This window comes from Muntiacus reevesi, chromosome X (genome assembly GCF_963930625.1).
Source record: "Muntiacus reevesi chromosome X, mMunRee1.1, whole genome shotgun sequence".
NCBI lineage: Eukaryota > Metazoa > Chordata > Mammalia > Artiodactyla > Cervidae > Muntiacus > Muntiacus reevesi.
Window position 1 is genome coordinate 13,748,569 of NC_089271.1, and position 288,358 is coordinate 14,036,926.

General features: G+C 39.9%; 1 protein-coding gene, 1 non-coding gene and 1 pseudogene across 3 annotated transcripts; 1 reads left to right on the forward strand and 2 right to left on the reverse strand.

Moving 5' to 3' along the window:
* Window positions 1-8,993: 8,993 nt before the first annotated feature.
* GRPR (gastrin releasing peptide receptor) lies at window positions 8,994-240,339 on the forward strand. 2 transcript variants are annotated; one of them, XM_065915132.1, is made up of 4 exons: window positions 8,994-9,121; window positions 200,350-200,626; window positions 237,331-237,682; window positions 239,184-240,339. In XM_065915132.1, exons 1-4 carry the CDS (start codon window positions 9,076-9,078, stop codon window positions 239,571-239,573), a joined length of 1,065 nt encoding a protein of 354 aa, XP_065771204.1. In that variant the 5' UTR covers window positions 8,994-9,075; the 3' UTR covers window positions 239,574-240,339. The 2 variants fall into 2 exon arrangements, with proteins under 2 accessions (XP_065771204.1, XP_065771203.1); XM_065915131.1 differs by lacking the exon at window positions 8,994-9,121 and having other exon boundaries at window positions 200,041-200,626.
* On the reverse strand, window positions 208,637-208,740 carry LOC136154896 (U6 spliceosomal RNA). Its single transcript, XR_010660599.1, has one exon. It is a non-coding gene; the product is annotated as a U6 spliceosomal RNA (small nuclear RNA).
* A 26,984-nt stretch (window positions 240,340-267,323) lies between the features above and the next one.
* Window positions 267,324-269,117, reverse strand: LOC136153211 (TAF5-like RNA polymerase II p300/CBP-associated factor-associated factor 65 kDa subunit 5L pseudogene; annotated as a pseudogene).
* Window positions 269,118-288,358: the final 19,241 nt, after the last annotated feature.

Sequence of the window (288,358 nt, forward strand, 5' to 3'; positions counted from 1 at the left end):
AATTCATCTAGTAGCACAGGAAAAACCTCACCAGTTTTTTTTAATTTAAAACTTTCTTTTCAGAACCAAACCTAAGAAATGGCTGGGAAAAAGAATACCTGTCTAGTCTTCATAACCTTTTTTCTATGAAAAGAGTTGGGGATTTTTTATGCACAGCTTAAAGAATATATTCCTCAGCCTTTCATGTTGCACAGTGTTGCCCATGAGTTGTATGCTCTAACTGTCTGCATATAGTGTTACTTCCCAGGAATAATTTCTTGTTTTTTAAAGGGGCCCATAACTAGCATATGTCCCTTATGCTTTTCACTTTTTCACGTTTATCCTAACTGGAATACAAACATAATAATTGGATTCTCAGCATCCATTCTGGAACCTGAGGTAACATTGAGGATGGTAATCATACTCTAAGAATGAAGGAATAGAAATATATTTATGTATATATTTATATATATATATATATTTATTTTTATATATATTTATATATATAATGGCTGGGTTCAGGATGATACTTTGGAGCTATTATACTTAACTGCAGACTTCCATTATATAAGAGGGAAATAAACCTCTGTCTTGATTAAAGCATTTAAAAAATCTCCATCCCCCATAACTTAAAGCTGAATGTAAATCCTGACTTGGTTAATGAGCCTTTATTCAATGGGGGAACATTACGTGATTGACTGATGGTGACTGATAAAAACAAAATTTATGACAAGACCCATCATGGAATCTAGTTTTTTCTGGTCCTGATCCTTTTTGTTTTCATAGTGGCTAAAATTTATTAAAACAAAATGATATATAGATAAGATGGATAAACTCATGTCACTTTTAAAAGAACTCTGTAGAGACGATGAGAATGTGCTTTGAAGAACTGCGGGGAGTATAACTGATTGATGGCCCCATCTACTGGGTTCTGAAATCCACCTCCAAGTTTGAGCCAAGGGCTCAAGCTCCACGGGCTGCTCCCAGCCAATGATGTGTGGCAGGAGAAGACAGGTTTTTTCTGGAAGGACATGGGATTCCTTTGATGGCTAACTTCGGGTTGAGGACTCCCTGATGGCCTTGCCAAACCTTCCTTAGACTACGTAGCAGCACACTTCTGCCCAACCTTCTCCCCATCACTTCTTCACTCTGGGTCAGCCTCACATCATGGTCTCATGACTGTCCAGCTTTCCTGGCTCACTCTCCATTTTTTTTCATAGGCATTTCTCTTAGTAAAATCCCTGTATGCTTAATCTTATCTTGGCATGTGCTTCTGTGAGAAATTGGATTAACACACTCATTTGAAGAAGCTAAAAATTTTCTCCATTCTTTCAGCCATTCTATTTTATGGGTCCATTTTATGCAAGGATAGGTGGTTCTTGGGCAGAAAAGTAATGGAATGTCAAGCTCTCTTCTCTTCTTTACTCTTCTGTCTTTAAAATGAAGAAAAAAATGGGTAAAAGAAATAATCACTTATAGCAAATTTTTAGTGGAGGTTTTTGGTAGTGTGCCGTGCTCAGAAGTCTAAGATACTGAGAAGAATGAGAGAGACGATAATGTAGTCTCTCTTCTGGTAGTTCGTAATGTGGTTGGGAATATGAGACAGTGGAGAGAGGCTCTGCCCTACACAGTGTTCACAAAGCAAGACATTCTTAGCTTATTTAGCTATCTTTAATGTGTGGGAGATAAGAGGGTAGAGGTTTGATTGGAGGATTTTATAAGCCCGGCTTATAAGTGGGGTGTATAACCTCCTGCCTATATTCCGTTGGCCAGGAATCTGTCATGTGAGAGGCTGGGAAATGCAGTATACCTGGGAGCAAAGGAGAATATAAAAATGGATTTGGGGAACAGTTAGCCAGTTCCTGCCCCAGCCACTTAGAAGAGAAACAACAGGGCCTTGGTTTCCTCAACAAGGGAAGGTTACTTTCACAAAGACATTTCCATATAGCACTCTCTTTATCAGTGCTCTGGCTGCATCATTTCATTAGAAAGTATAAATTTTTAAGGGGGATGAAATATAATGAAATATTGTATGGTAGTTAAACTGTCCTAACACCACTTAATTTACTTGGAGATTTGTTATGCAATCAAGTATTCCCAGACTATTTTGAACAGATTGCAAATCTGCCTGATCAAAATTCTCATTTCTTATTTATAGGCAAATTATAGTTCAGATCCAGATGTTGAATGGGGGAGCAGGTAGAAAATTTTATCTTGCACGTCATAGGCATGTCAAGTAAAAAGATGATTTATATTTTCTTTTAAAATGCAGAAATAGATGGATATGAATTGGACCCTGAATGAAAATATATTTAGGATCTAATCAAATTTCTGTGAATTTTGATATAGCAAGGCTATTTTGTAAATTCAAGATAGAACTATGTCAATATGATAATAATGCTTTGTGCTAAATATCACTCAAAGATGGAAATTTTATTTTTAGCATTGCATCAAACCTAATCCACCCTTTGCTTTGGATGTTGCCAATCTTGGGGGATAGGGTTAGGAAAGGAATGTGTATAAAATGTTCTCAATAACATTTAACTTAACATCTGCCTAGACTGTCAATATATATTTTTCTAACTTGTATTAGCTATTTGGCAATTCCAGCTGCTTGATAACAGTTGTAGAATATCAATTTCTCCAGATTGCTAACTACTGCATGAGACCACACAAAGTCAGGATTAGATTAAAAATGACACTTGTAAAAGGGTAGCAGAGTAGCTCCAAACACCATTTTTTAGTTTGTTTCCACCATACTTGGAGTTAAAGAAATTCTCTTGCCACTAACACTTTATGAATTCAGCACTTTAAATTCAGAAAGTATCTTAAAGGTCAACTAGTCCAACCTTTTCATTTCACAGTTGAGAGAACTGAAGCTCAAAAAAGCTGAAGGTTATGTAGCTAATTAGCTACATGGCCATTTTTAGAAGCCAAGTCCACCCATCCATCCACCTATCAGTTCATTTATCCATTCATCCATCCATCCATCCAACTATCCAATCAAGAAATAAATACGTATTAAGTGCCCACTGTCCAGACACTGGTTGATGCTGAGGATACAGTGATGAACCAAACCAGACATGGTTTCTTTCTTGTAGAAAAGGCAAATACTAATCAAATGGTTATATGAATAATATTGCCATGAAAGAGAACTACACTATGTACTGAGAGCATATAACAGGGACTGACCTTGTCATGAGGTTTACACTGGGAGATGAAATTTGAGTGTGTGTTAACCAGGTGAAGAGGAGGAGGAATGTACCGTGGAAACCCATGTGCTTTGATAGAAGAATAGCAAATTTGATGAGCTTGAAATAGTCCAGTGAAGCTGGGGTGCAGAGAGCAAGTGAGAACATGATTCAAGATGGGGCAGAAAGGTAGGCAGAGGCTACAGAAAGAAACCCAACTCTTGTCCTAAAGAGTTGGTGTGAGGATGATGAGGTTTGGACTTTAGCTGCCAATTTGCTAGAGTGAGGAGCAAGCCAAAAGATCAGTGTGAACCCCTGACAATGGTGCCAACAACATAGAAGGCTGAGAAGAAACTACATAGTGAGAAACCAGGTCCTTGGTGGTACTGCATGAGTTACACGGTCAAGTCTCATGAATAAAGTTAGTGTAGAGGGATAATTTGGGGGGAAGTATTGAGAGGGAGGGTTTACAAAATGGCACAAAGAAACTTTTGGGGATGATGTTTATTTTCATTATCTTGACTGTGGTGATAGTTTCATGGGTATATGGTGGTGGTCGTTTAGTTGCTAAGTCATGGCCAACTCTTGTGACCCCATACACTGTAGCCCATCAGGCTCCTCTCTCCATGGAATTCTCCAGACAAGAATAATGGAGTGGGTTGCCATTTCCTTCTCCAGGGGATCTTCCCAATTCAGGGATCAAAATTGCGTCTTCTGCATTGCAGGCAGTCTCTTGCATTACAGGCTGAGCCATCAGGTAAGCCCTCTTGGGTATATACATAAGTCAAAACTTATCAAATTATACACTTTAAACATGTACAGTTTATTGTCAATTGACCTCAATAAAGTTATTTTAAAAGAAAAAACAGAATTAGTGCGGTACTATTTAGTTGTGGTTTTTATGATTTAAGTGTTTAAATTGGATTTGTCACTTGTGACCAAAGTGTTTCCCTAAAATAGGGAGTCAGCCAAATTAAAATGGCAGCCACTGTGTACTTGTTGAGATGTTTGTTATTATTATATTTTTTTTAGTAATTAATGAATACTGAATGCTCACTTTCATCATCGTGTGGATTTATGGAATGCTTTCTATGTCTATTTAAATCCTACTTATCTTCAAAGCCCAAGTTAGCCTCCCTATCTTTCAGAAGGCTGAACACTTACCTTCATCTTCTTTTCAACAGTTTCTTTCCCTCCTGTTGGTCCATTAAAAGTGTGAAAATATATGTGATCTTGTATTAATATTTTACTTTATGTTATTTATTTAAAGAAAAACTCCCTCTGACCCATTTTTAAAAATTGAAGTATAGTTGATTTACATTGTTGGTTTAGTTTCAGGTATACAGCAAAGTGACTCAGTTATTAATACATACAATATGTGTGTGTGATACACACATACACACACACACATATATTCTTTTTCATATACTTTTCCATTGTATGTTATTACAATATATTAAATATAGTTCCCTGTGCTATATAGTAAGTTCTTATTGTTTATCTATTTTATATATAGTAGTGTGTATCTGTTAGGGCTTCCCAGGTGGCTCAGTGGTAAAGAATCTGCCTGCCAATGCAGTTCACTCAGGAGATGTGGGTTCGATCTCTGGGTCAGGAAGATCCCCTGGAGGAGGAAATGGCAACCCACTCCAGTATTCTTGCCTGGAGAATCCCATGGACAGAGGAGCCTGGTGGGCTATAAGCTTGCAAAGAATTGGACATGACTGAGTAGGCATGCAGGGAACCTTCATACTGTTCTCTATAGTCACTGCACCAATTTACATTCCTACCAACAGTGTAGAACAGTTCCCTTTCTCCACACATTCTCTAGCATTTATTTTTTGTAGACTTTTTCTTTTTGTTTTGCCTTGCAGTTTTCGGGATCTTAGTTCCCTAACCAGGCATTGAACCTAGGCTATGGCAGTGAAGTGCCAAGTCTTAACCACTGGAGTGCTAGGAACTCCCTGTTTGTAGACTTTTTTATGATGACCACTCTCACTGGTGTGAGGTGATTTTGAGCATCATTTCATGTGCCTGTTGGCTGTCTGCATATCTTCTTTGAAGAAATGCCTCTAACCCATCTTTTCCAAAAGAGCACAAATGTATTTTAACATCCCTGCTTCACTTGTCTTTTTCTCCTTTGCATCTTTTCAGGTATAAGTTCTCAAAATTTGGGATACATAAGGTTCACCTTTGGGCTTGTTAAAAGGACAGATTTTCTCATATCATAGATGCACATGTGGAAAAACATGGTACATTAGATATTATATAGTATAGGTACTTAGTGCCTAAATCATGAGTTGAATTGATGAAAAGTCCAGAAGGTTGTGATTTGAAGATTATCAGAAAGGTTTCTACTGTAAGGTTCTAAAAATGGGCCCCTCCTTCAACTTGTCCTTGATGATCTCATAACTAGGATGACTGTCAAGGTCGAGGTACTGTGTACTTTAAAGTCTGTTAGATTTTTTGATGACCTTAGCTAAAACTAGTGAGAGAAACCAAATCTCATCCCTCACGTTCTGCACGAATAACCACAGCATCAGGAGTTCTTGACAATGTGTGTTTCACCTGTTCGTCATTCATTTTTTGTTTCTGCCCAAGCACCTTTACTTCCTTCACTATTGAGCTCTGATCCATTCCCACTGATTTTTGGTTTCTGTTCTAATGGCAAGCACCTTGGTCTAATGGGGAGCACCCAGGCTTCTATTTGGAACACAATTTTGTCTCAGCAAGTTGTCCATTTCTTCTTCTCTTCCTCTGACCCAAGCTGAGCCCTACTTCATCCACCCCTGCCTCCCATCCACACATAGCCTCTTTCCTGTGTTTGCCACTGAGAAAGATGATGCTCCAGCTTCTTCCAACCTAATCTTGTTTCTTTAACACATACATATATATACACACACACTTGGCTTTTCTCAAATTTAGCAAAACAATGAAGAAGTTAAAAAACTAAGAATTCTTACAAGCCCTGGTAACAGGGGTTTGTTTCAACTGCTTTCTCTTTACCCCACTCGTGGTGAGTGGATTCCCACTCTGGAGTTTTGGGGATGGCTGAACACACAGCATCCACTACTGGAGGGATGAGATGGACAATGGTTTATTAGTCACACACAGTCTCGAGCAGGAGGATCCCACATGTGATGTACGGCTATGTGAGGGTTAGCCTCAAAGGCAGAGCAAACAACCAGGGGCCACGAGAGGCAGGCTTCAAGAGGGTGAGGTGTACCCTGGCTTCTGCTGGAGGACATGACTGGCTTGTTTGAATAGTTCGAGGGCTACAGGTCCTTGTGATAAGGAGAGGTGTTTGGCTAGAGAACCTTTGTGGCAGAGTAGGCAGAAGAACTTGCAAGTTAGGCAATTTGACACCCTGCTGATTTCACCAGATGTCAAGACAGCACATAATATTAAATTTAGGCCTTTACTACAGGGTCTCTAGTTTTTATTTATTTATTCTGGTTTTTAAAAGAAATCTAAGCAGGACTAGCCTAGCTCTTTCTGGCTCCTGGTTTGTCTCCTCATTCTTAGTTGGGAAATAGACTCGCCCAAGTAACTTTCTTTCTTTCCACGTTTTGTGTTGCTACTTTCTGGCTCATATGGTAAAGAATCTGCCTGCAATGCAGGAGACTCAAATTCGACCCACGGGTTGGGAAGATCCCCTGGAGAAGGGAATGGCTACCCACTCCAGTATTCTTGCCTGGAGAATCCCATGGACAGAGGAGCCTGGCGGACTATAGTCCATAGGGTTGCACAGAGTCAGACACAACTGAAGAATCTTAGCATGCGCACACCTCGTCTCTTAGGTCAGAAGCAGAACCTGAAGCTCTGAAGGAAGTCGGGTGCATTGTGGGCAGTGCTCTTCAGGAAGAACTTAAAAGGAGGTGGGAAGCTGAGTGAGGACATGGTCTCACTTTCTTAAAGAGGCTCTGAAATACAAATCACACCTTGGAGTTATACTTGCCTTGAGAGAAGGGGTCTCTTTTGTACCCCCATATCAGTCAGTCTTTGGCTATGGACCATGGGGTGGGGTAACTTCTGGAGGGCATGGCTACCATCACTCCTGGGCAGTTCCGCAGAGAAGGAGGCAGCTGGGGTAGTCCACATTCTCCCCAGCAAGAGGATGGGTGCTCTGGCCTTGTAAATGGAATCTGGGCAAGGTACCAATTGCATCTACTGCATATGCTTCACATCCATTAACCTCTTTAGCAACCCTAAGAGGCAGAAATTATAATCACTGTGTTTTTCAGATGAGACAACTGAGGCATAGAAAAAAGCCTGGCTAAAGGGAAGTCAGTATTCCAACCCAGCCTAGTGTTCATTTTCAGAGCATTGCTAGGGAAACATGCTTAAGAATTCCAGAGTGTCTTCTAGCTCTTAATTTTATGTTTTTAATTTTATTCAATTCATGAAATATGCACTGATCACCAATATTGTATACAGTTGTCTTACAGGAGAGTTTAGCTGAAGGCCCCAGTTACACATCTTTCTCCACTGGAGGCTTTGATGTTGAAAGACCCTTGGGCCAATTTTGCCCAACACTTCAAATTATATAATTAATCTTGTGTACCTTGTTGGATTCAACCTCAAACTGATGAATCTGTCCTTCTTAAATCATTTGTGTGAGTTATCTGTTCATAAAATAGATCTTTTAATGAGGAAATCTGACAATGGCTCTTCATTTAAGTCAGTAATTAAGGATAGCGGGGATACAAACAATATTTTAGTTGCCAGTGTTGTACCTTTTTAATCCTTAAGCCAATAGCTTGAAAGAGAGAGGCAGATGAGTAAACATATCTCTGAATAAGACTAGACAGTTAGCCTTCTTGGATTTTTGGTACAAAAAGGAAATGACTGTGAACCATGGGTTTTCTGTGAAAGAGGGTGATCCTTCCTTTTAGGACTTTACATCTTTGTTTTAAGAAACGGAACAGGTATCCATCAGCAGTGATCTCTGGGGAGTTGGGGAAGACTGGTAGGTAGGTTGAGTGTGAGCCATAAATTTTCAAAATTTTTATTTGTTTTAAAAATAGATAATACATCACATGGTTTAAAATTCAAAAAGATATTATAGTAAAAAACCTCCTTCCCTTATCCTGCCACTTCCGTTTCCCAAAGGCAGCTAGTGTTACCAGATGATTTTTTTCAGAGATATTTTGTGAATATTCGAGCAGGTATATGTAAATATCTGCTAATATATTTGAAAATTCAATGGAGAGAGTAGAAATAAGAAAACCCCTGTATTAGTTTCCTAAAACTGCTGGAACAAATTAGTAGAGGCTTAAGACGAAAGACACATATTTTCTCACAGTTCTGGAGGTAAGACATCCAAAATCAAGGTGTCAGCAGGAGCATTCTTTCTCTCAAGGCTCTTGGAAGAGTCTTTCTTTGCCATTGCCTAGCTTCTGGTGGTTTCTGGCAATTCTGGGCATTCTTGGACTTGAGGGTACATCATTCCAATATCTGCCTCTGTCATCACGTAGCCATCTCTTCGTGTGTCTCTGTGCCCAGATTTCCTCCTCCTTACCAGGATACCAGTCACTGGATTAGGGCCCACTCTAACATAATATGATACCATTTTTAGCTTGATAACTTCTGCCAAGACGGTATTTCCAAATAAGGTCACATTTATAGGTACTGGTAGTTAGGACTTGAACATATCTTTTTAGGAGACCTGATTCTGCCTACTTTAATCCATAATGTTATCATTTCAAAGCTAAAAGCAGGCTTTGTAGAGAAGTAGAGATCAATTCACCTTTGGGATATGGAATAAAGTTAATAATTCTCTTGCTTAAGGGAAAAACAAATACCCAAATGGATCTTTCTCTTTTGCAGATAGGAAGCAAAGACCCACAATGATAAATGGAGGTTTCTAAACCTCCAGTGACATTAAGAAACCAAGCTCTTCTGGATGAAAATGAGAGAAGTCATCTATGTGCTGAAAAGTATTTACATCAGTGAGTTTTTTTAACTTTTTTTTTTTTTACCCCTACCTATATAATAAGAAATACATCATTACCCAGACATACAAATGTTTGAATATATGTATATGAATATATGAACTGAAGCAGTCTTGCTCCATTAAACAACAAGTACATTTATTATTTGAAATGAATTTAAATCTTTTCTAGTCTACCTTTTTTCAGTAGTTTTTTCTCAAGGCCTCTAATGGGTTGCCTCCTGTAGTATGAATAACACTTTTTGGTGATATGTTCTTCCTTAGAAAGGAATTTATAGTTTTCATTGCCTGCTTGTTCTCATAGAGTTGTTTGTGCATGGCAGGGAAAAAGTGGAGGATTAATCTTTTCCTCCCCAAGGAGGAGTGAATGTCTGTGAAAGGGAAATGATGAGCTAATCACCTTGGCTCAATGTATGGTATATACTGCTAGTATGGTATATACAGGTTATTCAGTTTTACGTTAGATTGAGTCAGATGTGCTAAGGTTGGGCTTTTGAGTTCCAATGTCTTCTTGGAGTCCTAAGACCAAGATTAGGGAGTTAGGCCTGTCAATCATTTTGGAAAATTCTAAAGCTGAATCAGAATTAAGTGGTGTCTTTAAGGGAGAAAGAAATGTCTCTGGGACCTCTCCTCCAGAGAGAAGAGATGGCTCAAAGATATTTCTGTTGGTGGACTGAAAAGGAGGTGGAAAAATGAAGAGTAAAGTTAACTCTTTCAAACAGTGGTGAAGTCAGGGCAATTGGCAGAGGTGCTCTTCCAGGACTAGTTGTGAGCTCTGTGATAGGTTGTTTTCATGGATGATCTTGGTGACTACGCACATCCCTTTTTAAGGACCCCTGACACCATCCCTTAGCAGCAATGAATGTTGCCTATTCATCCCTGCCTCTTTCTCTGGAGAACTGCTCCCAGCAGAATGGGAGTGTTGTCACCTGTGAGTCCTGTTACCCCATTCTCCAAGTGGCTATGGCTAATGACAGACTGACATAGGGTATAGAAGGCTGGTCCCTTTTCCTTCGAGGTGGTACTGTCCTCTGGTTCAATTTGTACTCCAGAATTCCATGTGGGATCAGGTTGAAGCTAGATCCCAGTAAGACCTCATGATTACTTCACTCCTTCCACTACCCCATCCTACTTTCCTCATTCCTCTTCTCTGTCCCAGAAGAAATCACATGCCTAAGAATTCTCATCTCAGGTTTCAGTTCTGAGGAATGCAACCCAAGATAGTTACCTCTGTGTTGTCACTTCCTCAACTAGTAGTTTTATCATTATTTATTATTTTGTTTATACTACAAGCTGTAGCCTTGCATTTGCATTTCACTTTGGAAATGAGGGAAGCTGATTAGGATCATGCTCTGGGTGAAGCAATGCAAAGGAACAATGCAGGCATGCTTTGGAAGTGAACCTGGGAGTGGACAATGATCAGCAGCAGAGTGGCCCCATGGATGGAAGGAAGGAGTGGCTTCTAACGAGAAGGAGACTGAGTCATCCAGAAACAACCAAGGCAAAGCCCTGAAAGAAGTAAACTTCCCCTTTTATTTGTTGAGAGAAGTCAAAGAAAGGCTAGAGTTATACTGACAAGTCAGATGGGACTTCATGTGTTGTAATTTTGGGACCAGGAGTAAACTGATCTCATCTTGTCTGTATGGGCTATTGTCATATTCGTTTCCAAGTGCTGCTGTAACAAATGACCACAAACTTAGCGACTTAAAATAACACAGATTTGTTATAGTTCTGAAAGTCAGAAGTCTGAATGGGTTTTCAGACTGGATTCCTTCTGAATGTTCTAGCAGAGAATTTGTTTCCTTACCTTTTCTGTGGCTTCTAGATGCCATGTGCATTACTTGGCTTATGGCTTATTTCTCTGTCTTCAAAGCCATCCAGATAGCATCTTTTGAATCTCTATCTCTTCTTCTGCTTTAGCTATCACATCTCCTTCTCTCTGACTCCTCTTATGTCCCTTTTATAAGCACCCTTGTGAATACATTGAGCACACCAAGATAATCCAGGATAATCTCCCCACCTCAAAATTCTTAACTTAATGGCATCTAGAAAGTCTCTTCTGCTACGTAAGGTGATAGCACTCACAGGTTCTTGGTATTACATCATGGACATCTTTGCAGAAGGGCATTGGACAGTTAGGGAAACTTGGGCACAAAAATTATATTTTCCTTTCAACATTTGCTTCTGTTCAATGCCTGAAATCAATTTTGCAGAGTTAAAATCTGTACTTACTCCTCACTCTTTTAGCATAAGAGTTAGTCTGTGTCAGGGCTTGGACACCATTACTAGGGTCATGGGTCTGTGTCACATGACCTCAGAGAGTACAGGGGTGCATGGTACAGCTGTGCCTATCCATGGACAAGGCTTTCTCCTGGGATGATTGTACAAGGGCAGAACCATGAGTGGCATCTCCACTAGGTCCATCCAACACTGACTCTTTGATTATATCTTTTGGGAAATCAATAAAGCAGAAAAGGAAATGATGAGATGATTCTTCTCTGGCCACTAAGAGTGTCTGTATATATCTGGCTGATATTTTATATCCACTAAGGAAGCAAGGGGATTTAGGTAAAGTCACACTTCACAAGTCCCACTCCAGCCTCACTCTTGGTCTTTCTCTCTCCCTTAGTTTGTCATGTGTTAGGCTTCTTTGTAATTTTTTGAACACCAAAATCAGGAGCAGAGCTCCAGACATAGCCTGTAGTCCATGAAAATGAATCCCAGAACTATTGTTTAGTTTGATGCTAAGATAAAGTGACATATGCTTCTTTCTCCATCAAATAAAAATTCCTTTATGGACAGCAACTTGTGATTACTGTCAGTCAAGGGAGGAATGAATGGTGTCAATCATTGGATATCAGTAATTTTTCCTTTGTATTCCTCAAATTGCCATGAGAGGTCATTGAGAGTGAAGTTGCCTGGGTATTATTTTGCCCAGTAAAATGCATTTGAATGAAAATTTTCCTGTTTCCTGTCTTTACATTGCTGTCCTGACATGAAAGAAGTAATTTGACCCCTCAGCAAAGGAGGCATGATGTCTTCTGCTCCTCAGACCTTGAGTTCATGCTTTTGGGTCTTCCCTGATTTCATTAATCTCCCTGGTCTTCTCTCCCTGTCCCTCTATCCTGTTCAGATGTTTCACCACCATATTATGTATGTTCTTCACTCTAGTGCTTCTTACCTGAACAGGAGTCTGGTCAACATGTGGATGGTGTGGTAAGAGCAAAAGCTGGAAAGGTAGGCTATTCTCCTTTTAAGATACTTGCAGTGTCTTAAAAAAAAGTCATCTGGAGATCTTGAGTTGATTGCCATCTAATTTCTAAAACCCACGAGCCATTTTCCCAGAATATTGCTTTGAGCCAATGATATTTCTGACAATTCATTATTCCTAATATAATGAAGAAAAAGAGATCTTGATTAAAGATCAAAATCATGCACACTGCCTAGTTACTTTTCACAATCCAAGATGTGGAACCATGAACTTGATGAATTCTGGGTATCATTGAGATGCTTCAGAAAACCAAGTGACTGCTTCATGGATATTTCTTCAGTCTTTAATATTTCTTGCTAGCCAACTGTGACAATTTTGTACAAGGCAAGAATATCCTTTCTTAATATGTTTCCTTCAATCTCCAAGAATATAAATGAGTTGATGATTAGGGCTATGAAACATATAGGATTCCATATCACTTTAATATATTTCTGTGATTTGAGCTATTTATTTTGCCAGCTCAATGTTTTCCCAATGCCAGGAAGAAATCTTAATGAGAATGGAAACCTGTGATATTCTTCACCTGGGTATTGCTGTAGAGAGGACAGAATAGAACCCAGTTTGTGTTAAGTAATAATAATGATGATGACAATAATAAAGAAATAAAAAAGACTTTTGTTTAGTTCAGCAAAAAGCAATAATGTGCTGTTAGGGGAAATAAGCAAAATTATTTCAGAATTTGTCTAAAGTATACGGCTGGCATTTAAAAAATATTAGGCAGAGGATTTTACAGGTACATTTGAATTGATTGAACTTTCATCTAGGGCAGTAATAGGTATGAGACAAATAGAAAATCCTTTCACTCTTGAGAGCCATTGACTTAAGGGAAAGATTTTTACTGACAACTCATAAATAAAAATGCAGTGTTATAAGTTTCTTTTTAAAAAACAGAGATACATGTATTATTCAATAGCTTTTTAAATTTTTAAGCATTTTATTATGAAAATTTCAATTACATACATGCTTAGTGAGACCAGTATAATAAATTCCCATATTCCATCACCCAGTGTCAATAATTATTATTTTACCAATCTTTCAACTTTTTTCAAAATAAGAAAAAGTTGAGTTATATCTTACAGATATTCTATTCAGTTTCTTGCTTAGTCATTTCTATTTCTTACGGACTTTAAGACATCTCATCTTAATTTCAATAGATTTTCTTATCTCATACTTCCCTGAGAAGATAGGCTATTCAGTTTGAGATCTGCCATTTTCCCTTCTCTGCACTTCATAATGTTTCAGAATTCTGTTCTTTTTCTCCCATCTTCTCCTTCTGTGTCCTCAGAGAAGTAGTATTTCTCCATGTGAAGTTTAACTTCCATCTGAGTATTTAGTCACATCAGTCTCCTCCAGAATCTTGCCCTATTAATTTTTCTGTCCATTTTATTTGTTCTTTAATTTATAGCTGCACTGGGTCTTTGTTGCTTTGTGCAGGCTTTCTCTAGTTGTGGCAAGTGGGGGCTACTCTTCGTTGTGGTACGCAGGCTTCTCATTGTGGTGGCTTCTCTTGTGGCAGAGCACAGGCTCTAGGCATGTGGGCTTTGGTAATTACAGCACACAGGCTCAGTAGTTGTGGTTTGTGGGCCCTGGAGCTCGGGCTCAGTAGTTATAGCACATCGGCTTAGTTACTCTGTGGCATGTGAAATCTTCCCTGACCAGGGGTGGAACCTGTGTCCCTTGCATTGGCAGGAGGATTCTTATTTGCTAGGCTACCAGAGAAGCCCCTCTCCCTCATTTTCTATCTTTAGTCTTCCTCTTGGCTCTATTATCTCTGCCAACAAATATGTTCATATCTTCTCCAAACTCAAAAGGCAGAACTACTAGGAACATCTTTTGCGCTATCTTCCTCTGCAAACTGACTTTGGCTCAAGCCTTTTGTGGTTATTCTTTTTCCACCTAGGCTTGAAATCTGGGGAAATCGTTGATTTCTTCTTGTTGTTCTTCCACCATCCATGCTTTAAGAAGCCCCATTTCTTCACTGACTTTGCATCTGCCCCAGGTAAGAGGCAGATTTTCCAAAGATGGTCACAGAAGTGTCTCCCATCTCACATGTTCTTCTTCGGGGTGACCTTGACACTCCTGCTCTTGGGTAGTAGGGTCTGTGTCCCTGCCCCTTGATCTGGGTGAAACTTTGTGACTGCCTTAACCATTAAAGTATGACAAAGTGCACAATGGGACTGGGTTGGTCATGAACATGCCACGCATGTCCCTCTTGCTCTTTTAGAGCCCAGCCATCATGCTGTTAGAAAGCTCTAATTAGCCCACATGGAGAGACCATGTGGAGAAGCCATATATAAGTGTTTCAGTCAGTAGCTGGCCTCAAGTATCAGAGAGGTGAATGAGGAAGCCTTCAAGATGGTATACCCACCAGCCATTGTCAAAACATTTCAGCTGAGGTCCAAACATTGTAGAGTGGCGACAAGTCATGCCTATAATGCAGTGTTCAAATTCTTGACCTGCACAATCTGTGAACATAATAATTGATTGTTTTATGCAAGTTTTTGGTTGATTTTTCTCCCAGCCATAGCCCTGGAATACCGAGTCTCCTCTTCCTCACTTTGCTTGCTCCAGTTTATACACAAATCCTTTTGGCCTAATTTTTGAACTTGGCTTTTCTCTTTAAGGACTTCTCTAGCGGAATCAGTGCTGCCTCCATGTCTCACCTAAACATGATACTCTCCTGTTTTTGAAATACTTTTCTGTCACTTAAAAAAAAAGATTTATTTATTTATTTTTGACTGTGCTGGGTTTTCACTGCTGTGCACAGGTTTTCTCTAGTGGCAGAGAGCAGAGCTATTCTGTAGTTGTAGTTTGTGGGCTTCTCATTTTGATGGCTTCTCTTATGGAGCATGGGCTCTAGGGCTCATGGGCTTCAGTAGTTCCAGCATGTGGGCTCAGTAGTTGCAGCTTGTGGGGTTAGTTGCTCCGTGGCATGTGGAATTTTACCAGAGCAGGGATTGATCCCATGTCCCCTGCATTGGCAGGCAGATTCTTAGCCACTGGACCACCAGGGAAACCCCTTTTCTGTCACATTTTTTATTTGCTTCCAAACACTGGGGAATGGGCATGGCATATTATAACAACCATTTTGCAGGTATGAAACTGAGATTTAACTAAAGAGGGCTTTATATGACTCTCAAAGTAACTTGTAGAACTGATACTAGAACAATGAAAGGGAACTTACTATAGACTATAGAGTTTCTCAAAGACATTTTTCCACAGAATCCTTTCTGGAATCACCTATCAGCATTTGAAGGACACTGGTTTCCCAAGGGACATAGCCTGGGATATTTCCCTTCAAATCCAATTTATTCTTTTTATAGATTAAGCTTGGGAGATTTCATTTCCAAGAGATAATAAACGAAAGATACAAAAGGGACAGGAACTATAGTGCGAAGTTGTTCTGCCCAAGTCTTTTTAGCTTGCTATATGTTGTAAGTTTTTTTGGTGTGCTTGTACCTTTATGGTAGTTCTATCAGCCTGGCTCTGGGTGTCCCAGGTGAGAGAAGAAAAGATATATTAGAATGTGTCAATGCCTTTTAGTCAAATATCACTGTAGGACACTTGATTAAATAAATTGGGTTTATTACTCATTGCAGGGAATCATGGGGTCCCTCTGTAAGAGAGTGTTAGAACATACTGTAGGATTTGGGCTCCAGTAGGGTGAGTTAGAGGAGAGTCTAAGGATGCAGGGGTTTGGTATAGATGGGGTGCTATCAGAAAGTGAGGACAGTGCCATGGCTGGGTATTTTGTGAGTGTCATAGTGACCTTGTTTTTGTTTGTGTTTAAAGTTATGAAGTGGTCTTGTTTCATTTCATTTTATCATGATCTCAGAGTAATCTTGTTTGAGGTTGATATACTGTGAGTTTATATTCTCCAAGAGAACCAAAATGACCTGACTGTGAGTGTCAAATGAGCTTGTAAAAATATTGAGGTCTAGTTGTGACCATCAGATTAGTTTTGTATATCAGAAGTTGCTTTCTGGTTTTTCACAGATCAATATTCTTAGTTGTTTTAGGTACTACAGAGCAAAGCCAATCTCTTTGTCTGGGGCTAAGACTCATTCAAGGGAGCCTGACCTTGTTTGCTATGGGGTATTTACTGCTAGGTCATGTTGTTGTTGTTCAGTGGCTTAGTTGTATCCAACTCTTTGCAACCCCATGGACTGCAGCATGCCAGGCTTCCCTGTCCTTCACCATCTTCCAGAGTTACTGCTAGGTCATAGGAGATAATTAAAGCAAAGAAACCTCACAAGCAGATGGCCAAAAGACTCAGTGAGTAGTATCAGATTTTTATTACATGTAATCTTCAATAGAATAAAAGAGATTGCATTAAAAAAAACCCAACAACCCTTATAACGTCTGTCTTTCAGAATTTTGAACCTTTCACTCACAGCTTTATTAGAATGAACATCCTCCTGGTTTGCGCCTAGAACACTAACGAGGCACAATTACTGAATTGCTTTAGAATGGAAAGTTAACATTTGTGAACTCAAAACTTGGCTCATAGAGCAATACTTGCCCATTTCACTGGTTAGTATTAGATTTAGGACTAGAACTCAGGCCCCTGACCTCCAATTCAGTGCTTTTAAACTCCTAGTGCCTCGCACATGTACGTAGGAGTTTGCATTATTCACAACGACATCTGGAGCCAATTGTTTTTGTCCTTTTATGACCCTTAATAGATATGTTTTCCATGGAAACGGTTAATGACATTTTAAATTGTTACTTCAGAACTCATAAGGTCTGATAATCATTCCTGTATTTGATGATACACCCCCAGTGTTTTTGAAGAATAATGACTGTGGAAGAGAAGTGAGCATTTTCTCTTTACAGCAGTGTAGCTCATAATTAATTGATCATCATCTCCTATTAGTGAGATATCTTTGATCCTGCTAATTGAAAATGAGACTATTTTCCTAAGCACAGAATAAAAGCAATATTAAACTGTTTAATCTGTCTGCTTGAGGGCCAAACATTAGTTAAGTGAGTTTATAGGAATAATTAATCAAAAAATTTAAACAACTGATTTTTTTTTTGAGTGTTTGCTGGCCACACTTGTTGAGGAACTCTCTTACTTAACAGTTGGCTTTCTCAATATCAGACAAGTAATTTTCATAATGTTGAGGGAGTAGAAAGGGAAGGGGTCCAGAAGATAGATAGAATACATCATCATCATCATAACATAAGCATGATGCTTACACATAACTATCACTGCTTAGAAGTCCTGTGAAATGCAATTTTTATTCATACTTTACAGATAAGGATGTAGGGCTGCAAGATGTTACAGAATTCATCTAATGTAAATGGTATAACCAAGCTATAAATGCATACTTTTAGATTCTAAATCATATTCTGGGTCCAGCATTCTTTTTGCTATATCATTTGACCTCATAATATGATAATGTCAAAAGAAAATATGGTAGTGGTGGTTTAGTCACCAAGTCATGTCTGACTCTTGTTACCCCATGGACTGTAGCTCACCAGGCTCGGGATTCTCCAGGCAACAGTACTGGAGTGGGTTGCCATTTCCTTCTCCAGGGGATCTTCCCGACCTGGGAATCGAACCTGGGTTTCCTGCACTGTAGGCAGATAACTCCTCAGATTATCTAATGCCTAAGGCTCTGGAGCAGAAGCTTGTTACCAGGGCAAGACTGTACAGAGCTTGTGGTTTGGACTGAGAAATCTCTTCAGCGTGGTGTGTTTAGACATCATGGATCTAGAAATTCCTGGTCTGAAGTATGTCACTAGTTAGAAACATTACTTAGGAGCCTTTAGACAAATATAAACAGCAGCCGACTGTGTAGTTACTTCGTGATCAGAGAACCATGTGTCATTGGTTTTACTTCCTGTTGGATTCCAGCTGGTGTTAAGACTGAACATCGTACCCTCAGGTTCTCTCTGTGAGGGTCAGGCTCCCCCTTTCTTGTCAAGACCCTGACTGTGCTTGCTCAGGACACCGTGGCTGTCACCCCTTGAGTGGGGCTGTTCCGTGGGCAGCCTAGGTCTCTCTCTCTCTCTTTAATTTATTTGGCTGTGCTAGGTCTTAGTTTCAGTATGTGGAATCTTTAGTTTCAGCATGTGGGATCTAGTTCCCCAACCAGGGATTGAACCCAGGCCCTCTGCATTTGGAGCACAGTCTTAGCCACAGGCCCACCGGGGAAGTCCCAAAAGAAAATATGAGCAGTGCTAAAAATACAAACAGGTGAGGAAGGAAAGGCACAGAATCAGTATAACTTGCCATCACTGCTCTGGATAGGATTGTCACACTCATGTTGGAAAGACAATGTAACCTGTAGAGTTGAGAAATTGATAAAATGTTCCAGTTGAGTGACTTGAATTTGTGAAGCAGTACATAATGAATAGTTCTTGTTTTGAACTCTACAAATCTCCTTTAAAAGTGTGTACAACCCTATGGGGTACTTAAGTAGATAGTTTTAGAAACAAAGAATCCATGTATTTCTCAAATTATTCTTTTTTCCCTCAGTGTTCCATGTCTTTATCCTGCTTAGCAGCAGCCAAAGGTATTGAGCACAATTTGTTATGATGTCATAGAGACATGATCTACTGTGTAAAGGATGCTTCTGGACCTCATCTTTTTATAAATTTATCGTCTAGACATCAACTTAGAAGCAACAGAATGAAAATGCCTAAATTAAGGGTAAGCAAACTTTCTGTTAAGGGGCAGATAGTAAATATTTTAGGCTTTGTGAGTCACATGGTCTTTTTAGCAGCTTCTTAGATCAGCTGTTGTGAAACTAAAGTATTCTTAGGCAATGCAGAAACAGGCATGTCTGTGCTCCACTAAAACTTTATTAATGGGCCCTGAAATTCAAATTCCATTTAATTTTCACACTTCTTGAAATATTATTCTTCTTTTAATTTTTTTCAATAATTAAAAAATTGTAAAAACCCACTCTTCACTCACAGGTCATACAAAATCTTGTAGCTGGCTGGGCTTGGCTGATGGTCTGCAGTTTATAAACTGTCTTCATTGGTGCAGAGGGGCTATAAGGGATTTGCACTCAGTGTAGAAGAGGTGGACTTGATGGGGAGATGGGAGGAGGATGTTAGGACAAGAACATACCTGACTTCAGGTTTTAAGAAGACAGAGGGGACAGCTCTTCTTCAGAGTGGGCCTATACCTCTTCCCCACCTACGTAATGAGTGATGCCTGTTGCCTTGCTAAATTGTTGTTCTGAACAGATTCATTTAGAATGACTCACTGCTCTGAACAAAGCTGGGGAAGATTTTCTGTCCTTTATTCAAAAGCAGTAATTGGCCCATCTGTGTCTCTTAAATTAGGATTTCCAGAGCTTAGGTCTTTAAGCCTCTTAACATGGTTTGCTTCTTACACCTTTTATCAGTATAGAAGAATAGCTGCTTTTCTCATTTTTTTCTTGTAAAACCCTGTTCCAAATGTACAAGGTACTTTATTCACATGATGTTTCATGGTTATTTCCGGGTCTCTGATCCCAGAAGCACAAAAAATTATAGAAAATTTAAGGCACCCTGTTAAATGTTGTGGGCGGTTTGACTAGACATAGATAATCTGGAGTTTCAGAGATGTGATTTGAATTTCGTTGCATCCCTCCCTGCTTCCCCTCTCCCCTTTTTATTGAGGAATGAATTATATATAGAAAAATTCATTTTTTTTGGTATACAGATCTATGAAATTTGACAAATGCATGTACCCACTGTGACATATTATATCTGTTTTGTAACTACCATGACAAGCAAGATATAGAATATTTCCCTAAAATTTCCTAGTGTGCCTTTGTAATTATCCTCTCCCCTAACTCCATCCTCTGATAACCACTGATCTGATCTCTCTGACTTTCCCAGGATGTCGTGTAAATGGAATCATATAGGATATAGCCTTTGGTCTGGCTTCTTTCATCTGGCACAGTGCATTTGAAATTCATCTATGTTGTTGCGTGTATCAGTAGTTTGTTCCATTTGATGGCTAAGTAGATTTCATTAAATATGTATACCAGTTTGTTTCTATATTCTCCAATGGAGGATATTTGAGTTATTTTTGTTTTTCAGTTTTGATCATTCTAATAGGTATATAGTATCTAATAGGTATTTCATTGTGGTTTAATTTGCATGTTCAAGTGACTAACAATGTCACTTTTCATAGCTTATTTGCCACCCATGCATCTTCTTTGGTGAAGTGTCTGTTCAAATTTTTGGCCCATTTTTAATTGAGTTGTTTGTTTTCTTGTTATTGAGTTTTGAGAGTTTTTTTTTTAATACTCTGGGGACAAGTCTTTTATCAGATATATATTCTAGAAATATTTTCTCCCAATCTGTGGCTTTTAATTTTCTTAACAGTATCTTTTGCAAAGCAAAATAATTCAATTTTGATGATGTTCAATGACACCCCAGTAGCCAGAAGCACACATAACGCTCAAATCTATTCTCCAATAAAAGGAACCAAGATTCCTTACAGATCTGATTGACTTCAGAACTAGGGGAGGGAAGATACAGGAAGAGCCAAAACATTTTGTGGTATCAAAAAATAGAAGTGCTGAAAAATCATGGAAATATATTGAAAGAACAGGAGAGTCAACATGAAGGAACTCTTCATGACCAAGTCTGGGAAAATATGAGCAATAAAAAAAAATGATAGTAATGGATTATAACCTATAGAATGAGATGAATATCCATGAATTCATACTAATGTAAATAAATTGGGCAAAATAATACATGGAAGCTGGATTCCCCTGGTAGTTCAGTCATTAAGAAGCCTTTCCTGCCAGTGCAGGGACATGGGTTTGATCCCTGGTCCAGAAAGACCCCACATGTCACAGGGCAACTAAGCCCATGTGCCACAACTACTGAGCCTGTGCTCTAGAGCCCGTGAACTGCAACTCCTGAGTCCATACACTGCAACTACTGAAGTCTGCATGCCCCAGAGTCCATGCTCTGCAGTAAGAGAAGCCACTGCAATGAAAAGCCCATGCATCACAATGAAGAGTAGCCCCCCACCATCACCACAACTAGAGAAAAGCCTGCACAGCAACGAAGACCCAGTGCAGCCAAAAATAAAGAAATAAATAAAATTTTCTTTAAAATGAAAGAGGCAGAAAAGTTCTGTTTTTGATAGAATTTCAATAACAAATATAGAAAGAATGATGTAAATAGAAAAATCACCATTTGTCAAAAGCTATGCTAATAATTGTCTTAGGCAAGAATTATTAATGGATGCTAAGATTAGTGGATGAAAGTTTGGGTAGAAATAAGGTAGATATTTGCATAGTTTTAATGTATCTCCCCCAAATATTTAGTAGTTATAAAGGGAAAAATAGTAGCTTTACAGTGGAGAGACCTGTGTCACACCACTTTTACCAAGTTAACCTCATTGGTAATGTTGTTAATTAACATCATATGCCTGATACAATTCACTGAGAAAGGTATAGCATCACGTCTATGATTTTCTTGTCAAAAACTTGTAACCTGAACTTAACCATGAAGACCCATCATTCAAACTCAAGTTAGGGAACATTACATAATATAACTGACCAGTCCTTTCCAAAGGTGTCAAAATCACAAAAGATAAAGAAAGGTTGGCAAACCATCTCAGATTGGAGAAAACTAAGTAGTCATGACATCTAAATGTAATTAATGCAGGATCTTGGCCCAGAAAAAGGATGTTAGTGGGACAACAACAATATAATGATATCTAAAGAAATCTATGGATTGGTTAATAGTATTGTACCAATGTTAATTTCTGTTTTGACAAATGTACCATGGTTAAGTAAGATGTAATGGACATGAGTTTGAGTAAGCTCTGGGAGTTGGTGATGGACAGGGAGGCCTGGCGTGCTGCGATTCATGGAGTCGCAAAGAGTTGGACACAACTGAACTGAACTGAACTGAATATTAACGGAGGGCTTCTCTGGTGACTCAGTGGTAAAGAATCTGCCTGCCAATGCAGGAGACATGGGTTAGATCCCTGAGTTCGGAAGATCCTCTGGAGAAGCAAATGGCAACCAGCTGCAGTATTCTTGCCTGGGAAATTCCTTGGACAGAGAAGCCTGGTGGGCTCAGTCCAGAGGGTCACAAAAGTGTCCAACATAGCAACTAAACAACAATAACTTTAGGGGAGCTGGATGAAAGGTATATAAGGAGTTTCTATTATGTTTGCAACTTTCTGTAAATCTAGAGTTATTTAAAAATTAAAACTATTCTCTTAGATCATCCCACCCTCCCGCCAGTCCAGGCTGGATGCATGAGACAAGTGCTCAGGGCTGGTGCACTGGGAAGACCCAGAGGGATGGGATGGGGAGGGAGGTGGGAGTGGGGTTCAGGATGGGGAACACATGTAAATCCATGACTGATTCATGTCAATGTATGGCAAAAACCACTACAATATTGTAAAGTAATTAGCCTCCAACTAATAAAAATAATTGGAAAAAAAATTAAAACTAAAAATAAACCACACATTGGAAAAGTAAGCCAAAATCTTTAAAATAGCCATGTGTAGGAGTAAGGAAGAATCCAGGTAGAAGAGACAGGGATAGAAAGTGGGATAGACAGGGATAGAAATTTACTATGTTTTACATATTTAACTTTGGAATCAGGTAAATCTTTTACATAACTCTAAACAAAATTAAATTTAGAAGCATTTCCTAAATATCAAAAACAAAATGAAACGAACAAATCTAAAGGTATATAGTAAGTTAGTGGCAAAAGCACAGAGAAAAGAGTCTTCCCTGGTGGTCCTGCGTTTATATTTGCACTTCCAACACAGGGCTTGCAGGTTCGACCCCTGGTCAGGGAGTTAAGGTCCCACATGCCATGTGGCATGACCAAATTAAAAAAATAATAATATAAAGTACAGGGAGAAGAAATATTTCAAATGGCTTCAAACCACAGTAATTTGGATAATGATATCTAAAGAAATCTATGGTTTGGTTAATAGTATTGTACCAATGTTAATTTCTGTTTTGACAAATGTACCATGGTTAAGTAAGATGTAATGGACATGAGTTTGAGTAAACTCTGGGAGTTGGTGATGGACAGGGAGGCCTGGCGTGCTGTGATTCATGGGGTCGCAAAGAGATAGACTCCATGGGCAAAAAAAAGCTGAACAACTCAGTTGTAGCTCACGGGCCAGAGCTGGGTCATATAGCAAAAAGCTGCAAGGGAATGTGGGAAAGCATTTGACTTGCTACTGTCTGTAGTGTAACACAGCAAGGGAGAATGGGCTGGGGACTGCTTTGGGATAGCCAGTCGTCAGTACCAGCCATCACTATCTACTGGGGCCACCACCTTTCTGTTTTCACTTAGCTTGGATTGGGATACTAAAATCTTTTCCTAATAGCAGATACAATGATGACGGGCAATAGTGCCTCTGCCTCAAGTGTTCTGCCAACTTACTGAGGTGTTGGGGTTGCTGCCTTGACAGAGTTGAGCAGCAAATCTGGAACCACCTCTTCTCTGGCCAATGGAAGAGAAATTCCAAGTTTGTTATCAATGATAACTAGTCTCTCATCTCCAGGGTAACAGTGGAGCACTGCTTCCATCACTTATTTTTATGCTGAAGAAAATGGTAACCATGCTTAGAGACTCTTGCATTTTGTAACAAAACTTGTGGATTTTCAGAGAAAGAGTAATGGAAACCTAAAGTCTGGAAAGATGCATGATGTGTAAATTCAGTCATCATTATGCAAATGGATATACACATAATAAATCCAGAGATGGCTGACTATATTTTAGAAATATTATAGGCCAATTATTTTGACAGCCTGCAGGAGGTAGATAAATTGTGAAATATATGTTACAGTATACAGAGTAGCTTGTTAACAAGATGTCTTTTGCTGGCAAATATTTTAGCAGAAAAACCATCCATCAGCACATTTCCAGCTTTGTTCTCCTCCTTTGACTTCACAAATATATTTAGTATCATGAAAAAAAAGGAGGAAGCCTTGTGTGTTTTGGTAGAGGCTTATGGTAGTTTCATAAACCTTGTCTCATTTGATACTTAAAATAAGTCAGTGAAATACTTGAACCATAGCTCGTTTTCCCATTTTATAGACAAACAAGCTGAAGCTCTTGGGGTTTTCATGATTTGCTTAAGGTCTGGTAGGAGGCTGATTTCAGACTGGAACTCTATCTGATTAGTGTTTTTTGCACCAAAACACTTGCCTCATTCTTTCACCCTCTTCACTGCAGATTGAGCTAGTTTACAATACTCTGGCACCTTCAAATAAGTGACCACGGCACATGGGGACTCCAGGATTATTGGTGCCATGTCACTAGGCCAGGTATAATGCTAGAAATAAAAGATGCATTTTTAGCTAATGCTTGGATGAGAAAAACATTAAGTGAACAACAACCAAACTTCCCAAAGCCTCTGCTGTTACTACTGGTGTTTCACCAGGTGACTTTGGGGATAGCGTTCCTTATTCAAAAATGCATGTTAATGGCAAAGTGTCAGATTGTCAGTGTATGAGAATGTCAGATTACTGATTTGTTGAATGACATAAGACAAATCAGTTCTCCTGTCTGGGCCTCAGAGTGGATTACTTCTTGGCTTCTACATAGTTCCACTTCTCTTTAATTTTTTTGCATGGGCTTGCAGTATAGAAGAGAAAGTTCTAAACCAGAGGAATGTTAAGAGGTCAGCAGTGATGCCATAGATTTCTTTCTGGACATTTGGACCTGTAGAGCTTAAGGACTAACAAGAGAATTCTCATCTCTTAGAAATTGCAAAGTACAGAAAAGATGAACTAATGAAGATAATAGCCTTACTAGGAATTTTAAATGATGCACTTAGTGCTTTCTTTGTTAGCCTCTCAGGAGTGTTTTGAGTGGTTTTAGGAGAGCAAAGAATGACATGGCAAAATCTGTTACCTAGGGACAAAGCTGTTTGTGGGTAGAACAATACTCTGGCAGACCTGGTAGCCTGATGTCAGTGGTTCTCAATTCTGCCCACATCTAATAATCACTTGGGGGACTTTTTAATGTTTGTAATTGATATTTAAAACAAACAAGTAAATAAACATACAGAGCAAAAATTTTAAGTGTACAACATAATGAATTTTTATATATGCATCCACTTGTATTATCATTACCCAGGTTAAGATCATTCCCAGAACCTCAGAAAAACACTGCTGAGGGTTACTACTCTTCTGTTCTGCATCATCTTAGGTGAGTCCAGCCTGTTTTTGAACTTACTGTAAATAGAATCATATAGTATGCTTCTATCTGGCTTCTTTCACTTATTTCATCATGAGTGAGGTTCATCCATGCTGTTATGCGTATCAGATGCTACTCTTTTCCATTGCTGTGTAGAAGTAGAATCTACTACGTTTTATTTGTCCATTCTACTATAAAGTTAGCCCTCCATATCCACAAGTTCCACATCCACAGAATTAGCTGACCACAGATCAAAAGTATTTAAAAATATTCCAGAAAGTTCCAAAAAGCAAAACTTGACTTTGCTGTGTGCCGTCAACTATTTGAAGAAGGCTGAGCATCAAAGAATTGATGTTTTTGAACTGTGGAGTTGGAGAAGACTCTTGAGAGGCCCTTGGACTGCAAGGAGATCCAACCAGTCCATCCTAAAGGAAATCAGTCCTGGGTGTTCATTGGAAGGACTGATGCTGAAGTTGAAGCTCCAATACTTTGGCCACCTGATGTGAAAAGCTGACTCATTAGAAAAGCCCCAGATGCTGGGAAAGATTGAGGGCAGGAGGAAAAGGGGATGACAGAGGATGAGATGGTTGGATGGCATCACCGACTCAATGGAGGTGAGTTTGAGCAAGTTCTTGGAGGTGGTGAAGGACAGGGAAGCCTGGCATGCTGCAGTTCATGGGGTTGCAAACAGTCGGATGTGACTGAGAGACTGAACAACAACAATCAACTATTAACATACCATTGACATTGTATTAGGCATTATATGAAATCTAGCGCTGATCTGAAGTGTGTGGGAGGATGTGCATAGGCTATATGCACATGCTACCCCATTCTATGGACTTCCCTGGTGGCTCAGATGGTAAAGAATCCACCTGCAATGTGGGAGACCTGGGTTTGATCCCTGGGTTGGGAAGATCCTCTGGAGAAGGGAATGGCAACCCACTCTAGTATTCTTGCCTGGAGAATTCCCATGGACAGAGGAGCCTTGCAGGCCACAGTCCATGGGGTCACAAAGAGTCAGACATGACTGAGTGACTAAGTACCCCACTTTTTTTCCATTTATTTTTATTAGTTGGAGGTTAATTACTTTACAATATTGTAGTGGTTTTTGCCATACATTGACATGAATCAGTCATGGATTTACATGTGTTCCCCATCCCGATCTCCCCTCCCACCTCCCTCTCTACCCGATCCCTCTGGGTCTTCCCAGTGCACCAGCCCTGAGCACTTGTCTCATGCATCCAGCCTGGGCTGGTGATCTGTTTCACTATAGATATAATATACATGTTTCGATGTTGTTCTCTCGAAACATCACACCCTGGCCTTCTCCCACAGAGTTCAAAAGTCTGTTCTATACATCTGTGTCTCTTTTTCTGTTTTGCATATAGGGTTATCGTTACCATCTTTCTAAATTCCATATATATGCGTTAGTATACTGTATTGGTGTTTTTCTTTCTGGCTTACTTCACTCTGTATAATGGGCTCTAGTTTCATCCATCTCATTAGAACTGATTCAAATGAATTCTTTTTAACGGCTGAGTAATATTCCATGGTGTATATGTACCACAGCTTTCTTATCCCTTCATCTGCTGATGCGCATCTAGGTTGCTTCCATGTCCTGGCTATTATAAACAGTGCTGTGATGAACATTGGGGTACACGTGTCTCTTTAAGTTCTGGTTTCCTCGGTGTGTATGCCAGAAGTGGTATTGCTGGGTCATATGGCAGTTCTATTTCCAGTTTTTTAAGAAATCTCCACACTGTTCTCCATAGTGGCTGTACTAGTTTGCATTCCCACCAACAGTGTAAGAGGGTTCCCTTTTCTTCACACCCTCTCCAGCATTTATTGCTTGTAGACTTTTGGATAGCAGCCATTCTGATTGGTGTGTAATGGTACCTCATTGTGGTTTTGATTTGCATTTCTCTGATAATGAGCAATGTGGAGCATCTTTTCATGTGTTTGTTAGCCATCTGTATGTCTTCTTTGGAGAAATGTCTGTTTAGTTCTTTGGCCCATTTTTTGATTGGGTCATTTATTTCCTGGAATTGAGCTTCAGGAGTTGTTTGTATATTTTTGAGATTAATCCTTTGTCTGTTGCTTCGTTTGCTATTATTTTCTCCCAGTCTGAAGGCTGTCTTTTCACCTTATAGTTTCCTTTGTTGTAAGCACCCCATTTTATATGATGGACTTGAGCATCTGCAGCATTTAATATCCACAGGGGGTCATGGAAGCAATCTTCTGCAATACTGAGGGGCATTTAGGTTGTTTCCAATTTTTGTTTTACTTTGAATGAAACTGCTGTGAACATTCTTGTGTGTACCTTCTGGTGGACAATGAGCACTCACTTCGGTTGAGTGCATACCCAGGAGTGGATTTTTTTGGCTGTTAAGGCAGATATATGTTTACTGTGTTAGAAACTGCTAAGCAGTACTTCAAAGTGGTGTTCCCCAATTAATTACCTCAGAATCTCTGAGAGCGGAACCCTCTCTGAATGACAGGTATCATTTAGAATCTTGCTTGGTGATTCTGATGTCCAGTGAGAATGAGGACTTCCGTAGCCCAGCCTTAATGCCCAGGCATGTGTCTTTGTGATCATCTCAACCCCCCAAAAACAATCCATTTACTGTCCAAAATAGGGAAATCTTTCCTTGTCCATAGATCTGAGAAGGAATGGAGATTTGTTCTCTGGGGGTTGCCTCCTAGTTCTTTTCTTTTGTTGTACCCATCAGGGGGATTACATTAACTGCCTTACTTCTCCCCAAATCCCTGAACACAGGAACAGAAGGCATTGTCCTGTGCAAATGGGATTTTATGCATCAGGAAATATGAAGTGTGAGGACGGGCCAGAGAGCTCTTTCAGGCCTCCTGACAGTATCTTATCACATGAGCCTGAGAATGCTGCAGAAATTCACCTCCTTTTAGTGTTTTTCTGCCTAATTATGCTAAAGAACTGTCATTCTCTTTTTTAATCTGTCAGTGTTTAGAACTGACTTTGCTTAAAAGAAATTTTACAAGCAACATGGCCCATTTACTTATGGTTCATCTGAATTAATAAGGACAGCTAATATTTATTTAGCAGTTACTATGAGCAAGGCACCCTGCTATGTGAATTTTCTCTCAAATGAATTTTCTCTCAAAATAAATCAGCGAGCTCAGGATCTATTATCAAGCCCATTTTACAGATGAGGAAAGTAGGGTTTTGAGAGCTTAAGTAACTTCCCCAAGTTCATGTGCTGATACATTATAGAGCTGGGATTCAAACCCTTGCATTGTTACATCAGAGATGGAATTCTTATTCACTAATTATGCTACCTCTTCTTAACCAGTCTGAGATTTTGAGAGCTGTTTATGGCCCACGCTATAGACCTCTTTGAGTTACCCATCTCCTGGAAAGAAGATGCCAATTAATGGCAATGTGTTGAATAATGGAACAGCATGGAATGGATGAAAAGCCAAACTTGGCCTTTGTTGTTGTTTGTTGTTCAGTCATTGAGTCATGTCCAACTCTTTGCAACACCATGGACTGCAGGATGCCAGACTTCCCTGTCCTCCACTCTCTCCCAGAGTTTGTTCAAACTCATGTCCATTGAGTCGGTGATGCCATCCAAACATCTCATCCTCTGTACATCTCCTTAAAAGAGTTGCTAGTCAGCCAGATAGTTTTTTAGGAGAGGACAAAAAAGCCAAAGGAAGCAGATAAAGCAGTTGGAAAGTTGCACAACTTCCCTTCTCATTCTCCGTTCTGTGTAAATGATTTTATCCACAACTAGAACTAAAACTTTAAATGGGGACAACTCTAGAATTTTCATTCAGAATAGTTCTGAGCCACACCAACTGCTTATTTGATCCCTCTGCCTGAATATCTCATCTGGAGAAGGAAATGGCAACCCACTCCAGTATTCTTGCCTGGAGAATCCCAGGGACGGGAGCCTGGCTGGCGTCTGTGGGGTCGCACAGGGTCGGACATGACTGACGCAACTTAGCAGCTTGAATATCTCATAGGCACCTCAAATGTAACATTGTCCAAAGTGGAATTTTTGACTCCCTCTCTTCTCCTCTCACAATTTGTTCCTTTCACAGTGTTCTTCATTCAGTAAATGTCACCTCTGTCCGCCATTACTTATGCCCCAAACTGGAATAACCTTTTTATTCCCCTTTTCCTTCTCTCACTTAATGTCATCACTAAGTCTTGTTGATTTCTGGCTCTAAAAGAATATATTCCAAATGCCTGTGCTTGAGTCTTGGTTCTCCCACTGGAGACAAGTTTCTCAAACTTTCAATTCCTTAGTTTTCTCATCTGTTAAATGGTGCTAGTAGTACCTATCAGATAGGTTGGTATAAGGAAAGTTAACAACTATGACTCTTCTTTTTTTCTCTCTAAACCATACACTATTCCATGTCATGACTCTCTTCCCGATTTCTTAACTATTTCCTGACTGGTCTTCCCACAGCCATTGGTGTCCTTCGGACCCATCATTTAAAGCGGTGGTTCTCAGCTGGGGCTTTCTTGCCACCATTTGCAGCTTCCCTAGGAATTCTTATGAGTAAAATTTCCTTCATCTCATCCCTTATGCTGAAAGACAAACAGTATGGAAGGCGACATCACCTTTTAGCTCAGGTGTTAAGTCTTTGAAGATCACTGACTTGTACTGAACTAACAGATTTCATCATTTCCAAAGCGTACATCCCCCCTCACACACCCAGTTTAACATCTGTGAAACTGAGATGTGTATTATGCCTGATGGTAGGTCATGATTTAGTTGTTGTGTTTTTCTTTCTTAGTGGTATAGAAAATATTAATAATTGTGTGTTTTAGAGTTAAGGACATCTTAGATTTGCTGAACTATAGCCACATGAGCACTGTGCTTAGAAAATGTTTTCTTGAGTCAGGAACAAAAGGGTTGATACCTGAAAGTGTTTAAGGATGAACTATAGGAATGAGATGAAGGTCCAGGGAGAAGCAATAGCATTTGCAAAATACCTGGAGTGGGAAGAGAGTGGTCTATCCAAGAAACCACGTGTGGTTTAGGGAGGCAGGAGTGTAAAAAGCTGAGAATAATGAACCACTCTAAATGGATGTAAGGATTGCACAGAAATATTTATGGAAAGTGCTTGGGACTTATAGGTGCTATAAATAATACTTTGCTTTTGTTTGTTTTGTGGACAAATGAATGAGAAAATTTATATTTCATTGGTTCTTTGACATTCACTTTTTCCCACTTGTTAACCCCTCTGAAATTGGGATGCACCTTATAGGCTAGGGTGTTTCATTATTTAATTGGCAACATTTCCTCCCATAAATGGCATCTTAGAGTTGATGAAGCATGGTATGTAAAATCAGTTGATAAAACTGACACTCTGTCCCATTGTTCCTGAGTTATTAAGCTGAATTGCTTATCTCCCTCATCTGATTTGTCCACTTGGAACTTTTTTTTTTAATCTGATTTTCCAACTCCAGACTTAGATTATGGGTCACATGGCCTGATCACTTTTTGCCTAGACCCTTGATATCCATGAGGTCCTGTGGGGCTGACCTGAATGACAGTGGGCTTCTTGAATCCTGTGTGAAAAGGAACAGATGGGTGTTTGAAGTAATGAAAGCTCATGCAAGTATTTTCCAAGCTTTAAAATTTGTCCATCCAACCAATGTTATTTGAGCACCTATTATCTGCTAGACCAGGGGTTGGTAATCTATGGTCTGCAAGCCAAATCAAGACCAATGCCTGGTTTTGTAAATAAACTTTTATTGGAACTCAGTCATTCTCACTTGCTTCCTAGGTGGCTCAGTGGTAAAGAATCTGCCTGCCGATGCAGGAGATGCTGGAGACGCAGGTTCAATCACTGCGTTGGGAAGCTCCCATGGAGGTGGCAATGGCAACCCACTCCGATATTCTTGCCTGGAGAATACCATGGACAGAGGAGCCTGGCAGGCTACAGATCATGAGATTGCAAAGAGTTGGACGTGACTGAGTGACTGAGTATGCACACGTGGTCACATATTTACATGTGGTGTATAGCTGCTTAGGGCTATGAACAGTAGAGTTGAGTAGTTCCAACAGAGATTGTATGACTTGCAAAACCAAAATATTTACTATCTGGTTCTTTATTGGACTAGTTTATCCTCTTGGGGAATCAAGAGGAAGCCCTATCTTAAATGAACAATCAAAGAAAATATACAATCTCATAAAAAAATTTTCATTTTATATTGAAAAGCATACATATAACCCAGGAAAACACAGGCATTGTATATCTATGAATGTATGTATGACATGAGTTTGAGCAAGCTCCAGGAGTTGGTGATGGACAGAAAAGCCTGGCGTGCTGCAGTCCATGGGGTCACAAAGAGCTGGACATGACTGAGCGACTGAACTGAGCTGATGACTAGTATGGTGCTTGGCATAGAGTGGTTGCTTGCAGTAGATTCAAGATGGCATCTTTCAACATATAGATGAGCAGTAGGCACATGAAAGGATGCTCAGCATCACTGATTATTAGAGAAATGCAAATCAAAACTACAACGAGGTACCACCTCATACTAGTCGTATTGGTCATCAGTAAAAAATATGCAAAGAACAAATGCTGGAGAGGATGTGGAGAATAGGGAACCCTCCTCCTACACTGTTAGTGGGAATGTAAATTGGTACAGCCACTATGGAAAACAGCATGGAGGGTCCTCAGAAAACTAAAAATTGAATTACCATATGATCCAGCAGTTGCACTCCTGGGAATACACCTGGACAAAAGTATAACTCAAAAAGATAAATGCACCCCAATGTTCATAGCAGCACTGTTCACAGTAGCCAAAATATGGAAACAACCTAAATGTCCCTCAACAGAGGAAGAGATAAAGAAAATGTGGTACATATATACAATGGAATACTACTTGGCCATGAAAAAGAATGACATAATGCCATTTGCAGCAATATGGATGCAATAGGACATTATCATACTAAGTGAAGTAAGTCAGAAAGACACATCAAGGATATCACTTACATGTGAGATCTGAAATATGGCATGGATGAACCTATTGACAAAGCAGAAACAGACTCATAGACATAGAGAACAGACTTGTGCTTGTCAAGGTGTGGGGGACGGGAAGGGAAAGCAGTGGGCTGGGAGTCAGGGGTTGGTAGATGCAAACTATTACATTTACAATGGATAAACAACAAGGTCCTAATGTATACCGCAGGGAACTATATTTAATATCCTATGATAAACCATAATGGAAAAGAATATAAAAAAGAATGTACATATGTATATAACTGAGTCACTTTGTTATATAGCAGAGATTGACATAATATTATAAATCAGTTGTACTTCAGTGTTTAAAAAAATGGTTTCTTTTTTGTGACTCCTCCCACTGAGAGGTGGGATCCATTTCTTCTTCCCTTCATTTAGAACTGGACTTAATGACTTTCTTAATTAATAAATTGTGGTAGAAGTGATGTTCTGAAACTCTGAGGCTAGGATATAATACACCTTGTAACTTTCTAAGCCTCTTGGAATGCTTGCCTTGAGGGAAACCAGTCAACTTATAAGAATTTTGACTATCATGAGGTTACCATGTTGAATGGGCCGTGTACAGGAACTCTAGTCAACAGTCTCAGCAGAGTCTAGCCTTATACTTATCACTGTCAGACATGTGCAAAAAGCCATCTGAAGCCCTTCAGACTGGCCCATTCATCAGCCGAATACCATTGAGTAATCTCAGTTGATAACATGAGGAGCAGAGGAATCAGCTGAGCACTGCCCAAATTCCTGACTCATAACATCATGAGATACAACAAAATGATTGTTGTTCTTTGAAGTGACTAAATTTTGGGGTGTTTTGTTGCTAAAAAGTCTCATGTGCTCAGTCATACGTGACTCTGTGACATCATGGATGGTAGCCTGCCAGGCTCTTCTGTCCATGGAATTTTCCAGGCAAGAATACTCAAGTGGGTTGCCATTTCCTCCTCCAGGGATCTTCATGACCCAGGGATCAAACCTGCGTCTCCTGCATTGCAGGCGGATTCTTTACCCACTGAACCATCAGGGAAACCCCAGATAGCCAGAACAGTGCTCAATAAATATTTGTGACTTTGTTTACACAGCTAGGAAAGTGTAGAATCAGGACTAGAACTCAAGTCTCTTGATTCATGGTGTCTATGATATTTTAATTTCTGTTGCTGGTTGCCCAAGTTTAGCAGTATAATCTGATTCCTCTTAGACCTCTTTCAGTCTCTCCCAAGTTTAATCAGTTAGAGGCAAAATAGCAATATGAGGAGCTTTGTGAAAGATGCTATCTAAAGACTGTTTTGGGGCAGATGCTGGACAGCATAATGGGGTTTTGAAGGTTACCTCAGAAGGTTTCAGTGGGCCTGCAGAATTCCGGATGTGGCTCATTTGTATCAGAGGTCAGATACAATAATGAAGTTCAGTTTCTCTGGAAAGACTGCTTAGGTTTGAATCTTAGATCTTCCTAGTTAGATCTTAGATCTTAGATCTTCCTAGTTAGGAAGCTTTGAATGAGTTACTTCCTTCATCTGTAAAATGATGGTAACATCAACACATAGGTTGTTGTGAAGATGAAATGAACTAATCCATGCAAAGCAGCTGTAAGATTTTTAGCACTTAGTAAACATTCTTATCAAGAGAGTCATTCTTAGTAGTAGTAAAGATCCCACTTTTGTCAGTTCTCAAACTTTCACCTAGAATTTTTTTAAACACATGACATGTATCTCATTGTTCTTCAGGAACTACTGTATTGGCATATGTTTTTATTTATGGATTAGTTCGAATAATTAATGTGTAGTCACTCACTTTTGGCGTGTTGTTCCACTGTGCATATATAATTTCTTTATGTTCTCGACATGCTGAACATCTGTCCTTTATCACTGCATTAAAGGCATTGGAATCTTTACAGTAAATTTGTTTTAGAACTACAACATTGGCCTTCCAGTTTGCTCAGCTCTTACGCATACTTTGCCAGCTCTGAAGAGCGGACACATCTGAAATACATTCATCTATCCTTCAGTTTTCTGGATCTGTCTGTTTTGTACCCTCAGTAGCTCAGTTCATTGAACTGCACTGTGGAACGGAGCTCAACTTAGTGACTTAAAGAGAACTTTGAGGAAGGCCTCATATGCTGCAGCCTCTAAGGAACCTTTAGGGTGGTGGGCCTGCAATTACATAAGGGAAGAGTGTAAAAGGAAGGGGTGGCTCCCTGTGGCTCCCCCGTGGCAGAGAGCTGCTTGCCTGACATTGCATGTGTTCCTCTGTGTTTCCCAGCCACCTGGGCAGGTAGGTTGAGATTGTGTTATAACCAATAGAATGTGGGCAGCGGTGAAATGTGCCACTTTCACACCTGGCCGTAAGGTCTCTGTGTCGCCTCTCAACTGTTTCCTCCCTTCTTGCAGTAGCCCTAGAAATCTTGTGTTGAGATCATGGTGTGACAAGACGGTGGCACCTCCATCAGCTTTGATTCTTGAGTTGCTATATGGAGCTGAGTCCCATGAACTGGTGCTGGGTATGAAGTCTGAGAAAAAATATATCTTTTTTGGGCCAGGCCACTGAGATTGGGAGTTAATTTGTTACTTAGCTTAGCCTGACTACTAGAGCCACAGTGACCCAGATACTTAGCTGGAGTAGAACACAAGTTTGGCATGAAGGGGAAATCAATCCACTTGAGAATAACATCTAATCTCCTCAGTTCCAGTCAGTACAAGAAAAGTCTTAATTACTGGTATGAACATGTCACTTCCCTTCCTAAAATATCCTTGATAGATTTCATATTTATATTGTCTCCAGAGTCAAGTTTGAACTGTGTGAAGTCGCTTAGTCATGTCCTACTCTGTACAACCCCGTGGACTGTAGCCCACCAGGCTCCTCCATCCGTGGGATTCTCCAGGCAATGGTACTGGAGTGGGTTGCCATTTTCTTCTCCAGGAGATCTTCCCGACCCAGGGATCGAACCCAGGACTGCCGCACTGTAGGCAGAAGCTTTACCATCTGAGCCACCAAGGAAATCCTGGTGGATTTCCCTGAACTCTGTAGCCTCGGACAATTGAAGGACAACTGAAATCTGCATTTATTTACTGATTCAGTTTTTTTTTTTTCTTTTAATGTCCCCCTGAGTCCCTTCTGGAAAGCATTCACCCCAGCCAAACTGGTCCTACCAAGTATATCTCATGTTTAAGCCCACACTTGCGATTTTACCATTATAGCTTCATTGATTGAGCTATATGTTGATATTTTACACCCTTTTAAAATTTTTTTAGTAGTTTTAGGACAGTCCTTCAAGAGAAGTATTATTATTCTTATTTCACACATAAGGAAATTGAGGCATCAGAGTATTGAAGTAACTCACTCAAGTCACACATCTAGGCAGTGGCTTCAAAGCCAGATCTGTGTGGCCCCCAAACCCATGTTCTTTCCACTTTACCTCATGCTTCCTTCCTTGGAATCACATCTCTCAGAAGTTTCTCTTCGGAGGTATGTTCTATCCTTCCTGCAAGTTCAAGTCCACTCTGAGGCCCTCTCTCCCTTGCAGCATTTGAGGATGACTTTTCCTCTTCAGTCACTCTACTTGGGTGCTGTGTGCCTCCCTTTAGTGCTTGGCTTCTTATCGTTTGTGCTTTCGGTACAATACCTTCTATAAAGTATACCTGAAAACAGCTGCAACTGGAGTTGTTTTAAAGAGAAACCTAGGAGCTCTGACTGCACTTGAAAAGCTAAGTTAGATCAAGAAGGAACAGTGAGAGATGGCTCTGTACTCTGTTTCTTATTCTCAGGCTTCTCACGGAAACTGCAAAGAATCAAAACTTGTTGGAACGCTAAAATGAGTACTGGAGAAGGTTTAAAACCAGAAATCCCTGGTGCTGAAGTCTGCAAGTGTTTGAAGGAGTGTAGGTAATCATAGGAGTATATTTTGGGAACCTATGAGTTCTTAGCTCAGTGGGTGGGGCAGAGGTAAAAGAAGGTCAGGGTATTAGATGTTATTTCTAGTAGGACTAATGAGCTTTACTCTGATCCCCAAATTCTTAATTTCCATGAAGCCTGACCAGGTTTGATTATTTAACTCACACTAGTTATTTTGTTCCACTCACTGAGATCCTGGATGCAATGGGGAGTGGATGAGTGATCGGTGAATTAGACTCATCCATCTCTCCTAGTTGGTTGACAAAGCATGGCTTAAAACCTGTAGCTACTAGGGCAGAAGGATTACTTTGGCCACTTCCTGGGCGGCAGGGTGGGGGGGCAGTGGGAGGGAGGGTGAGAGCTAAAGTACACCACATATTTGACCTGGTAAATGGCTGAATCACTTTTCTCAAAGCATGACTCTTTTTGAGGGCTTTTGAAGCCTGTCATTATGGGGAGGGGGGCAGACTGTGGGTGTAGGGCAACATATGGACATGATAGAAACTTTTTCTCTTCACCCTAAGTATAAAATTCAACTGTGTGTTATTCTAGCAGGTAGCAAAAGTCTTCCAAGCACTGGTCTTTCTGACTCATTTGAATTATTGAGTAAATCACATGCTTCAAGACTCTAGGTCATAGGAGTGGAGATGGGGAAGAGGAAGGTACAGGAAATGTCATCTCTTTCACAGCGTGCTAACTTGACAATGTTTCTCAGGTCTAGCTTATCAGCACCTGGTCTAAACTGACCATGATTTTATCCTTGCCTCTCCTTGTAAATGTTTCTTTTTTCAGAATTTTCAGCCAACAGCTTCCAAACTGTCATTTACAATTTACGGAAGGACAGAAGGTAGAATAGTCGTCAGCAAGCAGCATAATTATGTGCCAGGAAATGACACGGCAAATAGTCTAGCCTGGCAAGTGCTAGACGACTCTTTCCCTATCTTCTAGCTTCAGGCAGGAGCAGAACTATAACATCTGCTGATCTTTTTGTGACTCATTTTACACTTGGTGTTAAGATTACTAAACAGTATATTTGGTCTAGAGATCAGGCAGACATTTATTTTTTAAAAAGCAAAGCAACAGAGAAATAGAAACCTGGAGAGTTGGATGTTATGCTGTATTATGTGTGTTATGTTATATTATGCAATCCTGTGCTGTGGTGCTCTGTGGTAGGCTATGCTGTACGGTGTTGTGTGTTACGTTATGTTATGAAATGCTATTGTGTAATCCAGTGGGCCTTAAAGTGTGGCCCCTGATGCAGCCAGAGCTGCATTACCTGGGTACTTGTTAGAAATGCAGTTTCCTGTGAGCCATCCAAGACCTACTGAATCAGAAACTCTGGGGCTAGACCCTAGCAATCTGAATTTTAGTAAGTCTTCCAGGTGATTTTGATCTGTGTTCTACTGTGAGAACCACTGATATATAGTAGATGGCAAGTAATCCTGCCTTGGTTTTAGTTGTTTACCAGTTACAAGTAAAATCAGCTGGAAAAATAAAACCCCCCAAACCCCAGAAAACCTCACAAATAATGACTGTGTAAGGAAGAAAGAATGTTATTATTCTCGCAAAATAAGAAGTGCCAAGGAAGACTTCCCAGATTATTATCCAGGGCTCAAAGATGATATCAAGGGATCCAGACTCATTCTAGCTTCCTGTTTTCCCACTCTTAGCAAGTGGCTTTGTCACCAGAGTCGTAAGATGGCTGCCGTGCCTCCAGGTATTACTTCTCTGTTCCAGACAGGGAGAAGAGAGAGGAACAAAGGGCTTCTACTATGTTTATTCAGGTAAAGTAACTCTGCTCAGGGATTCCTTTAGCCTTTATCTTGTGGCTAGAACCTGGTGATATGGTGAACTCTAACACTGGAAGTTAAATTGTTAGCCTTTTAGTCTTTATGATAAAGAAAGTCAAGGGAAAAGAGATAGAGGTAAGAATAGTTTGGGAGAAACCAATCCATACCATCTCTTTCAAGTTGCAACTTACAGCTAATTCTGTTGCTGCTTTCTTTCTTTCTTTTTTTTTGGCTGAAATTCTTGGGGGTAGGTCATGATGGGAAAAGTCATCTTAATGTTAATAGAAAAATCAGATCAACAAATTGTCTTTCCATTTACACTGTAATTGTGAATTCTAATTCATTATGAAGGACAACTAAAGTTTTATATCCAAGCAATTATTTTACATTAGGTTAAAAGTTTGGCTGAGTTTGCCTTCTTGAGATTTACTTAATGGAAGATTTGTAAAATAAGAGAAAATAAGAAATAATGTGAAATACTGGACAGCTACACATATTTTCACTAATTACAGTAGAGAATCTGAAATTTTGAGTATTACAAGATATGCATCTATTATTTCTTTAAAACATAAACAATAATTAGAATTAGGCTCCAGGGCTGTCACATATAATCTCTCTTTATTGTAATGAATGATAATTGACTTATTTATAGTAAGAGTTGTTTCCAAATTAGTATAGCAGTGTTAAAGCTATTTATAGATCTCTGCAATCCTGTTTATTTCTCAAGAAAGCCATTCCTCTCCTATTTTAAATGGTAAATTTTCCCAGACTCTGTTTAAAATATTACCAATTTTGATTTAATGCAGTACGAGTATATGAGCTATTGTTGGACTCATTGGGGTTGCCATGGTAATTAATCATCTAGCTGACAAGAAGATGCTGAGGACCAGAGGAGAATCAATGTGACTAGGGTACAAGCATGTAGACATGTCAAAACAGAGATGGTTGGACACTAAGTTCTGTATTCTTTTCACATTCTCTGTATTCTAGCTTCCAAAGCACTGGTTTTCATTCTTCAACAAATGTCTGTAATTAAAACAATTTATTAGCACTCCCTTTTCTTAATCCCTGTCCTCCAGGTCAGGGGTTGGTAAACTATAGCCAGTGAACCAAGTCTGGCCCATCACCTATCTTGTTAGGGCTCATGAGGTAAGAATGGTTTTTATATTTTTAAATGTTTGAAACAAAAATTTCACAACATGAAAATTATTTGAAATTCAACTTTCAGTGCCCATAATTGAAGCTTTGTTGGAATACAACCATGCCCATTTGTTTAATGTGTTGTCTATGGCTGCTTTCTTGTTGCAACAGCATAGTAGAGTAGTTGCAACAGAGATCATGTGGCCTGCAAAGTCTAAAATATTTACTATCTGGCCCTTTACAGAAGAAATTTGCTGACCCTGCTCTAGATCAGTCCTGATCAAGGGGACTTTTGGAAATAGAAAGGAAAGCCCTGTTGTCTGAAATGCTAACATAGGCACCTCTGATCAGTCTTTCCTGCTTTTCTGCCATTTTTCGTAGTAAATTCTCTTTCTGCAATTTTGAGTCTTGTTTGAACATGTAAAGGTGGGAGTTTATACCTATGCTATTGAAGATAGTAGATCTAGCATGTGTGGCTTTTGAACACTTGAAATGTGGCTAGTGAAAACTGAAATGTGCTATAAATGTAAAGTATGCACCAGATTTTGAAGAATTAGTACAAAAAAGAATGTAAAATCTGTCATTAATATTTTTATATGATAATTTTTAGGATGTATTGGATTAAATAAAGTATTCACGTGTTCCTTGTTACTTTTTAATATGGCTGCTGAAAGCATTGAAATTACATATATGGCTTGTGTTACATCCCTTTGGACAGTGCTGGTTTGAATTCTTTCACTTCTCTTTTTCCAAAGAAATAGAATTTTTCCTTTATTTTGAGAGAGGGAGTCCAATTTGTGTTTTATTTCTTTTCCAGCTTTATTGGGATATAAGTGACAAATAACAGTAACTTTAAAGTGTACAACATGATGATTTGATATATGTATATGCTATGAAATGAGGTTAGTTAACACATTCATTATCTTGCATAGTTACCACTTCATGTGTATGTGTGAGAATATTTAAGATCTACTCTCTTAGTAAATTTCAAGTATATCGTAAATTATTGTTAACTATAACCAGCAAGGTGTATATTAGATCTTCAAAACTTATTTATCTTATAACCAAGCCAATTTTCTATCAGCAAATCTCTACTGAGTAAATAGAAACACCGTAACATGTACTTTATCAGAGTTCACCACCTTGCTCTTTCTCTGTGAGCCACTTTGGACAGAAAGTTGTCTTCTTAACCAGGCAAGTGTGTGTGTGTGTGCTCAGTCAGGTAAACAGAAAAATTTAATGGTGGACAAGTTTCTCCAAATTTGTTAGGTCACCAAATGGTTTACTACTGTACCAGTTATTGAAAAATTTTATTTTTCCAAATGCCTTAATATTTTACAGCAGTTAAAAACATTAAAACATTTTATTAACACAGGTTTCCCCACTGGTACTTCTATATTTTGCAAACTTTATAAATTACAACATGGGATATAGAAACAAAGGTAGGTTAGGGGTTTCTTTTTTATAAATTTCAACATGGCAAATTAATGGTAAAAGAGTCATAGCAAAAATTCAGAATTGGTCATTTTACCTTGCTATTATACTTTCAAATTGCAATTGGGGTAACATGCTAATTCTTATTTGATTTCTTAAAAGATAGACTTTATTTTTTATAGCAGTGTTTGGTTCACAGCAAAATTGAGAGGAAGATGCAGAGATTTCCCATACAGCCCCTGCTTCTCTCCCCCAACATGCATGTCCTCCCCCATTATCAACACCTCTACCAGAGTGGTACGTTTGTTACAATTGATGAACCCACATTGACACGTTACAATCACCCAAAGTCCATAGTTTACATTAGGGTTCTCTCTTGGTGTAGTACAGTCTATGAATTTGGACAAATGTATGTATCTTCCATTATAGTATCATAAAAAATAGTTTCATTTTCTAAAAATACTCTGTACTCCACCTATTCATTCTTCTTACTTGATATTTAAATATGCACAACTCTTCTCAACAGTTTCATTTCCATTCAGCCACTTTTGAGGAAAAAAATTTTTTTGTCTGTAATTCTTGTGTATAATTTAAAACATTGAATACTTCCCAAGACTTCAGTTCAGTTCAGTTGCTCAGTCGAGTCTGACTCTATGCGACCCCATGGACTGCAGCACACCAGACCCCCCTGTCCATCACCAACTCCCAGAGTTTACTCAAGGTCATGTCCATTGAGTTGGTGATGCCACCCAACCACCTCACCCTCTGTCATCCCTTTCTCCTCCTGCCCTCAATCTTTCCCAGCATCAGGGTCTTTTCCAGTGAATAAGCTCTTTCCATCAGGTGGCCAAAGCATTGGAGTTTCAGCTTCAACATCAGTCCTTCCAATGAATATTCAAGACTGATTTCCTTTAGGATGGATTGGTTGGATCTCCTTGCAGTCCAAGGGACTCTCAAGAGTCTTCTCCAACACCATAGTTCAAAAGCATCAATTCTTCGGCACTCAGCTTTCTTTATAATCCAACTCTCACATCCATAAATGACTACTGGAAAAACCATAGCCTAGACTAGACAGACCTTTGTTGGCAAAGTAATGTCTCTGCTTTTTAATATGCTGTCTAATTTGGTCATACCTTTTCTTCCAGCAGCAAGCGTCTTTTAATTTCATGGCCACAATCACCATCTGCACTGATTTTGGAGCCCAAGAAAATAAAGTCTGTTTCTGTTTCCATTGTTTCCCCATCTATTTGCCATGAAGTGATGGAACCAGATGCCATAATCTTTGTTTTCTGAATGTTGAGTTTTAAGCCAACTTTTTGCTCTCCTCTTTCACTTTCATCAAGAGGCTCTTCAGTTCTTCACTTTCTGCCATAAGGGTGGTATTATCTACATATCCGAGGTTATTGATATTTCTCCTGGCAATCTTGATTCCAGCTTGCGCTTCATAAAGCCCAGCATTTCTCATGATGTACTCTGCATATAAGTTAAACAAGCAGGGTGACAGTATACAGCCTTGATGTACTCCTTTCCCAATTTGGAACCAGTCTGTTGTTCCATGTTCAGTTCTAACTGTTGCTTCTTGACCTACATACAAAGGAGGCAGGTCAGGTGGTCTGGTATTCCCATCTCTTTAAGAATTTTCCACAGTTTGTTGTGATCCACACGGTCAAAGGCTTTGGTGTAGTCAATAAAGCAGAAGTAGATGTTTTTCTGGAACTCTCTTGCTTTTTCGATGATCCAGTGGATGTTGGCCATTTGATCTCTGGTTCCTCTGCCTTTTCTAAATCTAGCTTGAACATGTGGAAGTTCATGGTTCATGTACTGTTGAAGCCTGGCTTGGAGAATTTTGAGTATTACTTTGCTAGTGTGTGAGATGAGTGCAATTGTGAGGTAGTTTGAATATTCTTTGGCACTGCCTTTCTGTGGGATTGGAATGAAGATTAACCATTTCCAGTCCTGTGGCCACTGCTGAGTTTTTTAAATTTGCTGGCATATTGAGTGCAGCACTTTCACAGCATCATCTTTTGGGATTTGAAATAGCTCAACTGGAATTCCATCACCTCCACTAGCTTTGTTCGTAATGATGCTTCCTAAGGCCCACTTGACTTCGCATTCCAGGATGTCTGGCTCTAGGTGAGCGATCACACCATCATGGTTATCTGGGTCATGAAGATCTTTTTTGTATAGCTCTTCTGTATGTTGTTGCCATCTCTTCTTAATATCTTCTGCTTCTGTTAGGTCCATACCATTTCTGTCCTTTATTGTGCCCATCTTTTCATGAAATGTTCCCTTGGTATCTCTAATTTTCTTGAAGAGATCTCTAGTCTTTCCCATTCTATTGTTTTCCTCTGTTTCTTTGCATTGATCACTGAGGAAGCCTTTCTTATCTTTCTTATCTTTCTTATCTCTCCTTGCTATTCCCAAGACTTATTATGACTAAATATCAGTCCCCAGCCTCTATTTCACTCCTTTTCCTTCTTTAGAGGTAACTTTTCAACTTCTTAATTTTTTTGATGGCTGTTCTTTTTTAACTTGTAGGAAATATCTAATTATTTTTTCACTATCCTAAGTCAAACTTAGCTCTTTCAGATCTCTTCACCCCCACCACACACATGAATGTTTCATAAACACTCATTTTCCCTCTATAAATTCATTATATTTCTAGTTAGCTCAATAATTTCACTATATAAATGCTAGTCATAACTGAGTCAAGATGAGTCATTATGATAAGATATAATTAAAGAAAAAGAGAATTAGAACATAGATTTAAATATTTCAACAGAATTTAGCTTATATACATAAAAAGAAGAGAAATTGTGAAATACAGGATAAAGAAAAGTGAAGGAGAGTAAGAATGCTCAACATATGCTAATGTGAAATTTGGAAGGAGAAAATTTAAAGGATGAGGGGGAACTAAGAGTCAGATAATGTAGACAAAGGAGGAACAATCATATGACTAGCAGGAAAATTTAAAAAATCATACTACTATCTATTGATACTAAAGGTGAAATAAAGATTTTTTCCCAACAAAATCTGAAAGACTTGACCATCCACAAACCCTTAATATTAAAAATGCTATGTGTGATTTATGTTGATGTTTGGCAGAAGCCAACACAATATTATAAAGTGTTTATCCTTCCACTAAAATATAAATAAATTTAAAATTAAAAAAATTAAAAGATGCACTTCTGTAAGAAGGAAATCAAACCTAGAAAGAAGCATTAATATCTAAGAAGTCATGTTGAGCAAAGAAATTGGCAAACAGGTTGGTAATTTTAAAGATCCAATGACTGTCTAAAAATAACCCCATAATTATAAGAGCAATTATGACAGTGGAGGGGGGCATAAAGTGGTATAAAGTATAAATAAAATAGAATTAAATATTATATGACCTATCATGGAGCACTGGGGATATATATCTTGAGTTACAGAATTCTGAGTACTTTTCATCGTCAGGAGGAGTCGAAGCGTGTGAATACACTCAAAATATTAAAGTCAAGTAGGTATATTAAATCTTTCTACTAACATAATTGAAATAAGATGTATATTTTCCAAATAAATGGAAAATAGAAAAAGAGGGAAAAAAGAAGCAAAAGGGAAAAAAAGAAGCAAAGAAAAATCAAAGTAGCTAGAACACTCAAAATAATGAAAAGAAATCCACATATATCTGTAGTAATCATAAGTATAAATGGTTCAACATTCCTCATTAAGTGTAGAGCTTCCTAGATTAGATAAAACCCCATATCCAAACTATGTGCCATTTATAAGACATATAAAGCATAACGACATGGAAAGATGGAATGTAAAAGAATAGAAAAAGGAAATCCAAGCGACTATTTGTTAAACAAATGATAAAAGTTCCTAGATGGCAGAAACTGTTTTTCTCCTCTTATTAATAGACTTCATTTTTAGAGCACTTGTAGGTTCAGTTGTAGGTTCACAGTGAAATTGAACATCAAGTACAGAGACGTTCCCATATTTCCCCTCCCTCCATTCCCACAGCCTCTCCTACCATCAGCGTCTGCCTCCAGAGTGGTACATTTTTTAAAATCAGTGAACCAACATTAACACATCATTATCACCCAAAGTCCATAGTTTCCATTAGGTGTCACTCTTGATGTTGTACATTCTATGGATTTTAACGAATGTATAGTGACAAGTATCCACCATTACAGTATCACATAGAATAATTTCACTTCCTTAAAAAAAAAAAATCCCCTCTGCTTCACCTATTCATTGAGAGTATGTTTTATATTTATCTTTCTTACTTGCTAGAGTGCCATGATTATCTTAGGGCTTTGAAGTCTATGCTTGGATTTAACTGTTTTTCTTAGTCTCTTCTGATTGAATTCTTGATAATCAGAGAAAATGAAAAAAATTTTGGCATTTCCAAATATTAAATCTTTAGTGACAATGCTACTGCCACCACCACCAAGTAATGAAGTCTTTTCCAGACAATTCTCAGAAAATGATATTTCTTGCACAAACAGAAAATAAACATTTTCAATATTATCTTATAGAATCAGGAATTCTTAGCCTGTCTGGAAATGTCCCTTTAACATTATTTGTAGTAATAAAATAGTTTGAATGTTTTGTAAAGGATTATTAAATCATCTTACTGTTTTTGAGTTTGTGGTTATTATTAGACGAACTATCACAAGTCACAGCCCTATGTAACAACCATCAAAGATCCTTGGACAGAAAGAGCATCATCCATCAAGTTAACAATTTATCAATTGATTTTAGCAAAAGATTTCTATAATATTTATAGACCTAAATTATATTGAAATTCTCTGTATTAGTTTTCTATTATGCATAATAAATTACTCTAAAACCTAGTGGCTTAAAACAGCAAATATTTGTTGTCTCATGGTTACTATGGGTTGAAAATTTGAGAGCATCTTAACTGTGTAGTTTGGCTCAGGACCTCTCATAAGGTTTCAGTCAAGATGTCAGGTAGGAGACTTCCCTGGTGGCGCAGTGGGTAAGAACCCGCCTGCCAATACAGGGGACACAGGTTCAATCCCTTGTCTGGGGAGATTCCACATGCCACAGAGCAAGCTCTCGTGCCACAGCTACTGAGCCTGCACTCTAGAGCCCATGAGCCACAACTAATGAGCCCCTGTGCCGCAACTACTGAAGCCCGTGTGCCTAGAGCCCATGCTCTGCAGCAAGAGAAACCGCTACAGTGAGAAGCCCGTGCAGTGCAACTAGAGAGTAGCCCCTCCTCTCCACAAGTAGAGGAAGCCCACATGCAGCAATGAAGACCCAGCACAGACAAAAATAAATGAGTTAAAAAAAAAAAAGATGTCAGCTAGGACTGCAGTCATCTGAGAGTTTCACAGTGGCTGGAAGATTCACTTCCAAGATGACCCACTCATGTGGCTATATTGGCAGGAGTCCTCAGTTCCTTGTCATATGGGCCTCTCCAGTTGCTGCTTGAGTGTCCTGATGGCATGGAAACTGGCTTACCCCAAAGTGAGTGATCCAAGAGAAAGTAGGACAAAATCTTCAATGTCTTTACGACCCAGACTTTCAAGGTTATACACCATCCCTTCTGTAATATCTTGTTGATTATACAGTCTGCCTTATTCATTGTGGTAGGGGACTATGTATATGGGCATAAACCAGGGAATAGGGATTACTAGGGGGTCATATTGGAGACTGGTGACCACATTCTCAGATAGAGATATCAATCTAGTGTTTAGAAAGGATAGAAGCAATATTTTTAGGAAATAAAAGAATTTTATTACTATTTTCATTTTCCTTATCTTCCATAATGACATTTCTTATTTAAATCAGCATTGTTACTTTTCCTTATTTCCTACCTTTTCTAAATTTGTTAGGCCTGACACTCTTGAAAGTTATGAAAACTGGTGAAATTTAGAGGTTTGCCCACTCTTACTGTATAAAAATATCGAGGATTTAATGGTCATTGCCTGGCAAGCATATTTCTGTATATAGCTTAATAAGTAATATGTACATCTCATTTGGAGTGAAAACTCTCTTCCATCCCTACAATAATTATCTTCATTTTATGTGAAACTTTTCCTAAAGACAGAGATTATCTCTTTTGTCAAAATTTTAGCTGTTTCAATGCAATTGAGGCCACATTATGCACAAGGAAAATGTTTCATTTTAAAAACATCATCTTGTCATTTTCTGATCTAAAATTTTCCTGTAGTTCAATGAAATTAATGCCTTTAACATTTTCCAACCATGCTAGAACCATGGTAGAAAGTGCTTTTATAATATTTTTAAGGGAACAATATATGAAAACCTGCCTATAATTGGCTAAATGGAGACATTAGAGAATCAAATACTTCATCCCTTTTCAAAGGGCTGCTTCCATGGGGTGATATAAGCTTTGATAAGTGGATGCAATTTTATGAAATTGGTGGCTTATGATGCATTAAAATCTAGAAATTCTGCATTTCATTTCAAATTGAGATCTTGAAAGTAATGCTCTTTACTTATAGCTGCATAATTTTTAATAAAACTTCAGGGATAATGGACTTCCCTGGTGGCTCAGACAGTAAAGCATCTGCTGACAATGTGGGAGACCCGGGTTCAATCCCTGGGTCGGGAAGATCTCCTAGAGAAGGAAATGGCAACCCACTCCAGTAGTCTTGCCTGGAAAATCCCATGGACAGAGGAGCCTTGTAGGCTACAGTCCATAGGGTCACAAAGAGTCGGACTTGACTGAGTGACATCACTTTCAGGGATAATTATTTTAAAATCACTGTTGCTCTATGTTTAAATGAAAATCACAAAATCTAGAATTAGAATTTCAGAACTGAAAGCATGAAAGTTGCTGGAGTCTATTTGATATAATCTTTAAAGCATTTGAATTAAATTAATAGCTGCTACCATTATCAAACCTCACTCCAAATAATCTTGTGTGAGTTCCATTCTCTTAACCTGGAAGAACTGCAGTTCCTGGAGGCTTGCACATGACCATTTTTATTTTGTCTGAAATCTTCGTGGCTACCCTCTCCTCCGGGTTAGAGAACAAAGGAGAAGGCATTGTTTCCAAAAGGTTATGGTCTTTGTACATTTTGTGTTTCAAGTGTCCCCCAGGTCTCACCAGTGCAAAATGAGTTCATTCCTAGACTCCAGTTGCCAAAGTGGCAGGATCTTCTTGTACCTCCTAAAAGCAAATTGGTGGGGGTAAAACGTGTTCCACAGGAAATAAGAACTGATGTCTTTGGATTTGCTGTCCTTTTGGCAGCAGTGTTCTTCTGACCCAAAACTCAACTGCTTTGCTGGGACCCAGTGAGGAAATCCAGAGGGATGGACTATTGTCCAGCATATAGCGATCATGGGCAGTCTGTGCCTGCCTATTGCCATTACCTTCCTTGGGACTTTGGCTGACTGTTGAAAATATGTATCTCTTCCTAAAAGTAAGACTAAGGATATAGGATTTGATCTCAGAAAATGGAATGAGGCTCTTTTTCTGGACTCCTGCCAGATGACTCAGATTTGTCAATAAAATAAGCCCCTGAGTTCCCCCTTCTTGTGCTTAAGTAAATTTGAACTGGGTTTTGGTCACTTAACAGAGAAGGCAATGGCACCCCACTCCAGTACTCTTGCCTGGAAAATCCCATGCACAGAGGAGCCTGGTAGGCTGCAGTCCATGGGGTCGCACAGAGTCAGACATGACTGAGCGACTTCACTTTCACTTTTCACTTTTATGCATTGGAGAAAGAAATAGCAACCCACTCCAGTGTTCTTGCCTGGAGAATCCTAGGGATGGGGTCGCACAGAGTTGGACATGACTGAAGTGACTTAGCAGTTGGTCACTTAAAATCCCCCAAATCTTTATTACAGCATTACTTTGCCGACAAAGGTCTGTCTAGTCAAAGCTATGGTTTTTCCAGTAGTCATTTATGGATGTGAGAGTTGGACTATAAAGAAAGCTGAGAGCTGAAGAATTGATGCTTTTGAACTGTGGTGTTGGAGAAGACTCTTGAGAGTCCCTTGGACTGCAAGGAGATCCAACCAGTCCATCCTAAAGGAAATCAGTCCTCAATGTTCACTGGAAGGACTGATGCTGAAACTGAAGCTCCAATACTTTGGCCACCTGTTGTGAAGAACTGACTCATTGGAAAAGACCCTGATGCTGGGAAAGACTGGAGGCAGGAGGAGAAGGGGATGACAGAGGATGAGATGGTTGGATAGCATCACTGACTTGATGGACATGAATTTGAGCAAGCTCCAGGAGCTGGTGATGGATAGGGAAGCCTGGCATGCTGCAGTCCATGGGGTTGCAAAGAGTTGGACATGACTGAGTGACTGAACTGAACTGAACTGACTGAATTATGAGGTGAAAGTATTGTTTGTAAAAATAGATGTTATCTTTTGACTTTTCAACCAGTAGTGAGGGAAGAATTTGATTTGATTGTGTTTTTTTCCTGAGCAATGGCTGAGAAAAACAGATTTCTAAAGCAAATTTTTGGTGTGGCTTTTTGAGGTGCTACAAAAAGAATAGAAATGAGATTATTATTAAAAATTGGGAAAACAGACAATGGAGTAAGCAAAAACTAATAGAAATATAAAGAGGTTTGGATTTTCTCAATAGCTGAATTAAGATCAAGGGGAAGGCTAGTGAATTTAGTCCACAAATGCTCTGAGGCAAGACTGAATAGGAGAGACTTTTCTGTTAAAGGAATTTCAAGACACCCACCTGGACAAATAAGAGTAGTGGATAGAATCAGGGCCTATTGCCTGGGTCAGTGTTAGGATGTGACTTGTAGGGTAGGGATGAAGGCCTTTGTCCTCTAACTTTGTTCTCAATCCTATTGTCTTGACACCAAGTCTCAAGACTTTGTGAGCTACCAGGCCAGATAGAGATTTAAGAACCAGATTAAAGTAGATGGAAGTCTTAAGTTCTGTGCCTGATTTTTGCTTTTGTGTCATGGAACAACATCTCCTTATTTATGTCTCTGCTCACATGCTAGAGTCAGTGATGTGATGAAGCCCTTGGGACAAACATAGGAAAAATGTCTGTATTTGTGTGTGGGTTGTGTTTCATCAGAACCCAAGAGCTGTCTATAGTGTACTTTAGTTATCATTCTCTTTGTCCTATGGAGGGCCTTTTGGTAAATTGAGAGAAAGAGAAGCTGATTTCTGGTCTCATACTGTACATACTGGTCAGTGTTTCACAGAAGCAGCAGAGACAGGAGGAAGAGGGCTTTACTATCTATGTGATGAAAGTACTCTAAATTTGAATTTAGAGAATCGATAAATGTTGCTCGCCCCACCCCTGCTTTACCTCTAAAGCCAATGATGCCCACATGCGTCTCTCTCCAGTTCCATTTCTAGCTATAAAATAGCCCTTTTTGTGACTTTTTTTTCCTTTGAATGCTACCCTGATACTTAGTGAAAAGAAAGAAGATTAAAGGAAAGACAAAGAAGATAAAATTCAAGACACTCCTTCCCCAGGCCCTTGAAGGAAGAGGATATGGTTTAGGCAGGCTTTCAAATAATAGAAACTCTGACAGCTAATTCGGACAAAATAGGGAGTAGGATAATCCCTAGAAGAAAGAAGGGAAAACTGAGTCCTGTAGCCTAAGTACATTTCAAAGCACCCAGTGCTGCTTGAGAGTGTCAAGCAAGGCTTTTAAATTATCTGGTTTTCAAATTCTCAGCCTCTGTCTCACCCTTCAACCATGCTTTGTAACATCTAAATTACTCAGAGTCTACATTTAGTGCTGGAATGTGAATTAGAGCGGTATATAACTGAGATTATTTCCGATTCCCAACCTAAAACTTGTGCTTTAGCGTCTGAGAGAAGCAATGGATTCATAGACCAAAATATATTTGCATACAAAAGCATTCATCAGTGTTTGTGCTCCGCCTCAAGATGTAACTTGAATTACACTGGAAAATCATGTATTTAAGAGTATATATCTAATAAATCCAGTGTCATCTAGGGAAATAAGACCTGTCATTAGGCTGATACACTGGCTGGCCATTCATTTTCCTGGTCAAGACCTCTAGGCATGCCAATTTAAGCTTTTTTTAGAGCTAAACCTCTCGCCTTGGAAACCTTTCCCCTGCTTCTGTTGCTAGGTCCTCCAGCCCTGTTCAAGCACTGTGCATAATAGCTTCTTGTGAGGAAATGACATTTAGAGCTCTCTCGATCTGTTAGCTTAATACCAACATTTTAAAAAGCACATGTTATGTTAGTGAGGCCTTCTCTTTACTTAAGTCTCAATTTTTCTGCTTCCAAGGTTGAAAGTATGTTTAAGAAACAATTTAAAATTGACACTAGTATTTGTGCAATTATTTCCTATCTAACAGTATTGCTTTTTCATATCGAAAATGACTTCTTTAATGGGCAAACTGTTACATTAAAAAAAATAGCTGTGAATGACAGGTTTGCTTGTCATGCCTCATTTCCCCAAAGCACTGCTTTCCAAGTGGGTTACTTGGGTGAAAATAGATAATTACTTATTGAGTGGACTGTTATGCATTTTTGCTTTCTTTCAAGGGCTTGTCATGTAATAGATGCTCAATGAATAACTATTAAATGTTTGAATGAATTAATGACTGCCTGATAAATCACCCCACTACTAATTATTTTACACTGAGCTCCAGATCAATGTACATGTATTATACTTTTGGGAAAAAACCTTTTAATTATCTTGAAAGGATATCAACATTGCTATATAGTTTTAATTTTAAAAATTGTTTTATTGTGGAAAATTTCAAATATACCAGTAATTGAAAGAATTTTATGATGAATATTTATATATCTAGATCTTACCATTTATATTTTTCTATACTTGTTTTATCACCTATATCAACACATTTTAATTTTTGATGCATTTCAGAGTAAACTGAAGATATCTGTACACTCCCTATGTATACTTCAGCATTCATATTGCCAGTTAGAGTTCAGTGTTTGTCGAAAGTTTGTCTCTTGGTATAAAATTTACATATAATGAAATAGACAAATCTTAAGCATATATCCACTGAATTTTGATGAATACAAACCCCCATCAAGACATAGAATGTTGCTCTTTCCCACACATACACTGATGGCCCCTTCACACCCTCTTCCCTACCAGGAAACCACTATCCTAATTATTTTCCATTATAGATGAGATTTGCCTGTTCTAGAACTGTAAGCTGGTTTTAGAAAAGGCAGAGGAACCAGAGATCAAATTACCAACATCCGCTAGATCATTGAAAAAGCAAGAGAGCTCCAGAAAAACATCTACTTCTGCTTTATTGACTATGCCAACGCCTTTGACTGTGTGGATCACAATAAATTGTGGAAAATTCTGAAAGAGATGGGAATACCAGACCACCTGACCTGCCTCTTGAGAAACCTGTATGCAGGTCAGGAAGTAACAGTTAGAACTGGACATGGAACAACAGCCTGGTTCCAAATAGGAAAAGGAGTATGTCAAGTCTGTATATTGTCCCCCTGCTTATTTAACTTATATGCAGAGTGCATCATGAGAAACGCTGGGCTGGATGGAGCACAAGCTGGAATCAAGATTGCCGGGAGAAATATCAATAACCTCAGATATGCAGATGACACCACCATTATGGCAGAAAGTGAAGAAGAACTAAAGAGCCTCTTGATGAAAGTGAAAGAGAAGAGTGAAAAAGTTGGCTTAAAGCTCAACATTCAGAAAACTAAGATCATGGCATCTGTTCCCATCAGTTCAGTTCAGTTCAGTCACTCAGTTGTGTCCGACTCTTTGCGACCCCATGAATCACATCCATTCCCATCACTTCATGGCAAATAGATGGGGAAACAGTGGAAACAGAGGCTGACTATTTTTCTGGGCTCCAAAATCACTGCAGATGGTGATTGCAGCCATGAAATTAAAAGACGCATACTCCTTGGAAGGAAAGTTATGACCAACCTAGACAGCATATTTAAAAGCAGAGACATTACTTTGCCAACAAAGGTCCATCTAGTCAAAGCTATGGTTTTTCCAGTGGTCACGTATGGATGTAAGAGTTGGACCATAAAGAAAGTTGAGCGCTGAAGAATTGATGCTTTTGAACTGAGGTGTTGGAGAAGACTCTTGAGAGTCCCTTGGACTACAAGGAGACCCAACCAGTCCATCCTAAAGGAGATCAGTCCTGGGTGTTCATTGGTAGGACTGGTGTTGAAGCTGAAACTCCAATACTTTGGCCACCTGTTGCGAAGAGCTCACTCAATGTCAGGAAAAGACCCTGACATTGGGAAAGATTGAGGGCAGGAGGAGAAGGGGACCACACAGGGTGAGACGATTGGATGGCATCACTGATTCAATGGGCATGGGTTTGGGTGGACTCCGGGAGTTGGTGATGGACAGGGAGGCCTGGCATGCTGCGGTTTATGGGGTCGCAAAGAGCCAGACACGACTGAGTGACTGAACTGAACTGAGAAGTTTATATGAATGGAAGCATGCAATATGTATCCTTTTGGGGATGGCTTCTTTCACTCAGCATAATGTTTTTGAGATTCATGCATGTTTTCCTGTGTATTGGTAGCTCAGCCCTTCTGTTGCTGAGTTGTATTCCATTATCTGACTATGTCATAGTTTGCTTATCCATTCTCTTATTTATAGACACCTGGGCTGTTTCTAGTTTTGACTATTTAAAAGAAAATTGTCATGAGCATTTGTGTACAAGTCTTTTTGTGGACATATATTTTCATTTCTCTTAGGTAATACCTGTGAGGAATTGCTGGATTGTAGGGTCAGTGTTATGTTTAGTTTTATAGGAAACTACCAAACCTTTTGCCAAATAGCTTGAATACTTTTACAGTCATAGAAACAATGTATGAGAGCTCTGTTTGTCCCAAATCCTTGTCAACATTTGGTGCTGTCAGTCTTTTTAATTTTAGCCATACTGGTGGACATGTAATATTTCATTGTGTTTTTAATTTGTATTTCCCTAGTGACTAATGATGTCAAGTACTTTTTCATGTATGTTTTAGTCATTAGTACATGTTCTTTTATGAAGTGCCTATTTAAATATTTTGCCCATTTAAAAATATTTTGTTTTTTAATTGAATATTTTAGCTTTTTATTATTAATTTTTAGGGATTCATTATATATTCTGGGTATAAGTCCTTTATCAGATACATGGTTTTCAAAGCTTTAGGACTAAGTTAGCTTTACGTTTAATTTTTTGTATATGGTGTGAGGTGGAGGCTGATATTATTTTTTTCCCTTTAATATAGATATCTAATTATTGCAGCAGCATTTGTTGAAAAGACTATTCTTTTCAGATTCCTTTGGTGCCATTATAAAAAAATCAGAGGACCATATAATTGGAGGTCAATTTCTGGGCTATATTCAGTTCAATTGATCTTTTTGTCAATCATTATGCCAGTCTTGATAATTTTAGCATAATTATCACTGTCATGATAGTTTCATGAAGTTAGGTAGTTTAAGTTCTTGAATTTGTTCTTTTTTTCAAAGTTGTTTTAGCTGCTTTGTGCCTCTTGATTTTCATGTAATTCCAGACCTAGCTTTTTGATATTTATGCAAAAAAAATTCTTCTGAGGGTTTGATTAGAATTGCATTGTATCTATAAATTAATTTTGGGAGAACTGACATCTTGATAAAACTGAATGTTCTAATCTATGAAATGATTTATCTTAACATTTATTTAGATCTTCTTTAACTACTCTCAACAATGTTTTATATGTTTAATATAGAGATATTAAAAGCCTTGTTAGATTTATTATGTTATATATAATGTAACATGGTATATGTTAGAATTATTCCATAATGTTTGATACACTAGATAGAATCATTTTTAAAATTTAATTCTCCAGTTGTTTGTGACATTGCTTGATTTTTTAAATTAACGTTGTATTCTGTGACCTTGCTAAATTTACTTATTACTTCTAGCATTTATTTTGTGATTCTGTAGGCTTCTATATGGGCTTCCCTGGTGGCTCATATGGTAAAGCATCTGCCTGCAATACTGGGGACCTGGGTTCAGTTCCTGGGTTGGGAAGATCCCCTAGAGAATGGCATGGCAACCCACTTTAGTATTCTTACCAGGAAAATTCCATGGACAGTGGAGCCTGGTGGGCTACAGTCAGACACAACTGAGCAACTAACACTTTCACATTAAGGTTTTCGTATAGTCATGTCATCAGCAAATACCGACAGTTTTACTTTTTTCCAATCTTTCTGCCTTTTATTTCTTTTAACTTTACAATTTTGCTTTATTTAATTGGCTAAGACCTCCTCTACAATTTGAATAGAAGTGATGACAGTGAGCAACCTTGCCTTTTCAGTCTGAGCAAAAATACTCAGACTTTCACTATTAAATACAAAGTTAGCTTCAGGTTTTTAGAAGATGTCCTTTATCAGTTTAAGTTCCCTTTTATTTCTAGTTTGCTAAGAGTTTACATGATGAGTGGCTGCTGAATTTTTTTCTGCATCTATTCAAATTGTATAGTTTTCCTCCTTTATTAATATGGTGAATTACCTTGATTGATCTTTAAGTGTTAAACAACTTTAAATTTTTTTTTCAATTTTTTTTGTTGTGCCGCACAGCATGTGAGATCTTAGTTCTTAAAGATCAAACCTGCAGTCCCCTGTATTGAAAGTGTGGAATCCTAGCCAGTGGACCACCAGGGAAATCCCAAATGTTAAGCAACTTTGCATTCCTGAGATAAACCCTACTTGGTCATCATGTATTATCCTTTTGTTATATTGTTGGAGTCCATTTCCTAATGTTTTGTTAAGGACTTTTTGCATCTGTGTTCATGCATGGTACCGGTCTATAAATTTCTTTTTTGGACTGCCTTTATCGGGTTTTAGAATTAGAATGATGCTGACCACACAAAAAGAGTTGAGCAGTGATCTTTCATCTTTTATTTTCTGAAAGAGTTTTAATAAGATTGGTATGATTTCTTCCATAAACATGTACTAGAATTTAAAGTGAAACCATCTGTGTCTGCAATTTTCTTTCTAGAAAATTTTAAACTATGAATTTATTTTTTCCAATAGATACAGGGCTATTCTCTTTCACACCCTACAGCCAATCTATCAGAAAATTCTGTTGACTTTACCTTCAGAATATATGCCGAGTCTCACTTCTTTTTATCACCTCCTTGGCTACCATCTTGGTCTCTTTCTGGATTATTGCAGTAACAGCCTTGCTGGGTTTTTTGCTTCTGTCCTTGCTCCCTATTATCTCTTCTCAATACAGCAGTTTGTGTGCCACTTAACGTAAGTCAGACCTTGATACTCCACAAAATCCTCATCCAGAGTAAAAGTCAAATCCTTGCAGTAGCCTGTAAGTTTCTACATGGTCTAGCACTACATTACCCTTATCATTTCTTATTCTTCTACTCTCCCTTTCACTTACTCCTCTCCTCACTGACCTTCTTGCTGTTCTTGAGCAAATCAAGCATACTTTGCCCCAAGTTCTTTCCACATGCTTTCCCCGCTCTGCTCAGCAGCCACCCCCACTCAAATATCTAAGTCTTGCTCCCTCATCTGCTTCAAACATTTGACGTTTGTACCTTAAAATATACCCTTAAAATGTCACCTTTTGAAGGGAGCTGTCTCTGCCCACCTAACTTAAAATCCCCAGTGTCTCCTGGCTCTCCCTGTCCTTCATCCCCCTTTTCTTGTTCTCTATACACTCATGACTTTCTAATGTACTATACCATTTACATATTTTGTTTATTGTTTGTCTTTCCCTTGAGCTTTGATTTTTGTTCATTTTATGTAGTGTTGCATCCAAGAATTTAAAACATCTGGTAAATAGAAATTACTCAATAAATATTTGTGTAAAGAATAAACTGTGCTATCAGATTCATAACTTTGTTCATATCACAGTATTTTCAAGAGAGGAAAACTAATATGTAAAAGGTTTCCCAAACAAACTTTAATGATAGTACCTTTTCCATAATACCCTTAGCTTTCCTCATTTAACAAATCAGATATTTTTCTGAGCCTGGTTCTTTTGTAAATAAATGATATCATAAGATGCTGGTTTCATATCTTTGTTGGCAGCAGTCTCACAGGAATTACCCTCAAGAGCAATGTGTTATTTTACAATAGTTGACAGAATTGAGAGGTATGCTTCCTAAATGAAAAATTTTTTTATCAGTCCCACAACCCCTCCCTCATACTACAATATTTTTTAATATAGAACATTTCAACATGAGTCTTACAATCCTTCTCATTTAATAAGAATATGTACAAGATAAGAGAGATGTACTCCTGTGAGTTTATGGTGATTTGAATAGATGGAGTTTGCAAACATCAATATTTTAAACTATTCCTTTGTTTGGTGCCCCTGAAGTTTTCACACTCTGGGATAATGCATAATAATCCAGTTTGGGAATTCAAAGAAATGTGCCTTCCTTTGAAACATGGAAAAAGATGTTTGTGAAAAGAGAGGTAGGAAAGAAGACCAGATATAATGCATCTCTCAGGCAGATCACTTATAGGAGATATTGGTTATATATGGAAGTTGAATTGAAATTGTTTTCCTCAAGACTATTTATGTCCATGTACCCTTTGCAAAGTCTTTGTATAACCCCAGTTTGAAGACTCATGCTGTAGTTTGAATTCCATTCTTTGCTGCTTTGGTTCTCTTAAATCATTTTGGCAAACATACATTTAGTAAAGGAGACATGATATCTATAATAGAGAATTTTAGTAACTGTAAGCTTGCTTAAGATTTTCTTTAAATCTGAAACGATGAATATAGAGTCTGCGGTTTAAGGGTGCTTATGAAGTGTTCCCATGTGTGTGACCAGTCTCCACCTGAAGAGATGTTTTATCATCCCTCAAAATGTCTTCTGTGGGCTACAGAACGTTCACTGTAACTGATGGAACATTGCAGTTTCTTCTAACTGCATTATAAGCCAGAATATGTGGAAGCTTTAAGAATTTGACTATAAGACTTCTAAATCAAAGCTCTCATTTCTTTTAAAATTTATTTGGAAACTTTCGATGTCAAAAGAGAATTATATTGTTCTTGTCTTTTCTTTTTTCTTTTCTGGAAAACTTAGATCTTTATTTTTTTTTTCATTTATTTTTATTAGTTGGAGGCTAATTACTTTACAATATTGAAGTGGGTTTTGTCATACATTGACATGAATCAGTCATGGAGTTACATGTATTCCCCATCCTGATCCCTCCTCCCTCCTCTCCACCCGATTCCTCTGGGTCTTCCCAGTGCACCAGGCCTGAGCACTTGTCTCATGCATCCCACCTGGGCTGGTGATCTGTTTCACCCTAGATAATATTCAAAATATTCTCTCGAAACCTCCCACCCTCGCCTTCTCCCACAGAGTCCAAAAGTCTGTTCTGTACATCTGTGTCTCTTTTTCTGTTTTGCATATAGGGTTATCATAACCATCTTTCTAAATTCCATATATATGTGTTAGTATGCTGTAATGTTCTTTATCTTTCTGGCTTACTTCACTCTGTATGATGGGCTCCAGTTTCCTCCATGTCATTAGAACTGATTCAAATGAATTCTTTTTAATGGCTGAGTAATATTCCATGCTGTATATGTACCACAGCTTCCTTATCCATTTGTCTGCTGATGGGCATCTAGGTTGCTTCCATGTCCTGGCTATTATAAACAGTGCTGCGATGAACATTGGGGTACACGTGTCTCTTTCAGATCTGGATTCCTCGGTGTGTATGCCCAGAAGTGGTATTACTGGGTCATATGGAAGTTCTATTTCCAATTTTTATAGAAATCTCCACACTGTTCTCCATAGTGGCTGTACTAGTTTGCATTCCCACCAACAGTGTAAGAGGGTTCCCTTTTCTCCACACCCTCTCCAGCATTTATTGCTTATAGACTTTTGGATAGCAGCCATCCTGACTGGCGTGTAATGGTACCTCGTTGTGGTTTTGATTTGCATTTCTCTAATAATGAGTGATGTTGAGCATCTTTTCATGTGTTTGTTCACCATCTGTATGTCTTCTTTGGAGAAATGTCTGTTTAGTTCTTCGACCCATTATTTGATTGGGTCATTTATTTTTCTGGAATTGAGCTTCAGGAGTTGCTTGCATATTTTTGAGATTAATCCTTTGTCTGTTGCTTCATTTGGAATTATTTTCTCCCAATCTGAGGGCTGTCTTTTCACCTTGCTTATCGTTTCCTTTGTTGTGCAAAACCTTTTAAGTTTCATTAGGTCCCATTTGTTTATTTTTGCTTTTATTTCCAATATTCTGGGAGGTGGGTCATAGAGGATCCTGCTGTGATTCATGTCAGAGAGTGTTTTGCCTATGTTCTCCTCTAGGAGTTTTATAGTTTCTGGTCTTACATTTAGATCTTTAATCCATTTTGAGTTTATTTTTGTGTATGGTGTTAGAAAGTGTTCTAGTTTTATTCTTTTACAAGTGGTTAACCAGTTTTCCCAGCACCACTTGTTAAAGAGGTTGTCTTATTTCCATTATATATCCTTGCCTCCTTTGTCAAAGATAAGGTGTCCATAGGTTCGTGGATTTGTCTCTGGGCTTTCTATTCTGTTCCATTGATCTATATTTCTGTCTTTGTGCCAGTACCATACTGTCTTGATGACTGTGGCTTTGTAATATAGTCGGAAGTCAGGCAGGTTGATTCATCCAGTTCCATTCTTCTTTCTCAAGATTACTTTGGCTATTCAAGGTTTTTTGTATTTCCATACGAAGTGTGAAATTATTTGTTCTAGTTTTGTGAAAAATACCGTTGGTAGCTTAATAGGGATTGCATTGAATCTATAGATTGCTTTGGGTAGTATAGCCATTTTGACAACAATATTGATTCTTCCAATCCATGAACATGGTGTGTTTCTCCATCTGTTTGTGTCCTCTTTGATTTCTTTCATCAGTGTTTTATAGTTTTCTATGTATAGGTCTTTTGTTTCTTTAGGTAGATATACTCCTAAGTATTTTATTCTTTTTGTTGCAGTGGTGAATGGTATTGTTTCCTTAATTTCTCTTTCTGTTTTCTCATTGTTAGTGTATAGGAATGCAAGGGATTTCTGTGTGTTAATTTTATATCCTGCAACTTTACTATATTTGTTGATTAGCTCTAGTAATTTCCTGGTAGAGTCTTTAGGGTTTTCTATGTAGAGGATCATGTCATCTACAAACAGCGAGAGTTTCACTTTTTCTTCTCCTATCTGGATTCCTTTTACTTCTTTTTCTGCTCTGATTGCTGTGGCCAACACTTCCAAAACTATGTTGAATAGTAGTGTTGAGAGTGGGCACCCTTGTCTTGTTCCTGATTTTAGGGGAAATGCTTGCAATTTTTCACCATTGAGGGTAATACTTGCTGTGGGTTTGTCATATATAGCTTTTATTATGTTGAGGTATTCTATTCCTGCTTTCTGGAGAGATAATAATAAATGGGTGTTGAATTTTGTCAAAGGCTTTCTCTGCATCTATTGAGATAATCATATGGTTTTTATCTTTCAATTTGTTAATGTGGTGTATTACATTGATTGATTTGAGGATATTAAAGAATCCTTGCATTCCTGGGATAAAGCCCGCTTGGTCATGGTGTATGATTTTTTTAATATGCTGTTGGATTCTGTTTGCTAGAATTTTGTTAAGGATTTTTGCATCTACGTTCATCAGTGATATTGGACAATAGTTTTCTTTTTGTGTGGCATCTTTGTCTGGTTTTGGAATTAGGGTGATGGTGTCCTCATAGAATGAGTTTGGAAGTTTACCTTCTTCTGCAATTTTCTGGAAGAGTTTGAGTAAAGTAGGTGTTAGCTCTTCTCTAAATTTTTGGTAGAATTCAGCTGTGAAGCCATCTGGTCCTGAGCTTTTGTTTGCTGGAAGATTTCTGATTACAGTTTCGATTTCCTTGCTTGTGATGGGTCTGTTAAGATCTTCTATTTCTTCCTGGTTCAGTTTTGGAAAGTTATACTTTTCTAAGAATTTGTCCATTTCTTCCAAGTTGTCCATTTTATTGGCATAGAGTTGCTGGTAGTAGTCTCTTATGATCCTTTGTATTTCAGTGTTGTTTGTTGTGATCTCTCCATTTTCATTTCTAATGTTGTTAATTTGGTTCTTCTCCCTTTGTTTCTTAATGAGTCTTGCTAATGGTTTGTCAATTTTGTTTATTTTTTCAAAAAACCAGCTTTTAGCTTTGTTGATTTTTGCTATGGTCTCTTTAGTTTCTTTTGCATTTATTTCTTTCCTAATTTTTAAGATTTCCTTCCTTCTACTAACCCTGGGGTTCTTCATTTCTTCCTTCTCTAGTTGCTTTAGGTGTAGAGTTAGGTTATTTATTTGACTTTTTTCTTGTTTCTTGAGGTAAGCCTGTAATGCTATGAACCTTCCCCTTAGCACTGCTTTTACAGTGTCCCATAGGTTTTGGATTGTTGCGTTTTCATTTTCATTCATTTCTATGCATATTTTGATTTCTTTTTTGATTTCTTCTATGATTTGTTGGTTATTCAGAAGCGTGTTATTTAGCCTCCATATGTTTGATTTTTTAACAATTTTTTTCCTGTAATTGAGATCTAATCTTACTGCACTGTGGTGAGAAAAGATGACTGGAATGATTTCAATTTTTTTGAATTTGCCAAGACTAGATTTATGGCCCAGGATGTGATCTATTCTGGAGAAGGTTCCGTGTGCACTTGAGAAAAAGGTGAAGTTGATTGTTTTGGGGTGAAATGTCCTATAGATATCAATTAGGTCTAGCTGGTCCATTGTGTCATTTAAAGTTTGTGTTTCCTTGTTAATTTTCTGTTTAGTTGATCTATCCATAGTTGTGAGTGGGGTATTAAAGTCTCCCACTATTATTGTGTTACTATTAATTTCCTCTTTCATACTTGTTAGCGTTTGCCATACATATTGCGGTGCTCCTATGTTGGGTGCATATATATTTATAATTGTTATATCTTCTTGGATTGATCCTTTGATCATCATGTAGTGTCCTTCTTCGTCTCTTTTCATAGCCTTTATTTGAAAGTCTATTTTATCTGATATGAGTATTGCGATTCCTGCTTTCTTTTGTTCTCCGTTTGCGTGTAATATTTTTTTCCAGCCCTTCACTTTTAGTCTGTATGTGTCCCTTGTTTTAAGGTGGGTCTCTTGTAGCCAGCATATATAGGGGTCTTGTTTTTGTATCCATTCAGCTAATCTTTGTCTTTTGGTTGGGGCATTCAACCCATTTACATTTAAGGTAATTATTGATAGGTATGGTCCCGTTGCCATTTAAGTTGTTGTTTTGGGTTCACGTTTATACAGTCTTTCTGCGTTTCCTGTCTAGAGAAGATCCTTTAGCATTTGTTGAAGAGCTGGTTTGGTGGTGATGAATTCTCTCAGCTTTTGCTTGTCTGTAAAGCTTTTGAATTCTCCTTCATATCTCAATGAGATCCTTGCTGGGTACAGTAATCTAGGTTGTAGGTTATTCTCTTTCATTACGTTAAGTATGTCCTGCCATTCCCTTCTGGCCTGGAGGGTTTCTATTGATAGATCAGCTGTTATCCTTATGGGAATCCCTTTGTGTGTTATTTGTTGTTTCTCCCTTGCTGCTTTTAATGTTTGTTCTTTGTGTTTGATCTTTGTTAATTTGATTAATATTAAATTGGGGTGTTTCGCCTTGGGTTTATCCTGTTTGGGACTCTCTGGGTTTCTTGGACTTGGGTGGCTATTTCCTTCCCCATTTTAGGGAAGTTTTCAGCTATTATCTCCTCGAGTATTTTCTCATGGCCTTTCTTTTTGTCTTCTTCTTCTGGGACTCCTATGATTCGAATGTTGGGGCATTTCACATTGTCCCAGAGGTCCCTGAGGTTGTCCTTATTTCTTTTGATTCTTTTTTCTTTTTTCCTCTCTGCTTCATTTATTTCCACCATTTTATCTTCTACCTCATTTATCTTATCTTCTGTCTCCGTTATTCTACTCTTGGTTCCCTCCAGAGTGTTTTTGATCTCATTCATTGCATTATTCATTTTTAACTGACTCTTTTTTATTTCTTCTAGGTCCTTATTAAGCATTTCTTGCATTTTTTCAATCTTTGTCTCCAGGCTATTTATCTGTAACTCCATTTTGTTTTCAAGATTTTGGATCATTTTTATTACCATTATTCTAAATTCTTTTTCAGGTAGATTCCCTATCTCCTCCTCTTTTGTTTGGCTTGGTGGGCATTTTTCATGTTCCTTTACCTGTTGGGTATTTCTCTGCCTTTTCATCTTATTTAGATTGCTGTGTCTGGAGTGGGCTTTCTGTATTCTGGAGGTCTGTGGTTCCTTTTTATTGTGGAGGTTTCACCCAGTGAGTGGGGTTGGATGATTGACTTGTCAAGGTTTCCTGGTTAGGGAAGCTTGCGTCGGTGTTCTGGTGCGTGGAACTGGATTTCTTCTCTCTGGAGTGCAATGGAGTGCCTAGTAATAAGTTTTGAGATGGGTCTATATGTTATGTGTGATTCTGGGCAGCCTGTAAGTTGACGCTCAGGGCTATGTTCCTGTGTTGCTGGAGAATTTGTGTGTTATGTCTTGCTCTGGAACTTACTGGCTCTTGGGTGGTGGTTGGTTTCAGTGTAGGTATGGAGGCTTTTGGACGGTCTCTTATTACCTAATGTTCCTGTAGTCAGGAGTTTTCTGGTGTTTTCAGGTTTTGTGCTTAAGTCTCCTGCCTCTGGATTTCAGTTTTATTCTTCCAGTAGCCTCAAGACTTCTCCACCTATACAGCACTGATAATAAAACTTCTAGGTTAATGGTGAAAAGATTCTCCGCCATGGGGGACACCCAGAGAGGTTCACAGAGTTACATGAAAAAGAGGAGAGGGAGGAGGGAGATAAAGATGAGCAGGAGGAGAAAAAGGGGGACTCACGAAGAGAGAGACAGATCTATTCAGTTGTCTGTTCCCAAAGTGTTCTCTGTAGCCCAGACACCCACAAAGATTCACAGAATTGGATTGGGAAGAGAAGGGGAAAGGAGGAAATAGAGGTGTTCTGAGGTAGAAAACGGAGAGTCCAAAGTTGGAGAGAGTAATCAACACACTCCTGAGTAAAATTGGGAACTGAATATTGGATTCTTAAATGTCCAAAATTTATATCACATACTGAAAAACAAAGATTAAAAATATAGAGTAGAGGTTAGACTCTTAAAAATACAATATTAAAAACAAAAACACAAACACAAAAATTTTTAGAAATATATATGAATTTCGGTTTAAAAATAGGGCTTCTCTGTTTTTTTTTTTTTTTTGCAAGGTTATAGTGAAATGAAAATGAAAATTAAGGAGTAGTAGAGGAGTAATAGAGGACTTTAAAAGAAAATAGGAGAAAAAGAAAAAAGAAGAGAAAAAAAACAAGAAATAAAATTTTTTTTCCTAATTAAAAAATTCATAAAAATATATGAAAATGAAAGTTACGGAGTAATAGGGGAGTAATAGGGAATTTTAAAAGAAAATAAAAGAGAAAAAAGAAAGGAAAAGGAAAAAACATTTTTTAGTTAAAAAAAATTTGGGTAAAAATATATCTAGGAATTTCTCTGGAGTTGTTGTAGTCAGTGTGGGTTCGGTTTAGTTTCAGATAGCTCCTCGTCCCAGCTTACACTTCTCAATATCTATGGGCCCCTTCCAGTGTAGTCAGTGTTACCTACAGGGATTTTAATCTGTTGCACCTGTCCCTTCTGAAGTGGTTCCCTTTGTTTATTTGGCTTCTGTTTGCCGGTCTCTTCAGTGTCTAATATCCGCCCTGACACAGGCGGGCGGAGGTGGTCTCTTGCTCAGGTTGCTAGTTCCGTCGCGCTGTGGGGAGTGGGGGGTGCTGCTTTCCCCATCTACGCTGCTCAGACTCCTGGCTGCTCTATATGGAGCGTGCCCTGCGTTGCGTGCGCTTCCAGTTTTCGGGTACTCCACCAAAGCGCGGACTCGGTTGCGCCTGCGTTTTGTGCCTTCCCCGGCGGAGCAGCTCAGGCAGCCAGGAGCTTGTCGGGCGCACTCTCCCCAGGTGCGGCGCGCCTTCTCCCCTCCGCAGTCCTAGCCTCAGTTTCAGCCCGCGCCAGTCGGGTGCATGCGCCCTGTGTTTAGCTGCGACCCTCCTGGCGGTTGTCGACCATCCAGAATTTCAGGAAGTCTTTGGTTAGAAACTGGAGGCCTGTTTGCAGTTTGGTAGGGGATGCCACCTCTGGGGCCGAGTTTGCCCTTTCCCCTCCCCGCTGCCTCCTGCCTCTGACGGGGATGGGCTGGTCCACAGCGGCTAGCTCCTCTGAACTTGCTCAGACCCTTTGTTCTGCGAACGGCCGGCCGTGTGTTTGGGCCGGTTAATTTTCTCTCTCTCTTTTGCTGTCCCACAGTTTAAGTTGGTTTCTCACAAAAGCTCCCTGCGATTGCCCTCAGGGCACTCAGGCCCGGTCCTTACCCTCAGCAATGCCGCCCGCTTCTCTCCGTTCCGCTCCCACTTGCTGGTGGCGGTTGCGGGCGTCTGGGGTACTTTTCTGCTGGGAGTTGCTTTTAGGCACGTAATTTGTGGGTTTTGTTTATTTTTCCCCTGCCAGTTAGGTTGCCCTCCGAGATTCGAAAACGTCCCCCACACCCGCCAGTGCGAGGGTTTCCTGGTGTTTGGAAACTTCCTCTATTAAGACTCCCTTCCCGGGACGGATCTCCATCCCTAGCTCTTTTGTCTCTCTTTTTATCTTTTATATTTTGTCCTACCTCCTTTCGAAGACAGTGGACTGCTTTTCTGGGCGCCTGATGTCCTCAGCTAGCGATCAGAAGTTGTTTTGTGTGGGAATTTTTATTTAAATAAATTATGGTACATTCTTAGTTTGGTGCCTTTGCAAGTAGTAGATCTTTATACTCTGATATAGATGGGTCTCCAAGATATATCATTAAACAATAAAGGCACATGCAAATCAATGTGAAAAGCAAATCACTTTTGTATATTAAAAAGCAGGTATATGAATAGAAAATTGGTTATGTTAAAGCCTAAACAGTCAAAGATCACCAAGGATAAGCTCGTACTATGACAAGGTCAGATTTATACTCTTGAATCAGTGAGGAAGGGCTCTCCAGGAGAATGGTGGACACATCTTTTAGAAGGTTTGGGTTCTTGCTAAAGGATTCTGAGGAGAGTTTAAGGGAGTGGCAGTCAGTTGTGGGTTGGTTGCTTTCCTGAGGCAGCATTAGGAAGGAGATTGAGTGCTGTCTTGAGATGATGGGACTTTGGCAAGATTAGGTCTCTTGTAGAACTTTGGGGCAGTCATCAGTAAGAAAGCAGGAGCCACTCAGAGGGGAACATAGCAATTTACAACTGCTGCACAAGCATTGGAGAAAGAAAGTTTTCTGTTAACTTTGCATCTGATTTTATCTGTGTCTAGCCCACTCCTTCAGTCCCAAATAGGTTTTTACTCTTTTTTAAGGAATACTAAGAAATTGTTAACAGTGGTCGCCACTAGAAAAGTGGATTGGGTTGGAAAAGTGAGGAGGAAAAGATGCTCGCACTATTTATTTGCATCTTCCTGTTTTAGTCAGATTTTCTAAACGTGCGAAGTCGCCTCAGTCATGTCCAACTCTTTGCGACCCTATAGACTGTAGCCCACCAGGTTCCTCTGTCCATGGAATTCTCCAGGCAAGAATCCTGGAGTGGGTTCCATGCCCTCCTCCAGGGGTAATACTGCAGTAGGTTTCATGCCCTCCTTTCTGACCCAGGAATCGAACCCATGTCTCCTGAGTCTCCTGCATTGCAGGCAGATTCTTTACCACTGAGCCACCAGGGAAGCCCTTTCTAAACATGATCATATGTTAATTTTGTTACATTTTACAAGTTAACATGGATTATTTGAGCAGCGAGAATATGGCCCTTTTTGGTTGGTTGCTATCTTCTTTTTATTTATCAATATCTTGTCAAGAGGGCTTCCCTTGTGGATCAGAGTTAAAGAATCTGCCTGCCAATGCAGGAGACGCAGGTTTGATCCCTGGGTCGGAAAGATCCCCTGGAGAAGGGAATGGCAACCCACTCCAGTATTCTTGCTGGGAAATCCCATGGACAGAGGAGCATAGCAGACTATAGTCCATGGGGTCACAAGAGTCAGACATGATTTAGCAACTAAACTACAACATTTTGTCAAGAAAGAATGTTATTTTAAAAATAATAATAGACATGTCTCTTGCCGCCACAAAAGTCAACAGCCAGACTATCAACACAGTCTAAACCTAGAGCTCAGAAATAAGCTTTGCCAACCCATCTTCCTTGCCTTCTCATGTGCTGCTTCTTCCTGCCTCTCTTAGGTCATTCTTTCTATTTATATCATCAGTTCTGCCCTTAACAAAGAGTAACAAATTTGGAGTGAGACCAATCAAACAATGTACTTATCACCTCACAGGTGCCCAGGTACTGCACTGGGGGGAGAGAACACAGTTCTAGATATAAACCTCAGCAATAAGATCCTGCCTCTCTTCTCCTCCTAACTCAGCCTTCTCCCAAGACCACACACCTATCAGTGCTGATAAATTATGTGTTATTGCTGCATTCCCTTCTTGTCAGAGACAAACACTCATCTTGTAATATGTCAAAAGAAATGTAGTTGAGGAGCAGGTATGCTTATTTTATAATACACTGCGAGTTGACTAATAGGATAGATAATTCGGGGGAGAAACCAAAAGTCATAAAGACACTTATACTTTAATAAAGTGCCTCCTCCAAGTGCTTCTCCCATTAGCAAGAGATATTTTATTTTAGAAGACTGGTTGAGAATGTTATAATATGGAGGACTTGCTACAGAAGAAGTATGCTGCTTGTAGTCATACGTCTAGAATAAAGAACGAACTGTATGACCAAATAGAATAACTCCTTTTTTGAGCCATTATAACAAAACCAATGACAAATATTGAGAGCCTCCCATGGCAGCATGCTCTGAGTAACTTAATGACATTCCTACCAGGCCATTATTTTTAAAGAGACTGATTCAGAAAAGTTGCTAGTGATATGCAAGCAGTATTATTTATAAAAAATCACATGATCTTTTCTAGGACCAAGATAACTATTATTTACCAAAAAAGAGAAAAATATACTATAATATTGAGTCTCTGAAATAAAATTTTAACTATTTTGTGAATAGTTGAAAAATAATTACTTCACAGGGCTTCCCTGGTAGTTCCTTCACAGGATTCCAGTAGTTAAGAATCCGCATTGCAATGAGAGGGACACCGGTTCAATCCCTGATCCAGGAAGATCCTACATGCCATGGAGCAACTAAGCCTGTGTGCCACAACTACTGAGCCAGTGATCTAGATAAACTACTGAGCCCATGTGCTGCAACTACTGAAGCTCACCCAAGCACCTAAAGTACCTTGTTGCTCTGGAACAAGGGAAGTGACAGCAATGAGAAACCCACCCACCACAACAAAGAGTAGCCCTCTTGGCCACAACTAGAGAAAAGCCTGCACAAAGCAATGGAAGACTCACCACAGCGTCCCCAAAAGAAAACAAAAAACAAACAAAAACAAAAAAAGACTTACTTCAGTTAATTCTGCCAATTCTTAGCCACAACCTTGCTAATTGAAAAATCTTTGTAGAATTAATTTTAAAAACATTCAAGTCATTAAAAGGAAACAAACTTTTATTTTTAAACATACTGTTTTCAACAAACACATCAAATATTTTGGAAGAATCTGAACAACTGAAAATCATTTCCATAGAAATGGTTCCTTACACAGGAATCTGTTTCTTCTTTCCTTAATGGGGGTATTATCTCAATGAACTATTTTAATGGTGCTCAAATAAGTACAAGAAATACACAATATACTGTTGCACAGTCATTTTTCAATCATACACTGGTGATTTACTAACAGGAAGATTTATTTTCAAATGTTTATTGACATAATTAGGTTGAAAACTACCATGAAATAGTATAAGGAGTTACTGCAGTCAGAAGGCCTGAGCTAATCCAAGAGCATCATTTTCTAACTGTGAAAGTGGGCCTGTCATTCACTGTGCCTGAGTCTTCTCTGGAAAAGAGAGATATATTTTTATCTTGGCTTTACCTAAAATGGAAAACCTAAGTCAAAGAAGAAGAGCAATCTACTTTTGATCCAGATACATGGCTGTGATGGTATTAAAATATGTCCACAAATCATTTGATTCTCCTTCCTTCAAAGAGTAGGACCTAATTCTTCTCCCCTTAAATGTGGGCTGTATTTAGTGACTTGCTTCTAATGAATTGAATGGTAGAAGTGACTGTCTATGACATATGAGATTAGGATATAAAAGGCATTGTGACTTCCTCCTTGCTCTTTTGCTTTGTTCATGCACTTTAGGGAAAGAGCACACAACATGGTGCATTGTGTATATATTCAAATAGACGCATCAAGAGGGCCACATGGCAAGAAACTGGGACTCCCCACCAATAACACCAAGGAACTGAGGCCTCCTTCCTGTAGTCATTTCAGGACTTTGGAAGTGGAGCTTCTTGCCCCAGTCAAGCCTTCAGATTACTACAGCCTCTGTCTTAACTGCTGTTAAGATGTTCCAGATGTTCCAGAAAAACATCTATTTCTGCTTTATTGACTATGCCAACGCCTTTGACTGTGTGGATCACAATAAACTGTGGAAAATTCTGAAAGAGATGGGAATACCAGACCACCTGACCTGCCTCTTGAGAAACCTGTATGCAGGTCAGGAAGCAATAGTTAGAACTGGACATGGAACAACAGCCTGGTTCCAAATAGGAAAAGGAGTATGTCAAGTCTGTATATTGTCACCCTGCTTATTTAACTTATATGCAGAGTGCATCATGAGAAACGCTGGGCTGGATGGAGCACAAGCTGGAATCAAGATTGCCGGGAGAAATATCAATAACCTCAGATATGCAGATGACACCACCATTATGGCAGAAAGTGAAGAAGAACTAAAGAGCCTCTTGATGAAAGTGAAAGAGGAGAGTGAAAAAGTTGGCTTAAAGCTCAACATTCAGAAAACTAAGATCATGGCATCCGTTCCCATCAGTTCAGTTCAGTTGAGTTCAGTCACTCAGTTGTGTCCGACTCTTTGCGACCCCATGAATCGCATCCATTCCCATCACTTCATGGCAAATAGATGGGGAAACAGTGGAAACAGAGGCTGACTATTTTTCTGGGCTCCAAAATCACTGCAGATGGTGATTGCAGCCATGAAATTAAAAGATGCTTGCTCCTTGGAAGGAAAGTTATGACCAACCTAGACAGCACTCTAAAAAGCAGAGACATTACTTTGCCAACAAAGGTCCATCTAGTCAAAGCTATGGTTTTTCCAGTGGTCACGTATGGATGTAAGAGTTGGACCATAAAGAAAGTTGAGCGCTGAAGAATTGATGCTTTTGAACTGAGGTGTTGGAGAAGACTCTTGACAGTCCCTTGGACTACAAGGAGATCCAACCAGTCCATCCTAAAGGAGATCAGTCCTGGGTGTTCATTGGTAGGACTGGTGTTGAAGCTGAAACTCCAATACTTTGGCCACCTGATGCGAACAGCTGACTCATTGGAAAAGACCCTGATGCTGGGAAAGATTGAGGGCAAGAGGAGAAGGGGATGATAGAGGATGAGATGGTTGGATGGCATCACCGACTCAATGGACATGAGTTCGAGTAAACTCTGGGAGTTGGTGATGGACAGAGAGGTCTGGCATGCTGCAGTCCATAGGGTCGCAAAAACTCGGACGTGACTGAGCAACTGAACTGAACCAGGAAAAATACCCCTATAAAGATAAGAATATATGTCAAAAGGAGAAAATGACCTGTAGATTTAGTATATTAAAGATCTAGGGAGGAGCCAAGATGGCGGAGGAATAGGGCGGGGAGACCACTTTCTCCCCTACAAATTCATCGAAAGAACAATTGAACGCAGAGCAAAACAACTTCACAAAACAACTTCTTATCGCTAGCTGAGGTCACCAGAAGCCCAGAAAAGCAGCCCACTGTCTTCGAAAGGAGGTAAGACAAAATATAAAAGATAAAAAGAGAGACAAAAGAGCTAGGGATGGAGATCCGTCCCGGGAAGGGAGTCTTAATAGAGGAAGTTTCCAAACACCAGGAAACCCTCGCACTGGCGGGTGTGGGGGACGTTTTCGAATCTCGGAGGGCAACCTAACTGGCAGGGGAAAAATAAACAAAACCCACAAATTACGTGCCTAAAAGCAACTCCCAGCAGAAAAGTACCCCAGACGCCCGCAACCGCCACCAGCAAGTGGGAGCGGAACGGAGAGAAGCGGGCGGCATTGCTGAGGGTAAGGACCGGGCCTGAGTGCCCTGAGGGCAATCGCAGGGAGCTTTTGTGAGAAACCAACTTAAACTGTGGGACAGCAAAAGAGAGAGAGAAAATTAACCGGCCCAAACACACGGCCGGCCGTTCGCAGAACAAAGGGTCTGAGCAAGTTCAGAGGAGCTAGCCGCTGTGGACCAGCCCATCCCCGTCAGAGGCAGGAGGCAGCGGGGAGGGGAAAGGGCAAACTCGGCCCCAGAGGTGGCATCCCCTACCAAACTGCAAACAGGCCTCCAGTTTCTAACCAAAGACTTCCTGAAATTCTGGATGGTCGACAACCGCCAGGAGGGTCGCAGCTAAACACAGGGCGCATGCACCCGACTGGCGCGGGCTGAAACTGAGGCTAGGACTGCGGAGGGGAGAAGGCGCGCCGCACCTGGGGAGAGTGCGCCCGACAAGCTCCTGGCTGCCTGAGCTGCTCCGCCGGGGAAGGCACAAAACGCAGGCGCAACCGAGTCCACGCTTTGGTGGAGTACCCGAAAACTGGAAGCGCACGCAACGCAGGGCACGCTCCATATAGAGCAGCCAGGAGTCTGAGCAGCGTAGATGGGGAAAGCAGCACCCCCCACTCCCCACAGCGCGACGGAACTAGCAACCTGAGCAAGAGACCACCTCTGCCCGTAAGCCAAAGTAATCTTGAGAAAGAAGGATGGAACTGGATGAATCAACCTACCTGACTTCAGACTCTACTACAAAGCCACAGTCATCAAGACAGTATGGTACTGGCACAAAGACAGAAATATAGATCAATGGAACAGAATAGGAAGCCCAGAGATAAATCCACGAACCTATGGACACCTTATCTTCGACAAAGGAGGCAAGGATATATAATGGAAAAAAGACAACCTCTTGAACAAGTGGTGCTGGGAAAACTGGTTAACCACTTGTTAAAGAATGAAACTAGAACACTTTCTAACACCATACACAAAAATAAACTCAAAATGGATTAAAGATCTAAATGTAAGACCAGAAACTATAAAACTCCTAGAGGAGAACATAGGCAAAACACTCTCTGACATGAATCACAGCAGGATCCTCTATGACCCACCTCCCAGAATATTGGAAATAAAAGCAAAAATAAACAAATGGGACCTAATGAAACTTAAAAGGTTTTGCACAACAAAGGAAACGATAAGCAAGGTGAAAAGACAGCCCACAGATTGGGAGAAAATAATTCCAAATGAAGCAACAGACAAAGGATTAATCTCAAAAATATGCAAGCAACTCCTGAAGCTCAGTTCCAGAAAAATAAATGACCCAATCAAATAATGGGTCGAAGAACTAAACAGACATTTCTCCAAAGAAGATATACAGATGGCTAACAAACATATGAAAAGATGCTCAACATCACTCATTTTCAGAAAAATGCAAATCAAAGCCACAATGAGGTACCATTACACGCCAGTCAGGATGGCTGCTATCCAAAAATCTACAAGCAATAAATGCTGGAGAGGGTGTGGAGAAAAGGGAACCCTCTTACACTGTTGGTGGGAATGCAAACTAGTGCAGCCACTCTGGAGAACAGTGTGGAGATTTCTTTAAAAACTGGAAATAGAACTTCCATATGACCCAGCAATACCACTTCTGGGCATACACACCGAGGAATCCAGATCTGAAAGAGACACGTGCACCCTAATGTTCATTGCAGCACTGTTTATAATAGCCAGGACATGGAAGCAACCTAGATGCCCATCAGCAGACAAATGGATAAGGAAGCTGTGGTACATATACAGCATGGAATATTAGTCACCCATTAAAAAGAATTCATTTGAATCAGTTCTAATGAGATGGATGAAATTGGAGCCCATTATACAGAGTGAAGTAAGCCAGAAAGATAAAGAACATTACAGCATATTAACACATATATATGGAATTTAGAAAGATGGTAATGATAACCCTATATGCAAAACAGAAAAAGAGACACAGATGTACAGAACGGACTTTTGGACTCTGTGGGAGAAGGCGAGGGTGGGATGTTTCGAGAGAACAGCATCAAAACATGTATATTATCAAGGGTGAAACAGATCACCAGCCCAGGTTGGATGCATGAGACAAGTGCTCAGGCCTGGTGCAGTGGGATGACCCAGAGGGATTGGGTAGAGGGGGAGGTGGGAGGGGGGATCTGGATGGGGAATACATGTAAATCCATGGCTGATTCATGTCAATGTATGACGAAAGCCACCACGGTATTGTAAAGTGATTAGCCTCCAACTAATAAAAATAAATGAAAAAAAGAAGAATAAAATAAATAATATAAACCTTTATTGATACACACACTTCAGATACTCCTAAAGTTTCCTATTGCAAAGAAGGTTGCAGTTAACATCTTTACACATTTATCACTGTATATTTGTGGTTGAACTGCTGGGGCTGCTGCTGCTAAGTCGCTTCAGTCGTGTCCAACTGTGCGACCCCATAGACAGAAGCCTACCAGGCTCCCCCGTCCCTGGGATTCTCTAGGCAAGAACACTGGAGTGGGTTGCCATTTCTTTCTCCAGTGGTTGAACTACCCAACATCTACTCCCAACTTCTCCCTTATCAACAGTACCCAGCTTTTTTATCTGAGGAAGACAGCCCACCTTTATCTCCAGGGATTGATTCTGATAGATATAAGCCTTATAGCAAAATCAGAGGTGTGCCTATGCCTTAATTTAGTCTAATTAGGTTAAACGTAAGCATTGTTGCTTGGAACATTGACACCAAAGTGCTTTCTATATCCTACAGTATCCGTAGCCCTAGTTGTGACTGATAATCATGTAATAACCACTATGAAAAACATTGGTTAGATAAAATTAACCCTGCAAATCTGAGTGGAGAGGAGAGGATCTTATGATACTGTTGAGCTGCTGGATTCCCCCAACCTTGAAGTCCATCTTAGGTGGATGCTCTTGGTTCCCTACCCATACTCATTTGTCTTTACCACTTTAATGCACACTGCCCTGACTTCTGTCAGTACTGAATTATTTGCCTGAGGACTTTCTCGTACTGCTGGAGCCCCTTTTGCTGTCTGTTTAGCAGGATGGAATGAATGTCCCCCAGGGACTCAACCAGTGATGGTATAAATACCCCTCCCCACTAGGGTGGATTCTTGGAAAGCATTTTCTGCCTCCTACTGGTTGTGGAAACATTTTGTCTACAAAAAGTTGTCGATATGCTTGAAGAAGTGGTGGTAGGTTGGCGAGAGGTCAGGTGAATATGGCTGATGAGGCAAAATTTCATAACCCAATTTGTTCAACTTTTGAAGTGTTGGTTGTACCATGTGTGGTTGGGTGTTGTCTTGGAGAAGAATTGGGCCCATTCTGTTGACCAGTGCTGGCTGCAGGCGTCGCAGTTTTTGGTGCATCTCATCCATTTGCTGAGCATACTTCTCAGATGTAATGGTTTCACCAGGATTTGGAAAGCTGAAGTGGATCAGACCACCAAACAGTGACCACGACCTTTTTTTTGGTGCAAGTTTGGCTTTGGGAAGTGCTTTGGAGCTTCTCAGTTCAACCACTGAGCTGGTAATTGCCAGTTGTCATATGAATCCACTTTTTGTCACACATCACAATTTCATTGTTTCATTGTTATTGTGTAGAATAAGACAGCAACTTCAAAGAAATTTGATTTGCTGTCAACTCATGAGGCACCCACTTATCAAGCTTTTTCACATTTCCCATTTGCTTCAAATGCCAAACGACCATAGAATGGTAGATGTTGACTTCTTCAGCAACTTCACAGGTAGTTGTAAGAGGATCAACTTCGATTATCCTCTCAGTTGGTCATTGTCAACTTCCAGTGGCTGGCTACTGTGGTCCTCATTTTTAAGGCTCTCATCTCCTTTGCTAAACTTCTTGAATCACCACTGCACTGTGCGTTCGTTAGCAGTTCCTGGGCCAAATGTGTTGTTGATAGTGTGAGTTGTCTCTGTTGCTTTTCGACCCGCTTTGAACTTGTGTAAGAAAATCACTAGAATTTGCTTTTTGTCTAACATCACTTCCCTAGTCTAAAATAAATATAAAATAAACAGCAAGTCTGTCATTAGCAAAAAAAAAAAACATAAAGCGAGAAATGTGCATTAAAATGATGTAAAATATAACCACATTTAAGAATGTATTCCAATATCAAACAGCAAAGTTCAACAGCGTAAAACCATGATTACTTTTACACCAACCTAATAATATTTGGGGGCTAAAAGGTATACATACTTTACATTTGGATAGATATTGTCCTCCAGAATGCTGCTACCAAGTTGTAAGATATTTCTCTCTTTATAACATAATCCTTACTTTAGTTACCCAGCTCTTTCTCTTTTCTTCACAAATTTGCCCAATGGTACTGAGCACTGAAGTGAATTGGAATAACCTGAAGCTTTTTAGGATCATCATAACCTGTTCCAGGAACTGCCACCCGATCAGTTATGCTTTGCATGTACCTGAGAATTTTCTATAGCAACCCAATAGAGAAACATTGTTTTCCCTTTTAATGGAGTTTCTCATTTGTTTACTATCAATGCAACACTGTGTGAATTATTTCCCCATTAATAGCTTAGGTTTTACAGTTAATCATTGATTCAACATTGTAGCTGTGTTGAATTGGACTATTGATTTCACATGGGGTGAGCAAGTTAACTTATATAGCATCATCTTAAATTCTCTTGCAGACCAAGTTATTTTCCACCTTGGACACCGAAATGTTATTATGAAGCATATTCATAGAAATATCTCCCCCAGTGAGATACTGGGTTTCATGGAGGTTTTTGCTTACTACTCTATTACTGATTATCTAAGTACAATCTGATATAAACAAATTTTAATAAAATACATAATGTCTTTGAGCCAAAAGTAGCTGGACCTCAACCTCTTTTGATAATAGAAGATTTAATCTGTTATGAGCATACACTAGTCCAGACTCATGGGATTCCATTTAGAACACACCATGTTTAAAGTCTAACTCAGCTGACCCTCAGAGCTCAGGAAATAGTGAACTAGTATCTTCCCTCCCTCATCTTTTCTGTCCCTTCAAAAAGTATTCCTTTCTCAAAGATAGCGTTTGGCATACTTTGTATTGGAGATTTGCCTTGCTCATCCTCTTCCCCATGAAATCCCATTCACAATTTCAGTGAGGTTAAGGGTAGAGATTAAGGTTTTAGCACTTCTAATTTAAGAATACTGTGGAGAAAAAGAAGCAAAAGATTTGTTTTATGGACCAGGATACTCTGTTTTGATAAATGGTCTTTGTACACTTGAAAAGAATGTGTATGTTTCAGTTTTTGAAGTGTTGCATGAATGTTAATTAGGCATTTGGTTGATAGTGTTGTTCAAGTCTTCTGTCTCCTTGTTTTCTATTTGTTCTTTCATTTATTGAGAAAAGGGGAAATCTCTTAAGTATAATTATATATTTTTCCTTATACTTCTATCAGCTTTTAATTCATGTAATAATTCTGTTATTAGGTACATAAAAATTTAGAATTGTCCTCTTGACTTGAAATGACCCTCTTTATTCTTATTAATATTATTTATTTACTCTGAAATCTACTTTGTCTTATATTAAAATAGTAACTCCTGTTTTATTTTAGATTTGAATAGCATATTGTATCTTTTCTTATCCTTTTAGTTTTAACCTACTTGTGTCCTTATATTTAAAGTATATGTCTTAAAAGTAGTATATAGTTGGGTCTTATTTTTTTTAATCCAATCTGACAATTTCCACTTTAATTGGGTGTTTAAACCATATAGATTTCACGTTTTAGTAGTGATTTACTGCTGTAAAATATTAATACCACAAACATAGCAGCTTGAAACAAAATCCAATCAATTTTGTGAGGAGTCAATTTTGTGAACATATCTGAGCAGTGAATATTTTGGGGCTAAAAGGTACACATTTACTATCTGACTGTTTCTGTGGGTCAGGAATTCAGGTGCAGCCTCGCTGAGTCCTCTGCTTCAAGGTATCACAAGGTTGCAATCAAAGCGTCAGGCAGGGCTGGGGTCTCATCTGAGGCTCAACTAAGGAAGAATCTATTTCTAAGCTAATGTGTATTGGGTGCTTCCTTTGTGACTCAGTTGGTAAAGAGTCTGTCTGCAATGCAAGAGACCTGGGTTCGATCCCTGGGTTGGGAAGATCCCCTGGAGAAGGGAAAGGCTACCCACTCCAGTATCTGGCCTGGAGAATTCCATGGACTGTATAGTCCATGTGGTCGCAAAGAGTCAGACACAACTGAGCGACTTTCACTTTCAATGTAATTATTGGCTTGATTCAGTTCCTTGCATGTTGTCACAGTGAAGTCCACCTTCAATTCCTTGCCATGTGGACTTCTTCATGACAGCTTACTTAATCAAAGCTAGCAAGAGAAATAGTCAATAGAGTCTGCTTGCAAGATGGAAATTATTGTTTAATGTAGTAGTCATGCAGGTGACATCCTATATTCTATTTGTTTTGTGTTAGTTGCTTACTCGTGTCTGACTCTTTGCGACCCCATGAACTGTAGCCCACCAGGCTCCTCTGTCTGTGAAATTCTCTAGGCAGGAATACTGGAGTGGGTTGCCATTCCCTTCTCCAGGCAATCTTCCTGATCCAGGGAACATACCTGGGTCTCTTGCATTGCAGGTGGATTCTTTACCTTCTGAGCCACCAGGGAAGTCCAATATATTCTGTTGGTTAGAATCAAGTCACAGGGAAGGATTACACAGAAGCATGAATACATGGAGACAGGGATAATTTGGGACCATCTTAGAGTCTTTCCACCACATATGTGATTACAGGTATGGTTGGGTTTTTAGCTACCATCTTTCTATTTATTTTTTATTTCTCCCATCTGTTATTTGCTTCTTTTTCCTCTTTTCTCCCATCTTTTGGATTAATTAATTTTTATGATTCTATTTTATCTCCTTTGTGACTTTTAAAACTTTTTTGTGTTATTATAATAGTAGCTTTACAATTTATAATATATATCTTTAACTTACCACAGTCTGCTTTCAAGTGATACTATATTGCTTTCTATATAGTATAAAGACCTTACTACCTATCCCATTTCTCCCCTCATGACTCTTGTGCTTTTGTTTTCACATATTTTATTTCTATGTCTGAGCCACCAGGGAAGCCCTCTACCTATGTTATAAACCCCCAAATACATTTTTATTATTTTGGCTTTAAGTGACTGATTATCTTTTCAGAGATGTACATAATGAGAAAATTTCTTTAAATTTACCCATATAGTTACCATTTCCAGTGCTCTTTGTTTGCATAAATCAAAATTTTCATCTATTATAACTTTCCTTCTTTAATATTTCCTATATACAGAGCTGCTTGTAATAAATTCTTTCATCTTTTATTTGCCTGAAAAAAGTCCTTATTTTGCCTCCATTTTTAAAAGATCTCTTTGCTGGGTCTAGAATTCTAGTTGACAGTTTTTTATTTCAGTACCTTAGAGATATTACTCCACTGTCCTCTGGCTTGCATTGTTCATGACAAGAAATCTCCGCATCATTATCTTTGTTCCCCTGTAGTTAATATGTATTTTTCCCTCTGGCTGCTTTTAATATTTTCTTGTTATTACTGGATTTTAAAAAATTGATTATGATGTAACTTACTGTGGTTTTGTTCATGTTTCTTGTACTTGTGGTTTGTTCATCGCCTTGAACCTGTGGGTATATAGTCTTCAGCAATTTGAAAAATCTTGTCCATTATTTCTTCAATATGTTTTCTGTCCTCTCCATTCCTCTTTCTGTGGAGATGACAATTACATATATATTTGTCCATCTGAAGTTATTTCACAGACCACTGATCTTAGGTATTTCTGTTCTTAGGTATTTCATTTTGGATTGTTCCTATTGCTAAATATTCAAGTATACCAATATTTTCTTTGCAGTATCAAACCTGCCACAAATTCCATTGAGTATAATTTTAAATTTTAGACGCTTAAACTGGATCTTTTTCAAATCTTTCTTGTCTCTATTTAACATGTTCAATTTTTCTTCTGTATTTTGAACATACAGAATATAGTTATAAACAACTTTTTAAAAAATTTTTGACTGTATGGGGCAGCTTGTAGGACTTTAGTTCCTCAACCAAGGGTTGAACACGGACCCTCAGCAGTGAGAGCACAGAGTCCTAACCACTGGACCACCGGGAATTCCCTTAAATAAATTTTTAATTGTTGCGTTTGTGACATTTCTGAGCCAGTTTTAATTGATTGTTTTTTCTAATTTGGGGTCATTTTCCTGCTTCTTTGCACACCTGGTAATTTTTTACCAGATATCAAACATTGTGAATTTTATCTTGTAGGGTGCTATATATTTCTGGATTAGTATAAATATTATTGAGCTTTCTTCTGGGATGCAGTAAAGTTACTTAAAATCAGTTTGATGCTTTTGAGTCTTGCTTTTAATTTTCATTAGGTGAGATCAGAGTGCTCTGTAGTCTGGTGCTATTTTTCCTTCACAGCTTAGGTTAAAACCCTTTTTAGTAATCTACCCAGTGTCCTATGAACTATGTTTTCCAACAAGCCTGAGAAGTGGACACTGGTTTTGACCCTGTGTGATCTCCAGGAATTTCTCCCTTTAAACTTCTCTGGTGTCCCTTTCCTTATGTGCATGTACTCACTCATATGTTGAATATTCAAGAGGCACCTTCTGCAGATTTCCCGAATTCTCTTCCTATGTAGCCTTCTCATCTTTGGTATTCTGCCCTGATCACTTTTACTGCCTTGGCCTCCCAGCTCTGTGTTCTCAACTCAGGAGTCTGCCAAGACTGTCCTGGGTTCCTTTCACTATGCAGTAAGCTGGGGAAATCATGGGGTTTGTCTCATTTATTTAAGATCATTGTCTTGTTGCCTGATGACACCATGAAAACCATTTTTCATACCTTTTGTCCATGTTTTCTTTTGGCAAGAAAGTAAATCTGGTGCCTATTATTCTATCTTATCTGAGAATGAACATAATCTCTATATCCTCTTTCATCTCTAATTTTCAACATGCAGTCAATGTTCAGTTAGTGTTGAGCTGAGTTTAATATATTGCTTATACTCATGAGAGAAGCATGTAGGTCTGTCTTAGGTTGGATTCTTCAGGAGTACACCCCGAGGGGCTTCCCTGGTGGCTCAGTGGTAGAGTCCACATGCCAGTGTGGGAGACACGAGTTCTATCCCTGGTCTGGGAAGATCCTATATGCCAAGGAACAGCTAGGCCCCTGCTCCACAACTACTGAGCCTGTGCTCTAGAGCCTGGGAGCCACAGCTACTAAGCCCATGTGCCACAGTTACTGAAGCCCATGTGCCTTAGAGCCTGTGCTTCGCAACAAGAAAAGCCACTGCAATGAGAAGCCTGTGTACCGCCACTAGAGAGTAACCCCTGCTCTCCGCAGCTAGAGAAAAGTCCACACAGCAACAAAGACGCAACACAGCTAAAAGTAAATAAAATAATAAGAAGAAACCTTTTTTTTTAAAAAAAAAAAAAAAGTAGATCTGACATTTCAATTCTTTTGCAAATACCCTATTGAGGAAATGTTCTCAGGAAAAGAGGATTGGGAGGGAAGGGACTGGACAAAGGAAGAAATCAAGCAAGGATGAGATTTTAGCTGAAGACTATTTCAACCTGATCATTTGAGGCACTCTAGAGTACATATTGTTTTGCAAAGTTGTTTCCTCCTTTAGGCAGGTGTGGGGATGGGGGGGCTTTTGTGCATCTTGTCTCGAAGTCAGTGGAACTAAGTTCCCTTACCTGCCCAGTGACACAGCTTCCAAGCAGACAATGACAGTTTTCTAGAGAAGGAGGCAGCTGCAAGCCATTAACAGTCAACACAGCATCTGGGTTTGGATGTCTGGACTGAGTGAAGTGACCTGGGCACAACAACAATATCCCCTATGTTGTTTGAGTCTTTATCCCCCAAATGCCTTGTACTCAGCAGGCATTCTATATGTTAATGCCTTTAAAGTATAGAGCTACAGCAATATCACATCTCCAAGGAATAAATTATTTCATATGGGTAATTTTCTAGGTATTGAAGATTGTACTTTGAAAAAGTTTTTGATGAGACTGTTTCTAAAATGCATCATATATTTTCCTTACATCACACAGACAGTGAGATCAGAATGGTCTTTCCATGATGACTCAGGGTAGTAATTTAGGAACCTCAAATGTTTTGCTGGAGTGAAAATCAGCAGGAATTTTCTTTTCTAAATCTATAGATGAATATTGGGAACTACAGTATAAGGCAGCATGCTGGGCTGCCAGGTATCAGCTGTCATTACTCTTAGTACACTGGGCTCTTGAAATTTTGTTCAGCTTCAAGTCTCTGAGGTGTGAGAAGCCCGATGATCAAAGACATCAGGTTTGTGAGAAAGTAAGCAGCAAGTTCTGTCCCGAGGGCCTCTCCTAGAGTGGATTACAAGGTTTTAGTGCTTTGGCAATCGACAGATGACATATCAGGTGCTAAAACATGCTGGGGCTTGGTTCTCATTTGCAACTGTGTTCTGCATCCTGGGATGCTCGAAACTACAGCAACTATGGGAATACTGTATTCAGAGTCCATCATTATTAAGTTGATGGTTGATTTTTCAGGTGAGAGAAAAAGAGGAGTTGACAAATTTCCAGCTTATGGGCATCAAGGAATTGAAAAAAAGATGAATTTTTTTTTAACCAATTTTCTGACTTAGAACCTTTCAGAAGTCATTTGTTGTTTCTACAGTCTGAGATTAGGGAAAGTTTTAAAGTAGTGAAGAATTAGACTAGATTGTAAGAAAATAAGATTAAGTTTGCATTTCAGTATTTTATAACTGGAAATTTGTACCTTTTGATCCTCTTCATCCATTTTGTCCACCCCATTCACTAGTCTCTGGCAACCACCAATCTGTTCTCTGTATCTACGAGCTCAGGGTTTTTTTTTTCCCTCCTGATTCCTCATTAAGTGAGATCATATGGTATTTATCCTTCTTTGTCTGACTTATTTCACTTAGCATAATGTCCTTAAGGTCCATCCATGTTGTTCTAAATGGCAAGATATCCTTCTTTTTATGACTGAATAATATTCCATTGTGTTTATATACACACCATATTTTCTTTATCTATTCATCATCAGTGGACTTCTAGATTGTTTCCATGTCTTGCCTATTGTAAATAATGCTGTAATGAACATGGAGGAGCATATATCTTTTTTTTGGTTTGCTTTGGATGAAAACCCAGAAGTGGAATTCCTAGAGCATATGGTAGTTCAATTTTTTCATTTTTTAAGGAACTTCCATACTGTTTTCTATAGTGGCTGCACTGATTTACATTCCCACCAACAGTGCATAATGGTTCTCTTTTCTCCTTATCCTCACCAGCACTTGTTATTTCTTGTCTTTTTGATAATTGCTGGCTTAATAGGTGTGAGGTGATATCTCATTGTGGTTTTGATTTGCATTTGCCTGATAATTAGCAGTGTTGACTATCTTTTCATGCATCTGTTGGCCATCTGTATATCTTCTTTGGAAAAATGTCTATTTAGATCCCCTGCCCATTTTAAAATCAGATTGTTAGTTTTATTGCTTTTAAGATGTATGAACTTTTATATATTTTAGACATTAACCCCTTATCATATATATGGTTTGCAAATGTTTTCTCCCGTTTTGTAGGCTGCCTTTTCATTTTGTTGATGGTTTTCTTTATTATGCAGAAGCTTTTCTGTTTGATGTAGTCCCACTTGTTTATTTTTGTTTTTGTTGCTCAAGGCGACCTTCTTGGAAAAAGAAAACAAATTAGACTCAGATGAATGTAGAGTAATTAAATTGCTACAATGTTTCTGTTTTTCTGTCAGGAGAGACAGTATCAGCAAATCCAAACTCTTTATTTACTTGTTTTTAACCAAAGGGAAACTGAGTCTCATAAATAAGTAGAAAGCAACTTTCCTAGGTCATATAGAGAGCGGGTTTGGATTAGAACCAGGTCTCTTGACCCTTTGATCAGAGAGTTTTAAAAAATGATTTTAAATAGTATATATTATTAATAATAATATAAGGGTAATGCTACAAAATGAAATTATATTTAATAAGAAATGTGTTACCAATTAAGTATATTAATACTTAATGTATGAATCAGTAATTTAATATCTAGTGTGTTCTGGGCACAGAACTGGCAACTTACAGTATGATCTCATTTAACCCCTACCACAATCATGTGCATTATAATCCCCATTTTACCAGAAAACAATAAAAGAGCAGAGAGATTATATAGTTTATGAGGGTTCACACAGCTAGGGGGTAGCAGAAACAGGGAAGCAGAAGACTGTTCTGTTTTGAAAGCCCACTCTTCTCCACTTGATTTTATAAACATGATGTTAGCAGGCTGGGATTGCACCTCAATGGGACACATTTATTTATTTCAAAAATGCCTTGAAAAATAAAAGAACCGAGCACAAACATGAGGTTTTTCTCTTAAACTATAGTGCTTCTTTCTGAGGTGTTCTCCCCATCTTCTCACAGAGATCTGCAAAGGGAAACAGCCTGCCATTCACGGCAGCGAGCTTTGTGCCTTTGCAGTGCTCGCTTGAGCTTGCAGATTTCCTACTGTGTCACATTGCATTGGCCCTGCTGGGAAAATTTACTGATCAAGTTTGATTTCTCCTCTGATAACCCACCAATTATCAATTTGGTTACTGTGTGTCTTATTCGTTTATGTGGTCTACTAGAGGGAAGTTCTGCACAGCTTCTGTTTACCTTTTAGGAAAGCAAATTTTCTTTTTTGTTAGATTTTGCCCACAGGTATATTCTTGTATGTGTGTATGTGCTTGTGTGTTTAATATCCTAGCATATAACAGAAATTCTTTTCTGAAGCAAAAGTAATTCTTCTTGAATACATTGTAACCTTAAACTCTCATAGCTATATGAACACATTCTTAAAGTTGAAAAATACACCTCCTTGATCTAACTGATTAATTTTTAATTTAGGATATTTTCTTAAAAGATAAAATATTCTGCATTTTTAGGTGAGGTAGTAGTTTTAGAATGTGTTTCCAATTTGCATTGCCAATTGAAGTTTGGCAATAGTTCAGGACGCTGTAATGAACAGTTGAAAAGGCTTGGAAGTGAGTGTTCCCATTAAGGGCATGGGGCTATAAAAGCTATAATTGAAGAATATTTTGGAACAACTACATGTCTGGGTGTAAAGTCTTGGAATCCAAAGTGAAATGCTGACTAGACTGCTCATGTGATGCTGTATTGGATAAACACAGGTGCCCATGTATTTGGGAAGGTGAATGCAGCTACATTCATCTTTAACATGAGAACAGTCCTTCTTAACCTGTTAAGTTTGTCTTGGTAGGCTCGACATGCAGCCAAAGTAGGACTTGTCAGTGAGTGCTGGAGGTGGAGGATGGAATGTGGCTGCTGACTAGTCATATCTGAGATGACCTCAAGAGTGGTGTGATAGTGGGAGACCAAAGTAGATGTTCTTGTTTTTCAAAGACTGTTCTGGATATCTGTAGCTGGATATAAAAGCACCCCACAAAAGGGCTTATTTGCTTACCAATGTTGACTGGGGTTAGGCAGACAGCTTCTCTTGGGATCCAGTGGTTTCACTCGTAGCAGCTGATGTTGGGGCCATCTCAGAGGCTCTTTCACTCTTAGGTCTAGTGCCTGTGCTGGGGAAATCCAAAGAGCTTGGGGCTAGAACAGGTAGGGATCTCCAGCATCTCCACCTTTGTATAGCCTCTCCATATGGTCTCTCCAAAATGACACCTACAGGCAGCCAGATTTGTCAGATGGTGGTTGAAGGTCCTCCAAGAAGCTGTCCCAAGAGATAACGTAGAAAAGCTGCCAGACACATAGTAGAGAACCTAAAGAGTAAATATTACATTCATACAAAGGGATTTTGAGTTTAGAATTCCAAGCAAGCAGATTGCATGTAAAACACATCATTCTTTTTATAGTAGAGTATATATAAAACTGGCCTGTGGCATTGGAGACTGTGGTGTGTGTGTGTGTGTGTGTTGGGGCATGTAAACAATATTATGATTCCCAGAATCTCCCAGAGGTTCCCCTTGCTCCTCTTGGCTAGAGAGAGAAGAGAGAGGAACTCACAAGATCCTGTCCCTCTCACCTCCAGCTTCTTTGTAATCTCAGGTTTTTGTGTGACCCTGTATCACCATCAGTCCTTCCTCAGGGAACATGTCTGACTACCAAGTTGCATGGCATTAATTGGGCATATCATAGATGAGGCTATGCATTTTACCTTGTTCTAAATAAGCTTAAGTAACTCAGCCTTTAAAGCTTATAAACGTTGTTGTTGTTCACTCGCTAAGTCATATCTGGCTCTTTGCGACCCCATGGACTGCAGCACGCCAGGCTTCCCTGTACTTCACTATCTCCTGGAATTTGCTCAAACTTATGTTCCTTGTGTCAATGATGCCATCCAACAGTCTCATCCTCTGTTGGCTCCTTCTCTCCTTCTCCTCCTGCCCTCAATCTTTCCTAGCATCAGGGTCTTTTCCAATGAGTCAGTTCTTTGCATTAGGTGGCCAAAGTATTGGAGCTTCAACTTCAATATCAGTCCTTCCACTGAATATTCAGGGCTGATTTCCTTTAGGATTGACTGGTTTGATCTCCTTGCTGTCCAAGAGACTCTCAAGAGTCTTCTCTGGCACTACAATTCAGAAGTATCAATTCTTTGGTGCTCAGCCTTCTTTATGGTCCGTACATTCATATCTGTACATTCAGTCAGTTCAGTTCAGTTCAGTCGCTCAGTCGTGTCCGACTCTGTGACCCCGTGAATCGCAGCACGCCAGGCCTCTCTCTCCATCACCAACTCCCAGAGTTTACTCAAACTCATGTCCATCGAGTCGGTGATGCCATCCAGCCACCTCATCCTCTGTCGTCCCCTTCCCCTCCCGCCCCCAATCCCTCCCAGCATCAGGGTCTTTTCCAATGAGTCAACTCTTCACATGAGGTGACCAAAGTATTGGAGTTTCAGCTTCAGCATCAGTCCTTCCAATGAACACCCAGGACTGATCTCCTTTAGGATGGACTGGTTGGATCTCCTTGCAGTCCAAGGGACTCTCAAGAGTCTTCTCCAACATACTACTAGAAAAACCATAACTTTGACTATACAAATCTTTGTCAGCAAAGTGATCTCTCTGCTTTTCAATATACTGTCTAGGTTTGTCATAGCTTTCCTTCCAGGGAGCAACTATCTTTTAATTTCCTGGTTGCAGTCACCATCCACAGTGATTTTGGATCCCAAGAAAATAAAATCTGTCACTGTTTCCACTTTTTACTCATCTATTTGCCTTGAAGTGATGGGCCCAGATGCCATGATCTTAGTTTTTTGAATGTTGAGTTTTAAGTCAGTTTTTCACTCTCCTCTTCCACCTTTGTCAAGAAGCTCTTAAATTCCTCTTCACTTTCTGCCATGAGAGTGGTATCATCTGCATTCTGAGATTGTAGATATTCTTCTGGCAATCTTGATTCCAGCTTGTGATTCATCCATCCTGGCATTTCTCATAATATACTCTGCATATAAGTTAAATAAGCAGGGTGATAGTATACAGCCTTGACAAACTCATTTCTCAATTTTGAATCAGTCTGTTTTTCCATGTCCACTGCTAACTATTGCTTCTTGGCCTGCATACAGATTTCTCAGGAGACAGGTAAGGTTATCTGGTATTCCCATCTTTCGAAGAATTTTCCACAGTTTGTTGTGATCCACACAGTCAAAGGCTTTAGCGTAGTCAATGAAGCAGAAGTAGATGTTTTTCTGGAATCCCCTTGCTTTCTCTATGATCCAGTGGATGTTGGCAGTTTGATCTCTGGTTCCTCTGCTTTTTTTAGACCCAGCTTGTACATCTGGAAGTTCTAAGTTTGCATACTACTGAGGCCTAGCTTGAAGGATTTTGAGCATTACGTTGTTAGCATGTGAAATGAACACAATTGTACAGTAGTTTGAATATTCTTTAGCATAGTCCTTTGTGATTGGTAAAAAACTGACCTTTTCCAGTCCTGTTGCCACTGCGGAGTTTTCCAAATTTGCTGACATATTGAGTGCAGAACTTTAATAGCATCATCTTTTAGGATTTGAAATAGCTCAGCTGGAATTCCATCACCTCCACTAGCTTTGTTCATTGTCATGCCTCCTAAGACCCACTTGACTTCACACTCCAGGATGTCTGGCTCTAGGTGAGTGATCACATCATCATGGTTATCTGGGTCATTAAAACATTTTTTAAAATAATTCTGTGTATTCTTGCTAGAGAAGGAAATGGCAACCCACTCCAGTATTCTTGCCTGGAGAATCCCAGGGACGGGGGAGCCTGGTGGGCTGCCGTCTATGGGGTCGCACAGAGTCGGACACGACCGAAGCGACTTAGCAGCAGCAGCAGCAGTGTATTCTTGCTACCTCTTTTGAATCTCTTCTGCTTCTGTTAGGTCCTTGCCGTTTCTGTCCTTTATTGTGCCCATCTTTGTATGAAATGTTCCCTTGATATCTCCATTTTCTTGAAGAGATCTCCAGTCTTTCCCATTCTATTTTTTCCTCTGTTTCTTTGTATCGGTCACATAAGAAGGCTTTCTTATCTTTCCTTGATATTCTCTTGAACTCTGCATTCGGCTGGGTATATATTTCTCTTTCTCCTTTGCTTTTCACTTCTCTTCTTTTCTCAGCTATTTATATGACCTTTTCAGACAACCACTTTGCCTTCCTACATTTCTTTTTCTTTGAGATGGTTTTGGTTACCACATCCTGTACAATGTTACAAACCTCTGTCCATAGTGATTGAGGCACTCTGTCTACCAGGTCTAATCCCTTGAATCTATTTGTCACCTCTACTGTATAATCATAAGGGATTTGATTTAGGTCATACCTGAAAGGCCTAATGGTTTTCCCTACTTTCTTCAGTTTAAGCCTGAATTTTGCAATAAGGAGCTCATGATCGGATACACAGTCAGCTCCCGGTCTTGTTTTTGCTGACTGTATAAAACTTCTCCATCTTTGGCTGCAAAGAGTATAATCATTCTGATTTCGGTATTGACTATCTGTTGACTTCTATGTGTAGAGTTATCTCTTGTGTTGTTGGAAGGTGTTTTCGATGACCAGCGTGTTCTCTTAGCAAAGCTCTATTAGCCTTGCCCTGCTTCATTTTGTAGTCCAAGGCCAAACTTGCTTGTTACTCCAGGTATCTCTTAGCTTCCTACTTTTGCATTCCAATCCTATGATGAAAAGGACGTCTTTTTTAGTGTTAGTTCTAGAAGGTCTGTAGGTCTTCATAGAACCATTCAACTTCAGCTTCTTCAGCATTAGTGGTTGGGACATAGACTTGGATTACTGTGGTATTGAATGGTTTGCCTTGGAAATGAACAGAGCTCATTCTGTCATTTTTGAGATTGCACCCAAGTACTGCATTTCAGACTCTTATTGACTATGAGGGCTACTCCATTTCTTCTAAGGGATTCTTGCCCACAGAGGTAGATATAATGCTCATCTGAATTAAATTTGCCCATTCCCATCCATTTTAATTCACTGATTCCTAAAATGTTGATGTTTATTCTTGCCATCTCCTGCTTAACCATGTCCAATTTACCTTGATTCATGGACCTAACACTTTAGGTTCCTATGCAGTATTGTTCTTTATAGAATCAGACTTTACTTTCACCAGCAGATGCAACCACAACTGAACATCATTTCCACTTTGGTCCCACTCTCTTTCTGGAGCTATTTCTCCACTCTTCTCCAGTAGCATATTGGGCACCTACCAACCTGGGGGCTCATCTTCTGGTGTCATATGTTTTTGCCTTTTCATACTGTTCATAGGGTTCCTGACACAAGAATACTGGAGTGGTGTGCCATTTCTTTCTCTGGTGGACCAGGTTTTGTTATAGCTTCACTCAGTTTTGCAAGCCCTTTTGCCAGGACAAGGCTATGATCCATGTGATCATTTTGATTATTTTTCTGTGATTGTGGTTTTTGTTCTGGAGGCTGTGGAATTGTAGTTCTTGTTTCTTCTGTCTGCCCTCTGATGGATGAGAATAAGAGACTTGTGCAAACTTCCTGATGGGAGGGACTGGCTGTGGGGAAAACTGAGTTTTGCTCTGGTGGGCAGAGCCATGCTCGGTAAATGTTTAATCCAATTGTCTGCTCATGGCTGGGGCTGTGTTCCCTCTTTGTTAGTTGTTTGTCCTGAGGCAACCCATTCCTGGAGTCTACAGGCTGTATGGTAGGGCTATTGGTGACCTCCAAGAGATCTTAAGCCAATAGTCACCTCCCAGGACTGTTGCTGCCAGTGCCCCTGTCCCCACGGCAGGCCACTGTTGACCCACAGCTCCACAGGAAACCCTCAAACATTCACAGGCAGGTCTCCTGTGGGGTCATTGCTCCTTCCTCCTAGGTCCTGGTTAGCACAAGGTTTTGTTTGTGCCATCCAAGAGTCTCTGTTTCCCCAGATCTGTGGAAGTTCTGTAATCAAATCCCATTGTCCTTCAAAGTCAGATTCCCTAGGGATTCCCAGTCCCTTTGCCAGACTCAGGTTGGGAAGTCTGATGTATACCAAGATGATGGATTAGGAGGACATGTGCTAATCTCCTGCAAGAACAACAACATCACAACTAGCTGTTGAATAGCCATTGTCAGAAAGCTCTGGAACCCACCAAAAAAAGATACCCCATGTCCAAGGACAAAGGAGAAACCTCAAAAAAGACAGTAGGAGGGGCACAATCACGTTAAAATTAAATCCCATACCCACCAGGTGGCCGCCCACAAACAGGAGAACAATAACGCTAAAGAAGTTCTCACACTGTTACAAAGATTCTAGGTCCCACATCAGACTTATAAACTTAGTTCATCTCAAGCACAGGAAGATATCTTGTTTGTTACTAATTGGCTATGAAATGTGATTACTGTAAAAGTTAAAAAAAAAACCATGTTGAGAATCAGGCAAAGACCCCTTGGTCTAAAGGTATTTCATTTCAAGGCTGGGGGAGGCTTTTTTTCCAGGTGTATAAGAACAATAGACATTCTGCTAGGAAAGTTGAGCCTTGAGGGACCAGAGTTTAAATATATTATATACTTACTTGATTAATCCTTTTAATATCTGATTATAAATTAATTATACATCCAGCTCTAGAAGCTTGTTTTATTTACTCATCTTTAGTGTTAACTGGTGTTTGTTCAGTTTTAAAAGCACCTTCAGTGCTGTTCTTCATGGTAATGATTAAATTAATTGAGAGAAGTAGGGGCCTAAGTGTTTAAGAAATGTAATTATATGGCCATTAATTTGTGAGGTTCCTGATTATCCTCTCACTCAGGGAGTTTAACATACACTTCAAAATCATAAATAAAGGAGAGATGACAAGTCCAGTTTTATGAACCAAGGTATTGGCTACAACCACTTAAGGAAATTACCCTAAGTCCAGTTTCTAATTGCTTTGATCCAGTTGTGTGAATTATTCCCATTTGGTTTTGTTTTTCCATAATAATAATGGGTCACACATTTCTTGTAAAGAATAGTTGACTTATTAAGAGTATGTTTAGTACTATTTGACCAAGGGTAATGTTCTGGGAAATTTATTTAGATAATTCCCTTAGTTTATTCCGTCCTCTTGGTCTGGTGTCTTCTTCCCGTTTCTCTTTACCTATATGATGCTCATGTATATTTGAAGACTCTATCTAAGCCCAGAAGGACATCTCCACTCCTCAGATTTGTTGGGTTGCCTTGTTTCAGTGGGCATAGGCCTGAAATGCACACATTCTTTTATGTTTTCTATCACTTGAAATAAAAGCAAGTAATTATCTGTTTAGATGTCTTTTGCCCAGTAGATACTAGTTTTCTGAGGACAGGAACATTCTTATTTAACAATATAACCCCCACACTGAAAGAAAATTATACATGCTAGGGAGAAATTGTGCCCTGAACTCAGGGTACATGGTGTGTGTGTGTGTGTGTGTGTGTGTGTGTGTGTGTGTGTGTGTGTGTGTGTGTGCGCGCACGCACGTGCGTGCTCAGTATACACCCAATAAATGCTTGTGGAATGAATGTGTACAAATATTCTGGATTTTTAACTGGTGCTTTTCAGAAGCCTGAATCAATGCACTGTTGACTTGATAAAGTGGAATATGAGCCATTTTGATAAATAGAAAACACAGTTTTGAATCTGCAAGAATAATTTGCTAATACATATTGCAAACCAATAATTATGCTTAATAGTATTAATAAACCAAACAGTTCATGTTGTTGGGTTTTATCATCTGTGAACCCTCACTGAGTGAAATGTGTTAGTTAACTGTGGCTATGTAACAAATTATCCCAAACTTACTGGCTTACAACACACATTTATGACCTCACAGTTTCTGTAGTTCAGGAATCTGGACGAGGTTTAGTAGGGTCCTCTGCTTCAGGCCCTCTCACAGGTGGCAGTCATCTCAAAGACAGACTGGGCAGGATCCTCTTCCAAGCTCACACTCATGTGGTTGTTGGCAGGACTCGGTTCCTTGTGAGTTGGACTGGGGCCTCAATTCCTCATGAGCTGTTGGCAGGAGACCTCTCTCAGATCCTTGCCACATGGGCCAATCTACAGAGCCTCTTGCACGTGGCAATTGGCCTCATCGGGGGAGCAAGCCAGAGGGCAGCAGAGGCTGCCAGCAAGAGAGAGCGTGCTAGCAAGACACAGTCACGGTGTTTTGGAACCTAATCTTGGAAATGAATCTCATCATTATTACTATATTTTATTGGTTACTAGGTCCAACCTACACTCAAGAGGAGGGGATTGCACAAGAGTATGAATGCCCGGAAGCAGGAATCATTGGGAGCTGTATCAGAAGCTGCCTACCACAAATAATAAAAAATTAAGAAAGTTACTAAATGTGTAATACAATATCAGGAAGTAAAAAAATAAGACATACTAGTGTGATTGAACTATGAACAGAATGGACATATAGGAAGGACAAGAAAGTTTAAGCCCAAATCCTTTCATGCGTAATTCTTTAATCCATAAGCATTCATTTGACTGTTTGTTTGGTGCCAAGCATCACAGTATACTCACAGCACCCCAGAAAGGAAAAACTGCATTAATGACTGAGGGGCTTAAAGATTAGTGAAATGCAGGAAAAAAACAAATGTAAAATTTCATAATACAAGTAATTTTGATAGTGTTTTGGGAATATAGAGGTAAAGTGGGTGTCAGGGAAATTGACTGAGAGTTGCTGAAAGTTGTTCAGGAAAGTGAGTGATGAGTAAGAGTGTCCTAAGTAGAGAGGGATGAGAGAAAAAAGAGCTTGTGTAAAGGAAGAAATGTTTATTTAGGATTTCTGAAATCAGGAATTTGAAAAATTGTTAAGTGGTTGGAAGAGAAGTTATTTTAATTATCCCCTCAATCTCAATGCCAAGAGAAGCTGAGGAGGTTCAATTCCCAGAGTGAGTAGAGATCACTGAGAAAAGATAATCTATAGAAGTTGTCCTTGTCTCCTTAGATATTAGTTGAGCTGGATTTATCTGAAGTCATGACTAGTTCTTGATGAAACTTTGAAACGTGCATGTTTTGTCCTTAGGGACATAATTGGAGCTTCTCTTCTCCTTTGTGGTGTTTCTCAAACCCAAGAACATGGTGAGTTGGCCACCTCAAGCTCCATCAGGCAAACCTTGATGTGCAGTGTCCCCACCCTGTTCTCCTGGAGTGATTTTCTTCCTCTCACCCGTCAGAGCCTACTGAACATGTTTCCCCTCCAGAGGGATTTGAGGCCAGCATCCAGACTGGAAGAGAACACCTAAGCCTGTACCTCCCAATTTTAAGGCCACAGTCGAAAGTAGTAGCAGACAACTAAATAAATAAATAAAGCAACAGCAGAAATTATCCATAATAAGGGGAGAGAGAGGTGTGCTCGACTCTAGATTATAATTGCATAATTTTGCTTTTAATTGTCTTCTTTCTTGCTTTTGCTGTCACTTCGATTACATTTTCATAAATGTACCTCCTTTCTTACAACAGGAGCATGTATTTATTTCTGAGTTGAATTGTTTTGTGCATCATTCAATTTTCACACTCTTCAAGTAAGGACTATGGGTTGCCATTATTTAATGACCGATGAGTTCTCTACTCTGCCAAGTCATTGTCTATTTAGATTTTTTTTTAATGTTATATTGTATTTTGAAAAATCTGTATGCTAGGGAGAAACTGTAGTTCAGAGAGGGTGACAGAGCTGACATACAAATGCCAAACCTATGTTCTTTTTACCAAGCCAAGCAAAAGATCTAGTAGATGAAACTATTGTCTGGAATCTTGGGAGAAATCTACAATGTCAGGAAAGCTTCTTGGCAGTGAGACCTGGGCAAATGGTCTTTCTCTTTTCCAGTAAGGAGGAAGATTGTTCAAACTATAGGTTGATTAGCTTGCTGTCAGTCTTTGGAATGAGTGGATGAGTAAGGTGAGTTAGGAAAACTGATAAAAGAGAGTGATATTAACTTTCGGATCCTATACATTCCTATGGCTATCAATGTAGCTTTTTCGATTTGCCTTTGCGATCCCCTTGCCTGCTCAAGGGTCATAAAGACCCTCTTCCATGTTGACCACAAGGCATTTTCCAAAGGCATCTTACTTTCTTTTTAAAGAAGGCCTCAAATTTCAATGCTTTTAGAGACTAGGATGGGTTATCCCCAGCTTTTGATTGGTAAATAAATATTCTTTCTCGGTTTTGGCAATGCACTTCTTCTCAGTGATATAATTTGGTTTTAACATTCAGAGCTACAACAGCTGCATATGAAATTATACTATAATTATGAGCTTATATCTCTGTCTCTCCTACTAAATTGGGAACTCCCTGAAGGTTAGAGTCCTGTGTCTTTCATCTGTGTATTGAAATGCATGTAACAGCACTTGGCACTTAGCAAATTGTAACAAATGCTTGTCCACATGAAATCATTCATTTCTCAGATTGTTCAAGCTCCCTGAAACTTTGCCTCCCTTATCTTTATTATGATAACAGTACAAAAAGCACCTGGCAAATTGTCAGATACATAGTGGATACTCAATAAATAATGTGACATTGCTTCCCCCTACTTAGAGGTGCAGTGCATCAAACCTGAAGAGGTTGATATTATTTAGAACAGGTAAATATTCTGGGAGCACATTCTCATCTGTTCTAAACTCAACTTCAAGTTTACCAGCCTATACATCCCTCTCCTTGGCAGGAAAACAGAAGGAAAAGGCTTCCCAGGCCCCGTGCTTTCTCTGTCTGACATGAACATGATTTGTGTACAGACTGCTAGTCTTGTTCCTTTTGCTGGCTGAGCACAGCTATAAATAACCCCTAACCTTCCAAACACAATTTGTTCCGGTCCAGGCCCCTCTTTTATTCATCCTTGGTTAAACATCCTGCCTTTTAATTTTTGTATGTGACCTTTTGTGTATCTGTTATTCAAATGATTTTATCATTTATTTTCCACTTTGATCAAGAGAGCTCAGAAATGCTTAATGCCTACAAAAAGGAAACATGATAAAATATCACATCACTAATATAGTCGATTTAGTACATGTTATTTGAAATCTTATCAGTACACTAAAGAACTTCATTTTGGCCCTAATTTTTAAAAAGCCCTGTTCAGTCCAGTCACTCACTCATGTCTGACTCTTTGTCACCCCATGGACTGCAGCACGCCAGGTTTCCCTGTCCATCACCAACTCCAGGAGCTTGCTCAGATTCATGACCATCGAGTCGGTGATGCCATCCAACCATCTTATGCTCTGTCATCCCCTTCTCCTACCTTCAATCTTTCCCAGCATCAGGGTCTTTTCAAATGAGTCAGTTCTTCCCATCAGGTGGTCAAAGTATTGGGAGTTTCAGCTTCAGCATCTGTCCTTCCAATGAACATTCAGGACTGATTTCCTGTAGGATGGACTGATTGGATCTCCTTGAAGTCCAAGGGACTCTCAAGAATCTTCTCCAACACCACAGTTCAAAAGCATCAATTCTTCGGCACTCAGCTTTCTTTATAGTCCAACTCTCACATCCATACATGACTACTGGGAAAACCATAGCTTTGACTAGATGGACCTTTGTTGGCAAACTAATGTCTCTGCTTTTTAGTAGGCTGTCTAGGTTGGTCATAGCTTCTCTTCCAAGGAGCAAGCGCAGTCACCATATGCAGTGATTTTGGAGCCCAAGAAAATAAAGTCTGTCATTGTTTCCGTTGTTTCCCCATCTATTTGCCATGGAGTGATGGGACTGGATGCCATGATCTTAGTGTTTTGAATGTTGAGTATTAAGCCAACTTTTTCACTCTCCTCTTTCACTTTCATGAAGAGGCTCTTTAGTTATTAACTTTTTGCCATAAGGGTGGTATCATTTGTGTATCTGAGCTTACTAAATAAAGGGTCTTGGAAACTTTTTTTTTTTTTAATGATTCTGCTTATCAGGATGCTGAATGCCTAAATCTTGAACTTGACTAAAAAACCTGAGGTCTCTAGTTCCTTGTCTACAGATTTGAAAATCCCCAGGCTCTGACAAGCTAAAGTTTCTTGTAATTTGGTAATAAAATTTGAGCTGAACTAAAGAGAGGTAAAAAATCTGCTTGCAATGCAGGAAACCTGGGTTCGATCCCTGGGTTGGGAAGATCTCCTGGAGAAGGGAAAGGCTACCCACTCCAGTATTCTGGCCTGGAGAATCCCATGGACTGTACAATCCATGGGGTCACAAAGAGTCAGATACAACTGAGTGACTTCCACTGATTCACTGAAAGAGAAGTTGGGGCTTCCCAGGTTGCGCTAGTGGTAAAGAACCTGCCTGCCAATGCAGGTAGACCTAAGAGATGCGGGTTTGATCCCTGAGTCAGGAAGATCCCCTGGAGGAGGAAATGGCAACCCACTCCAGTATTCTTTCCTGGAGAATCCCATGGACAGAGGAGTCTTGTGGGCTATGGTCCATGGGGTCACAGAGTTGGACAGGACTGAAGCGACTTAGCACAGCACAACACAGCAGAAAGACAGGTGATTTATAATCTTTCTTTTGTGTGAATATTCATGTTCACGGCGAAAATATCAATGTTTGCTCACTGTGCTGCCCCAGACTCTATTGCACATGTAACTTAATAAATAGTTCGTGTTCTCTACGACCTTTTTATAATCTGAAAAATCTGAACTTTGAAATATATTTAGTCCCAAGAGTTTCTTTGGGTGAAGGGATCACAGGACTGTAATTACCAACTTGATCCCTGGGATGTTGATATAGGTAAATAACTTGTGTGGAATTAACTTCAATCATCTTTAATGTTAATGGTTTCACAGAAGACTCAAAAATAACTTCTGCCTACCAAAATATTTATGGATAAAATAATGTAATGTCAAAATAATATAGCAGCGAGAAAGTGAGTGTCAAGAACTTAGAGGAGTCTGAGATTTTTATCTTGCTTACAAGCTCACAAGTTAATCTGCTACAGTTTCATGGGTGCTGGCAGAAACATCCTTAGATCAGAGAAAAAAGGACTTTATTGTTCACAGAGAGTAAGCAGTGCAAGTTTCATGTTCACATCAGATCCCTCTTGCTTTCCAAATCCCAGGGTGCAATGGGAAGTGACCCAGGTGGTTACTCTGCAAGCAATTACGGTTGCATTACAACTGGGAAAAACTTGAATCCTCTATAGTAGGCAGTAAGCAAACCTGCCTAACCTTACACTGGAGACATTCAGTTCAGTTCAGTTGCTCAGTTGTGTCCGACTATTTGCGACCCCATGAACTGCAGAACGCCAGGCTTCCCTGTTGATCACCAACTCCTGGAGTTTACCCAAACTCAAGTTCATTGAGTCAGTGATGCCATCCAACCATCTCATCCTCTGTTGTCCCCTTCTCCTCCTGCCCTCAATCTTTCCCAGCATCAGGGTCTTTTCAAATGAATCAGTTCTTCATATCAGGTGGCCAAAGTATTGGAGTTTCAGCTTCAACATCAGTCCTTCCAATGAACACCCAGGACTGATCTTTAGGAAGGACTGGTTGGATCTCCTTGCAGTCCAAGGGACTCTCAAGAGTCTTATCCAACACCACAGTTCAAAAACATCAATTCTTCGGCACTCAGCTTTCTTTACAGTCCAATTCTCACATCCATAGATGACTACTGGAAAAATCATAGCCTTGACTAGACGGACCTTTATTGGCAAAGTAATGTCTCTGCTTTTCAGTATGCTGTCTAGGTTAGTCATAACTTTCCTTCCAAGGAGTAAGCATCTTTTAATTTCATGGCTGCAATCACCATCTGCAGTGATTTTGGAGCCCCCTAAAATAAAGTCAGCCACTGTTTCCCCATCTATTTGCCATTAAGTGTTTGGAGCAGATGCCATGATCTTAGTTTTCTGAATGTTGAGCTTTAAGCCAACTTTTTCACTCTCTTCTTTCACTTTCATCAAGAGGCTCTTTAGTTCTTCTTCACTTTCTGCCATAATGGTGGTGTCATCTGTATATCTGAGGTTATTGATATTTCTCCCGGCAATCTTGATTCCAGCTTGTGCTTCATCCAGTCCAGCATTTCACATAATGTACTCTGCATATAAGTTAAATAAGCAGAGTGACAATATACAGCCTTGATATACTCCTTTCCCTATTTGGAACCAGGCTGTTGTTCCATGTCCAATTCTAACTGTTGCTTCCTGACCTGCATATAGGTGTCTCAAGAGGCAGGTCAAGTGGTCTGGTATGCCCACCTCTTTCAGCGTTTTCCACAGTTTATCGTGATCCACACAGTCAAAGGCTTTGGCATAGTCAGTAAAGCAGAAATAGATGTTTTCCTGGAACTCTCTTGCTTTTTTGATGATCCAGTGGATTTTGGCAATTTGATCTCTGGTTCCGCTGTCTTTTCTAAAACTAGCTTGAACATCTGGAAGTTCACGTTTCATGTATTGCTGAAACCTGGCTTGGAGAATTTTGAGCATTACTTTACTAGTGTGTGAGATGAGTGCAGTTGTGCCATACTTTGAGCATTCTTTGGCACTGCCTTTCTTTGGGATTGGAATGAAAACTGACCATTTCCAGTCCTGTGGCCACTGCTGAGTTTTCCAAATTTGTTGACATATTGAGTGCAGCACTTTCACAGCATCATCTTTCAGGATTTGAAATAGCTCAACTGGAATTCCATCACCTCCACTAGCTTTGTTCTTAGTGGTGCTTCCTAAGGCCCACTTGACTTCACATTCCAGGATGTCTAGCTCTAGGTGAGTGATCACACCATTGTGATTATCTGGGTCATGAAAATCTTGTTTGTACCGTTCTTCTGTGTATTCTTGCCACCTCTTCTTAATATCTTCTGCTTCTGTTAGGTCCATACCATTTCTGTCCTTTATTGAGCCTATCTTTGCGTGAGATGTTCCCTTGGTATCTCTAATTTTCTTGAAGAGATCTCTCGTCTTTCCCATTCTAGACATTATCTTTGTTATATTGATCAATTAACAGATTGGTCCTCTGCCCTGAAGACAGACTCTATCTTTATCAGCCAAGACTGTTCACTATGTAAACATTCTTGAAAGGATAGTTTGTAACAAGGCAATCAGCACCTCTGCTCACAAGGTATACAGATATACACAGGAGACCCATGGAGAATAGTCCTCCAATAGTAATGGTAGGGTCGTGCTGGTGGAGAGATTAAATTAACTGAGTTGATAATTATTAAAACTGGGTGATGGCTATATTGAGGTACAGTCTACTTTTGTAATTTTTGAAAATTTGTCATAAACAGCAAGATAAAAAAATAGTAGGTACTGTAAGTAAAGTGCTTTTCTACATAAATCACAGTTGGAAAGACCGAGAGAAACTCTGTTAACTCCTCACTGTTTTACAGCTCTATTTCCCTCAGTCGATATCTGAGGTCTGTTCATTATATGTTCTTGGACATTAATTACATTATTGGTTTGCTAGAGTCATGACAAGTTGAATATGATTAACTCAAATCTCAACAGATTAAATAACCACCAACTGTGAAAGTTAGGACTATTGGGAAATGGTAGAAAATTATGTCTCAGTTTGTAATTTTCTGGGAGCACAACATACATATCACATATGCATGCTTATACATATCACAGTATACATTTAACATGGACATGTCACATATATATCAGTGAGATGGAGGCAAAGGAGACTTCATTTATCTGCAAGCCCTTTTATTCACATGAATGGTAATCAGACTGTCAAAAAGCAAATCTTGAAAATAATGCCAAAGGAAGTGTTTTTAGCAAATAAATGTTTTAAAATATACATATATACTTTAATAAAATATAAGTACATTCCTGTTCTAAAAACAGAGATGTCTAGACTAAAAAGTGAATGTCTTATTCCCCACAGACCAAGCACCACCCCCTTGCCAATTTTCCTTTTGCCTCCAGAGAGGTAATTACTGTTAACAGTTTGGTGTGTATTCTTTCAGGAGAGTGTCTATAGATTTACATATATTCATATGTAAAAGTACAAATATAGTTTTAAAAAACATAAATGAGATTATACTGTGCATGCTTTTATATACCCTGGTTTTCTCGCTTAAAAATTTCTTGGATATATTTCAATTTGAGTATATATAAAACTATTTTTGGATTCAGCACTATTGCATAGCATTCCTTAGAATGGATGTATCATATTTGAAATATCCAATCCAAGCTCATCTGTTACTGCTGCTAAGAATTTTTCATTGTTATCATGAACGCATATCACAGTTGGTTTCTGTACCAAGTAAAGTCCATGGACCAGTTCCTGCCTCCTGGATTTAAAATCTAAGACAGCTTCACCTCAAACATGTAGTTAGAAGACATTCTCTGTAAACTCAAGAGTTTTGAGACTATTTTGTTTAATTGTGAGGCTTATTTTAAATTCTCTTTAAAATTGAGAAGGAAGGTAGCTTAATGAGGAGTAGGATATTTACATAGTCTTGCTTATGAAGTTACAAAAGAAAAATCTGTACAGTGAAGCAATAAACTTTAACCAAATGACAAAGAATCTGCCTGCCAGTGCAGGAAATGCAGGATATACAGGTTCATTCCCTGGGTCGGGAAGATCCCCTGGAGAAGGAAATGGCAAACCAGTCCAGTATTCTTGCCTGGAAAATCCTGTGGACAGAAGGGCCTGGTGGGCTACAGTCCACAGGGTTACAAAGTGTCAGACACAACTAAGCAACTGAGCAAAGGCTTAACTGGCATGATGTGCTTCTAGATATGATACCTAAGAAAGACACATCACTCATGTTGTATTCCAGCCAGATATGTGTCACTTAAATCAAATCATGAGAAATCATTAGATAAACCTGTATCAAGGGATATTCTATAAAACAATTAGCTCATACTCTTTAAAAATAATGAATGAAATAAAAATATTGATGAAAGAATAAAAAAAGGCTTACGAACTGTCCCAGATTGAAGGAGACTAAATATACATGCCAGCTAAATGCAACATGTAATCCTGGACTGGATACTGCACTAGGAAAAAATGATATTAAGTATGTTGTTGGAAGAATCAATAAAATTGGAACACAGACTATAGATTAGATAAAAATACTGCATCAGTGCTAAAATTTCCAATTTCAACAACTGTGTTATGGTTATGTATGGTTATATGTTGAGAGCATGTTAGAATATTTAGGAAATCCAAACTGAAGGATTAAGGGGTAAATATGCATGCTATCTGCAAAAGGTTTAGAAAAAAACAGTATGTGTTTTGCTTTTGTGTGTGTGTGTGTGTGTGTGTGTGTGTATAGAGAGACAGAATATGAGAAGCAAATGTGACAGAGCACTAAAAGTAGTAATGTGTACTTAGAAGTTCTTTTTACTAATTTTGCAACTTTTTTCTAAATTTTCAATTATTTCAAACTAAAATTGAAAGATATGTCTTGGTTTCCAGAGTGTGCAGAAACCTGGAGTGAGTAAGTCAGGTGTTCAGGTGATGGTCATGTTGCTTGTTCAACCTCTTGCCTGCTTAAAGGGAGTTCTGGTTGTAAGACATTAGGGAATGGTTCTTTTTCAATAAGTTTTTCAGAGATATTTAATCTATCGCACAATTAGGAACTGCCAAAACACTTCAGTTTCAGAAATCAAAGTAGCTGCATGGTTGTTAATTTTAAGAGGCAGGAGAGGAACTTTTATTTTATTTTATTTTATTTTCAAGTTTAATCTTTTTTTTTTTTTTTTTTTTTTTGGAACTTGTACTTTAAAGGACAAGCTGTTGTTTGTTGTTTTTTTTTTTCCCATTTATTTTTATTAGTTGGAGGCTAATTACTTTACAATTTTGTAGTGGTTTTTGCCATAGATCGACATGATTCAGCCATGGATTTACATGTGTTCCCCATCCCGATCCCCCCTCCCACCTCCCTCCCCACCTGATCTCTCTGGGTCTTCCCAGTGCACCAGCCCTGAGCACTTGTCTCATGCATCCAACCTGGGCTGGTGATCTGTTTCACCCTTGATAATATACATGTTTTGATGCTGTTCTCTCGAAACATCCCACCCTGGCCTTCTCCCACAGAGTCCAAATGTCTGTTCTGTACATCTGTGTCTCTTTTTCTGTTTTGCATATAGGGTTATCGTTACCATCTTTCTAAATTCCATATATATGCGTTAGTATACTGTATTGGTGTTTTTCTTTCTGGCTTACTTCACTCTGTCTGATGGGCTCCAGTTTCATCCATCTCATTAGAACTGATTCAAATGAATTCTTTTTAACGGCTGAGTAATATTCCATGGTGTATATGTACCACAGCTTCCTTATCCATTCATCTGCTGATGGGCATCTAGGTTGCTTCCATGTCCTGGCTATTATAAAGAGTGCTGCGATTAACATTGGGGTACACGTGTCTCTTTCAGATCTGGTTTCCTCAGTGTGTATGCCCAGAAGTAGGATTGCTGGGTCATATGGCAGTTCTACTTCCTCTACTTCCAGTTTTTAAAGAAATCTCCACACTGTTCTCCATAGTGGCTGTACTAGTTTGCATTCCCACCAACGGTGTAAGAGGGTTCCCTTTTCTCCACGCCCTCTCGAGCATTTATTGCTTGTAGACTTTTGGATAGCAGCCATCCTGACTGGCATGTAATGGTACCTCATTGTGGTTTTGATTTGCATTTCTCTGTTAATGAGTGATGTTGAGCATCTTTTCATGTGTTTGTTAGTCATCTGTCTGTCTTCTTTGGAGGAATGTCTTTAGTTCTTTGGCCCATCTTTTGACTGGGTCATGTATTTTTCTGGAATTGAGCTGCAGGAGTTGCTTGTATATTTTTGAGATTAATCCTTTGTCTGTTGCTTCATTTGGAATTATTTTCTCCCATTCTGAGGGCTGTCTTTTCACCTTGCTTATCGTTTCCTTTGTTGTGCAAAAGCTTTTAAGTTTAATTAGGTCCCATTTGTTTATTTTTGCTTTTATTTCCAATATTCTGGGACAGGATCCTCCTGTGATTTATGTCAGAGAGTGTTTTGCCTATGTTCTCCTCTAGGAGTTTTATAGTTTCTGGTCTTACATTTAGATCTTTAATCTATTTTGAGTTTATTTTTGTGTATGGTGTTAGAAAGTGTTCTAGTTTCATTCTTTTACAAGTGGTTGACCAGTTTTCCCAGCACCACTTGTTAAAGAGGTTGTCTTTTTTCCATTGTATATCCTTGCCTCCTTTGTCAAAGATAAGGTGTCCATAGGTTCGTGGATTTATCTCTGGGCTTCCTATTCTGTTCCATTGATCTATATTTCTGTCTTTGTGCCAGTACCATACTGTCTTGATGACTGTGGCTTTGTAGTGTATTGTGAACTCAGTCAGGTCGATTCCTCCAGTTCCATTCTTCTTTCTCAAGATTGCTTTGGCTATTCGAGGTTCTTTCTCAAGATTGCTTTGGCTATTCGAGGTACAAACTGTTTTTTTTAATAAAATAATGTCTTGCCTCAACCTGAGATGGTTCTTCACCTGGGACATTTCACTAGATTGTACCTATGCAGATAAACTTGCTCTCAGTTTTAATCCTCTACTTTTTGTAATACTGGTTCAGTTAGTGAGCAGTGGGTCATGACTTTAAGTTTAGAGATGCCCAAAAACATAGAAATTATTTTAAGAGATCAATAATCCCTCTTGCTTATCTGTCTCTGAATTGTTCCAAGGAACTGGCAGTGGCAATTATTTTTAACAACTTTATTGAGATATAATTCACATGTATACATTTTACCCATTTAAAATATAAAATTTAATGGTTTTTAATATGTTCACAGAATGCAACCGCCATCACAATATCAGAACGTTTTCATTATCCCTAAAAGAAACTCAGTGCCTGTTAGCGGTCACTCCCCATTCCCTCCTCCCCTCCTCAGCCCCTGGCAACCACTAATCTATTTTCTGTGTGTATGAATTTGCTTGTTCTGAACATTTTATATAAATGGAATCATACAATATGTGGTCTTTTGTGTCTGGCTTCTTTCACTTAGCATAACACTTGGAAGGTTTATCCATTCTGTAGCATGTATCAGTACTTCATTTCTTTTTATTACCGAACAATATTCCATAATATGTATACACCATCAATATTCCATCATCTGTTTATCTATGCATCATTTGTCTATTCATGGACATAAGTGTTGTTTCTACTTTTTAGCAATTAGTAATATTGCTGCTATGAACATTTGTGTGGATGTATTTTTTAATTTCTCTTGCATTTATATCTAGGAGTGAAATTGCTGGGTCATGTGGTAAATTCTGTGTTTAATTTTTCAAGGAAGTACCATATTGTTTTCTAAAGTGGCTGCACCATTTTATATTCCTACCAGTAACATATGAGAGTTCTAATTTCTTCACTTGTTATTGTCTGCCTTTTTGATTGTTACTGTCCCAATGGGTGTTAAGTGGAATTTCATTGTAATTTGGATTTGCATTTTCCTAGTGACTAATGATGCTGAATGTATTTTCATGTGCTTATCAATCATTTTTGTATCTTCTTTGGAGAAATGTCTGTTTGGATCCTTTGCCAGTTTTAAAATTGGGTTGTTTATCTTTTTATAAATGAGTTGTAAGGCTTCTTTGTATATTCCAAATACAAGTTCCTCATTGGATATATAATTGGAAATATCATTTGGCTGCTTTTTCTCACTTAAAAATATCTTGGATATATTCCAATTTCAGTGTGTATGAGCAAGTCTTAGTTTTAAGAAAAACTATTGAATAGCATTTAATATTTGAAATATCCAATAATATTTACCACCTGAATGAATTCTTGTGTTTGTACATTCTAAAAGGACGTATTCTGAGTTGCACTCCTCTTTCTCTTCCACATTTTAGGGGTATTAGTCAAATCCAGCCTGCTAGATTTATGCTGAGATTGAGGAACATGGATTCTGCATCTTTTTGGATGTACATGTGGTTTTCTCACCACAGCACTTAGCATATACCACTCTGCTAGTTGGTATGTTGAGAGTAGATTATTCCCACTGGCTTAATGTAAATTCTCAAAGGGGAAGACTTTTTCTCTTTGAGTCTTATTTACAGTGCTGCCAAATACAAAATCTTAGTGTTGGAAGGGATCCCATGGGTCCTTTAGTCCAGTGGAAATCAAAGTGTAGGTCACAGACTGTTGCCAGACCACAGTCTCTTACTGGACCATAACAATTGAGTACAGAAATGTAAAGTGTTCAGAAACTTTTGTTGTATTCAGTATTGCTATGAAAGTCAAGCACATGATATTGTATTACACAAAAATATGAGACCACAGTTGATAGGAAATTTTAAAATGTCTTTCATCAAAGACAGTTGAGAAATATTCCTGTAATCTTTCACCCACAGCAAAAATCCCTTCTATAGCTAATCAACTAGAATTTACTTAGTTTAGTTTATTAATTCAAGGAAAATTTATTCAGCCCCTACATGTAGTAAACTGGTTAAGCCTGCAGGTTAATATCCTGGTTTCTCATTTACTAAGTGTGTGAACTTGAGAAGGGTTCTTAATCTCTCTGGGCCTTAGTTTCCCAATTTCTACCTCTATAAAATGGGGAAAATGAGTACCTATTCTTATAGGTTTGTTTTGTAGAGTAGATGAATATATATGTGTGTGTGTATGTGTGTGTGTGTGTGTGTGTGTATAGTACTAGAACAGCCCCTTGTAAATAGTAGTCATTTAGTAAATGTTAGTGAAGTTAACAATGATGCTGATGATATAACTGAAGCAGAAGTTGATGGTTTGATTCAAGGTAGTATCAATGGGAATGGAAAATATTAGATGGATCTGGCAAATGTCTTCAGAACTTACAGACTGATGGGCTAGGGAGAGCTGGTAAAAATCGGGGGGGACATCCCGCCAACCATTCTGTGATATGAGGAACTTGTAAGAAAGGGTTTTGGTAGGGGAGTAGGTTGAGGTGAGGGATTGTGAGTTCAAGTTTGGCTATATTGAGATTCAGGTTACTCCAGGGTTTTCCAATAAAGCCATTGAGTTGGTCTTTGGAGATACAGTTTTCGGAAGATTTCAGAAGAGAAAGAGCTATCCTGGAATGGAGCTATCTCAGAATGTATTAGGCAGTTAGAACAATGGTAGTCACTAATACAACAAAAGATACTGTGTAGAATGAGAACAGAGTAGACCCAAGACAGAGCCTTGGGGAGCATCATTGAGTATCCGTGTTCATCAGATGTGAGAGAGACCATAAAGAAGGCTTAGAAGAGTGGCCAAAGGAGTCATAGAGGTGATAAGAAAGTGTAATGTCAGAGAAACCAAGGAAAGAGACGATTTCAAAAAACAGGATGTGGTCAACAGTGTCATGTAAGAGAACTTGCAAAAAGCATTAATCCACAGTGACGTTACAAAGATCCGTTTGGTTGGCCTGGTGAGGGCAGAAGCCAGACTAGGTGGACTGATACAGAAGTGAGGACTGTGGACAGCAGATCACAAGTGCATGCCCCTCTCTCAAAAAATCAGGCTTCAAAGAAGAGGCGAGGAAGAGTCATCAGCTTGGTGGAATGTGAGGCCAGGGAAGTTTCCTTTATGTATGTGATGGAAGAGAACTATGCATGATCACCAATGAGAAGATGAAGTTGTACAAACATAAAAATGAGAAAGTACATAATTAATGGAGTTGGGAAGGGAATCAAGAGTATCCATGGGTGGGAGTAGCCTTGAATATGAATTCCCTTCCCCATAAGAAATTTCCTTTGTGTACAGTTCTAAATATTAGAACTGTATTTCTTATACTGAAGGGAAGTATGTTTCCTCCTAACTCTTATCTATGAGTCTTATTTCTGCTTTCTCAACTCTTACATGTTTGCAATGCTCTTTCCTCTTCAGTTTCTTTTATAAACATCCATAATTCCTTAAAGCATTTGTCATATGTTTTGCTTTCAAGATTTCCTTTGGGCAGTGTTCAGATTAAAATGTAAACCCAGGGACTTCCCTTGTAGTTCAGCGGTAAGAATCCACCTGCCAATTCAGGAGCCATGGGTTCAATCCCTGATCTGGGAAGACCCCACGTGCCACAACTACTGAGCCTGTGCTCCACAATAAGAGAAGCCACTGCAGTGGGGAAGCCTGCAAACTGCAACTAGAGAGTAGCCCCTGCTCGCCGCAACTGTAGAAAAGCCCTTGCAGCAACAAAGAACCAGCAGCCAAAAAATAAATAAATAAATTTATATATATAAAAAAGTTAACCCAGAACTGCCAAAAAATTTCCAGATGTGATTTGGTGCATGCAGTACCAGGCCCACTGTTTATGTTTTCTTTCTTGATCTAGACACTATGTATTATTGCTCTATAAATTGCATTTTGAGTTTTTTAAAGATTCTGTTATACAAATATTACTTTTTGTGCTTATAAACAATTAAGATCCCCACATCTTTTTTCTAGGAATTGTTATTAAGTCAAACTCCTATGTTAAAAGCTAAGTATGGGTCTCTAGTGTTTTTCTTTTTTTTTTTTTTTTTTAAATTATTTTATTTTATTTTTTTATTAGTTGGAGGCTAATTACTTTACAACATTTCAGTGGGTTTTGTCATACATTGACATGAATCAGCCATGGATTTACATGTATTCCCCATCCTGATCCCCCCTCCCACCTCCCTCTCCACCCAATCCCTCTGGGTCTTCCCAGTGCACCAGGCCCGAGCACTTGTCTCATGCATCCAACCTGGGCTGGTGATCTGTTTCACTATAGATAGTATACATGCTGTTCTTTCGAAACATCCCACCCTCACCTTCTCACCTCTAGTGTTTCTCTTTTTGTGTTTCTTTTGACTTATTATTCCAAACTGCCATCCTATTGGATAGAATATGGACTCTGACATCCAATGTATTTACTCTCTTTTCTAGTCAGTTCTGTCAGCTGAAACATTTACAAGCTTGTTGTGACAGACAGAATTCCAAGATTATTCCCAAAATTTCTACCTCCTAGAGTCTACACGTTGGGGTAATCCTCTCGTCTTAAGTGTGGATAGAACCTATGACTTGCTTCTAACCAATAGGATATGGCAAAGGTGAAAGAATTTTGCAGATATAATGAAGGTCCCTAAGCAATTGTATTTGCATTTGTCAAAAGGGAAAACATCCAGGGTGGGCTTGACTTAACCAGGGGAACCCTCTAGAAGAGGGTCCAGATGTTTGCTGAAAGGAGAAAATTGAAGCAGGAGAGACTCCCCCTGCTAGCCTTGAAGAAGCAAATGACCATATTGTGAACAACCTATGAAAAGGGTTGGCCTCCAGGAGTTGAGAGCCTCACTCCTCCAGCTGCAAGGACCTGAATTCTGGCAACAATATGAGTGAGTTTGGAAGAAGTTCCTTGATTCTTAGAAGAAACTGTGTTCCCTACCAACACCTTGATTGTAAAGGACCCAACTAAGGACCCATGAAAACTGTAGGATAATGGATGTTTTTCTGACCCACTAAGTTTGTGGTAATTTATTATGCATCATGTAAAATGAATGCACTTGTCTTCAGCATTATCATCCATGTCTTGGGTAAGAGAGTTGGACTGCACAGTGAAAGAGCACCACCCATCAAGACCCCTTCCTCTACTCCTCACCTGTGGCTTCCATAGCATCCCTAATGCGCCTTGCCTACCCAGGTTAGTGAACTTTACTTAGTGAGAGGTAGAAAACATCACTGTAGTGGGCCACATATCTGCTTCTGAGTCAGAAGAAAATTGCCTCCACAAAAAGAGAGGACAAATTGAAAACCAGTACGGTTTGTGTTGTATACTATTGCAGTACTTATTAACGGCTCTGCTGATTCATTCTGTGACAAAGCATATGAATCAGGCATTAGTGGATCATCTCTGTTGTTGTGAGAGAGCCATTTACCTCAGGATAAAGAATGTCTGTTAATATTCTGGGCACGCTTGAGACTCTTGACTAAGAGGCCAACTCTGCCCTCTCATTAGTACTTTGTGTGTGCTGAGACCTTCATTAAGATTCCACTTTCTTTAATGTGGTCACCTTGGTATGTTTTCTGAATGACCTTAGTGGTTTGGGGAGGATTGCTTTTTCCAAATAATAGGCAAGAATGCAGAAAGTAATTGGATTTGGCATACTTTGTAGCATCTCATTGGATTGCTTTTAGAAGAGCTCTTAAAGAAAGGCTTTATTTAAATCAGAGAAAAGAGGAAGATTTGACTGGAAGTGCTGATGAGCTTCTGTGAGATTCAATGACTAATGCTGTACGTCAACATCAGGCTTCCATGTAGATGGGCATTATGGCATCAATGTGTGTAGACTCCCTAATGCTGAGGGAAGAAAGGAAGGCAAAGTCAGCCCACCCCATGCAGAAAGTTAGTAGGAATGTAGTGAGAATCCAGGAGGCTGAATGCATTCTGTATTGTTGAGGGACAAATGAGCAAACAACTTCAGTTTCTGGAGTGGTTTTGGATCTTAGAGATGTCCTCAGACAACAGCTCTGGACCTGACCTGAAGCAGGCTTTCTTAACATCCACACTATTGACATTTGGGGTAGAAAAATTCTTTGTTGTGTGTGGTGACGGGGGGCAGGGGCACTCTCTTGCGCATTGTAAGATATTCAGTAGCATTTCTGGCCTCTACACACTGGATGCCAGCAGCACCCTCCCCCGCCGCCAACCTCTCACAAGGAAAAACCAAAAACGTCTCCATATCTTGTCAAATGTTCCTCAAAATCACTTATCACTTCCAGTTGAAAACCACTGCTTTAAAATAAGCAAAGATACACTTAATTTTTTGCCCGATGTCTGTTTCTTGTGATGCTTTAATTTTTTGAGTCTGTTTAACCAAAATGGATTGAGCACTTGCCATGAACAAGTGCACAGAACTATGCTGCATGCTGGGAGGAGGTTCTGCCCTGACTTCTTTCTTGTCTAGAGCTGACTAATTGCAAGCCAGAGCTGTTTTAGCTTCTCCTCTTCAGCCAGAATTTAAGTATATGATTTTATATAGTTGGAATTATAATGTTTTCTTTTTTTAATTTATTTTTAATGAGAAGATAATTGCTTTACAATGCTGTGTTGGTTTCTGCCATAGAACAATGTGAATCAGCCTCCACTCCCATGTAATGTTTTATATTTTAACTTTTACCACTAAACAAATTACCAAAAGACATTTCTTTGCATTCTAATGCCTGTAGCACATCACATTTTTTTCTTCTTAGCGCTTACGACTTTGTGAAATTATCTTTTTTCATTTGCCTATTTCCTTGGCTTTTGGTATTTTTTCCCTTTGGAATGGAGGTTCCATGAAGGCAAGAATCTTTTCTATCTCTTTCACTCTTGTTTTTCCCACTATTGAGAAATGGTTGACATATAATAGGTGCTTAATAAATATTTGTTGAAAAATAAGAAATCAATATTCCATATGAATTTATGTAAGTTATCTAACAATTTCCATTGTCTGGGTATTTTCATTGTTTTTATTTTTTCCCTTTGGAGACCATATTTTTACAAAATTCTTTTTTGTTTCGGGTTACTTTGTTGCTGTTGTTCAGTCACTAAGTCATGTCCAAATCTTTGCAACCCCATGGACTGCAGCTTGCTAGACTTCCCTGTCCTTAACCATCTCCTGGAGTTTGCTCAAACTCATGTCTATTGAGTCGATGATGCCATCCAACCATCTCATCCTCTGTGGCCCCCTTTTCCTCCTGCCTTTAATCTTTCCCAGCATCAGGATCTTTTCCAATGAGTCAGCTCTTTGAATCAGATGGCCAAAGTATTGGAGCTTCAACTTCAGCATCAGTTCTTCCAATGAATATTCAGGATTGATTTCCTTTAGGAAATTTCTAGAAGTGGAATGAATTAATACCTCAAAAGACCTGAATAATTTTAAACCTCCTAATTCTTGTCGCCCAACTGCTGCTGCTGCTGCTGCTAAGTTGCTTCAGTAATGTCCGACTCTGTGCGACCCCATAGATGGCAGCCCACCAGGCTCCTGTCCCTAGGATTCTCCAGGCAAGAGTACTGGAGTGGGTTGCCATTGCCTTCTCCATATTGCCCAACTACCCCTAAAAAAAAAAAAAAAACTATGTCAGTATTCACTCCCAACAGTATGTGAGAGTAATAAGAGAACGTTTATTGGCTCTGCATATTTTTTAAGAAATCAGGAATATATTTTATAAATGATCACTCATAGTCCTTTCAATTTTTTGCATTCTTATTTGAATATGGATTTGTCTAATGACATGAGAATTCACATCTTCTACTACCAAAATAATAATAATAAAAGTAATAATAAAGTCACATTGAAAATCCAGGAGCAAGTGGGCAACTTTTGCTTCCTGTTCTGATTCTTTACTGTCTCTTTCCTAAAACCCAGTCTCCCACTGGGACTTTGGAATATTGTTTAATATTGTTTTTAATAAAATTTCAACCTTCTTATAAGAGAAATGTGACCAAGAGCATGGTTGCTCAAGAGTTGCTACCATGCAAAAAAATGAAGGAACTTAATTGTCATTGAACCAGTTGGTTTCTGCCAATAATTGGGAACAGCCTCAGTTATCAACAACTAAAATATTTAGTGGAAAGAAAGCTGTTAAAAAACTGGAAAGCAAGATCTGAAATTTCATCAATTTGCCCATGGATGTTCTGTTAATTATTTGCTGTGAGAGGTTTTTTTTTTTTTTTTTATGAGAGAGGTAATTTTAAATTCTTTAAGTTCTTATACATGTTCAAAAGGATAGTGCTCCAGAGGAGGATGAAACACCATGTTCTGAGGAAACAGCCTAGCTAAGCTAGCAAATGGAAGGAAGAGGTCGAATCCATTTACAGAACTTAGTTTCCTGCTGTTCATTCTGTGTTGCCCAAGCTTCCTGATAGTAATGAAATTATCTTCAAGTGAAAGACTAAGACTTGGGAGAGAAATTGAGCACGGAAAATCAATACTATGTTTCAGTGGTTCCTGACCAGAACATTAAGCTCCTTTTTATAGCACAGAGACAAATCTTAGTGACTCAGTTCTGTCTCCCTGGTTGGTGGACAATATCTCAAACAATATTAGATTCTGGTTTCTTTTAAAACTATAAAAATCATTCAAGTCTGAGTGACTAGCTATATTTTTTCAATGATATCAATATTGACTTGAGATTTTCAACTTTAATAGTGTTGGCATTTTAATTAGGTATTAACTTTCTCTGTAAAAATGAAGATGAAAGGAATTATATGGGCTACAGCCTTTTGAAAGGAAAACACTTGTCAGTAACATCAGAGAATGTTGGCAGTGAGGAAGGTCAGAAATGATTCCCCAATCTTTTCTCATGGGGTGTGCTTCGAATATGATGTTAAATATAAAAGAGAAATTAATGTAGTATAATTTGGAAAAAGTTTTATCTCAGTCAATCTTGTAAGAGTATGATTTTTTTTCTTCCTCAAAATTGTTGAAGATGAGTTTTATAACTTGTACATATCTGTGTATTATTTACATGCATATATTTATATGTATGTACAAGTTTATATTTCTATGACACTATAACAGAGGTTGGCAAACTATATAGCCTGAGTGTATGGCAGAAAGTGAAGAAGAACTAAAGAGCCTCTTGATGAAAGTGAAAGAGGAGAGTGAAAAAGTTAGCTTAAAGCCCAACATTCAGAAAACTAAGATCATGGCATCCGGTCCCATCACTTCATGGCAAATAGATGGGGAAACAGTGGAAACAGTGGCTAACTTTATTTTTGGGGATTCCAAAATCACTGCAGATGGTGACTGTAGCCATGAAATTAAAAGACGCTTATTCCTTGGAAGGAAAGTTATGACCAACCTAGACAGTATATTAAAAAGCAGAGACACTACTTTACCAACAAAGGTCCGTCTAGTCAAGGCTATGGTTTTTCCAGTGGTCATGTATGGATGTGAGAGTTGGACTATAAAGAAAGCTGAGCACCGAAGAATTGATGCTTTTGAACTATGGTGTTGGAGAAGATTCTTGAGAGTCCCTTGGACTGCAAGGATATCTAACCAGTCCATCCTAAAGGAGATCAGTCCTGGGTGTTCATTGGAAGGACTGATATTGAAGCTGAAGTTCCAATACCTTGGCCACCTGATGCGAAGAGCTGACTCATTTGAAAAGACGCTGATGCTGGGAAAGATTGAAGGTGGGAGGAGAAGGGGATGACAGAGGATGAGATGGTTGGATGGCATCACCAACTCAATGGACATGAGTTTGGGTAAACTCTGGGAGTTGGTGATGGACAGGGAGGCCTGGCGTGCTGCAGTCCATGTGGTTGCAAAGGGTTGGACATGACTGAATGACTGAACTGAACTTGTTTTTTTAAATAAAGTTGTACTGAAACACAGCCATATATTTTTATGTTTATTTATGATCTGTGGCTGCTTTTATGCTATAATGAGAGTTGGGTAGGTTTCACAGAGACTGTATGGACCTTTACAGAACACCATTTACTGACTCCTGGTATAGAGCCATGTCTTTGTATTTGGCACATGTTTGAATAAAAAGAAGAGAAAAGAAGAGAAGAGAATAAATAGTCTTATAAAAATACCTATTATGGAGCACATGCTATGTTAGGAAGATGCTTGTTGACATGGAAGTAAAAATGTGTTCAATGTGAAGAGAATTGGGAAAAGAAGCTCAGAATGTTATTAGAGGCCTCTAAAGAGGATGGAAATAGAAACGATACTGAGCCATCAACTTGGAATTAGTTAACACTATACCAAAATGCCTATGCAGATACATTTATCAGAGGAACCAATATAATCCAGCTAAACAAATTAAACAATTATTATGTGGCAGACATTGTGCCAAGCCACAAAAGTTACCAAGACTCATGAGCCTACCGCATGAAGAACTAAGAAATATTTATTTTTATTGAGTTTCATTCTCCAGACCTGTTACTGGCTAGAGCACTGATCAGTTATGTCATTGAGCTGGTACACTGTGCAAAGTCAGGGAAAATTACTGAAATTGAACTCTTTCATCTTTCGCTTCAAACCTGTTTCTCTTCATGTACTCTCAGTTTGGGGAAGCATATTACTACCCAGCTGACCAACCTGATTGTCAACTTTTCTGCTTTCTCTCTGAAATAATAGAATTTTTTTCCCCACTTTACTTTACCTGACTCACTGAGGTACCACCTCCTCTTAGAAGATTCCTTAACCCCATCTCTTCTTGTTTCCACACTGGCGCCAGTCTGGGTTATGTATCTGCCATGTAGTTCCAATATATCCCAGTACATACTTCTCATGACAGGGCCCTTGCCTCTGTATTTTAGTGGTTTCTCTACCTGGAAGGAGGCCATTTTCACATTACATAAAACTGGGAAATGGAATGTATGGACATAGGTAAATGGATGTATGTGATCAGAAGTAGTGAACCCAGCTTTTCTAGTTGTCCCATGGTCATTGCATAAGTGCTGCTGCTGCTGCTGCTGCTAAGTCACTTCAGTCGTGTGTGACCCCATAGACGGCAGCCCACCAGGCTCCTCTGTCCCTGGGATCCTCCAGGCAAGAATACTGGAGTGGGTTGCCATCTCCTTCTCCAATTAATGAAAGTGAAAAGTTAGAGTGAAGTCGCTCAGTCATGCCCGACTCTTAGCAACCCCATGGACTGCAGCCTACCAGGCTCCTCCGTCCATGGGATTTTCCAGGCAAGAGTACTGGAGTGGGTTGCCATTGCCTTCTCCATTGTATAAGTGAGTATATACATATTCATTTATTAAGTCTACTAATACTTATTAAGCATTCTCTTCCTGCTGAACACTTTATATTTAACAGTGAGAGATACAGCAGTGAACTAGGCAGGAAAAGTTCATGTCCTCATGGAAGTCACATTCTAGTGAGGACAAACAAAGAAAGTTTTAAAGCAACCTCATCACCACCACTGCAGTTTTAAAGATAAAAGAAAACTGAGACCTATTATCTACTCTTACTGGGACCGTTACACTTTTATTCGTATTACAAAATATTGTAAATAGGTAGACTTTTCTAAGTTGTCACATTAATTAATAAACTTTACAATCAAGAATATGGCAGTATCACTTCAATCCAGTCAGAATAGCCATCATCAAAAAGTCTACAAAGAATAAATGCTGGAGGGGGTGTGGAGAAAGGGAATGCTCTTGCACTGTTGATGGGAATGTAAATTGATACAGCCACTAAGGAAGATAGTATGGAGATTCCTTTAAAAACTAGGAATAAAGCCACCATATGACCCAGCAATCCCACTCCTAGGCATATACCCTGAGGAAACCAAAATTGAAAAAGACACAGGTACCCCAATGTTCACTGCAGCACTGTTTACAATAGCTAGAACATGGAAGCAACCTAGATCTCCATCAACAGATGAATGGATAAAGAAGCTGTGGTACATATGCACAGTGGAATATTACTCAGCCATAAAAGGGAACAGATTTGAGTTCTAATGAGGTGGATGAAATTAGAGCCTATTATACAGAGTGAAATAAGTCAAAAAGAGAAAGATAAATATCGTATACTAACGCATATATACGGAATCTAGAAAGATGGTACCAAAGAATTTATTTGCAGGGTAGCAATGGAGAAACAGACATAGAGAACAGACTTATGGACCTGGTGGTGTGGGGGGAGGAGAGGGTGAGATGTATGGAGAGAGTAACATGGAAACTTACATTACCATGTGTAAAATAGACAGCCAACGGGAATTTGCTCTCTGGCTCAGGAAACTCAAACAAGGGCTCTGTATCAACCTAGGGGGGTGGGATGGGGAGGGAGATGGGGGGGAGGTTCAAGAGGGAGGGGACATATGTATACCTATGGCTGATTCATGTTGAGACTTGACAGAAAACAACAAAATGTTGTAAAGCAATTATACTTCAATTAAAAATAAATTATTTTTTAAAAGTTAAAATAATAATAAAAATATATTGGAAATTCACGAGAAGTTAAGCAACCATAAATAAATAAGGTAAGGTAGTGACAAATGTTAAGAAAAAAAGGCAAGAAGAAATGGAAACTGAGTGGATGGTTGGTGGCTGTTTTTGGTAAGATGGTCAGAAACAGCATCTTTGAAGGCATGGTGCTTGGCACTTCACCAGGATGAAGACAGGGTGGGTGTAGGGTGGCCAGAGCAGAATGAGAGAAAGGCATGGGCCAAATTATATAAAACTGTTCAACTTTGGGAAGGAGTTTGAATTTTATTCTGAGTATAACAGGGAAAGCCATTGGAGGGTTATGAGTAAGAGAGTAACATGGTTAAATTTGGTTTTACAAAGTTCTCAAAGGTTGCTCTGTGGAGAACAGATAAGGGGGTGCAGGAAGAGAAAGTGGCAAAACCCCCAGTTAGGAGGCACTGGAGTTGGGGGAGAGTTGATGGACTTGGGCAATGATGTTAGCAGCGGCAACAGTGAGAAGTGGTCAGCCATGAGCACTGCTTTGAAGGTAGAACTGCCATAACTTGAAGAATTGATTGTGGGGATGAGGAAAATAGAGGGGCTTATCATGGATGACTCCAAGGGTTTGATTTAAACAACTGGATATTAGAAGTGGTTATTTATCCAGACACACATACATACCCCATGTGTGTCAGAGAGCCAACTGAATGAAATGAAACTATTTATTAAAGAATTTAAATATTAATACTATTACACATAATTTCTTTAGTTAAGGTAAAAATTTCCTCAAGCCACTTGGCTTTTATTTTCTGAAATAAAAGTGTCTAAAAATAATTTGATCTTTAGACCTTTATTTTAATTTAATTTAACCTTTTCTATCATAAATGCAGTAATGGAGACCCAGAGAGAGGTTCAGAGGCTCATTCTAGGTCCCAGTGTCAGTGTATACCAGAACAGGCAGTAGAACCCCCTTCTTTTTTTTTTATTTTTTTCATTTATTTTTATTAGTTGGAGGCTAATTACTTTACAAAATTGTAGGCGTTTTTGCCATACATTGACATGAATCAACCATGGATTTACATGTGTTCCCCATCCTGAACCCCACTCCCACCTCCCTCCCCATCCCATCCCTCTGGGTCATCCTAGTGCACCAGCCCTGAGCACTTGTCTTATGCATCCAACCTGGACTGGCGATCGGTTTCACAATTGATAATATACATGTTTCAATGCTATTCTCTCAGATCATCCCACCCTCGCCTTCTCCCAGAGTCCAAAAGTATGTTATATACATCTATGTCTCTTTTTCTGTCTTGTATATGGGGTTATTGTTACCATCTTTCTAAATTCCATATATATGCATTAGTATACTGTATTGGTGTTTTTCTTTCTGGCTTACTTCACTCTGTATAATGGGCTCCAGTTTCATCCACCTCATTAGAATTGATTCAAATGTATTATTTTTAATGACTGAGTAATATTCCATTGTGTATATGTACCACAGCTTTCTTATCCATTCGTCTGCTGATGGGCATCTGGGTTGCTTCCATGTCCTGGCTATTATAAACAGTGCTGGGATGAACATTGGGGTACACGTGTCTCTTTCAGTTCTGGTTTCCTCAGTGTGTATGCCCAGAAGTGGGATTGCTGGGTCATATGGCAATTCCATTTCCAGTTTTTTAAGGAATCTCCATATTGTAGAATCCCCTTCTTATATTTCCTTAACCAATTTGGACTTAAATCACCTTGCTTTTTATAAAAGCACTATTTTCAATTGTGCCTATTTACAATAATAATTGAAACTCAGTATGAGAGATAAACTCTTGAAGATTGTTTTAAAGTAATGACTTAATAGTTTAAAATTTTCTCAATACATATACACATAATCTTTAAAAAAGATGTCCATAGCTCCAGGCCTGCTGAGGTTACATATTCAATTTTACTTCCGCTCAAAAAAAAATTTTTTTGGATCAATTTTACTTTTGAAAAAATTCTACTTTTTCTTTTAGTTTTCGTTATCGTATATGGCAATAATCAACTGAATTACTTTAAAATTGCATGTATAAATTTTTCTTTTATAAAATAATTTTAGCCTTAAGTTTGTCATCTTCAGAACACTGATAGAACAAAATGTACCTGGATATATTAGATTTCTTTCCTCAGAAATGAAAGAAAGAAGCAAGTTTAAACTGTGAGGATTTTTTTTAAATTCAGCATAATGTAGTTTTATTTATAATTCTCTTCCTTGTCACTCAGCACATCTTGTCATATTGAACAGTCTTTTATGGTAGTTTTCTTCTCATGAATTTCTAGCATTACTGCATTTTTTAATGTGAAGCTTATTAACTGTGTAAAAGTTTAGAAAAGTCTGCCTTGGACGTCAGCATCATGGCAGTGTGAGATGCTCTCTTTCTCCCTCCCCTTCAGTCTACAACTACTAAAACATCCATAACTCAACATGGGTTCCTTGGCATAAAACACTAGGACTCTAGAGAGACCCACACATCTTTACCTTTGAAGGTGGATAATTGGCAGTGCCTGTAAGCCTGCTGCCGCCACCTCCGCCCCAGCCACAGTGTCTGAGGCCTGAGCTCTGGAGAACCCGGTAGCACCAAGGGAGACACACATGACTTCAGCCTCAGGAAACTGGACAGCAGCAGTGGTAGGGCCCATGAACTGGGCAACCTCAGAAATAGCGAATGTGCCTGCCATCCTAGTGCGCCCAGCGGCAATGCCAACGACAGCAGTGACACCAGCAGCAGTAAGGCGCCAGTGACCCTGGAGGAATAAGCAGCAATAATGAAGGTGGTGGAGGGTGAAAAGTGCAGAGGCTCAGGTAAGATAAGCCAAAAAACTTGTGTAATAGCACCATCTACTGAAAACAAAAGAAAGGCCAACCTGTTGAATTATTAGAATCAAAGTAAACAAAACCTTAGTCAATGAAGCCAAAGTAGACCTATTTTTTAAATTCCCTTGCTTTTTCTATGATCCAACAGATGTTGGCAATTTGATCTCTGCTTCCTCTGACTTTTCTAAACCCAGCTTTTACATCTGGAAGTTCTTGGTTCACATACTGCTGAAGCCTAACTTCAAGGATTTTGAATGTGACCTTGCTAGCATGTGAAATGAGCACAATTGTACGGTAGTTTGAACATTCTTTGGCATTGCCTTTCTTTGAGATGGGAATGAAAACTGAACTTTTCCAGTCCTGTGGCTGTTGTTGAGATTTCCAAATTTGCTGGCATGTTGAGTGTAGCACTTTAACAGCATCATCTTTTAGGATTTGAAATAGTTCAGCTGGATTTCCATCACTTCCACTACCTTTGTTCGTAGTCATGCTTCCTAAGGACCAGTTGAGTTCACACTCTAAAATGTCTAGCTCTAGGTGAGTGATCATACCATCATGGTTATCCAGATCTTTAAGACTTTTTTGTATTATTCTTCTGTGTATTCTTGCCACCTCTTCTTAATCTATTCTGCTTCTGTTAGGTCCTTGCCATTTCTGTCATTTATTGTCCCCATATTTGTATGACATGTTCCCTTCATATCTCCAGTTTTCTTAAAGAGAGCTCTAGTGTTTCCCATTCTTTTGTTTTTCTCTGTTTCTTTTCATTGTTCACTTAAGAAGGCCTTCTAATCTATCCTTGCTGTTCTCTGGAACTCTGCATTCAGTTGGGTATATATTTCCCTTTCTCCTTTGCATTTCACTTCTCCTCTTTTCTCAGCTATTTATAATGCCTCCTCAGACAACCACTTTGCCTTTCTGCATTTCTTTTTCTTGGGAATGGTTTTGGTTACCACCTCCTATACAGTGTTACAAACTTCCAGCCGTAATTCTTTAGGCACTCTGTCTACCAGATCTAATCCCTTGAATCTATTCATTACTTATGCTGTATAATGATAAGGGATTTGATTTAGGTCATACATGAATGGCTTAATGATTTTCCCTACTTTCTTCAGTTTAAGCCTGGATTTTGCAATAAAGAGCTCATGATCTGAGCCACAGAGCTTCCTGTCTTGTTTTTGCTGACTGTATAGAACTTCTCCATCTTAGGCTGCAAAGAATATAATCAGCCTGATGAAAGGGGCATCTTTAAAAAAATTTTTTTTTAATTTGTTTTTTAACTGAAGGATAATTGCTTTATAGAATTTTGTTGTTTTCTGTCAAACCTCAACATGAATCAGCCATAGGTATACACATGTCCCCTTCCTCTTGAACCTCCCTCCCATCTCCCTCCCCATCCCACCCCTCTAGGTGGATACAGAGCCCCTGTTTGAGTTTCCTGAGACACATAGTGGATTCCCGTTGGCTGTCTGTTTTACATATGGTAATGTAAGTTTCCATGTTACTCTCTCCATACATCTTCCCCTCTCCCCATGTCCATAAGTCTGTTCTCTATTTCTGTTTCTCCATTACTGTCCTGCAAATAAATTCTTTCTAGATTCCTTATATATGCATTAGTTAGTTAATTCAGTCACTCAGTTGTGTCTGACTCTTTGCGACCCCATGGACTGCAGCATGCCAGGCCTCCCTGTCTATCACCAATTCCCGGAGTTGTGTATATGTGTTAGTACATGATATTTATCTTTCTCTTTCTGATTTACTTCACTCTGTATAGTAGGCTCTAGGGTCATTCAACTCATTAGAACTGATTCAAAAGCGTTCCTCTTTATGGCTGAGTAATATTCCATTGTTCATATGTACCACAGATTCTTTATCCATTCATTTGTCGATGGATATCTAGGTTGCTTCCATGTTCTGGCTATTGTAAATAGTGGAAAAGGGCATCTTTTTTGGTGTTAGTTCTAGAAGGTCTTATAGATCTGGTTCAGAATTTGGAAAGGAGTACATCAAGGCTGTATATTATCACCCTCCTTATTTAACTTATATGCAGAGTACATCATGCAAAATGCTGGGCTGGATAAAGCCCAAGCTAGAATCAAGATTGCCAGGAGAAATACCAATGACCTCAGATATGCACATGATACATAATAGATATCTATATATCTCTAATAGATATGTAATATCTCTAGATATGTTTCTATATATAATCTGTAGATATAATAGATATAATCTTTATCTAATAGATAAAGTAGTAGAAAGGTTTGGCTGCATGTAGTAGCTTACACGATAGGAGTTTCTTTGTGTCTCATGAAATAGTCCAAAGGTAGGAGGATCAGGGACAGTGTGACAGGTCTACTCCATGAGAGTACGCAACAACCAGGGCACTTTCAGCTAACTGCTCCGACACCTTCTGCTGTCCTTATCCTCAAGGTCTAAGAAGGTGTGAGGCCATATCACGTTCTAATCAATAAGATGAAGGAAGGTGGATAGGAGAGTAGATAAGGGCATACCCCTTTTCTTTTATGGATGGGTTTCCTGTTTCTTTCTGGCCATCTCAGTGGCTGGAACTTAATCACATGGCCACATCTAGCAAGCAGAGAGGCTGGGGGAAGTGTAGCCTTTATTCTGAGAGGCCATGTGATTGGTTAAATGGGAGGGACAGATTCTACTCATTTGAAAGGGGAGAATGAATGTTGAGTGACAGACAAATAGCCATCTCTATTGTTCAATCTTCTTTTCCCTCTAAACCATCAAAATCCTTTCTACCCTCCAGAGTCTGGCCTAGGTCAACTTTCACACCCTCCATGAAGCAACAGGGGTAGGGGGTGCATTATCTGTACGTACATACGTGTACATAACACGTGTGCATAGATTGCTCCATTTCTGCTCAGACAAGACTGCCACCTAGATTCTAGAGATAAGACTACAAGCACAGGAATAAAGGGTCAGCATTTGCATCTGTTTTGGGGACTAGGCTCAGAGGAGGCAGTTTATCACAGTCCTATCTTTATGTTGAAATCTTCTATTATAACCTCTGATTGCTCATATACAAACTGGGATATTACACCCAACCTCTTTTTCCCTCTGCCATTTTCCTTCTTAGACTCAATTGGACCACCTGTTTGCACTTTATTATGTGATCTGTCTTCCTTCACTTAAGGCCTTATTCTTTTCTATTGCTATTCCAAAAAAGTTATTATTTTTAAAAATGATTGCATATATGAAATATGTAAGTTTTCTGAGAATGCTGCATTATCATTTTCTATCCAACTTACATGAAACATGGGGAACATTTTAATTTTTAAAAAATCCTAATTAGGTCACTATTTCACTAAGTGTTATTTTATTCTAATGACTAATAAAGATTTTTTATATCATTGATTAGTTTTATAGATATTTAATGATATTTCAAATCAGCCCTAAATAAATATACTTAAAGCAATGGATCTTGAGGGTTGCCATGGGATTTGTGTGTCCATCTGAAACTTACAAGTATCCAGGAAGCTGCTTGCGTTCCCTAGGGCACTTCTAGAAGACTAGTAAACGGAACATGGGAGCCAGAGGCTAAGAGGGAAGTAATGGTAGTTTCCAATCTTAACAACAAAAAGAAAACCGACCACAAGTAGGAGAAAATCAGAAGACTCATTTCTAGCTCCAAGCAAGAAGATGAAACAAGTGACATCTAGGGTTGATGGAATTGGATTCTCTGTAAAACTTCTTTGTTTAAACTGCATTTTGCTTAAAACTCGGGCTCTTTATTTATTTATTTATTGGTCATGACTTTGATCTGTGTTTGATCAGAATTCTTTATGGTTTCTCTATTTCATAAATTAAAGCTCATGGGACTTTAGAGCTGGAGGGAACTTTGAGAGTATGAGTTAGGCAAAGCCATACCCTTGTGCTGTCATTTATCGCTAGAAGTGGGGAGAGGCATCTCAAAGAATTTAATACTGCACTCATGTTTAAAGAAGTTAAAAATTTATTTGATTTTTATTTCAGTATCCTGAGAATCTTGAGTTTACATCTTGAGGCAGTCCTCCAATGCCTTAAAGTCAGCTTTAGCAAAAACAGGCCTTTTATTCCCTGGCTCTCTACTCCTTCCCTTCTACATCACCACCACCACCACCACCCACCCCCTACCCTTGTTGCTTCATGGAGGGTGTGAAAGTTGACCTGGGCCAGACTCTGGAGGGTAGAAAGGATTTTGATGGTTTAGAGGGAAAAGAAGATTGAACAATAGAGATGGCTATTTGTCTGTCACTCAACATTCATTCTCCCCTTTCAAATGAGTAGAATCTGTCCCTCCCATTTAACCAATCACATGGCCTCTCAGAATAAAGGCTACACTTCCCCCAGCCTCTCTGCTTGCTAGATGTGGCCATGTGATTAAGTTCCAGCCACTGAGATGGCCAGAAAGAAACAGGAAACCCATCCATAAAAGAAAAGGGGTATGCCCTTATCTACTCTCCTATCCACCTTCCTTCATCTTATTGATTAGAAAGTGATATGGCCTCACACCTTCTTAGACCTTGAGGATAAGGACAGCAGAAGGTGTCGGAGCAGTTAGCTGAAAGTAGCCCGGTTGTTGCGTACTCTCATGGAGTAGACCTGTCACGCTGTCCCTGATCCTCCTACCTTTGGACTGTTTCATGAGACACAAAGAAACTCCTATCGTGTAAGCTACTACATGCAGCCAAACCTATCTACTAATGAGTACCAGCATTTTAGGAATAGGTAATATTATATGCACAAAAGCTTAGAACTATGAAAACTAGGGCCAGGTAAAAAGAGTGAGAATTCTGGTTCCAAGTTCCTCCTCCATCATCAAAGATAATTTCTTTCTTTTCTTTCTTTCTTTTTCTGAGTTATTTATTTATTTGACTGCACCAAGTGTTAGTTGCAGCCCGTGGAATCTTTGCTGTTTGTTGCGGCATGCAGGATCTTTAATTGTGGTATATGAACACTTAGTTGCAGCATGTGTGATCTAGTTCCCTGAGCAGAGATCAAACCCAGGCCCCCTGGGAGCACTGGGAGCATGCAGTCTTAGCCACTGGACCACCAAGCAAGTCCCCCAGGGTGATTTGTTAACAGTCCAAATCTGATCAGGCCATTCTCCCATTAAAAACCTGTGACTTATTCCACTGCATGAATTCTGAAAAAAGGGGAAATGGACCTCCCTCCAAAGAAGAGTACTAAGGTACCCAAAGGCCAAATCATCCTGGACAACAGAAGAAATCCCCATAAATAAATAATGACAATTATTATAGGTGGGGAAAATAATATTTTTGAGAATTGTAACAGTCCCACTCTATATATTTGAGTTTGAAGAACTCAAATACTCCGTCCTGTGTACATTGCTAGCCTTCTCCTTCCAAGCACAGTGTTTGTTTTTCATTTGGTTAGTACTTCGTACTGACTATTCTTTATATCAGAATAGCTTCACTGCTAATTCTTTTGTCAAGATAATTGCAAGTCCAGTATATACTGGGTACTGTCCGTGGTCCTGAGGAATATAGTGGTGAGGAAAACAGATGTCATTCTGGTATTGTAGAACTTTCTGTCAGAGGGGCATGACAAACTTTAAACAAATAATTGTATAATCACTTAACTGATTACAATTGGGATAAGTGCTCCAAAGATGAAGTTGTGAGAGCAGTCCCTAACTTTCGTTTTTACTTTTTCATTCTCAAATGAAAAACTCCATATTGTTCTCATACCTCTTCAGAAAAACCTATGTGGAAACTATGGTTATTGTAATGAAAGACCTTTCAGCTCATCTGGATTCTCTTTCTCCACAAACCCCAGTTCTTGCATGACACACAAGATTTAGGTACCACTTCACTTCAAAGAAGCTTTGGATTTCTTTTGGAAGGCAAGATTTAAAAAGGCACTAATCCATAGAATTAAACATCTTTTTAAAAAGTTGGCTTCATAGGGGATCTCCAGTGCAAAGGACAGACCTTTGTCTCATTCATCTTTAGAAATAATCAACCCACTTAGATTAGGCTAATGATAAGAATTTTTACCCGTCTGAGTACACATTTATTAATTTCTGACTTGACTTTAATCTCATCAGTAGCTTAAGAAATATATATATATATATAGATAGATAGATAGATAGATAGATAGATAGATAGATAGATATGTAGATTACCTCACCTAGCACTCTTAAAATCTTCAGTCATCTAAAAAACTCAGTCAGGGACAGCCAGAAAACACAATGTTCCCCAAGTAATAAAATAAAACTAAAGCAAAACATAAAAATCAACCAGTGAAAATATACTAGACATTACATTTAAGCAGCTCTCAGACAAACAGTTTTGGATGGATAATTTTTATAAGACCATCTTCATAATAGTCATATTTCATGGATCACTAAGAGTTAGATCTTAAAGTTCTATTAAAGCCCAAACCAAAACCTGTTCTTTCTAAAATGAGAATTCATAGTGCAATTGCGATTGGGGTGCTTGTGCAGTCCACCAGGCACAGTAGATTACAATTTTACCTTCATATATTCAAGAAGTGATGCCATAGCATTGTAAATATAATTTCCAGCCTTGATTGGTTGTAATAATTCTCATGCATTCCTAGAAAACATCTAGAATCTTTTCAAAGCAAAACAATACTGGAAAACTATTGAGTTGTGATCCACTGACATGTACTCAGTCCCATTTTGTCTGGGTACAAGATGTACAAATTATTTCCATGAAATAAATGTCCCATGTCAGTGTTCTGTATCTTCATCTCTAAGTGACACTCATATTAATGTATACTTTCACCTCAAGGAGAAAGTAGGTTTGTTTCCTATTCAAGAGATTACAATCCCATATCTTTTCCCCTAATGCCTCTGTCCCCTTTCCCCCTACCCCTACTCTCAGCTGATGACATCTCATACTTGAGAAAACTGAAGTTAGTAGACAGAGCACCCTCTTTTCCATATTTCCCATCTTTCATTCTGCTACAGTGTAGGTTATATGCTGTCTTCTATCAAAGATGCTCTGGCTCTGCCTCCAAGGACTCTGCTCCTGCCATTATCCTACATCACTTTTTCCTTCTCCAGTGAAAAGTGAAAGTGAAGTCACTCAGTCGTGTCCAACTCTTTGCAACCCCATGGACTGTAGCCCACCAGGCTCCTCCATCCATGGGATTTTCCAGGCAAGAATACTGGAGTGGGTTGCCATTTCCTTCTCCAGGAGATCTTCCCCACTCAGGGATCGAACCCGGGTCTCCCGCATTGTAGACAGATGCTTTACTGTCTGAGCCACCAGGGGAGTCTACTTTAAGTATACATACTCACTCCAGTACCCACTATTTGCCCCAGATTAAAACCTCCTCAATATTATATCTCCATTTATTCCTCACTCTTGGCATTTTTGTTGTTAAGAGTTGTCTCTGTGTGCTTCTTCATCTCCTCGCCTCTCAAACTGGTTTCCAAAACCACCACCTCACTGGAACCACTGTTGTCAATGTCGACATTGGTTGCAATTTGTGAAATCTGCTTATCATTGGTCTTCATTTGACTAGATCACTCAATGGCATTTTTTTCACTTTTAACTTTATATTGGAGTATGGCCTATTAACAACGTTGTGATTGTTTCAGGTGGACAGTAGAGTAACTCAGCCATGTATCCATTCTCTGCCAACTCCCCTCCAGTCCAGGATGCCACATGACACTGAGCAGAGATCCCTGGTGATATACAGTAGGCCTTTGTCAGTTATCCATTTTAAATATAGCAGTGTGTACATGTCAATCCCAAACTCCTTAACTATCCCTTCCCGTCACACTTCCCCCTGGTTCCCCCTTAGTTTGTTCTCTAAGTCTGTTTCTGTTTTGTAAATAAATTCATTTGTATAATTTCTTTTTAGATTCTGCATATAAGGAATGTCATAAGATATTTCTCCTCTTCTGTCTGTCTTACTTCACTCAGTATGACAGTCTCTGGATCCATCCATGTTGCTGGAAATGGCATTATTTCATTATATTTTTATGGCTGAGTAATATTCCATTGTGTATATGTACCACATCTTCTTTATCCATTCCTCTGTCGATGGATATTTAGGTTGCTTTCATATCTTGGCTATTGTAAACAGTGCTGCAATTAACACTGAGGTGCTTGTATCCTTTTTGACCATGTTTTTCTCCAGTTATATGTCTAGGAGTGGGGTTGCAGGATCATGTAGTAGCTCTGTTTTTGGTGTTTTAAGGAAGGTCCATACTGTTTTCCATAGTGGCTGTACCAATTTACATTCCCACCAACAGTGTAGAAGAGTTCCCTTCTCTCTACACCCTCTCAAGCAAGTTTGTAGGTTTTTTGATGATGGCCATTTTGACCGGTGTGAGGTGACATGTCATTGTAGTTTTGATTTGCATTTCTCTAATAATTAGTGGTGTTGAACAATCTTTTCACGTGCCTCTTGGCCATCTGTATGTCCTCTTTAGAGAGATGTCTATTCAAGTTGTCTTCCCATTTTTTGGTTGGGTTGTTTGTTTTGATGATATTCAGCCTCATGTGCTATTTGTAAATTTTGGAGACTAATCCCTCGTCGGTCATGTCATTTGCTCAGTAGCATTTTAGAGTTGAATATTTTATTTCAAAATATTCAAAAACTTCATTCTAGAAGTATTTTCTCTTTTGACTACTATGAACTGACTACAGTGATTCCCAAAATGTAGTCCCTGGACCTGCAGCATTTGGGAATTTGTTAGAAATGAAAATTCTTGAACCTTAATCCAGATCAACTGGATCAGAAACTCTGGGGATGGGGCCCAGCAATCTGTGTTTTAGTCACCTCTCTAGGTGATTCTCATCCAAGATAATGTTTGAGAAACACTGCTTCCTTGATTTTATTCCTACCTCAGTTATAGTTTCTTCTCAGTTTTTGACTTCTGTTAGCTTTTGCTGCACAAGCAGTAAACCGCCAAAACTTAGCTACTTAAAACCACCACCATTTAGCTTGTAAATAGACTTCTAGTTGCTTTGTTTATTTTCTGAGTTTGGACTCCCTGGGAGCAGGCTGTGAGGCAAGAACTTGAGTATAAGTGTTTTATTTGGAAGAATCCCAAGAAGCACCCATAGGGGCATAGGGAAATGAGATGGGAATAGAGGGAACCTAGTATGAGAGGTGTTAGTGAGCAGGTTATTTCTGTGTACAACTGGACTCTGTCACTTGGGCTTCTAAGGCATCACGCCGTCCAAGGGTGAAGAAGTTGAGTATTAACCCACCAACTCCTGTTCCCCACTGGCTGGGGGCACGGCGTGTGCTGTGCTTAGTCGCTCAGTCGTGTCCGACCCTTTGCAGCCCCATGGACTGTAGCCCGCCAGGCTCCTCTGCCCATGGGATTCTCCAGGCAAGAGTACTGGAGTAGATTTCCATGCTTTCCTCCAGGGGATCTTCCCAATCCAGGGATCGAACCCAGGTCTCCCTCATTGCAGGTGGATTCTTTACTCTATGAGCCACCAGGGAAGCCCTCCTACAGCTCTAACTCCCTGAATTCCCCTACCCATCTGGTGTGAGAGCCAAGCTTTCTTTTGTGGATAGATAAGGCCCTGACGCAGAAAGTCCAGGTACTTGCACAAAGAAACCAACTGCATAGGATGATGACCAATGGGTGTGGGTGGGCTATAACAATATCTTCTTGAGGAATCCCTGTTTGGGACTCAACTGGTCTCAAACCTTTGGAAGCTTCCCTTAGACATACTGAGGCAGAGTTAGGGTCTCTCATCTCTGCTACTTGTTCTCATAAATGCGTTTTGTTAAGTTCCTGTTCTCTTGGACTTATCAGTCCCTCAAAAGTAGAAATTGGATTCAGAACATGCTACCACAACATATGGCACCTTGGCATACTGAATAAGCCAAAGGAATTTGAGAAATGGCAGGTGCAAGAAGGCCTCTTTCCCCTTCCCCCTCTACTCTGAGGCAGGTCATAAGACCCTCAAGTGAGAGGTGCCTTCGCATTACCTGAAAGAAAGGGGCAACCTTATCTATGAAGATGGAAGGACACCAAAAGGAGTCTGAATGAAGAAGCCTTGCTAAGTTTCCCACACTTGACTACCTTCAACTCATATACTTTTGTCCTATAACATTTTCCCACAACTTTCCACTCTTCATCAAACCTAGTATGATGAAGTTTAAAGCTAAGTTTAAAGATTCCTTCTGGTCTTCATTTCCTTATGAAGGCTCTCACATCATATAAAACTTCCATTGAATAAATCTGTGCACTTTTCTTTTGTTAACCTGCCTTTTTTCAGTCTGATTTACAGAACCCAGCCAGAGAAACTGGGACGATAGTAGGAAAAATAATTTTTCCTCCTCTACAGGTGTAGATTACATATACACATTTTCATTCTCTTTTCTTATATCCCTGACTGGCACAGAGATGGACAGTATATGTTGACTGGGTGCTTGAGTGGTTCCCTTGTCTTTTTATCCTTTAAAAGAACTCACACAGAGGAAACTCAAAAGAATATGCATTGAGTTTTATTAAAAAGGCCTTGTGATTGATGTGAGTATAAATTGGACCATTATTAGCTTCAAACTATTTCCACTATATCACAAATAATGTCTGAAATATATTTAAATCCCTTTTAAAATTTGCCCTATCTGAAAAATTACATAAAATGAATAGACCTAAGATGACTCAGTCAAGTTTTCAGTGAAACAAATATTTTGCTTTCCATATTCTGTTCTTCCTTGTCACAGAAAAGCAGTGTTTTATTAGACTTTCCTTTTTCAATGTAGAGACTTGGTTGTGTAATTTAAATTTGCTATGTATTTGCCTTATGAAAGAAATCATGAGAAACTTTAAATATAAATAAAGCATTGGTCTTTTGGGAAAATTTTATAATTCAAGCTAATTTAAAATCACCTAAAGTTCTATCTACCATGCCATCTTCCTTCTTTCAAAACTTCGTTTTTTTTTTTTTTTTGGTCTTCTGACAGTAATTTTCTTTTTTTTTTTAGTTCAGTTCTCTTATTTTTAATGAGGCACATTTTGTTGATTGAAAGGAACTCCAGTAGTATACTTAATTTTGAAGGAATGTGAAATCAGTGTCATGCTGAAGGAGTTATGTTGGGTAGAGAATAAAATCCTTCATGGATAAGCAGACATTCTTTATGGAAAAAGATAACATTCTACATTCTTCCATTTTAAAAGTGGAAAATGGACTACTACTTGTATTTAGATACTGTTCTCTCCATTGGAAAGAAAGCCAGGTTGGATGACAGAAGATCTGTGTTCTGATCCTGGCCTTTTTCCTTACAAGTCTTGGGAAGTATCTGGACACAAAACTCCCCAGAGTCCAAGCTTTCTCTCCTACAATATGACAGATTGAAAGAGAGGTCTCAATCATTGTTGAAAATTTGCAGTTCTATACTTCTGCACCATCACTGTAGCTCTGACAACTATGTGAAAATACTAAGTTTTATTACATTTTTACTAATACCCTCAGCTTTCTTTTTTGAAAAATTGAAGCTTGGTTGTGTTTGTAAATAAATGACATCACTAGATAAATGGTTTCAAACCATTGTTGACAATAGTTGAATGTGGCTTGCCCTCATGAACGGTCATTCTTTGATAATAAGGAAGATGGAAGATGTGTAAGGATTCAGGTGGCTATTGTTCTCATCTGCCCATGATCCTTTCACATTCCCCTCTGGATCAGTATTCTTTTCCCTTTGAGGAATCCCCCACCCCACCCCACTCCATGTCCATGTATTCTACTGTGATAATTTTTTAATCACAGGTTCTTGTCCCCTTGCCACAGCAATGGGCATTTGACACAGTAGCCGCAATAATTGGTCCATGGGATAGACATGTGACCCAAACTAGGCCAATTAAGAGTTTTCTTTAGAATTTTCTAGATTCAAATATGTGCATGGGGGATGACTCTTTCTCTTGGATTTTGTGTTGGGACGTATGCCAGGAACTATTGAAAGGTATATATATTAACCATATATAGCAAGATTGCTTCTAGTAGGAGAGAATGAGGCCAGTACACAAGTAGAAGCAGAGGTCAGCAGAGATGAGAGATGGATGGAAAACCAGAGGACATTGAGTTCCTTATTCTAGTCCCTTACTCTGGACTTCCTCCAGACTCTTCTCATTTGCCTGTTGGGACACGTTCCTTCTCATTTCATCATCCCTGGTTCTTTGACTTTGTAACTCCCAATCCTTACTTTACATTCCCTGACTCTTGATAACCCACTTTGGTGCTGCCCTCTGTATCTCCTCATTCAGTTCTGTGAACTGTCCTAAGAACCTTCTTAGCTAGGTGAGTTAAGAAATCCCATTCTTTATGATAGTTTAGTTGGATTTTAGTTTTTTGTAACAAAAAGAGTCTTGTCTGATACCCAGTGTGAATTCATATATTGTCTTCAGACAACTGAAACTGAAGCAAGTACATTTTTATGAGCCACAAACAGGAACCTAGCTTGTTCAGCCACTGTTACATAGCTACTCATATGTTCATGAAATTACCTCATCACTGTGTCTAGGAAATAGAAGGTATTGCTGGGGCTGGGGGCAAGAAAGGGGGTTTTCCTAGAATGATTCATGAATATGAGTCTGTTGATATTGTTGATACCGTTAATACCTTAAATTCCATGCTTTTTTTATGTCACCTTGTGAACCCAAATAGAATGTGCAGTTATCTATGTAGACTTTCAAGGTTCCTCTCTGGCTTTTCTATATATCCATCAAGTGGAGCTAGTCTACCCAAACAGGGGCACCCATTCTGGCATTCTACTTCTCTTTCTGAACTTCCAGACTCTTCTCATTTGCCTGATGGGAGCTGTTCCTCATAATTTCATCATTCCTGGTTCCTGAGCTCTTGCTTTTGGTGGACATGTTTCTCTAGCCTGACACTGACACTTACCTCACTTACTAGCCTCATAAGAGCTAAGGAACATCTTCCTTTCCATTAACCATCACACTGGAGGAAGACCTCTGACAGTGGAAGGCATTGTATCTTATCGGGCAGAACTTTACTAGCCTAATCCAAAACTTCTTATTAGGACCCAGGAATTTTCTCCAGTTTTCTGGAAAATATTAAGTAATCCTTAAAATTATATCATGAGACCATTTCACTTACCTACTCTCTTCCATTGTCTCTTTGCCCAAGAACCCAGCCTAGCTTCTGTTCCTCTTCCTCCCTCTACTGCTCTCTACCCATGCTAATGGTGACCTTATTTCTAGACTCAGGGAATATAAATGGACAGATAGATGGAGAGATAAAAAATGAGGAAGAAAATAGAAAGTGAGCTTGTCTGTAAAATGCTTTCGTGTAAAACATGGTGTCTTTTGCTTGGGGATGGAGTAATCAAGCCTTTTGAGTATGAGATTTTTAACCGTGAAGGTTTTTTCCAATTCAGAAGCTACTTCAGGGGAGTTGTAAAAATGGAATAAAGATCTCAAACACATTCAGCAGGATTGAAAGACTGGTCTTTCAGTTTTCTCTGAGGTAAAAACAAAAAAGAAAACCAGAAAAACTTAGCTACAGAGAGAGCTATGTGGGAACAGGATGGATTGCAAATGTTCCTTTCCTCAACAAATTAGTTCAGGTGTTAATCCAGTGATCCACTGATTAGGAAAAAAATAGCTTTTCATTTTCAAACAGAGGGTGTTAGTAATTTGAGATTGTCACATTAGTTCTTGATGTCACTCTTGATGAAAGTGAAAGAAGAGAATGAAAAGGCTGGCTTAAAGCTCAACATTCAGAAAATTAAGATCATGGCATCTGGTTCCATCACTTCATGGCAAATAGATGGGGAAACAGTGGAAACAGTGACAGAGTTTATTTTAGGGGGCTCCAAAATCACTGCAGATGGTGACTGCAGCCTTGAAATTAAAAGACACTTGCTCCTTGGAAGGAATGTTATGACCATCCTGGACAGCATATTAAAAAGCAGAGACATTACTTTTCCAACAAAGGTGTCTAGCCAAGGCTATGGCTTTTCCAGTAGTCATGTATGGATGTGAGAGTTGGACTATAAAGAAAGCTGAGCACTGAAGAATTGATGCTTTTGAACTGTGGTGTTGGAGAAGACTCTTGAGAGTCACTTGGACTGCAAGGAGATCCAACCGGTCCATCCTAAAGGAAATCAGTCCTGAAAACTCACTGGAAGGACTGATGCTGAAGCTGAAACTCCAATAGTTTGGCCACCTGATGCGAAGAGCTGACTCATTTGAAAAGACCTTGATGCTGGGAAAGATTGAAGACAGGAGGAGAAGGGGACAACAGAGGATGAGATAGCTGGATGGCATCACCGACTTTGATGGACATGAGTTTGAGTAAACTCCTGGAGTTGGTGATGGTCAGGGAGGCCTGGCGTGCTGCAGTCCATGGGGTCGCAAAGAGTCAGACATGACTGAGTGACTGAACTGAACTGACATCAGTTCTTTTGATCTTTCAAATCTCCCCCAAGTGTCCCTACTACCTCTTCCTAAGTTAAGCAGAACAATGCCCATCTGGGGATTGTGAGTATTAAGTCTTTGGAAACCTACTGAGTCACCTAGTTTCCTAAAGCTTCCTCTCAAGCTTATTAGTGAAGGGGAGCAAAATGTACCACCCCCAAAATGCCCCTTTGACATATGATAATTTTAAGCTGGTCATTTTTGGGAAACAGCAGTAGTCAAGAAGCTGTGAAAACTGAGTAGAAGTGACCCTTTTGTAAGAGACAAGGCCATTAAAAGGGAAATCTCCATTTGTAAGGATGTCTCCCTCTCAGTACCAGGAAGAGAAAGATGATTCTAAATATCTAGAAACTCTTAACAATGGAGAAGGCAAGGACTTAAATCTGCATAACAACCTTACCACTGTTTACTGTGCTTTTCCTGGTCTCTCTCACATCTGGCCTCCCCACCCCCCACATCTTCTTTTGTCTTTAAATGAAGATGTTACCTAAGGTAGCAGCTTGGGACATTTCTGGGAATTAGTTTCCCTGGGGCTTTCCCCTGTATATAATAAAATTTTGTTGTGGTTCAGTCACTCTGTGGTGTCTGACTCTTTGCGACCCCATGGACTGCAGCATGCCAGGCTTCCCTGTCCTTCACTATAGTAGGTATACGTGTTTTTAAACTTGTTTGTTTTTCTTCTGTTATTCTGTCTTTTTATCATAGGGAGATCTCAGCCAAGAACCTTGAGGAGTGGAGGAAAAATTATTTTTCCTCTATCACATTAGCCAAAAAAAAAGATTAAAATTTCTTAAACATTGGCTAGATTCCCAGCAAGTAATATATAGAATCCTAAAAGGAGACACTCAGGAGAATCAGCAAGCCAATTAAGAATATTTCAACATGAAGTTTAAAAAAAAAAAATCTGTTAGAAAATAACATGAATATTTGAGTATGGAGAATTCTCATACAAACCGTAGTAAATTAAGGAACTAACTTTATGGGTATTCTGAAACATGCAGAACACATCACTTCCAAAGTCATCTTTTATGCTCATAATTCCTCTGTATAATGGCTCGAGAAAGCAGTTATGAAATTTCCAACTGGGATCCCCATGACTCCAGCAGTTGTTCCTGGAAACAACTTTTGATTTTCCATCTTAATGATGCTGATGGTATGCTGAGGGAAAGGACCTTTTCCTCTCCTTGACACTTCAGAAAACATTTTTGCTCTTCTGGCATATTTTTAAATTTTTTTATTTTCTTATTTTTACAGCTTATCTTTCAGGAAAGAATTTTTGAATCTTTTTCAAAATTAAAAACTGATACTAAGGGGAATGTTATTAAAGGTAAAAAATAACTGATCACAAATCACCGTAATAGCAGAACAATCTAGTTCACTTTGTGAATTTTCTTTTTGTCAGTGTTCCTATTTACACAGACAGATTTTACACAGTCCTTCAGAATGCACATAAAATTTGCACATCTGACCTTTCACTTAACCTTCTATTGTAAATTTTAGAAATAATATACAGTTAATATGCAGATTTAGAAGGGATATTTTGAAATCCCTGTTGTTAGACAGTTTAGATGTTTGTAAATTTTGCTGTACTAGATATGTTCAGTGGAAGCTGTTAAAGATGCGGAGTCAGCTCGGATGGAGGTTAGCTGGTATCTAGTATCCTTGATATTACTACTTAACTATCCCTATTCTTCACCTGCGTTTTCCCTCTAAATATTTTAGAGCTTATCTTTTACTTACCTGTGGTCATCCACAGTAATTTTGTACAGGTCACTGCTATAGATCGTGGCCATTGTAAGTGTAAAATATTCAGTATACTGTAGTGGTTTCCAAATTGGGCTCTGAAGACCTTCCCAAAGGCTTCTGCTGGAAGGAGTAGGGTAAGTGTTTGGTGCTCTGCATTCCTACTGTAGCCCCAACCAGAGCAGTGCTGTTCTACTGGGGCTTAGTATTAAAAGTTTGAATACAACTGGACTAGGTCCATGAGGTGCACTGTGGTAACAAGTGTTTGAGGATTCAAAGGCCTCGGTGGTAAGTTACAGTGCTTTTCACAGAGGCAAACTTATGTCCACACATGCCCTGAGTCATAAAGAGAGCATGCCCACTGCTACCCCATTTTTCCTTTTCTCCAATTCCAAAGTCAGACAGATTTTACCAAAGATAGGACACAGCAGCTCTCCACAAAAAGTCACAATATTCAGAGAATTAGTTCAAAACCCAAATTTTCTTTTGTAAACTTTGGGGGGAAAAAAATCTCTTCTAGAAAAGACAAGGAGAGGCCCTTGCTGCACCCACTTGACCAGACCTGAGCAAGGGAGTTTGATTTGTTTTAAAAAAAAAAGTTTTCCTTAACCAGCTTGGTCAGCGGTCACGGAATCTCAGCTGCAGTCTCTCAACCAGCCCATCTTCAATTGGCAAAACGGTTGGGAAGAAATAGTTTTTTCTCTTCTAATTTGGGTCCATTGATTGGGGATCTACAAATAAACAGATTAACAGGAGAAGAGAGAAATTTTAGTTGCTTGTGCTTAGTTGGGAGTGGGGGTTGCTCAGTAATTAGTAATTCAAGGTGAAGAGCCAGAGATAAAGATTTGTAAATCAATTTAACAAAAGGGGGTGGTTGTTTAGGGCTTCAGTGGGAAAGTATGGAATGGGCTGTTGGGCTTTTTGATGCTAACTGACAGCTGAATTCACACTTCCGGGTACAAAGGGTCAGTCTTTTCCCAATCAGGAAATTCTCTTGGAGGTGGGGGCGATTAGTGTCAGCTATATTTTGGGAGGCTCTGCTTAAGGTTAAGTAACATTTTCTGTGACTTCTTATTGCCCAGAGGTTTTGAGTTTAAAGTAATTGTCACACCACTTTGCTGGGCTATTCATCCTTTCAGTATTTACAATTCATAAAAGTTACTGTTGAAAAAGAAGTTTCACATATCTATGTTGTTCGAGGAATACTTGAAAGTTCCTGGTAACTGAATGAAGTAACAAAAATTAATTTCCCTTTAATATCAACAATCACATTGACAAAACTGGTTTATCTGTTTTAGGAGAATTAATTTGACTTCAGAGAAAAAGTGTATCAGTCTCAAAACTACATCTGTTCTAGTCAAGCAAATTCACTAATTCTAGTATCAAGTCAGTATATTAGCATTTCATTTAAAGGAGTATGGTGTAAATTAAAAAGTAACTCAAATTTATCAATCTCAATAGAGCATTCTTTCAAATTTTTTTCTTGTATCCACATTTTGAGTGTCTAATAGCCACATGTGACTAGTGGCTATCATACTGAACAATGCAGTTCTAGACATATTAATCTTTTGGATCATCTGATGCTCTAGGCCAGGGGGTCCTCAACCTCTAGGATCTAATGCCTGATGATCTGAGATAGAACTGAGGTAATAATAATGAAATAAAGTACATAATAAATGTAAATATGCTTGAATCATCCTGAAACCATTCCCTCTCCCCACCCCTGGCCCGTGGAAAAATTATCTTCCACAAAACCTGTCTCTGGCCAAAAAGGTTGGTGACTCTAGACTTTTCTTACCTCAAGGACTTCTTACATACTCTTTCTTCCTTCTGAAAAATCCCCAACTTTCTGCTGGCCTAACTCTCTCTTCCTTGACATAGGTTAAATGTTAGTCTTATGGAGGCTGTCCCTGACTCCCAACTCTAACTTCAGACTGTTTGTTCCACTTTCTTAGATTGTCCTATACATTTTCCTCCCAACCTTCACCACAGTTACAAATAATGCTTTCAATGTGCAGTTTGTCATTTAATATCACTACACCAGAAGCTGTGTCTGTTTAGTTTATCACCAATTATCTTTTGCCTTGCATAGTGCTGTGAGAAGGAAAGACAGTTAATAGGCACCAGATCTCTTTTAGTGGGGAAAAAAATATTTTAAGTGAAATTGTGGTGATGGTTGCACAACCCATGAGTATGCTTAAAAAAAAAAGACAACACTGAATTATACACTTATGTGTAATTGTATGGTGTGTAAGTAAATACATCTCAATAAAGCCGTTAAATGAGGAAAAAAAGAAATAGAACATTATCGGCATCCAAGAAACTCCTCTGTCTTACATTAAGTTCCCTGGAAACAGAACCTGAGATAGTGATTCTTCTGCAAGTGATTTCCTGAGGGGGTGCTCTTAGGAGAAAGTGACTCTGGAAAGCAGGAAAAAGCTAAGTGTGGTCTGAGCTGAGGACCAGCCTCAGCCAGATCCAGTGACAGGCTCTGCATCAGGAATAGTACCATAGTGTGGTCCTATATGGAAACAAGGGAGTTGGCTTTTTCAAATATCCTTGTCAGTCAACAGACAGTCCTTGGCTATCAGCTGTGTGTGTGTGTGTGTGTGTGTGTGTGTGTGTGTGTGTGTGTGTGAGAGAGAGAGAGAGATTTCCTGCAAAAGTCAGCATTCTTTTGACCAAAACCAGTCTAGAAGGGGGGCAGCTGTGATCTCTTAGCAGCTGGTAATCACAACTGCTGGAGGATGATGTCCCAGCCAGTGCTGAGGATCTGAGCAGGGCAGCAGCAGTGACCACTACATCCCCTCATGCTCCCTCCCGTTACTATAATTTTGATACTCTGCAATTTTTCCCTTCAGCTGGATTGTCATTTCAGCACACAATTTATGAGCAATCTGATTTATCTCAGGCTTTTACCTCTTAGAAAACTCTGTGCTTCACACTAGGGCTATTATGTGTCTGTTCTATGTCAAACAATGTGTTAGATAAACTCCAGTCTTCTATGAAAATAAATAGCACAGGCCTATTTACTTAGCATCAACAAAGATGATTTCAGACATTATTTCCTCTAAAAAAACCAAGAGAGCCATAAAAACAGAGACCATGAAGGTAGGAAAGAAAAAAAGAACTTTCTCATAGAATAATACTGACATCATGTCTCCCACTTCCCTCATCAATGTCCCTGACGACAATATTTCTGTGGCAGTAGGAATATTCACCAGGAAACATGGGCTTATGAGAAGCCAAGAGGGTTTTTGATGCTGAACTGGCCAATGTCCATGAGTTCATTAACAAGCCCCAAGAGAGAACTGGCTCTAGGAAAGTTAAAAAAGAAAAATAAAGGTTTAACTTAAGCTAAAGAAAAAACCCAAAGTTAGTTCTGTATGATTTTTATACTGCTGCATCACAAAGTACCACAGACATAGTGACTTAACCCACATTTATTAACTCACAATTTCTTTGGGTCAGTAGTCCAGGTCTTACTTAGCTGGGTCCTTTGCTAAGAGTCTCACAAGACTGTAATCAAAGCATCAGCTGGCACTGCAGTCTCATCTGGAGTTTGGAGTCCTCTTCCCAGCTCACATGTTGTTGGAAGAATTCGGGTTTTGTGGTTGTAGGGCTGAAGCCTTCAGCTTCCTGTTGGCTGTTGGCTGGAGGCTCTTCAGCTCCTAGACGCTAACCACAGTTCCCTGCCCCGTGGTCCTCTCCATAGGCAGTTTACAACTGCTTCTTCAGGGGCGGCGGGAGAGTCTCTGTCTCCAGTCTTCTGAGATAGAATCTTATGTAACATGAAGTCGTCATGAGAGTGATAGCCCAGCACAGTTGTCATATTCAGTTGGTTAGAAGCAAGTGACAGTTCTCACCCACACTCAGTGGTGGGGGTGGAGTGGGTGGTCAGTTATTACAAGGGTGTGATTCATTGGGAGTCACCTTGGGATGTATTGGACACAGATATCAGTCAGTTCCATCACTCAGCCATGTCCGACTCTTTGTGACCCCATGGACTGCAGCACACCAGGCTTCCCTGTCCATCACCAACTGCCAGAGCTTCCTCAAACTCATGTCCATCGAATCTGTGATGCCATCCAACCATCTCATCCTCAGTCGTCCCCTTCTCCTGCCTTCAATCTTTCCCAGCATCAGGGTCTTTTCCAATGAGTCAGTTCTTCACATCAGGTGGCCAAAGTATTGGAGCTTCAGCTTCAGCATCAGTCCTTCCAATGAATATTCAGGACTGATTTCCTTTAGAATAGACTGGTTGGATCCCCTTGCAGTTCAAGTGACTCTCAAGAGTCTTCTCCAACACCACAGTTCAAAAACATCCATTCTTTGGTACTAAACTTTCTTTATAGTCCAACTCTCATCACATCCATACATGACTACTGGAAAAACCATATCTTTGACTAGATGGACACAGATATAAACAACTGTTAAGTTTCTTCAGGTGATTTAAAACTTACTCTAAGTATCTATCTTAAAAATAGTTTAATCACTGCATTTTGCTTTTAAAATAAAAGCTCGTTGTTTTTTTTTAAATGATCAAATATGAATTCTTATCTCACTCAGAATACCCATGGGAACAGGGAGGTCCTACACGGTCTAGCCTCCTGATCATCAGATAACAGCATGCTGTCAGGGAGGAAGACGTTTTCTCCACCCTTCCAGGTTCTTCTGACTGGTCTAAGAATTAACTTGACATGAGACAGATGACAGGAGAAAATCACACAAAAGTGTAATAACACGTATATATGGGAGAGACCCAGGAAAACTGAGTCACTCACCAAAAAGACTGAAACCTTCACCTTAAATACCATCTTCAACTGAAGACACAAAAGGATGTTGGTGTTAGCGGTTGAGGACATCATAGGGGAGGAAGGTAAATGACATGGAGATGCAACAGCAAATGTTCGGTAGACTAATGTTTGCTGGGCCAGAGATAGCGGGACCCAAAGAGGAATTTTAACAAGCAGACTTTGCTAGGTTCCTCCCTGTCTACAGGCCTAGTTCATACCTTTGTTATATATGGTGACAGGTCCCTTCCTGGAACAGGTCCATCATCTACATTCTTCAGGCAGCTAGGGGGAAAGTCAAGGTTCTTCCTGAGTATTTGGGCCTTGATTGTTTTCAGCTCAAAATAATATGCATGCCAAAAAACTTTTAGGGGTGGTAAATTTTGCTCCCCTAAAATGCCATGGTTCCAGGCACATATTAGGTACTCAATAAATATGAGTTGACAGTGAACAAATACATGAAAAGAAGTATTTTCCTGGCATACAGCATACACCCAGCTTTTTTTAATACCAAAGAGCAATATCCTAAGTGTATGTTTTCAACCCAGCTTCTCTGTTTATGAACAACCCAGGAGGAAACCAATAGCCTCTTGAGTGTGAAAATGACATTAATATTAAAAGTTATATCTTGGCTATAGATTGTAGCATGCACAAGGTCAGCTACCCATTCTTCTAAAAAGAATAAGTAATATTGGGTTTGCAAAACCATAGACAGTATAAGTACCCAGAATGTTACCTCTCTGAGTCACCATTTCCTAGATTAAAAGCCCTGTGTGGTTCATATCAGGTTGATCAGTGATGAAACCTTATGTGCACATATGAGTTCAATCCTGCTAAGGCCAACCCAAAGCAGAGAGCTTCTGAGACCAGTGAGTACATTTCCAAGTTATTACTCAAGTCAAAACATATTTGAAATCAATTAATTTCCAGCTCTTAGGGAAAAGATAGCTAGCATAAATGAAAGAAAAAAATATTTTATCTTGCAGTATCATCTGACTCTTCCAGTGACAATAGCCAAGGGTTTTATTATTCATAGGATCTCACTATGACTGAAACAAAGTAATGGAGCATTCAGCTATCTATTCTGATGAGTTACTCCTTAGTAAGAAAAAGTTCTATGTCCATAATTATGATGGTTAACTGTATGTGTCAATTGGACTGGGCCACAGGGTTCTGAGATATTTGTGTAAACATTATTCTGGATGTGTTTGTGATGGTATTTCTGGATGAGATTAACATTTAAATTGGTAGGCTGACTAAAGCAGATTCTATTCCCTAATATGGGTGGGCCTCATCCAATCAGTTGAAAGTCTAGAGAGAACAAAGAGGCTGACTTTCCCATAAGCAAGGGGGAATTCTTCCTGCCTGAGTATTTTTAACTGAGTGGTCTTTCCAGACTCCAGACTTGCATTGAAACATCGGCTCTTTTGGAGTCTTGAGTCTCTAAGCTTTCCAACTGGAACTTACATCATCAACTTTCCTGATCCTCAGGCCTTTGGACTCATACTGAAGCTACACTTTGGCTCTCCTGGTGTCCAGTTCTCTGACTGTAGATCTTGAGATTTCTCAACCTCCATAAGTCATATAATCACATATATACATATACATATATATATATATGTAACTCCTATTGGTTCTGTTTCTCTGAGATCCTTGATGTCATAGGATTAATTACAGCTTAAAATGTTATAATGAACGTATTTTGTAATTATTTTCTTCTCCCTGGTTGACTCCCTATAAACTCTTCTCATACCTCCTCAATTCCATTCCAGTGCCTGCTCCAAACAGTTCCACTCAGGTCTCCAAACTAATTTTACTCCATCTCAGACAATGAGCCAGGTCCCAGTTTCAGTGAACTCCATGTCGTGGCCCACCTGGCATCCCTTGCCTCAAGGTCATAGTACTTGTAAGAGAGCCCTTTCCATTCAGTTTGTGCTTGTGCTCCCTCCTCTCTTCTCACAACTCCTCTAGTTATTAATACTTCAGGCCTAGGAAGGGGAAATTGGGACCAGCTGTTGAGTTCTGGGTTGCTACAGCATCCCTTGTGTGATTTTCCTGCTCCTTATTGACATCTTCGTATATAGTCTCTTTTTTTAACTTTTTATTTTGAAATCATTACCTACAAGAACTTGTCAAAAATAGTACATAGAGGTCTGTGTACCTTCATCCAGTTTCCCCTGATGTTAATACCTTACATATGTAAGGGTATCAAAATAAGGAAATTTACATTGGGATAATACTATTGACTAGACTGTAGACCTTATTCAGATTTCGTCAGTTTTCACATTCACTCATTTGTTTGTGTGTAGTCTAATAAAATTTTATTATGTGTAATCACCACCACAATCAAGATATGAATGAATCCATCTGTATAGAATCTGTTTATTAAATTCTTCTCAGATTATCCAATTTAAGCATGCCTTCCTCTTTCCTGCCACCATCCCTACTGATGGAACCTTTAAACATTTTCAGCATTCTGACAGTGGAAAGAATCTGTCCTTTTGCTTCTGGGTGAGGGCCAAGAAAGCAGCAAACCCCTTAGAGAGAAGGGTGCAGTGTGGCAGCTGCAAAGTAAAAATGGCAGTTGGGCCTCTCTTGGCAAAGAATATCTGAGATAGTTTCTAGAGTGATATGCAAGATAATCTGAGAGTTTTATTTTATGGCAATTGTTCTCAAGCCTAACTGTATATTAAAATCAGCCAGAGAACATCCAAAAAAAAAAAAACCCCAAAAAAGCAAAAACAGAAACTTAGACTCCATCCCCAGAAAATCTGATTCATTTTATCTAAAGGTGTAGTCTAAGGATTGAAACTTTTTACAAGTTCTTCAGGTGATTTGAATGTGCAGCCTGTGGTCCACTGGAGAAGAGAATGGCAAACCACTTCAGTATTCTTGCCTTGAGAACCCCATGGACAGTATGAAAAGGCAAAATGATAGGATACTGAAAGATGAACTCCCCAGGCTTGTAGGTGACCAATATGCTACTGGAGATCAGTGGAGAAATACCTCCACAAAGAATGAAGAGATGGAGCCAAACCAAAAACAACACCCAGTTGTGGATATGACTTGTATAGAAGCAAAGTCACATGCTGTAAAGAGCAGTATTGTATAGGAACCTGGAATGTTACCTCCATGAATCAAGGCAAACTGGAAGTGGTCAAACAGAAGATGGCAAGAGTAAACATCAACATTTTAGGAATCAGCAAACTAAAATGAACTAGAATGGGTGAATTTAACTCAGATGACCATTATATCTACTACTGTGGGCAAGAATCCCTTAGAAGAAATAGAGTAGCCCTCATAGTCAACAAAAGTGTCCAAAATGCAGTACTTGGATGCAATCTCAAAACAACAGAATGATCTCTGTTCGTTTTCAAGGCAAACCATCCACTATCACGGTAATCCAAGTCTATGCCCCAACCAGTAATGCTGAAGAAGCTGAAGTTGAATGGTTCTATGAAGACCTACAAGACCTTCTAGAACTAATACCCAAAAAGGAACTCCTTTACATTATAGGGGACTGGAATTCAAAAGTAGGAAGTCAAGAAACATCTGGGGTAACAGGCAAATTTGGCCTTGGAGTACAGAATGAAACAGGGCAAAGACTAACAGTTTTGCCAAGAGAACGCATTGGTCATAGCAAATACCCTCTTGCAACAACACAAGAGAAGACTCTACACATGGACATCACCAGATGCTCAATACTGAAAACAGATTGATAATATTCTTTACAGCCGAAAGATGGAGAAGCTCCATACAGTCAGCAAAAGCAAGACTGGGAGCTGACTGTGGCTCAGATCATGAAATCCTTATTGTCAAATTCAAACTTAAGTTGAAGAAAGTAGGGAAAACCACTAGACCATTCAGGTATGACCTAAATCAAATCGCTTATGATTATACAGTGGAAGTGACAAATAGATTCAAGGGATTAGATCTGACAGACAGAATGCCTGAAGAACTATGGACAGAGGTTCATGACATTGTACAGGAGACAGAGATCAAGACCATCCCCAAGAAAAAGAAATGCAAAAAAGCAAAATGGCTGCCTGAGGAGTCCTTACAAATAGTTGTGAAAAGAAGAGAAGTGAAAAGCAAAGGAGAAAAGGAAAGATATACCCATTCGAATGCAGAGTTCCAAAGAATAGCAAGGAGAGATAAGAAAGCCTTCCTCAGTGATCAGTGCAATGAAATAGAGGAAAACAACAGAATGGGAAAGACTAGAGATCTCTTCAAGAAATTAGAGATACCAAGGGAACATTTCATGCAAAGATGGGCTCAATAAAGGACAGAAATGTTATGGGCCTAACAGAAGCAGAAAATATTAAGAAGAGGTGGCAAGAATACACAGAAGAACTATGCAAAAAAGATCTTTATGACCCAGATAATCATGATGGTGTGATCACTCACCTAGAGCCAGACATCCTGTAATGCGAAGTCAAGTAGGCCTTAGAAAGCATCACTACGAACAAAGCTAGTGGAGCTGATGGAATTCCAGTTGAGCTATTTCAAATCCTGAAAGGTGATGTTGTGAAATGCTGCACTCAATATGTCAGCAAATTTGGAAAACTCAGCAGTGGCCACAGGACTGGAAAAGGTCTGTTTTCATTCCAATCCCTAAGAAAGGCAATCCCAAAGAATGCTCAAACTACCACACAATTGCACTCATCTCACACACTAGTAAAGTAATGCTCGAAATTCTCCAAGCCAGGCTTCAGCAATACGTGAACTGTGAACTTCCAGATGTTCAAGCTGGTTTTAGAAAAGGCAGAGGAACCAGAAATCAAATTTCCAACATTCGCTGGATCATCGAAAAAGCAAGAGAGTTCCAGAAAAACATCTATTTCTGCTTTACTGACTATGCCAAAGCCTTTGACTGTGTGGATCACAATAAACTGTGGAAAATTCTGAAAGAGATGGGAATACCAGACCCCCTACCTGCCTCTTGAGAAACCTATATGCAGATCAGGAAGCAACAGTTAGAACTGGACATGGAACAACAGCCTGGTTCCAAATAGGGAAAGGAGTACGTCAAGGCTGTATATTGTCACCATGCTTATTTAACTTATATGCAGAGTACATCATGAGAAACTCTGGGCTGGATAAAGCACAAGCTGGAATCAAGATTGCCGGGAGAAATATCCATAACCTCAGATATGCAGATGACACCACCATTATGGCAGAAAGTAAAGAGGAACTGAAGAGCCTCTTGATGAAAGTGAAAGAGGAGTGTGATAAAGTTGGCTTAAAGCTCAGCATTCATAAAACTTGATCATGGCATCTGGTCCCATCACTTCATGGCAAATAAATGGGGAAACAGTGGAAACAGTGACAGACTTTATTTTGGGGGACTCCAAAATCAGTGCAGATGGTGACTGCAGCCATGAAATTAAAAGATGCTTACTTCTTGGAAGAAAAGTTATGACCCACCTAAACGGCTTATTAAAAAGCAGAGACATTACTTTTCCAACAAAGGTCCATCTAGTCAAGGCTATGGTTTTTCCAGTAGTCATGTATGGATGTGAGAGTTGGACTACAAAGAAAGCTGAGTGCCAAAAAATTGATGCTTTTGAATTGTGGTGTTGGAGAAGACTCTTGAGAGTCCCTTGGACTGCAAGGAGATCCAACAAGTCCATCCTAAAGGAAATCAGTCCTGAATATTCATTGGAAGGACTGATTCTGCAGCTGAAACTCCAATACTTTGGCCACCTGATGCAAAGAACTGACTCATTGGAAAAGACCCTGATACTGGGAAAGATGGAAGGTGGGAGGAGAAGGGGACAACAGAGGATGAGATGGTTGGATGGCATCACTGACTCAATGGACATGAGTTTGAGTCAACTCTGGCAGTTGGTGATGGACAGGTAGGCCTGGTGTGCTGCAGTCCATGGGGTTGCAGAGTCAGACACAGCTGAGTGACTGAAGACTGAACTGACTGAATGTGCAGCCAAGACTGAGAATCCATGTTTTATGACTTTGGGTTTTGCATCTTAATTAGGAAAACTATACCTATTCAAGATGATACTTTCTAAAAAGGTAACTTGAACTGCCCTGTGTGTTTCCTTTAATTTTTTGTTAAAGTAAAATCTTTAATACATCTTAAATTTATTTTTGTTGTAGATAGTAAAAAAGAAATTCATTTTATTTTTTCCCCAGATAAGTACTTTGTTGTTCTAATATAATTTATTAAATAATTCATATCCCTACTACTGATATAAAATATTACTCTTGTTGTTTACTAAATCCTTGAGTTATTTTGCTCTATTTCTATATTCTATTTTTTTACATTAATCTGTCTTTCTGCTAAGTGCCTGAATCAAACTGTTTTTGTTATAATCATTTATCATTCTTTATTTTCTGATAGAAGTAGAGAGACTTGATGTATTTTAAGATATTGACTCTTTGTATTGAACAGGTATATCTTTAGGTTGATTCCAATTCTTTGTACTCTGCAGTGGAGTTTTAAAATTTGTTCAGTAGAGATTTTCTACTACAAATAGGTTAAAAAAAGATTTTAAATATTGAATCACTATGTTATGCACCTGAAACTAATATAACATTGTTAATCAACTCTACTTAAATTTTAAAAAAATGATTTTTAAAGAACTGGATCAGCTCAACATTTAACTAAAATTAACTTTGAGTCAGAGGCCAAAAGAAAATAGCCTATGTAACTTAGCCTTGAGCATGAATGAAGAAAATGAGTGTTTGACTTGTATAATTTCTTAGAATAGAATACTTCTTTGTTATCTGGCCTAATTAGCAAATATGTGCTGCTTTATTAGAATTTCAGTATATTATATACAGAGTAGTAATTTTCAAAATATAATAAAATACTAAATGTTAAACCAATAAAACAAAACAAATTTTTTTCAAAGACTCGGAAGCTACATAACACTATAATGGTATGATGCACTATAGTTATTAATGGAAAGTTTAAATGAGAAAATGTTAGATGAAAATGACTTTTCAGAAAGCAGGGACTCCCCACAAAGACTCAGGATGAAAGTTGCTCAGCTTTACTAGCTTTAGTGAAAGATAAAAGTCCTAGACTAGAACTTGCCAGCCATGAGATTACAGAGAAACTTGAATTTCTAAAATAAATGATGGGATGACTTCATCTCAAGACCTAAATGCTCCAATATATTCTATAGCTTTAAATATTTAGAACTGACTGATTTGAATCAATTTGCAAGGAGTCCTTCTTTCACATCCCAAGTTGTACAAAAGGAATTTCTACTCTAGTTGTGTTTCAGCTTAAGGCTTTTAATCTTTTAAATGAGTAGCATTTTTAAGGTAAATGGTGAAAGTTCTGGAACAGAAAGAAGAAGAATCCCCACATAAACTTTAGAAATGCTACTTGGATATGTATATGGAAATCAGTGGGAATAAAATTGTAAAGAAATAGCTATGACTGAGCAATGCTTTTGATGTAACATAGTCAGGAGAAATTGAAATATTCACAGCTACTATGTTTATGTGTATATATATATTTTTATATATGCATATATATGTACATTTATACCTATGTATGTGCACATATACAATATCTATAATTAGGTTAAAGCATTCTTTTCTTTGGGACATAAATAACCAGGGATGACTCTTAGAGTAACATTTCTGGGGCTACATCACTAGTAAATATTGTCCTACCTGACTGTAGAAACTTAACTTTAAACAACTTCTATAGTGAATAAAACACTGTTGAAGTCATTGTTTTATCTTCCCTTGACTTGTAAACTGCTTACTTTCAAAAAGTAGGTTGGGTCATTGTATCTAAATATGCTTTCTACAAAGAGAAGTATTTTATCCACAGGGTATAGAAAAAGAGTAGCTCCTTCTCCCACCTCCCCCCCCCACCCCAAATATGTTTCATCATGGATAATAATAAGTTTATTTGAGGATAGATTCTAAGAGGATTAGGTACATAGAGATGCTGTAGAAGTGTAGTCTCAGCATTCTTTTCCTCTGTGATTGGTTCTACCATCATTAAATTACTTTAAATGCAAAAGAAAAAGATTAGCACCTGTCCCTTAACAAAAATGCAGCTGTCTGTTTACTTCTGAGTACCTGATTGCAGAGTGCTGAAAACTGGTCAGCGTGGTTTGGAAATCAAAGGTTGACCGCTGAGACCTTGCCGCTGCTCTTGGGCAATGCCTGTGTCTTACCAGCAGCTTCCTCTCTTCTTCTAAGACAGAATCAATCATTGTTCACACTTGGTTTCTGGGCAAACAAAAATCAACTGATTCTCCTCTGTGTGCCAGTGAGTATCAGGAGAGTACTGAAGCATTTCAACTAGCACATTTTTTTGCCTTCTATGTGAAGAGCAGGGTAAATTCCCAGGAAGTGTTTAATTTATCCCTTTGACAGTGTGTATTTGCATTTTGACCACAAAATGACTAAGCTATTTATAGGTATGCATATAGTACATAATTATGATTTGGTTTTATATTCTCAATACTATCATAACACTAAAAAATATTACGATTACCTTTGTGGATCAAGTCTTTTTATATTACCAGTAAGAAGGTAAAAATATCCTTTAATGTTTATAGTTGAGCATCTGTAACTTTCCTATTTTATTTCTGCCAATTTGGGGCACAGGGGTCCATAAGCCTAACATAAATTAAAGAGCTTTCCTCCTTTTAATTTTCTTCAGGCAAACCAGACTCAAGAGATTAAAAAATATAAAAACATTTCTATGAGGTCACACATAGGAATAAAGGTCATCTAAGTTTTCTTACTGTCAAACATTTTGGGTGGCTTGGAGGTATTATAAATGTTAGATGGAAAGTTTATTTTTCTTCCTGGTGTATAAGAGCATGACTCTTATACATACTCTTATATACAAATTAAACATAATTTGTGAAATTACAGGGCCCTTTGTTCAAAAATTATTAAGAATTTCAAGACAGCAACAACAGAACATTAAACCAGTGATGGAGAAACAGAACTTGCCACCCCAAAATATGCTTCTTTGGCATAAGGATTATATTCAGCTGGTTATCTTCAATTAACAGCAGACACAGTAGAAGCACTGAAGCCAAGTAGAAATTACAATGTTATGTTAATTTCTACTGTGTAGCAAAATGATTCAGCCATACATATACCTATATATTCTCTTTCATATCCTTTTCCATTATGGTTTATTGCAGAATATTGAATATAGTTCCCTGTGCTATGCCGTAGGACATTATTGATCATCTATGCCTTATATTTTGTACCCCAACACCACCAAATTGTTTATAGTTTTCTCCACACGCCATAGCACTAAATTTTACTTTTATGTCTTTATTTCATCTGTTCTCTGAAGTGAAGCCTCCTCTCTCTCTTTTGCCTATCAATGCTTGATGATCTCTTAGAAACCTTCCCTAACCAACCTCTTCCTCCAGCTGTCTCTAGGATCCCCTTTGGCCTGCTGCTTCCTGAACTTAACCTCAATCATTAACTTACTGCCTGTAACAGCAGCTATGGTGTAATGCTTATAAAATCCAACAGAATCCCCACAGGCAATATCTTTTATTTGGTTGAAAATGCCGATGTTTTTATCTTGCAAAAATTGTTTTTTCCTCTTCCAGACACCAAAATATTCACTGGAAGAAGGCTAGAAAATAACTGTTTAAATAAAAGTGTTAATTGAAGAATTAGTGTGATAAAATCCTGTAAAAGGTAAAATTCAGCGCAAACCAGAGGTACCATGGGATGCTATAAGTCAGCTTCGTCTATGAATTATCTCAATATATGCCTTAGGTTTGTTGGTAAGCTTTAGGAGTATTTTATATTATATGCATTCAAAACAAAAGAGACTGTTTAATTTTGGTGTTTTTACATCTTTGGGTGAAGCAGAGATCACTTGAAACTAAGGCAAGACCCTGGTTACATAAGAACCTGGGAGACCGGGAGATGATGCCTGCCTATTGTTCTGATATTCAACATTTGGAATATTATTTAATATTACAAAAACATTTTTCTATTCCTAGTTATTTTTTGACAACTGTAGTCTCATCATAGGCTCCTTTCCTCCAGTTAGTCAAAGTGATTATAGCAGCATGGCTCAATTTTAGGGATTATAGTCCACAGAGGATAGAAAAGAGTTAGAACTTTCAACACCTAATTTTAGGTATATCAATTTTTAAAATTATTTTTGCTTTTGTTTTGTTTATTTTAGAATCCACTAAGTTTTGTAAAACAGTGTCTGTATCTACTGCAGAAGAAAAGTAGGATTTTTTTCCTTTTAATTTTTTCATCATGTTTGTATTTAACTTGATAAATATACTACCTTCAAAATGAAGACATCCAACCAAGTTTAGGTTGAACTAAAGTTAATTTCATTTGCTGATTTCTTTTATTTATTTAATTTTTTAATTGAAGGATAATTCCTTTACAGATTTCTGTGGTTTTCTGTCATACATCAGCAGGAACCAGTCACAGGTACAGCCATGTCCCCTCCCTCCAGAGCCTCCCCCCATCTCCTCCCCATCCCTCCCTCTAGATGGTCACAGAGCCCCTGTTTGGGTCCCCTGAGTCTCACAGCGAATGCCCACTGGGTATCTATTTTACATACGGTGTTGTAAACTTCCATGTTACTCTCTCCATACATCTCTCCCTCTCCCTCCTCCCCTCCCTCTATGCCCATGGGTCTGTTCCCTATGTCTGTTTCTCCATTGTTGCTCTGAAAATAAATTCATCAGTACCACCTTTTTAGATTCTATATGTATGTATCAGTTCAGTTCAGCCGCTCAGTGGTGTTTGAATCTTTGCAACTCCATGGACTGCAGCATTCTAGGCCTCCCTATCCATCACCAACTCCTAGATCTTCCTCAAACTCATGTCCATCAAGCCGGCGATGCCATCCAACCATCTCATCCTCTGTCATCCTCCCCTTCTCCTCCTGCCTCCAATCTTTCCCAGCATCAGGGTCTTTTCCAATAAGTCAGTTCTTCACATCAGGAGACCAAAGTATTGGAGCTTCAGCTTCAGCATCAGTCCTTCCAATGAATATTCAGGACTGATTTCCTTTAGGATGGACTGGTTGGATCTCCTTGAAGTCGAAGGGACTCTCAAGAGTCTTCAACAGACGAATGGATAAGGAAGCTGTGGCACATATACAACATGGAATATTACTCAGCCGTTACAAAGAATTCATTTGAATCAGTTCTAATAAGATGGATGAAACTGGAGCCCATTATACAGAGTGAAGTAAGCCAGAAAGATAAAGAACATTACAGCATACTAACACATATATATGGAATTTAGAAAGATGGTAATGATAACCCTATATGCAAAACAGAAAAAGAGACACAGATGTACAGAACAGACTTTTGGACTCTGTGGGAGAAGGCGAGGGTGGGATGTTTTGAAAGAACAGCATGTATATTATCTATGGTGAAACAGATCACCAGCCCAGGTTGGATGCATGAGACAAGTGCTTGGGCCCGGTGCACTGGGAAGACCCAGAGGAATCAGGTGGAGAGGGAGGTGGGAGGGGAGATCGGGATGGGGAATACATGTAACTCCATGGCCGATTCATGTCAATGTATGACAAAACCCACTGCAATGTTGTGAAGTAATTAGCCTCCAACTAATAAAAATAAATGAAAAAAAAAAAAAAAAAGGAGTCTTTTCCAACACCACAGTTCAAAAGCATCAACTCTTCGATGCTCAGCTTTCTTTATGGTCCAGCTCGCACATCCATACATGACTACTGGAAAAACCATAGCTTTGACTAGACAGACCTTTGTCGGCAAAGTAATGTCTCTGCTTTTTAAAATGCCATCTCTGTTGGTCATAACTTTTCTTCCAAGGAGCAAGCGTCTTTTAATTTCAAGACTGCAGTTACCATCTGCACTGATTTTGGAGCCACAAAGAATAAAGTCTGTCACTGTCTCCACTGTTTCCCCATCTATTTGCCATGAAGTGATGGGACCAGATGCCATGATCTTAGTTTTTTGAATGCTGAGTTTTAAGCCAGCTTTTTCACTCTTCTTTTTCACTTTCATTAAGAGGCTCTTCAGTTCCTCTTCACTTTCTGCCATAATGGTGGTGTCATCTGCATATCTGAGGTTTGATATTTCTCCCAGTGATCTTGATTCCAGCTTGTGCTTCTTCCAGCCCAGCATTTCTCATGATGTACTGTGCATATAAGTTGAATGAGCAGGGTGACAATATACAGCCTTGGCGTACTGCTTTTCCTATTTGGAACCAGTCTGTTGTTCCATGTCCAGTTCTAACTATTGCTTCTTGACCTGCATGCAGATTTCTCAGGAGGCAGGTCAGGTGGTTTTATCTCTTTAAGAATTTTTCAGAGTTTGCTGTGGTCCACACAAAGGCTTTAGCGTAGTCAATAAAGCAGAAGTAGATGTTTTTCTGGAACTCTCTTGCTTTTTCAGTGATCTAATGGATGTTGGCGATTTGTTCTCTGGTTCCTCTGCCTTTTCTAAATCCAGCCTGAACATCTGGAAGTTCTTGGTTTGTGTACTGTTGAAACCTCTATTGGATAATTTTGAGCAATACTTTGTTAATGTGTGAGATGAGTGCAATAGTGTGGTAGTTTGAACATTTTTTGGCATTGCCTTTCTTTGGGATTTCACTGACCTTTTCCAGTCCTGTGGCCACTGTTGAGTTCTCCAAATTTGTAGGCATATTGATTGCAGCACTTTTACAGCATCATCTTTTAGGATTTGAATTAGCTGAACTGAAATTCCATCACCTCCACTATCGTTATTCATAGTGATGCTTCCTAAGGCCTACTTGACTTCTCATTCCAGGATGTCTGGTTCTAGGTGAGTGATCACATCATCATGGTTATCTGGGTCATGAAGATCTTTTTTGCATACTTCTGTATATTCTTGCCACCTCTTCTTAATCTCTTCTGCTTCTGTTAGGTCCATACCACTTCTGTCCTTTATTGTGCCCATTTTTGCATGAAATGTTCCCTTGGTATCTCTAATTTTCATGAAGAGATCTCTAGTCTTTCCCATTCTGTTGTTTTCCTCTATTTCTTTGCATTGATCACTGAGGAAGGCTTTCTTATTTCTCCTTGCTATTCTTTGAAATTCTGCATTCAAATGGGCATATCTTTCCTTTTCTCCTTTGCCTTTCCCTTCTCTTCTTTTCACAGCTATTTGTGAGGGCTCCTCAAACAGCCATTTTGCCATGTTCTGTTCAGTTCAGTTCAGTTGCTCAGTCGTGTCCGACTCTTTGCAACCCCATGGACTGCAGCATGCCATGCCTCCCTGTCCATCACCAAGCCCCAGAGTTTACTCAAACTCTTGTCCATTGAGTCAGTAGATGCCATGCTCAGTAGACCTTTAATCCAGTTTTCTGTTGATGAGCAGGGCTGTGTTCCTTCCCTGTTGTTTTGCCTGAGGCCAAACTGTCGATCCATGCCTCCACTGGAGACTCCTGGACACTCACAGCAAGTCTGGCTCAGTCTCCCACTGGCCTCCAAAGTAAAATTCCCTGGGGATTCTCAGCCCCTTTGCAGGATCCCCAGGTTGGGAATTCTGTTGTGGGTCCTAGAACTTTCTTAACAGTGTGAGAATTTCTTTGCTATAATTTTTCTGCAGTTTGTGGATCGTCTGCTTGGTGACTCTGTGGTGGGGCTAATGGCGACCTCCTCCAAGAAGGCTTATGCTGTGTGACCCAGGCCTGCTGCAGCCAGAGCCCCTGTCCCTGCAGAGGTCACTGCTGACCCGTGCCTCTGCAGGAGACACCCAAACACTCAGAAGCTACCATATTTATATTTATCTTTCTGATTTGCTTCACTCTGTATAATAGGCTCTAGGTTCATCCACCTCATTAGAACTGACTCAAATCTGTTCCTTTTTATGGCTGAGTAGTATTTCATTGTATATATGTCCCACAGCTTCTTTATTCATTCATCCGACAATGGACATCTGGCTTGCTTCCATGTTCTTGCTATTGTAAGTAGTGCTGCAGTGAACATTGGGGTACATGTGTTGTTTTCAGCTTTGGTTTCCTCAGGGTATATGCCTAGGAGTGGGATTGCTGGGTCATATGGTGGCTTTATTCCTAGCTTTTTAAGGAATCTCCATACTGTCTTCCATAGTGGCTGTATCAGTTTACATTCCCACCAGCAATGCAAGAGGGTTCCCTTTTCTCCACATCCTCTCCAGCACTTATTGTTTGTAGACTTTCTGATGATAACCATTCTGACTGGTCTGAGGTGCTATCTCATTGTTGTTTTGATTTGCATTTCTCTAATAATGAGTGATGTTGAGCATCTTTTCATATAAAGATAAAAAGCTATCTTTGTTAGCCATCTGTATGTCTTCTTTGAAGAAATGTCTTTTTAGGTCTTTTTCCCACTTTTTGTTTGGGCTGTTTGTTTTTCTGGTATTGAGCTGAATGAGCTGCTTGTATATTTTGGAAATTAATTCTTTGTCAGTTGTTTCATTTGCTTTTATTTTCTCCCATTCTGACATTTGCTAATTTCTTGAACATTTTCATGACACATCTTGAGTCAGCTGGAGAAAAACAGTGATTCAAAAACTTGAGACTAATCATCATTAAGTCTGCTTATTAGATAAGGCAAAAGTTCTACTAGAAAGTTTTATAGATCATTTGGCTTTCCTGGAAAACAGCAAATTGACACAGCCTGTTCCTCTGATGTCAGTCAGCTAATAGGCACATCTGTATATCTTTATCACAAATGGGACCAAGTAACAGTACAATACAAATAAGTGCGTTGATGATGTATCAGCAGCATGATAGTCAAAAACAAAGAACTGTATCTTTTGTAGGGCTATAGTTAGTTGTTTTGGATATTTGTGGCATAATATTAAGAAGGGACTTAGCAACCAAACAGCGTCACATACGGTAATTTTGGTAAAACATGAGGTACAAATAATCCCTTAACAAAAGACAAGCAACAACACCTGGTGTTTATGAGTAGAACATGAAATTATACATAATTACCTGTTGGGATTCTTTGGTTATAACCAAGTTAAATGTTCTGTTTAGAACCTTTGTGTTTTATGTGTGTTGAGGGGAAGTGAGGGTCCTTGGAAAGAAGGAGGGTCTCCTATGCAAATAGCCCAACTCTAAAGGGAAAGGGGAAAGAAAGCTAGGGAAAAACAGAACCCAGGGAAGAAGTAAATGCATTTCTAATAGGCTACCAGTCTGAAAAATAAATCTGCCTTAATTTGCTGTTTGATACATTTTAAAATTAAGGTATCTGAAGAAGATTTTGCCCCTAAGATAAGACTATCACATTTAGAGACTCAGCCTTAGAGAGCAAAGTTACAGTTGCTGGGGGAGGGGGGTGGTGGGGAGGAAGGATGGGGGGAAGGGATAGTTAGGGAGTTTGATATGGACATGTCCACACTGCTATATTTAAAATGGATAACCAACAAGGACCTGCTGTACAGCACATGGAACTGTGGTCAATGTTTTGTGGCAGTCTGCTTGGGAGGGGGGTTTGGGGGAGAATGGATATGTATATATGTATGGCTGAGTCCCTTTGCTGCTCGCCTGAAGCCAACACAGCATTGTTTGTTGGTCAGCTATACCCCAATACAAAATAAAAAGTTTTTCAAAGAACAAAGAGTATCACATTGAAAGGTGTAGAAGACAGTTTTAACAGCAAAATCTATGTTTTAGTAAAAAAAGATAATGATAAAATATAGCTACTATTTCTATAAACTTCATATTTTGCTAGAATATTTTGCTTGTTTGACACAATTAAATGTTAAATTTTATCAAGACAAACTCTGTGGAACTAAAAATTATTTTGCTTTCTATCGATCTACTTTCCTCAATATTTTGTAACAGCTATACATGTTAGAACCTATTCTACTACATGAGGTAGAAGCATTGACTTTTAGCAGTGATCTTGGAAGAAAGGAATCGATGAAGAAAAGCAGTGTAAGCAACCACTGAAAAAGAAAAGATAAACAGTATCCATGTGAAGTAAGAAAGAAAAACAAGTATCTTATATTAAGGCCTATATATGGAGATCTAGAAAAATGGTTCAGTTGAACCTGTTTGCAGGCAGGAATAGAGATGCAGGAATAGAGAATGGACATGTGGACATGGGAGTGGGGAGCAGGGGAGACTGAGACTAACTGAGAGAGGAGCATTGCCGTGTTTGCACTGCCATGGGTAAAGTAGATAGCTAGTGGGAAGCTGCTCTGTAGCCCAGGGTGCTCTGTGATGACTGAGGGGGGTGGCATGGGAGGGTAGGAGGGAGGCTTAAGAGTGAGGGGATATATGTATACTATGTGACTGATTCACATTGTTGTACAACAGAAACTAACAACATTGTAAAGCAATTATCATCCAATTAAAAAAATAAATAAAAGGAATGACAACATTATTGCTGAAAAAAAAAAAAAAGATAATGGCAGAGCAGCAGAACCACTGTGCAGGGTGTCAGAGGATTTGTGCTTTTATGATCCACAGTTAAGGGACTCACAGGAGCATCAGCTCTGCAAGTCATTATGTGTCATTAAGTCCGTTGCTTGATACAAATGATGCCATAATGAGGTGAGGATTATAGAAAAAAAGGGCCCTAAAAGGGAAAGGACAAAATCTAGCTGGTATAGAAGGCAAAAATCTTCAGGAGGAAAAAGTAGGAGGATCTGGCTAATGTGGCAAGACTCAGCCCACCAGTCTTGCCCCTCTTCAGTTACTTAATGAGCTATGTACAATTTGGCTATTTTGTGACTTCCACTACATAGTTTTGATGGGATGTTATCCAAATAGAGATAATTCCCATTCTTGGCAAATAGTATCTCATGTGGCTTCCCTGGTAACTCAGCTGGTAAAGAATCCGCCTGCAATGGAGGAGACCCCAGTTTGATTCCTGGGTTGGGAAGATCCCCTGCAGAAGGGATAGGCTACCCACTCCAGTATTCTTTGGCTTCCCTGGTGGCTCAGTGGTAAAGAATCCGCCTGCAATGTGGGAGACCTGGGTTCAATCCCTGGGTTGAGAAGATCCCCTGGAGGAGGACATGGCAACCCACGCCTGTATTCTTGCCTGGAGAATCCCCATGAACAAAGGAACCTGTTGGGCTACAGTCCATAGGGTCACAAAGAATCGGACACAACTGAGTGACTCAACACACAGTGGCTGACTGGCCATTTTCAGTCAGCACAATAATGGATCACCCACTAGGAAAACTGAATTACTGAAGGGAGATAGTCACCCCTCTTTACTGAACACGTGTACTCAGAAACTTTTCTGTTCTTGAACTTGAAAGACACATGCTATCATACATAGCAGTACTGCTGTGTTGGAACCAAAGCAGATTAATCATGCCTGCCTCCACTGCATGCCAGTTGCTACCCTTGGTGTAGTTTAGCTTTAGGTCTGTGAGCAAAGTTTTTGACAGATGGCCTTTTGAAACCTTATTTCCTTGCCTGAAGAGGAGCTGCTAATCTAGTCTTGCATTTTGTTTCTCTATTTTATATCCTGTTTTTAAACATCTCAGGCACTGTTCTATATGCTTTGCACATATTCACTCGTTTAATTCTTATAAGGACCTACAGGTATGGTGTATCATTTTCCTAATTTTGCAGATGGGGAAAGTAAAGCACAGAGGTGGTAAGTAACTTCCTCAAGGTCACATAACTAATAAGTCATGAGGCCAGGATTTGAACTCAGAAAGTCTAGTTCCAGATTGCCAGCGTAATCACTGTGTCCACTGCCTTGCACCTGTCTCTTCATTCCTTTACTTTCTCTCTTTCACTACCATGCTTGATTGAGATGTTCTGCCTTTATTATTATAGGTGGAGCAATTTTGTCAGCGTGTTTGCTCTTGACTTTTGGGCAGACTGGAAGGATGGAGGTGAGATGTGAGACTGCCGGGAGACAGGTGCACATGAAACTGGAAGGCTGGGAAGAGCCATAGTCACCATGTAGCCATTGCAGCAGCTTTTCTTTTGTAGATTTCTCTTCAGTGTGGAGTCAGAGGCCTGGATTCAAATCCTAGTACCATCACTTATCAACTCTGGGGCCTTACCCTTATTGCTTCTGTCTTCATTTCAAAGACTCCTTTTCTACAAATTGGAAATTGATTGTAGTGCTTACCCTGAAGGCTTGTTGTGGGGATTGCATGGAACAGTCTTGACACATAATAATTGCTCGGTAAACATTAGCCAGAATAGTGATTATTGTGATGGCTATGTCAATTTCAGGCATGATTTGTCATGTAAGACACAAGCATCAGAGAATAAGTTGTGTTTAGCTTTCAGCTGAGGCCACACGCAGGACAAATTTTTCTAGAAAAAGTTGGCATCTGATCGTGGTTTACTTATAAGGGAAATGGAAGATATATATGTAATCTTAGGAGAAGGACTACTCTGCTTCTATATTTTAATTGTGAAAGGTCTCTCTCTAATATATTGACTTGGGGAATAAGGAATAATATTTGAAATTTACATTGCAAAATGAGTCTCAAAAATGCCTGACACATAGTAGGTACTCAACAAATGTTACCTTCTACTTATATCCTATACCCCACAACCCTTACTTGTCACTCTTTATTTCTCACATCTCCAAACCTTGACTCTAGTGAAGCCACAATGACTGCATCCTTGTTCTCACTCTGTCTTTGCTCACCTTAGTATTCCTGTGTAGAATGCCCTCAACTCTTCTTTCCATGCTTCTAAGTCCTACACATACTCCAAGGGCCTGGTCAAATATGAGGTCCTCCCTGAAGCATTTCTGAGCCACACAAGCCTGTGTAAGGGTGAAAGTGAATTGAGAGAAGGCACTGTGTAAGCAGGAACAAATTTACTGCCTTCCAGAGCCCCCAATTTCAGTTGTCTTTCCTGAAGAAGACAGATGACAATTCTTCAACAGTGAACCCAGTGGAACTTAAGGCAGAGTGACTCAAAAATAGATTGTGTCCTCCCCCTGAGGCCTCTTGACAGTAGTTTCTCAGTGTCCTTCAGGCTTTAGAATCAGTGCTGGGGAAGAGAAGGGAGGGAGCTTAGAAGTAGAATGGGATTTGGTTCTATTACCAAATTTGATGATGAAGTCCCGGGATGAGAGTACATTTACCTGACACCATCTGGAATAAATTGATTGCCAGAGATTAAGCTGGAAGTCCGGAATCACCAGGCTGAATCTGGTGACTAAGATGGTAAAGAAGCTGCCTGCAATGCAGGAGACCCAAGTTCAATCCCTGGGTCAGGAAGATCTCCTGGAGAAGGGAATGGCAACCCAGTCCTATATTCTTGCTTGGAGAATTCCATAGACAGAGGAGCCTGGCAGGCTACAGTCCACGGAGTCACAAAGAGTCAAACATGACTAAATGACTAATACCTTCATGAGAATCATAAATCATGATAAACTCTACAAAGGATACTCTTGCTCATGGGAATTTTGAAGACTGTGAAACTGAAATTCCATCATCAGTCACCATCAGTTCAGCTGCTCAGTCGTGTCTGACTCTTTGTGACCCCATGAACCACAGCACGCCACACCTCCCTGTCCATCACCAACTCCCAGAGTCCACCCAAATCCATGTTCCATTGAGTTGATGATGCCATCCAACCATCTCATCCTGTGTTGTCCCCTTCTGCTCAAGCCCTCAATCTTTCCCAGCATCAGGGTCTTTTCCAATGAGTCAGCTCTTCTCATCAGGGGGGCAAAGGATTGGAGTTTCAACTTCAACATCAGTCCTTCCAATGAACACCCAGGGCTGATCTTCTTTAGGATGGACTGGTTGGATCTCCTTGCAGTCCAAGGGACTCTCAAGAGTCTTCTCCAACACCACAGTCCAAAAGAATCAATACTTTGGCACTCAGCTTTCTTTATAGTCCAACTCTCACGTCCATACATGACTACTGGAAAAACCATAGCCTTGACTAGACGGACCTTTGATGGCAAAGTAATGTCTCTGCTTTTTAATATGATGTCTAGGTTGGTCATAACTTTCCTTCCAAGAAATAAGCATCTTTTAATTTCATGGTTGCAATCACCATCTGCACTGATTTTGGAGCACCCCAAAATAAAGTCTGACACTGTTTCCCTATCTATTTGCCATGAAGTGATGGGACCAGATGCCATGATCTTTGTTTTCTGAATGTTGAGCTTTAAACCAACTTTATCACTCTCCTCTTTCACTTGCATCAAGAGGCTCTTTAGTTCCTCTTCACTTTCTGCCATAAGGGTGGTGTCATCTGCATATCTGAGGTTATGGATATTTCTCCCGGCAATCTTGATTCCAGCTTGTGCTTTATCCAACCCAGAGTTTCTCATGATGTACTCTGCATATAAGTTAAATAAGCAGGGTGACAATATACAGCCTTGATGTACTCCTTTCCCTATTGGAACCAGTCTGTTGTTCCATGTCCTTTTAACTGTTGCTTCCTGATCTGCATATAGGTTTCTCAAGAGGCAGGTCAGGTGGTCTGGTATTCCCATCTCTTTCAGAATTTTCCACAGTATATTGTGATCCACACAGTCAAAGGCTTTGGCATAGTCAAAAAAGCAGAAATAGATGTTTTTCTGGAACTCTCTTGCTTTTTTGATGATCCAGTGGATGTTGGCAATTTGATCTCTGGTTCCTCTGCCTTTTCTAAAACCAGCTTGAACATCTAAAGTTCACGGTTCACATATTGCTGAAGGCTGGCTTGGAGAATTTTAAGCATCACTTTACTAGCATGTGAGATGAGTGCAATTGTGCGATAGTTTGAGCATTCTTTGGCATTGCCTTTCTTTGGGATTGGAATGAAAACTGACCTTTTCCAGTCCTGTGGCCACTGCTGAGTTTTCCAAATTTGCTGGCATATTGAGTGCAGCACTTTCACAGCATCATCTTTCAGGATTTGAAATAGCTCAACTGGAATTCCATCACCTCCTCTAGCTCTGTTCATAGTGATGCTTCCTAAGGCCCACTTGACTTCACATTCCAGGATGTCTTGCTCTAGGTGAGTGATCACACCATCGTGATTATTTGGGTCATGAAGATCTTTTTTGTATAGTTCTTCTGTGTATTGTTGCCACCTCTTCTTAATATCTTCTGCTTCCATTAGGTCCCTACCATTTCTGTCCTTTATTGAGCCCATCTTTGCATGAAATGTTCCCTTGGTATCTCTAATTTTCTTGAAGAGATCTCTAGTCTTCCCCATTCTATTGTTTTCCTCTATTTCTTTGCATTGATTGCCGAGGAAAGCTTTCTTATCTCTCCTTGCTATTCTTTGGAACTCTGCATTCGAATAGGTGTATCTTTCCTTTTCTCCTTTGCTTTTCGCTTCCCTTCTATACACAGCTATTTGTAAAGCCTCCTCAGACAGCCATTTTGCTTTTTTGCATTTCTTTTTCTTGGAGGTCGTCTTGATACCTGTCTCCTATACAATGTCACGAACCTCCGTCCATAGTTCATCAGGCACTCTGTCTATCAGATCTAATTCCTTAAATCTATTTCTCACTTCCACTGTATAATCATAAGGGATTTGATTTAGGTCATACATTAATGGTCTAGTGGTTTCTTCCACTTTCTTCAATTTCAGTCTGAATTTGGCAATAAGGAGTTCATGATCTGAGCCACGGTCAGCTCCAGGTCTTATTTTTACTGACTGCATAGAGCTTCCCCATCTTTGGCTGCAAAGAATATAATCAGTCTGATTTTGGTGTTGACCATCTGGTGATGTCCATGTGTAGAATCTTCTCTTGTGCTGTTGGAAGAGGGTGTTTACTATGACCGGTGTGTTCTCTTGGCAGAACTCTATTAGCCTTTGCCCTGCTTCATTCTGTACTCCAAGGCCAAATTTGCCTGATACTCCAGGTGTTTCTTGACTTCCTACTTTTGAATTCCAGTCCCCTATAATGAAAAGGACATTTTTTGGGGGGTGTTAGTTCTAGAAGGTCTTGTAGGTCTTCATAGAACTGTTCAACCTCAGCTTCTTCAGCATTACTGGTCAGGGCATAGACTTGGATTACCGTGATTTTGGGTGGTTTGCCTTGGAAACAAACAGAGATCTGTTGCTTTTGAGATTGCATCCAAGTACTGCATTTCGGACTCTTTTGTTGACTATGATGGCTACTCCATTTCTTCTAAGGGATTCCTGCCCACAGTAGTAGATATAATGGTCATCTGAGTTAAATTCACCCATTCTAGCCTGTCTTAGTTCTCTGATTCCTAGAATGTCGATGTTCACTCTTGTCATCTCCTGTTTGACCACTTCGAATTTGCCTTGATTCATGGACCTAACATTCCAGGTTCCTATGCAATATTGCTCTTTCTAGCATCAAACCTTGCTTATATCACCAGTCCCATCCACAACTGGGTGTTGTTTTTGTTTTGGCTCCCTCCCTTCCTTCTTTCTGGAGTTATTTCTCCACTGATCTCCAGTAGCATATTGGGCACCTACCGACCTGGGGAGTTCATCTTTCATTGTCCTATCTTTTTACATTTTCATACTGTTCATGGGGTTCTCAAGGCAAGAATACTGAAATGATTCCCACTCCCTTCTCCAGTGGACCACATTCTGTCAGACCTCTCCACCATGACCTGTCCGTCTTGGGTGGCCCCACATGGCATGGTTTAGTTTTATTGAGTTAGACAAGGCTGTGGTCCATGTGATCAGATTGGCTAGTTGTCTGTGATTGTGGTTTCAGTCTGTCTGCCCTCTGATGCCCTCTCTCAGTGCCTACCATCTTATTTGGTTTTCTCTTACCTTGGATGTGGGGTATCCTTCACAGATGCTCCAAGAAAGCGCAGCTGCTGCTTCTTACCTTTGACGTGGGGTAGCTCCTCCTGGCCGCCACCCCTGATCTCGGACATAGGGTAGCTCCTCTCGGCCACACTTGTGCACCGTCGCAGCTGCCCATTTGTTCAGAAAAATTATCTGAAACTTGGAAATAAGACAAAAGGATGAATATGTATCCTTTCAGTGACATACAGGAGCTTTTTCTACAGGCCCATCCAAGAATCATTTAATTCTAGAAGGAAATATACCTTTGTTTGATTTACTGTTTGCTCTTGAATGTGGCCTAGCCTCTGAGAGATTATATGATAACTTCACATTTTTTTTGGTCTGATTCAGATGTAAATGAAATGATGGAACCAAATGCCATGATCTTTGTTTTTTGAATGTTGAGTTTTAAGCCAGCTTTTTCACTCTCCTCTTTAACTTTCATCAAGAGGCTTTTTAGTTCCTCTTTACTTTCTGCCACAATAGTGATGTCATCTTCATATCTGAGGTTATTGATATTTCTCCCTGCAATCTTGATTCCAGCTTGTGCTTCATTCAGTCCAGTCTAGCATTTTGCATGATGTACTCTGCATATAAGTTAAATAAGCATGGTGACAATATACAGCCTTGATGTACTCTTTCCCAATCTGGAAAACAGTCTGTTGTTCCATGTTCAGTTCTAACTGTTGCTTTTTGACCTGCATACAGATTTATCAGGAGGTAGGTAAGGTGGTCTGGTATTCCCATCTCTTGAAGAACTTTTCACAGTTTGTTGCGATCCACACAGTCAAAGGCTTTGGCATAGTCAATGAAACAGAAGTAGATGTTTTTTTGAAATTCTGTTGTTTTTTTCTATGATCCAGCGGCAATTTGATCTCTGGTTCCTCTGCCTTTTCTAAATCCAGCTTAAACATCTGGAAGTTCTCGGTCCCATCATTTCATGGCAAATAGATGGGGAAGCAATGGAAATAGTGACAAACTTTATTTTCGTGGGCTCCAAAATCACCGCAGGTGGTGACTGCAGCCATGAAATTAAAAGACACCTGCTTCTTAGTAGAAAAGCTATGACAAAGCTGGACAGCATATTAAAAAGCAGAGACATTACTTACTGACAAAGGTCCGTCTAGTCAAATCTCTAGTTTCTCCAGTAGTCATGTATGGATGTGAGAGTTGGACCATAAAGAAAGCTGAGTGCTGAAGAATTGATGCTTTTAAGCTGTGGTGTTGAAGAAGACTGTTGAGAGTTCCTTGGATAGCAAGGAAATCAAACCAGTCAATCCTAAAGGAAATCAGTTCAGAATATTCATTGGAAGGACTGATGCTGAAGCTGAAGCTCCAATACTTTGCCTAATGCGAAGAACTGACTCATTGGAAAAGACTGATGCTGGGAAAGACTGAAGGCAAGAGGAGAAGGGGACGACAGAGGATGAGATGATTGGATGGCATCACCAACACAATGGACATGAGTTTGATCAAACTCCAGGAATTGGTGATGGACAGGGAACCCTGACATGCTGCTGTTCATAGGGTCGAAAAGAGTCGGACATGACTGAGTGACTGAACTGAACTGAAATGTAAGTAAATAATTCTGTCCAGTAAAATAGATGGTTACATTTTTGTTACTCTGTAGGAGGATGTACTTTTGTATCATATTTTATAATCTCATTCCTACGTTCTTTCTTTCTGTTCTTATATATATTCAGTCTCTCACAATATTCTTTGAACATGCTTTATTTTCTGATTAATGAGAGAAATAATCTGTGATATGTGCTCACTTTATATAAGAGTCTCATTATTAACGTTTAAAGTATACATTATGCAGGAGTACCAAGGCCTTTGAGAAAGAATTTTTAAAATAAAACTCAACATGAGAGTCTTTTTCTTCTTTAGCAAATTTGGAAGAATTAGAGGTAAACAGCCAGAGCACCTAGTCACTGATGATAGACAGTAGGTCCAAACAGTGCTGTTCTGAATGATGTAAATGTGAACATCAGAAAGATGTACTAGGACTGAGCTGTTACATGACAAAGAGCTGAACTGAGCGATTCGCCAGCCAGATGCTTCCTCCCCCACCCCCACAACCTTTAGTTTAGGTTCTTTTAACTTTAAAGTCTCTGTCAGTTTTGAATTTAAAATAGACTATTACTTGACAGTTATTTTAACCTAACAGAAACTAAGGAAAATAGATTAAGATGAAAATACTCTAGCTCTTTTATTTTGCTTTTAGTATAACTGGTAATTTTAACACTCCTGGATTCCTTTCATTGTTTGCCATGTATCCGTGGGCATACATAAAGGTTGAAAACTTACTTTGAGATACTACTTTCTTTTGCTTTGAGAGATTTGACAGTTTCTGATCATATCTTTCCTTGCAAATGTTTGGAAGAAACATTAGTGTTCTCCATAACTGAGATATGTTGGAGTTTGGGGCCTAGAACCAGTAGAATGTGGTGGTGGAAAGTGCAGGTTCACTGTGTATACTGTCTGGGTTCAAATCCCAACCCTACTATTCGCTAGATATACTCCAGTTATTTAACCTCACTGAGCTTCAGTTTCCTCATGTGTGAAGTGGGAACAATAATAGAGGACTCAACAGAATTCTTTTGAGGTACTCGGCATAGTGACTGGCAAATAGTAAGCATTCAGATAATGGGAGCTATTAGTATTTTGAAGATGGGAAACATGTAAATGTGCAAATCTTTCCAATTTGTATGTGGTTCACCTTTTGGGTTTCTTGTTAATTATTTCTTCTTTCTCCTTCTTACCCAGTGGCACCATAGCGAGAAATTAAGAGAATTTTAATACTCAGTAGTGTGTATCCAATAAAATTTTTTGCCCTATTTTATTGGAAAACAAACAAAAATCAGAAAGGCTAAACATTTCATATTTCTTAAGGAGAGGATTGATTAAATTTCATTATTTCCCAGGAATGTATTTATATTTTTTCCCCCTTGTAGACAGCAATGCTCCTTCTACTAAGATATTAAGAGGTGGCAAGAATACACAGAAAAACTATACAAAAAAGATCTTAATGACCCAGATAACCACGATGGTGTGATCACTCACCTAGAACCAGACATCCTGGAGTCCGAAGTCAGGTGGGCCTTAGGAAGCATCACTACGAACAAAGCTAGTGGAGGTGATGCAATTCCAGTTGAGCTATTTCAAGTCCTAAAAGATGATGCTATTGAAGTGCTGCTCTCAATATGCCAGCAAATTTGGAAAACTCAGCAGTGGACACAGGATTGGAAAAGGTCAGTGTTCATTCCAACCCCAAAGAAAGGCAATGCCAAAGAATATTCAAACTATTGCACAATTGCACTTGTCTCACACGCTAGCAAAGTAATGCTCAAAATTCTCCAAGCGAGGCTTCAACCACATATGAACTTAGAACTTCCAGATGTTCAAGCTGGATTTAGAAAAGGCAGAGGAACCAGAGATCAAATTGCCAACATCTGTTGGCTCATCAAAAAGCAAGAGAGTTCCAGAAAAACACCTACTTCTGCTTTATTGACTATGCCAAAGCCTTTGACTGTGTGGATCACAGCAAACACTGGAAAATTCTGAAAGAGATAGGAATACCAGACCACCTTACCTGCCTCCTGAGAAATCTATATGCAGGTCAAGAAGCGACAATTAGAACCAGACATAGAACAATGGACTGGTTCCAAATTGGAAAAGGAGTGGGTCAAGGTTGTATATTGTCACCCTGCTTATTTAACTTATATGCAGAGTACATCATGAGAAATGCCAGGCTGGATGAAGCACAAGCTGGAATCAAGATTTCCGGGAGAAATATCCATAACCTCAGATATGCAGATGACACCACCCTTATGGCAGAAAGTGAAGAGGAACTAAAGAGCCTCTTGATGCAAGTGAAAGAGGAGAGTGAAAAAGCTGGCTTAAAACTCAACATTCAAAAAACTGAGACCGTGGCATTCGGTCCCATTACTTCATGGCCAATAGATGGGGAAACAATGGAAATAGTGACAGACTTTATTTTTGGGGGATCCAAAATCAGTGCAGATGGTGAATGCAGCCATGAAATTAAAAGATGCTTGCTCCTTGGAAGAAAAGCTACAACCAGCCTAGACAGCATATTAAAACACAGAGACATTACTTTGCCAACAAAGGTCCATCTAGTCAAAGCTATGGTTTTTCCAGTAGTCATGTATGAATGTGCAAGTTGGACCATAAAGAAAGCTGAGCACCAAAGGGTTTATGCCTTTGAACTGTGGTGTTGGGAAGACTCTTGAGAGTCCCTTGGACTGCAAGGAGATCAAACTAGTCCATCCTCCCGCCTTCAATCTTTCCTAGCACCAGAGCCTTTTCCAATGAGTCGACTCTTTACATCAGGTGACAAAGTATTGTAGTTTCAGCTCAGCATCAGTCCTTCCAATGAATATTCAGGACTGATTTCCTTTAGGATGGACTGGTTTGATCTCCTTTGCAGTTCAAGGAACTCTCAAGAGTCTTCTCCAGCACCACAGTTCAAAAACATCAATTCTTCAGTGCTCAGCCTTCTTTATGACTCAACTTTCACATCTGTACATGACTACTGGAAAAGCCATAGCTTTGACTCTACTCATCTTTGCCTGCAAAGTGATGTTTCTGCTTTTTAATACACTGTCTAGCTTTGTCATAGCTTTTCTTCCAAGGAGCAAGTGTCTTTTAATTTCATGGCTGCAGTCCACAGTGATTTTGGAGCCCAAGAAAATAAAGTCTTTCACTTTTTCCCTTTTTTCCCCATCTATTTGCCATGAAGTGATGGGACCAGATGCCATGATCTTAGTTTTTTCAATGCCGAGTCCTAAACCAGCTTTTTCACTCTCCTCTTACACCTTCATCAAGAGGCTCTTTAGTTCTTCTTTGCTTTCTGCTAGTAAGGTGGTGTCATCTGCATATCTGAGGTTATTAATATTTATCCCAACAGTCTTGATTCCAGCTTGAGCTTCATCCAGCCCAGCATTTCACATGATGTACTCTGCATATAAGTTAAATAAGCAGGGTGACAACATATAGCGTTGACACACTCCTTTCTCAATTTGGAACCAATCTGTTGTTCCATGTCTTGGTTCTAACTGTTGCTTGTTGACCTGCATTCAGATTTCTCAGGAGGCAGGTAAGGTGGTCTGGTATTCCCATCTCTTTAAGAATTTTCCACACTTTCCTGTGATCTGCACAGTCAAAGGCTCTAGCATAGTCATTGAAGGAGAAGTAGATGTTTTTCTGGAATTTTCTTGCTTTTTCTTTTTTTCCCTATGATCCAACGGATGTTGGCAGTTTGCTCTCTGGTTCCTCTGCCTTTTCTAAATCCAGCTTGAACATCTGGAAATTCTCGATTCACGTACTGTCAAAGCCTAGCTTGGAGGATTTTGACCATGAACTTGCTAGCATGTGAAGTGAGTGCAATTGTGTGGTAGTTTGAACACTCTTTGGTATTGCCTTTCTTTGATGTTAGAATGAAAACTGACCTTTTCCAATCCTGTGGCCACTGCTGAGTTTTCCAAATTTGTTGACCTATTGAGTGCAGCACTTTAATAGCATCGTCTTTTAGGATTTGAAATAGCTTAGCTGGAACTCAATGGCAACCCACTCCAGTATCCTTGCCTGGAGAATCCCAGGGACAGAGGAGCCTAGTGGACTGCCGTCTATGGGGTCACACAGAGTTGGACATGACTGAAGCGACTTAGCAACAGCAGCAGCTGGAATTCCATCACCTCCACTAGCTTTGTTTGTAGTGGTGCTTCTTAAGGCCCACTTGAGTTCACACTCCAGAATGTCTGACTCTAGATGAGTGACCACACCATCATGGTTATTTGGGTCATTAAGACATTTTTTGTACATGGTAGAGCTTACATAGTAGAGCTGTGTAATTGCTCTCCAAATTTTAACAAGCAGTGCTATGGTTGACCTATGCTTTGGTGAGAAAGTTGAACTGTATGGTCACATGGATAAAAGTGTGTGTTTCTGTGTTATAGGATGACTGGAGTCTTTCAAACATAAAAATAAATTCCAACAGGATAAAATTCTGTGGGAGAAATAGAATGGAAATATGAGATGAAGGAGAAAAGGAAATACTGTAAACATTTTTTATATCCTTAAAAAAAAGCAAATGGTGCTAGGTATCAAATGGTATTTGGACTCAGTTGGATATATTTAAATAAATGATGTCTCTGCTTTAATTGAAAATGTCCATATTTATAACGCTTTGGTAACTAACCTTTGTAAATATTTAAATTTGTGATGAAAAACTTGAGATGTCAACTTAAAAATGGGTCAGGAATGTACATGGGTTTTCAAACTTCCTTTAAGTGACATGGCAGTTGAATTTTGAATATTAGGAGTTGTGAACGGGAGGGATCCTGACTACTTAGTCACTTTTTAATCCTTGCACTTACTGCAGTGCCCAGAATATACAAAGTTCTCAATCTCCATCCGGGGAATGAAGATGCAAGGCCAGTGATGCACTGTGAGAGGCTGTGCACTAAAGGCCCAGGGCCACAGAGAAGACTTCATCAGGGCCAGTGCACTGAACTTTCCATCCTTCCAGCTTCATTTCCTCTGCTCAGAAAATAACATTCTAGAAGGGTTACCTGATTCTGCCAATAGACTAAAATAATTTTAGCGATGATAGTTGTTGTAATCATGGTATCTTACAGCAGAGAAACCCTCTATAGACATCAGCTCATTATAATCCCTGATGGGGAGTGTGGCCTTTCCTTTCTATTTTCTTGACATAGAACATTATATTAGTTTCAGGTGTACAATACAATGATTTGATACTTGTATATATTGTGAAATGGTCACCACAATGTCTAGTTACCATCCATCACCATTCATAGTTACAGAATTTTTTTCTTCTATTGAGAATTTTTAAGATCTATTCTGCTAACAACTTTCAAATATATTCTAGAGTATTATTAACTATAGTCACTATGCCGTATATTACATCCCCAGGGCTTATTTATATCATAACTGAAAGTTTATACGTATTGACTCCCTTCATCCATTTTGCCCACCCCCACTTTTGGCAACCACCAGTCTGTTCTCTGTGGGTTTGGTTTTTTAGATTCCATGAATAAATGAGATCATACGGTATTTGTTGTTACCTGTCTGACCTATTTCTTTTAACATAATGCCCTCAAGGTCCGTTTGTGGTGACAAATGGCAAGATTCCCTTTTTTATGGCTTAATAGTTTTCCATTGTGTTTATAGATCACATCTTTATCCATTCATTTATCAATGAACAATTAGATTGCTTCTATATCTTGTTTATTCTAGATAATGTTGCAGTGAACATAGAGGTGCAGATATCTTTTCAAGTTAGTGCTTTGGTTTTCTTCAGATAGATACCCAGAAGTGGAACTGGGTAGTACCATTTACATTTGGTACTTCTATTTACATTTCCTTTATTTTGGTTCTCATTGGCTATGGGCTTTCATCAAGCTGATTTCTCCAACTCGAACAATGCTACATGACTTGTGCAAGGGTTAATAACTTGGTGAAGGAGGTAAGGACTGGGGCAAGAAGGAGGGAAAAGGACTTTCCAGCTCAAGTATTCTTTACTCAAGACTGTTGTGAGTGCAGCAGGGAGTCATTGATTTTGATCCATACCGGTGACAAGTGGAATTTCCTTGTGATTCACCCATCCATCCATTCCTTTAATAAATATATATTAAATGCTCGCTTTGTGCAAGATCGTGGGATGAAGTGATAATTAATACCCATAAGAACATTTCAGAAGAGGGAAACAGATCAGTAAGTAAATGCATATAAGTGAGTAGACCTGTTTTCACTCTACAACCTCCCAGCCTAGAGATTAAATGCTTTTACCATTTTCATCAGAAGGTGGGAGAACACAGGCTCAGACTCTTCTCTTTCCTCAACTGCTCAAGTGAATCAAGAAGGGTCCCAGCATTCTCTAAAGGATGTGCTATTCAAACATGTAAGCCAAGGTATGGGGTAAAACTCAGTGGAATTAATGTGAGCCGGGCTCCTGGACTTTTTCCTTTTGCTTTCAAAGGTCAGCAAGTTTAATGTGGCATACGTGTGGGGAAAAATGATCTTTGGACAAGAATGAACGAAAAATTCAAATACTACCCAAGGTGGATGAAAAGAACTAGCTATGTTTTGTCTTCAAAAGGCCATATAATTGGGGTCAGGGGTTATAAGGGGCGGGCATAATATGTTTGCTAGGCTCACACTTCTGTTGAGTGGCAATTTGAATCCTAATGGCATTTAACCTGATTCAGGCAACCCTGCCTCCCAGTTCATGCCTATTATCCCGCTGTGGATTTTAACAGCATGCCCTTTTGCTCTCAAAAGTGCCCTAAGTTAGCAGTCAAATTATACTGCCATGGTAGTAACTCAAGAAGGGAAAGTCAAGCCCCATATCCATTCCCCATGGAGAAGTATGACCAAAATATGTTTGTTATTAAAATTTTTCATGTTAACATTTTGCTTCTGTGGGAAGTTGTAAATCTGCTGGAACAAACATTGTTTCTGTGGGGCTTGTGTGAAGAGAGCAAAGGAGACAGAAAAATGAGTTGGATAGAGGCCTGCTCCAGAAGAGAATATGGACTGACAGAGGTGACATATAAAGAATAGTGTGTGCTTGAGACACTAAAGGCTTACCTCCTTGGAACTAAAATGCTGAAGCAAGAAGGGACCTGGGGCTAATCTTATGTCCTCACTTTACAATTGAGGATGCTGTTTGCCCAGGTTCACATAACCTTTAGGTGTGGAAACAGGTCTTTGTGGGGGACTGTCCCTGTTTATGCCTATTGTCCTGGCATACCTACTAATAGTACTTAACTTATGTAGTCGCTCAGTCATGTCTGACTCTGTGCGACCCCGTGGACTGTAGCCTACCAGGCTCCTTTGTTCATGGGATTTTCCAGGCAAGAATACTGGAGTAGGTTGCCATCTCCTTCTCTAGGGTATCTTCCCAACCTAGGGATCAAACCTGGCTCTCCCACATTGCAGGCAGATGCTTTACCGTCTGAGCCACCAGGGAAGTTCCTACTAATAGTACCCCCCTTCAATTCAACAATGTCCTGATTTAGATGATAAATGATATGGTTCCTGTACTGTAGGGAGTGGGGTCTCTTGACTCTGAACAGTATTTCTCCACTATGGCACTATTGACATTTGGCGCTAGATAGCTCTTCATTTTCAGGGGCTGTGTCCTGTGCATTGAAGCACAGTAAGCAGAACCCCACTCGAGGCCAGTAGCAGCTTCTCTCCCAGCTGTGACATTAAAATTGCTTCGAGACATTGCCAGATGCCCCCTGGGAGGCATAATCACCCTTGTTGAGAACATCTTCCCTAGACAATGACCTTGACAATAGTCAGCCAGACTTTACCAGGCTGCCACAAAATGCTAAAATATAATTTATCAAGAATACATTTATTTGTTTCTCTCTTTTTTGAACTCTTAATATGACAGCCTCAAGAAAACTATTCAAAGCAAATACTTTAATCGGAATATATTTCCAAAAAACCCTCAAATGGAATTATTGTTTCCCATGTAAATTAATATTTTCTGTGAACAGAAACACAAAGGGTACTAAATCGGAAGTGTTGGTGAACAACTGCACAACAGGTTAAACATCATATGAATTGCTATTTTAACCTGTTGCCCAAGTGAAAAACAAAAAGAAGAGAGGATAGTAAAATTAATTCTATAATACTTTGAACCTACTTTTAAAGTGATATTTCTGAGTATTTTTTTTAATAAATTGGAAGAGACTGTGCTGTCCCAAACTGTGAAATTGATACTCTTTTCACACACCCCACTTTCAACACTTCCTTCTCCTATATTCTCTCCAACTTGGCATTATTATATTCAATTTTGCTGTAATGAAAAACACTTAGCTCTTCTCAAACAAGAATAGTTTATTGAGTCAAGCAATGTATACTAAGTAGTTGCATGACAGGCTGCTCCAGTGCTGGAGATGCATTGGTGATCCCTAGTCACTATCCTTGAGATGCCCAGTGTCTAATGGGAACTCATTCATGGCTAGGTGAACATCTTGATAACATTTAGCACATGGTGGTTCTCAGACATACACACAAGCACCAAACAGCCAGCTGTAAAATGAGCGTGTGATTGTAAAGCACCTTCAAATTCTGATCTTTTATGATGATTTAAGCAAATCCAGATTCTGGGTAAATCTTGCTGAAGTATCAGGATTGTCCTCTCTCTTGTTTAAATGCTAATGATACTTAGAAGACCCCACCACCAGCATCATCACCACTTTCTTCATACCTATCAGTTGGCAAGAGGGTCAAACATGTATCCACCCTTCTACTTACTGGGATTACGAAAATTAATCTAAACATGGAAGTATGTACAGAATGAAAAACTTTAAATGACATCTTGACTTGAGGACTATTATAAAATTAAGTCCTCTCACATTCAGAGTGATTACTAGGTATTAACGATAGGAAGAAATACTTCCTTTAAAAAATTTTGATGGTTTTCTCTTCACCCCAAAATTACTGGGGTTAATCTTTGATAATAAAGGGAGAAAACCTATGATTCCTTCTAGTGTGTGGAGTTGAGGGAAATTCAACATGAACATTCAGCCTACCAATGAGTTTGTAGTAGGTATTGTGTCTATTCATCTGGGTTAATGTCATGTGCAGTTAATGACTGAATAGTCTAATTGGCTCTTGATCGGGTTAACTTTAAGCTGAATAGTTGGATCTGAATCCCAATTAGAACAGTGAGTAGAAAATAACATATGTAGAAGTTTTGTGACCAGTGAATTTGAGGAATAAGAAGGAAGGGAAAAAAAGCAAATGTTTTTCTCTCTAGAAAAGAGTGGCAGAAACTGTCTTACTCTCTCCCATTGCTTTCAGTTCAGTTCAGTTCAGTTCAGTCGCTCAGTCGTGTCTGACTCCACTCTAAGGAAAAGCAGAGAGGAGCTTTGGTGACGAGGGGATAGAAAGGAAAGGAGGAAGACAATTTCTGCCTGGCATAGATATTATGTTTCAGGAAAGATAGTTATCTATTACTCTGCATTTCCCATTCATATTTAAAAAAATCCTACCTACTCATCCTCTTAGTATTTGACCATTCTAGAAGCCTGATACACAATGATGGTGCAGACTTAGCATCCTGATGAAAGGAATCCTGGGTACAGGTTCTAAACATATGCTCTGAAACTGTTTGCAAAGTTACCATATATTTAAAGGAGGATGAACTGTTCAATCAGAATGAGTTGAAGTATCCTAGAACAATAATGGTAATATCAGCTGCAGGGTATAAGACTTCACTGTGTATTCCTTTTTTTATAAGTACCTTTAACCCCTTTGGTTCTTCAGAGTGTTACACTGAAGCATTGTAATATATGGCAAGGCTGAAAGCATAATGAGTATACCATTTAAGAATACATTGACTGCACTTAACAAAACTCAACTTCTAAATACCAGGTAAAGTGTGAAATCCTTTTCAAATATTCTTTATTATCTATACAGCAACCCTGCAAGATAGTTTTTTTCCCCCCAATAAGCACGGAGTAGTTAACTAAGTTGCCCCAGGACACTGCCTTAAAATGATAACTTTGCCTGGTACTTTTCAAATCATCAGAAGTTATAACATTGCTTAAGAATATCAAACTTCTAAATCAATATAGAAAATTCAGGACTAATTTCTATGTGGCCTAAAGAAAAGCTCAGACAGGCAAGTTCCTAAGTGGAACAGAGGCCCAGGGACAAGGTTATTGTTTAGTTAGGAGTACCCAGGGGATGAGTATTTTGTACTTATTACAGATAGATTCCTGAAGGTAAGGATTAGTTAGAGATAGGGAGGGTTGGGCATAGGGATCACCTGTGTCACTCTGTGGTAGATAATATAGATTGTGTCAACACCCCTTTCCAGTAGCTTTCACCCTTACCTTCTTTTGTTATCGAGGCTATAGAGCTTGAAACCATCTTTTCTAATGAGATATAAGTGGACATCTACTTAGGGTGGTTCTGGGAAAGTTTTGCTTTCTGAACATAAGAGGAGACCATCAGCTGCCATGCTCCTCTATCCTTTCTTCCTGCCAAGAATGTAGACTTGACATATGAAGCTGCGCCAGCCATCTTACAACCATGAAGAGACTAACAATCATGGAGTGGAGAAAGATAAGAGCTGGGACTTTGATGATACCATCTGCCTCACATTGCCTGCCTTTGAACTGCTTGTCACATGAGAAAGATGAACTCCTATTTGTTTCAGCAACCGTTAAGTTCAATTTCATGTTATTTACTATTGAATGCATTCCAAGTCAACATCCCATCCATGGGATAAGCCTCACCTTCCCCCATGATGTTTTAATATAATAGCCTGATGAACCAAAGGAAAAAAATATTGTATCTGTTAGAAAAACAATAGAGTGAAGCTTTGTAATGTATAATCAGCTTTGTAAATTGTGAAGCACAAGTCATGCTTGCAAATTGTGAAACATAAATTTCTACGTATCCACAACAGTATAAGAATGATAAATGCATAGAAACAGACAAAAAGCAGAAAACAGCCTGTAGATTAGACTGTTATTCACCACATATTCATTCTTTCCCACTCCATGTCCCCAAAACTCCGTGGAAAAAGTGTATTTCCCCTCCACATTGATGTTAAACTTGGCCATGTGACTGGCTTCAGTCAGTGGGTTGTGGGCAGAGGTGACAGCTGTAGTCTGGGCCTTAAAAGCTATCCGGTGTTTCTCCCTGCACTCCTGCACTCTGTCTTCACCATGAGAAGAACACACGTGGAATAAGCTGCTAATCTAATGAGGATGAGAGAGATGTGGAGCTGAGATGAACTGAACAGAGAGCTAGAGTCAAGCCCAGCCAAACTCTTACTGACTTCAGGACGCATGAGTAAGAAGTAAGTGTTACTATACATCACTGGGTTTTTGAAGGAGGTTGCTATGCAGCATTAGTATTGTAATAGCTAACTGATACACAACCCTGAGAGCATAATCTCACAAAATAAACTATAGTTATTTTAATTTTTTAAACAAATATTAGTATTGTAATGCCCTATAACAACATTCTATGTGCATGCTAAGTTGCCTCACTTGTGTCCAACTCTATGCAAGCCTATGGACTGTGGCCCAACAGCCTACTCTGTCTATGGGATTTCCCAGGCAAGAATACTGGAGTGGGTTGCCATGCCCTCCTCCAGGGGATCTTCCCCACCCAGGGATCAAACTCATGTCTTCTGCAGCTCCTGCTTTGCAGGAGGATTCTTTACCACTGAGCCACCAGGGAAGCCCAACAATATTGTAAGTGGAACCATATTTATTAATAAATTAAAAGCCAATGTTTACAAAGACATATTTTTATTCATTAAATTATTCATTTGCTTAGTCCCATTACTTCAGGAACTAGGTATCTCCCTGAATTTAGCCAGGTAAAGTGTATGTTCTGTTTCTTCCTCACCAAAACTTTAGCTTTATTCTTTTGATCTGCTTTTGTCCTTATTCTGTTAGCTTTGCTGTGATTAATAGTACCTATTCTTTAAATCTTTGTTTAACTAGATGAAAGAAAGCCTCTCTTATAAAGCAAACAAAGGCAAACTATTGAACAGAGAAGTGTTTTCTTTGCTTGAAAGTAATATTTGTTCTAAATTCTATTAATTGTTATTCAGTTCAGTTCAGTTCAGTTCAGTCGCTCAGTCGTGTCCAACTCTTTGTGACCCCATGAACCGCAGCACGCCAGGCCTCCCTGTCCATCACCAACTCCCGGAGTCCACCCAAACCCATGTCCATTGAGTCTGTGTAACAAATTATCCTAAAACTTAGAGGATTAAAATAACAATAAACAATAAGCTGTTTCAGCACATTAGGGATTCAGGAGTGGTTTGCTGGGTGATTCTGGCTCAGGGTCTCTCATGAGGTTGCAGTCAAGATGTCATCCAGGAGTGAACTTCCAGGAATGGCTTCATAGGAGGACCCACTCCCACTTACGGTTTACTCATAATGCTCTTGCCGTGTGGACCTCACCGTAAGGCTACTGAGTGTCCTCATGACATGGCAACTAGTTTCCCCAAAACAAGAAATCTCAGAGAGCAATGTCTCTTAAGACCTAATTTTAGCAATCACTTTGTCTCAGTTCCACAGTATCCTATTGGTTATCCAGTCAGACCTGTTAAGTATGGGAGAGGACTCTGTAAGGGTGGGAATACCAGAAAGCAGGATCATGGGGAGCTGGCTACCACAGTTTCTAATACATGTTTTTCAACACAGTCTCTCTCAGACTGCTCCAATCATCTCCTCAAAATAGATTTACAGTTTAAAGTAGAGGTTATCAGTCCCCCTTCTTGGAGACATTTGGCAATGTCTAGGCACATTTTTTTGTCTCCTGGCATCTAGTGAGTAGAAGCCAGGGGTGCAGCTAAACATCCTATGAATGCAAAGGACTTTGCCCCATAACAAAGAATTATTCAACACAAAATATCAATGGAGGTAAGGCAAAGAAACCCTGCATTTAAGCTATTACAGTCTGTTAAAATATTAAACACTTTCCCCTTACAAATTCTCTAATATATCATATAAACACTGCTTTTCATTTCAGTCAAGTATAATCAGATTAAGCAAAATTAAGTTATTGTAGTGTGTGATCAAATTGCAGGTGTACAACCAGAAGGGAGTGAACAGGAGAAATGAATTTGGCCAAAATGCACACACACACACACACACACACACACACACACACACACACACACACAACCTCCCCAGAAAAGCTGGGTTGGAGGGAGGGCTTTCCCTTTTGTGTGATATACTTGCTAATTTGCCACACACACACACACACACACACACACACACACACACACACACACATACACACACACACCACCAAACAATTGCTATTTCATTGAGAACTCCCTGATAACAACTAGAAACAGCCCTAGCTGAGTGACACTGTGAATTCTGAGAGTCAGTAGAGGATTTTAAAGACAAGAAGAGGAATAAGCAAATTAATTTAGTAGAGTTTTATTGACAACTTACACCTTATAGAGCTTTTTCTATAACTCTTGACAAGTCTTCTTTGTATCCAAGGTTTGATTGAGTGCTTAAAAGGGGCTGAGATAATAAATTCACAACACAGTAACTGGTAATGTCTGAGACTGATCTCCCCCTTTCTTAGAAGCCAGGGAGGAGTGATTATTAAGCAAACTGCTAGATCTGGAGACAGCCTGAGGACTTTGTGCTCACCAACAATTAGGGAGATAAGAAGATCAGCCTGAACTCTATAATCTTCCTTGAACAAACCATGAAGAACTGAACTAGATTCTGGGCAATGTTCAGAGCCACTGGGACAATGGAAAAAAGTGTCAGATTACACCAGATCCCCTGAGTGTCCCTAGACTAGGACATGCGTAATGGTTCTTCAGGAAAGGAAGAATATTCGTGTATCTTTGCATTGAAAGTTCCACTGCTTGATGAATATGCCTATATTCTTATACTTGTTTTAAAAAATATGACTTAATAAATAACTATAATATATATAATACATATACTCTCTTATATATATATATATATATATATAATGATTATATATATATATATAATGTTTTTTTCTTTTCCACATTAGAAGCCATGTGAAGAGTTAGGAAGAGTAAAATAATTCTTAGAGATTGGGGAACTTACAATGAGGGGAAGCCATTATTTCATTCCCCAGTTTGGCATTTGCTTCAGCAGCAGGGGTGAGGATGGAGAAGAGAGAAGTGTTAACTTGTATGGAGACAGACTGCAGATGTGATTGATCTAAGGATCTTGACAATATCACTGGGCTGAAATCAAGGTGTCAGCAGAACAGGACTCTAGGGATGGTCCATTCCTCACCTCTTAGAGCTTCTGGAGACTGCTGGCTTCCTTGGTTTGTGGCTGTATCATTCCTGTCACCGCTTTTGTGATCACATTGCTTCCTCTTCTTTCATCTATCAAATCTCCCTCTACCTCCCTCTACATATGATTGCATTTAGTGCCCACCCTGATAATCCTGCATATTCTATTCAGCTCAAAATCCTTAATTTAATCACATCTGCAAAGATCTGACTGCCCTATAAGGTAATATTTACAAGGATCCAGAGATTAGGACCTGACATATTTTGGGATGGTGGTATTTTTCAGCCTACCATACCCAATATCTTGTCCCACTCCTGTTCCTTCCAGGGTTCAGCCCTCCACCTATTTATCTACACACACACACCCTCTTTCTCTATCTCTTCCCCTTTTCTTTCTTGATAGAGCTGATGACCCAAATCTTTAGCATTCATTAGCCTGGCAAACTCAGATCTGTGTATGCATTCTACCTGTAGTGGCAGTGCTGGTGGTGCAGTAGGTTTTTGTATATACTTCTAATGCAGCAAAGAAAAGAAAGAAAACAAAGGATAAAGTTAACTTCCTGTATTGAAAGAAGTTAAATAGTGTTGTTTTGCTATGTGAAGAAATTGCATGGTATAGTTGAGGAGTTGTTATAAAAAAAATTAGTACAGAGACATCTTACCAGGGAAGAAGCTAATAATAATCACTTGTCTCCAAAGGTAAGCCTTGATTCATCCCTTTTGGGTGGAATTCCGTAAACCAAAATATAAGTGCTCCCCAGGAGTCTAGAAGATGCTGTCCCTTCTTACCCTCACACCTGTCTGTCCAGGAGACGCACTTATTTTCAGTCAATAAGGAAACAAGGAGATCATTCTGAAACTTTGAAAGTCAGAAATTAAATGTATACTATTTATCTGAGGCTCAATTCTGCACTTTTCATGTGGCTCTTTAGCTACAGTTGAAAGACTTTCTATTGCTCAGTGAGTGTTATTAAATGTAGAACTGATATATCCAGCCATAGGAGCAGCACTTCTGAAATCTGTGTGCTTTAGAAGTATAAAAAAGATAAAGAACAATATTCAGCTACATAGAAATGAAGGAATTTATTTTAGGGGGAAAAAAAGGTTAAAGCCAGAACAGATCTGAGGTTGTTTAGTAAACATATTCCATTTAATGACAAGGAAACTGAACTGAGGCCCAGAAAGGTAACAAGATGTATCAGTCAGCCACTGCTGCATAACAAACAACTGCAGACTCTTAGCAGGTTAGAACAAGCATATATTTAAGTAATGCCCCCTTGGGCATTTGCTGATTTGGGGTTTCCCTGATCTAGGTTTTTGTGCTTAGGGTAGTTCTGTTTCACATTTTAGGTCCTTGGGTTTGCTCCAAATGACTTTGTCCCAGTGGGCCAACTGGAGTAGGTTTTTCTCATGGTAATGGTGAACTCAACATTCAGAAAACTAAGATCATGACATCTGGTCCTATCATTTCATGGCAAATAGATGGTAAAACAGTGGAAACAGTGACAGACTTTATTTTAGGGGACTCCAAAATCACTGCAGATGGTGACTGCAGCCACGAAATTAAAAGACGCTTGCTCCATGGAAGAAGAGCTATGACCAGCCTAGACAGCATATTAAAATGCAGAGACATTACTTTGCCAACAAAGGTCCATCTAGTCAAAGCTATGATTTTTCCAGTAGTCATGTATGGATGTGAGAGTTGGACCATAAAAATAGCTGAGCGCCAAAGAATTGATGCTTTTGAACTGTGGTGTTGGAGAAGACTCTGGAGAGTCCCTTGGACTGCAAGGAGATCCAACCAGTCCATCCTAAAGGAAATCAGTCCTGAATATTCATTGGAAAGACTGATGCTGAAGCTGAAACTCCAATACTTTGGCCACCTGATGCGAAGAACGGACTCATTAGAAAAGATCCTGATGCTGGTAAAGATTGAAGGCAGGAGGAGAAGGGGACGACAGAGGATGAGCTGGTTGGATGGCATCACTGACATAATGGACATGAGTTTGAGCAAGCTCCAGGAGTTGGTGATGGACAGGGAAGCCTGGCCTGCTGCAGTCCATGGGGTTGCAAAGAGTCGGACACAACTGAGTGACTGAACTGAACTGACTGGTGAAAGCACAAGAGAGCAAGTGGATGTGCACAAGGCATTTGAAGGTCTGGATTTGGAACTGAAACACTTGTTTCTACCCAAATGCCCTTGCCTAAAGTAAGTTACATGGCCAAGCTCAAACTCAAAGGGCAGGGAAATACTCTCTGTGCACAAAGAGACCCTGCCAAGGATATGGATTTAGTGTGGGATGAAGAATTAGGGCCAATCATTTAATAATCCATGCAAAATTTGCCTAAAGTCAAAAAACTACATAATGTCTTAGTTAGGAGACTATAATTCTACTACACTGCACAACTATTTATTTATTTGATCTGGATTTTTCTCTTTTCCAGCCACATGATTAAAAGCCATTCATAGATTTCTATACTTATTATCTGCAAAGGCATATGGCACATTGATGCATGTTAAACATGGCCCTGTCTTCATTCAATGTCAACTCAAGTTTCTCCAGCCTGTGAATATTAAACTGGTCACATTAAAAAGAAAACTCCAAATGTCACTGGTTTTCCAAAATCTCTTTCTGATGGCTCATGAGAGGCCTTCTCATCTTCTTCCCCCTGACACCTCAAGAATATCTGTTTTTGGTACTGCTCACCACTACACCAGCCCCTCTAGGAGTGCTGATATCCCAGGTGCCCCAGAACTAGGAACCCCCAAGTCGCCCAAGTGACACTGTGTTCCCTGTAGCCTTCATTCACAGTCCTCAGTAGGGCTGTAGTACAATGTGGCTTGGATCTGCACATTCAGAATTTCTCATAAAAATGAGTTCCTAAGTTTCCTTATTATCCCATCTCCTCAGAGAGTTCAGACATGAGTACAAAGGGCCAGGCTAGGGACCTAGATTCAAAAGATCATTTCTGACTCTAACTTCCTTTTCCTTCAACTAAGGATGTAATCTGTTTATAAATATAAATTCACCAGACATATCTGAACCACAGTTAAAGCCTAAACTAAAAGATGAACTCTCAGATTAACATTAAAAATACTGTAGCCCAAAATGGAATTCAGCACAGGTGAAAGTCAGTCATTTCCATTAGAAAAGGGAAATGAATGATGAATAGCTGATTTTAGTGACTTGCTTTGTAGCTATCTTATTTTTCCCCCTTGGAAATTACTATTAGACATTTTTTAAATGGTTTCTAAAATGTAGCGTGCAAGAAACTTCTCAGTTTCATGGGGCATAGCTAAATTGAATTGGAACATGGCAAACCCATTTAATTTTACTGAGAATGCATTTAGAAACTGAGTCTTTGTGCTAATGCTTGTATATATTCCCAAAGGTCACTTTTTTCCTGCTAAGATAAACTCTCAACTTGGCCCTAAAGATGTAGATGAAATGGGAATTTAAACTTCAGCTTTCCTTTTCAGTTGAGAAATCTGCACGTTGCTTCCTTTGTTTAGAAAAACAAAACGGAAAGCCTATGGTAGCAAATGCTTTCCTCCTTAGGTACTACTTTGTCTAAGATGCTTCTGAGGCTCATCTGTCCCAATGCTGTACTTTTATGCTGAACTGTCTTGAAAAATGCTGTCTTCTCTAATATATTCACCAAAGAGATAAAAACAAAAAATATTTTTATTTTCTAAATGTTAAATTATATTAAGTATGGTTTTACAGATTATACATGTCTACCAGATATTCTGATTCACCCTCATAGAAAAGCATGGCCCTCCCACAAATCATTTTATAAATGCTTCCTAGAAGATTCTACTGGTGAAGCAGATATGCCTCACCCATATCTAGTTGGGCCTTACCATTTTAGTGGGCAGATCTGATTTCTAGCTGCAAAAATCTTGTCTCTTTTTCTGAGGATTCTCTCCGGCCTCTGAAGCCCTCTCTGTATATGTACATTGCAGGCCAAAAATGCCAGGAAATCAATACCCCCTCTCCCAAGAGCTATGCTTAACCAGTGTCAGATGGGAACAGGTGTGTGAATGCCCCAGCTCCCTCGCTTCTCTAGTAGGATAGTTCTGAGCCATGTGTTCCACATGGTTCCTGGACTCCTTAAGTGTGATTGAGTTCCTGTTGCCCACTGTGGAAAGCTGGCTGGTAACATACTTTTTATTCATTCCTTCCCTTCCCTGACACATTTCCCTACTCACATGCAAGAATTTTCTGAATTATTTCACAAATGAATTATTTGCACTAAAATTCATGTCTTGGGGTCTGCTTCTGGGAAATTAAACAGGTCACATAAGATCAACAAAGGCATTACATCCTGAGAATAGCATTGAGTAGGATACTCTGGCCACTAGGAATATACAGATATGTAGGATATGGTCCCTACTTTTATGTTGTTTAGTCAAGTAGGGAAACATGGGCCAGAGCATGTAAGTACAGTCTTTTGATATGTATTAACAGAGGTGCTGCATAGGATTTAAGGTCAAGTTCATCACTTCCCAGACCTATGATCTCAGTTTCACCGTCTGAAAAATGGAGATAATAATAGTAATTACCCCATTGTGAGTATTAAGTGAAACAATATGTATAAGGTGCCTAGGGCAGTGCCACCTGGCGAATGGTAATGGTTGAACACTAAATTCTCAAGTCGTACACTGACGTACCCCTTGGCCACTCCAGTAAATTTACAAGGGTGAGGCAGAATATTTTAACGAGGGATAACTGACAAATAAAATTGTATACGATTAAAGTATACAATGTGATGATTTGATATACATATTCATTGTGTAACGATTGCCAAGATCATGATAACTGACACATCTATCATCTCCCATAATTAACTTTTTAATGTGTGTTTGTGTATGTGTGTGTGTGGTGAGAATGTTTAATATCTACTCTCCACAACTTTTAAATATACAGTACCATCTTATTAACTCTAGTCACCATGGTGTACATTAGATCCTTAGAATGTATTCATCTCATAACTGAAAGTTTGTACCATTTGACCTGTATCTCTCCATTTCCCCCTCTACTCAGCCCCTCATAGCCACCATTCTCTTCTCTGTTACTCTCTGTTTCTATGAAATCAGCTTTTTGGGTTTTTTTCCCCCCAGATTCCACATGTAAGTGATACTATACAGTATTTATCTTTCTCTGTCTGGCTTATTTCACTTACCATAAAACCACCCAGGCTCATTCATGTTGTCACAAATAGTAGGATTTCCATGTTTTATGACTAAATAATATTTCATTATACATGTTTGTGTTGTGTATATGCACAACATTTTCTTTATCTATTCATCCACCAGAGGACATGAAGATTGTTTCCATGGCTTGACCATCATGAATAATGCTGCAGTGAACATGGGGGCGGGAGAAGGAAATGGCAACCCACTCCAGTATTCCTGCCTGGAGAATCCTGGGGAAAGAGGAGCCTGGTGGGCTGCCGTCTATGGGGTCACACAGAGTCAGACACGACTAAAGAGACTTAGCAGCAGTAGCAGCAGCAAAACATGGGGGCACATCTGTCTCTTCAAGATACTGGTTTCCTTTCCTTTGGATATACCCAGAAGTGGAATCTGCAGGATGTTTAAAATTTTTTAGAGAAACATAGGGCTATGCAATGTCTTTTGGACACTACGCAAACTAATTTCTTGATGTAGTGCACAGTTTCAACATTAGATCTAGTGACAGTTCTTTTGATAGCATGATGTCTTTGTGAAACTGGCTGTTCAGCAGCTGCTGTGGTAGAAAACAAATACCAAGGGAAAATCAGTGTAGAACAGAGCATGAGGGTGGTGGTGGCCAATCTGACTCCAAGGTTTGAGAAACTATATAGTGCCCAGCAGGTACACCCATCCCACTGGGAAGTAATTGTGATTATTTAAGAATGAAATTCTATGGCATATATATATATATATATATATTTTTTTTTTTTTTTTAATTTCCATGCATTGTTTTTTTTCAGATGACTACTAAGTTGTTAAGATACCAATATTCAGGAAGTCATTTGAACCTAACTACTTAATGAACTGAGTTGTTAGGTGTTTCTTATGGCCCAGGGAGCCCATGAAAAAATTATATAGACACAGAGTGTTGTAAACTAAGAAAGTTTTGAAACCTTGGGTTTAGATATTTTGTCTATTAGATAGCTAATTGAAAGTTGCTGCTGCTGCTGCTAAGTCACTTCAGTCGTGTCCGACTCTGCGCGACCCCATAGACGGCAGCCCACCAGGCTCCCCAGTCCCTGGGATTCTCCAGGCAAGATCACTGGAGTGGGTTGCCATTTCCTTCTCCAATGCATGAAAGGAAAAGTGAGATTGAAGTCGCTCAGTCGTGTCCAACTCTTAGCAACCCCATGGACTGCAGCCTACAGGCTCCTCCAACCATGGGATTTTCCAGGCAAGAGTACTGGAGTGGGTTGCCATTGCCTTCTCTTAATTGAAAGTTGAACTTGATTGAAAATATTTGGCACACACAACTTTGTATCAGCCTACTACTTAAAAATCTCAGTGTCTTCTCATGCCTACCAAGAAAACACCAAATTTCCCAGACCATTACTGCAGACCTTTCATGTGTTCTTTCATGATTCTTTCCCCCTCCACCACCAACATACTTTTTTAGTATTTAATGGCAACCCACTCCAGTATCCTTGCCTGGAAAATCTCATGGACAGAGGAGCCTGGTGGGCTGCAGTCCATGGGGTCGCAGAGTCAGACACAACTGAGCCACTAGCACATACTATGTTTAGTATACTTCTATCACTATCATCTGTCTAAAACAGAATATTCACCATTCCCAGAGTTTCTATTTGCCCTCTCTACCAACCTCTTTCCCGAAAATGCACTCTCTTCTGTTTATGGTATCCTGCCAATTCTTTAAGAATCTACAAAATCCAAAGAATTAATAAATTCTGTCTCTTTCATTGAAGAGGTTTGTCTTTCTCTTCTGTCAGATATGAGTTCTCATGCTTTGCAAATCTATAGACATACAACTCTCAGGAGCCTTTCTCTCATATTTTCTCTTGTTTTCTTTTCTCCCCTATTAAATGGAAATTTCTTATATGGCAAGGACCATTTCTTATATGTGTTTATATGTACTGCAGTGTTACTCCCTTGAATTCAAGGATTAGTGGAATGGATGGGCAAATAGAAGGATGGATGCATGGGTGAATGAATGGCTGGATAATAAATTAATGGGTGGATAGAAAGATGGATGCATGGATGGAGGATAGATGAATAATAAATTAATGGATGAGTAGATGAATTAGTACATGGATGAGTGAGTAGACGTGTGAATAAATGTTGGTGGTGTTGAATTCGCTCAGTCGTGTCCGACTCTTTGCGACCCCATGGACTATAGCCCACCAGGCTCCTCTGTCCATGGGATTTTCCAGGCAGGAGTACTGGAGTGGGCTGCCATTTCCTTCTCCAGGGGATCTTCCCGACCCAGGGATCGAACCCGGATCTCCCACATTGTAGACAGACACTTTACCATCTGAGCCACCAGGGAAGTCCATGAATAAATGTTACAGCAGTTAAAAAACCCATTTTTTCCTAATATTTTAGTCCCTCATAGTCATAGATTACCCAGGAGTTACATTCAATTAATAATTCTTTTGCCATTCCATGCCTTATTAGTACTCTAACACCCATTCTCATCATATCAAAAATTTGAAAAAAAATTCTCATACTCACCAATAAGATTTACTTCACACAGTCAACACATAAGCTTCCTTATCAAATCATTTGATTTGTGTGTTCAAAAATAACAATAGTGATTATGATATATTTTATCATATATATACTTTATGTTTCCTGGAGAAGGGAATGGCAACCCACTCCAGTATTCTTGCCTGGAGAATTCCATGGACAGATGACCCTAGCAGGCTATAGTCCATGGAGTCTCAAAGAGTCGGACATGAGTAAGTGATTAACACACAACACATACTTTATATTATATAATCACATAAAGGCAGTGTGTTTATAGATAAAAAACCAAGTCTTCCCATAAAATATAGGAATTAGTTAATTGTATACAATATGATTCAAGAGACTATAGTGGAGCTGACTATGAATTTCAAGCACAAGATTTGTCAGTAATCTTGAGAAAGGGAACTAGTGTTTATTGAGCACTGCTGTGTGTTATTTAATTCTCACAACTACCTTGTTGGCTAGAAATTATTATTCCTGTTCTATAAATGATAAAATAGAACTATGTGGAGGTTTTCAACCTTGCCCAAGTTCACATATCTCCTACATAGCAGTAATTCATTGTAGCTCAGACCCATGCTCTTTCCCCCTCATCACAGTGGTATGCAAACATGGGCACCCAGCAATAAGAACTAAGAAGAAATCACATTGTTCCTATACCAAAGCTTTAAACAGAGAAAAAGTGGCATAGGTTTGTCCTCCACTCTCCAATCTGCAGACCCTTATAACAGTAATTTCTGTTTTCCACTTTACAAATTCAAAGAATCAAGGAGTAGAAAGGAGAAGACTGAGGAGAGAGAAAAATAAAGGGAGTGAAAGTTAAGAGGGCCCTGAGAAATTTGCAGAATTAGTTTTATCAGCGGCAGAAGCAGAGAGTCTTTCCCTCTCGCTCTTTCTCCTGCCAGGCCTCTAAAGTATTGCTCAGACTTAATTTCAAGTAATTTACTTCTTAAGAGGAGATGTCTAGCAAAAGACAAGAATAGGACCTGCTATTTCATGGAATAGTCCTCTAAAATCTGGAGCTTGAATCCTAGCCCCATTCCTTTCCAGATATGTGACTTTAACCTCTCTGTGCCTCTGTCTCCTCATCTGTAAAATGGGTACAAAATTATTACCTACCTCATTGTGTGGTTGTAAAGATCAAATAGAATATTCAGATGTAGTTCTGGCAATGAGTAATATTCAATAGATGTCAATAGTGATGATGCATGGTGTGGTGATGATGCTCTGGGACAGTTCTGCCTGGGGGACTCCAGGAAGGTTTTATAGGAGTGAAATTCTGGAGGAGAGAATGAAGGGGATTCAGGGCATTTCAAGCAGCATGTTTGAAAAATTATAGGGCAGCAAAAGAGCCTACCTAGAGAAGAACAAGCACTTCTCTATGGTTAAATTCATTACATTCTTAATTGTTTTAAGAATTTCTTAAGAGGAGAATGTTACATTAAGAATCACCATGGAAGAGACTGTTGAAAGCACAGTGTTGTATCTTAGCATTGGGAGATCTTACATGTAAGAAAGATGAGAGAGAGGAGCAAAGGCAGTATTCAGAACATTGACTCCTAAATGTGATTGTTTTCTTCCACCTACAATGTTGGAAGTATCAAAGAAGTTGACTTGGTTCTTGTTCCTTGTTTGTCCTCCCCAGAAGGTGACAATGAAACAGCATTAGGTGAGGAAGAGATGTGCAGATACAAGCGGAAGGAAGAGGGAATGACCTATAAGAGCCCCAGATCACGATGAAGCTCCCACAAAGTCTCCACCAACCCAGTGGGTAGTTCTGGGGCAAAGATTGCCCATTATAGAGTCCTTCATTGGGCAGAAATGACAGGTTTTAGTGTTCCCACTGTGCTGGGTCTTTGGCTGAAGGCTGCTGAGAAGAGCATGGCCTCAGCTCAAAAGTTAAGTTGGATATTGAAGATACTTATCAACTGGAGTTTCTCGCTAACTCTGTTTCTGGTAGCTGAACAGGGAAGATCAGAGAAATGCATCTCTATGGATGGATGCCATGGTTCCTTTGATGAAGTATCTCCTAAGAGAGCACCATGAATGGAAGGTGAAAGAAGAGAAGTTAGTAAGCTCCCAGAAGACCTAGTTTCTGACCCCCATTCAACATTAGTTTACTGTCACAGCCTTTTAACTATTGCTGGTTTTAATTTTCTCAGCTAGGAAGGTGAGGAGATTCTGGTTGAAATCTAGAATGCATTTGATTCTAGATAGCAAGAATTCTTAAACAGAAATCCCATGGTAGGAGAAATCCCATGGAATTAAGAACATGAACTGCCTGAATTTGAAATCTGGCTTTAGTTGTGTTATTGTTGTTGTTCCGTTGCTAAGTTGTGTCCAACTCTTTGCAACCCCATGTACTGTAGCACGATACCCAGCTTCTCTGTCCTCCACTGTCTCCCGGAGTTTGCTTAGATTCATGTCCATTGAGTCAGTGATGCTCTCTAACTAGCTCATCCTCTGCCTCCCCCTTCTCCTTTTGCCGTCAGTCTCTCTGCACCAGGGTCTTTTCCAATGAGTCAGCTCTTTGCATCAGATGGCCAAAGTATTAGAGCTTCAGCTTCAACATCAGTCCCTCCAATGAATATTCAGGACTGATTTCCTTTAGGATTGACTGGTGTGATCTCCTTGCAGTCCAAGGGACTCTCAAGAGTCTTCTCCAACATCATAATTCAAAAGCATCAATTCTTTGGCACTCAGCCTTCTTTATGGTCCCTCTCTCACATCCATACATGATTACTGGAAAAACCATAGCTTTGACTCTATGCACCTTTGTCAGCAGAGTGATGTCTCTGCTTTTTAATACGCTGTCTAGCTTTGTCATAGCTTTCCCTCCAAGGAGCAAGCGTCTTTTAATTTCAATGCTGCAGTAGCTGTCTGCAGTGATTTTGGAGCCCAAGAAAATAAAATCTGTCACTGTTTTCACTTTTTCCCCTTCTATTTGCCATACAGTGATAGAAGCAGATGCAACTATCTTAGATTCTTGAATGTTGAGTTTTAAGTCAACTTTTTTCACTCTCCTCTTTTAGTTGTGTAATCTTGGGTGAATTATAAAATCTCTCTGAACCTTGCTTTCCTCATCTTTAGAATGGGAATAATACTGCTGCTGCTGTTGCTAAGTCACCTTGGAGTCGTGTCTGACTCCGTGTGACCCCATAGACGGTAGACCACCAGGCCCCCCCGTCCCTCCCTGGGATTCTCCAGGCAAGAACACTGGAGTGGATTGCCATTTCCTTCTCCAATGCATGAAAGTGAAAAGTGAAAGTGAAGTCACTTAGTCATGTCCGACTCTTCGCGACCCCATGGACTGCAGCCTACCAGGCTCCTCTGTCCATGGGATTTTCCAGGCAAGAGTACTGGAGTGGGTTTCCACTGCCTAGTAGTAACTACCTAATAGGGTTGAAAATCCAAAAAGAAGAGAGCATTTAGAATAGTGCCTGGCACATGGTGAATGAATGCTCAGGAAATGCTAGTTGGAACTCCCATTCCCTGTTTATACATGTTCCCACGTACAGATACTCTTGAAAGGACCCAGACCCTAGAGTGAGAATTTAAGGAGTGAATGAGTCCAGATTAGGCCCAGCAGCAGCTGAGTCTAAGGGAAACTTTAGCTCTGCTTTTTTTTTTTTTTAATCGGTGTAGAAAGTGGTTTTCTTCCAGAGCGCAGTTTGTGATGCTTCTGGATTGTGTAGTAACAAAAGCTTCTCACTCTTTTTCTGATGATTGTTTACAACTCAACAGTTTTTTAAATGGAAGGTTTTAAAAAATTGTTGAGTTCTGCTCTCCTGACCATTTGAAGTCACTGCATCTCAAACAAAATGCTTCAGAAGCCCATAAACACCATTGCTTGTTCTAAACTGCTCAGTTATTAACTGTCTATTCTTTTATTTATTTTTTTTTTTGGATGCTTGGCAACCAGGCTGTCTTTACTGTGGGCATAATGAGATGTCCCCCTTAAGTCAGCCTCACAACTAGGGGATTGGTAGTGGTGGGGGAGGTCTGCTCAATCTCTTCTCAAAGGCGGTCTCCCATACTTTCAGACCTTTGATTGAAGGAAGAGAATGTGCTTGGAGAGTTGATTCCAATAGTAGCAAACCCGAAGAACAAGACTGTTGTTAGTCATAATCATCAAAAAAAGAATTTGCAGAAGGAAGAGCAGTGGATGTTTTTTAATGACTCAAGTGAGGTCTTTCTCATCCCAGCAGTACAACTGAAACTTCATTTTCAAAAGTTGGTGTCCTCACTGTTGGCAAAGGAATGCGGAAGTGGAATTGGTACTATTAGGAGAGTTGGGTATGTGAGAGGGGAGTGCAAAACAATGTATCAAGCCTTGCTCTGAGCCCACAAGTAGCCTCTTTGCCAGGAGATCAGAAATGGGGGCATGTTCACTGTTAAGAGTCACCCCAAAGCCTATCATTGTTTTCAGCAAAATGGTGCATAATTTGCTTCATGTTTCCGTGAGGGTGTTTCATCTTGTTTACTAAAAGAGGAAGCACAGTTGAGGTCCTGTCACCGTTGGGAATCAGTGAGTTTCTTTTCTGTATTCTGCATCTTAAATTACTTTGATATTAAAGAAATGTGACTGTAGACATGAGACAGGAACTGAGCATCCTGTTTGTTTCCCTGAGGCAAAAACCCAAAAAACAGAGAAACAAAAACACAGGACACCATTGCCAAGGAAGAAATAGAAAGCACAGCTGCTGCCCTCTCCGTGGTTTTTTTCCACTAGTTGTTCAGCTCCCTAATTATCCCTAGTTTTTACTTCCTTGTGTTTCAGCACACGTTTCCCCTCTTTCCTATTTGTCTCTTTTACCTCCCATGAGAGCTCCGAGGTGTGACTGTCTCTCTGCTGCTACCCTTTGTCCCCCAAGAGGCATGTGGTGTAGTGGTTAAGCACCCAGTTACCAGAACCCACTTATTAACTGTGTAAATTTAGGCCAGTTGCTTCCCCTCCCTACACCTCATTTCCTCATCTGTAAAAGGGATATTAATAGTGCTATATCACAGGGTGGGTGTAAGGACTCCTTGAGGGAACACGTATAAAACATCTGGAGTCAGTATTGGTTCTTTCTATTATTGTATCCTCTGTCCTTGCCCCTTCTTATAGATCCTGCACTATTCATTATCTGGCAATTTAAAAGAAAAGGATGAGAAAACTCGCTAAGAGAAGTAGAAAGGTGAATGCTGATAGTAGCTTTCAAGCAGGGGGAAAGAGTGTTTAGTTGTCATTAAAGTATAGGAAGGTCCTTTCGAGAATTATAGCATAAGGGTCTAAAACAATCATTTGAGCTTATATAACTCATACAGGAAGATAGGGAGATAGTCTTGATTAAAAAAACCTAGGTTAGGACACCTTGTCTTAAAAAGAAATTTGGACTAAAAATTGATCTTGCATTTTTTACTTCTGTAGGACACAAGCAGAATTTAAAATATACTAATGTGGCCGTGGAAAGGAATAAGAAAGAATGTGTGTGTGTGAGAGAGAGAGAGAGGGTTGTTAAAAAAAAAAAAAAGAGGAAATCAGTCCATTTCCCCACTGTATCTAAGAGCCATTTTCCTAGACTGACAGTCCAATAGCCACTCTGAAATAATTCCCATCCTAAATCATGTGTACTCCATGCTGCTTCAATTTTGGGTCTCCAGATTAGGTGGAAAGAGATGAAATGCATGAATGGACAGAATGATGCTGCCAGCCTCTGGGAAGCTCCTCTCTATGCCATCCAGCCAAGGTCTCAGAGATACATGTGTAGTTAATTGTTTGGCATTATTTATCATGTCAGTAATAAATTACATTTTTTATACTATTTAAAATAGTGGAGAATTTAAAACATATACAAAATAGACTCACAACATGAATCCCCACCTACCCTTACCTTTCTTCAACAATCATCTACTTGGCCAATCCTGTTTCATTTTTGCCCCTACTCACTTCTCCACTTTCCATATGATTTGGAAATCCTAGCTGTCATATCATTTCACCCATAACAATTTCAAAAGTTTCTCAGAAACAAAGATTGGCATACTCTGGCCCATGGATCAACTTCCTGCTTCACAAATACATTTTGTTGTGACACAGCCTCCCCCATTCCTTTACCTGTTTTCTATTGACTGCTTTCCCAGAGACCTGATGGTCCACAAAGCCTAAAATATTTACTGTTTGGCCTTTTTAGAGAAAGCTGGCTGCCCCTGCTCTAAAAGATAAAGACTTTAAAAATGTATCTATAATACCATTATCACACCTCAGAAATGAACAATATACACAGTAACTTAAAATTGTTTAGGAATCTATACCTTTTAAATGTCTTCATATTTGTTATCTCATTTGAATCTCACAACAGCTCTCTGAGATAAAGATGGAAAGCCTTAATGCCATGTAAATCCTTTTTATACATGAAGAAATTTGTAAGCGCAGAGAATTTAAAAGTGCCTTTATCTAAGGTAGGCAGTTAATAAACAATTTGAGTGAGATACTGCCTCTGATATATTGCGGTAAGGCCAGGGGAAACTTGAATTCTGTGGTATGTGAATGATAAATGCCCTGTGTATTTCTCAGTTGTTCCATTTTGAGAGTATTTGACTTGAAGAACCTAGTATGGGATATATATTTCAGACATGACTTGGAGTTAATTTGAGGTGAGTCCGTTTCAAACAGTAAAAATAACAGTTTTTATGTTGAGTGAAAGTTCCCATGGAACCAGTCTCAGTTTGAAGTGCTATAGTGGCATCTGGAGAGAAATCTATGGGTAATCCTATTTCTTAGCATCTTCCTTAGAGAAGAACATGCTGTATTATTTCACAGCCCAAAGAAAAAGGGTGAAATGTGAGGTGTAGAGATTCACTTTAGTTACATGAGTGCTTAGAGTCTAGGGGTGCATTTCAGCTTTGTTTGTCCCATAAAACTGTCTGGGTACAAAATAAAAGCCAGACTTTCTGATGAGAAGTCTGATGGCATTCTTACTGGTTTTGCCCATGAGATTATACTTCATCTTTGAGAAAATTCAAGAGAGAATATCAAAGTGGAAAATGATCACAGAAAGTCCAAACAAACTTCAGAAACTATAAGAAAATTAGTTTCCATTTCACATCACCCAAAGCTCTCTATACAGTTAAAGGTCATCACCAAAACGGTGTCCAGATTGTTTAAACGGAAAGCTTGTTTATGTTTATAGACTTGCTTTCTTTAAAGAAATTGCAAATGTTGTCCTAGTTAGGCAGTTATCTCCTTGAGAGTAGGGACCATTGTTAATTTTTGTATTTCCAAGGTCTAGAACTGGGTCTGGTAGTGAATGGCACTTAATGTAAGTAGTTTTGCATGGTTACATAATGTCAACATCTTTACTTTGGGTGTGAATACAATCATATTTCTGGTAATTGAAAGGAATCTATCCCACCTAAAGAATCACTTTACAGTGGAGAATCTTGACCAACACAGCCTTAACCAAGGGATCAAGATTAACAGGGCCACTGATATCACAGGAATATCAGCATTGGCTGAGTCATGGCCCTCCTGATATCCAGGTCCTGATCCCTGGAACCTGTGACTATGTTATTTGACAGAAAGGACTTTGCAGATTCAGTTGAGATGGGGAGATTATTCTAGATTATCTAGGTGGTCTCAGTGTAATCACGAGAGTCTATAAGAGTGAGGCAAGAAAGATTTGCCTATGGAAGAAGGGAAGGTACTGTGATGATGTAAGCATAGATTGGAGTGATATGGCCACCAGCCAAGGAATGGTGGGAGCCTTTAGAGCCTTCAGAAGGAACCAAACCTGTAAATCTTATTTCAGACTTTCATCCTTCGGAATTGTGAAAGAATACATTTCTATTGTTTTAAGCAAATAAATTCATAGTAATTTGTTATAGGAACAACTAATACATACTCCCTGGTATGATGTGATGAGAAGAACACCTCACTTCTATGCTTTTTCTCCCCCAAATTCATAACCTTAGTCTCAAACTCAAACCCAAATGGAGGAATATTCTACAAAATTCCTGACCAGTACTCTTCAGAAGTGTCAAGGTTAGGAAAAACAGGACTGTCTGAGAAACTGTCACAGAAGAGAGGAAATTAAGGAATCATGGTATATAAATGCAGTGTGGTATCTTGGATTGGGTCATGGAACAGAAAATGACTGGCAGGAAAACTGGTGAAATCTGAATAAAGTCTGTAGTTTAGATAATAGTCATGTGCCCATGCCAATTTCTTAGTTTTATAGATGTTAACAATAGAGGAAGCTTGGGGAAGGGTTTATGGGAACTCTGTACTATGGTGGCAGTTTTTCTATAAACCTAAAGTTACTTCAAAATAAAATGTTTAAAAAAGAATTCATCCCAGCAACATGTTGGTTTGTGAGACATCTATTCGTGGATATAGGCATAACTTAGTGATGTGTTTCAGAGGGCCTGCAGTCTCACTGATTGGGTTCTCCCACAAGAGTTAAAGAGTTAGAAAGAGAGATGGCTGAGGGCAGAGGGGAAGGTGCCACTTTACATTGCCTTAGGTGCCACTGGGTGATACCAATGCCTCAAGTTGTTCTGAAGCATAGGCCGGGGGAAAATGCCCTTTATTTTATGGAGGAGGAATCTATGGCACAGAACAGTTCAGTGGCAAATAATGTTCACTGAATTAATTTGACTTACCCGAGCTCACTTAGCAGATGGGAAAATGGGATATAAGTAATCTAATTTCCAGGTACATGGTGGCTAGTCAAGAAAGTTCAGCTTATTTATAATTTTTAAAAAATACATCTGTTTTATCCAGGTAAGAAAATTTGGTGGCACTGAATAACATGTGGATTTGTCTCCTTAACTTTTCTAGATTTGACCATACTTTGCTTCACACTCTGACTATTCAAGATTCAACTAGTTTATAGTACTTGCCCTTTCTGATATTCTTGTTCTGTTTTCTTTTGTCATTTTGGTGGTCCCTTCATCCATTCTACTTACCAGGTGTTATGTACTATTGTGTAATAAGCTACCATAAAGCAGTGGATTAAAACCAAAAACATTTGCTAACTTACAGTCTCTGTGGATCAAGAATTCAAGAGTGTTGAGACTGGATGGTTCTGGCTTAGAGTATCTCTTGAGATCATAGTCAAGAAGTTGGCTGAGCCTGCAGTCATCTGAAGGCTGGACTGGGGCTGGAGGAACCATTTCCAAAATGACTCACAGAGCTGTGGATGGGAGTCCTCCATTTTTCAGCCTGTGGTCCACTGAGTCTCCTCACAACATGGTGTCTAACTTCCTTCAGAAACAGCGCACAGAGGGAGCTGCAGTGTCCTTTGTCATCTAATCTTGGAAGTTACACACTGTCACTGCTGCCTCACTCTGTTTGTTAGAAGCCAGTCACTGAGTTCAGCTCACATTCAAGGGGAGGGAAACTTATCTCCACCTTTTGAAGCAAACAGTACCAGGAACTGGTGGAATATGTTAAAAACACCATGTGAGGTGTTCTCTCAGCCTTGGGTCTGACTGAGAGTTTGGTCTTCCACTTCCAGGCCTTCCCTGGGCATCAACCTGCAGCTTCATGTGGCTCAAAATGAAACTTGACTCTTTCTTTCAAAAGACTCCCCCCATCTCTCCTAAGTTGCCAAGCACCATGAAAAGTCACAGACTGTTAAGAAAAGAGAAGGGAACTTGAAGTGATCCCAGCATTACAGGATCTGGATATAGTCATCTGTCTCTTTTGTTCCTGCTGCAGCACTAAAATTTGACATCTCTGATTCTTCTCAAGCAAGGGTTGCTACAATCTTTTCAGCAGCTTCTCCATGGTGCTGCCGCAAATATATATTGCAGTCATGTTTGGTACCCACTAACTTTCAGCACATGACTTTTTCCTCAAAGCATAACTTCAGTTGATTCTTGGCGATTTCTCTATACATTTAAACTGTTGTCATTCGACATCCTGGTTCTCAGACAGCCCTCTTAATTATTTACCTCTTTGCTTCCAGACTTCAGCAATTGTTTCCGTTGGCTTTCTTCCTTCCCCTTATTCATATAGTGAACTCAGTATGCCTGAAAGCAGATTCAGCATTTCCCTCCACAATGGCTTCCCCCTTGTTCTTGCTGGACTGAGTCACAAGCCTGAAAAACTCATCATCTTGGGCTTCTCCATTGTCTGTATTCCCTATATTTGTAATGGGATTCTGGCCCCCTGTCTTGTGACAAAAACAACTTGCCTGTCCTGCAGTTTGGGACAGTTCCCAGCCTTATCAGAGATATCAACAACCCCAAATCAGGGATTCTTCATCCAGCTTCCAGTTGGTCCACTTGCTAGTTTCATTCTGAACTTGAAATTCCAGCTTCCTATCTGTTCCCCCTTCCTGCCCTGGTTTCTTAACCTTTTCTGCCAGAGCTCCCTAACCACTAGATCAACACTTTTCAGACTTTAGCGTGCATATGAGTCCTTGGGGAACTTCTTAAAATGCAAAATATGGGGACTTCCCTGGTGGTCCAGTGGCTAAGACTCTGAGCTCCCAACGCAGGAGGCCTGGATTCAATCCTTGCTCAGAGAACTAGATCCCACATGCTATAACTAAGAAGTTTGCATGCTGCAACTAAAGATACCATGTGCCAACTAAGACCAGTGCAGCCAAATATATAAATACATGTTTTAAATGCAGATTATGATTAAGGAAATCTGGGGTAGTACCTGAATTTCTGCATTTCTCATAAGCTCTATGGTGATAACCAGGCTGCTGACTCAAGGCCCATGCTTTGGGTATCAAGGGCCTGTAATAACAATATCCTAAATCTGCTTCCTTGCTCAGCCTCTCCCTCCACAGAGGGAAGGCACAAGGACTGTCATATTGCCATGATCTCTGGGATAGCAGAGAGTTGCAGTCCCTTTGGGACCTCATGAAAAATAGTGATTCTTGGGTTCCATCCCTGGATCTCTGATTCAATAGGTCTGAGGTATGGCCTCAGAATCTGCATTTTTAAGAATCACTCCAGGTAACCTTGATGAAATTTTTTTTTTAATAAAAGAGCCAGTGTTTTACAGCCTAAAGTCCAACCAGAAACCTAAAATGTCAAGTCTTCCCCAGCAGATCCAATCTCCTTTTTCTCATTTATTACTCCCCTGCACAGCTTAGTTCCAAACAGACTCTCTCTCAAACTCAAAGCATCCCTTTCTCTTTACTTGGGTTCCACCTACAAGTTCTACCCACTCTATAATTAATTTACCTTTTCTGTGTACATTCATTGTCAGTCTACCAAGAATACCAGCTATTGGAAGATGCAGTGGTGTGCACATAGCTGGTGGAAAGAGACTTTGTCTCTACTCTCTTTGGTCCCATTGAATCCACCCATCCTACCAAATTCTACCAAGGGACTGTGCCTCTCCCTCATATTTTAAAAAAAAATCCAGTTTTCTGGAAGCATGGAAAATGTGACTCTTTAGCCTGAAATAGAAGTGACACTCCTGCTCCAACACATAAGAAAGGACGCTGAGTCACACTCCTATTCAGAAAGTGGAGTCCCTGAGGATGGGGACTTTGTATTATGTTTGTTCTGTCTCATTTTCATAAGTCATAGGCATCTCATGCTCACCATTAAATAAAAAACTAAGCAAATTTTTAAGTATATTTGGTGATCTGCCAGAAGGTGACACATAATGGCTGGGATGGAGAGTCATTATAGCTAATTAGTTGAAATGACATCAAAATTTTCTAATGAGCTTTTTAAAACAAACTTGCTCCCAGAAAATATTAGGTGTTGAACTTTAATATATCTTCACTTCTAACTATAAGCTTATATGGGAAGAAACACTAAGGTCCCAGTTGGATTTAAGAGGTGAGGTTGGCCCAGCATATGGGATGTCTAAAGAAATCAAAGGAGACAACAACATCCAGGAGTCTTCTTTGTGAACCAGAATATGCCTTTCAGACCAAGCTTCTTAAAAAGAATCCAAGATCCATCACAATGTCGCTCAAACCTGCCTCAGGGTGCTTTTCACACTGTCTTTCCCCACCCCCTCTTCCAATCTGGATGGCCTTTTTGGACTTGGAGTTGTCCCCTGCTCAGTGCCACGTTCTTTCCTTTAAGCCTCCATCCTAGGTGCATACTGTTTTCTCTGTTCAAAGAATTCTGCCAGACACTTAACCTTTAAGATCAAATGTCACTTTCTCTGGAGAAAAGGTAGTTGCTTTATTCTAGGGAGGGGATGGGATCTAAATGTTGTGATTTTTTTTTTAAGAAGCCGGAGTTTATTTCTATTTAAACAATACTCAGCTTTTAACTTTCAGAAGGTTAAAAGGCCCAAAGATGCCCAAGTTTAATATAAGAATATAGCCAGGTTCTGGCTATTGGTACCTTTGTTTCGAAATCCTCAGGATGAGCCCAGGCAGTTCAATGCCTCACCAATTCTTCTAGTCCAAGAGTGGTGAATTTCTCTGAGTTTTGCCATAGTTCCTACAAGGCTGTTCCTATAAGGTTGTCCCTCTAGTAATGAACAAAAACAACGCCAGAAGCAATCATTGTCATTGAGAGGAAGAAAGGTAAAGATCAGAGAAGAAAGCCACCACAGGAATTTCAAGAAGCAGAATTGTTAATATGGTATAGAATGAACAGAAGCATTTGCAGTATCTACGTGTAAACCCTTCTTGAGTTATTCTTTGAAACCAGGTCCTCTAAGTTTGAGTAATTGGGATCATGACGGATCTTATAATAACATGTGCATATGTGCTCAGTCGCTTAGTTATGTCTGACTGTGCGACCCCATGGACCGCAGCCCGCCAGGCTCCTCCATCCATGGGATTCTCCAGGCAAGAATACTGGAGTGAGTAGCCATTCCCTTCTCTAGGGGATCTTCCTGACCCAGGGATCGAACCCGAGTCTACCCATGTCTCCTGCATTACAGGTGGATTCTTTACCACTGAGCCATCTGGGAAACCCATAATAACATGTATCTTCATCTTATTTTTCTCAATCCCTTAGCTCTTACACAGTGCCTGGAAACTGACAAATGTTTGATGTCTTTCAAGTAGATGGAGGACTAGCTGATTCATATGTATGATAGGACCTTTTGCCTATCACAAAAACAGTCTCTTTCAATCACAGTGATAATAATAATTATAATAATAGCAGCTGATATTACTTGAGCACTTACTATGTGCCAAATTCTATGAAGTCTTAACATGGATAATTTCATTTAACTTCACAAATTATCCCCACTTTACAGATGAGAAACTTAAGAGATGTTTAAGACGCCAAGTGACTAGTCTAACTTGCCAAGGTAATGAGTGAAGGAGCCAGGACTTAAGCACAGAGTCCATGTATAGCATTATTAACCTCTGTTGCCAAAAGCTCATCAATACCATTAGGCTCATGGTTGTTGACTGATTACTGGTGCTATTGATCTCCACTGAGAAGCTCTCCACACTCTGGGCGTGTAGCATCAGATTCTACTACTGGCTGAGAGGAGCAAAAGCCCTTGGGTTTATAGAAGAAACATGGCAGCTACCTTGGTTTTGTAACCTGTCTTTGGAAATTTCCATGACAACACACTTGGAGGCTTTCTTAGTGGGCCCCGGCATGGTGATGAGTCAAGCTTCTTTATGAATCCTAAAAAATCAAACTTTTGGTGACAGTACCTGCTAGTAACTGGCTTCCTGCGATGTATCTGGAAGAGCTGGCTGCACATAAGTCTTAAAGATTCACCCTTGTAATATATTTATACATTGTTGCTAAAGATCAAAGTTGACATCTAATAGTACCTCCTCAATAAAGCCTTTCCTGGCACATGTTAACTCTAAGTTATTCTTTCCACTCCCCCAATCCTCAGGATGTTATCTGCAACTCCTTCACAGTTCATTTCCCACTCAGAGCTTATGAGGAAATTTGCTATAAATGCAGCAAACATTAATTAAAAATTGCAAATAGCTGCATCAGAATGCCAATTCATGTATTTTTTAGATCCAATGAGAAAATACCCATTCTTCTGGCTTTTGATTTTTTTCTCCCTGGTAAAGGGAGCAGGAATGTCCTGGCCGACCTACAGGACAGAGCCTGTGTGTGTCCTTTCTATTTTTCCCAGATGTCAGGTGCTGAAGGTTTAAGGCAGGAGTCCTGTGCGTTTGCCCTCAGAAACGATCCCCGTTCAAATAGGCAGCAGGAAGGCTGCATAGGACCACTCACGTGTGGACGCCCTGCGCATCTGTGTGCCGTTTGATTCAGGGACAGACCTCATTTTATAGCAAGCTTAACATGTTAGATTCTAATGTATTGGAAAAGATGAGAGAATGGGCTGTGAATCTGGATATGGAAAATCTTTCTAGTATCAGAAGGATTTCCAGTGCTTTGCAGAGTGCCGGCAACACTTAGGAAATACCTACCAGAGGTGCTGTGTCTGAAAAGAGAAGCCCAAATTTACCTGCTAAAGTTGTCGACTAGGATCCGCAGACTGCTGTGCAAGTCTCATCTGGGCAGAGCAGGCAGCTGGGCAGTGAGTGAAGTGTCCAGCAGGGGGCTGGCATTGTCTGTCTGTAAGTAGCCCTGGTTCCTCTTCAGAGCCTCTGCTCAGCAGAGCTGCCGTTTGCTGGTGAAGTTGGTGACGTATAAAGCATTCCCGCCTATAGCATTTGAGGCTTTTTCAGTGCAGTTTTTTTCTACCCACTTTAAACCTTCAGGTTCTAAAAATCAGGAAAGACAGCAAATGCCGTGTGAAAATAGCAGGCCCAAAGTTCTTAGTAAACTGCAGCCAGGGAGACTCGGACTAGACTGGAGGTAAAAGGTGTTGGTACAGAGTGGGTCTGATTCTAAGCCTTTTGAAGGCTGAGTTTTTGTATTTGTTTTGTTGTTAACTTACTCAATTTAGAGATGTAGTATACTGGTCATGTAAAGAGCAGAGCAGCACCAGCATCAAAATAGTGCCAGACAGTTTTGAATGCCACAGTATCTATATTTTTATTCAAGAAGATAAAGAGCCCAGCATAGATTCTGTCCTCATCTTTACCCAACTGCAAAGTCAAAAGTTAAGAAACAGCATCTCACGGCACTTTTTAGGTAGGAAGGAATCCAGAGGATGGCTCTGAATGACTGTTTGCTTCTGAACTTGGAAGTGGACCGTTTCGTGCACTGCAACATTTCTAATCATAGTGTGGAGCTCCCCATGAATGATGGCTGGTTCCACCCAGGGATCCTCTATGTCATCCCTGCAGTTTATGGAGTCATCATTCTGATAGGCCTCGTTGGCAACATCACCCTGATCAAGATCTTCTGTACTGTGAAGTCCATGAGAAACGTGCCGAACCTGTTCATCTCCAGCCTGGCTTTGGGAGACCTGCTCCTCCTGGTAACCTGTGCGCCCGTGGATGCCAGCAGGTACCTGGCTGACAAATGGCTGTTTGGCAGGATTGGCTGCAAACTGATCCCCTTTATCCAGCTTACCTCGGTGGGGGTGTCTGTCTTCACACTCACGGCTCTCTCGGCAGACAGGTAAGTCCTGGAGGACAGTGACATTCTCTCCGAGGGTGGTAGATGCCTCAGTAGATGAGCTACCACATTGGGAGAGATGGGGCTGTTTGTGCACAGGGAAGTTCTTCTCAAACTCCAGTTCCCTTCCGGGCATGTTTCTATGCTAGGGATTACTTCTTGAGTTTGATACATTGGTTTAAGAAAGAAAAGTCAGTGCATGGTGGGGGAAAAGGGGGAAAGAAATCTCTGAGAATAAGATTGAGGTGCATTTTCTGGAGACAATTGATTTAGCCTTGCCTCTTCCTAACTTCTTGTTCCCTGCAAAATTAATTGACTGATGAGAAAAAAAAAAAATCACACCTAATAGAGTTTAAACCCCAGGCAAATGTTTCTTGGAAGCAAAGTCTTCAAAGAACAGAAAAGTCCCACTGCATTTCCTCATTAAACATTCTTTCAGAAATAACCAAGAGGAGAAAACAAGCAGCATTTCCTTGAAAACCATTCTCTTCAGACAGTTTAATGTTTCTCACAGCTGATATTGTATTTGGTTCTCTGGAACTGAACAGTTTGTGTGCTGGTTTTTCTAAATATCTCTTAAGTGAAATCAAGCATTATTAGGATTTTTTATTCATGAGAAAGCTCCATTCAAAGTTGATTTCAGATTTTAGTATATTTATTGACATACTTCCATATGTAATACCTTTAGGGCTTTTTTTTGGCGGGGGAGTGGGTAGGGAATCCAGTACAATGTTTTATTCTGGGAAATATACATACTTGTGAACTGCGTTTCTTGTGTGAACATAGTGCTTAAAAATTCACATTTATCCATTCTTAAACATTCATATTCATTCTTTAAGCATTTATCAGATGTCTGTCACATAAAAAACCCTTGCTTGAAATAACCAGTCAGGAAATATCTGCAGGTTCACATAAATTGCTGAGCACATCTTATATACTTCTGGGCTCTAGAACTTGGACACAGTAATGGGTAGGCTCCAGACACATAGTTGACCATATGGTCAAATTAAGAAAAACTGGTGCAAGGAACCAGAAATAATCAATTTTTATTTTAAAGTCTACTGTATGTTGTGGTGTTAAAGATACATAGGGATGTAAGAGTGTACCGAGAAAGGCATAGAAGCAGCTCTTGAAAATGTAGACCCTGAAGAAAATGTCCCACATTTTAATACATATGGTGCTGGATTCTCACTTTGTAGAGGAACAAACAGTCCCCAGGTGATCTGGCTTTGTGAAGTAATGAACAAATAAAGATAGTGCTATCAGTATTTGTAGACATGTGTTTATAGTTAGCTGCCTGAAGTACACTGCTCAGTACACACAACTTTTTCACAGACTGGAAAACAATAGCCCAAGAATGAGGTTTACACACGGCACCCACTGGACAGGGTTTTTCACTTCCCACCACTCACCCTCAGCTTGCTGTAACCCTGAACACGTGCCCGCCAGGGCCTCATGACCACAGGCAGTCTCACTGTTGGGCCAGGGAAGGCAAACTGTGGAGTGGCATCAGGTCAGTGGCTTGTTACCAGTGGCCAAGGGTACCTCAGGATGACGATCATTTTCATGATGGGAAGTGAGATGAGATTTTGGTTTCTGGGTTGGTGAATGCAGTGCTACAGCTAGTGTTTCCTGTCTTCCTAGGGTGGAATCGGGAATGGGGGGAGAGGAAAGTGAGGGCGTGCAACAAAAGATACAGCTGCAGGGAACTCTTCCCCAGGGTTTCAAAGCAGACCAAATTCACCATCAGCAGAAAGGCTCTCTCAAAAGCTGGGCTGCACCATTAAGTTTACAGTTACTGCATGTCTTTTCCAAATTCAGAAATTACTTGTAAGCTTACATATAACTAACTTTTTGTGTTTTGCTGAGGCTTAAAAAAACTGACAGATTACCTATATCACAAGTAGTGCTTGTGACCAACTTCAACAAGAATCAGTATTGAGCTACCTAAAATGTACGACTGTACTTATCTATGTATCTCATCTTTAACATATATATATGGAATCTAGAAAAATGGTACACATGAACCTATCTCCAGGGCAGGAATAGAGACAGAGACATAGAACGGACATGTGGACACAGGGTGGGAAAACGACCATGGGATGAATTGGGAAAATAGCAGTGACATGTATGCACTACCATGTGTATAACAGATAGGTAGTGGGGACCTGCTATAAAGCAGACGAAGCTCAGCTCAGTACTCTGTGATAACCTGGAAGGGTGGGGAAGGAGGCAGGTCCAACAAGGAGGGAATATATGTATACATATAGCTGATTCACTTCATTGTACAGCAGAAACTAATATAGCATTGTAAAGCAATTATACTCCAATAAAAAAATAAAAAAGAAAAGCTATTGGAGTTTTATAACAACCTCTTAAGGTTGGCAAGGAAATATACATACATACACAATATCTATATTTTTTCTTGTCAACAAAGTTAATCTATACAGTAAACTGAACAAGTATGGAGCTCAATATTTTTCATATATTCTATATAACAATATAACCACCACCCATATAAAGATATAGAACAATTCCAGCACCCTAGGAGTTTCTTTTATGTCCCTTTACAGTTAATCCTCACCCTTGAAGACAGGCAATCATTATTCTGAGTTCAATTACCATGTATTATTTTTGCCAGTTCTTTAATCTTATGTAAATAGAATCATACTTCTTAATGCTTATCATTATGTCAGGAATAGTCATCCACATTGGTGCAGATAGCAATGGTTTATTCTTTTCAGTTGTTGTGTAGTGTTCCATTGTATGAATATACCTCAATTAATTTATTCACCTTAATACTGATGGATATTGGATTGTTTCCAGTTCGGGGTTGATAATAATCTGCTCTGAGTATTCTTATTCATGCCTGTTGGGCAATATAAGTGAGTATATGCCTGAGAGAGGAATTGCTGGATCATAGGGGGCAGGTATTTCGTAAATATTGTCAAAGAGTTTTCCAAAGTGGTAGTCTGTATCTGATGGGTTGGTTAAAGGGTGAACCAGAAGACCCTCCAAACTGGGTAATCACTGCAGTCACTGGGAGCTTAAAAATATGCAGATTCTTAGTTCCCATCATAAATCTCCTGACTCAGCATGGATGCTTATCAGCCCACTTTGAGTTGACCACATATGCAAGTACTCATCCCAGCCTCCCTTCTTCAGCTTTTCCTCCCCAGGTGAATTTGTCTTTGTTTATATGAAAAGCAAAGCATTTTTTCTGGAAACGTTTATAGTGGGGCATGAAAGGGAGACTTTAAGGCAGTCCCAGGATTCTGCGTTTCACACCACTGACCAACTGCAGATTTACATTCAAGCCCCTTCCCTATTGGTCCTGCTCCCCACCATGCTGTCCTCCCCTCCTCACATACATTGACATGCTCATACATGGTCGTTACACCGACAGGTTCCTGGCTCTGCTTCCTTGCTCATGCTGTATCACTCCCATTCTCCAGAATGCTTTCTCCTTTCCTAATTAGAAGACCCTTCTCCCCATCTCATGTGATGCATGAAAGTGGAATAGGCATCAAGAGCCCTACATTTTCGTTTCCTACCATTACTACACATATAAAGGAATTAGACCAAGTCCCTTAACTCTCTGACCTTAGTTGGATCATCTCTAGTATAATAGGCTTGAGCTAGATTATTTCTAAGGTCCTTCCAAATTTTAATCATGATTTTTATCTGTCATCTTGCCCATCACTTGGATTCTGGCTCAAGCCTGCATCTTAAAGCCCTAAGTTGGACTGTTCTGGCCCAGATTTTTGACCCTCTTCTAAACATGAGGCTTATTATCTAAGACATGAATTATCTCGTGATGCCTTTCATCTTACTGTTTTGAAGCATTAGTCATTTGTCATTTTTTACTCTCTCATCTATTCATTACTTTGACTTTGTAAACAACATACTATTAAGAGTGTTAAGTATGATTAATCATCTGAAAGCATACTCTTAAAAACATGTCACTCCACCACTTATTTCTTCTCTATTCCTCTCTATTAAGCTCTCGTTATTTGGGCAAATGAGAGAAAATCTATTCTTTGTGAATCAGGAAATCACAAAGGGATACAGTGGGTAGATGGGTAGATGGATGGATGGATGGAAAGACAGATGGGTGGACAGATGAGTGGATAGGCAGATGGATAGATAGATGATTGGAGAGATAGGTGAATGGTTGGGATGGATGGATATATTTTTTACATACTGGTCTTTCCTACAAGATGTCCATCTCTGTACTAGGTGCCTCAGTATTATATAAGTGAATTTTTAAACCTAACAGGAAAAGGGTAAGGAGAGTTTGTGTTTTCTTTTCTAGCATAAGTGCAAAGAATAAAGCTGAATTTAAGGTTAATAGCATTTCTATTATATTCCCAAGTTATATTGTTTCTGCTTCAGTATTGTTACTCAGTTTTATTTCCACTAGAATGGGGCTGACAGAATAAATCCCAAGGACTGATGTGCTCCGTCGTAATGTGATCCTTCTTTGATTCCATGAAAAAGAGCTTTTCTAAGTTTTTCCCACCCTTGTGATTTGGAATGTGTAAGTGCAAGCTTTTTGAAGTGCAGATTCTTTTAAATCATTGCAAGGAATTTATGAGCTAATGTAGATAATGTAGCTTTCAGCCTTTCTTGCCATCTAGAGCTGCATAGCCAACATGGGAGCCACTAACCACATGTGGTTATTTAGATTTAATTTTTTATTATTGTTTTTTTAGCTGTGCCACATGGCTTGTGGGATCTCAGTTCCCCAACCAGGGATTGAACCTGGGCCACAGCAGTGAAAGCCTGGAATCCTAACCACTAAGCCATCAGGGAACTCTCAAGATTTGATTTAAATAAAACTAAAAATTCAATCCCTGGTCAAACCAGCCACATGTCAAGTGCTCAGTGCCACACGTGATTCTACTGGACAGCACAGATACAGAACATTTTGATCATTGGAGAAAGTTCTGTTGGACAAAAACACAGAGGAGCATTCACTGTGTGCCTTGGGGTCCAGATCTCTTTCCCAGGATTCATGTTAGCTGCTCTCGTTCATTGAGGGTATCAGGAATTCCTCAGGCATATATCAAATGCCTCCAAGCTGCATGGGCTCTTCCTGTCTATAAAATATCTTCTATTGGAAGATACTCAAAGATGAAGAGGAAAGAATACAGGCAACCCAATACAATCACCAGTCACAGGCTTGGGGAATTCAGGCATCCCACTGATGAGGTTTTGAGACTTTCTGAAGAATACCTATGGGATTCACTTCCCTGGTATGTGCTGTGAACTTCTGATCCTTCCATTCTCTTTTGCCAGGTCCTCTTCCATCTACCAGCCTATCTTTTTACCTTATCTCAAAACTCACCAGAGCAAACACTGCTCTAGCTACACTCTTATCACCTCCTACACCTGCCACCTGACTTCTCTGCTCTTTAACTTCACTTCCCCCTGCCTGATGACTAGGCTTTTCCCTCCATCTAGCCAAATGCTACCAGTCTTTCAAGGCACAATTCAAGCCCTTCTCTTTTATGAAGCATTCCCCTTTTGCTTTCATTGATTTTGTTTTTCCCCCTTCCTAAGAGGCTTTCGCCTGTACTGTTCATTAAATATCGAATTTATCCTACCTTGTATTACTGGGTCCTTTTTTTATTAGTATTAATTTATTTTTTTATTGAAGGATAATTGCTTTACAGAAATTTGCTGTTTTCTGCCAAACCTCAACATGAATCAGCCATAGGTATACATATATCCCCTCCCTTTTGAACCTCCCTCCCATCTCCCTCCCCATCCCATCCCTCTAGGTTGATACAGAGCCCCTGTTTGAGTTTCTTGAGCCACACAGCAAATTCCTGTGGTCCATCTATTTTACATATGGTAATGTAAGTTTCCATATTACTCTTGATGTGTTTTTTACTTCCTTCGTCCTATGGGAAGTTCCATGGGGTCTATACCTGCTACAACACCAAGGCCCACCTTCCATCTAATAAGAGGACAGTACCTACAGCTTGGTTGATGTTTGAGCAGCGACACGACAATAAAGTGCAGCAGCTACAAGTTCATACCCTTATAAATGGTGTTCTGAGGCTCAGTTTCCAACACTGGGGGAATTTCCACACATCCAACAAGCAATGTTCTGAGAATTCAACTCAATTCTGACACGATCAAACCAGAGACAGCGTTGGATTCCACACATTGATGGTTCAGTCCTATAAGACTGTACCACCCACCACTCCCATTTTGGATGCCAGTCACAAACCTGTACTTCTGACCAACTGCCTAAAAATCAGAGGTCCCCATGACACCCTGTCCTCAGGTTCCATTAATTGGCTAGAATGACTCACAGAACTGGGAAAGACATGTTATTTACTAAATCACCAGTTTATTGTAAAAGGATATCATACTTTTATCCTTAGGAACAGCCAGGTGGAAGAGATACAGAGGGCAAGGTATGAAGAAAGGGATCTTCCATGCCCTCTCCAGGCACCACAAACCCTGCATCTCTGCATGTTTTCTAACCCAAGAACTCTCTGATTCAGAGAGTTCCTGTCCTTTTTTAAAAAGGTATTTATTTTTAATTGGAGGATAATTGTTTTACAACACTGTGTTGGTTTCTGCCGTACAACACGGTGAATCAGCTGTAAGTATACATATGTCCTCGCCCCTCCACCCCCCACCCCATCCCATACCTCCAGGTTGTCAGAATATCAGATTGAGCTCCCTGCATCACACAGCAAATTCCCATTAGCTATCTATTTTACATATGGTAATGTACATGTTTCAGGGCTACTTTCTCAATTTGTCCCACCCTCTCCTTCTCTCGCTGTGTCCACAAGTGTGTTCTCTATGTCTGCATCTCTGTTCCTGCCCTGCAAATAGGTTCACCATTACCATCTTTCTAGGTTTCATATATATGCGTTAATATACAATATTTGTTTTTCTATTTCTGACTTACTTCACTCTATATATCAGGCTTTTTAGGTTCATCCACCTCACTAGAACTGGCTCAAATTCATTCCTTTTTATAACTGAGTAATATTCTATTGTACCAAAGTTATGTATGTAAATTTGTACCAAATTTATTTATCCATTCATCTGTCGACAGACATCTGGTTTGCTTCCGTGTCATAGCTATTGTAAATAGTGCTGCAATGAACATGGGGATACATGTATCATTTTGAATTCTGGTTTTCTTAGGCTATATGCCCAGTAGAGGGATTGTTAGGTCATATGGTATTTTTATTTCTAGTTTTTTAAGGAATCTCCATAGTGATTGCATCAAAAAATATGGAACTGTTGGTGGGAATGCATACTAGTACAGCCACTATGGAAAACAGTGTGGAGATTTCTTTAAAAACTGGAAATAGAACTGCCATATGACCCAGCAATCCCACTTTTGGGCATACACACTGAGGAAACCAGATCTGAAAGAGACACGTGCACCCCAATGTTCATTGCAGCACTGTTTATAATAGCCAGGACATGGAAGCAGCCTAGATGCCCATCAGCAGATGAATTGATAAGGAAGGTGTGGTACATATACACCATGGAATATTACTCAGCTGTTAAAAAGAATTCATGTGAATCAGTTCTAATGAGATGGATGAAACTGGAGCCCATTATACAGAGTGAAGTAAGCCAGAAAGATAAAGAACATTACAGCATACTAACACATATATATGGAATTTAGAAAGATGGTAATGATAACCCTATATGCAAAACAGAAAAAGAGACACAGATGTACGGAACAGACTTTTGAACTCTGTGGGAGAAGGTGAGGGTGGGATGTTTCAAAAGAACAGCATGTATATTATCTAGGGTGAAACAGATCACCAGCCCAGGTGGGATGCATGAGTCAAGTGCTCGGGCCTGGTGCACTGGGAGGACCCAGAGGAGTCGGGTGGAGAAGGATGTGGGAGGGGGGATCGGGATGGGGAATACGTGTGACTCTATGGCTGATTCATATCAATGTATGACAAAACCCACTGAAAAAATTAAAAATTAAAAATTAAAAAAAATAATAATAAATAAAAAAATATGGAACACGTCATGAATTCACATATCATCCTTGGGCAGGAGCCATGCTAATCTCTGTATTGTTCTAATTTTAGTATATATGCTGCTTAAGTGAGCACTGTCCTTTTGGATTTTTATGCAGGCTTCATTACACAGGCATGATTAATTAAACCATTGACCATTGACAGCTGATTCAACATACAGCTTCTCTCCAGAGGTCTAGAGCTGGGACTGAAAGTTCCAGCCTTCTAATCAAGCCTAGAATCACTTGGAAACCAGCCCGCATCCTTAGCTGCTTTCCAAAAGTCATCTTATTAACATAACAAAAGACACCTTTATCACTCTCAGCACACTTAGGAAATTCCAAGGGTTTTAGGAGTGTTAGCCAAGGACTAGAGGAAAACCAAATGCATATGAGAAATATATTTTGGTTGTCTGAATGACCAAATATGTATTTCTTATAAATCACAATATCTTACCTTGTTTGACACAGAGACCAAAAGAGGTGCTGGAATTTGGCCTTGTCATAACAAGTTCAAGTTGAAGCACACTAGAACCCTGCTTCCACATTCCAGGTCCCAGTGCCTTCAGGGAAACTGAAAAAACCATCAAGACAAAGTCTGATTCCATTTCCCTTCTCTGGACACTGGGAGTTACTGATCTCAAACCTTGCTATTCTGAGGGAAGATGTCCTGAGTGATTTCAAGTTGGTCCCCTTCTGAGGGGATCACCCCAGTGATTACAGAGCTCCTCTACTGTTCTAGAGGCCCAGCTTCACTGATTCCCAGGGGATTGGCCGTTTCTCAAAAGGGAGGACAATTTAATCTCTTGTAAGCATCTTTCCTAGAAAGTCTCTGTTGGAGGAGTTTACATGAGTCACCAGTCCAAAACTTCTATAGAGTATGATTTTTCTGAAGCATATGCTGCCTCTCCTGAAGGAAACTCGGTTCGTGCCTCCCCACAGTGAGGGATCTGTCACAGCTGCTGGCTGGGGGAGTGCTCAGACGGCAGCGGCAAGGGAAGAGTGTGTGTGTGTTGAGGGGGGTGGTTCCCAGCAAGACTCTTTGAGTTGGAGTGCTGTGGAAATAAGGGCAGCAAAGAACTCTGACCTTGTCTCTCACACAGTATCTTTTAAAGTCATAGACCTTTATATGATTAATTATCATTTCTGGCAACTTAAAATGCATGGAGGCAAAAAAAAAAAAAAGGCGCATACTTAATCAAGAAACATAGAGTATAGACTGAAAGGGCTCCCTGGTGAGGTTTTTTGAACTGTGCTTGTCAATACCGCCTTTTGAAAATAGACTAAATTTGCATTTTTGCACTTGTAAATCCTCCTGATGTGTGGGGTTTGCATAAATTCTCTCTTAATTAAATACATGGTTTGCAGAATAAAAGAAAAAATTTTTCTCCATTCCTTTTTCTACTTCCCTGTAGTAGATCAAGGGATCTTGTTTATTATAATCATCTTTGAAATTCTGATTATTAAGTATTATATTAATATCTGGTATTTGCTGTGACATGAAGTGATTTGCCTAGAAACCAGTAAGAGATTGCAGATTCATTTTACATATTAAATGTCTCCTTCTGTAGGAGGTCTTCATCGATCACTCAGTCTAAAGGAATGACTAACACTTTATTCCATCATCCAGTTTCTTCTTTCAGGTTGATTGAGGTGTAGCTTATATACAGTAAAATTTTAAGTGTGCATTCTATGAATTTTGACAAACTTACACAGTCATATAACCACCACCAGCACAATCACCTGCTTCCCAGATGGTGCTAGTGGTAAAGAACCTGCCTGCCAATGCAGAAGATATAAGAAATGCAAGTTTGATCCCTGGATCAGGAATATCCCCTGGAGGAGGGCAGGCAACCCACTCCAGTATTCTTGCCTGGAGAATCCCATGGACAGAGGAGCCTGGCGGGCTACAGTCCATAGGGTCGCAGAGTCGAACATGACTGAAGCGACTTAGCACGCATGCACAGCACCATCAAGATATAGAACATTTCCATCAGCGCCCAATTCTTTTATGTCTCTTTGTAGTCTATACTCTTCCTCCACCCAGGAGGGGATTTTTTTCCCCAGATCCAACCTTTGTTTAGTTTATAACCTCCCTTACACACTAAGTTGTTCTTACAGAAAATAAAGCTCCTAGAAAAAGGAAAGAAAGAAAACAAAGCTCCTGGCAGCCACTGATCTTTTCCAAAATATCATATGAATGACATCATACAGTGTGTAAGCTGTTTGAGTCTGGCTTCTTTCAATTCATGTTGTCGCATGTACCAGTAATCTCTTCCTTTCTGTTGCTGGGTAGTAGTCTATCGTGTGGCTAGACTGCAGTTTGTTTATTCATTCTTCAGTAAATGGGTATTAGATTTGTTTTCAGTTTGGGTGATTATAAATCAAACTGTCACAAACATTCACATACAGTTTTTGTATGGATATATATCTTCATTTTTCTTGGGTAAATATCATCCACTATTTTTTTTTGAGAATTATTTTGTTGATTTATTGGTTTACTTGCTTACTCTCTGTCTCCTATCACTAGAATATAAGCTCAAAAAAAAGGGGGGGTCGTGGAGACTATGGCATTCATTAGTATACTATCTGACACTAGGACAGTCTCTAGCCTGTAGTAGATGCTTGACAAATGTTTGCTGACTACATGAATAAATGGATGCGTGAAGGAAGGAACAAAGGAATGAATGAATTCTGGTAGGTTCTACTATCCATGTTCCTGCAAATGGCAAATTTTCACATTTTTATGTCTAAGTAGTATTTTATTATATATACATATACCATATCTTATTTTTAAAAAAACTTAAGTTTTTTATTTTGTATTGGAGTATAACTGATTAATAGTGCTGTGGTAGCTTCAGGTGAAGAGCGAAGGGACTCTGCCATATGTCTACATGTATTTATTCTCCCTCAAACACCCTCCCAACCAGGCTGCCACATAACATTGAGCCGAGTTCCCTGTGCTGTACAGTAGGTCTTTGTTGGTTCTCCAGTTTAAATACAGCAGTGTGTATGTGACCTTCCCAAAGTCCCTAACTGTCCCTTCCTCTTGGCAACTGTAAGTTCATTTTCTAAGTCTGTGAGTCTTTCTGTTTTGTAAGTAACTCCATTTTTATCATTTCTTTTTAGATTCCACATATAAAGGATGTCATACGATATTTATCCTTCTCTGTCTGACTTACTTCATTCATTGTGACGCTCTCTAGGTCCATCCATGTTGCTGTAGAAGGCATTATTTCATTCCTTTTAATGACTGAGTAATATTCCCTTGTGTATATGTACATCTTCTTTATCCATTCCTCTATTGATGGACATTTAGGTTGCTTCTGTGTCTTGGCTATTGTAACCAGTGCTGCAGTGAACATTGGGGTGCATGTATCCTTTCAGATCATATTTTTCTCTGAATCATGTTTACATCATCCCTTAACTACATACACAAAAATAAGCTCAAAGTGGATTAAAGACCGAAATGTGAGATGAGACACTATAAAATTGCTAGAGGAAAACATAGGCAGAACACTCTATGACATAAATCACAGCAACATATTTTTTGATCCATCTCCCAGAATAATGGAAATAAAAACAAAAATAAACAAATAACACCTACTTAAACTCAAAAGCTTTTGCAAAGCAAAGGAAATAATAAACAAAATGAAAAGACAACCCACAGATTGGGAGAAAATATTTGCAAATGATGTAACAGATAAGGGATTAGTCTCCAAAATTTCAGTTCAGTTCAGTCAATCAGTCCTTTCTGACTCTTTGTATCCCCATGAACTGGAGCACTCCAGGCCTCCTTGTCCATCACCAACTCCAGGAGTTTACTCAAACTCATGTTCACTGAGTCAGTGATGCCGTCCAGCCATCTCATCCTCTGTTGTCCCCTTCTCCTCCCATCTTCGATCTTTCCCAGCATCAGGGCCTTTTCCAATGAATCAGTCCTTCCCATTAGGTGGCCAAAGTATTGGAGTTTCAGCTTCAACATCAGTCCTTCCAATGAATGTTCAGGACTGATTTCCTTTAGGATTGAATGGTTGGTTCTCCTTGCCGTCCAAGAGACTCTCAAGAGTCTTCTCCAACACCACAGTTCAAAAGCATCAATTCTTCAGCACTCAGCTTTCTTTATAGTCCAACTCTCACATCCATACATGACTACTGAAAAAACCATAGCTTTGACTAGATGGACCTTTCTTGGCAAAGTAATGTCTCTGCTTTTTGATATGCTATCTAGGTTGGTCATAACTTTTCTTACAAAGAACAAGCGTTTTTTAATTTCATGGCTGCAGTCACCATCTGCAGTGATTTGGAGTCCCCCAAAATAAAGTCTGTCACTGTTTCCACTGTTTCCCCACCTATTTGCCATGAAGTGATGGGACCAGATGCCATGATCTTACTTCTCTGAATGTTGAGCTTTAAGCCAACTTTTTCACTCTCCTCTTTACTTTCATCAAGAGGCTTTTTAGTTCTTCTTTGCCTTCTACCATAAAGATGGTATCATCTGAGTATCTGAGGTTATTGATATTTCTCCTGGAAATCTTTATTCCAGATTGTGCTTCATCCAGCCCAGCATTTCTTGTGATCTACTCTGCATATAAGTTAAATAATCAGGGTGACAATATAGAGCCTTGATATACTCCTTTCCCGATTTGGTACCAGTTTGTTGTTCCATGTCCAGTTCTAACTGTTGCTTCCTGACCTCTATACAGATTTCTCAAGAGGCAGGTCAGATGGTCTGATATTCCCATTTCTTTCAGAATTTTCCACAGTTTATTGTGGTTCACACAGTCAAAGGCTTTGGCATATTCAATAAAGCAGATGTTTTTCTGGAACTCTCTTGCTTTTTTGATGACCCAACGGATGTTGGCAATTTGATCTCTGGTTCCTCTGCCTTTTCTAAATCCAGCTTGAACATCTGGAAGTTCATGGTTCATGTATTGCTGAAGCCTGGCTTGGAGAATTTTGAGCATTACTTTACTAGCTTGTGTGATGAGTGCAATTGTGCAGTAGTTTGAGCATTCGTTGTGATTGCCTTTCTTTGGGATTGGAATGAAAACTGACCTTTTCCAGTCCTGTGGCCACTGCTGAGTTTTCCAAATTTGCTGGCATGTTGAGTGCAGCATTTCACAGCATCATCTTTCAGGATTTGAAATAGCTCAACTGGAATTCTATCACCTCCACTAGCTTTGTTTGTAGTGATGCTTTCTAAGGCCTACTTGACTTCACATTCCAGGATGTCTGACTCTAGGTGAGTGATCACAGCATTGTGATTATCTGGGTCGTGAAGATCTTTTTTGTACAGTTCTTTTGTGCATTCTTGCCACCTCTTCTTAATATCTTCTGTTTCTGTTAGGTCCATACCATTTCTGTCCTTTATCGAACCCATCTTTGCATGAAATGTTCCCTTGGTATCTCTAATTTTCTTGAAGAGATCTCTAGTCTTTCCCATTCTATTGTTTTCCTCAATTTCTTTGCATTGATTTCTGAGGAAGTCTTTCTTATCTCTTCTTGCAGGACTTCCCTGGTGGTCCAGTGGTTAGGAATCCACACTTCCATTGCTGGGAGCACAGATTCAATCCCTGGTCAGGGAACTAAGATCCCACATGCCTTGTGGCACAGCCAAAAAATAAGTAAAAATAAAAATAAAATTATCTCTCCTTGCTATTCTTTGGAACTCTGCATTTAAATGGATATATCTTTGCTTTTCTCCTTTGCCTTTTGCTTCTCTTCTATTCACAGCTATTTGTAAGGCCTCCTGAGACAACCATTTTGCCTTTTTGCATTTCTTTTCCTTGGGGATGGTCTAGATCACTGCCTCCTGTACAATGTCTTGAACCTATGTCCGTAAATCTTCAGGCACTCTGTCTATCAAATCTAGTCCCTTGATTCTATTTCTCACTTCCACTGTATAATCATAAGGGATTTGATTTAGGTCATACCTGAATGGTCTAGTGGTTTTCCCTATTTTCTTCAATTTAAATCTGAATTTGGCAATAACGAGTTCATGATCTGAGCCACAGTCAGTTCCCGGTCTTGTTTTTGCTGACTGTATAGAGCTTCTCAATCTTTGACTGCAAAGAATATAATCAATCTGATTTCGGTATTGACCATCTGGTGATGTCCATGTGTAGAATTTTCTCTTGTGTTGTTGGAAGTTGGTGTTTACTATGACCAGTGTGTTCTCTTGGCAAAACTGTTAGCCTTTGTCCTGCTTCATTCTGTACTCCAGCGCCAAATTTGCCTTTTACTCCAGGTGTTTCTTGACTTCCTACTTTTGCATTCCAGTCCCCTATAATGAAAAGGACATCTTTTTTTGGGTATTAGTTCTAGAAGGTCTTGTAGGTCTTCATAGAACTGTTCAACTTCAGCTTCTTCAACATTACTGGTTGGAGCATAAACTTGGATTACTGTGATATTGAATGGTTTGCCTTGGAAATGAACAGCTTGTTACACTTAACAACATCAGAACAAACAACTCACTCAAAAAATGGGCAGAAGACCTCTTCTTCAAAGAGGACTGCAGATGCCCAATAGGCACATGAAAAGTTGTTCAACATCGCTAGTTATTAGAGAAATGCAAGTCAAAACTACAGTGCAATATCACCTCACACCAGTCAGAATGGCTGTCATCAAAAAATCCACAAACAACAAATTCTGGAGATTGTGGAGAGAAGGGAACTCTCCTTCACTGTTGGTGGGAATGTAAATTGGTTTAGCCACTATGGAGAACAGTATGAAGATTCTTTAAAAAACTGAAAACAGAGCCACCATATGACCCTGCAATCCCACTTCTGGGCATATATTCAGAAAAAAACCATATCTTCTTTATTCATCCATCTGTTGATGGACACTTGGGATACTGCCATATCTTGGCAATTATAAATAAAACTGCTACGAACATTGGGATGCGTGTGTCCTTTAAAATTAGTTTTTTTGTTTGTTTGGATATATACCCAGGAGTGAAATTGCTGGTTCCTATGATAGTTCTGTTTTTAGCTTTTCGAGAATCCTTCATACTGTTCTCACAGTGGCTGCATCAATTTACATTCCCACCAACAGTGTAGGAGGGTTCATTTTCCTCTATATCCTCACCAATATTTGTTATTTGTGTTCTTTTTGATGATAGTCACTCTGAGGCATGAGGTGATATCTCATTGTGGTTTTGATTTGCATTTACCTGATGCTTAGCAATGTTGAGCATCTTTTCATGTGCCTGTTGGGTGATATGTTTCTCTATAGAGATGTTAGAAAGATACTTCAGTCTTCTAGCATGGTTGATTCAAACTAACTTATTAATGAGAGGCTAGAAATGCTTCTTCAATAGTAGACCATTCACGTATGACCTAAATCAAATCCCTTATGACTATACAGTGGAAGTGAGAAATAGATTGAAGGGACTAGACCTGATAGAGAGCCTGATGAACTATAGACGGAGGTTCGTGACATTGTACAGGAGATAGGGATCAAGACCATCCCCATGGAAAAGAAATGCAAAAAGGCAAAATGATTGTCTGAGGAAGCCTTACAAATAGCTGTGAAAAGAAGAGAAGCAAAAAGCAAAGGGGAAAAGGAAAGATATACCCGTTTGAATGCAGAGTTCCAAAGAATAGCAAGGAGAGATAAGAAAGCCTTCCTCAGTGATCAGTGCAAAGAAATAGAGGAAAACAATAGAATGGGAAAGACTAGAGATCTCTTCAAGAAAATTAGAGATACCAAGGGAACATTTCATGCAAAGATGGGCTCAATAAAGGACAGAAATGGTATGGACCTAACAGAAACAGAAGATATTAAGAAGAGGTGGCAAGAATACACAGAAGAACTGTACAAACAAGATCTTCCTGACCCAGATAATCACAATGCTGTGATCACTCACCTAGAGCCAGACATCCTGGAATGTGAAGTCAAGAAGGCCTTAGAAAGCATCACTACGAACAAAGCTAGTGGAGGTGACGGAATTCCAGTTGAGCTATTTCAAATCCTGAAAGATGATGCTGTGAAATGCTGCACTCAATATGCCAGCAAGTTTGGAAAACTCAGCAGTGGCCACAGGACTGGAAAAGGTCAGTTTTCATTCCAATCCCAAAGAAAGGCAATCACAACGAATGCTCAAGCTACCGCACAAAATTGCACTCATCTCACAAGCTAGTATAGTAATGCTCAAAATTCTCCAAGTCAGACTTCAGCAGTACGTGAACCATAAACTTCCAGATGTTCAAGCTGGATTTAGAAAAGGCAGAGGAACTGGAGATCAAATTGCCAACATCCGCTGGATCATCGAAAAAGCAAGAGAGTTCCAGAAAAACGTCTATTTCTGCTTTATTGAATATGCCAATGCCTTTGACTGTGTGGATCACAATAAACTGTCGACAATTCTGAAAGAGATGGGAATACCAGACCCCCTGACCTGCCTCTTCAGTAACCTGTATGCAGGTCAGGAAGCAACAGTTAGAACTGGACATGGAACAACAAACTGGTTCCAAATCAGGAAAAGAGTACGTCAAAGCTGTATATTGTCACCCTGCTTATTTAACTTATATGCAGAGTAGATCACAAGAAACGCTGGGCTGGAAGAAACATAAGCTGAAATCAAGATTTCCAGGAGAAATATCAATAACCTCAGATACTCAGATGACACCACCCTTATGGCAGAAAGTGAAGAGGAACTAAAAAGCCTCTTGATGAAAGTGAAAGAGAGTGAAAAGGTTGGCTTAAAGCTCAACATTCAGAAAAGTAAGATCATGGCATCTGGATGGCAAATAGGTGGGGAAACAGTGGAAACAGTGTCAGACTTTATTTTTTCGGGCTCCAAAATCACTGCAGATGGTGATTGCAGCCATGAAATAAAAAGACGCTTACTCCTTGGAAGGAAAGTTATGACCAACCTAGATAGCATATCAAAAAGCAGAGACATTACTTTGCCAAGAAAGGTCCGTTTAGTCAAGGCTATGGTTTTTTCAGTGGTCATGTATGGATGTGAGAGTTGGACTGTGAAGAAAGCTGAGTGCCGAAAAATTGATGCTTTTGAACTGTGGTGCTGGAGAAGACTCTTGAGAGTCCCTTGGACTGCAAGGAGATCCATCCAGTCCATCCTAAAGGAGATCAATCTTGGGTGTTCATTGCAAGGACTGATGCTGAAGCTGAAACTCCAATACTTTGGCTACCTCATGCGAAGAGTTGACTCATTGGAAAAGACCCTGATTCTGGGAGGGATTGGGGGCAGGAGGAGAAGGGGACGACAGAGGTTGAGATAGCTGAATGGCATTACCCACTCGATGGACATGAGTTTGGGTAAACTCCGGGAGCTGGTGATAGACAGGGAGGCCTGGCGTGCTGCGTTTCATGGGGTTGCAAGTAGTTGGACACGACTGAGCGACTGAACTGAACTGAGAAAAGTTTCAGCTCCATAACTCTTTACTGGTAATGTCATATAAGTGTTTAGGATTATTATCAAATGTTTAAGATTATCAGAGAAAGCCAAGTTTCTTTCTTACAAGGGCTGTAAAATTTCACAGCTTTTCAAGTTTTTTTGTGCCTTGCATAATCTTAAATACTCATTTATTTGATAATGCCATTAATCTATTTGCCATGGATGTCTTTGCATTATGGATGTAAGTTACTTTCATCAATGTTGGTTTTTGTGGGTATGCATAACATGAGTGACTAAACAGAAATGTCTTTGCTATTTGTAACTTGGCTATAGATTTCTGCCCTATAAAGTCAGACACTCTGATAACATCGATTTGCTGATATTTGGGTTTAGATCTACCATTTTATTATTTGGTTTTTGTTGGTTTCACCTGTTTCATAATCCTTTTTCTCTCCCTTCTTTCCTTCTTTTAAATTAATTAAACATTTAAATTATTCTATCCTTTCCCCCACCCCTGCCATGAATTTGTAAATTATACAAACTCAGTATTCTTTTAGCGGTTACCCTTATGTTTGCAACATGTATCCTTGAATTATTTAAATATACTATTAATTAGAACTTTTCTGCTTCTCAGACAAGGGTAATAGGACACTTTAACTTCATTCTAATTCCCTCCTGTCTTTGTTTTTTTTGGGGGGGAGGCAGTATTGTTATTCTATATTTAGATTCTCTCCATATTTTGAAATGCACAAGACATTGTGTTAATTGTTTTTATATTTGCTCACATGTTTACCTTTAAACTTATTCCTGGATTCGCCATTCCTCACTGCATCTCTGTGACATCATCTTAGATTATTTCAATTCTGCCCAAAGAATATCCTTCAGTATTTCACTTAGTGTAAGTCTAATGGGGATACATTTTATGGTTTCATTTGTCCAAAAATGTCTTTATTTAATGTAATTGGAAGAGGATGTTGTCACTGGGCATAAAATTCTAGGCTGGCCATTCTTATCTTTCCCACTTAGAAGTTACCATTCATTGTCCTGACTTCCACTGTGAATTCAGATGTCAGTTTCATTCATTTTAAAAATAACTTAAAATTATTGATTTTTTTCTCTCTGACTCATTTTAAGATGTTTCTCTTTATCTCTGATTTTCAACAGCACTTCTATGGTGCACTTAGGTATGGTTTTCTTTGTATTCTTCCTTCTTGAGATTCATAGCTTTTTTTCTTAAATCTGTGACTTAATGATTTCAGTCACATTTGGAAAGTTGTCAGCTATGACAACTTCAAAGATTGTTTCTGCCACGTTCTCTCTTTTCTCTCCTTCTGTGTGCTATCTACATATAAATAGAATAACTGCAGGTTTACTTAAAGCTTCTTCATAATTTTTTTCTCCTTTTGGTTGTTTTTGGTTTTACTGAGGCAAACAGTTTCATACTTGGCTCAGGCCTCTGTGATTGGAACTGTTTTAAACACAATTTCATTTCACCATTTCACCTATATATTTCTATTACCTTTTCTGTATTTTCCATCCTTTTTTCTCACTGTACTTCAGTCTGGCCATTTTCAGCTCACAAATTCTCTCTTCAACTGTGTCTAGTCTGTTTCTGAAGCTTTCATTTAATTCTTAATTTCAGTTACTGTATTTTGCAGTTGTAGAATTTCCATTTTATTCCATCTCATCACATAATTTCTTGAATTCGTCCCAATATATTGTAAGATGCCTCTTTGGTAACTCTAACTTGTGGAACCTCTATAAGTCTGTCTCTATTATGTATCCTCTTCTTTTTTGACCATTTTTTTTTTTCTCTTCTGGTATACGAGGCAATTTTTGTTTCACTACCTGATTTTGTATATGAAGAAGTGTAGATAATTTGGGACTCTGGATGGTATTATCTTCCAGAAAGGATGAGCTTTTGCTTCTTGTGAGCAGGTAGAAGGTGGTGGTGTGTCTGACCCAATCAGGGACTGAACAGATTGGAGGTTGGGTTTCGACCTTTGTGAGAACCAGTCCATTTCTGATTCACCCCTACTACTAGGATGTACCTCTTTGGACATCTCAACTATAAACCTGGGATATTTACCTCAACTTCTCTTCTTTGATGGGCCCTGAACTCCATTTATTATTCCCCTTCATCCTGAAACTGCTAGAAGCTCTTCTTAGCTTTCAGTTTCTCTGCTGCTGTTTGAAATTTGGTCAATTGAAAAATGATGCTGAATAACAACATCATCTCTTTGTACTTCCCTTCTCTCCAGGACTCTGGTCCCTCAAATCCTTACTGTCTTGGTATTTCTCAGGTGTTTTCAAAGGGATTTTCTAGTTTTTCATTTCTGGAGAGTTGGTCAGCAACAAGCTAGGTTGCCATTATCAGAAATGGAAAATCCTATACTCTCTCTCTTAAAGACCTGATGTGCTCCCCACCAAGCTGTCCACATTCCAGCTCCTCTAAAGAGGAGTCCAGAACTACCAAGTCAGACCTATGGGATCAGCATTCAGAGCCTCATATTATATCAGCAACTTAGATTCAGAGAAATGAGCTCTGGCTAACCTCAAAGTGAATAAGTCGGGAATCTCAACTGAGGCCCTCAGCAGGGGACACTGCCAAGTATTATAGGAACATCAAGCCTCTGGGATCTTTCAACTAGGCCAGTTCTCTTAGCGCCAATAGCAGAAGCTAGAGCCAACAAGTATATATGCAGTGATTAATAACAGCTGAAATTTCATGGGAAGGATAGCACCAAAGTGTTGCTAAGATACACTTCTTTAAAGTTTATTACTTTTTTTTTGTATTGTACTCAGACCGATTGGCCAGTGGTGAAAGCTAAAGGTTACATAGTAAAGAAATAGGGGCAAAATGTGAAATGCAGCACATAAAGAAATTTATTTCCATTGTGAGAAGAATTTACTGTGGCAATAGATAATACATTCATGTGACTCACTTATTTCTATACTGTCTACATATAAATAGAATAACTACAGGTCAATTTTAAGTTTTTTGAAGTTTTTTTTTCTCTTTAGTGGTGTTTGTTTTTATTGTCAGGCTGTTTCATACCAGGGTCAGACCTCTGTTATGAGAAATACTTTATAAACATAAGTTTAGAAGAATATGACATTATTTAAAAACAAAATTGTGAGAGTTGGACTGTGAAGAAAGCTGAGCGCCAAAAAATTGATGCTTTTGAACTGTGGTTTTGGAGAAGACTCTTGACAGTCCCTTGGACTGCAAGGAGATCCAACCAGTCCATCCTGAAGGAGATCAGTCCTGGGTGTTCATTGGAAGGACTGATGCTGAAGTTGAAACTCCAATACTTTGGCTACCTCATGCGAAGAGTTGACTTGTTGGAAAAGACTGTGATGCTGGGAGAGATTGGGGGCAGGAGGAGAAGGGGACGACAGAGGATGAGATGACTGGGTGGCATCACCGACTTGCTGGGAATGAGTTTGAGTAAACTCCGGGAGTTTGTGATGGACAGGGAGGCCTGGTGTGCTGAGATTCATGGGGTCACAAAGAGTTGGACATGACTGAGCAACTGAACTGAACTGAACTGAAAAACAAAATTACAGTAGTTTCTCTGTAAGAATATATGGGAAATGCTTATTTATCTTAAAATAAATGGTGATCAAAACAGATTTGTAAGGATTTCATTTTTATCTTTTCCATTTTCACTTTAAATGATTGGAAACATCATGCTGCTGCTGCTAAGTCGCTTCAGTCGTGTCCGACTCTGTGCGACCCCATAGATGGCAGCCCACCAGGCTCCCCCGTCCCTGGGATTCTCCAGGCATGAACACTGGAGTGGGTTGCCATTTCCTTCTCCAATGCATGAAAGTGAAAAGTGAAAGTGAAATCACTCAGTCGTGTCTAACTCTTAGCGACCCCATGGACTGCAGCCTACCAGGCTCTGCCATCCATGGGATTTTCCAGGCAAGAGTACTGGAGTGGGGTGCCATTGCATTCTCTGGGAAACATCATAGAAGAGCAGAAAAATCAGAATTTGGCATCTTTTCTTTCCTAGATTGTCAACAGAGGTGAAATTGAAGGTTAAAATGATGGCTTCAGGAATACATACATATACTACAGGATGAAGATAAATGTAGTCGATATTTAGTTTTAAGCATTCTTCATTTATGCTTTAAAAAGTCTGTAAATCCAAAGTGCTGTAGACAAATACAAGTGACTTGGGGATCCAGAGACGGATGTTCTAGTCTTGGTTCTCAGCTAACCAGCTGTGGAAACTAGTGGGCACCAGTTTCCTCTTCTTTAAGTTCAGGAAATGCAACTTTAGGACACCTAAGTTTGATATTCCATGTGTGTGTGTGTGCTTAGCCACTCAGTCGTGTCCGACTCTTGCGACCCCATAGACTATAACCTGCTAGACTCCTCTGTCCATGACATTCTCCAGGCAAGAATACTGGAGTGGGTTGCCATTTTCTTCTCCAGGGGATCTTCCCGACCCAGGAATCGAACCCAGGTCTCCTGCATTGCAGGCAGACTCTTTCTATTCCATAGTTATATTTAAAGCAGATTTGGTGCCTCAGATGGTAAAGAATCCACCTGCAACGCGGTAGACCTGGGTTTGATCCCTGTGTTGGGAAGATCCCCTGGAGAAGGGAATGGCTACCTTCTCCAGTATTCTTGCCTGGAGAATTCCATGGACAGAAGAGACTGCAGGATATAGTCCATGGGGTCGCAAAGAGTCGGACATGACTGAGCAACTTTCACTATAATCAAACATGTTCTCTTATGTCTGTACCATGGTGACAACACTTTGTATACTGACCTAGCATCATCTGTTCTGAGTGTTCCATGAAGGGGAGTATACATGTGAGTACCATTCTCTTGTTCTACAAGGGCCTCCCCTGGATATAGCTCACTCCCTCAAGCAAATTTTAAATCCTTAGTGGCCAGGGACATTTATATCCATAGTGCCAAGGAGAGCCTGAGATACTAAATTAGTATTTAAATGTGCTGATAAATTGACTAAGCATCTTGAGCCGTGAGTGTTTAACACTGGAAGACCAGTGGCAGAGGTTAGTGGCCTGTCATCTTCATTATCACAAATTAATAAAGCTTAACATGCAATGCTGCGTGTAATGGAAGATGGGCTTTCCTCCATCTAAAGAAGGAACCAACAGCTCTGATGTGGACAGGCAGAGAGCAACAGAAACGTGAGCCCTGGTCACACATGCAATGCACACAGGCCAGGGGCCAGGAAGCTTTCTGTAAAGGGCTGTGTAGTGGTATTTTTGGCTTTGTGGACCATGAGGGCCCTGTTGCAACCACTCACCTCTGCTTTTATGATGCAAAAGCAGCCGTAGACATGATATCAGCAAGTGGTCATGGTTTAATTTCAGTACAACCTTATTTATGGACACTGAAATGGGAATTTCATGTATTTTTCACATGTCATGAAGTATTCTTTTTCTTTAGATTTTTTGTCTCTAACCATTTAAAATGTCAAAACCATTCTTAGCTTGTTGGCCATATGAAATAGGCAGAAAGCCAGGTTTGGCCAGCCAACCTTAGTTTTCTGTTCCTGATACAGAGACATATACATACTTGCTGAAGCAGTCATTTAGCAGAGAGTTTTCAATTTAAATGGAGTAGGACCTTGGAGAATCCATGACCCTTGTCCAGTTAGCCAGGATAGATTTCCTAGGGGATAGCATATAGACAGATCACACAGCTGTGTGATGTTTTACTTTATGAGGCACTGTCATGTCAGACACAGTAGCTTTTGGATCATCAAAAAATTGAGCATCAAGCCAACATCTTTAAGCCATGTGTCTTTTCCAGCAAGTCCTGAGTCCTCTGTGATGCTAAAAGTTATTTAAAGGAAGAAAATGAGAGTTTTAAATCCAGGCCTAGCCAGTTCTAGCTCCCATGGGAGGTGGGCATGGGGGCAGAGCCTTCCTTTGGGGAAAGTAAAGATAGAAACATACACTGTGCTTCTCACCACTTCCTCCTAATATTCCACCATCATGCTCAGCACTGCTTATTCTAAGGTCTTCTCATGATTGCCTCATGTAAGCAAGTCACCTTAAAATTGTTACAAAGGGAAATTGTGTTCAGTACCCCCAGGGATTCTTCTGGGCTTGAAATGGTTAGAGAAATAGGAAGTGTTTGGGTCATAATAGATATCTTGGCAAAAGCCTAATAAGATGGTTTCCAGAGTGGTTTGGGAATAAGTGAGCTTTAGAGGAGGATTTGGCTGGGAGCATGGCAGAGGAGGAGTGGGTTATTTTGAGCATCGTGAACCCATTTCCTTATCTGAAAGTAAGACAGTACAGGCCAGACAAATTGGGTGCACAGTTCAAGATTTTAAATTTTAATTATATATTTGTTCAATAAATAGAATAGGCATAAAATGAACAAGACAAAGACCCAACCCTTAGAAAGCTCATAGTCTTGTGATCCAGGGTGTATGAGCCTTTTTATTTCCAAGAGTGAGAGAAAATGTCACTGAGTGTCCAGAGCTTGTGCTTCTCTTCACCTCATCTGTACCTATTACAGGACCATGCAAAAGTAGATGCTTAAGATACGCTTTTGACTTAAAAGTGCTAGTGCTTGAGGAGTCAGGATGCTTTGCTTCATTTAGATGGGATGTGTTCCACTGGAACTAGCCCTAGGAGGGATCTGTGAAAGCTGGAGCACTCTCCTCTAGTGACCCCCAGGGCTCCTCAAAGCTAAACAGACATGGTGCCCAAAGAGGCCAGCTGGCATCTGCAAAGTGCCACTTGCTGGCTAGAGGGATCCTGGGCATCTCAAGGCTATTATACCCTAATGAAAGATGCAAAATTGTATGCTCTGTACAAAAGACAAAGGAAAATTGGAAAGAAATGTATCAAAACATCACATGTAAGACTTATGGATGATTTTCTTCCCTTTTTTAAAGAATTCTCTGACTAAATGTCTACAATGAACTGTTAATGCTTTTAAATTTTTAAATGAAAAATGTTGTTCAAATGAACTAACTGCCTCCAGACCACCTTCCTCGACATTATCTTTGTCGAGTCAAAGCAAATTTCCAATTGGTTTTTGATACCCCCCAAATTTCACGGTGACAAACTTGCAAACTCTTTTGCCCTCCCTCCCTCTTCCTTCCTTCCTTTCATTTATTATGTTTTGGAGGTTCACATTTAATAGAGCACTATTTATAGTAAAGTGAAAGTCGCTCAGTCATGTCCGACTCTTTGTGACCCCATGACTATATAGTCCTTGGAATTCTCCAGTCCAGGATACTGGAGTGGGTAGCCTTTCCCTTCTCCAGGGGATCATCCCAATCCAGGGATCAAACCCAGGTCTTTCACATTGCAGGCAGATTCTTTACCAGCTGAGCCACAAGGGAAGCCCAAGATTACTGGAGTGGGTAGCCTATCCCTTCTCCAGCGGATCTTCTCAACACAGGAATCGAATCAGGGTCTCCTGCACTGCAGGCAGTTTCTTTACCAACTGAGATATCAGGGAAGCCCAATGTATAGTAAGGATAAATTCAAAAGCACTAAAAAAAAAAAAAATTTCAAAAGCACTGAATTTGGTTGAAGAGATGTCTGAATTTGAGTCCTGATTTTCCTAATGGTCAACTGTGTGACTTTGGGCAAATTACAGGCCTCAGTTTTCTGATATGTTAAAAGGAGATAGGGTATTTACTTTTCATATTTCATAAGACTTGTAATTTTTATAAGAGTGAAATGAAATAATGTGTTGACTTCTTTATGAAATGTTAGAATTCCCAGTCAAAAAAGTGAGTGTACCATTAGCATGATTGTTGTTCATGTTCATAAGGGAGCTGAGAGGATGTGGTTGAAATTGCAACTGATTGATGTTCTAGTGGATAGTCACTTGAAAAGTGTTGGGAGTGTACCATGCACATAGGGCTAATAAGTTTGGGTTGAATAAAAATTAAAAGATTAATCTACAAAGTTGGCCACCATTTCCCCCTGTATAAAACCTCTCACAAAAGGTTATTTAAATATAGTACTCATATTTTTATAATTATACACAATGACTCATATGCCATAATGGTATTTTTGAGCTTTAATGTTTCTTATTTGAAGAAGAAATAAAATGATAATGTATTTTATTGAGATAATTTAGAAACTTAGAAATTCTATTTTTATTCTCAATAATTTGAAATATACTTAAAAACTGAAATTGTTTCATTTTTTGTATATATATTTGATTTGACTGGATCAGGGAAAAAATTAACACAGTGAATGCTGTTAGTGGTCCCTAGAGATCACTTACAGATCTGGGCTTCCTGTGTTTCTCTGACAGAGGGTGATCCTGTCCAAGGTAAGATTTGGGGCAGGCCAGAGTGTCCCCAAATTAATACTGCAGGACAGTTCTCTACCAAAGTTGGACAGGAGTCGAGGCGTGAACACCCCAACCTCCTCACACCTTGGTGGCGAGTTCTGGAATGTGCTCACCATAGCCTCTCAGGGGTCCCCAGCCGGCCTGTGCTTCAGTTGCCTTGAGCGGTACCCTTCATTGCCTCTCATCCCCTCCTGGTGCCACTTCCCCACCCCATCCCCATGCTACCAGGGAGCCCCTCCCAAGTAAACTACATGAACCCAAATCCTTGTCTCAGGGTCTGTTTGGGGATCAATGACAATTTATACAGACAATTTATGACCCAGAGCCTATTATACCCTCCACCATAGAGCATGGGTGATTTTTTTTTCTGTCTTTGTGATCTTTTTTCTGAATTCTCTGTGTATCTTCTGTGCCACACAGTAGAGTAAATGCAGGCCATGTCTAAGAATAATTTACAGATGGGACTTATAAACGTTCTTCAAACTTTTTGGCTCATAAATTGCTGAAAAAAGTCTTACAAGTTATAAATATATGTTCCTCTCTCCGTAACATTTTTGAGGAATGGCCTTCGAACAACTTGTGCCAGGATGTTTGCAAACCTACTGAAACTTAACTGGGTTACTGCTTTCCTTTGTCATTTTAAACATACCCACTGGCAACTGTAATGTTTCATCCTGTTTATACCCCTTCCAGTGGGCTCCCTTACAGGATTAGCACCTAGCTTTGGAATTAGATCATCCCACTGAAACTCTTTTTGGGGCCCAGAGGTCTATAGTTGCTCAACTCTTTCTGCCAAAACACCATCAGATGTCTAATAGTCACTTGCTTCTCTCTTCCAGTTTTATACCTCAGCTTCTACATTCCTCAGAACCCTGCACTTCTGAAACCGTCCCCATGTCCGTGGCTTTTTCTGTTGCCTCCTTCCAGCCTTTGGTTCTTAATCTTTCCCTGATGCCTTTTCACCTCTGTGCCAGTGTCTCACTAGGATGGCCTCTTTAGGCCATGAGGACTCTCAATATATGAAGAGTCCAGACCTCACTCTGGCCTCAGGCCATGGAGAACTTCAGGGTGTGCATATAAGGGTGAAAATGCAGGCAGTTAGGTATAGCAGACTTGAAGAGGAAGAATAAGAAATCTGTGTCTGTCTAGAACAACACTATTTTCCCCATGGCTGCAGCAGGCAGGGAGGGAAGAGAGACCCTGATCCTTTCTTCGGGTTTCTTCCTTAGTTCCAGTACCAGTGAAGGGGAGCAAAATTTGCCCCAAAATGTGCCTCATTGACATAAAAATAATTTTAGACTTTTTCTTTTTTTTTTTTTTAAAGAAATAGCACATATAGGAGAAGCTCTAAAAAACTGAGTAGAAGTTACCCTGTTATAGGAGATATTTACATTTATGAGGGAAATCTCCATTCTAAGGGGATCTTTCTCTTGGTACCAGGAAAAGGAGGATGATTCTGAATCTCTAGAAACTTATCAATGTAGAAGGTATGGATTTAAATCTGTATAATGAGCTTATTCTTATTTACTGTGCTCTGCCTGATAACCTCCTATAACTGGCTCCCCTATCCACATCTTTTTGTCTTTAGATGGAGATGGTATTTTAGGTGATTGCTTGGGCCTTTTCAGGGAGTTACTCAGTTTTCTTGGGTCTCCCCCATGTTGTCAAAGCGATACGCATGCTCAGTCGCTCAGTCATGTCCGACTCTTTACGACCTCATGAACAGTAGCCCACCAGGCTCCTTTGTCCATGGGATTTCCCAGGCAAGAATACTGCAGTGGGTTGCAATTTCCTCCTCTGGGGATCTTCCCGACCCAGGGATCGAACCCACGTCTCTTGCATCTGCTGCATTGGCAGGCAGATTCTTTACCACTGCAGTACCTGGGAAGCCCCCAAAGAGGTATGCATGTTGTTAAACTTCTTTGTTTTTGTCTTGTTAAGCTGTCTTTTATTACGGGGGGTCTTAGTCAAGAACCTAGAAGGGTAGAGGGAAAATGATTTTTCCTTCCCCACACTTGAAAACCCACGTTGTGTGCTTAATCACAGAACCATCATTATAGGAAGCAGTAGGGCCTGGTGGTAGAGGCTTAGGGGACAAGCTGCATGGGCTCCAATCTTGTATCCAATGTTTAGCATTGACAGCCTTGGAAAACTTACTTCATGTCAGTTCTCTCATCTGTAAAAGAGCAATAATGTTAGTACCTGCCACATAGAACTGCTGTGAAGATAAAAAGCAACATTTTAAACAAAGCTTGTAGCATAGTTACCTGATCCATAGGAAATCTCTAATAAATTTTAGCTATTATTATCGTTTTTAACAAAATAGATCTAACTGAAAACCAGGTACAAAATGGTCTTGTTCCTCTGCAGTCTGTTACTAAAATGAAATCCCCACGTGGTAGTTGCCCCACGTGGTAGTTGCCCCGAGTAAGCCTTTGAAGGAAGTGAATATGTAGAAGTCTAACTACCTGCAGCCCTTGCACCCCAGATATCTCTTCCATCTGCTGGAGGAATAAACAAAAATACCTTTATTGGGAAACAGAGCTTTCCTTCCATAATCAGAGGTAGAACTCTACATACAGGGAGGTTATCTCACTGACTTCAGCCCATACTAAAGAGCAAATGACTGATGTACACTCCCTTCCTGAAAGCAGGGCTTGATGTCAGGCAGACAGTGGCCTTCTACAGTGGGTGAACACAGTGGAGGGGAAATTTTGATTCACAGAGAAGTAACTTCAGGATTTTACTCAGAGGTGGTCCTGCGCGGATCCACGATCTGTGTCTTGATCTCTTGGAAGAAAATGAGAAAAAGAAAAATTGTGATTACACTTTGTCGCATGGATCTTGATCCTCTGTCTTGGTCTGAGTTTAAAGCTCACTTCCTCCAGGGACAAGATAATCTTCACTGCAGACTCAGAAAATCTTAGCTTATTAAGACCTTAGAAAATCTCCTGAAACCTTAGCTAAAGCTTCTGGAAAGTGTGTTTGGGGACATTGGACCCCACAGTGGAGTTCACTTCTACTCTTATTTGTATTTAAAAATAAGGATGAATTAAAAGTTAATAGCTCACCCTGTCACTGAATTCACATCAGAGGATCCCTTGCCACGTGCAGCTGAGGCAGCAGGAGTGGGTGCCCACTGTGTACAAGTCTCCATAGCAACTCGACTCTTCCGTTGCTTTGCAGATAATGGTGAGGAGCTGCAGACTGACATCTGCTTGCGCGTGACCTAGTTTTAATGAACCTCCCTAAATGAGCACGTAGCTTAAAAATAAGACTGCCAAAACAAAGCGGAGCAAAACAAAGTCCAATAGATTGTAGATGATACTAAAACCGCAAGTCCAAGAGAACAATATGAACATAACAGAGAAGACGCTTCCTTCATTCCTGGTGGAGACTAATTTGATATGCCACATTCAATTCCATTAAAATTATAATAAAGTCTTTCCGATGACAAAGGGACTATTAATAAAATATATAACACATTATTTTAAGATTGCTACTTTACTCTTAGCTCATCTTCTAAAAACAATATTTTAGTGTAAGTTTTCTCCCCAATCTGTTTATGAACTCCTGTATAATACCCACCCACATTCCACAAAGAACATTTCTTAAATTTCATTCTTGCTCTCTTTGCAGCATATATATATGTAAAGTATATAATAATAATATATATACTTAGTATATATATGTATATATATATATATATTTGCTTGTTTTGTTTTACTTTGCTGAACTCTAGAAAGTAAGGTACAAACATTCTGACCTTTCACTCCTAAGTATGTTTGTATATTTCCTAAGAACAAGGACACTCTTCTACATAACCTCAGTGCTGTTATCATACCCAGTGAAATTAACAATAATTCCTTCAGTTCAGTTCAGTCGCTCAGTCGTGTCCGACTCTTTGCAACCCCATGGACGGCAGCACACTAGGCTTCCCTGTCCATCACCAACTCCTGAAGAATAATTCCCTAATTATAATAAGCATATAATATATAATAATTTCTTAATTGTAATATCCCAAAGAATAATTCTTTAATACTGACTAAATATGTAATCCCTAATCAAATTTCCTCCATTGTCCCCAAAATGTCTTTTATAGCTTAAGAGCTGACTCATTGGAAAAGACCCTGATGCTGGGAAAGATTGAGGACAAGAGGAGAAGGGGGCAACAGAGGATGAGATGATTGGATGGCATCACTGACTCAGTGGGCATGAGTTTGAGCAAACTCAGGGAGACAGCGAAGGACTAGGAAGCCTGGTGTGCTTCAGTTCATGGGGTTGCAAAGAGTCAGACATGACTTAGCGACTGAACAACAACAACCCCTAAACCCAGGATCAAATCAAGGTGTATGTATTGCATTTGGTTATTATATCTCCTTTTTCCAGGCTATTTTACTGCGATATAATTGACACATAAAATTGGGTTGGGAAGATCCCCTGAAGAAGGAAATGGCAACCTGTTCCAGTATTCTTGCCTGGGAAATCCCATGGACACAGGAGCCTGGAGGGGTATAGTCCTTGGGGTCTGAAAGAGTTGAACGCAACTGAGTGCACATGCACACACACATATGTATTATATACATTAAATTGTATAAGTTTACACATATGAATTCTATATATTGTGGAAAAACATTACTTGTTATAGCTCTTTCATCTCCTTTAAGGTAGAATAGTAGCTCCCCTACATTCTTCTAAAACAATAATGTTGACTGTTTTGGTGAATCCACGCTAGTTATCTAGTAGAATATGCCAGAATTGGATTTGTCTGATTGTTTCTTCATGGTAGATTCAGGTTAAAAATTGGAAGCGAGAACAGTTGTAAGCAATGCCATGTCCTTCCCATTGCATTGTGTCAGGAGGCACAGGATAGCAGATTGTCCCACTGTTGGTGATGGTAAGTTTGATCAGGGCCACATTATGAATTTCCTGGGCCCTTTGCACATTTACTTACCTTCATGGGATCCTTTCTCTGTAAAAAGTATAAAAAATTTTATTTTATAGTTGTATTGTCACAAAGATAACCATAATTCAAGATAGATTATATTAAATTTTTTCTTCTGATTTTACAAGAAATAAAGATATTCTCTTGAGCCTCTAGAAATATCATGGGCCCCAGACCTATGCCTGTTCCACCTAATGGAGAAGTTCACCCTGGGTTTGACCATTTGATTAGATGAGTGACCCCCAGATCTCCCTACATAAAGGTACATTTTCCCTTTGTAATTAAGTAGTAATATGTGGGGAGCTCTTTGAGACTATGTGAGTATCTTGTCCCTGTAAAACCTCTCCCTCAGTGGTTTTATCATTTTTGCCTGAATCAGTTATTACGTTGAAGGTTGTAGGAGTTCTATCCTATTCAGGGATGAGAATAGTGAAAGTGAAAGTATAGTCGCTCAGTCATGTCCGCCTCTTTGCGACCCCATGGACCATAGCCCACCAGGCTCCTCTGTCCATGGAACTGGCTAGACAAGAATACTGGAATGGATTGCCATTTCCTTCTCCAAGGGATCTTCCCAACCCAGGGATGAGAATACTGAGGTTCTAAGAGTCTGTGATTTGTCTGAGATCATAAAACTAGTGGCTAGAATCACCATTAGGAACTAGGTCTCTGCTCCCCAATTCACAGTAGAGCCCTGAGGAAACTGAAGTATATTAAAAACGAGTGAAAAGAAGCACTGGAGTTTTTTGGTCCAGAGAGAAGCAGAGAAAAGGATGACTAATCTGTTACATACTTAAGATAACGGTTGGATAGGCACCAAGGAGCAGCAAGCTCTGCATTTGCAGAGTAATAGTTCAACAAAGGTAAGACTCCGTGGCTCTGGATTATAGTCATTTTACAAACCAGCTAATAATTGCCTCACATTTCTTCAGAAAAGTTCTTGGTGTTATTCTCAGGAGAAAATAAAGCCAAAGTTTAATAGTCTTGTCAAATCTTACTAGGTATTAGGATTCTAATTTAAATGCCGACAATGTGTCAGTTACCCTAGAGACCTTTTAGTTCATTTTGTTTTCTCTTCACCTCAGCCCTCTCCAGGTAGCATGCATTAGGATTGTAATGGAGGTTTTAAAATATTGTTGTTCAACAATTCCTACAGACCTCGGTAGGTAATTATGAATACATAAGGGCTGAACTGCTGGATCCTTAAACATAAATAAACTGCCCGTGTTTGAATAAAAGACATACCTTTCTGTGGGCAAAAGTTTCCAACCGTGGGTGTGGGAGCCCGCTACTTCTACTTGCCAAGAACCCCTCTGACACAATAATCTGGCACAGAGGACATTTTTTACCTTTCCAGTGTTTGCATAAGAAAAATGAAGCACAGATGTTTTCAGAAGTGGGAAGCAGTTGTTTTCAGCCCCCTCTTATCAGAGGAGTGAATCGGTCAGTCTGTGGAAAAATGATTCTTACTAGGTGTGTGAAAGTGAATCTGTTGTCATTTATCTATGTGAAGTTGAATATAAAAGACACATCTGCGAGTCACCTATCATTAATCTTAATTGATTAGCAAGTCTTTGCTGAGCCTCTACTTTGAAATAAGTGGTATGCAGAAGAGGGGACCTGGGGCAATTTCAATGATACAGAAGACAAGAAGAGGAGAAGATATGAGCTTTTGACCTCAGGAACTTATGAGAAAATCATGTAGAAAAGACATGCCCATGGAAAGCTAGAAGCAATTGAAAGTAATGCAGAGGAAGCATAAAATGAGAAGAGTAAAGTCAGACAGATTGGGAGAAGGAAAGGGAATTATTGATGTCTCGATTGGTCAGCAGAAGCTGTAAGATGGTACTTATAAGCTGGAATTTGAAAAGATCGCCTTAAGATGAATGGAGCCTCCGGGATGGAGCATGAAGAAAGGAGGAGGCAAGAAAGTAATGGTGGATTTAGGAACTGGTCTGTGTCTTGAGAACAATCGAAAGTTGACAGCTCATTCTTTCAGAGGACAGCAAGCAGGGGATAACTTATGCAAAATGATCCTGGAAATAAAATCTGACGATAGCTTTAAATGACCAGCATGTCTAATTGTTCTAGATAAGGCTCTTTTGTTGATAGTGAATGGTGGCCACTTAAACCAACTCAAATGAAAAGGGAACAGGAGAATTGTAAGATTATAACAGGACACCTCTCGTACATTCAAAAGTAGTTCATGGGCCAGGAACCAAGGACCCTCTGTAGGACTTAGGGCCACATCATCTCAGCTTCTTTTATATCTGCCTCATTCTCTTTCTTTCATTGTACCTTGCCCCGATTATTCATCTTGCCCCGATTGCTTCCTTGACATCATAACCTTTTCTTTGTAGCATCTATGATTGACTGATTACATCCTCTCAATTTTTCAGTTTAAATGCTTAAGACAAAGAGAGAGTCTCTGATAGCTGGCCAGGCAATTTATTGGCTGGTTTACAATATTGAGTATCCACCCTAGTTCAACCGGCCATCACTCCTAAACGAGAACCACCCCTTGGGGATCTCCCTTCACTGCGAGCTCCAGGCAGAGCAGTCTAAACCAGAAGATATAGGCTGATATGTTCCATGCTCTACGGAACCATTAGACTTCCAGGGAACATTTGGTATGTTCCATACACATTTGTGAAATGGCTGATCTGTTTATCTCTAGGAAGAATTTACCCAGAGCATTCTTCTGAAAAAGCTGTAGTATCCTGAACAGACTTGGTTTACACTGAATACTGACCTCACCGCTTCTGAAACCACCTGCATTTCATTCAGCTTGTCACTGTAGAGTGGGGCTAATAGCACCTACCTGCTAAAACATAAGTGAGATCACGTAGATGCTAGTCTCTGCCCGGCAGAAGGCAAGAGCTTAGTGAATGGAATTTCCTTAATTTCTTTGAAATGTTATTAATATTCCATAACAAAATTGTTTGCAATGCATTTTTACTTATTTTTAAATTATACAAATATATCTGAATATTTTAAAGCAAACCCCAGATAGATATTATTTCACTGGTAAATATTTTAGGATGTGTTTTTAATAAAGTATTTTTTAAAACACAGAATCACAATACCACTATTAAACCCATTACATTAAAAATAATTCCTTGATATCACCAGTACTAAATCTGTATTTGATTTTCTTCAGTAGTCTCAAAAAAGTCTTTTTATGGTTGTTTGCTTTGGATCAGAATCCAAAAGAAGGGATTTCCCTGCTTGTCCAGTAGTTAGGACTTCTCATTCTCATTGCCAGGGGCCTGGGTTCGATCCCTGGTCAGGGAACTAAGATCCTGCATGCTGCACAGCATGGCCGAAAAATAAACAAAATGTAAAATAATGCAAAATGGGTCTACACATTGCGCTACTGATATCAGTCAGTCTGTAACCATTCTCTCTGCTTTTTTATACCATATATTTGTTGTAAAAAATGGGGTCATTATTCCAGAATTTTTTTGTTTCAGAATTTGACTGGCTGCATTATCTAGCTGGTTCTTCTATCCCCACATTTCTTGAAAACTGGTACATAGATCCAGAGACTAATTTAGATTTAGACTCAAATTATTTTTCTGACAAAGCAGTCAGAGAAATGTTTTATAATATCTTCCATGTTTTAAAAGTTGTGAATTTGAAATCGTGGCTCAATATCTCATGGCATTTTGCACTTAGGAATGCAAGATTCCCAAGAGGGAAGGAGGGAAGCTATTCCCTCTGGCTTCTGCTTCATACATGAGGAGATCATCTTCCCTTGGAGAGTTAATGGTACTTGTGACTGCCCATTTATCTCTGATTGATTTATCTAAGATATCTTTATTTATATACATCTTTGGCTGAGGATGTTCACATATCTTTCATTAAAAATATCTATTCCTTTCCTTCATTCTAAACTAGAAATTAAAATGTTTGAAATTATTAATGACTAGAGAAAGCACCACAGGACAATAGAACCTCCTTTTGAAATGTTTAATTTTTTTTTAATTGTTTTAAGTGCGCTAATGCAAATTATGGATGGAAAATCACATCCAGGTATACTGAAGCGGGACAATAGTGTTGTTCTGGAGTGTTGGGGATATCTGATAAATAGTCTCCTTTTCTTCCCTACCTGAAGTGGGAACAGAGAACTAGATATAAAATGAGACAGATGATGATTAAAAAATAATTGCTTCTACATCTGATAAAGCTGTTTGGAGACTATGAGCTAGGTCCACAGCAATAATGGACTTGCAGACACTCCGATTGCCTATATTACAGGTGCCATTCACCTAGTCAGGGACACCTAGGTAAGCACAGGCCTCTCTGAGTCCAGTGCACATGCCAGGTTCTTTTCCTCAAACTCACCACTCAAAACTCACACCCCCTTCCCTGGAGAGAGGCAGAAAGTGAGTGAGGGGTCAGGATGCAGCCAAGAATGGTAACTCAGTGGAGATTTAGTCAACTTGGAAACAAGTGGAAATAACTATACCTCTTCACTGAAGGCCATGATACAAAAGAATATCAGAGGCAGAACCTGGTGTCAACACAGCATTTTTAGCATTGGACACACATTTAGATGGTTCCAACTCATGTCAACTTCTACACTATAGCAGCTCATGTGCAGTAGAACAAATGTTTGTACAGTGTGTGCAGATCTTGACGGATACCAAGATAGATAAAGACCCAGTCTTTGCCCACCAGAGGCTCATCTTTTAGTGGGTTCTCAGACAAGTGGGCCCAAAATAGATGTGTGGCTCACTGTGGTAGGTGTTGTATGGGTAGCTGGCAACCTCCAGATGTCAGCTCCTTCCAGGTCCACTTCAACTTTCAAGCTGTGGTCATGCTCTTCTTGGGCAGTTCCTGCCCAGTGACAGAACTGGGTAGCAATTGAGATCACCCTCTTTTTGGGTGGTCCCAGCCAGTAACCAAGCAAGGTGGTGCTACAAGGGCTTGGCCATTTCCACTGAGATAGGACTCCCCCACTGGGCAATCTTTGCTCCTGAGCTTCCCATTGGGCTGGTGCAGGGTGACCAGCTGTCACAGTTACTGGGACTGAGAAATTTCCCAGGATGTAGGACTTCCGGTGCTAAAACTGGGAAATGTCCAGGGAAACTTGGATGGTTGGTCACCTTGGCTGGTGTACACCTTGTCAGGTCTGCCTCAGGTCTGACAGCTCCCTCTGCCCAGTCCTGCCTCCTCCCCTTTCCCCACACATGTTCATCAACAATAAACTCTTTGTCCTCCTGACTTCATCTCAGTGTCTGCTTCCCAGAGCTCAACCTGAATACTGCAAGAGAAGATGAGGCCGAAAGAGAGTAGGAGGGCAGAGGAAAGATTAGTTTGATAATTATAGCGATGCGTCTGTGTATAACTTTTTCAGCGAACTATTTGTTCTTCAACCTTTGAGAAAGAAAAGAGGTGTCTGTAAATACTCAGTGACTAAAGTTTCCTAAACTGCATTTGAATACTCTAAATGAAGGCTTTGCCAAAAAAACAAACAAAAAAGCCAACCTTCTTGTTCCAGTGTCCTTTGTTAAACATGCTTTGTTATTCATTTCTGTGATTTAAGAAAATAAAAGAAGCTTCAGCTTTTCTGAGAAGTATTCTTAAAATCAAGAGAGAATGGGAAACAGATCACCAGCCCAGGTGGGATGCATGAGACAAGTGCTCGAGCCTGGTGCACTGGGAGGACCCAGGGGAGTTGGGTGGAGAGGGAGGTGGGAGGGGGGATCGGGATGGCGAATACAAGTAACTCTATGGCTGATTCATGGCAATGTATGACAAAACCCACTGAAATGTTGTGAAGTAATTAGCCTCCAACTAAAAAAAAAAAAAAAAATCATGCTAAAAAAAAAAAAACAGAGCATGGGGAAAGGGGGACATCCTTCAGAGCTGGGCTAGGATGAGGTGAGCAACGAGCTTGGGGGCAGCATTTAAGGAGGCGCTCACTATGAGTTCAGAGTCGGCCCTTGGATGACCTTTCTTAAAGTATTGCACCTCAGGGGCCTCCCTGGCCTTGCCCTAGTCCAGACCCTGGCAACTTAACATTAAGCAACTTCCCTCTTTCCTTCCCCAGGTACAAAGCCATCGTGCGGCCGATGGATATCCAGGCCTCCCATGCCCTGCTGAAAATCTGCCTCAAAGCCGCACTGATCTGGATCGTCTCTATGCTGCTGGCCATCCCAGAGGCCGTGTTTTCTGACCTACATCCCTTCCACGAGGAAAGCACCAACCAGACCTTCATTAGCTGTGCCCCGTACCCACACTCTAATGAGCTGCACCCCAAAATCCACTCCATGGCTTCCTTCCTGGTCTTCTACATCATCCCGCTGTCGATCATCTCTGTTTACTACTATTTCATCGCCAGAAATCTGATCCAGAGTGCCTACAATCTCCCCGTGGAAGGGAATATACATGTCAAGAAGCAGGTGGGTGCTTAGGAGTAATTCATTTCCTCCTTGGGGATTCGATCCTTTGCATATATGTTGGACTCCACTGACAAGTTCTGTATTTAGGTGGTCCCGCTGCCTGATTCTGCAGAAGAGGTGAGTGATCTGTGGCCAGATGGTAAACAGAGATTCCTAGCTGCAGAAGGTTTAGTGAGGTGTTGAGAACCTGAAAGCTTTGGAGTATGGGTTGTTTCTGGGAAAAATCTGAAAAACGTGTTAGTGTTTTTTAAAAGATAAAATGTAGTGTCTCTGAGGGATGCAACTGCTTTAAACTTCAGTCGCATTCTTTGGGTAGGAAGAGGGTCACCATATGTGATAAGGCAGAAAGGGCTGGAAAATGAGGCTGGTTGAAGAAAAAGAGGTAGTTTGATTAAGATGGGTTCACATTGATTTGAGTTCAAATCCAGGCTTCCTGACCTACTCATTTACCCCCTCTGAGTTTCTTACCCATGAGGAGGGTAATAGCCCTTATATTAGAAGGCTGTTGGAGGATGACAAGAGGAGCATATCTACCCCCAGGTGGTCCAGAATGCAGGACGCCCTCCGTCTGTGTTAGCCTGCCTTCCCCAGTGCCCCCATCACCCTCATAATCTCATCCTGAGGTATAAATGGTAGGAACCAGGGACGCTGGCTTTCTCCTCTGTAGCGATTTTTGCCTTCTAGTCCAAATGTAGATCAAGTGGTATTTATGATGGAAAGACAGAAAGACTCTCCCCTCATTTAAAACATGTAGCCGACTTAGTTGGCTAAAATTCTCTTTTTCCCACTCAATTATGGGGGGAAAACAGCAGTCCTCAGTGAAACGCTCCCCCTTGCTTGAAGGAGTTCTCAGTGGAGAACATCCATTGTATCCCCAGTTCTTGAAGGAGAATGATATTTCCTCTTGCCGTAGCAAAGTGAGTTGGGAACAAAAGGAGATGCTCAGCCCACTTTTGCTTGAGACTCTTCCTATATTATATAGGCTAGAAATAACTTGAGATAAAAAAAAAATGGTAACAGGCAGTTATCTTAGTTTGGCCAATGGGGAAGAACAAAGTTGGGTCCTTTTTTAAGCATCAGAGGGAGGAAGAAATTATTAACTGCGGAGCCAAGGAAGACATGAAGTCATATGGCTGATAACTGCACCAATGCCCTCCCGAGGAAAAAGAGGGCACTCACTAGAATTTCATTGTGCAGTCCACTCAAGCGTGTAATCAACTTTGTTTAAAGAGCTGCTCTCACTGTACTCTGCTCATCCATTTCTGCTTCCTGGCATTTTCCTTTCTGTGTCTGACTGTTTTCTTTTTCTGTCTGTTTCTATTGGTTTTCTCTCCTCTGTTTCTCTCATCTTCTCTCCTATGGGACTCATTTTCTGGGCCTTGTGAAGTCATCCATTTCCCTAATTGATTTTCCCCTTCTTTTTCTCTGCCCATGTCTTTGTCTCTGCATCCCCCGCCCTGTCCCTCGGTCCCTCTGTCTCTCTGTGTGACTCTGTCCTCAGATCGAATCCAGGAAGCGCCTGGCCAAGACAGTGCTGGTGTTCGTGGGTCTCTTCGCCTTCTGCTGGCTCCCCAACCATATCATCTACCTATACCGCTCCTACCACTACTCCGAGGTGGACACCTCCATGCTCCACTTCGTCACCAGCATCTGCGCCCGCCTTCTGGCCTTCACCAACTCCTGCGTGAACCCTTTTGCCCTCTACCTGCTGAGCAAGAGCTTTAGGAAGCAGTTCAACACCCAGCTCCTCTGTTGCCGGTCTGGCCTGATGAGCCGGTCTCACAGTGCCGGCAGAAGTACCAGCTGCATGACCTCCTTCAAGAGCACCAACCCCTCCGCCGCCACCTTCAGCCTCATCAATGGAAACATCTGTCACGAGGGGTACGTCTAGACTCACCCTTGACCCTGCCCTCCTGGTTTTGCTTTATGGCTGGTGAGGAACCCTCACATCACTGGTTGTTTCTATACCCTCCGAAGACCCTTTGGCAGGCTTGTGAGTGATCTGGGTGGGTAGGGGAGAGGCCCAAATGGGTCACTTGGAAGGCCTATCATGGCTTGCATTTTCCATTTCAACTTGTGGACGCTGCTTCGGAGGTAGAACTTTCCCTTTTTAAGAAAAGGGAACAAATAGGAAATCTTTATTTTAAGCATTAAACCCTGAGATACAGATGTGCTCAACTAAGTCATAGAAACTACATGAACAGCCAGATTTATATAGCAAAGAAATTGTACATTGACTGCTTTCTGAAAAACTTCCCCTTGTCATTTCTTTAAGCAGAAGCTAGTGCTTTATGAATGTGATCTGAGTCATTTTTCAGGAATATTTATAATCACAAAGCAAGGAACTTATTTTTACACTTGTAATGTGAAAAGCCAACCCTCGGAGAGTCCCATATATAAAGGACAGTCCCCAAATTGATAACACTGGAAGCCAATTTCAAACAAATCCCTGAGTTTCGATTGTTTTTAAAAGACATAGCTGAGGACATAGGAAAAACATTCACTGCATCATTTTAAGGCAAAAACAGAACCCAACATGCTGACACATCTATCAAGATGCACATGTGCCTGTGGAGTGACAGTTCTAACTCAACGCGGGTCCTTTTTGCTATTACCCAGTTATAATCATCCATGGTGCCATTCTACCATATTAGAGAAATCCTTTGGCTGGGGGGTGGGTGGGATTGATTATGTTATTTATTCATCAAAAATTTATAAAGATGTATTAAGTTAAGTATTTATTTTAGGCATACAGTTTTTTAGCCAACTGTATTGACGTCTATTTGGCTGTCCTTGTCTGCTACGCTGAAGAATGTGAGAAGAAAGGGATCATATTGAAGTGGAAATAGAAACATGTTTACATTTAATGTCTGCTTTAGGTAAAGTCTGGGGCAGGAAATGAATTCAATGTCAGTAATATATGTTTCAGTCTCAGTATGTGTGAGAAAGTTGTAGGGGTCTCAGGTTTAAGAACTGACTGAAAGACAGATATATATACATTAAGTTTCTACTTATGAAGAGTATTTATAAAACAGCCCATGTACAGGAAAATACTGGATTTAAATCTCTTTTGTTTTCCAACTGAGTAAAAGGATTTGACTCTCTTACTTTAGAAACCCTGAATCAAGTTTTTCTTTACTCAAGGATAGGCCAATTCTGCTAGGTTGCAAATGTGTTAACCCACTTTCAGATAAATCCAAATTCTGCAAATGTGACCTCATGTGTAGCCCTCACACACTAAGACAGTTTTAGTTCCGTTTTTCTCTATCCAGGTGAGATAGAAGAGCCAGCTCTCTTTTCCACATGGCATATTTCATAAGATTTTTGTTTCAGCTTTAGGAGTTGGGACCAAGACTGTTGTCAAGATCTGTACTTATAATTGTGTTAGCTGGAATGAACCTCTGCACTTCTGTTTGCCACATGCACTTATATAGTGTACACACCTGCTTTCCTGGCACTCCATGTTACATGGGGTTTGAAAAGAAGACAGGTAGTGTAGCTGAAAGAACCAAGATTTTTAGCTTGATATCCCAGCTCTGTGTCTAGTCATATATATGTATGTGTATATACATAGATATGAGTATCATTTTTTAAAATCTCTAGAATGAGAAGACAGTTCCACCTATTGCTAAGATCCTCTGAGTCCCATCATCTCTAGGTCTGTCTCTAAAGCATTTACATAACCACCGCCCCACATTTGTCCCACCTCTGCCACCTTTGCAACAACTCCTCTTGAGAAATCCTTCAACTGCCATTCTATACTCATGTTCACATTAGTGGAGTGGAAGGAGATAGACAATTCCATCGCTTGGAATAATTTGTATGAATGATGTCCCATTAGCTTGTTGTATTTTGTAATTAGAGCTGAAAGAGACAGTAGAAAACACATTACTCGATCTCCTCATTGTGCAAAGAGTACTCTTCCTGTTCACAGTTCTTCACCCTCCATGCACCTGTTATCCTGAACTGCAGTTCACAGTTTTACCCTTAGCTTTCTTCAAAACTCTTGAGTGTAAGTGACTCCATACCTAGTTAGTTGCTAAAGTGTCTGACTTCCTAGCATGACTTGTTCAAGCATCTCTGATCTACCTGTATCCAAAGATGTTTTGGGAGTAGGACTTATCTTAATGCCTCCAGTTAATATCATAGGTATAGACTTTGGCCTCCTTTCTAGCTTCTGAATAAACAGAAGATTGATATCTAGCTCTAGCTATGTGTCCTTAGGCAAGTCTTATCACCTCTTTGAGACTTTTGAATGAAAAGGTTGGAGGAGGTCTTTGCCAGCCAGTGACTTTTAGGACTGGTCACATTATTTTGTGAATCAACTGATTGACCCCAACCTTCTCAGTGGAATGAACTTAGCCAGGCCCTTCTCTAGAGAAGTCAAATTTTTATTTTACCTCCAGAACCTAAAATCACAGTGTGAGACACCCAAGCCCCCATGTGATATCACGTCTGTGTCAGGGTTAAGCATGGCGGCAGGGGTTGGAGCTAAGACATTTCACGCCTGGCTTCCAAAGATAATCACGTTTAGCACTATGTCTTTGGTAAGGAGGAAAAAAAAATCAATTTTGACTGTGGAAAACCATCTGTGTTTATTCAATTGACAGACACTACCTTTCAATCTATCTTAAATTGAGCCTCCCCGAGGCAGGCAGCTCAACAGTGATAGATTAAGCAATAAACAAGGCAATCTTCCCACCAACGGCTGCTGCAGGCAGGGATTTTCCAGAGCAAGATGGTCCTCCCTGCCCTGTGCAGACAAGGCCCTGCCTTGTCATTGACATGATGATTCCCCATAAATGTGGATGGTCAAATCCTCTTCTTCTGGCTGCCCTCACACTCCTGCACTGAACCTGATCTTCTGCCTCATTAACAAGCCCTGGATTTCCCTGCTTTGCCTCACAGTTTGGCTTCCTCTAGAAGGATGGAGAAACCTTGGATAAGTAAACAGTTTAGAGACTCCTTCACACAAACCAAGTTCAGCTTGTTATGAAAATATACGTTGAATAGAAATAAATGAACTTATTCACAGGGCCCACTTAAGTTAAAAGTCTTCATTTGTGCCCAAAGTGGCAGCCAGTTATTGCTTTTGGAGTCTATTAAAGTGCCAGGTAGCTTTTGATAATAGTGATTAGCTTTGTTTGGGGACTACAAGAATGACATCCTCAATCTATGGACTGCTAAATCAAGGTAGCTAAATCATTTTTCCCAGGAGCCAGATAGAAACAATGATCCTGGTGACCTGACTGTATTAGAGTGGTATACTTGTACAAACTGTGTTGTGATTAGATGGGGTGGTACAAACTTTCTTGCCATTTGTGACCTTCACACCCACACCAGGAAGAAGATGTCATCACAGAGTAGTTTAGAATTAACCCTGATTTGTTGGGCAGAATGAAGCACATTTGGCACATTTGTCTAATATTTGACTGAATTTTCATTAAATGGATTAACAGATGAAAACAAAGGATTTAGTCACTCCCCTGGGACCAAACTTTGTGTGAGCTAGTCAATGAAACCAAGCTCTAACAAACTCTACTTCATTCTGAATCTAGATGGTCATTTCTCTCAGCCCCCACCTCAACAACCACCCCCCGCCCCACAGGCCCAACACAAACACAGTCGTCATGTCAAGCAATCTCTTACCATGATTTTGGCCTTCAAAGACACCCATTTTTAGGTGAGGGCTAAGCATTAACTCCAGCAGTCAACAGATCACACACTGAGAACAAGCTTTTCTCATGTGAAAGTTGACATAAATTCGGTGGAATTTATCTGAATTTCTAAAAAGTTTCAGAACTCCTCAGTTGAAGTATTACATATTCACAATTAATTCAAAAAAGGCTTTGCAGTGACCTAGTGTTCATGGTCTGTAAAGCACGTTTATACTCATTGCCTCATCTTATCCAAGTCTTTGCTGCTGGCCAGAGAGCTGCTGTACATCCTTTCCTGTGGAAATTTGTAAAGGACACTGACTAGTGACCATCCACTATTAGATTAAAAGGCCTAGGGAACTATGAGGCTGAAGCATGAAACTGGCTATCGGACCACACTGATGTTCAAAAAGGTGATCTCATGTGGTTCGATGTAATGTGATCTCACTCATTCTCACGGCCCAGTCTGTGCTATTGAAGAACAGAGTCGATCATTGCACCCAGTTTACAGGACAGTCTCTTGCCCAAGTGAGTCACTTTAACTTGGCACAAGGGAGTGAGTAGTTTCATCATTGGTTGCCTCAGGAGAGGCATACTTCTTGGAACAGCATTCTCCATCTGAATGGAGTTCTGCCACTCTAGAAGTGCTGGAAGGCAGGGGCCCAAGTTCCCCTGGGCCCAAGGATGCGTCACACGCAGTGCTGAGCACACTGCTGTTCACCCTCACCAGCACCTTGAAGATCATTCAGAAGATGAAGCCGAGGTGCAGGAGATTGATTCACGGTTCCACGGCCACATGGCACAACTGAAGGACAGAGCATTAACCTGAGCCTGCCTCTCTCTTATGTCCTCATCCATTCATCTGCTCAGTGTTGCTCCCTAAATCCAGCCCACACGAGAAGTTCATTCATGGAACCTCATAGACCTACTCTGCATTTTGTCTAAAGGCCTGAACTAGTGACAATCTCAAGTAATACCCAATAAGGGCATCAGAGATGTTTGTAAGCACGTAAGTTAAGGACAGAAGCTGAAGCGCAGCACAAAGTAAGTGGGCAAGGAAGTCCTTTAGCTCAGTTGCCCCCAGAAACACAATTCAGTTGCAGTTGATGGCCCTGGTTCTGTGACTTACTGAGGAGGAGAAAACCTTGGCAAAGGGCCATGTTCACAGAGAGGACCCCAGTGAGAGTAGTCAGTCCAGTCATCCTTCTTCAAATCAGGGTTAGTTGAGGAAAAGGTGTCAGGAAGAGGTAGAACCACTTACTTCCCCCAAGAGAGAGTAAGCATGACAGTGGATGGTTTCCTGAAGTCTGGAGACACTGGCCACATGAATAGCCTTGAATAGAAAACTATCTCCTGGACTAAGGGACCACGTCATGGGCTCAGGTGTGGACCTGGGTGTCTGGGTGCCTGGCCTTAAGGGCCCTGTTATAATCCCAGATGCCTCTGCCTCTCTGCTCTCTCTCAGCTCATGTTCTAGAAGATAAGATTATTTTCCTTTTCCCCTCAAATTTAAATTTCATTCCCAGAGCCATATAGTGCCATGGAAGGACTCACATAATTTTATGGTCTTTTAAAAGGATCATTTTAATGGACAGTAAAACCTCACACATTCAACACTTCATTAATTCCCAGACAAGCTTGAAAATTTTGGTATAATCCAGGATTTCAGAGTTCAGACTGCATTATATAATTTGGGCCTGTAATGAATCCAAAATTTTCATCACTTTACTTCAATTTTAGCTATTGATATTGTCAACATTAAGAAAGTTAAACTGATTTTCTTAAAGAAAATTTTTTTTCCTGTAATTTGGGCTTAAGAGGTTCAAACATGACTTTTTTGCATCTGAGTCAACAGGGTTTTGGTAATAAAATTTGTTTAAATGGTCAGTTCAGTGAGTTGTAAAAATATCTGGCACAAACTTATTTAATGTCGTTTTCTGTTTTGTTTTAAATATTAGATTCATATTTTGTAAATTATAATTGTACTTGTTACTTTTAACTGTAAATATTTATTGCATTAAAAACGTGCACTGTATTAAATAACTTGGAACAAGTATAAATAATGTCATGACTTGGCTTTGCCTAGACTCCTAAGAGTAATGAATTATTTATAAGAAATTCACAATAATAATATAAATGATTCAGATCCTTTTAAATGTGCAAACTTAACTGTGTGACCTTGTAAAATTCTATCTATGAAGCGTGCTCATTGATTGTACTCTTATTTTTCAAGAAATGTTCCCAGTGCTTCTATTATGTTGTACCTGGCCTGTATAACATTAGGTCAAATCCAATGTAGTAAGCTGAATACTCAAGTCACAGAAGATAAAAAATGTGTTTTATTTCTTAATATAATAAAGCATAATTTATGAAATGAACAGATGCATGTATGCAGTGTTCAATAAAAACATAGCTGTTGCATGAGTGTAGTCTGTGGGTAAATGCCCCAGAGTTCCTTGGTTCCAGAACTATCTAAATCAGAAGCACCTAAATCAACTCCTATTGACTCTGGAACATCTGAGGATGTGGCCTAAAAAATCAGCATTTTAAAACACCCTAGGGGATTCCTTAGAACATGAGAGTTTTGTTTCATTAAATGTCTAAAATATATATGTTTGATTTTTGAAGAAGTAAGCTAGTCTCATGATTCAAAATTGAAAGCACAGAAAGGTATTCAGTGAGAAGACACTAGGCTCCCGCAGTCCGCTACCCTCATGGTCAGCATCCATCATCACCTTCCTCCAAAGGGTGGCCATTGTTATCAGTTTCTTACATGTGTATACTCCAGGACATTATGTGTGCATATGAAAATAAATACAAATATGTGTTTTCCAGCATCCCACCACGACTTTACATTTTAGAGAAACCATAGCATATATTTGGGCTTCCCTGGTGGCTCAGCTGGTAAAGAATCACCTGCAGTGCGGGAGACCTGGGTTTGATCCCTGGGTTGGGAAGATCCCCTGGAGAAGGGAAAGGCTACCCACTCCAGTATTCTGGCCTGGAGAATTCCATGGACTGTATAGTCCATGGGGTCGCAAAGAGTTGGACACGACTGAGCAACTTTCACTTTCACTTCACTTTCATATTATAGGCATTGTTTGGTTCCTTGCTTACTTCACCTCACACCATATCTTGGCAATCTTTCCATATCATTATATAAAGTTCTTCCTCCTTCTTTCTTACACCTATAGAGTATCTTCTAATTTGTCCAGTCTACCATTGATGAACACTGAAGTTGTTTCCATTATTTTGCTGTATGAATATTGTTACAGTGAAAAACATATATAATTTCATGTATGGACAAGTGTTACTTTAGGGGAAAAAACAAAATCCTAAATGTAGAATCGTGGAACCAGAGACCATGTACCTTAATAATTTTGACAGTTATTCCAAATTTTTTTTCTTTAGGGCTTGAATACCAAAGTTTGAGAGCCTCTGTTTTCTGAGATAATCCTAACCGTCAGAGACCAGGAAAGCAGCAAAGAAATGACAAAACAGCTGGCAGTGAGTGGGGGCGGTCCATGCTCCCTGCAGCCTAGGTGAGAAGGGGTAACCAGGCATGCCCACCATAGTCAGCCAGTTCCTGGAGAGGCGCATTGACCCCCAGGTCCAGGGGGCTGCAGACTGCACGGGATGTGTACCCATGGGAGCATCTTGAAGGAAGGCTCACCATTTCCCCTGCCATGCACCCAACCACCGTGAAGTATAGCACTTACAACTCCCTGTTAAATTGTAAGTGCTCTCTGAAAGTGTCAGTGCTTTAAATTGCTGAAAGTCATGATTCACTTTTGTGCCCTAAGTAGACTGTGCCTCTAGTTTCCCTGGATTACATGGGACATTTCAGATCTGTCCATGTTAACTGCTCAGAGCTCCACCCAAAGCCCAGTGTTTCTTCCTATTAGAAACTCTGAAATGTGTCTTTGTAAGCATGCTGCCTACCATGTTAGAACAGAAAGCTCTATTGCATGCATAGATTGTAGTATGGAGAATTTAATATTTTCTTAGAGTCATGGATTATTGGAGTTGGAAGATACCCCAGAGAATGCCCAGACACAACCACACATCCCACGAATGACGAAGCTAAAGCAAAGTGTCATGACTTTTGTTCCTACACAGACATCAGGCTTTGGGAAAATGAAAACTAATTATCTCAGAGATGACGTGAATGAGGAGAGGTTCATCATGCCCTTCTGCTGGAGGACAGGTGACTCACAGGCATATCCTGTAACATAAGATGCAGAGAAGCTTCCTGTTCACTGGGCTCAATATTGAGAAACAATGCGTTCTAGTACAAGAGAAACGGGATTATGTGTTGTCAAGAAGACACACAAAAGCAGGAGTCATGTCTCTTGAATATGGACTGAACTCTGTTCAGTATTATAGAGATGAACTTATAAAAGCGCAGCCCCCTTCCCAGAGCTGCAGTCACTTGTCAACCCTGACACCTACCCACTGTATCTCAGGGTGTCCCTCCCACCTCAGAGCCTGTCAGAGGGATTAGACTAGCTCTGACTCACCGTGTGCTGTTTGCTAGAACAGTCTGTTGGTGTGTCCACTCTTGGGGGGTGGTGTCCAGGATATTGCTACTTAAAATATGCTCAGTGGGCCAGCCCTGGCGCCCTCAACTGGTAGCTAGTTGAAAGTGCAGACTCTTATGCTGGGCCTCACATCTACTGTGCCGGAATTTTACTGGATACCCCTGGTGAATCCTATGCATATTCAACTTGTGGTCATTGGTGTGCGCTGGTGGCTAAGTTACTCCAGTCATATCTGACTCTTTGTGCCCCAAGGGACTGGGTGGACTGTAGCCCACCCATCCTCTGTCAATGGGATTCTCCAGGCAAGAATACTGGAGTGGGTTGCCATGCCCTCCTCCAGGGGATCTTCCCCACCCAGGGATCGAACCTGCATCTCTTATGTCCCCTACATTGGCAGGCAAGTTCTTTACCACTGATGCCACCCGGGAAGCCCATGGCGACTGGCAGAGGATATTGTTTACTGTGAAGAAACCCATATTGGGCTTTATATGTTTTCTCTGCCGTCTGATGATGTTTACACATTTCTCCAAAGCATTTGGGTTGAGAGCCTTGGAATCCTTTTCCTTCTGTGGCCTGTGTTCACCACCTTAGTCATTTGGACCTAAACTCTGTTCGTACAGACTGCTGCAAGGAGATCCAACCAGTCTGTCCTAAAGGAAATCAGTCCTGAATATTCATTAAAAAGACTGATGCTGAAGCTGAAACTCCAATACTTTGGCCACCTCTTTGGGGTACACATGTCTTTTAGAACTGTGGTTTTCTCAGGGTATATGCCCAGTAGTGGGATTGCTGGTCATATGGTAGTTTTCCTCCTAGTATTTTAAGGAACCTCCATACTGTTCTCCATAGTGACTGTATCAATTTACATGTACCCCAGTGTTCACTGCGGCACTGTTTACAACAGCCAGGACATGGAAGCAGCCTAGATATCCATCGACAGATGAATGCACAAAGAAGCTGTGGTGCATATATACAATGGAATATTACTCGAACATAAAAAGGAATGGAATTGGGCCATTTGTAGTGATGTGGATGAATTTAGAGTCTGTCATTACAGAGTGAAGTAAGTCAGAAAGAGAAAAATAAATACCACATAATAACACATATATATATGGAATCTCTAAAAATGGTACTGATGAGACTATTTGTAGGACAGAAATAGAGACACAGATGTAGAGAACAGGCTAGTGCACATGGAGGGAAGGAGAAGGTGGGATGAGTAGAGTAGCTCTGACATATACACACCACCATGTGTAAAACAGACAGCTAGTGGGAAGCTGCTGTGTAACACTGGAAGCTCAGCCCGGTGCTCTGTGATGACCTAGAGGGTGGGATAGAGTGGGTGCGAGGGAGGCTCATGAGGGAGGAGATATATGAATACATATAGCTGCTTGACATTGTTGTATGGCAGAAACTAACAGAACATTGTAAAGCAATTATACTCCAATTAAAAAAATATAAAAAGATGGTCCTCTTTTAAGTGGGCTGTTGAAGCTTTAGACAGATCCTTGCATTACAAAAAAAAAAGCCAACTGTCAGGGCTTACACTTTCCAGTGCAGTGTCTAAATATTTGTTGTTATTGTTAACTTGCTAACTCCCGTCCGATTCTTTGCCACGCAGTGGACTGTAGCATGCCAGGCTTGCCAGGCTCCTCTGCTCTCCACTGTCTCCTGGAGTTTGCTCAAGTTCATGTCCATTGAATCGGTGATGCCATCAAAACCATCTCATCCTCTGTCACCCTCTTCTCCTGCCCTCAATCTTTCCCAGCATCAGGGTCTTTTGCAATGAGTCTGCTCTTCAGTTCAGTCGCTCAGTCGTGTCCGACTCTTTGTGACCCCATGGACTGCAGCACACCAGGCTTCCCTGTCCATTACCAACTCCTGGAGATTGCTCAAACTCATATCCATCAAATTGGTGATGCTATCCAACCATCTCATCCTCTGTCATCCCCTTCTCCTCCTGCCTTCAATCTTACCCAGAATCAGGGTCTTTTCCAGTGAGTCAGTTCTTCCCATCAGGTGGCCAAAGTATTGGAACTTCAGCTTCAACATCAGTCCTTCCGATGAACACCCAGGACTGATTTCCTTCAGGATGGACTGGTTGGATCTCCTTGCAGTCCAAGGGACTCTCAAGAGTCTTCTCTAACACCACAGTTCAAAAGCATCAATTCTTCGGCACTCAGCTTTCTTTATAGTCCAACTCTCACATCCATACATGACTACTGGAAAAACCATAGCCTTGACTAGACGGACCTTTGTTGGCAAAGTAATGTCTCTGCTTTTTAATATGCTGTCTAGGTTGGTCATAACTTTTCTTCCAAGGAGCAAGCATCTTTTAATTTCATGGCTACAGTCACCATCTGCAGTGATTTTGGAGCCCAGAAAAATAAAGTCTGTCACTGTTTCCATTGTTTCCCCATCTATTTGCCATGCAGTGATGGGACCAGATGCCATGATCTTAATTTTCTGAATGTTGAGTTTTAAGCCAATCTTTTCACTCTCCTCTTTCACTTTCATCAAGAGGCTCTTTAGTTCTTCTTCACTTTCTGCCATAAGGGTGGTGAATATGTGTATCTGAGCTTATTGCTATTTCTCCTGGCAATCTTGATTCTAGCTTGTGCTCTTCACATCAGTCCTTCTAATGAATATCCAGGGTTGATTTCCTTTAGGATTAGCTGATTTGATCTCCTTGCTGTCCAAGGGACTGTCAAGAGTCTTCTCCAGCACCACAGTTCAAAAGCATCAATTCTTCGTTGCTCAGCCTTCTTTATGGTCCAACTCTCACATCCGTACGTGACTAGTGGAAAAACCATAGCTTTGACTACACAGACCTTTGTCAGCAAAGTGATGTCTCTGCTTTTTAATATGCTGTCTAGGTTTCTCATAGCTTTCCTTCCAAGGAGCAAGCATCTTTGAATTTCATGACTGCAGTCACTGTCCTCAGTGATTTTTGGAGCCCAAGAAAATAAAGTCTGTATTGTTTCCATTTTTTCCCCATCTATTTGCCATGCAGTGATGGGGCTGGATGCCACGATCTTTCTTTTTTTTTTTTTTTAACTTATTTTTATTTATTTATTTGGCTGCTCCTGGTCTTAGTTGCAGCACATGGGATTTTTAGTAGCTGCATGTGGGATCTAGTTCCCTGACCAGGGATCGAACCCAGGCCCCCCACATTGGGAGCTCTGAGTCTCAACCACTGGACCACCAGGGAAGCCCCATGATCTTTGTTTTTTGAGTGTTGAGTTTTAAGCCAGCTTTTCCACTCTCCTCTTTCACCCTTATCAAGAGGCTCTTTCGTTCTTTGCTTTCTGCCATAAGGGTGGTGTCATCTGGGGATCTGAGATTATTGATATTTCTCCCAAAAATCTTGTTTCCAGCTTGTGCTTCATCCAGCCCAGCATTTCGCATAATGTACTCTGCATATAAGTTAAATAAGCAGGGTGACCGTATACAGGCTTGACACACTCTTTTCCCAATTTTGAACAAGTCCTTGTTCCATGTCCGGTTCTCACTGTTACATCTTTTCCTGCATACAGGTTTCTCAGGAGGCAAGTAAGGGGGTTCAGTATTACCATCGCTTTAAGAATTTTCACAGTTTGTTGTGATCCACACAATCATAGGCTTTAGCGTAGTCAACTAAGCAGATGTTTTTCTGGAATTTCATTGCTTTCTCTATGATCCAGCTGGAAAGTCATAACCTCTAGATATACCACAATGTATTTATCCACTTTGTTTTGGTTAATATTTGAGTTTTTTAGTGGTGCTGTGAATATTTTTGTAGACATCCTCTGGTTCACCTGTACAAGTTTTTCTAAGTTTTATATCTAGTAGTGGAATTACTGGGTCATAGGGCATGCTTGAGTTTAACTTTACTAGTTAGCCCTAGTTTCCAAAGTAGTGGTATTCATTTTTACCACAGTAGGAGAGAATATGTTGATCTGTATTTCTCACCAGTGTTTGGTATTTTTCCAGTTTTTATTTTTTGTTCGTTTGATGTGTAGTGATGTCTCATTGGGGTTTTCGTTTGCTTTTCTCTGTTTACTAATGAGGTTGGTGGCCTTTCCCGATGTTCATAGCCCTTTTGGATATTCTCTCTCGTGAAAGGTCTGTTTAAATTCTGTACTTATGTTTCAGGTGGGTTATTTCCTTATTGATTTTTGTATGAGTTCTTTATATATTCTGGATATAATCCTTACACAATATGTTTTATAAATATCATCTTACACAAAATGACTTGTTTTTTCACAATTTTATGGTGATTTTGAAAGAAGTCTTTAAGGATTTCTTTCAAATTTGACAGTGCCTTCCTTAAAATTGTGTGGTTTTTATTTTATGTTTAAGAAATCCTGCCCTAAGATGATAAAATATTCTTTCATTTATTCTTCTGAAACCTTGTTTTATGTCTTTCATATTCTTTAATTCAATGGGCATGAATCTTTGGGAAAGTTGCGAGAAGTGTATTACATTTTAATTTTATCCATATTCAATATCAAATACTGAAAAATTCATCCTCTCCCCAATGATCTGTGCCTCTTGTCATGTACTAAGAGTCCACACGTTCATGTATTTGAGGGCTCTGTGCTGCTCTATTGGTTTGTTTCTTTATCCTTCAGCCAGCACTACATTGTTCTAGTCATTATAGCTTTATAGCCTTGCTATCTGAGAGGGTAAATCCCTCCAACTCAATCTTCTTCAAAAGTTTCCTTTTTCCTCTTGACCCTTTATACTATCCTACATACATTTTGTTTTTAATTAATTAATTATTTTGGTGAAGGAAAGCTCAGCGTTTATTATAAGGCACCAGACAGTCCAGGACTGCTGAGGTTCAAAAACACCTGAACTCCCTGAGGGGTTTTACGGGGCATTTTTAAAGGCAAGGTGAGGGAGGGGGTTCCAGGGTTTGTGATCAGCTCATGCATAATTCTCTGAGAGGGTGATGGTGAGGTAAGAAGGCCATGTCACAGGGGTTAATATTATCAGTCCCCAGGCTCCAGTAGGTCTCCCAGCTACATGATCATGATCCAGTAGTTAACTTCTACTTGATGGTGGTTTCAGCTCCTGTAAAACAACTCAGGAAACATGCATCATATACTGTTATGTAGGTACTTCAGAGGAACCAAAGGAGAGGACCTGGGGCGTGGGGTCTGTCCCAGGAAAGCCCCATAAGTCCTACACATCATCACAGTGCTTGTGTTCAAGGAACCCTTATTTTGCTTAATAATGACCCCAAAGCGCAAGAGTGGTGATGCTAGTAATCATGATATACCAAAGAGAAAATTAAGCTCTTCCTTTAAGTGAAAAAGTGAAAGTTCTTGACTTAATAAACAAAAAATCATATGCTGAAGTTGCTGAGATCTAGTTAAGAACAAATGTTCTGTCTATGAAACTGTGAGTAAAGAAAAAGAAATTTGTGCTAGTTTTGCTGTTACACCTCAAACTGCAAAAGATATGGCCATGGTCTGTGATAAGTGCCTAGTTAAAAGGTGGGAAAGGCATTAAGTTTGTATAATAAAATAGAGGGAGACCACATTTACATAGCTTTTATTATAGTATATTGTTATGTGTTCTCTTTTTACTATTATTGCTGTTAACCTCTTGCTGTGACTAATAAGTTCAACTTTACCATAGGTATGTATGTATGTATATTCTTTTAATTATTTTTTTAACCTAAATATTGTCATTAACTGCAAATAATAAAAGTTTCCTTAAAAAACAAAAACAAAAACCCTCTGGGCACCAGACGTAAAAGTGGGGCAACTGACCTAAAACCAGGTTCCAGATGTAAAACCATGACACTTTTTTTTTCAGGGCGGGGGGGAGGTACGGGGTGTGCAGTGTGCAGAATCTTAGTTCCCTGACCAAGAATTTAACCCGTGCTCCCTGCAGTGGAAGCCCAGTGTCTTAACCACTTGAACAGGAGAGAAGTCCCTGACACCTGATTTATTACCAGGTACCTGAGGTAAACCTGGTGCCTAACGTAAAACCAGGTACCTGACCTAAGCTGAGAAACCTGCTGTCAAACTGGGCACCTGACATAAACGACGCACCTGCTGTCAAGCTGCCGGGCAACTGACATAAACCTAGTGTCTGAGTCAAAACTGGGAGGCTGAGGTAAAGCCACCATCTGACGTCAAAATCAGGCTCGGAACATAAACTGGGCGTCTGATATTAAAGTTAGGTGCCTGATGTAAATCCGGCTGCTGCTGCTGCTAAGTCGCTTCAGTCGTGTCCGACTCTGTGCGACCCCATAGACGCAGCCCACCAGCTCCCCCGTCCCTGGGATTCTCCAGGCAAGGACACTGGAGTGGGTTGCCATTTCCTTCTCCAATGCATGAAAGTGAAAAGTGAAAGTGAAGTCACTCAGTCGTGCCCTACTCTTAGCGACCCCATGGACTGCAGCCTACCAGGCTCCTCCGTCCATGGGATTTTCCAGGCAAGAGTACTGGAGTGGGCTGCCATTGCCTTCTCCAGTAAATCTGACATCTGACATCAAAGCCGGGAGCCTGACGTAAACTAGGCATCTGACCTCAAACTGGGCATGTAAAACAAGCACCTGACATCAAAGCCAGGAACCGGAAATCAAAGAACTGGGACTTACGCAAACACAGCGCATGACGTCACAGCCAGGAGCCTGCCGTAAACCCGGCATCTAACATCAAAACCGGGTGCGTAATGTAAACTGGGAGTCTGACGTCAAAGACAGGCGCCTGCTGTAAACCCCACGTCTGACATCATAGCTGGGCGCCTGACGAAACCTGGCGCCTGAAGTCAACATCGGGTGCGGAACGTAAAAGGAGTTCATGACGTCAAAGCCTGGCACCCAGCTTTGATATCACATGCTGGGTTTACGTGAGAGCTGGGCGCCTGACATCTAAATCACACGCGGAACATAAACCACTTATCTGACAACAAAGTCAGGTATCTAATGTAAATCTAGCATCTGACGTCAAAGCCCGGCGCCTGATGTAAACCCGGCGTCTGTCATCAAAGCAGGTGTCTGAAGGGAACCTAGCGTCTGACATCAAAGTCCACCGCCTGGCGTAAACCGGACATCTGACATCAGAGGCAGGCGCCTGACGAAGACCAGGCGTCTGACGTCAGAGGCGGGCGCCTGATGGCAAGCTGGCGTAACGTCACAGTCGGGCGCCTGACGTCAAGCTGGCGTCTGACGTCACTGTCAGGTGCCTGACGTCAAACTGGCGTCTGACATCACTGTCAGGTGCCTGACGTAAACATGGCGTCTGACGTCAAAGCCAGGCGCCTGACGTAAACTTGGCGTCTGACGTCAAAGCCGGGTGCGAAACTTAGACGAGGTATGATGTCAAAGTCAGGTGCCTAGCGTAAATCTGGCGTCTGACGTCAAAATTGGGCATGGAACATAAGCCTGGTATCTGACGTCAAAGTCTGGCGCCTGACATAAACCCGGCCTCCGTCATCAAAGCCAGGCATCTAACATAAAGCAGGCGTCTGACCTCAAAACCGGGCGTGAAACGTAAACAAGGTATCTGACGTCAAAGTCAGGTGCCTAGTGTAAATCCAGTGTTGACGTCAAAATCGGGTGCTTAATGTAAACCGGGCATTTGACATCAAAATCGGGCACATAACGTAAAGCGGGCATCTGACATCAAAACTTGGCACAGAACATAAATTGGGCATCTGATGTCAAGTCGAGCAACTTCTGTAAATGCTGCACCTGACATAAAAACCTAGCACCTAACATAAACTGGGCATCTGACGTCAAAGTCAGGTGCCTGACGTAAACCCATTGTCTGACTTCAAAACCGTGTGCCTGATGTAAATTAGGCGACTGACTTCGAATTGGGTGACTTAAGTAAACCCTGCGAGTGAGATAAACCTGGCGCCTGACGTCAGGCCGGGCGACTTACCTCAGACTGGCACCTGCCGTCAGAACCGGGGCACCTGACAGAAAACCCAGCACCTAAGGTAAAACCAGGTACTTGACAGGTGTAAACTCCCTCCTGGGAGATCCTGGCCCTGGAAGGAGGGCTCAGTACTATGGTGCCTGTCAGTCTCCTTCAGAGAGAACTCCAGTAGGCTCCGGACTGTGTCGAATCAGAGGCCTTCCTGGAAAATACAGCCTCTACCACACTGTCTCGGCATCCCTGGAGGTGGCTTCTGCTATGGACCTTGGGCCGGTGAGTCTGAGTGCAGACCTTCAAAAACTGTTCCTTGAATAGCTCTGGGTCTCCTGAAGTGAGCCCCACTGGTTTTAAACATAGATATTTTTTGCAGGGGGGAGGGGGCTCATGTCTCAGGTGTAGGTCTTAAAAGCTGGGGGTACACCATGTGGAGCACTAAGCCTTCACTCCTCAGGGAGAAGTTCTGGATTTGAGTTCTCTCCTGAGAGTTGCCTCTCAGAGGTGGCGTTAATGGCAACGTGTATCCTACTCTCTCCTCCTCTCCTCCACCAAGCTGCTCAGCCAGTTTTCAGATTTTTTTTCAAGAGGAAGTTGGTCTATATGTAGGTGTAGATTAGTTGGGTATGTCACAGTCTTGGTCTGGAATCTCTTTAATAAGATTTTCCTGAAGGTTCTATGTTCCACTGCTGTTGTTTCTTTAACAGAAAACCGACCAAAAGATTGCAGTACAACACGGGGGAATTAGTATCAAAAGATACTGGCATCCCAAGCCAGCATGCCATCCTGGTGATGTTTTGAGTCACTTTAAGCAGGACCATCCCCATAAATTTTAGAATCAGCTTGTCAATATTCAAAATTATTAAGAGTTTTGATTCCTATGAATTTAACTATAGATCAGTTTGAGACTGTACCCCAGCAATACTGAGGCTTCTAATCCATTCAGTTCAGTTCAGTTCAGTCACTCAATCGTGTCCAACTCTTTGTGACCCCATGAACCACAGCATGCCAGGCCTCCCTGTCCATCACCAACTCCCGGAGTCCACCCAAACCCATGTCCATTGAGTCGGTGATGCCATCCAACCATCTCATCCTCTGTCATCCCCTTCTCCTCCTGCCTTCAATCTTTCCCAGCATCAGTGTCTCGAATATGGTATATTTCTCAAAATTTGTTTTCTTTAATAATTTTCATTAAAGCTTTGTAATTTATTCCACATTGTTAGATTTAGAGGCACATATATTTTCAATGGTATTATACATGGGAACAGAAGGGCATGGCAGTCCACTCCAGTATTCTTGCCCAGAGAATCCCCATGGACAGAGGAGCCTGGCGGGCTACAGTCCAGGGGGTCACAAAGAGTCAAACATGACTGAACGATTAAGCACATACATGGGAATCTCATGCCCTCCAAATTTTTTTTTTTTAAGATTTTTTGAAGTGAATCATTTTTAAAGTCTTTATTGAATTTGTTACAGTATTGCTTCTGTTTTATGTTTTTTGGTTTTTTTGGCCATGAGGCATGAGGTATCATAGCTTCCTGACCTGCACCCTCTGCTTTGGAAGGGGAAGACTTAACCACTGGACCACCAGGGAAGTTCCCTATCCCAATCTATTTTTTAATTGATAAAAAAATATGTGAGATATATGTGTATATAGATATCTATATGTATATATAGATATATATACATATATGTATATATAGATATATATGTATATATAGATATAGATATAGATATAGATATTCTTGCCTGGAGAATCCCATGGACAAAGGAACTGGGCAGGATCACAGAGAGTCGGACACAACTGAAGTAACTTAGCATGCAATGTTTTTAAACTCTCTTATTGGTTTTGGTTTATACATGCATAGTTTAGGCTTTTTTTTAGAAACATAAATCACATCCCCTTTAAATAATGATACTTGATCTCTTTCATTCCAATTTGCCTTATGTTTCTCTTTCATGCCCTAATGCCTTGACCAAGACATCAGCGCATATTAAATGAAAGTGATGAGTGAGCCCCTCACCTTGTATCTGAACATCAGAGAGAGGGCTTTTAGGATGTCCTCATTGACTATGATGTTTGTTACAACATTTTGTATTAGATTGAAAAATATGAAAATTGGTGGCATTTGACCATTTCTGACTTACAAAAATAGCAGTTTTGTATATTTTAACATAATAGTTGCTCTTATCAGGTTAAAGTAGTTCCCTCCTGATGTTTCTTAAAGATTTGGAATAGTTTTGTTTTTTTTTTAATGATGAATAGTGTGGGGTTTTTTTCAAATGCTTTTTCTGCATTTACTGAGTTGACATATTTCCATGTTTCTTGTTATTGTTTGATTTCTAAATACTAGAGCAGTCTTATGTTTCTGGATTAAACTCAAATGTTTCTTATTTGACATTTTGCATTTATATTCTGGAATGAACATGCCCTGTGAACATGAATTATGAATTCATGTTGACTGAATTATGTCCTGTGACTTTATTTTATTATACTGTGTGTTCAGATATTACCTGTGCCTGTTTGCTTTCTCTTTGCTATCTATAATTCTGATTAGTTTTCTCATGCTATTCTATGTATCTTTTAACCTCTCTTTCACATTTTCCTTACTTTTGTTTGGGGTGGCCTTTCTGTATTCTGGTGGTCTGTGGTTCCCTTTTATTGTGGAGGTTTCTCCCAGTGGGTGGGGTTGGACGACTGGCTTGTCGAGGTTTCCTGGTTAGGGAAGCTTACATCGGTGTTCTGGTGCATGGAGCTGAATTTCTTCTCCCTGGAGTGCAATGGAGTGTCCAGTAGTGAGTTTTGAGATAGGTCTATGTGTTTGGTGTGACTTTGGGCAGCCAAAGTCACATATGTTGACACTCAGGGCTATGTTCCTGCGTTACTGGAGAATTTGTGTGGTATGTCTTGCTCTGGAACTTATTGGCTCTTGGGTGGTGGTTGGTTTCAGTGTAGGTATGGAGGCTTTTGGATGATCTCTTATTACTTAATGTTCCCTGTAGTCAGGAGTTCTCTGGTGTTCTCAGGTTTGGGGCTTAAGTCTCCTGCCTCTGGATTTCAGTCTTGTTCTTCCAGTAGCCTCAAGACTTCTCCAACTATACAGCATTGATAATAAAACTTCTAGGTTAATGGTGAAAAGATTCTCCACAGTGAGGGACACCCGGAGAGGTTCACAGAGTTACATGAAGAAGAGGAGAGGGAGGAGGAGATAGAGATGAGCAGGAGGAGAAAAAGGGGGACTCAAGAGGAGAGAGACAGATCTATGCAGTACTCTGTTCCCTAAGTGTTCTCTGTAGCCCAGAAAACCCACAGAGATTCACAGAATTGGAATGAGAAGAGAAGGGGGAGGGAGGAAATAGAGGTGATCTGGGGGAGAAAAAGGAGAGTCAAAAGGGGGAGACAGTAATCATCACACTCCTGAGTAAAAGTGGGTACTGAATATTAGATTCTTAAATGTCCAAAATTGATATCAAATATTGAAAAACAAAGATTAAAAATCTAGAGTACAGGTTAGACTCTTAAAAATACAATACTAAAAACAAAAACACAAAAAATTTAAGAAAAATATATGAAGTTCGCTTTAAAAATAGGGTTTTTTTTTTGCAAGGTTATAGTGGGTTATGAAAATGAAAATTAAGGAGTAACAGAGGAGTAATAGAGGACTTTAAAAAAAAAGAAAAAAATTAAAAAAATTTTTAATTAAAAAAATGATAATAGTAAAAATATATCTAGGAATTTCTCTGGAGCTGTTGCAGGCAGTGTGTGTTCGGTTCAGTTTCAGACAGCTCCTTCTTCCAGCTTACACTTCTCAATATCTACAGGCCCCTTCCGGTGTAGTCGGTGTTACCTACAGGGATTTTAATCTGTTGCACCAAGTCACTTCTGAAGCGGTTCCCTTTGTTTATTTGGCTTCTGTTTGCCAGTCTCTTCAGTGTCTAATTTCTACCCTGACACAGGCGGGCGGAGGTGGTCTCTTGTTCAGGTTCGCTCCTTCAGTCCTGCTGCGGGGAGGGAGGGGCGCTGCAGACAGATATCGCTGGCGCGTGTGGGGAGCACTCGCAGTGCTCCGGCCACACAGGGTTTGCCCCCGCTCACAGTGTGTGTGCTTTCCCCGTCTACACTGCTCAGACTCCCAGCTGCTCTATGTGGAGTGGGCCCTGCGTTGCATGCAGTTCCAGTTTTCGGGTACTCCACAAAAGCGCAGACTTGGTTGGGCCTGCGTTTTGTGCCTTCCCCACCCGAGCAGCTCAGGCAGCCAGGAGCTTGACAGGCGCACTCTCCCCAGGTGCGGCGCGCCTTCTCCCCTCCGCGGTCCCAGCCTCAGTTTCTGCGCGCGCCAGTCTGGTGCGCCTCGTGACTGTTCTGGGGAGCTGGTCTCTAGCCACGACCCTCCCGGTGGATGTCAACCATCCAGAATCTCAGGAAGTCTTTGGTTAGAAACTGGGAGCCTGTTTGCAGTTTGGTAGGGGATGCCGCCTCTGGGGCCGCGTTTGCCCCTTTCCCTTCCCCACTGCCTCCTGCCTCCGGCGGGGATGGGCCGGTCCGCAGCTGGCTAGCTCTTCTCTGGGATCGCTCAGTCCTTCCTTTGTTCTGCGAACGGGCTGGCAATGTCTTCGGTTAGGGCTTTTTGCAGGTTAATTTTCTCCTTCTCTCTTGCTATCCCACAGTTTACGTTGCTATCTCACGTTAGCTCCCTCCGATTGCCCTCAGGGCATTCAGCCCCGGTCCTTACCCTCAGCAATGCCACCCGCTCCTCTCCATTCTGCCCCCACGTGCTGGTGGCGGATGTGAGCGTCTGGGTACTTCTCTGCTGGGAGTTGCTTTTAGGCATGTAATCTGTGGGGTTTATTTATTTTTCCTCCCAGTTAGGTTGCCCTCCGAGATTCTATAACTTCCCCCAGACCCACCAGTGAGAGGGTTTCCTGATGTTTGGAAACTTTCTCTATTAAGACTCCCTTCCCGGGACGGGTCTCCATTCCTAACTCTTTTGTCTCTCTTTTTATCTTTTATATATATATATATATATATATATATATATATTTTTTTTTTTTTTTTTTTCTCTAAGGAGGTATGACAAAATATAAAAGATAATCTTTTTATCTTTTATATTTTGTCCTAGCTCCTTTTGAAGAGAATGGGGTTGCTTTTCTGGGCGCCTGATGTCCTCTGCTAGCGATCAGAAGTTGTTTTGTGGAGTTTGCTCAGCGTTCAAATGTTCTTTCGATCCACATTTTCCTTACTTTTGTCTCTCTCATGCATTCTGATTAATTTCTTCTGATAAATATTCCAAAGTCCCCTTTTGAGTTATTTATTTTTAACTCCTAAAAGTTCCATTCCAAATTTGTATGGCTATTTTTCACAATTTCTTGTTCCCTGCATGTATGTTTAAAGTTATTCATTATTTATTTTATTAATCATAAGCTGTTTTATAGTCTATAACTAATATGTGGAATCTTTATAGGTCTGTTTCTCCTTGCTCTTATTTTTTTCTACAAATTCTCACTCATGGTACTGCACTTTCCTGCCTTCTTTTTCATGATTTCTTTTGCCTTTCGCTTGTATTCCTTAAAAAAAATTTATTTGCTGGAATTCTTGGAGATTTGGGGTAGAGTTCCTAGTGTAAAGAGAATTGGCTTTTGCTGTCATCTGTCAGCTATGGGTACTTATCAAGCCTGTCTAAAACCACTAAATTATTGGTTTCAGGTTTTGTTGAACACCCATATGTGTTATAAGAAATGTGAATTTGGGCTGTCTAGGCTCCAAAGGGGCAGCTTATTATTACATCTTCCTGAGGGAATCTCCTTTCTCTCTTCTCAGTACAAAGATTTAGAGAGCAATTTTCATTGCAGTTCCTTGAGACTATAACCCTTTGGGTTCCCAGTGTTATGATGAGGACTTTTGTGTAGACTCTGATTTTAGGCAGGCCCTTGGTTTCTTCTCCTGTATTCATGCCCCAGAGAAGTGTGACACTGACGTTCAAGTTAACAGCAGTTTGGCCACTACCTCAATGTCAAAGACTGCTTTGGTGCACTACTTACATATCTGGATTTCCATCTTATTACCTATGTTTTCCTGTCTTTCTTGCCAGCTCTCAGCTCTTTTAATAACTTTTTTAATCCAGTATTTTAAATTTTTCTTAGTAGGAGGGTCAATCTGAAGTATTTTGCCTACTGTATTACTGGAAACTAAGTCCAGAGGTAACATTTTTTGCTTATTTACTGTATAATTGGTTATTTTTTAAATTAATTTATTTTAATTGGAGGATAATTACAATATTGTGATGGTTTCTGCCATACATCAACATGAATGGGCCATAGATATACATGTGTCCACCCCATCCTGAACCCCCTTCCCACCTCCCTTCTCACCCCATCCCTCTAAGTTGTCCCAGAGCACCAGCTTTGGGTGTTCTTCATGCATCCATCTCGCACTGGTCATCTATTTTACATATGGTGGTGTATATGTTTCAATGCTGTTCTCTCAAATCATCCCACGCTCTCCTTTTCCACTGAGTCCAAAAGTCTGTTCTTTACCTCTGTGTCTCCTTTGCTGCCCTGCATGTAGAATCGTCAGTGCCATCATTGTTAATATACAGTATTTGTCTTTCTCTTTCTGATTTACTTCACTCTGTTCATATACCTCATTAAAACTGACTCAAATGTGTTCCTTTTTATAGCCAAATAATATTCCATTGTATATATGTACCACAACTTCCTTGTCCATTCATCTGCCAATGGACATCTAGGTTGCTTCCATGTCCTAGCTATTGTAAACAGTGCTGCAGTGAACATTGGGGTACATGTGTCTCTTTCAATTCTGTTTTCCTCAGGGTATATGCCCAGCAGTGGGATTGCTGGGTTGTATGGCAATTCTATTCCCAGTTTTTTAAGGAATCTCCACACTGTTCTCCATAGTGGCTGTACCAGTTTGCATTCCCACCAACAACGTAAGAGAGGGTTCCCCTTTCTCTACACCCTCTCCAGCATTTATTATTTATAGACTTTTTGATGATGGCCGTTCTGACTGGTGTGAGATGATACCTCATTGTCGTTTTGATTTGCATGTCTCTAATAATGAGTGATGTTGAGCATCTTTCAATGTGTTTATTATGTCTTCTTTGGAGAAATGTATGTTTAGGTCTTTTGCCCACTTTTTGATTGAATTGTTCATTTTTCTGGTATTGATAGCTGCATGAGCTGCTTGTATATTTTGGAGATTAATTCTTTGTCAGTTGTTTCATTTGCTATTATTTTCTCCCATTCTGAGGGCTGTCTTTTCACCTTGCTTATAGTTTCCTTCATTGTGGAAAAGCTTTTAACTTTAATTAGGTCTGATTTGTTTATTTTTGTTTTTATTTCCATTATTCTGGGAGATGAGTCATAGAGGATCTTGCTGTGATTTATGTCAGAGACTGTTCTGCCTAATGTTTTCCTCTAAGAGTTTTATGGTTTCTGGTCTTATATTTAGGTCTTTAATCCATTTCGAGTTTATTTTTGTGTATGGTGTTAGAAAGTATCCTAGTTTCATTTTTTATACATAGTTGACCAACTGACTACTTTTCTATTGTGATACCGATCATGAAGTCAGTGAATATAATTAGCAACCCGCAGACTCAAACTTAGGGTTTCCCTGGTGACTCAGATGGCAAAGAATCCTCCTGCAATGCAGGTAGACCTGGGTTCCATCCATGGGTTGGAGGAGGGCATGGCAACCCACTCCAGTATTCTTGCCTGGAGAATCTCATGGACAGAGGAGCCTGGCGGGCTACAGTCCATGGGGTCGCAGTGTCGGACACGACTGAGCGACTAAGCACACACAGCACAGGCTCAAATTTACTTATTTCCCCAGGGAAGCTGAGACAGAGCCACAGAGAGAATCACATATTAATATACTCTGCTACTTAAGCAAGATGGCATTCTACTCCATTCTGGCCCATCATTTGGCAGTGATGAAGATCATACCCTTGACTTTGCAGAGGGGTCCCTAGAGAATCTCTTATTCTCTTCCCCAAACAGTGTTAAGCATTACACTCAGCCCTCTGGATCCCTGGGTCCTGCATTTGCAGAATCAACTAACTGCAGATCAAAAATACTCAGAAAAAAAAAAAAAGTAGAACCAATTCCAGAAAAGCAAAACTGGAATTTGCCACACACCAGCAACTATTTACATGGTATTTACATAGTATTAGGTATTACAAGTAATCTAGAGATGATTTATGTTGATGTATGGCAGAAACCATCACAGTATTGTGAAGTAATTATCTTCTAATTAAAAATTAAAATTAAAAAAAGTATATGAGAGGATGTAAGTGAAATGAAGGCCCTCAGTCGTGTCTGACTCTCTGCGACCCCATGGACTGTAGCCTATCAGGCTCCTCCGTCCATGCGATTTTCCAAGCAAGAGAACTGGAGTGGGCTGCCATTTCCTTCTCCAGGGGATCTTCCCAACCCAGGGATCAAACCCAGGTCTCCCGCATTGCAGACAGGCGCTTTACCATCTGAGCCACCAGAGAAGCCCAAATTCTACAAATACTACACTAATCATGTAAGGGATTGAGCATTCATGGATTTTGGTATCTTCAAGGGTCCTAGAACCCATCCCCCTTGAATATAGAGGAATAAATGTATTCATATGGTGGTTGCCATGACTTACAACTTCCACTTGTGAGATTTCTCCTCTCCCTAACCCATGTCCAGGTATGTCTGAATCAAAATGCTTGTGGTAATCAGACAGGGTGATTCTCCTTCTCCCCCCTCCCTGCCAGGGCACATGGAACAAAGTCTGAAGATAGTTTTGGTTGTCAGAACTTAGGGTGCCTCAAGGTGGGGCTGCTACTGGGATCTAGTGGGCAGATGTCTGGGATGTTACTAAACAGTCCACCCAACAAAGAATTATATGGCTCCAAATGTGTATAGTGCTGAGCTTGAGACATGCTGGGAATTGATGAACCCAGGTTTTTCCCATAAGAGGATGAATTCCTCAAATTGTAGGTGACAGAAAATACATTGTCAGCCAAATGCAAAAATATTACATTATAGCAAGTTGGCATCACCTCTGGGCTGAGAGAAATTGTTCACAGAAATATTTAAGCAGTACATGTTTTAGTCATTGCAGTGCGTAAAACTGTCTTTAGGAACATGGACACAGTGTGACTTACTTAAGTAGAAAAGAAAAACGTCCCAGTTTCCAGTCCTATCTGTTTCCCATAAGAGTGGAAAAATCACTAATTGTGTATTAAATGGTTAAGTCAGGGCATGTGTGCTAAGTCACTTCAGTAGTGTCTTGACTCTTTGTGACCCTATGGACCGCAGCCTGCCCAGCTCCTCTGTCCAATCCAGAACAATTAAAACTTCCACATTGACCAAAGATCTCCCAGGACACCCATGTAGTGATTTGACTGAAATCTGATTATTAGAATTGCTGAGTCAGTATACATCACGAACAATTTCAGTGGCTTCCATTCAGGAGACCATTTTCCCTCAGAAAAATGTAATTCACTAGCACTTGAGAAAGAGATATTCCTCAAGTTGATTCAGTCACATTTTAAAATTTATGTGTAACTTAGGACATAAAATATATAAAGTTTCAATGATTCTGTACCAAATAAGATTGTACCAGCAGACTTGCTGAAGTCATTAATGAGAAGGGGTGAAATAACTTCTAGGAGAATAATCGGAGTTCAACAGAGAAGTAAAAACACCATGCATAATGTAAAGGGTTTATTATGGGGCTTATTGTGGGGATGGTGGAGCAGGTCACATAAGGCTGTTTTCTCTGCATCCAGTGTTGACCTGGCAGTTTAGCCAGACATGCAATTGGAGGTGAGCTGGGCATAGATGAGACCAAAGACAAATGAGAAGCTGGATCTGTCTCTTTCTACCTCCAGCCTCAGTACTGTGGGTAGCCTTCAGGAGAAGCTGGTTTTGCCATGGCACTGCATGTGTGCTTGTCCCAGAGAAGCTAAGGAGGGAAGCTGTTAGAAGCTGCAGTGCCATGGCAAAACCAGCTTCTGAAGGCTACCCAAAGCACTGACTACTGCCTCTGGCTGGCAAGGTGAACCAGCAGATCAGTGGCAGCTCTCCTGGTACTCTACAGCATGGCTGTAAATATAGCAGCTAAAATAGCTGCTGGTTAACTTCTTTTTTAAAAAGATTAACTTATTTAAATTGGAGGATAATTGCTTTATAATATTGTGATGGTTTTTGCCATACATCGACATGAATGGGCCACAGGTACACGTGTCCCCCATCCTGAACCCCCCTCCTACTTCCCTCCCTACCCCATCCCTCTGGGTTGTCCCAGAGCACTGGCTTTGAGTGCCCTGCTTCATGCATTGAACTTGCACTGGTCATCTATTTTACATATGGTAATATACATGTTTCAATGCTATTCTCTCAAATCATCCCACCCTTGCCTTCTCCCAGAGTCCAAAAGTCTGTTCTTTTTTTGAAACTAAATATATTTTAATAAAAACCAAAATACAAAATAACTATTTTCAGAAAACAGAAATATTTAATCCTTTTCCCACAAATTAGAAGTCGCTTCATCCCCAGAACATAGTTTTTGATACATGTGTTTGTACCTAAGATTTGTTTCACAGACTGCTCATTAAACTGCTATTGCAAAGCAGAAGTGGGCGGGACCATCTCAGGAGGAAAAGATGTAGGAAAAGCCACACCTCAGAATCATTTGGAAATTCAACATTTTCTAATTTCATCTTTTGACTTCTCACTGCTAAGTATTTTCATTTCTTTACCACAATCTGTCCTTTCAAGAGACAGAATTGTTAATAGAAGTGCAGACATGAATCTTTCTTTCCCACCCCTGCTGCAAAACCCCAAGACTTTCTCAAACCCACCCACCCCCTTCCTGAAACATGTCATCCAGAGTGATCCATCTGTCACCCAGAAATTTTCCCTTTCTCCCAATACACTATGTGACCAAGTTCTGTGACTTCCCAGCACCTCTAAATTCCAAGTATCACAGCCAGTGCCAGAAGTAAAACCTGAAAGATGAGAGCAGCAAAGGCCCCCTCTGCCATTGCTAGGTTTCTTCTCAAGAATAATTATAACAGTAATCATAAAAAACAAAGCAAAACAAACAAAAAAAACACCCTGCTTCTCTGTAATCAGGGAAAAAGAAAGACATTTGCCAGGATGACCCTGCCCCCTTCCTACATCCCACCCCTGCATTCCTACCGGGATGGAGTCCCTTCCACCCAGTACCCCTGCAGCACTGCTCCTGGCGAGGGCATCTGGCAAACATCCTCCAGCCAAGTGCAGCCCTGGCAAGGCGAGGACACCTTGGCACCAAAGACAGGAAGGGGCCGCTGGAGGACACAGCGGCATCTCCAGGATTTCTGATCCCCCGTTTGTTCCCCGTTACCACCCTGCCTCCCCCTGTCCTTCCACACCTGGGGGCTGAATGGAGGGTGGTGGCCTCAGGCCATCTGCGGGGCAAAGGGGGACACGGGGAGCCTTACAGTCAGTGACCCGATCGGTCTGTCCTAAGACTTGCTGTCTGGAAGCGTTCGCACTGCCCAGGCCATTACCTCAAAGGTACAAATCAGTGTTCCTGCTTTTCTTCTGTGATTCCAGTCACCAGCAGGAGGTTGCAGGTCATAAACTGCACATTCAGCACAGTGCTCATCTGGCTGGTATAGACGCCCAGGAGCTCACTGGATGAGCCATCGGCGGGCGTGCTGCTGTGCTTGCTGTTGATGTCCCAGATACGCACTGAGTTATCCATGGATGCTGACGCAATCAGGCTGCTGTCCAGGTTGAAGGTGACGCTGGTGATGTCATCCGTGTGGCCCTGTAGCTCTTTGTAAAGGGTCCCAGATGCCAGGTCCCACAGCTTCAGCAGCTGGTCCTCGCCCGCCGACACCAGGTACTTACCGTTGGGGGAAAAGGCCAAGCAGCGCACGGGGCCACGGTGGCCCGTGAAGAGTCTCAGCGAGTTCCCCTGCTGGGCACTCCACAGCCGCACCGTCTTGTCTGTCGAGCCTGTGGCTAAATAGTTGGAATTGGGGTGGAACTTAACACAGTCCACATCCGCCAGGTGCCCGGCGTAGATTCGCAGTGGGTACGTCCGATCAAATGACCACAGCTTCGCCGTGCGGTCACGGGATGCACTGGCAAAGAACAGGTTGTGCGGGCTGATGTCCAGGTCCCACACGGGGTAGGTGTGGCCCTGGTACAGCACGGTGTTCGTGAAGCTCTCCAGGTCCCAGTACCTGATGGACGTGTCTTCAGAGCAGGAGAGCAGCGCGGAGCTGTCCGGGAGGAACCTGGTGCCATACACTGGGCCGCGGTGTCCCTGCAGGACCTTCAGCTCCTTGGCTGCCTTGTCCTCCTCGTCGTCCTCGGGGATATCATAAGCCAAGTCGATGCGGGACGCGTCTACTTCATGGGGGTTGGGTTTAAACTTCTTGGAAGTCAGACTCCACAGTTTTATACAGGAGTTGTCAAAGCCCGCGGCGAGCAGCTTGCTGTCTGGCGAGGCCTCCGCCGTATTCAGCAGCTGCGCAGTGTTGTAGAAGGCATAGGAGTAGATGGTGATGAGGGAGGGGGGGCCATCCTGGACGCACTTGATGGTCTCCTGAAGGATATCCAGCTCCTCCTCCTTCTGCAGGATGTACTTGGGCAGGTCGGTGGACTCCAGGCCGCCACCCTGGCCGCTGGAGGAGCCGGCGCTAGAGGGGTCGCCGCTGGGGGGGTCGCTGCTGGCGTAGAACTGGGAGTCCATCCTCTCGGCAGGCTGCACGTCCAGGTGGATGTGCCAGGTGAGGACTCTGCAAAGCGCGGTGTTGTTGTCACTATGGAGGTAGTGGAGAAAGTAGTTGTAGCTGTCTTCTGACAGACGAACCACGTACTTACTGTCCAGGAAGGCCCGCAGCTGGAAGTTAGACATGATGTCTTGGCTGGTCTGGGTGGTCTGGAGCTGCTTGATGACGTCCTTCTGGCTGGTGTTCTGGAGAAACATTCCATGGAAGCAGCTGTAAAAGCTTTCCGCTGTGGCCTTTGGACCGTTCTGGACCAGGTCAAGATGGAGGTAGACAAAGAGAGGGTAGAGGAGAGGTGTCACTTCGTGGCTATGCTGGGAGTCAGAGTCCATGAGAAAGTCCCGCAGCCGTCTGAACTGTACTTCATATTGCTGGGGGTCTGCCTGGCCAGGGGTTGCAGACACTGTATTGGCGCAACCAGATTCTGACTGGACTGCGAGGCTGGTAGCCATATCCTGGATGTTCTGTGACAGTCGTCGGATTTTCTTCGGTGGGCCATCGCTGCCCCAGTACTGCCGGCGTTTGAGGTAGCTGGACACAGCCATCTGCATCTGGTCGGTGCGGGACCGTTCCATGACTGAAGATCCCAGGCAGCTTTCGCTTCCTGTGCCGGCCAGTGCCACCAGGGTCGCCCCGCAACCGCTTCCGTCTCCGCTGAGAAAGGCTCGCTTGCCACTGGCTCTCTCCCGGCAGGCAGCCACACCTCAACCAACCGTCGCTGCCCTGCCCCGCCCCCACCCCACGCAGCCCCGCCCCCACCCCACGCAGCCCCGCCCTACCCATCCCTCCTTCCCCACATCCCCATCCCCACGTGGTGGCTCTGGGCAGCCGCCCCCTGACTGACTAATGGGCAGGGCCGTCGCGGGCTGGGCCGGGCCTCTGATGCCCAAAAGTCTGTTGTTTTTATTTATAATTTATGTATTTATTTCAATTGAAGGATAATTACTTTACAATATTGTGATAGTTTGTGCCATACATCGACATGAATCAGCGACAGGTACACATGTGTCCCGCCATCCTGAACCGCCACCCCACCCCCCACCTCCCTTCCCACCCTATTCCTCCGGATTGTCCCAGAGCATCAGTTCTGAGTGCCCTGCTTCATGCACCGAACTTGCACTGGTCATCTCTTTTACATGTGGTAATATACAGGTTTCAGTGCTATTCTCTCAAATCATCCCACCCTCGCCTTTTCCCACAGAGTCCGAAAGTCTGTTCTTTCTGTCTCTTTATAGGATCGTCATTACCATCTTTCTAAATTCCATATATATGTGTTAATATACAATATTTGTGTTTCTCCTTCTGACTTACTTCACTCTGTACAATAGGCTCCTGTTTGATCCACCTCATTAGAACTGATTCAAATGTGTTCATTTTTTTAAAATGTGTTCGTTTTTATAGCTGAGTAATGTTCCATTGTGTACATGTACCACAACTTCCTGATCCATTCCTCTGCTGAAGGACATCTAGGGTGCTTCCACGTCCTAGCTATTGTAAATGTTCATTGCAAAAGTCTGTTGTTTATGTCTGTGTCTCCTTTGCTGCCCTGTGCTGCTTAACTTCTTAACTTCTAAATCTCATGGGGCTTTCTCTGGTGGCCAACCCCAGCCTGGAAGTGCTGGGGAAAGAAATAATGGGAAACACAGTATAAACACACCACAAATATCCTGCTTGCCGAAGTAGGAGTAAGTACTCTTGGATAAGCATTTCCCACCATGAAATGAGTGGATGATAGTATGGGAGGCTGGCAATAGCCTTGGGATTGTGGATGTTAGAGAATGTAATTCCAGAGGATGATAAATAAAGACAAAAGGACACTGGAAGTCTCTCTCAGGGAACTCTCTGTCCGAGGCTCTAACCTGTGGAAGAGGCCATGGGCATCTTGTTTAAGCTAGCAGCTAGAACTGTGATTGGAACTAGACAACAGTGAGGGCTGGAAGCTAGGTCCTTAGACATTATGATATTTGACTCTACTTTATAATTGTGGAAGTGTAAAAATATGTTTGAAAGACTAAGTAAGCTGGAGATTGGCAGGTTAACAAATCAAAAGAAATGACATAATACTTTTTTAATAGAATCAGAGAAGGCAGTTGATAAATGAAACATATATTCACGATTTTAAATGAACTATTAATAAAATAGGAATTGATTAATTTACTTTCTTACCATGATGGAATTTAACAAAAAAGTCACTATTACAATTTATGGGAAAATGGTAGAAGCTTTTCTCATTAAAATCAGGACAAAGGATAGCTTTTATTACCATTGTTATTATTATTTTAAAATTTTTAGCTAAAACAATTAGACTAGAGAAATAAAAGGCATAAAAATTGGGAAGAATGAGGTAAAGTTATTATTTTTTATGAATAAAATTATATGTATAATTTTATATATTTATTGTATATATAATAATATATATTATTGCTAGAAAACCCAACAGCATGAACTAAAAAACTGTTACAAATGATCTGGAATTTTAGTACATTTCTGGTGGTAAAATCAAATATAGACAGCAGTAGTTTTCATATAAATAAAACAATAGCCAATTACAAGACCAACTGAAGACTCTACCTGGGCAGTTGTAATGTGAATTATATATTCTGCAAAGGTGAAGATATCTTGTGTCTTACCATTTATAGAAAAGGTTTGCTGACTCCTATTCTATATCACAAGAAAGAACTAGAAAGCAGAATACCTGATACAATACTAAACAGTCTTTGCCCTCATGGAGCATATATACCAGTGGATTCTAGAAAATGAGAGCTACCTATTAGACAAAAAAATCTAAAATCCTAGGGGACTTCCCTGGTGGTCCAGTGGTTAAGATTCCAGGCTTTCATTGCAAGAAGTGTGGGTTCAGTCCTTAGTGGGGGAACTAAGATCCCACGTGCTATACATAGCTACCAGGAAAAAAAAAATATATATATATGTATACATTTAAAAAATCTAAAATCCTAAATACCTTTACCAAGTCTATGAAACCTAAAACAAAATTACTTTATTAAAGGTATTCTAAGTACTTACCACTTTGCAGAGAAAGAGTAGCTTTCTAGTTCCTTTCAGTCCTTAAGGAAATGCTACCTCTCCATGATTAATCTCTGTGTGAAATAACTAAATTACTTCCTATCAAATGGTGATTTCCATTAATGCTATTTATCTGCTAATCTCTTATGTTGATTTCAGTAATACCTCCCGAATTTCAAGTTTGTCACCTATTAACTTTAAAAAATGTAATTCTAGCTTATGTCTCTGGTGTCCTTTCCTCCATGAAACAAAAAAGGCACTTAAAATATGCATGATGAAAAAAAATATATGATGTTTATAGTAACATAATTTAAATAATTCTTCCATTTTGATCTCAGCAAATTGGATTTAATCTGTGAGCAAGGTTTCTCAGTCTTAGTACTGTTGACATGCCAGACCAAGTCTTTTTCTCTTGTGGGGCCTGTCCTGTGCATTATAGGATATTTAACAGCATCCCTAGCCTTGACCCACTAGATACTGGTAGTGCCATCCAGTGAAGACATACAAAAATCTCTGCAGAAATTGCCAGATATCCTCTGGACAACAAAATCCCAATTAAATTCAGCCTCTCATGTTTTCTTATTACTTTGTTATCTTCATGGTTTTTTCAAAGACTCGATCATAGCCTTTGGTGGTAAGTCAGGAAAATAATTTGACTTCTTAAGTCATATATATATATACTTAAGTATAGTTTGAAAGCTTGCCCAGAAAAAAAAACTTTTTCACTAGTATTTTCAAACCACATCATTTTGTCTAAGTAACCAAAGACAAGATTATAGCTTTGACTGACAAATGCAAGCTAAGTAAGTTGTTTTATTAATACTGATGTTGTCAACCTAAAGAAAATTCTTTGTTTGAGAGCATCATCCTAAAGCTATTTTCTGTTAAAGTAACTATAGTGGAAAATTATTTCCAGAGTTGGTGGTGTAAGGACTTCTGAAAAATCACTCTTGCATAAAAGGCTTGAACTCACTGTAAACCAACTAGATCTATCATAAATCTATAGAACACTCTACCCAACGAGAGCAAAATACACATTCATGTCAAGTGCACATGGAAAGTTTAAGATAGGCCTTTAAGATAGGCCATACACTGGACTGCAAAAACACATTTCCATGCATGTGAAAGAATTGGAAGTCATACAAAGTGTATTAATCAACCACAATGGAAAAAAAATTAGAAATCAATAGCAGAAGAAAATTTAGGAGATTCACAAATATGTGGAAATTAAACAGTGTACTCCTAAATAACCAGTAGTCAAAGAAAAAAATCATAATGGAAATTAGAAAATAAATGAAAATACAACATATCAAAACGTATGAGATGTAGCTAAAGTAGTACTCAAGAGGAAAGGAAAGAAGATCTCAATGACCTAATATTCAATCTTAGGAAATTAGCAAAAGAATAGCAAACTAAACCCAAAGCAAACAGAAGGAAGGAAATAATGAAAATTAGAGCAGGAATAAATGAAACAAAATAGAAAAATAGTAAAGAAAATTGATGAAACCAAATGTAGATCATTTGCAAAGATCAACAAAATTTGACAAACTTTTGGCTATACTGACCTAGAAAAGAACACTCAACTAAAATCAGGAATCAAAGAGGAGACTTTATTACCAACTTTGCAGGAGTAAAAAGGGTTATAAGGGAATTCTATGAGATATTATAGAGCTTCCTGGTGACTCAGATAGTAAAGAATCTGCCTGCAATGTGGGAGACCCAGATTCAATCCCTGGGTGGGGAAGATACCCTGGAGAAGGGAATGGCTACTCACTCCAGTATTCTTGAGGCTTTCCTGGTGGCTCAAATGGTAAAGAATCTGCCTGCAATGCAGGAGACCCAGCTTTGGTCCCCTGGAGAAGGAACTGGCAACCCACTTCAGTATTCTTGCCTGGAGAATTACATGGACGGGGGTACCTGGAGGGCTACAGTCCATGGGGTCACAAAGAGTTAGACACAACTAAGTGACTAACACTTTCACATGAGATATTATATGCCAACATATTAGATGGTCTAGATAAAACGGGCAAATTCTAGAAAGATACAAATGACCAAAACTGACTCCAGAAGCAATGGAAAATTTTAGTAGACTTCTAACAAGAGATTGAAATAGTAGTCATAAACTTTTTAGAAAGAAAATCTCAAGCTCAGTTTTCACTGATGAATACTGCCAAACATTTAAAGAAAAATTCAAGCCAATCCTTCACCAACTTTTTAACAAAATCGAAGTTTTAACACAACTCATTCTATGAGGCTTTGATACCAGTATTGGACAAATAGTGTCAGAATAAAAGAAAATTTCAGGCCAGTAGCCCAAATATAGTAGATGTAAAAATCTCCACAAAATACTAGCAAACTAACTCCAGCAACATATTAAAAGGATTATATACCATGACCAAGTGTAATCTATTGCAGGGGTAAAAGCTTGGTTTAAGATGTGAAAATCAATTTAATAGATTACATCAATAGAATGAAGGACAGTAACCACATGATCATCTCAATAGATGCTGATAAAGCATTTGACAAAATCCAACACTTTCATAATAAAAATGCTCAGAAACCTAGCAGAAGATAGTTTCCTCAAGCTATTGAAGGGCATTTACAAAAGCATGAAAGTTATATCATACTTAATAGTGAAAGATTAAACAATTTCTTCTTAAGATCAGAAACAATCCTAGGGTTTGCTGTTCCCACTTCTAGGCTACCTTGTGCTGGAGGTCTCAGCCAGGGCAGTTAGGCAAGGAAAATAAATAAAAGGCATAAAGATTAGAACAAAAGAAGTAAAACTATCTCTATTAGTAGATGACATGATTTTGTATATTGAAAATCCTAAGAAATCCACAAAAAACTATTAGAACTAAAAAATAAGTTCAGCATGGTTGCTGAATAGAAGATCAATATACAAAAATCAGTTGTATTTTTATATAACTAGCAATGAACAATCCAAAAATGAAATTAAGAAAGCAATTTCATTTATAATACTGTCAAAAAAATACAAATAAACTTAACAAAAGAAATACAAGACCTGCTGCACACTAAAAACATCATTGAATAATTTAAAGAAGACTTAAGTGAAAGGAAATAATCATGTTCATGAATTAGAAGATTTAATATTGTTAAGATGACAACATTCCCTAAATTGATCTACAGTTTCAACACATTCCCTATCAAAATTCCAGCTGCCTCTTTTGAAGAAAGTGATCGAGTGATTCTAAAATTCATATGGAAGTAGAAGGGACCCAGATCACAAGAACCCTGTGATCACCTCTACCTAGAGATTCCAAGGTGAAGATATAGATAGCATTATTTTCAAAATTCCTGCAAAGGGACCCATTCTTTATCTCTTGTTTTGTTGGTGAAATCAGCTAGGTGGACCAAAGAGATGCTAGACATCTTAAAGCTATGATTTTTTTGCATCTAAAATTTCAAAGTTGCTATGGTGGTTTTTTCCTCTCCAAAAATCAGTGCCTGGGGACTTCCCTGGCAGTCTAGTGGTTAAGACTTCGCCTCCAATGCAGGGGGTGTGGGTTCGATCCCTGGTCTGGGAGCTAAGATCCTACATGCCTCACAGCCAAGAAACCAAAACATAAAACAGAGAGAATATTGTAACAAATTCAATAAAGACTTTTAAAATGGTCCACATAAAAAAAAAAAAAAAAATCAGTGCCCAGGTTAGGCATTTGTAAGTATGTGTTTGTTCTACTCCTATATCCCTGAGGCAAGGACATAGATAAGGATTGGCTGTCCCATGACAGCTCCCTTTCAGGGCATGTCATAGAGGGCCAGGAGCTGGGCTCATTGGCAGCAGCCCAGGAATTAAACACTTGGAGCCAACACCATCCTCCTCGGTCAGATCACTCCTTGGCCTATGTGAGGTAACTGGATCTCAGGGCAGAAGAGGTCCTGGTTAAAAAAACAAACAAACAAAAAACTGTAGTAAGTTAATTACTTATTCCGGACATCTTTGTAACTGGAAACTCTATAAAATACGATGTCCCCTCTTTCCTGCCAGAGTAATAGTTTACATGGCAAAAATTAAAAGCCAACTTTTTCTCAGCTAGGTTTCCTGGTTCCTAACCCTCATTCTGTATTTATGGAATGATTTAAGTATTATTCTAAAAGTTCATCACCAAACAAACAGAATAATATATCTGCCTCAGAAACCCAAAGGGCTAGATAGAATAGGTCATTCCATGCCTACAAAGACTTGTTCTGATAAATGCTAATACCGAAAGGGCACAGACATTAGCTTTGGTGGGTCAATGGCTACTAATTCAGACTTTGAGAAAGAAAGCCTTTTCAGTGGTTGGGTACTCAATCTTACAAGACCTAGAACAGCAACTTCTCCAAGATTCTTACTCCTCACAATCTGTAGGAAAGAAATGGGGTGGTTAATACAATAGGATTGATAAGCATGAGGGTTTTGATTAGGCAGACCTGAGTTTGAATCCTTGACCCACCACTTAGTAGCTGGGTGACCTTGGATGGGTATAAGGTTAAGAGAGGTTAAGTATAACCTCTCTGTGTCAGGTTTTCTCTTTGATGTCATGATGATAATCCCTAACTTACAAGGTTGTTGTAAGATTTGAAAATGACATGAAGAGATGCACAGCTTCACTAGTAATCAAGAAATGGGACAGACTTTATTTTCTTGGGATCCAAAATCACTGCAGATGGTGACTACAGTCATGAAATTAAAAGACCCTTGCTCCTTGGAAGAAAAGCTATGGCCAACCTAGACAGCATATTAAAAAGTAGAGATGTTACTTTGCCAGCAAAGGTCCGTCTAGTCAAAGCTACGGTTTTTCCAGTAGTCATATATGGATGTGAGAGTTGGGCTATAAAGAAAGCTGAGCACTGAAGAATTGATGCTTTTGAACTTTGATGTTGGAGAAAACTCTTGAGAGTCCCTTGGACTGCAAGGAGATCAAACCTGTCAATCCTTAAGGAAATCAGTCCTGGATATTCATTGGAAGGACTGATGCAGAAGCTGAAGCTCCAATACTTTGGCCACCTGATGTGAAGAACTAACTCATTGGAAAAGACCCTGATACTGGGAAAGATTGAAGGCAGGAGGAGAAGGGGAGGACAGAGGATGAGATGGTTGGATGGCATTACCAACTCGATGGACATGAGTTTGAGCAAGCTCCAGGAGTTGGTGATGGACAAGGAATGGTGTGCTGCAGTCCATGGGATCACAAAGAGTTGGACACAGCTGAGCAACTAAACTGAACTGAAGAAATGGGAAGATGGCAAGGAGATTCCATTTTATACACATAAGATTGTGAAAAGTAGGAAGCCTGACAATACCAAGTGTTGAGAAGAAGGTAAAGCAATGAATCTCTTGTATAACATATCTCTCATACATTATATCTTGGCCAAATACTTTGGAAAATGGTAAAACATTATATCATAAACTTAAGCATTCTTAAATTCTATGAACTAGAGTTTCTATTCCTACATGTATACCCCAGGGAATCTCTTGCATGTGGTTTTCCACAAATATGTACAAAAATGTTTATAGCAGCACTGTTCAAAACAGCAAAAAATGTGAAACAACCCACATGCCATTGACAAAAGAATGAGTAAACTAATTTTTATACATTCGTACAACAGAGCATTAAACAGAAGTGAAAATAATTGAACCACAGCTGCTTGCAACAATATGCTGGGTGAAGACTAAAGTACAAGATCCTGTCACAAAGTCCATTGCAAATAAAGTACATGAAACAAAACATAAGAAAAAGACAAGGGAAGAAAAAACACAAAATTAATACAGTGACTCCATCAGAGAGAGGCAGGATGGGAGAGGAGCAGAACACAGGGTAGAATTAAGTTGTTGGTGATGTCCAAATTCCTGGATTGGGTAGGATGTTCATGGATGGTCACAAACACTCAATAACAGGTGGAAATACAAAAAACCTCGAATAGCCAAAGTAATCTTGAGAAGGAAGAATGGAACTGGAGGAATCAACCTGCCTGACAAGCCACGGTCATCAAGACAGTGTGGTACTGGCACAAAGACAGAAATATAGATCAATGGAACAGATAGAAAGCCCAGAGATAAATCCACGAACCTATGGACACCTTATCTTCAACAAAGGAGGCAAGAATATACAATGGGAAAAAGACAATCTCTTTAACAAGTGGTGCTGGGAAAACTGGTCAACCACTTGTAAAAGAATGAAACTAGAACACTTTCTAACACCATACACAAAAATAAACTCAAAATGGATTAAAGATCTAAATGTGAGACCAGAAACTATAAAACTCCTAGAGGAGAACATAGGCAAAACACTCTCTGACATAAATCACAGCAGGATCCTCTGTGACCCACCTCCCAGAATATTGGAAATAAAAGCAAAAATAAACAAATGGGACCTAATGAAACTTAAAAGCTTTTGCACAACAAAGGAAACTATAAGCAAGGTGAAAAGACAGCCTTCAGAATGGGAGAAAATAATAGCAAATGAAGCAACAGACAAAGGTTTAATCTCAAAAATATACAAGCAACTCCTGAAGCTCAATTCCAGAAAAATCAATGACCCAATCAAAAAATGGGCCAAAGAACTAAACAGACATTTCTCCAAAGAAGACATACAGATGGCTAACAAACACATGAAAAGATGCTTAACATCACTCATTATCAGAGAAATGCAAATCAAAACCACAATGAGGTACCATTACACGCCAGTCAGGATGGCTGCTATCCAAAAGTCTATAAGCAATAAATGCTGGAGAGGGTGTGGAGAAAAGGGAACCCTCTTACACTGTTGGTGGGAATGCAAACTAGTACAGCCACTATGGAGAACAGTGTGGAGATTCCTTAAGAAACTGGAAATAGAACTGCCATATGACCCAGCAATCCCACTTCTGGGCATACACACCGAGGAAACCAGAACTGAAAGAGACATGTGTACCCCAGTGTTCATCGCAGCACTGTTTATAATAGCCAAGATGTGGAAGCAACCTAGATGCCCATCAGCAGATGAATGGATAAGGAAGCTGTGGTACATATACACCATGGAATATTACTCAGCCATTAAAAAGAATTCATTTGAATCAGTTCTAATGAGATGGATGAAACTGGAGCCCATTATACAGAGTGAAGTAAGCCAGAAAGATAAAGACCAATACAGTATACTAATGCATATATATGGAATTTAGAAAGATGGTAACGATAACCCTATATGCAAAACAGAAAGACACAGATGTAAAGAACAGAATTTTGGACTCTGTGGGAGAAGGCGAGGGTGGGATGTTTTGAGAGAACAGCATCAAAACATGTATATTATCAAGGGTGAAACAGATCACCAGCCCAGGTTGGATGCATGAGACAAGTGCTCAGGGCTGGTGCACTGGGAAGACCCAGAGGGATCAGGTGGGGAGGGAGGTGGGAGGGGGGATCGGGATGGGGAATACATGTAAATCCATGGCTGATTCATGTCAATGTATTGCAAAATCCACTACAATATTGTAAAGTAATTAGCCTCCAACTAATAAAAATAAATGGAAAAAAAAAAAAAAAAAACAAATGAAAGTTGGGTGGATCCAGGTATTGTGGGGGCACTCTTTAAGAAAAATAATATGAACTTACAAATATACAATGTTCTTGGCCACTCTAGTGTTCCCTCACGTGAGGGGGAGGTGTGATGGAGAAGTCAGAATGGAAAGAGACAGTGGTCTTAGATAACTACATTTCAGACTTCTTGCTTTTGCAAAGTTTACCTGTGACCCTGTTAACACATTTCCCCAGCACTGCTAGTCATGTGGAAAAAGGTTCTGCAAGTTAGGGACCCTGAAGCTTAAGCTTCACTGGCTTCATGGTATATGCACTTCTGCCTGATCAAGGAGGATAAATATAAAGAGCATTGCATAGGTCTAGTCTTAGCTCTACAACTCCAGCTGTGTGTTGTCACGCAGGTTACTTACCCTCTCTGGACCTCAGCTTCCTTCTCTGTGAAATGAATGAATAAACTAGATCGAACAATATCTTCAGACTCAAGTATCCTGCAATACTATTAGTGAGGATCCAGAGACTCATTTAATAGACAAGCAATATGAACTGTTTGTTGTCATTATAATGTGCTTATAATAGGTTATAAGTTAAAACTCTGTCATCCCCTATGTAGCCTGTGATCATAGACTACATTGAGCATGAAAGACAGTTCTTTGGCACAGAATTTTATTCTCTCAGAATGTAAATATCTTAAAATACAACATGAAAGCGCAAGACACTTTAGTAATACAGGAAAAGTAAGTTACACATAAAAAGTGTGGGCAAAATTAAAGTTAACCTCAATTAACATGAATGTTTGCTTAACAAGTCAAGACAAAACAATGTATAATTAAAAGCACTAATAAAAGAATCCAATGATAATGAAGGGTGATAGCTAAACCAGACAAAACACAATCCCTTTTCTTTTAATTCCAGACACAGGAATCTAAGTCCTTTCGTTCTCCAAACCAGAGAATGCTATCACCTTGGGATGGTACGTGGTCACTTTCTTGTTTTATTTTATTTTATTTTTATTTTCTTCATTACCAGCCACTAGTCCCATGGCTCCATCTCCACTCAGTCTTGTGACGGCTGATACCAGGGACATCCCAAATCCAGTCAGAATTAGCCTGTGGACTTCTTGGTTCCATTCTGGTGTGAAGCCTGGCTGCACCCTCTCACCCCTCACAGGCCCACTTGAATATATTTGTTATCTCTCTTGTGATGTATGTGCATCTTTGCAAGCTAAAAGCCATGTATCTTTAAATTTATACAATGGTATAAGGGCTTCCCTGGTGGCTCAGATGGTAAAGAATACACCTGCAATGTGGGAGACCTGGGTTTGATCCCTGGGCTGGGAAGATCCCCTGGAGGCGGGCATGGCTACCCACTCCAGTGTTCTTGCCTGGAGAATCCCATGGACAGAGGAGCCTGGCGGGCTACAGTCCCTGGGCTCGCAAGAGTCAGACACGACTGAGTGACTGAGCACAGCACAGCACTGATTTACAGATCTCATCTATTTCTTTTTCTCACTGGAGAATGTGTTTTTAAAATCTTTCTACAGTGCAATTGCTTTTAATTCCAGAATAGCATGTATCTTATTTATCCATTTCACCATTGATGAACAGCTAGGTTGCCTCCAACTCCTTGTTTTCCCAAACAAAGCTCCAGTGAGCAAGCCTATTCAGTTACCATCATGGATTCATGCGAGAGTTATATCTACATTCTATACAAGGGAGTGGGAATTCCATTTCTTTGGGAATATGTGTAATTTCCCTTAAACTTAAAACTTAAAACACCACTATTTTTGTCCACAATAGCTACACCAGTCTTAACTCTTGCTGGAAGTCCATGAGTTTTTCTGTTTCCTCACCTCTTCACAAACACTTCATATTTTATGATAATAAAATGGTTTGCTTTGCATTTTTCGATTACCGGAGAGGTTGTGCATCTCCTCTTGTTCTTGTTTACTCAGTAACAATTCTGTTTCTGTGACTTGTCTTTTCTTGTAATTCATCCATTTTCTTATCTTATTTCTGCCTTTTTTTTGTTAATTTACATTATTTCCCTGTATGTTATAGATACTAATCTTTTGACTCTAGTTTTCGATATTGCAAAAATCTCCAACTAAGCCACTTGTATTAATTTTACGTGTGATGTCTTTCATTCCAAAAAGATCTTTAGTGTTGATGTAAACAAATAACGTCTTTCAACTAGGTAATAATTAGTTTTTTAAATAATTGGAAAAATCCATTTGCCAGGAGAAAACCATATGGAAAGTGTATGATGTTGAGATTGCAAAGTGAAAAATGTTTCCTTAAACTAGTTTTGAACTACCTGGTTTTTGTGAAAATCAAACACCTTATCTGGATGCAAACACTATTCTAAAGCTCTTTGAATAAAATACCCATATTTCCAGGAGATATTGACTTTGACAAAGAGCAGAAGTCTATTTAACAATCATGTTAAGCTCTAAGAATTTATTCTTTGATTTGTACATATATTTTGTATATAAATTTTATGTACAATGTTTATGAGTTGTATTATGCAATAATAAAAATTAGTAGATGTGATTTTGGTAGGTTTTTAATAGATATTTATCAGATTTGTTGTTGTTGTTCAGTTGCTAAGTCGTATCCAACTCTTTGTGACCCCATGGACTGCAGCATATCAAGTCTCTCTGTCCTTCAATATCTCCCAGAGTTTGCCCAAGTTCATGTCCATTGAATCGATGATGCCATCCTACCGTCTCATCCTCTATCACCCTCTTCTTCTGCCCTCAATCTTTCCCAGCATCAGGGTCTTCTCCAGTAAGTCGACTGTTCGCATCAGGTGGCCAAAGTATTGGGGTGTGAGCTTCAGCAACAGTCCTTCCAACGAATATTCAGGGTTGATCTCCTCTAGGATTGACCGGTTTGATCTCTTGAGAGTCTTCTCCAACAACACAGTTCAAAAGCATCAATTCTTTGGTGGTCTGCCTTTTTTATGGTCAAACTCTCACATCTTTACAGGACTGCTGGAAAGATCACAACTTTGACTATATGGACCTCTGTCGGCAAAGTGATATCTTTGCTTTTCAACACTCTGTCCAGGTTTGTCATAGTTTTCCTTCCAAGGAGCAGGTGTCTTCTAATTTCATGGCGGCAGTCACCATCTGCAGTCATTTTAGAGCACAAGAAGAGGAAATCTGTCACTGCTTCCACATCTTCCCCCTCTATTTGCCATGAAGTGATGGGACCAGATGCCATGATCTTAGTTTTTTTAGTACTGAGTTTTAAGCCAGCTTTTTCATGCTCCTCTTTCACCTTCATCAAGAGGCTCTTTAGTTCCTCTTAGGCTTCTGCCATTAGAGTGGTATCATCTGTATCTGAGGTTATTAATATTTCTTCCAGCAATCTTGATTCCAGCTTGTAACTCATCCAGCCTGGTATTTCGCATGATGTACTCTGCATAGAAGTTAAATAAGCAGGGTGACAATATACAGCCTTATTGTACTCCTTTATTATAATAATAGTAGAAATCCAACACAAAAAATAAAAGGGGAAGAAAAAAGAACCCCAGTGACTGCAGCCATGAAATTAGAAGATGCTTGCTTCTTGGAAGAAAAGCTATGACAAGCCTAGACAGCGTATTGAAAAGCAAAGACATCACTTTGCTGACAAAGGTCCATATAGTCTAAGATATGATATTTCCAGTGATCATGTACAGGTGTGAGAGTTCGACTATGAAGAAAGCAGAGTGCCAAAGAATTGATGCTTTTGAACTGTGGTGTTGGAGAAGACTCTTGAGAGTCCCTTGGACAGCAAGACAACCTAACCAGTCCATCCTGAAGGAAATCAACCCTGAATACTCGTTGGAAAGACTGAGGCTGAAGCTGAAGCCCCAATACTTTGGCCACCTGATGCAAACAACTGACTCATTGGAGAAGACCCTGATCCTGGGAAAGATTGAGCGCAGGAGGAGAAGAGGGTATCAGAGGATGAGATGTTGGGTGGCATCACTGATTCAGTGGACACGAACTTGGGCAAACTCCAGGAGATATTGAGGGACAGAGAGGCTTAGCATTCTGCAGTCCATGGGGTCGCAAAGAGTTAGACATGACTTAGCAGCTGAACAACAACACATTTCTCTTTATTTCTAACAATGCTCTTAATTAAATTCTGCTTCACAAATTGCTACCACTATCCAAATTTTAATTTGATTGCTATTAATCTGATGAATTTCTGATATATTTTAAACCTTTTTGTGTAGTTTGATTTTAAGAGTTTCTTTTATAAATTAAGGGTAGCAGACTTGGTTTTTTATTTTAATCCAGTGTGATAGTCTATATCTTTTATTGGGTGAGTTTAACTCATTGAAATTTATTTTTTTTATTTTATATTTGGACATATCTTTTTTTATTTTTTGGAGGTCACCCATCAACTTTTAAAAACATATTTAAGTATAAATTTTTCTAAGCAAAGATTCTCAACTTTGCTTATTCTCCTTCCTAAGGTGAAGATAACATTCTCTAACTATGCCTTGAACACCCACCACCATTTTATTGTTGTTTTGAGATTTAGTTTCACTCATGTTAATAAAAAATGATTATTTTCTAAGTCATTAATTAAATTATTGACATGTTTTATCAACTTACTTGTTCACTGTCATTTCACACATCTTAAGCATTCCCTCTGTGATCACTTTTCTTCTTTCAAAGTATATACTTTAATATTTCTTTCAGGAAGGGGTCTGTAACTCATAAATTCAGCATTTGTAAATCTGAAAATATTTTTATTTTTCCCTCACTCTTGAATATGAACTTACATGCACATAAATTTCTAGCTTGAATATATTGGTCCATTGTATCCTTGCAAGTATTGTTATTAATGAGGAGCCTACTCTCTAATTGTTCTATTATACCTGTCATTTCTATTTGGTAGCTTTTGTGATATTTTCTCTTTATCCTTGATGTTCATTTCCACTACAATGTGCCTAAAGATAGGTATAATTTTATTTGTCCTGCTCAGTTTCAAAGTGAACTTTGTTCTAAAGGTTCAAGTCTTTCTTCAGTTACAGGAAGTTTTTATCAGTATTTCCTTAAATATTCTTCAATTTCCCCTTCTTTTTTCCCCTCAATCTTTCTACATTATAATCGATCTTTTATATTTGGTATCAAAATCTATGTGCTAGATTCTGGATGAATTATTTAAGACTGGCTATTTTCTAGTTAACAAATTCTTTATTCAAATATGTCTGGCTTTCAGTTTATCTTATCTTTTGAGGAACTCTCCTATCCTATTTTTAATCCCAATAACTATAGTTTTCATTCTAAGGTTTTCCCTTGGTTTCTTTTGTATGTCCTCTCATCCTTTTACATCTGCTTTGTTTTACGGTTTCCTCTTTAATTTATGAGCATTTATCTTTAGCCTGCCTCAGGCACGTGCCGTGCTTCGCTCTGCTGTGCTCAGCGCCCAGTCGTGTCTGACTCTGTGACCCCATGGACCACAGTCCGCCAGGCCCCTCTGTCCACGGGGCTTCTCCAGGCGAGAATACTGCAGTGGATTGCCATGCCCTCCTCCAGGGGATCTTCCCGTCCCAGGGATCGAACCCAGGTCTCCCGCATTGCAGGCGGATTCTTTACTGTCTGAGCCACCAGGGAAGCCCATGAATACTGGCGTGGGGTGCCTATCCCTTCTCCAGCGGATCCTCCCAACCCAGGAATCGAACTGGGGTCTCCTGCTTTGCAGGCTAATTCTTTACCAGCTGAGCTACCCTGGAAGCCCCATCTTAGGCATACTTATGTGCAAATCTTTTTAAGCTCTTTTCTTATTTCAGCTTTTTGTTCTGAGTGCATTTGTGTTTTGATCAATGGTTTTTTCAGCTGTCTGTCTTAGCATACGGTTTATTCACTTTCTTTGGAATTTTAGTTTCCAAGATCGTTTTGAGACTTGGAGAGGAAATTCTCTCCTCATGCTGCTTTCCAGCAAGTTTTTAGTACTTCTGCCTTTGGGTTGATGGATGATACCGAACCAGGAGTTATTTGGAGGTTCCAGAGGGGGTCTCAGTCTTGTGACAGACGATAACAGGTCCATCTCAAAATCCAGCCAGAATTAGCCTGTGGACATCTTGGCTCCATTCTAGTGTGAAGGCCGCCTGCACCCTCGCTCCCCTCACAGCCCCACCTATGAACTGCAGGCAGTAAACCTTAGCCCTAGGTGGCGGTGAGCAGCAGGTCTTTATGACTGCCTTCGCCCTTTTACTACCTTTCCCCTCTGCCTCTAGGCAAACAGGAGGAGAAGACACTTGGCACCTGTTTTGAAAAGGTGGCTGAACTTTGTTCTGCCCCACTGCCTGAGTAATGTTTAGCATGTACAGCACGGCTTCAATAAAGGCAGAGAAGCAGACAGCCAGTTTATCCAGATGGGGAACTATAGGAGTCATATTTTTAAAGCCCAAGAGTGGATAAAAATGAATCTAACTGGTTTTATGTTGGGTTATTTGACTACACATGACATAGAAAGATTTTAAGCATAACTGCTTTTCCTTGACGGCTATATCAAGGACTCAGCAAATTAATCAACTTTAAAGAATGTCAGAACATGAAAATATATTCCAAGAACCAAATGAAGGACCAGAGCAGAGGAAGGGGGCATAGAGAGAGAAAGAATACAGAAGATGGAAAGAAGGAAGCAGAAAGAAAAGCAGGGTAGACAGACAGGGGCAGGAGGAGAGGAAGGAAAGAGACAGAGAGAGAGAGAGATGAGGTCGGGTTGCAGGGAGAAAGAGCCAGAGGGAAGAGGATGAGAGGAATACAGAGAATGTGAGAGAGCCGAAGCCAGACAGAAAAGGAAAAAGCTTGCAAAAAGTATCCTGAGTACGTTGAAGGAATTCCATTTTCTTCCTTTTTGGAAAGAAAACATGGCCACAACCATAGAAGCAGATGTGCCCTATTTACTGAGCCTATTAAGGGGATAATCCAGAAGAGTGGAAGTAGTGAAAATGACTAATCTTCACATCAGTGAGTGGTATGACCCCGTCCAAGCTGGAGACAGAAGGCTGCTCTCCACTAGCTGTTGCCTGGCACACGCAAGGAGCACTCCCACTGCCTCTGATCACTTCTTACAGCCAGGCTGATCTGATAGTCTCTTCAATAACACGTTCATCCACAGCCTTTTATTAGTTTTTGTCCTCAGTAACACTAATTGCCCTTCGGCTGAGAGCATGTGTGAGGCATTGATTGATGACATTGCACTATTTTCTGCTTTAGCAGCAGCCGCATAGGTCTTGACTGACGCACACACCCCTCCTCCCCACATGGCAGGTGGGCTGATTCCAGGACCAGTGACTGCAGGGAAAGTGAGCCCTCATCAGCAAACTAGTAGTTGGGTTAATAGAATGAACCACAAGAGTTTAACCCCATCCCAATGACTGATCCTCCTCCTTTGAAACCACACGGTCAGCTATCAGCGTGAAGCCAAATATTTGCTTTTCTCCAAGAGTGCTTCCATTTATCCAAACCTGTCTTTGCTTGGGCTTTCCAAAAAGCAGAATCCGAGCAAAGCATGAGAGAGCAAGTAGTTTATTTGGGAGGCGCAGATAGCACTGGTAGGAGAGTGGGGAAATGTGAAAAGAGAGAGAAGGCAGCTGACAAAGCATAAAGCCATTATCAAGCTAGCTTCCACTGTGAACAATGAGAGCTTAATCCTACAGGAAAACTTGGAGAAATGGTGTAAAACCCATTCCCCAGGTTATTTAACCGAAGGACCCTGGGAGCTGGGGTATTTATACACTAACGGTTGTCAGTGGTTGGCTGTTCCTGGATGGCATTCTTTCCTGGAAATTCCAGCCTATCCTGTGTATGAGCCAAGTGGCCTTCCACCTAAGGCAGTGTTGATACTGGCAGGTGGAAGTTAGCTGGAGTGGACTTGGTGGTAAGGCCCGAGGGATTCGAGATGTTCCTTCAGCACTTGCCCAGAGCCTTAGCAGAGACTTAGAGGTTTCCTCAGCTCCTGGGAGAAAACTGCCCCTGTCTAAAGTTTCATAACATGAGCTCATTTACAAGTAGTATAGATTTACAAGTAGTAATATGATTCCTGTGATCATATGTTTTTGTCAAATTCACACATGCAGGCTATTTCAACCACAGTTGGTCAAAGTCACTATCTTTTTCCACTCTGGAATCTTCCCTCACACTTCCCTTGCATTAAGTGATTTCTCTGATCCTCCCCTTTGAGAAGGCACAGTAAACTAATGAATAGTCATTCTTAACTGTTTTTAATGAAAAGCATTATCACCATTTGGACTTTGGAGTTGTGGTCTATTGGGACTGCTTTAAAACAGGTCTTCGTTGGAGAGGTGATCATTAGCAATAGTTAAATAATTTTTCACTGCGGCTCTTTGGTGTCCCTGTGTACCAGAGTACTTTTGGGGAGAGCTGGTATTGATGGTCATGATAACTCTGGTTCAGAAACTAGTGAAAAGTATAAAACGACAAGAGGGGATGTCAAATTCTTTAAGGAAGAAAACTACCTAAGCTTAGGGAAACAATTTGGGAAAATTGAATCACAATTTATCATCACTAAGATTTGGAAATTTACGAAGCCACTTTTAGGATTTGACTGGTTTATATTCATCCCTGAGCTAACATGGCCCCTGTAATTTGATAGTATTTGCCCATTCAAGTACAAATATCCACGAAAAAGCCCATGAATGGTACAGATACATATGTATTTGAGTGTACACGTACACATGTAACTATGTGAGTATACGTGACATCTCTGTAAAACTCTCCAAAAATAAAAATTCAAGTATTAGGAATAGTCAACATCATTGTGTTCCCGAATACGGACTAATAGCATAAACAATGACTACCATTCATCGGAAGCTTACCATGTGGCAAGCACTATGCAAGCCCCTTAAATCCACAAAACCCCACAGACTAGCTTCACTTACTATTGTGTCTGTTATTCAGATGAAGAAACTAAGGCACAAAATGTTAAGGAACTTTCCCAGGATCAATTTGTAAGTGATTTTTTTTTTCCTTTTAAAAAAATTTTTTTTTCCCATTTATTTTTATTAGTTGGAGGCTAATTACTTTACAATATTGTAGTGGTTTTTGCCATACATTGACATGAATCAGCCATGGATTTACATGTGTTCCCCATCCCGATCCCCCCTCCCATCTCCCTCCCCACCCTATCCCTCTGGGTCTTCCCAGTGCACCAGCACTTGTCTCATGTATCCACCTGGGCTGGTGTGTAAGTGATTTAAAATCAAGCATTTCTGACTCCAGAACCTGATTTTTTAACTAGC

What these genes read in the sequence shown, in the direction of transcription:
- GRPR (XM_065915131.1), top strand. Translation starts at nt 200,214, where the DNA reads ATGGCTCTGAATGACTGTTTGCTTCTGAACTTGGAAGTGGACCGTTTC. An exon ending in ACGGCTCTCTCGGCAGACAG is followed by an intron (nt 200,627 to 237,330) that starts GTAAGTCCTGGA and finishes TTCCTTCCCCAG; the next exon opens with GTACAAAGCCATCGTGCGGC. An exon ending in ATATACATGTCAAGAAGCAG is followed by an intron (nt 237,683 to 239,183) that starts GTGGGTGCTTAG and finishes CTCTGTCCTCAG; the next exon opens with ATCGAATCCAGGAAGCGCCT.